Here is a 279,584-nt window from a genome sequence, read left to right on the forward strand (position 1 = left end):
CCACAGACTTGAAATCAAGAATATTCTTGTCCATTGGCTGTATTTATGTCTTTCTAAGGAAAATGTTGACTTTGTCCAAAAAGAGTTGGCAGCCAAACCAAATTTGCCTTATGTGCCATTCTGACTTAGAAAAGCCATTTTTGGACTCTGCTCGGAGTCACATTCACATAGGTGTTTAACAGCAAATCGAATCTAAAAATAACCACCAAGCAATGATGGTGCAACAGGATTTTGCACAGCTTGGGAAAACTGCATGTCCTGCAATATCTGTTTCATATCGCAAACATTACTGATCCTTTCATAGTTTTCTAGTATGGAAATCTGCAAGGCTGTACAAAACAAGATGAGCCAAAAGAACACTGTAACAGCTTGTGGATCACCTAGCTCTTGCCAGAGTGATTAGACTCCCACTGGCAAAGAACCCAACAACAATTACTGCCAATAGGTGTTATTTTACCCAAGTGAAGTGCATATTTATTCAGTAGCCTCTGCAGAATTAAAGACCATGTTTAGTCTCCATCTGCTTTCTCTTAGCCAAGTCTCTTTAGATTCTGGGTTGCTAAAAAACCTTGGTGTGAAAGAGATGACCTGAGTTTATAATGGATCATTTTCAGAGACTTTCCTGTGTAACTGCTTTGAGGAACTGGAAGACAAATTCTGTGCCAAGCCCCGTGCCCTTTGTGTTAAAGTGGGAGAGAGAAGCAGATATATGAGATCTGAATATTTTTCTTACTTTGTCTCCTAGAGGCTTGCTGTTCCCGGCTGTGGTTTTTCTTGAAATGCCTCTTTTAAGAGGTGGAGATGTCAGTGATGCTCTTAACAGACTAAGTGCTTAAAAAAAAAAAAAAAAAGACTCGAATAGAAAGACAGTTTTAGAAACAGTGATCAGCTGCAGCAAAAGCAGTGGCTCACATGAAGAGTGCAGGACTGCTCCTCTGTCCACCTGGCACCACTCTGGCCTGGGCCCTGTCAGTGGATTTGTCCCTATGCTGATGTGCTGGATCTCAAAACCAGCCTCAGCAAGAGTTATAAGCATGCATCTGGCCAAGCAGGCATTTCCTCCACGGTGGTAAGGCACAAAGGTGTAAATATTGCTACTGCCATCCAGTATGAGAAATTGAGTCAAATGTGCTGTGTCTCCAAGGAATGGTTAATTTCTAGGACAAACCATCCTTTGTTCATATATTTAATAGATGCAGTTAAGTCAGGACAGGTATTACATTATGTTACTGAAGAATTAATCAGTTGCCCTGTAGGGTGAAGTTGGAAAGCTGTCCCTTCCTGGCTCATCTGGGAGTTATCCACTTCACTGCTAGCAGACCTCAAGCAGCTGCACAGGGCACCCAAAAAATGGCAAGGACCAGCATACAGGGACAAAGGCAGTCATAAGCTCATTACACAGCAATGAGTGGCAATGTGTGGCACCTCCCAGCCAGCACATTCACCCAAAACTGAGTGTGTATTTCTGAGGTCATGCACCCCTTGTCACAAGCAGCAGTCTGTGCATGCCAAGACAGGCAATGATGCGGCTCTGTCTTTGGTGACTGGGGTGCTTTGACGCTGTGGCAGCACATGAATATTGCAAGTGTGAGCTGCTGTGTGCCATGTTTTTAATGAACAGAATGGCAGGAGGCCTCCCATCACAGTGATTAACATATTTTCCCCCTCACCTAAGACCAAGACCATCCTTTGCAAACCTCAGTGGAAACGTGCTGCCTCCTTCCTCCACTCCAGCATATCAATCCTGGGCTGATACAGAGGCTGCTGGAAAGAGTCAAGGAGTATTACACGCTTGAAGCTGACCACAACCACGTGCACCCTGCCCATGCTGGAGATACACCACACCACCTCCACAACCATACCATGGGACTGTCCCAATTCACTGCAGAAGAAAGGAGACCTATTGTTAGCAGTTTGCCAGTGAAAAGGAATCAGGTCCATCACCTCTATCAGGATATGAATATGCACAAGCCAAATCAGTTCAGACACTTGAGGACAGGGACATCTTATTTGCCAGGACTGTGCCCACCAGACAGATGAGGCTGAGGGCCAAGGCTGTGCTCCTTGTGGGGGCGGCTGTGCTGCAGCCGGTTTATCCCTGATGTACGGTGAGACATGATGGGAGGGGAAAACATCTTGTGTTGGCCTATAAGACATGAGTGTGCTGGGAAGAGGTGTTCCCATGTTTCTTCTCAGCAGATACCCCAGGTCTCTTAGCACTACTTAGGGCCTGAAGACCACAAGTTCAGCTTCTGTCAGCTTTGTAGGCTATTCTGGCTCCCATTTCGACATTTTTTCTGCTCTCTTGCATGGACACAACATTCTGTTCACCTGCTCTCACACGTATTGAGAGCATCTGCTGTCTCTGCAGGGCTCAGAAAATAGAGGACACTTACATGCGTAAAGACCAATTGGCAAAGTACTGTCTGCTTCAAGGGTGAAGTTAATCACCTCTGCCAGATTGGAAAGTTCTGATCAGCCAATACAAACTGGAGAAGAAAAAATTTTCAAGTTAAGTGTTACCCTGGTCCAGGGCTGGTAGTACTGGATAGAAGGGCAACAGAAAAGTCACCAAGAGAGGAAATTGCTTCCCAATGATCAGCTATCATTAACCAGTTGTAAATTGGTTTCAGACTGTGGAGCAGAAGGTGATGAACACCTTGTTATTACTTCTGTAGCCTCAGCTTTCCAAAGAACATGGGTTACCCTGAACAGGAGCCTACCCTCATTTATACCCTGGGAGTTACTGGTATAAATCAGTACTCCTATTCCTGCTAATCGTCTATAAACTACTTAGCCCTTTCCAGCAGTTCCTAACTGGGCTAGCTGGACAACTCAGATTAATGAACCAGCAGTGAGCTCTGCCCATGTTATAACATTCTGAATACCAATATCACTTCTTAAGTATTTAAATTAACTGTTTCAGAAAAAAAAAAAAAAAAAAGATAAAAATCAGGATTATAGGCGCAGATCTTGACTTTCCATGGCACTAGCAGTCATCATCATAACAGAACAGCTAGGCCTAGAAATATCTTATTCCACGTTGGAAATGCTCAAAATATGTGTAAATATTTTTCCCAGTATCCAAGTTTTATTTGCCTTTAAAGTCAGATGCAAGGGCAGCAAAGCTACATGTCTAATTTTTACAGCACATTTTATGCTCTTACTCTCTGATCTTCCTCATCCATCTCTTTTTCCCTTGCATTCTATTTAATACAGATCCCAGCCAGAAAGAGCGCATGCTTTTTAGTTCAAATGTTATTACTTGTTACAATAAATTTATTTGCATGATGTGATTATCAGTTCAAGAAAGTAAAACATTTGTTTTCCACGCCACTGTTCTGCTAATGATCTTTTTTGCTAGTATTCTTCACTGCATCACTGATAAAATAAACCCAAGCCCTAAAATCTTCCAACTCTCAAAAGACATGAGTTGCTGCAGAAACTCTATGTCTGTCGTGCATGTCTATGTGTGCTCAAGAGGTTGAAGCATGGGGCTCTTAGCATAGAAATTAGTTCGGTAATTTTTCAGGTGTTTATTTCAAATATTTTTCTTTCTTGCATGAAATCTTTCCTGCCAATGGTTTGTGAAAAATATTGATAAGCTGCTTTGGTAAGAAAATCTGGACCTGATTAAGTAGAGATTTTAGTTTTTCCTTTTGCCCTTTATAGGTAGGGCCTTGTTTTTGTGGGTTTTTTTTTTTTTTTGGTTTTTTTTTTGTTTGTTTTTTTTTTTGTTTTTGGGGGCTTTTTTTGTTTGGTTTTTTTACTTTTTTTTTTTGTTTGTTTGTTTTGTTTTGTTCTTTTTTTAATATAAGCTTTCTCACTGTTTAAAAAGGAAATCATTATAGTCATTGAAAATACCAATGGGTACAATCAAAAGACACTGTGAATCACCTTTAAAGCAATGCAGTGATCAAGATGATTTTCAGGTTATGTGAATCCTTTAACACAAAGACTTCATCACTATGAAATCCGCTGTGGAAGTTTTTTGAGAGTTAGCAGTAGCAGGTGCAGGACTCGTGTAGCATATTCCTTGCTGACCTGTTTAGTGTTTCAAAGCTCTCTGTGGATTTTATGCAGGAGTCAGGCACTGGTAAGGCAGGAACCTGAGAGATCTTCTGGTGATGTGCAGCCATAGAAGGATATTGCTAAGCTGTGCACAAGTGAGCTGAAACAGACAACCAAGTCTGACATGTTTTGGGAACTTCAGGAGCTCATGAGACCCATTAGTCTTTCAAAAGCCTCTTGTGCAACCTGAACTAACCCCTTTACCCTTGCAGTTACAGTGAACAGAAGGCAACAAAAATGGCACCAGTCACTACTTTTAAAGCAAACCTCTGCTCTGGTAAGTAGTGCATGCTGCAGGGCCATATGTACACAGGTGGGAAAGGCAGAAGATACAAAACTCTTCTCCCTCAAGTGACCAAGTGATGAGCAAGTGTTTCTACACTTCTTGCCTGCTCAAGGGTCCATCTGGGACCCTTCAAAAGTTTAGAAGAGCAATGGGACTCAGTGGGTAAGCAGCATGGTTTCTGGGAAGAGGAAACTTAAACTGGAGTCTTGGGTGGGCTGGAATGTGCAGGAGAGGTACCTGCTTGCCTGCTGCAATACTGCAGAAACTGTGAGTGTACTGCTGAGGCGCTCCGTGATGGCTTTGTGTCTTTGGTGCAAAGCCACCATGAGGAGTGGTAATGGCCTGTCTCTGCTGCAGCTACATGTCCCTAACCTTAAAAATCCTGGGGAAGGGGAATGTGGGGGAGTATGTGCAGGTTGTTGCACCCATGCTGATGTGCAGAGCAATGCTAAATGCTGGGGGTTTCTAAAGCTCTCACTGCTGCAAAACAGGCTTCATCACAACCAGAGAGGTGTTTTGGGATAGCAAAAACCATCAAATCCAGAAGGCATCAGAAATTTACCCTGAAAGCAGGTAAGGCAGTTCTAAGCTACTGTCATGAACTGTCAACAATTTTTTTTGAGTGTGTTTTAACGGTATTTTAAATTTTGGACAGATTTCATCCTGAAGCTTCTTCTCAGTGGATTATTTTCCTTTGACCTTTTGAATGCTTATAGCCAGCTCATCTAATCTTGAAGAGGTCTCTTGGCAGAAGTAAGCACATACATTTATAAGTAACTCTTGTATTGTTTTACTCTTACCTTGGTGGGCTTGGTTGAGATCAAAAATGGTGGGGGGATCACTAATACAGTTGCTGAACCTTCCTTTGAATATCTACATTCTGAATCTTAAGGACTTGGATTTAATGCTGTATTTGTTCATGATATATTCATAGTAGATTGACATCAGTTAAAAAGAAAAAACTACATTTTTAACAGGGGTGTAGTTTGAGTGACACTAAGGAAAGTGCCAAAAAATACCTGAAGGCCTGCTTCTGCTAGAAGACGAGCAGGTGTTTGCTGCCAGCTGCCCAAATGAACAAGAATTCAAGTAGGATCCCCCTTTGGATAACAAAGACTCAAAAAATGAGTCTGACATCAGATTGGCCATTCTTTTGTCCTATTAATTTTGGTCAACTCTTCCATGAGCTACGAGTTCAGTGACCTGTTTTTACTTCCCAGTTTTAGATTGCAAACCTGCCATGCTTCTAAGCATACCAAACTTTTCCATAAGTTCATCCTAAAAAGAATAGAGGTAAACAAAGGCATTCAAACAACAGAAAACAAGACACAACACTTTGTGATATTTTTAGTGTTTTAAAGTAATCATTTTATGTTTCTTTTGGATGACATTGTTTATTGTAAGACATAATTTTTATTAAATACACTGTAATACAAGAGACTTTCCATGTCATGTTGAGAGAAGCTGGTCACATGATTCACAAACAAAACTTTTAACACTGATACCTAGGCAGCACTTTGAAATCAGCCAAGATGCAATGAAAGTTTTAAAGCAATGACTACTTGCAACAAACTGCAAAACAAGAACCACTAAGTATTTCCACGGAGACATCACATTAAATAATTTTTTTTAAAAAAAGGAAAAGAGAAAGGAGAAAGATAGCTCTACACACCAGGTCACAATTTGGTGACAATATAGAGATTTATATTTGTATGTAGATATCTTCCTCTTTACCTAACGTGACAAACAGAGTGATATCTAGAAATATATATACATGAAGTATAGGTGGAGAGAAGGGCTGGGACAAATATTTAATTATTAATTGATTCTCTCTCTCTCTATTGGTGATTCAGTTAAACATAAAATTTGAATTAAATTATTTGTTTATAAAACATTCTTAGGTGCTTTTCTATAAGTTAAGAAAGATACATATAAGCTGCAAGAATTAGGCCTCTGGATAGATTTGATTTGTTCAGTTTTCTCACATATTCCAATCGACGGCCTCATTTACTAGCAGCTTCCATAATCCTTGCTCAAATATTCAGTGTTTATAAAACATCAGCCAGTCATCACTCAGAACCTTCTACAAGCAAACAAAAAATCTCCACAGACCTTGTGCAGAATGCATAGACGGAAAAATAACACATCCATCATTTCCCAATTCTTCTCCTGAGACATATGTTTAAAAGATGGCAAAATAGTCACTTGGTTGCTATTGTGAATTTCACAGTGTTTTCCCTGCAACATGTAGACTTTTTTCTTTTTTTGCTTCATATTTGTAATGAGCAACATATCCCCCCCCACCCTGCCCAAATAAAGGTGTTTTAACTAAGGCTCTAAAGGACCTCTTATTCAAAGCAGCAGTGGTTTATTCCAGTCCTCACAAAAAGAAAATACAACTTCCTGTGCTATCAAAACCTTCATCTCTTGTTAGAAATCCCAACTTCCTCTCCAGTCCCTCACCACTCCCCTCCCCCACATTTTATAGCAGTATTTGAAATTCAGTTACAGGCTGCAACAGCCCAAATATGGACTTGTGGATTAATACATGCATTAATACCTTAGTCATTTGGGTTATTTAATTTCTTTTAAAGTGTTTTGTAGAAGTCTGTCTCAACCACAACCTCTTATAATGGTGGAGAGGGTAGAGATAGAGACAGAAAGAGAGGAAAAGAAAGAAATGTAAGAGAAGGAAAGAAGGAGGAAAGACAGGAAAAGAGAAAGAAGGAGAGAAAATGATAGAAAATAGTGAGGACAAAAAAAAAAAAAAAGAACAAGATAAAAAATACTTATTAACCTGTAGACAATATATAGATATGTTGTTTTACAGGTCAAAATAATGCAGTCCTTTTAAGAGTGTACACTCCATCAGGCATCATGGGATGCTGTTGCTGTACAAGTGTCTTTCTCCACGACCAGTTCCAAGTTCTGCAGATGTATTGAGAGTGAAGGACAGAGTGCGACGAATGCTACTGTTACTACTCCTGAATGGCAACGTTCTCGTTGTTCTCCAAGTCATGTTGCAGTGTGAATAGTCCAGCTCATTCTTGGAATCATTTCGTTACTGCAGGCAAGTATAAAATGCTAATGGTGCGGTACTGTTATGCTGGAACAATAAAACAACAGTAGCACAAACCCAGTAAAACAAACTCTGTTTTCTGAGCTTGGAAGCTTATCTGTTAATTTCATTGTGAGAAATCAACAAGTGAGATGGGAATGGGAAGAAATGTTTTTATGCAATCATCTGGGGAAGAAAAGTGCTCATTGTTAAATCTCTGGCATTCTAGCACTGCCTCTGCTGCACACCAGTTAGAAAGTTGAATCTTACAAATATAGAAAAATAAATATCAAAAGAAAAAAATTTGGTTACTCAGCAGACGTTGTCAATTTATTAATAGCACTCGAATCATAATTTTTAATAACATAGGTGTATGTAAATTTATACATATACACACAGCCCATACATAATGTGCATGCATGTCTGCACATATATAAGTAAAATACAACAGACATAGGCATACATGTATATGCTATGTGTGTATATATATATGCCATATGCAAACACACATATATTATATATATGTATATATATATATATATGGTCAGTTCATAGCACAGTCCAGAAAGACTTTTAAAATGAGCCTGATTGTCATACTTACTCAGTGTACACGATTTACCTGACAGTGCAAGCATGATAAGTATGCACATATACTCACTCTTCATTGTGATTTGAACATATTTCTTCCTCTTCTCTGCTCACTCTGCTACACTTACCCACCTTTTAATGAACAAATACAAACTATGTATAGCTACAGTTTACAGCTTTTCTACTGTGATTATACATTTTATGTGCTATCAAGAACATTAACGATATAGGTCAAGATTATCCATGGTGGTGGCTCTGTAGAACATTTGGTCCTTTAGAAATTTAACAAACTGCTATGTTATTGCACAACAGATTTTAATACTATTTATTCTCTGAAATGACTCTAAAAGTCTCGCTAGGAAATAAAAAAAAAAGATGCCACTAAGTACATTTTCAGGGTCTTGTGGTTATTTTTTGGTATACATTCTTTCAGTTCTTGGAAAACACACCTGCTTGCTTTTGGGCTGGAGCCTCTTTTACAGTAGAAGCATCATCTCAGACACCTTTTTCTTCACCTCAGAAGAAACTAAGACAGAATATGCAAGTAAAAACTTAGCAGCCCCCTCCACCAACTGCACCCTCTTCCCACTGCACAGTAAGAGGACTCTGATATCTTTCTTTTCCACCACTGTTATTTTGAAGATAAATTTCAAATTCCTTTAAATAGCATTAAATAGCATTCATATTCTCAAGAGAATGGGTTTCACTGGCTGCTCAGTCTTTTTCTAGTTTTCTGTGAAAACTTCCAAGACAGTCTAGATAAAATCTTAAGGCCCATTTTGTAGGAATCTTCCTCTGGCTTTTTATGTGTTTCCAGTTCAGTAGCAGTTAAGAAATAACTTCTAGTTTATTAAAGAAATACTGAGTATGGCTTTGTAGTTACACTGTCATGTTTATTTGTAATGCTGCCTTTTCAATGACATTGAGAAGGGTAAAACTTCATCAGTGTCCAGCGAACTGTTTTCTTCTGAAAATGTTCAGAATTTTTATAAGCTAGCTCTAAAAGCTTCTGAAGGAAAAACTTAAAGTGCCTCAATAAATAATACATGCGAGCAAATTATATATTAAATGTGCTATGGGAACACTTACAAAAATAAAATGCTTAATTTATTAAATAAAATATCCCCAACACGAAGATGGACTATTTTGATCTGGCTCATATCATTAAGAAATAATAAAAAGAGAAAATGGAAAGAAAGATCACTTTTTTGCAATAACGCCCCCTCACAGAGGGAGGCAGAAGTCTTGAGGAATAGATAAGGTAGGTTTTCATTTGTAAGAATTCATATTAAAAATAATCCTAGCTCTAAATTTCAAATTGTCAACTTCTAGTTTGAAAAACAACATGTATACCCATGCAGCGATCATCAACACAGTGGCCATGCAAATGTTATACACATACAATGCCAATCCAACCAAAAATAAATTATTTAATAAAGTGTGTATGTTGGTTATGACAGCAATAGTACCAATACAAAAATGACGCTGAGGTCAGAATCTTTGCACTCTGAATAGCAAGCCATAACCACAGAGTAATTTGTTTTATCTAGAGATCTTTATCCCCTGCTATGTCTCAAACATAACCAGTGATCTCCGTGCTTTAGATTATTCATGTTATATCAGCCTATAGTATCTATAACATTTTAAAGGCATTTTAACATGGCTAATGTCCTCCATTAGCCCCTTCTAATGAAATATAGGTTATATCACTATGAGTTTGCTATGCCTACTAGGGTGTACTACAAGATGAGTGATTGTTTCTGCACAAAGGGCATTAATCAACAAAGACCATGCACAGTTTTGCTTGCACGGTTAAAAAAAAAGCAAAAAGGAGGGAAGGAGGGAAGGAGGGAAGGAGGGAAGGAGGGAAGGAGGGAAGGAAGGAAGGAAGGAAGGAAGGAAGGAAGGAAGGAAGGAAGGAAGGAAGGAAGGAAGGAAGGAAGGAAGGAAGGAAGGAAGGAAGGAAGGAAGGAAGGAAGGAAGGAAGGAAGGAAGGAAGGAAGGAAGGAAGGAAGGAAGGAAGGAAGGAAGGAAGGAAGGAAGGAAGGAAGGAAGGAAGGAAGGAAGGAAGGAAGGAAGGAAGGAAGGAAGGAAGGAAGGAAGGAAGGAAGGAAGGGAGGGAGGGAGGGAGGGAGGGAGGGAGGGAGGGAGGGAGGGAGGGAGGGAGGGAGGGAGGGAGGGAGGGAGGGAGGGAGGGAGGGAGGGAGGGAGGGACGAAGGAAGGAAGGAAGATGCTGCTGGACAAGCACGATATAGGATACACCTGCCTCAGCATTTATAGTTTATCCTATCAAAATCCTTAGTTTCAACATGTGATCTTGAAATTAATATTGTATGTAACTAAATCTAGCTTCAGCCTTTACTGAAAAAGACTAGCTGGAGAACATTTTACACCAGTGGCATGACAATATCCTACCAGAAGACTAAAAAAGGGCATGTATTTAGTTTATCATGTTGTAACACAGTTGCGTGCAATGCAGGCAGCATCGTTTTTTGTTTTACTTGATTCTGGCAATGAATAGTGCTGGCAAAGCACCTCCTTCAGGAATCTCTTAAGTCCTCAGAAAGACTCTTCAGGGAAATAGCTAGGCCCCCTCTTGTCTTCCATCAAATCACTTCAGTGTTTTCTTGTAGGGTTGGATGCCACATGATTTTGCAAGTTCCTCCAGATAGTGTATAACACAAGAGTGTCTTCTTTCTATCTGCTTTATCTCTGCAAAGAACATTCTTCATGTAGAGAACACCAGTCTTCTTTTTCCACCCACAGGCCGAAGCAAAAAAAAAAATAAATGAGGTGAATCCATAGAAACTCCCAGTAGCTATACAGCTGAAATCACAAAGTTTTAGTCAAATATATTTTTCCCTTTTTTCATCCACATCAAAGGCATGAATACAACAAGGCATTGTCAGTTGTGGTGGGCAAACTGAAGAGTCTGCTGATATAACAGATTGGGTTTTTAAGGCCTTTGTCTATGCAGAGTTACAATAATGCAGAAGCCAAATTGATTAGAAAGACAAGAGAGAAGGAAAAAAAAGATAGAAACTGAGAGAAAGGGAGAAGATACGTCTTGATAATGTCTAAAAAGTCAATACTGTGTCTACAGATGGAGAAGCGCACATTGCTTGCCCTTTGAAAGCTTCTCCTCAACTTTGTCATTAATACTGTCAAAGTTAAGAACACATTTAATGTAGTTCAGCGGCAGTTGAACATTCATTCCCGCAGCCCAGGAGAAATGCTAGGAGACTTTAGCCTAAAATATCCAAGTAGACTGGAGATGCCTTGGCCAAGTTCTGAAGGAGGGAGTGGATTTCTTTGATGTTGAGCCGCATGTGAGGCTCCCGTTGCCAACAGCCCAGCATCAAGTCATACACTTCCTTTGGGCATGTGCGAGGTCGCTGCAGGACTCGGCCCTGAGTGATGCACTCAATCACCTAGGAGAAATCACAAGCAAAGGATCAGCACATTTGTGACAGCTGCATAAAGATCATCCATGGAAGAGTTAGCTTTAACCACAGCAGCCTCACTGGTGGCAACCACACAGCCATCTCTGCTTTTCTATGCAGAAGAATGAGCAGCAGTATGTGATCTGGAAAGTTTACTGTAATGTGTATCGAAGAACAATAATTTCACTCATGTTAAATTCACCCACATTGTCTACTCCATACATAAGGAAATTGGAGGTGGGAATTAGTCCCATAACTTCTCTCTCTACCCAACTACCACCTCAGAGGGAGGATAAATTTTCAACCTGCTCATAGAGCATCAATGTCTCTCCTCCTCTCTACCTTCTGCAAACTTATGAGTATCACTAGCTAATCTCTGGAAGGGGGATACTAGTGACTGCCTAGAAATCAAAAGAGATATCTTGATTACTTCAGTCTGATCTCTCCATGGTTATGAACAACCACTCTGAAACATCATGTATGATACATCTGTTCAGGAGATGCTAAGGTCCTTTTCATTCTCTCATAGTCTACCCAGAGCAGACTTTATGCTATTCAAAGGAAAAAAAAAAAAAATCCAACTGCTCTAGTTCTGCTTGAACACCTTCCATTCACTCAGGGAGAAAAAAGTGAAAAAAAAAGAAATTCAACTGTATGGTTCATGACAATACAATAAATACTGTATATAAGTGTTGGCCTTTAAGAAATAAATTTGTTACTATCCCTTCTCCAGAGAAGCCACACCATCAATTAGCATAGCAGTTTTCCCAATGCAATTTGAGAATATATTACACATACCTCATTGTTTGAGAGCTGATACCATGGCTGTTTGCCATAGGTAAAGATTTCCCATAATACAACCCCCAGGCTCCAGACATCACTTTCTGTGGTGAACTTCCTGTACATTATACTCTCTGGAGGCATCCAACGAATGGGCAGCATGGTGTGACCCCCAACCTGAGAGAAACAAATAAAAGAGTTAGAAATAACTTCTTCCGACCCTCACAAGGCAATCTGAAGGTGTTAAACATGGAGAATCCATGCTTTCTTTTTATTTCCCATCTGGGAGCATTCACTTTGAGGAGCTCTGAAGAATTGTAGGTTCGTGGTTCAAACTTCTCCAGCAACAATCAGTACCACACAATATGTTCCCCAACAAAAATCTCAAAAGATGTTGTTTCTGAAGTTTGAACTAAACTTTAATGTTTACTTGGCACACCCTACTTAAGGAACAGGTAAGTCTATATTACTCTACCAACCAACTTCAAATATGGCCAGTTTTACTCTCTATTTTGACACTCAAGAAACTAAAAAATACTCATTAAATGAAATCTGGCAAGTGATTCTCCTAGAAACTCAACAACATCAATTAAAATTAATGAAGACATAGTGATCTGACTGTATGACATTGTAGGATTAGATCTGTAAGGTTGAATATCTTAATTTTGACTGAATTAAAGCAATGCTAATTTCTGTTGTTAAGTTCCACAGTAAAAGCATCAAATTATTTTGTTCCACATTAACTACCCTATACATTAAAAAAAAAAAAAAAAAAAAAAAAATCAGTCCTTTGGGTATATTCCCTTTATAATAAGTAACTTGTAAGATAGGGATTTCTACCCCAAATCAAGTCTTGTTGAATGGGGCCTTCACTGAATTAATGCCTTTCTGCAAGTTTTTAGAACATTTTAAATTTTCCCCAGAAAATTTCCTTAGACTTAGGTTTCCAAACCTTAATTTAAATTTTTTAAAGTCTCTTGTTTCCAGGTTCTAAACAATTCATTGTTCCTGGCGTGTCCTATTCCGGTTGGATCACATCAATAAAGAAATCTAAGCAATTTTTAAACAGCGTAACTGCTGAGATGCTGTGATATGGATGTACAAATATGCTAGTTTTGTACCATGAGACCTGAGAATATTTCCAAGGAAGATTTAAGAAAAAAAAAAAAAAAGGAAAGCTTTTTCAAGGCTTACTCTTGATTAACTAATTTTCCTTTCTAAAAATATATTAGTTATGAAACCACATTTACACTTTCAGGATTCTGTTGATTCAAAATATAATTTCTCCTTTTGGGATGTAACATTTGTTGTTATAAATAATGGCCTTCTTGTTCTCATGTTCAAATGGAAGAAAAACCGAACAGTCAGGGTTGACATTTCTAAATCATACAGAATATTTGTCAGTAATTCATTGTTAGTGCATCATACTAAACACAGCTGTGGCTGTGAGAGCTCAGTCCTGTTCTGTGTATCTCCACAAGTCCATATTCACTACTGATTTCATAGAAACATGAAATAGAAAGTCATGCTAAAATTTTCATAGACTTGGTTTATTATGAGGCCCTTCTTCTTCTCCACATGAGATGTTATGCAAGTGATGGAGGAATATGACTTAGCAGGTGGTTGAATGACAGTCAGAGCTCCCAGTTTCACTTCCTGGCTGTACTGTGGATGTGCTTCTGACTGCAGGTTGCTATGCACAGCTGTCTGAGCCATTTACAAATGGACCCAGGTCTTGTGCACTGCATTGATAGAGAATGGATACACATTCTCAAGTGCTTTTTGCAATTTGGCTCATTTATCTCTATGTTAACAGTTTATCTCTCTGGTAGACAGACTGGTTGTAAGGCTCTGTGCTTTGGTATTTTTCATCAACTTTGAGAGGCCTCTCAAGGATGCAGAGAGTTTGAACACACCGATATGCTGAGATGCAACCAAACATTCATTTCCCCACTTTACCATAACCTAAACTGACATGACAATCAAACATGTCCAAACCACTACCATTTTTAAGCCAGTCTTGAGAGGTATTTCATTAGAAAGACAAAAAAATTAGTCCCTTAGAAACATGCAGCCACATACAGCCATTCAAAGGGCAAGTGCCCTTAAAAGATGGTCAGTGATGAGAACCTTTTGGTCTCATCAAATATTAAAATGGCTTTTACATCTGTTCATCATATAATCTCTGCTACTGGTTCTGTTTTGCAACTTCTTTGACTCATTCCTTTAAAGATTTATGAAAGCTATAGACAATAAAATATGCAACTACTCTTTTTTTTTCTTTGGTCACATCTTAAGAGATTTTGAAAAAGCAATTAAAAAAAACCCCAACTACTCTTCAAATCTTATGTTTTTTTCACTACAGATCCAGTCTATTTTTGGTAGGATTCTATGCTGAGCTTTCATTGTCACTCAGGAAAATGAAGGACGCATCTCTTGAGTGATGATAATCTGCCACCAGATGATGGCTCTGTGATGCACTGATCTGTAAAATCGCACACCTAGCTGTCTCTCTTTGCAGTCACAGCAAGACTGACTTGTTTGCATTGACACCAGGAATTCAGTTTACAAGGCACAGGGCTCATTGGTGTTCTTCCCAGATCATCTTTCCTGAAGCTGTGTCTATTTCTGTCCCTGAAGGCACAAGATTTCTCTTGACCAGTGCTGAGAAGTCCTGAGGTGTCTCCGCCTCTATCATTCCTGTTACTTCAAACACTTCACATCTTTTTGAATATAGAATTCATTGCCTTTCAAAATATCAACAAAAATATTATACAGGGTGATCTCCTTGGCAGGTGGCCATGAAGACAAGACAACCTGTGCAGCACTGATCATCTCATGTGGTACTCTGTGCATCTCCTACAGGCTAAGAGCACCTTGCATTTCAGTTCAGTTCCATTAAAAGCACATGTCTGGGCCAAAGGCACTTCTTCTAAATACATGTTTCCTTCTCTATTAAAAATCAGTTGTTACTGGGTCAACACTCAAATCAGAAAAGCATTAAGAGCTGTGCTAGTTGTATGCCTAAAATGAGGCAGATACTTCAGAGCCTTTTGAACTGAAGCTTAGGACTTGACACAATTGTTTGCAGGACGCCTGAAACAAACTGTGTGTATTGAGAGTTTCTTTCAATTTTTGTCTTATGAGTCCAAGCACCCAGTCTTGTGCTATAACAGCAATGAAGAGAGGTGGGATGCTTTCTTGCTGTTGGTGCCATACTCTCAGCAAGGCTAGGAGGTGTTTTCCAAGAAGCAGCAGTGAATGAAAACATTTCACTGACCAAAGTTTAAAGGTTCTGAGTGCTTCAAAGAGATGCCTTCAGTATATTCTTTAATAAGGAATGCAGGTTATTACAAAGCTCTCAGATATTACCAGCGTTCTGCAGTACAGTCCCTGCCATGCACAATGTAATTTCAGTCCTGATACATACACATACATTTCAAATGGTTTTGTGCTATATGTAACAAAAACCTTTATATTCAGTCTAGCTAGTTATGAGAGGTTTAAAAACATTAGAGTTTTAACTTAATATGCTAACACTTTAAAATCCATAATGTAGCTATATTACCACTTCATATATACAAATATTTTCTTGATACTTACCTGAAAGCAGCTGCATTATCACCATAATACCATACAATACCACAGTTCTGTTTTATTTGGAATTGTGTTCTACAGACATACAGACTTAAGTACTTCCAAATGCCAGTTCTTGAAAGCAAACACAACCTAGCCCAGCTATAGTCTCTCATTATATTCACTAGCTGCTTTTACTAGCAATACTGGGCTAGAAAACCTGGTGAATTAGCCTCTGCAATGTGCAAACAGTCCATGGAGAGGAGAGAATGCTATGCCCAATCAGTGAACTGTCATGTTCTCCAATGAAGCTCTTCTAAGGAAAAGCTGCCAAAACGTCCCATGTATAAGATGTTGCACTTTCAACAATACAATCTCATTAACACTTGTCACTGCTTTAAGCAACCGTCTTTTCAATGAATTTAGCACTTTGAAAGGTGCCAGAGAAGCTGGCCTTGAACATTGCTATAATCTATTTGCAAACATTAATCTTCTAGGGCTGCTATAGAAGTGCCATGTCTTAGACTTGAAGCAGGGCCTATAATTTTATAGTTTATCTCTTTCTTTCAATTAAAAGTACATCTGTCTATACCCTGACGTGACACTATTCCAACTTCATGGCCCAGCTACCATAGAAATCCATGGGTCTGTTGTCTGATGATTGTGAGAAAATCACAGATATGCTCTCTTAAAGAGAAAACCAAATGAAGCCTTATACTCTGGCTGGAAACAAGATGGTGGAGCTGGGCGAAGCTAACTTAAGAGATATGGAAGTCACAAGGGTTATGTGAGGCTGCACAGATAAGACACAACCTACAGGTCAGGAAAGGCACAAGAAGTAGTCACATGGAATCATCACACAGAATCACCAAGGTTGCCAGAGACCTGAAAGATCATCTAGTTCATGCATAGCATCACAATAGTTAACCCTAAACCATGTTCTCAAAGGCCACGTCCAGATGTCCCTTGAACACTTCCAGAGACTGTGACTCTACCACTTTTTTGGGCAACTTATTCCAATGCCTAACCACCCTTTTAGAGAAAAATTATTTTTTAATCTAAACTTTCCCTAATGTAATTTAAGGCCATTTTCTCTCATCCTTTAGCTTGAGACATGGTAGAAAAGAATGACTTCCTTTCAGGCAGTTATAGAGACCAATAAATTCTCCACTCAGCTTCTTCTTCTCCTCTTGACTAAAAACCCCCAGCTCATTGTACTTCAGACCCTCCACCAGCTCTGTTGCCCTACTCTGGACACACTGAAGTAGCTCAGAGAAAGGGTCCCAGAACTGGACACAGGATCCGAGGTGTGGCTTCCCCCAGTGTGGAATACAATGAAACAATCACTGCCCTCGTCCTGCTGGACACACATACTGTCCAGAATGCCACTGGCCTTGGCTACCTGGGCACGTGCTGGCTCAAGTTCAGCAGGCTGATGGCCAGCACCCCCAAATCCCGTTCTGCTGAACAGCTCTTGAAGCTCTCCTCCCCCAGCCTGTAGCACTGCATGGGGTTGTGATCCAAGTGCAGAACTCAGCACTTTGCCTTGTTGAACCTCATGCAGCAGTAGGCCATAGATCCAGTCCATCAAGATGTCTCTTGCAGAGCTTTTTGACCCTCAGGCAGATCAACCAATACTGTTGCTAAGATGGCCACTCAATCAATTCACATGGTTTATGTGAATAAGGTTTATGCCTTATTTATCTGTACCAGGAGGAGGGATTGGCCGCTCTTTTGCAATGCATGCCAGCTGCAGCCCAGTCAAACCATAGGTTCACTGGGGGCTGTGGTGCTGAGGGTGATAAATGGCTTTGGGGCTCCACACACAGCTGCAGGATTCTGCAGTGGCTGACAAGGGACAGGACAGACACCAGTCAGAACAGTCTTCCTCCTAAACGCCAGTGACCACCTTTGAGAAGACTCCAGCACTCCTGGAGCGGACATCAAATGGAATTCCCAGCTTTTGCAGGCATTCCGTTACATAACCCTTTTCTGATTATTACCCCCCCCCCCTCCCCCCGCCCTGCCCAAGTTTCTGGCTTTAAGTAGTAGATTACTCTGAATTCATGCAGTAAAAAGCACAGCAACCAATTGCATAGCCTTGGGAAACAGGCTTCTCATTAACATTTCACATTCCCATGTTCCCATGATTCCTGTAGAGTGACATTTCAGTAATGTGTCATAGCACTTTGTATATTCTCTAAAGACTAGTGATGCTTTTTCTGCCAGGAGAATAAAAGTAATCTTTTTACTTTGTTAGCCCAGTGAAGCTGAATGAATATAAGGGGTTCAGCCTTGATCCTGTCCCAGTGTCCTCTCTCACTTGTCTGGTACATCTTTCCAGAGTCCTGCTGTTTCCAGGCCTTTTGCAATTCAGGGCAGTAGATTTAAGTGCAGCAACATAGTTTAGCACATATCCAAATTAAAAGTCATGTGACAAGTATATATTCAATCTCTTTAACACAACGGCACCTTTGTCTGTAAAACTAGAAAGAAGCTGAATCTTTTGAATCATTTGCTCATCCCATCCTAAAAAAAATCCTGTATTCTTGCAAGATAATGCCATTTTAGGGTATTTTTCACTATTTATATTTTGGTCTTCTGACTTGTTTCCCCATCTCAGGATGATATAACTGCAAAGAAATGTTCTCTGCAAAAATTATCATGTCTTATTGCTAAAACTGAAAATCTCTCTTCTCTTGCTGAACATCTGCTCTTTCCCCCTCATAAAAGCTGGCAAATGTTTCTCTCAGCACAGGAAAAAAAAAATCAACAATTGTTATTTTAATTTCTTTCATGCCCTGGCCTTGGAGACGAAGTCAATGTCTTCTCTTGCATTACCAGTCCTGCATGTCTACTTGGAGAAAAGCAATGTATTATTTTCATAGTCATAATGAGCCATTCCACTACGATGCAAGAAGTTACTGATTTATGAAAAAAGGCATATTATTAGTCAATAGCTAAAAATACATCTTTTCATTTTCACTTTTAACTCTGCTTTGGTTCATCTATATTAAAAGAGGCTTATGCTAAATTTCTTAATTAATTCTACCAGTGGTTTTGTCAAAAAAGTGAAACTTGGTCTACAACATTTATTACACTGTAAATTCTCTCTTCAACTGCTCAACATCAGTTCAGTATTGCATTCCAATTTTGTGTCATGGAGATAAAATTCTTCTCATTAGCCTCTATAAAACCACAAACAGTATGGAGGAGATGAAGAAAGACCAGTTACTCAGATGTTCACATAATACAACCAGAAGGTACCAAAAAAAAAAAAAAAAAGTAAATGGCAGGTTCATAATGAACAAAAAGCTCACTGTCACCTAATGGACATTTGCTTGTGGAACTACTGACATGAGATACCACCAATGTGGAAGGCTTATCTGGGATCAAAAAGGGATTAAACAAATTGATGAAGGATAAAATCTGATGAGGACTATCAAATATGAAGATACCATCTCTGGTCCAGGAAGCTCCAGAGATGCAGAATGCTGAAGGCTGAGAGTACTTGAGGAAAATACTGATATATGCTTAGCATGTTTCCATACTATTCCATGGTTCTAAGAGTGACAGAATGCTGGATTGAAAGGGCTTTTGGAGAAGTTATTCGTATGTTTCCGTATAGATGGGCTGCATATTGCAATCTGCAGTCCTTACTAGACCTCTCAGCAATGCTTATGGAGGGCTATAAATGATTCTGGCAAAAAGATGGAATTGAAGGGGGGATACCACAAGAAATAAAAATAGGTGAATGATCTAGAGCATCTTGCAATTCAGCATCTTCCAAAGACCTTAAAATGTTAAGTTGAACAGATACAGAAATGGTGCTTATTGCTGTGTTTTACACAACACAATATCAGACAAAGGCCAGACAAATATGCAGGATAATTAATAAACTATAGTAGTTGCTGCACTACAGGCCTTTTGCTCTTCTAAGAAAAGAAAATTAAGTGCTCTGGATGTAAGACCAGATGAGTGCTCCAAAGAAGGTGACGTGATTCACATCTCTGACTAAAAGAAAGATCCCTTATCAGAAAGACAGAAGGGAAGTTGAGTAGAAATCTGCAGCACTTAAAATGAATGGATTACAGCTTTTTGGTGTCCCAGATGAAGTGTGTATGAATTAAAAAATAAGTATATTCCTTCAAAATATAATTTATTTTGATTCAAAATGATAAAGTATTTTAGTGTTAAACAAAAACCAATAACTTAAGCTAAGGGAAAGGCAGATATGCTGTGGAAAATTGGAAGGAATGACACTTTGAACAGTGTATTTCAGTGAATTCAATGTAGATCTAAATTCAATTCTGAATATGGGAATCCAAGATCTTAGTGAAAAAGCAAGGACATTGGACAAGCCCAAGAAGATCTGTTGAATTGGATGCCCCCTCCTTTTTAAAACACTCTGCATTCTCCTAATTTTCTACATCAAGTAATATATATATGCCACAGCATATGTAGTTACTGATCACTCCAGTGGCATGACTTTCTACTTGTTGATCTCATGTGAGGTCCTTTGTTATTGAAGTCCTTACAAAAACTTGCCACTATATCCTTTAACCCTTCCTACTGTTTCCACATCTGAGTGGCTGCTGGTTGTACCAGCAGTTGAAGACAGGTATTGAGTACCAGAAGACAAGCAGCTGGAATGACTCATTAAAAATGAGTTAAAATCCTCGCAGGCTCCAGGATTATCATCTAATCTGTCCACATCAACAGCAAAACAATTTTGAAATGCAATATTAATGAATTGAAGCTACTGCCTTTCTGATTTTCAAAGTGGTTTACAATGTATCAATTTCCATGTTTATATCAATCCTAAGTAGTTTGGGCTACCCGAACTAAGGAGGTTTAAAAGTAATCTTTAATATGCACTGGAAAACTGGCTTCCACAAATCTGTATCAGCTAAAATTCAAAACTCTTTTGCTTTTTCAGGTGTGGGTTAGAGGTGTAAGGTGATGAGATGCTAGATGAACAGCACAGTCAATATCAACAAGTTGCAGGCACTTGAGCACAGACTCAGAAAGACAAATACCACACCACATAAGACAATTTGTGTTCACTGGAGAATCTCTCACTGCTAATGTCAAGTCTGGAAGCTATTTCTTAGCTACTAAAGATCACAACTTCTTCCCATATTTTATTGAAAAACACATTTTTCTTCAAATTGACTGTAGTTTAACATAGCATGTCTGGCTCTATCAGTCATGTCAAATTACATCACAGGAGAAGAGGGGAGCAACAGAGCTTGGCTTGTAGCTTTACTTCTCCCTTGTGAGTCACAAAAGTATTTTTATAATATACACTGCATGGAAGAACCACAATTTTTAGCTGAAATGTCTCAGATGTTCTTGTTCTTTGAATTTTGTAAGAGTCTCTTCCCCCTTCCCCCAGATGCTAATAAACAAGGCAATGACAAGGTTCTTGTACTCATATTCCTTCTCTTCTGCAGTTTTGATGATGTTTTCTGCTTCACACTTTTTCTGGACCATAATTTGTTTACATAGACTGGAAAACACAAGAGGAAAGTTTCACTAAAATAGAGCAGAAAAAAATTCTCTGTTGTTTTCCCTCCATGAATTCTAGTTTTAGTTTCCTTACTTGTGCCACAACATCATTCTGTGAGTTGAAACAGGCATCTTTTCTGAAATGAGTCATCCATCAAACAACACACAACACAATCATTAATAATAAAAGTAACTGCTATTACTGGGGGGTGAAAAAACCCCTCATTCCTATGGAGCTTGCAAGATCCTGTATTGTTCTCATCAAATTTGTAAGTTGAATTATTCCTTAAGCCATGCTTAAAGTTTTTTTCTTGGATACAAGAGCCAAAGTGTAGCCCAAGGAGTGATGAACTCATTTTATAGCTCTTGGACAAATTCCTGTACTGGTGTAAAGGGAAATTTTGCACAAGCAGAGGGCTTGAAACCATAAATTTGGGGTTTGGTTTCGTATTAGGTTTGGTTTTGTTTTGGTTTTTTTTTTTCCTTTTTCTTTTCAGTGCTTGCCTCTACCGTCAGCACTGTAATTTTCCATTTGGGAAACAATATCCTGTGTTGTGTATACAATGGTTCTTGGAATTCACACGACTGCATTTGTTTAACACCAACATTGAGCTTTAAATTCTGCCTGTGATGGTGAAGCATCTTACCTTTTGCCTGTAAAACAAGGCTGGATAACCTTCTGACAAGCACTCTGGCAGAAGGTGTTAGTCAAGTGAGAAATGACCCCCAAAACTTCCCTGGGTGTATCCATTCAACGATGGCATGCCATCTGGAGGAGGTTTGGCTTCTGACAGAAAGCCTCTTTAACTTGCTTATTACCAGGTGATCCGGGGGAACTAAGGAAGATCAGAGTAAACTTAGAAAAGATTTAGGACTCTGCACCAGCACTGCTACATTTAAGGTAAGGACTCTGGAGATCTGACATACAGATTTCCACACTATAGATTGTGCAATGCACTCCTCACTTCCTTCACCAAAATGTTGGTAGTGTGTGAACGGGTGGGAAAGAAATACACAACTACACCTATTTTCCTTGTTCTCCCTGATATTTTGTAGTGCCCCAAGGGAGCACTCCTTCCACCTTTCCCTCTGATTGAAGCTACTCCTTACTGCAGCCATGCAGCCCTGAGATGGTTCCATCCTCATACATGATTATCTTCCTCTCTGGATAAATAAGAATCTTAATACACATGGAATCTTCTACTTGCTCTGCTTTAATAATTACTTCAAAATAAATATAGAAGCATAATTTTAGTTTACCTGCTCCAATGAAATTAGCATCTGCAGTATAACTGAGAGCTCAAAGGTTAGATCCAATTTAAAAAAAAGCAAACAACAGGCTGCAATTTTACACCAAAGTAGCTAGGACAAGTAATTAATTTTTTAGATCTCTACCATTAGAACTGCAGGTCAACTTTATTATCTTCAATATAAATCTTACATGCAGGTTTCCCAGACACCAGGGTTGCCAAGATGCAAGTGGGAAATGAAGGTGTTATGTTTTTCAGACAAAATATTTCAATTTTTGAACAGTTCAGATCCAGTTTTTTTAGACTGTCACGAATACTACAGGCTAGGACTCCCAAATCAAACTCTGTGAAAATCTCTTACTAAACCAAGTAATATTTATTTTAGTCTGGAGCTAGTATTTTGACCTCCACTTGTATAATACCTAGATCAATGGAGTCCTGATTTACATGAGGTTCCTACACAGGCTAGCAGTGCAATAATAATAGTAGTAACAACAATAACAATTCTTTTTCTAGCCACTAGTAAAAAAATACAAATGGATTCACCATAGCAACTGCAGTGTTACTTTTTTACATCACAGTGGGTTAACATAGCCCTAATACCGTTTGTGACTCTTTGTACTTCAGAATATTTTTCATCTGCTTAGAGGAAAACTTCTGCAATATTGTTCCAAAGAGCCTGCATTTCCTTTTAAAGTCATGCTACTTTATATTACTCTTTGGACCTGTTTAGGATGATTCCCACAGAGTATTATCACATGCACTCAATGATGTTCTTATTAAAATGTTATGTGCCTCAGCCCTTAGTATGTAATTTTCTTTGCTTTCTTGCCAGGCAAATCTATTTATTCTTTCTGTGTATTAAGCCATCACATTCACCTAAATAACCTCTGTGGCTATTTCCATCAAAAACATCCCTGGATCTTATACCACCAGGGGTAGTTCTGGTGTTCCCATTAGCCTTGACCCCAAGCTTAGGCTGCAGCCCCATTTTATTTTCCTTTCCTCTCTGCCAGATAGCAGTTCTCCTTCAAGACTCTTCAGTCACTGAGCAAAGAGACATTTGTTAATGAAAAGCAGATGCAACACTTAAGATGTAATAGAATCTTCTTCAAATAGAATCTTATTCCTACCATGATAATTTTGAGTTTGAAAACCCACCATATTATGAAAACCCGTTCTCTATGATTACTTCAGCGTTCCAGAACAGAATGTTAATTTTATGACTTGTTAATTTTATCAGTGAGCTTATGCTGAGTAGTCAACACTGACAAAGGAGACTGCCTTGCTACTATGGCAAGCACTTGTGAACATTGACATTTTAAATTAATGTCCTCCAAGACTTTGAAGTGTGCATTTACCTGTTTGAACTTGCTTTACAATTCTGTTGAACACTTAACATACTCATTATATTTATATATTATATTTAAATACTACATGAGTGATTGGTTGTTTGGATGCTGAGAACCTTGAACTATGTAGTGAAAGAACTGGATTAATGAAAGATCATGGAAACTCTATCCCAAAATTTTTGCCACTTAATTTTGATTTATTACTGTATATATATATAGCTCTATATAACATTATAGATACACTGCTGTGTATGTGGTAAAGCAACTCTGTTATGGTCAGTATGTCTTCTTTGGTGTAAAGCAAGAGATGCTTCCAGCGAGAACTGTTGAACTGTGGAAATAGTCAGGTTAGACATTTGAAAGGAAGAAATAAAGTTCCATGTACTTTCCTTGCCTGTTTTGAAGAGGTAACAATGAATATCATATCTGAGCCACTATAGAACGTATTTGGATCAGACAGGAACTAAGTATTACAATTCTGGGACAAAATGCAATTCAAATTCTTGCTTTTTAAGCTCAGACAACTTCCCAGATTCCATGTCCTCCTGTGGCAGGAGAGCACAATAATGGCAAAAGGAAATTATTGCCTCCACAGCATAGCAAAAGTAGGGGAGAATGTTCCTCATTAAATGAAGCTAATGCAGGCTACTCCTCCCCAATGCACTTGCTTAAGTAAGGGCCTCTTTATGCTCAGCAGGAGCACTTTAATGAAGACCCAGATACAAAATGGTGCAACAACATGGCACCCTGGCTCTGGGGAAAGGAATAACGATGAGTATCAGTAGAACTGAAAGGGGATGTGAGAATGGGAAGAGCACAGAGGGTGAGCAGAGACAAGGCAATTTCCACTGGCTCCTGATGGATTTCATGGGTTGTGAGTAGCTGTCCAAAAATCCCTGGGCTTTTCAGCTGTCACATCAGAAGGTGGGCTCTCTCTAGGTGAAACTCAGGCAGAGGTTTGAGGAAGGACTCATAGCATGCAGACTGGCCCCAAATTTCCACAGGTCTTGAGGTTATGTCTGCCATCATTGGAACAGCCATAATTGTTTTCTCCAGAACAGTAAGTACATTTGTATTCCATCTTGCAGCAGAAGTAGAGCCTTTAGTTATTCTGCATTTGAACCAGGAATTTCTTCTGCAATGTCCAATACTGGTCCAAAAAGCCTTTTCGATGTCCTAGTTCCCTTAGGAGCCTGAGTTGAAATACACGACTGGCAAGTTAGGCACCTGTAAATATCTTTTTTATTTGTATCAAAGCTTGCATTCTGTTATCATGCCTTAGCACCAAGGGTGAAATTATATCTTTGTGGGATTTAAGACTATGCCATTCAAGTTGCTCATGTTGCTGTCATACAGAGGTCAAGGGGAGCAATATTATACATCTTCTGCTGATTTTTAGATGCATACCAATCAACTACAGTATATTTGCCACAAATTCATCTGCAGAATAATTAACTTTAATGTCATACAGTAATGAAAAAATCATTATATGATTTGGAAGATTCAAATTTTTAAAATTAATGCTTTATGTTAACACTATATTATCCTTGTTAATATTAATTATTATAGTATTAGGCAGTGTTTATGCAGAGAAAGAGAAAGATGCCATAACTTAAATGAAAGCTGGAACTGCAACTATCAGCATGAGTTGGGTTGCTGGTTCTAGAGTTGAATAATCTTTTACTAAACTGAAATAATGGAAAATCTTTCTATCTAGTTCAATGGTATCTAGAAGCAAGTCCTAGGTCTTTTTGTTCTCTTTTGTTGATACAAAGAAGGAGAGAGAAGAATTAAGCTCTGTAAAGGAAGAAATTGTTTTATTTAGTCTAAGGACTGACTGACAGAAGAATCACAGTAAGTTTTTACTATTATGCTAATACATTGTGATTCTGAAGAATTAGAAGCAGCAGAGGATATGGGATGAGCAGACTAAGAAGTCAACAAGACAATGGAAAAGTTCATCCTATTCTCTTGATCTGAGAAAGTCTACCCTTAAAAATCTCTTTCATAACACATTCAAACCAATTGTAAATAAATTTTACCTAGACTACTTATGATTCTCTTACTATTCTACTCAACAAAACTGTGGTGGTCAGATAAAGAAGTTCTTGTCTCTGTGAGAGTTACTGATGTTTTGAAATACCTTTGATTCTGTATCAGGCAAAAGTACTGAACATTTTCCCCTAATTCTGATAACTGAAAAAAAAAAAAAAATTAAATTTAAAATGCTGGTGTTTCCTAGCAAAACACAGCAGCCAGAGGCTCCCAAAAGATTTGTTTGAATGAAAACATAACCCAAAAATTACTCAGTTAATTTAAAATAAAATGTGACTGATGCTTCATTTAGGTCATACATTCTGCAGCATGTTTTTTGATACCATGCATCCTCTTCATTTCTGAAGCAAAGACTTTCAGAGAAGAATCCCAGCAGTGGCTGTTGTTGGAGGGCTGGGAGGTGGAAGGGACTATTATGCTTTTGGAAGGCAGCTTCCTGCACACAGCACCACCTCTTTGGATTTGTAGGTGTGCAACATTCAGGGGATATCCAGTGTGTTTCAAACCCTGGGTAGCTTGGCACAGTAAAAGGTTGGCAGAAGCATAATTAGAGGCTTAATGCCTTAATATCACTGATATTGTGATATTTTGATATTGTGATATTTTCATTATCACTTCCAGAAGAAATTCTTTCCCTGTTGAAACTGCTCTATATACAACACAGATACTGAAGGTCTGCACTGAGAAAAGACACATTTTATGGATATTCATAGGAAAAAACAAATAAACAAAGCTTCACGTGAGATCAATAAAACATTTTTTAAAACAATTGGATCCCAGATAAAGCACTAAAACATACTACATTGAGAAGAGAATGGATTACAGCCTAAATAAAAACAAGTCACAACAAATTAATTAATTAATAAGCAAATCTTTCTAATGTTTCTCTAGGCAGACTCTTTCCATAGAAAGCAAGATGATGGAAGAAAGTGATCATGAGTTTAAAAAAAACCTCTGAAGTTGCACTAATCAATGTCCCATTACAATACTTAGAATGCTCTCCTTTTAGGTATTAAATATTGTAGCATCACTGTATCTACAACAGAACTAATCCATCTAATAATCTTTCTCCGTGTCTTGTTTGCAGCCATGATAGAGTTAATTTTCTTCTTACTAGGTAGTGCAGTGGTATGTTTTGGATCTTGTATGAGAATAACATTGATAAAACACTGAGGTTTCAGTTGCTGCTGAGTAGTGCTTACCCTAAGTCAAGGACATTCTACTTTCCCAGGCTCTGCCAGCCAGCAGATGCACAAAAAGCCAGGAGGGAGCACTACCAGGACAGCTGACCCAAACTGCCCAAAGGGATATTCCACAGTATAGAACATATGCTGTGTGCTATGTGTATAAACTGGGGGAGTTGATTGTGAGCTACCAATCACTGCTGTGGTGTGGGCTGGGCATTGTATTGCTGAGCAATTGTATTGTGCATCACTCTTTCCTTGGGTTTTATTCCTTTGCTCTTCCCATTTTCATTAATAATAATATTATTAAAATATAAATATTAAAATAATAATTAGTATAATATTTTACTTTATGCCAATTATTAAGCTGCTCTTAACTCACAAGTCTTACTTTTTTTCTAATTCTCCCTCCCATCCCAACAGAGGTGGGGAGTCATCAAGGAACTGTGCAGTAATTAGTCTCTTGCTGGGATTAAACCACGACAGACTTTTACATTGCTCTGTTCATTCAGAAACATCGCAGAACATTTACAGATCTTGCACAGCTGCATAAAGTTTCAGTAAGAGACAGCTTTACTGAAGTATTGTCAACCCAGGACAAAATGTAGCAACCATTTAACAGAACAGAGAATTAAAAAAAAAAAAAAAAAAAAAAAAAAAAACCCACAGTTGGTTTTTTTTTTTATAAAAAATAATAAAAAAGTAATGTAAAGATAAACTGCATGCTCTATAGGAGGGGGCAGCATGTTGCTTGGCATATAACTACAATCTAGCAGATCCCTGTTGTCTGCTCCTATAAAAATACACCCTGGTCTCCAAGCTGCATCTTTTCTGTAATCCCGTTCTGCCCTGGGCTACAAGCTAAGAGGCAGCCGAGAAAATATTAATTCTTCATCTAAGTTAAGTTCCCCTACTCCTTCCCCTTTCTGCAGTTCTCCATCTGAATGTCATCATCAGACCTGGCTAGTCATTTCAGGAGGTGTAATTTTTGTCCCTGTTAGGGAATTTCTCTGTTTGCACATGCCGTTTGTCTGGTGGGGTGGGGATGATGCTGGAGCTGATGTGCAGAGCGAGGCAGTGTGTGTGCCCGGTGCAGGACCCTGCTCGCTGCCCCGCCAGGGACAGCAGCCCTCTTCCCCTGGTCCCCGGGAAGCCCTGCTGCTGCCGCCGCTGCCTGGCCCTGCATACTAATTGGCACATTTAATGACTTTCCCTTGCTCTCCTTCCCTTCTCCTCCTCAGCTGCTGTCTGGGAGCAGGGGAGCCCGGCTGCCATGGAAACCCAGCCGTCAAACACCCTGAACCTGCCGCACCAGCCTTGAGAGGATGCCGGTGGTGAAGCTCAGAGAAGGGGATCTGGAATAGAGGTAGAGGAGTGGGAAGGCACAAGGCTGGCCGTGTCAGGAACGGGTCTGGGCCGCTCCTAACAAGAGGAGTATATACAGGGCGTGAGGAACCAGACATTTAGAAGAAAAACAGGATAACCCTCTGTTACCAGCTTTTTTCTTCACAATGATTCAAATATCTCTCTGCCCCCTTCCTCCCATCCATTTGCTGTCTGCATCAAATACCCCTAAATTATGCACATATCATATCATCAAGGGGGTTTTGACAATCCCAAATATAGATCACACTTCTCAAGGATTGTTTATAGCCTGGAAAAGGGCTGATTTCAGCAAGCAAATGGTTTGAGGGTGCCTCAGGCACAAGCTGGCAGAGGACAAACCCCTGCCTAGGCAATAAGGCTGTGATCCTCTGCCCAGCCTTTCAGTCCTGCCTCCCTTTCCCAGGCTAACTGCTGGACTGGAGTCGCATGAAAATGCAGCATTTGTGGCACGGTCTGTATGCGCTGATGCCTTTTCTGGGCAGGCACCTAGTTCAACACCAGCTCTGTGCCCAAAAGAATTCTGGTCTCTGCTTCATGCTGTGTGGCTATGGGAATTGCACTTTTGTCCTCAGTTCTGCCTTTTGAGGATTTACAGGCATATAATAAAGGTAAAAGGAATATTTACTTCAATCTTAGCACACAAATTTCAGCCTTCAAGGGATACTGTCCTTTCTACCCAGTCTCCTTGTAAGCTTTCAGGCAAGAAGCAGAGAATCTCCTTGTGTGTCTTTTGTCTAAGCAAAGCTCCCTATGATATGATTTATTCATGAAGGGACCCCTCAGAAGGTCAATAAAACTGGCATGCTCCCCAAAATACACAAACAAAACAGGGAAGAAGAAAACCCCACCGGGTCAGCACTTTTCTCAAGACAAGATGAAGCTGTTTATGTCCCAGGCAGACCCACTTATGCAAGAGACATAACAAATGTTTCAACTCTCCTTCTCTGTTCCAACCTCTTGAACAACCAGCTTAGTACTGAAAATTTTCTTCAGATACAAGTGAGAACTTGCTGTGCCATGAAGTGTCGCAGGGTTTTGGAGCTGAAGTACCCAACACACCCAACAAAAGCACTGCTTGGTATTCCTGTGAAACAGGGGGACCTACTGCAGTGCAGATCTCAGGCATGACAACAAAGGACAGACAGCCCAGCTGGCTTCCCAAAGGGATACTTCCTCCTTAGCTAAGACCACCAAAGGAGACTTCTGCTTGGATTATTTCTTTCAGAGACTTTTATGTTGCCCTGCACCTGATCTTGCCATTGATTTGAAAAGGAAAAAAGGACTGACCCATTATAAATTTCAGTACCCTAGGTCACATGTGAGTTGCTACTACACAAATTGGTACATTAGAGGTGAAGAAGAAATGTTTGCAAGATATAAGATGCCTAAATTAAGAAAAAAACTATTCTACAGGGTTTGCAGCATTTATGTAAGCCTCTGATTTTATACAAGTGAGAGTTATTTTATTAAATAGGAAATAATGTTTGAAACAAAAAATGTTAAAGGATTGACAAGAAAAAAAGAAAGATATAGATTTTTTTTCCCAAGCAAATAGAGAAACTGGTTAACATTACCAGGGATTCACCTAAGTCAGTAGGCATGCAGATAGGAAACTTCAGGTTTCTCATTAAAAGAAAAAAAAGACCTGATGCATGGAAAAAAAAAAATCTGTATCTTTCTGAACAGAGTGGAAAAAAAAAATCTGCAGGAAGAGATACTACTCAGCCCAAAGGTGATCCACAGAATGAGTGTGAACAGACAAAGCATATGTGGATTTTCAAAACAAACATCTTTGATAAGGCTCTACACCATGGGATATTAACAAAAAAATAATACAAGGTTTAGAAAAGGCCTTTTTAGGGAGTGAAAACTGGTTAAAGTACAGGAAGCAGTAATTAGGACTTTCAGGTCACTTCTCAGGTCAGAGTGAAGGCTGTAGTGAAGTCCTCAGAGGCCAGTGTTACAGCCAGCTGCATTCAACATCTTCAATACCTAGAGATGGAGGGCATTGCCAGGTAGTCCAACCCTGAGGGATAAATTTCAATGCAGTTAACTAATAATAATAATGATAAACAGCTCAGTGAGCAACAGCTGCCACAAAAACTAAAGACAGTGAGCGTCACCAGCACAGCTACCTTTAACATGGCACAGGGCATAGTTCTGCTGCTTTACAAGGGCATGGCCACTTCATATGTCTTCAGTGTGCAGTTCTTAATAGAATGCAGTCTAAGTCTCCAACTCTTAAGGAGGATGCAATGAAATTGGAAAGGCACAGAATAGGAGAACTAAACTTCAGTTGAGGCTTAAAAACTCACTAAAATGATGGATAAAGTGAGGTTGGTCAGCAGCTACTGCAGGATAGTTATTAACAAAATCTGAAGAACTGTAACAAGAGAACACTCAAGAAAATTACCAGGAGATAAATTCAGAACAGATGAAAGTATTTTTATATATAATGGGTACTAAAATTCTGGAGCTTGCTCCCACAGTAACAAACAGTACCAGTAGATGCAAATAAGGATGAGACTAAATCTATGGACTGGTTCACACACAGGCAATAATGGGAACTATCAGAAGTGACCTCTAACATCCCACATCCTGAGCTTATAGACTCTGGCACAGTATGAGAAAATGCCCACAAAAACTGGCAAGAGATAGGGCAGGTAACTTGTAAGAAAATGTGATTCGTATCTAAGAACAGGCTCAGATTTTTTTTTAAAGGATGGAGAGTCTGCATATTGAGCATACTTAGGCAGGGTAGAAGGGCAGGAAAGTATTCCCCTAGTCAGAGAGTATTAGGCCAGAATGGAGAGCCTCATGTATCTATGAGTTGTCTAATTTTGAAGATGGACCAGTTTTGCACCACGCATTTTTGCTTATTTTAATGTACCAGGTGCATTTTGCATCACCAGGAATGGGTTAAGCCTTTCATATGATAGGAAAATGAAAAACAACCTTTGCATACTGATTTAAAACACAATGAAATGTCTGAAAATCTTTGGCATTTTATAACAAGTCCTTGGGTAACCACACCCATGTGTAGTGGATAAAGGCAGAAGTATCAGTGAATGTACTTCATCAGTGCAACTGCTCACATGTTTACAACTGTATCATTTCTATATAATTCTTTTTTTTATCACATGTATGATGCATATGAATTTTCTCCCTCTGAAGCAAAAGATCCAGTGCTATCAGCAATCTAAATATGCATTATGGAAAACAATTTAAATCAAAGATCTTATAATATTTTTCCATACAATCTCTTTTTAATTCTATGCATTTGCTAGACTGTGCTCAGCAAATGAGGGAGCTGTTAAATATTTCTTTTTAACCACAAGACTGAAGAACTCCACTCTCTCAGCCTGTCTTCACATCAGTGTTGTGGTCTCCTCTGGACTCACTCCAACAGGTCCATGTCCTTCTTATGCTGGGAGTCCCAGAGCTGGATGCAGCACTCCAGGTGGGGTCTCACAGAAGTGGAAAACAGCAATACAGATTTGGGTATGCCCATCCCCCTACTCTTACATGCATGTGAGAGAACCAATTTTAGCATTTGCACATCAAAAACTATTGAAACCAAAAGAGTATCTAAGTCTTTTGATTTCAGGACCTTAGTCTGACATGCATGGTCAGATTTTTTCTGTAGAGCAGAAGAAAGTGTTGAGGTGAAGGACTGGAAATTTCACATTATGAGTTGGATGCCAGAAGAATCTTAGAAGAACAAGTAAACTTCATGTTTTGTTTGTGTTTCATGGGGGTAGGGGATTTGCTATTCAGAAGGTAGTTATCTTGAAATAACTGTCTGGTAATAACTGTAATTTAACCCACCTGTCCACAGAAGTCTCCAGGCTCCTTTTAAATTCTGAGTATTTGGTCTTTAAAAGACACAAAATCATCCTATATAATTGAAATTACAGATGCAGAGTTTTAGTCTCTGGGATTTCAGTGTGGAGCAAAATTTCCATAGCCACCCTGGGGCTTATGTTGTCTTCAGTTCAAGGCTCCTAATGCTTGCAGTGAAGACAAGAAAAATGCACCCAGATACCCACTAGAAATCAAATAGCTCATGTTGATGTTATTCAATAGGGTCCCAAACTCAGCAATAGAAGAAAGAATGAACCATTCAATTAACTTCCAGGCAACCCGTTCTAACAGAAAATTATGTTTTTTCTAGAAGCTGTGGAAGCTGTTGGAAAGGTGGATTGACAGAAAATACCATTCACCTTTGAGAATAACAGGTATAGGTTTGCTTTATTACACCTTCTTCTGTTCCATACAACAGGAAAATGAGTCTGTCCGTTTCCCTATCCCCACTATGCAAGATTCAGGAAGACTGACTGAGTGTCCTGGTTGTCATATCAGTGTTGGGCTGCTGCTGCTGGACTTTCTGATCATCTTTGGGATCTCAAGAACATGAAGAGACTTCAGAACGTGAATGCTCAAGAGTGACTGAGGCTGTAATGGCTTTGTACTTTTTGTGAAAGAAGCTTGGAGTATCACACATAATATGCAATAATGAATGTGATGAATTTGCTTTGCATTAAAACTCCAGAGACAAGCACAATCCAGTGTGGAAGCCCCAGAACTTCTTTTGCAACAAAGCTGCAATTTTGTGACTTAAAGTGACCTTCCTGAAGGTCACTTTACCAGCAAGGTAAAGTGAACCAGCAAGGGTTGTAATAACCCTTGTTACAAATAGAAGCGACTCATGATCTGAAATGGTCATGAGCTGAAAAGGTAAGTTCAAATTCTCACCCTTTAAAAAAAAAAGTGTGAAGAAAACAGAAAAGAGATACAGCTGGAAAAGAAGCAGAACCATTACATGTTTTCATCCTTTAAAATCTTCTGACTTTCACTAATAAGTAATGGAGGACACTGGGAAACAAGATAAAGCAATATTTTCTCCTGTTATAGTCAAATAGAAACATCTGTAAAACTAGAACTCAGCCTGCCTGGAATGTTGAGAGTTAAAGTTTAATTATATATAATCAAAGCCAAGCGCAAAGTGACTGTGTGCTGAATTCAAAGATGGGTTTCTCGCTGTCATGGTCATGTAGAAGATGTAGTCAAACCTGATTTTCTGTTCATACACGCAACAGAAAATAAAAAGTTCCGAAAAAGAGTTGCAGAATTACTGGCAAGTATTCTCATAAATGAGAAACATTTTCAAAACCTTTTATTTTCCCTGAAAATTCACTTTGAAGTGTCTTTTGTAAATACTAACAGCTCTACTTTGAGTATTCTGTGCAAAATAATGATGGGGCATACTGATTGCGACAAAAGTATCTGTGCTTCAGGCTGCTACTCATGCTGGCACTCTGCTGAACCAAGTATTTCTAACACTACCAGGAGTTTTGGTTCTTTATGTGCTTCAAGGCACCTAAGCTAAGAATTATGCAGAGCACACCCAGTCCTCTGGTCTGCTTGCATCCTAAGACATAACTTGTCTGCATTGAATCGTCCCCTTGACAAATTGCACTGTGCCACCTTAAAATGAGATTATTTTCTTCTAAGTTCAAAGGTTGCCAAAGAACCTTATGCTTTAATTGTTAGTAATCTATTCCTAGTCTCTTGCTTAAATTCTTTGATACCAGACTGCATTAATTTGTTCTCGTGCGAGCATTGTTCTTTAGTTTCAATAGTGTTCTTTGATTCCTAATGTTTATTTTAGCCGTTTGAAGCACTCATATAGTACAGTTCTTTTAGACTATCCTTCAACAAAGATTTTAATCAGGAATGCCCTTGTGCTGTACTTTGGTTTGGAGAAGTATTCTGCCCTCTCTGCAACCAAGGAAAAAAAAAAAAAAAAGCAAGCTTGTTTTTCAGCTGGAATGTTTCATTAACAAAGTGTGTTCAATGGCTGCAGAAACATTGATGCTGGTGCAGAAAAGCAGATGTTGCAGGAATTATCTGTTGAGACAAGAGGAGGGCAGGACCTCTGCTTTGGGCAGCAGGGATGGTTTATGCTGCTTTAAGAGTTTGCTGTCCTCTTTGTGTCCAACCATAAAACATGCTGTCAATGTCCCTCATTGCTCAAGGATCTCTTCTCTATGTGTATTCCACGTTTAACTTTCATATACTCTTGGTCCCATTGGCCCCTTTGCCTGTATCTTCATAATTATCAGTATCCTTTCAGGATCTCATGTTAGAAATTAATTTTGCTTTAATGCCAAACTAACTCTCCCTCCCACATCATCATGTCTGCAGTGGCATCACTTTCCTCCTCATACCCTTGACATTTAAACATTCATGAGACTCCTCTTTTCTATTTTAGTATTCTTGTCAAAGCCAATCTCAAATGCTTTTTGACCCTTTTCACTGTACCCCTGTTTGTCCATTAGCCTTTCCTTCTTTTGTATTTTTGCTTACTTTCTGTGTCCTTTATGAGATGAAATCACTCACTGATAGTTCTGCAACATATTGCTCCCCACTTTTACATGCAATTTAGGGACACAATTTCCATCTATTGTCTGCATCCTTAATAAAGAAAATCCACATTTCTCCAGTTCTTAAGCTGAACTTAACAACTAGTATTTTTCTGTTTTTCAAAGTTGACTTGAACAGGTTGAATTTGCAGGACAGCAAGAAAACTGGTTCTCCCAAAATTTTGGGTCATAATTATTTTAAAGCTAGGAATTTTGAGATTCTCAGGCAATTTTAAAATCCATCAATACCCCTGTGAACTTTACTTACAATAAGAATTTATTCACCACAGGTGCAGATTAATTAACTATTTTAGGCTATCTGAAGGCTAAACAGATCCAGATCTATTCCTTTGTATTTTTTCCTATTGTATTCCTTACCATTTTTTCTGTCTTCCATCTTGAATGGATGTACTAAAATGTAATAAATTAAAACGAAAAACTAAGGAAGGAAGCTTCATTTACATATATTTTTATTCCCTGATCATGTTAATTAGCATAATGCTGTTTTCCATATCCCTAATGACACAGTTGAGAACATATAAACATAATCTACGTTTAAAGCAACTAGCTTGGACATTGTGAGTAGCACAGAAGAAGAAGTGTATGCCTCAGAAAAAGAACATTCATCCTGCTTCTGAATAGCTTTGCAGTCTGCATCAAGCTCATGTCACAGTTTTTGAGCTCGCCGTGTCTGCAGACTAGATGTACCTTCAGTCTCACACTGTGTAGTGGAACTGCATAAACCTCTCCATGAAACTCATTTGCATTTTATAATTTATGCCATTTTAGCTGTATTTCAATATTTGAAGGGCTTTTTACTGTGTGCAGTACAGCATAACCTTCTGTTTACTTGTTTTCTATTTAGCATTTTATTCTACTAACTAAAGTTGATTGAGATGGAAAACCAGGTAAATATTGAATAATAATATGTGTATATATGCAAGCTCCAAACCCACCAATTAGCCCATTTCCAAATTGTGATGGAAATACTTATTGGTCAAAAATGTATGTTCTTCCAAGCATGACTGGTATAAGAATCCCAACTGTGTGTCTAAGTGAACAGGTAGAAATTGTATAAGAATTCTTAATTACTTTCAACTGAATTCTCTTTGCAGAAAATGGCAATATTGGACCTATATATTTTAAACAATATACAGTCTCTGTTTTGCAGATTCAAATAGTATCTATCGTTTTTCTGTTGAGAGCCACATTCCACTCACTGTACATAGGCATTGACCTTTATTTTAACACAATTATGATTTTCCCACACAACTATTCAACACTAGATTCTTTTCTCTAAAAATGGCTGATATGGCATGAAAGATCAGTCCTAGAATATTTGAGGATACTCCAGGAGCATGGAAAAGTCACGCAATTGAAAACTGCAAAATTCCCTTTTCTATTGGTGCTTTTCAATCTAGAAGACAAGACGAGATGTGCTGCCAAAATTGTGGCATGAAATATTCAGCTCTATTTTGATCTCTCTTTTTTCTCTGTGTCTTGTTTTGCTAAAGATGATTTAAAACTCTGCTTGCTGAATCCAAAAAACAAACAGCTCATGCATATGACAGGCTGCCAAGAATGCAGGACCCTGCCCTTTGCTTAGCTCACAAGCAAGAAAAATCTTTTACAAGGATAGTGCCAGGCAGTATGCTGCACTAAATCTCATAGTCAGAAAATAACATTGGCAGCATAATAAGCTGCAAAAGGACTGCATGCAGAGCAGTAATTTGCAAAGAGCCCAGCCTATCAGTTAGCCTTCCAAAGCGACTTCGTGGTGACAGGCATCTGGTAAATCAATCTGGAAAGAATCCATATTCTCCTGATAGCATCAGTTTTATTTTGTGGGCCTGGGCTGAGGCAGTATGAGGAACATAGATGACAAAAACATTAGGACAAATGATTTGTGATCATCCTGTCATTCATGATGCTTCTTTCCCCCTCCCCCCCTCCCCCAATTATATTTATACTGACTGTGAAATAATTGCAACACTGATGTGTTATCAAATAATATCTGGCAATATATTTAATGAAACAGTTCTTTATGTTCTTAAAATTCTACTGCCAGAAAAAAAAAAAAAAAAAAAAAGAGAAGAGAAGAGCAATTTTTTTCTCTGTTAAGATTTCTCCATTTCTGTGTGCACCATTAAATCCAGATTTGCAGAGATATAATCTTGTGTGAAGGATTCTCTTCACACACACCTTTAAATTGACTAGATGATGTTATAAAAGAATCCCTTAAGGGAGGCTCAGACTGCATCACGTTTTACATATAATTTAACAAAAACCCAGCTTATATTTCCAGCAAAACATTTTTTATTTGCTTCATGACGTGATATGCAAGAATTGGATCACAGGGGATGTGGGATTTTTTCACCCTGTAGATCCAGCAGTGAACATGGAAGTGAAGTCAGATATAATGCCATTACAAATTTGCAATAAATAAGAATAAAAGTAAAATTTCTGCCCCCAGTAATGTCAATGCCACTTTGCTCATTCGTCTGGGAGGTAGACAAGTTCTGTTTCATTTTTAATGTGAACTTTTTTAATTTACAGAAACAATATTTTTGTAGATGTAGATCTGCAGCCTTACACACTTATATCAAAAGTCTCACACTATAGCTCTTCCTTTAAAGTCCTGGCTTCTAAGTGTGTGATGTGAATAACTAGAGTGACATTCATTCTACAATGTTCACTTCCAGGACTCAGATTTGTGAAGAAAAGCTTGAACACATCTATGTGGAAAAGAGGACTGAAATATAGTTTGACAAGGCTTAAAAATCATGGATTTCTGTAATTTAAACCTCTTCCAAGCATTGGGAAATAGCTTGCAGACAGATAACATAAATGTTATACCTCTCTGGAGATCAAAACAAGTATAAGACTAAATAAGGGAGTAGTTTTGAAATTTCATTTGCATCACCTCTCAGTGTTGGTAGCTCTATCTGATCATTTCAATGGGTCTGACCCTGCTCCCAGCCCAAACATCTGAGACACCACTATGGCAATATCAAGCCCTGGATGAAATGAACTGTGGAAGAGAAATAAGAACTGATTGTACATCAAATTAATGTAAGATCTTCAAATTATCATGGGCTGGACTGCAGTGTTTCAAGAATATTTTTAAGGGGAAATAAATAGTAACTTGTGAAAGCAAATTCAAGGGTATTAAGCTATTTTTTTTTTCCTGAAAGCATTTCACTATACAGGAAAGAATGAAGTTTCTTCCCACTCATATGGCTTTTCTTTTGGAGGCTGTTTACCCAACTGATGGAGATAGATCTACTTGAGTCATCAAAATCTTTTCTAATTCTTTTATATCTGTTCTTGATAGAAGATGCATATTCTGTCATGCACCTTAAATCAGGCCTTCATCTCTACCTAAAGATAGGACAGCTAGAAGCTTGACAGCATTTTATATATGTTTTGGCTCCATTTTATGTAAGACTAGATTAATTCAAAGCCAAATTATCTCTGAAGTCTAATTACAAAGTTCCTGAGACTGTAAGATGCAGTATCAGTTTATTTCTGGAGTCCTCACCTTCTGGGAAGCTTGGAGAGCTGTTCCTGACAAGATGTCAAAAACTTCACCACTGTTCATGACACCTGGTATTGAAAACATTTCACAAAGGCATGCGTGTTACAGCTACATAGGTAACCACAGATTTTCGGCATGTTCTCTGTCACTGATGCCAACAGCCTCTGATTAAATCTTTGCTACCGACTTCCCTTCCACTCCGTGTTAGAGTGGACACACGTTCCATTGGACAGAAAGAGGACCCAGAGAGCAGCGAAGACTGAGATGATCTGCAGTGCCACGCAGCTCTTCCCCATTTCCATCACCATCAGCAGCTCTCTGCTATGCAGAGCCAGATTTGTAGCCTCGGCTCTATTACTAGCTGGTGATGTCCTCTCATCCTCTTGATCCATCCTATTACACGTAGTCTAATTGTCTAGTTCTTCCTTCCCGTGCTTCCTGAGTTCCGTGGGCCAAAAGAGTGCCAATTGTTCGTCAAGCCCAGGGTAAAAAAAAATAAAATGCATATTTAGGAAAACTGCCTAGCAACTGCTTTCTTTAGTGCAAGGAGAGAGGCCATTTGCATAAGAAAACCTTCCAGCTGGAAGCCTGCAAAGACTCTGCGGGGAGCTGATTCAGTGACCAGACATCAAAGGAGAGTTCCCGTCCAGGGCTGCTCCCTCTGGGTGGCCTCTCCGCGCCACCGGCGGGGCGGCGGCGGCCGCGCACACCGCGCCAGCGCCCCAGCGCTCCGGGGACGGGACATGCCGTCCCACTGTCCCACTCTGCTCCCCGACATCTTCCACGGATTTCCTTCCCACATCATCTTTCCCTCACACTGTGCACATCAAACGTCAAAAAGTCAACGGTTTCAGCTGCTAATCTTTGGAATTCTGTCAATTGCTTTGCAGACTGCCTGCCAAAAGTGACAATCTGTAGCACTGCAGTACAGTATCTCCAGATATTTACACATGGTTCCTCCCCATAATTACTAATCACTGCACAAAGACCTGGCCCTAGAAGAAAAAAACCCCAGAAATTACTTAATAAATTCTCTTGCCGTTCTATGCCTAGAAAAAGTTGTCCATAAACTTTTCACTTCTAATACCCTGTACAAAGCATTGGTTCTAGTAAAGTCAATGGAAATAGCCTCCACCAATATTTCAAGTACAATCCAGCAAATTGTGAACAAGGATAGGATTGAGGACATGGCACTCTTATGTGCTAATCATCTAAACAACAGTTAAATCGTTTCAGCACCTGCAAAAAATAGCTTTGTACAGCTCTGCTGCTGCTTAATGGAATGAGGCGATTACGATCAGAGTTCTGCAAAGCTCTCCAAATTGCAGTTCCTAAGGCTAATTTCAATGTGTGAATCATTGCTTTCCTGCAATTTATATCCATATGTGTGGTTATTTTTGAGAATGATTCAGTTTTGTATGTATAATTTTAAAAGGACTTTTTAAGTTAATGAACATCTGTGCTAAGAGCCCCTCAGCAGAAAAGCTTGTGTCAGCCACTGGTGACGATGACTGTGTAAACTTCCTGTTATCCTATAGGCGTGCATGTGGATCCTATGGCTCTTACCAACTGCACACTGCAGGAGTAACCAGCTGAAAAGCACTCCATTAAATTGCTACAATAGGGTGGGAAATCCAAAACTTTCAGCCACTTGAAAACTGTAATATATGTTCCATAACCAGTATGGAACTAAATACTAAATTCTCAAAGCTTTTAACAGAAGCAAATAGAGGAAAATTTTCCATTTGAAAATTTCAAAACACTTTAATATTTTGATTGACACACATTCAACACTTTTAGCTATAATGTAGTTTAACAGGATAACATATGTTTCTAGGTGCTGCCTTCTGGCTTGAACTTTTTTCTCAAGGTGAACTTATTTCTTGACATGCTGCATGAGAACCACGTTGGTATAAGTCTAATGCTAGTGGATTTAGAAAGGAAAAATTAGGCACTGAAATTCAATGGATAATCAAGGAACTGGTCACAGCAACAAGGTCACTTTGGTTTAGTCTGTCTTTTAATCAGCTTAATTTTTCAACCTAGCTATTGGGTTTTTGTTTCCGCCCTCTTTGATCTCACAGACTGAAGGAGAATGTACTCCAGGAGCCATGAAGTTGTCTTTGCACATTTAAAGCAAAAGGGGGCTTAAATCTGGCCAAGTGAAATATGTCACAACCCCCCAGTTGGAAGTCTGATTTTCTGTATTATCAACCTGTCATAAACCCTGCAAGCCAGAGTTTAGTAAGAACTGGTTGTTAAATGCAGCACACTACATATGTTGCACATCTGATGTTCCTTCTTCTAACACTAATAAAGAAAATTTTCTTGGACTCCCGTCTTAGGATCTGTGCTGGTGAAAACAGATGGAAACAGAGGTGCAAGCAGGACCAATAACCCTGATGTGTAGATGATGAAAAAACTTCGCTTAGGAAGTGACTACATCTACAGCTGTACTAAAGAAGTTGGAACTTGTTCTTGCTTAAGACAAAGCTGAAATTAGGTTTCTGTGGACAACTGAGGAAGTTAAGCAGGTGTAATTCCAAGTACAACCAGGAATCAAATCAGTAGCTGTGTGAGTAAAAGCTGGGGACAGACCATGTCTCCTGCAAGCACAGAATATACTCTGGCATGGGCAAGTTACAACAGGTATCAGGCCATGGTGCTCATCCTTTGTGATCAGCCATATCCTGGTGCATACCAATTTCTAAATGCTGACATTGCAGTGGCTTTCAGGAAACCTTTTAAAATTATTTGGCCTAATTCTGCTTGTGATTATGTTACATTAAGTTCAGAGCTACTGCACAGACTTCAAGGCAGCTACTTTGGATTTACATCTCTCAAGCTGGCCTATTCTTGTATTGTTTCCAGTTGCATGAAATCATCTGTGCACGTCCTCCAGGGCTGCTGGAACCCTCTGTCCTCCCCAGCACTACACATGATGCAATGAGCCTCTGACGGAGGAGGAAAGCCGAGAAGTCCATGTAGGGAAGCAGATAATTTCCTTTTGAGCAATGGATGCAAAAATAGCAGCTAATAAAAAGCCTTCAAACTGTGCCTTCAAACTGTGACAATTCAATACACACACCTACGAGAATGCCTTGACAAGCTGCTTGACTTCCCAGTAACTCTTTCTTGTTTTCTTTAGTGCAGCCTCCTCCAAACTCCCACACACAGGTATTCATCTCTGTAGTGACAGCTGAGACCTGCAGGTGTTTGCTGCTATTGCCCTCTCAGAATAGACAGACACTTGTTCCTCACTGTAAACATTTGTATCATGGTGTTTGCCTGGCTAGTTACAGCCCAAATAATGATAAACCAGCCTTTTCTTTTTTTAGCCCCTTGCTGTCATGCATTAATTCTCCTTGCAAATAGGCATTAGGTACTGGAAATAGCTTAAGCAAGATCACTCTCTGGTGATTATTTTACTAGCCTTATCTTTTGGAAAATATTTCGTAGAGTGTCACCAGAAAAGTGTATCGTGCAGTTTCCAGAAATACAGCACTCTACAACATTAGATTCATACATGAAGGGAGGGTATGGCTGGTGGGCAAGATGCTCTTTCACTCCTTTAATTCTAATATTATTTCACTATTCTTCAAACTGCTATTTTTGCCTTGCTAAGGAACAGCAAAAATCAGAATAAGAACTGTTTGCTGAGGACTTTAACACTCACAAATGTCAAAATGGTTTCTCAAAAGGGTTGTTCACCTTTTTTATGTAACAAGAAGGTCCAAAATCTATGTATTTTTATAATAGCCCTGGAATGGCAAATTGTGTAACCATTAGTTTATCTGGAAGTCTGGTTAAGGAATTTAATAACTTCTCCTGTCTTAACTGAAAGTGCATGTGAACTCTATTTTTTAAAAAGACAAACATCACAGAATACTTAATATTTGCATTAAATAGAAATTATCAGGGAAACATTAGGAAACAAAGCTATAAAAATCTAGGAAACTTATTACAAACCTTTCTCAATCCATCAGCTGTTTACATTTCAGTAGTCTGATTCTGTTTCTTTAGTTCTTTATACCAGTTTAGACAAGATCTGAATTTTAATTAAAAAAAAAAACAAAAACAAAAACCAAAGCTAAACAACCAGCCCCCAAAGAAACAATAAAAATAAGAGAGAAACAACAGTCTTTCTCAGCCACTAGAGGTACAAAATGTGCCAGTATGAATTGCAAAGTCATTTGCTGAGGGACTGAAACCAAAAACTTAGGATAAAAGAGGGATGTTCTTCATTTGGAAGGACTAGAAAAGAGAGTGGCCCAGGGCATTGTCTGACAATACAGTAAACATGTGCCAGTGACACAGGCTATGTGAGTTTGGATGTACTATGCAGCACGTTCTCATTAGAGGCTGGGAGGTACCTCTAATCCAAGAAAGGGAAAAGTCTGATTTGGAAAATACCACTCACAGTTCTAGCAATGTCTGTACCAGAAAGAGATATAAAAATTGCTTTTTCACACACAGAAAGTCATTGGAGGAGGCCACTTTGAAGGGGAAAAAAATGAAGACACAAATTTCCTGACAGTCTGGCAGGGGGCAGGAGTAGTTTCTCCAAATACAATTGAGATTTAAAGGGTGGAAAGAGAGTAGAATAATGTGATCAAGTAGGTGTCTATTGCTCATTAGTTAATTCAGGTTGCTGGATTTATTTTTTTTTTTTTAATGCAGCTGTTAGGACAGAGAAACTGTTGAGCAGCCTTTGGGGAAAAGCACTGGCAACACAGGTTCTACTTATTTGCAGCATCCACTTTGAGAGAAGGGGCTGTGTGACAGGACAGGAGGGATTCTGGAGTTAGAAATCCAGTCTTCCGAAACCTGTTCTATACCTGAAATGTATTTCAGAAGAAGCCTGGCAGCATTTTGCAGGCTGCACCTCATTCAACTAAAGTCTTTCTTCAGGAGCTGCCTTTTTGTTTTCCCTCTTGTCATATGATTTGATTCTGGATCATCTTTGTTTCCCACACTGCTCTAAGGAGCTGAGGACAGGCAACATGGCCAGATGTGCTCTGAGGAGCATCACCAAAAGCAAGCTATGCCACAGGCTGGTGCAGCTGGCTTGGGCCCACAGCTTTCTACAGTTTGCCAGTTCAGAAGGTGATTTTCACAGAAATGTCTGATGTTGATTGCTGTCACATCTTTGCCACGTGTCAGGTGTGACCGACTTCCTAAGACCTCTCAGGAACTTTTGCCAAGCATAGTTTCTCTTTAGATGCTTAGGGCACTGTTGAAATTTTCTCTTTTTCCCTGTCAGACAAGAATTTTTGGGGGCTTAGTGTCTGACATAGAAGGGACTAAGTGCTAGTGAGTTTTGGTGTTTTCCCTGCAGTATGATGATGTCTCAGGTTCTTGCTGCTCCTACCCTTAACACCTACTGTGTGGCTTCCTTCAAGAGTGAAAGATTTAGTAACCTATGTCTCTTCTTCTAATCTGACATACCATGCTCTCTTTAAATAGCAAAACAGTACCAAATGTGGAGAAGATTTTAAAGAGAAATGCAATAACTGAAATTTATACCGAAGCATCCTCTTAGTCGTCTTCCTGATCTGTGCCAGAAGTGAAGGAAAACTTATTTGTAAACATCTCTGTAGTTTTAGGGCAAATTGAGGCTAAAGGAAGACAAAAATCTCACTTGGCCCAGACTTTTGACAAAGTTTTGAGTGGTTTGTGCAAGCTGAGAAAAGGAGCCCATATTGTCTCTGCTGTTCTTGTGCTGTTACATAAAGGCAAGTAGGTTATACAATAGCTAAATAGGGATTACAAAACTGAGATCCATAAATCTAAATAAGAAACAGAATGTCTATCCTGCACTGGACAAGCATAAAAATGGGGAAGAATGAAACTCTGGTCCTAATGAAGTTAATGGTAAAGTTCTTGCTTAGTCTGGTGAGATCACAGTTTCATCCAAAACCTTGGCTCAAACCTCTAGTTGTCTGACCAGGCTGGATATTTAAAGCATAAAGTATTAAGTTTTTCCAAATACTGGGATAAGATGACTTCTACTTTTTTTTTCAAGCTTTTTGCTTATAATCACGAAATGTGGAAATTATTTTAAGACCAAGTACTAAGCAATCACTTGCAAACCTGAACTGGAAGCCTGAAAAAGCCCTCCCTGATATATTATCTCTGAATGCAAGAACAAATAACAGCTATGTAATTCTTCCCAGGCTTCAGTGTCAACACTTAAAAGCAGTGAAAGCTACTTTAAAGCATCACCAGGGTATCTTAGAGTAAGATAGGAAACCCTGACCTGTGGGGGTAGGAAATCAGACAACAAACCCCAGATATCAACAAAACAAATAAAAGCCCCTAATAAACTTGAGAGCCTAGCTCTGCGAGTAAATAACTTTGTGAAAGGATCTTTTGTGCTATAAGGATTGCAGTGCAGCAGTGTTGCTGGAGCTGTTTGGCTCACAGACCAAACCAATTACTTGACAGTTGTTTAACTTTGGCCTGGGGTGTAGAGGACCTCTGGGTAAGAGAAGCCCTCACAGTTTCTTCATATCCCCGGGCTCATCTGGTCTGCCTATCAAAACCTATTGCAGCTACATTGGATGCTAGTATGTACATCAGGACTGCCCCCACCCACAAGATTCCTGCATGATGAAAAAGACAGAAAAAAAAAAGGGGAGAAAAAACGAAACCTTGTGCAATCAGGGTTATACATCACATGTATTCCCAGTCCAAGGGTTACTTCTCTTCCCTCTCTTCCCTGAAGCATCTCTTAACAGATGAATTGATTCAATGCAGAATGTCATTAACAATCTAACAGTGCACAATGACTTGGAATCATCCTTATCTTACAGAAGCAAGCTATAAATAATCATCTTGGGCAAATCTAACATCATGACTGAGTGGCAAGCTCAAAAAAAAAAAAAAAATTCCAGTGTATTAAAACCCACAAATGACAAACCATTTCTTGCAGAACTCTTTGGAATTGTGTAAATCTCTGCAATGAGCATCAGATAAAGCTGTCAGGGTGGGGGATGATTTACTTCTCTGTGAGTGATTAAGCCTGAGCAGTTAAAAAGACTGAGCCTGCTATAAGCAAGTAGGTATGGTATGTCAGTGCCATTCCAGTGTTATCACTGATTCAGGTCTGCCAAGGATGCAATTCTCCAGGCACCCATCATTGGGAGTTCCTAATTGCCTTGATTTTTTCATGACCATCTTCTGACCAGCCCAGATATGTCCCAGAAAGAGCAGGCCAACTTCACAGGCTCAACTGATACTTCCAAATTTTATCAGCTGTGAAATATGGTGGCACAGCAGGCTGTGGTTCTGTCCCTCCTCTGCACTAATTAGAAACCAGTTGGAACATGAGGCAAACAGAGAAGTTATCCTTCTTGCTTTTCTTACTGTGTAGAACAAGCAACTTGCCAACTTGAAGTTTCATATCCACCCATCACTGTGCAAGCTTATGCCACCAGTTTGGATGGGGCATTTATTTTACATCATCCCCTTTGACACTTGTTTACCTCTTTCTCTCTTCATTCACATTTATGTCTTTCACTAACACCTCTCTACAATTACCTTTCCCACCTGTTTTGTTCCCTCTCTCACATCAATGATTGCATCCTCTTCACCCTATTACCTCTTTGCTCTCCTTCATTACACCCTGGAGCTTGCAGAAGCCCTCCTTCACCTCAAAAATAAGTGAAGAGAAGGAAGAGAAGAAGGAAAGAAGAGTGATTCTGTACGAGGGACAGTGGGAAATACAATGTACCATTTAAATTAGGCCCTTTGAGAGGTGCTCAAGGACTACCCAGGTTACTCAGAATTCCCGAGCTCCTGCAGTTTCCAGGTCATGGGTGTTGTTTTAAATCTGTGTTTCAGTGGGTACAAACTTGGCTTCCTTGAGTTCTCATGCGCAAGACCCAAGGATTAAACCCAGAGTTACGTGAGCATGTACACTGATGCCAGAGTCTGTGCACCATCAAATGCCAGGCCCCAGGAAAGCCATATGACTACAGAGCTTCTACCCCCTTTTGCAGATAGTTTTTATGCAGAAGTTACTTTTTTTTTTCAAAAAATAAGCAAAGCATACATTCAAAAATGCTGCCTCTAACTGCAACAACCTTTGGAAACACATGTTTTTTGCACATACCTTCATTCTTAAGTGTAATGACTATTATGGTAAACACTGAAGTATGGAACAGAGACACAACTTCAGACCCAACAAGTGGTGCAAAAATGCAATATGCAAAATCAAGAAACTTAGCCTCTGCTCACTGGTGTCCTTTACAACACAGAGGAATTTATTACCATCCTATATATTTTTTCAAGCCCTGAGATGCAGTCATGCTTGCTTTATGTTGATCAAATAATTCCAAGTACCAGTTTCCAAAATAAGAATATATAAGAGGAATTTGGATAGTATATTTAATAAGTACTAGGTGTGTCTTTGAAAGGAAAGAAAATTAACAGGGGAGGCTGTTACTTATAAACTTTTAAGTAAATCATCATTCAACAATAATTTTCAAAATGTGTAGCTTCCTCTACCCGGTCCAGCCTCAGCCAAATGTAGAGACAATCTCTTCCCAGGAACCCCATCAATACTGATGGTGAGCTGACACTTTCCTTTATTAACACAATCCAAACTGAGTGGCTAAGAAGGTAATAACCAAAAAAGGAATAAGAAATAAGGAATAGAGAGGCATATACAAAACATGTGCTTAAAGATGATGAGTTTACCTTACTGGATAAACTCTAGGGTTTGTGAATTATCAGCTTGATCATGGATTGCCTTCCCCAAGCCACAAACACCTGACAAGTTCAGTTCCAATCACAAAATTACAAATGTGATACAACAGCAAATGGTGTCAACTACACGGCTTACCACAAAGCACAAAGACTACGTCAACAACAACATTAATGCACACAGTTTGTTTATCTCAGCAATCTCAGAAGGTCTTCACAAAATTCAGATATAACTTACTGACAACTAAGCTCAGGGAAAACAGAACGAAAGAGAGCAATGGGTTACTCTTACTCTCTGCATAATGGTTCTTCAACATTAAGAAGTAGGACTAAAGCCCAGACTTAAGGCAGGAAAAACTTTCAGGTGCTGAGTATGTAACACCCTCATACCTAATCTCTTCTTGAGTAAAATAACTGGTCACTGCTACTGCCCAGTACTTATTTTTCTTCTGATTAACTGGTGCATTATACAACTGCTCCCCAAAGTTATCATTTCCATTTTTCTTAGCAGTATTTAAGAACATGTTTTAATAGTTTCAAAGAGTTGGCCAAATCTGATTACCAGTCTTCCTTTTCATCTGCTGCTTCTTCTTTGCTTATGCCAAGCAAACATACAAAATTTTGCCCAGAGAAAAAGACCTTACTGTGATTTAGAAGCTGAACCCAACATATATAAATGACAAAACTTGATACACTACTCTGATTGACCCTCCAAGTTTTCCAAAACCTTTTAATTCAGAACCAGGATCTCCATATGCTAGGCTCTAAATTACCTGACAGACATATGGTTAAGTACAAAAGCAGAATCAGCCACACCAATGTGGTAAGAAGACTGAACAAGGCTAACTTATTTCTTATTACAGCAGTTCACTTACCCGGTAGTAGTCTGTGCTGTAGACATCTCTAGACATCCCAAAATCCCCAATCTTCACCAGTAGGTTTTCACCAACCAGACAATTGCGGGTAGCAAGATCCCGATGCACAAAGTGCTGTGATGCCAGGTAAACCATACCAGAAGCAATCTGCTGAGCAATGTGAAGCATCTGGGATTGGGTCAGCTCAGCAGGACGGTTGCCTTCTGCCATCAGCCCTGCATCTGGTCCGTGTGCCCTGCACCAAAACACAAACTGATAAACTGATAGGCCACTTGTAAATGGAGAAGTGAAAGGCATTAGTGAGCATCAGCCCACACAACTCCATCAAAAGTGCTATAAATTCCTTAGTGAAATAGGAAAAATTTTATGTCCTGGCCTTTTTCATTTACTGTTTTCCTTGATTGGTGAAAGATAGGTTGCATGAAGAGCATTATAAACAGGACATATATTACTAAAGGAAATAAGGTATATGTGTTCACAATAGTACCCATCTGTCGCCTTTCTCCTGCTCCAGTATAGTAATCTTTTCTGGAGAAAAACTGACAAACAAACCTGCTGGGGAATTGAAGAAAAATCTTGTCACTCTGTAAGACTGAAAAACAATTGAGGGAAAGGCAATGAAGTGGCATGCATAGCATCACTTTTCCTGTGACTGGCATTCCTTGATTTCTGCAGGGATACAGGCCATTGACCCTTCCATCTTGTTTTAAACAAGAAAGAGCTAACTTCCTTCTCCATTTGAGAAACAAGGGCAGCAGTTTTAAATTTATACTTCTAATTTCCTGCACATACTTCTAATTTTCTAAAAGAATTTTTGCTTATTTCATCACCAAGGCTGAGTCCTGCCTCAGAATGGAATTCTTGACAATAGGAAGAGGACACAAAACATACACTATTTGGAAAAACAAAACAGCTTCAGAAATATGAGTTTTTCGAGAGCTGGCAAGTCCCTATGAAGCAACAGTTGACTAATTAATGAGAATACTTCTGTGCACTTTGCAAAAACCAGGAATATTTTGCATTAGGAAAGCCCAGTGCAGTACTGGGACACATGAGCTTTATCTATCTCAACTATGTGAGCACTGGTATTGCATGTACATCCTACTATCTTGAAGAGACAGATATAAACATTCATATGAACAATATTTTACAGGAAGAACTACTAGCTAATCCTTATCAAATCAATTAGGTAATCTGGCAATCACTCCTCATTTGATGTATTTTATAATGTTCTAAATATTCTTTCTCCATCCATTCTATTTTTCTGTATTTTCAGAAGCCCTTTTTTATTCCATTCCTAAAAACTGTTCTTTCAAAGAGACCATGTCTCCTCTTCCCTCCTCAACAGAGGTGAGGCCTTAATTTTTCTCTAGGGTAAGGGCACAAGAGTTTCAAAAAGAGTTGCAAATTAATCAAAATCTGTGAGATTCAATCTGACACTACCAATTAGAAATGTGATATTAAAATTGCCCCAAGGGACGAATTTCATGAGCCAAGTGACAGATGTGAGTAAGAAATGAAGGAGGGTGTGCAGCACTGATGGGATTGTATCTAGTACCAAGCAAAGCAGCTCTCTGGCTCAGGGTATGTACAGGCAGCCATTCATCTGGTCTTCTGATCTAGGTTGATGGGGGTGGAAATAAATGGGAGGATATGAAATGCCCAACTAGAACTATCAAGCAAATTCCTATTGAAAAACATTGTATCTCTATCATGTATAGATTTTTTAAATAAGTGTTCTCTGACATGAACATTTGAGCTTCTAAATTAGAGAACTTTAAATTTTTTGCTAGTCTCCCTGAGGACATGGTCTTTATCTAATGGAACTTGTAGATTATTTCTAATGTTCCATCTGGCTTGCTTGTGTGCTGGCCATAAATGAGGTGATTTTCAGTGATCTTCAGTGTCTGCAACAGCATATTCTCTGCAGCCACATCATCCACTAGTCCACAGACCAAGCACTGGGCAGGCATGAGTTTGAGGCTTTAGTCCTAGATCTGAGCAGCCTTTGGCTGCATGCAGGCAGTCAGGCTCATTTGGGTTAAATTTTCAGATCAATTTTTCCCCAACAGCCTTTGGTGGCGCTGCAGGGTAAGAAATATGGAGCAGCCCACTTTGCTGTGAACCTCTGGTCTGCAGCACAAGCTGCAGAAAATGTGAGAGGAATGACAAATTGGAGCTTAGGTTTAACAGCTTGTCCCAGCATAATCATTTTATGTTCTAAAGACAAGGGCTGATTAATAGTCCTTTTAAAATTGAAGGCCTTAAAGTAGCAAATATACTGTCTGCTAAAATACTTCTCTGTACAATAATTCAAAATCAGAGTTACAACGTAAGAAAAAGCCAATCAAAAAAAATCAAGGCATAAGGATTTCTTATGGAATAAGAAATTATTTCTCATCATCTGACAATCTTGCTTCTTCTAACAGAAATTCAGTTTTCTGAAAATGTACTAGGATGGCATCTAGGGAAAAAGCAGTTCTCTCCTGATTCATCAGAAGACCAAGCAGACAAATGTAAATGCCCTTAGTTCTTAAAAACACTTAAATTCTTGGCCGGAGAGCCACTTTGGAAAATGTAACAGTGTTTGCTCTGCATCTCAAATATCAATAACAATATCTTCTTTGTGATATCTATTGATAAAATTACACAGTAATTGAAAGAATAGTCTCATATTTTTAACATAGGAGCAAATGCCATCTATTAACTGTTTATTTTTATGTCAAAAAGTGCAGGCTGATAAAAATGGCACATACATGAGGCCTCTGTTTTTAACTTCCTGGATCATGAATTACCTATTGCTGTGAACCTTATGTATCATCTATTTATTTATAACTGCTCTACTGCCAAATTTCAATTTCCTATGCACATTCCTGAATAGCTTTATGACATAAAGCCTTAATCTGGACCCCAAAGTGTAGCATTTTCCAATTCACAGAAGTTTCCATGGCTCACAGTTTTCTTGCTGCAGATTTATAGGTATCTTTCCAAAACACTGAGAGGAGGGAAGAGAAAAGGGGTTAGACTTCAGAAGCTCTTTGACGCCTACAGATAGCAATAGGTGTTGAGTGGGATCTTCCAAATGCTACCAGAAAGCATGTAAGAAAACCATTCCTACTGTAGGATTTATAACCAAACCTTTTAGAATACACTGAAATGTATTGGAAACAATATTTCTTTGGTACAAATCTTGATTTAATGGTACTTCCAAACAGGCAAAGACAAGAGCCCCACATCCCAGTTCAAAAGACAACAGTCATACAACTTGTTTTCCTAGGTGTCAGCTTTTTCCAGTGGTAGTTCTTAATTTGACATCAAGTGCCAGTAACACCTACCTTTTCTGCCCACTTTTGGCTCAGGATCACAATATATGTTCATGGATTTACCTGAGAAATTTGTTAAGATCTCCATGCTTCATATACTCAAAGACCATGATGAGTGGATCACCCTCAACACAAACACCATAGAATTTGACAATGTGCTCATGTTGCAGGTTAGTCAGCAGTTCTGCCTCACGGTGGAAGTCCTTGCGGGCATTGTCACTGGCATCCTTCAGTGTCTGGTGGAGAAAATGAAAATATAAGGAAGGAACGTGTTCACAGAAGGTAGGAAACATTTGGAATAGCCCTGTAAGGGTAAGATAAGGACACAGTACAGCATAGAGGATAGAGGAAGTACTTTCTTAATAACTCTTTTAGAAATGCAGATGCAATCCTGAAGTGCAATTAAATAACGGCAGAACAATTTCCATTCTCCTGCCACATGTTATCCCAAACAAACACTTTTCTTTTAAGAGAATGTATGAATACTCATGCTTTCACTGTGACAAGTGTTTTCCAAACACAGAACAAACAAACTGATCTCATCCCAAAAATATACCAGTGCACAGCTGGTTTGTATCCCTGAGCATTTAACTCAAGCAACCCCTAGTACCCTGCTGGTATTTACCTTTCTTGTTAGTTCTTTAAAATAAAGCTCTCCTGGTTTCAAATACCTTGTGGTAATATGGATGCATTCTTTATGTACTGCTGATGTGAGTCCCAGTGGTGCGCTGTACATTAGGTAGATTTACATGAGAGTATGTCCCTGGACCAGAATAAGACTGGTTGAGACTTCAGCCAGAAACTTCTTTGAAATTCTGCAAATCTACTCACATGACTAAGATTAGGCATATGTGTAACTGAAGGTCAAATGCTAAAATGATAGACATGGATGAAAGCAGATGCACAGAAGAATTCTGGGGTGTTGCTGGATCAAAAGGAGGCTTGAATGTTGTATAATCAAATAATACTAATTTAACTGTCACACATAGGCAGTTTCTGATTTCTCCTTATAAACTACATTTTATGAAGAAGAAAACAATTTCATGTACAAAAAAAAAAGCAAGTTCTGACACCAATTAAATGAGGAATAATTATAATTGACAATAAACCACTAATAGACTCTGTAGTCAAGAGGTACAGTGGTTGCGCTATACAAATTCAAAAAATATTTCTAAAACCACAAGAGAAAGATGGCAAGTTACCAACATTCACAATTTATTCTTCACAGAAAATGCTGTCTGGGCTCTGTACCTCTGGATTTTAACAATACCTAGATTTAGTAGAATGGAAAATAAGACACAAAATTTGTGGCAATGTTTTAACTAAAAATGCCTTTTTCCTGGCCATCTACTCACTTTACTTTCTATCCTGAATTAACATATAGAGCATGGAACCAACCACACTCACCAGAACAAAAATAGAATAAGTTGTTCTTATTCTACCCAATCATTCTGCCAACAGGGTTTTTAGCTGCAGTAGTCATGGTTTGTTGAAGCTTTTTCTTCAACAGGGACAATTCTCCTCACTTTCTTTGTATTACATGTATGCGTGTGTGAAGAAGAGCCTAGAGGATGACTGTTGGAAGAAACACATGCTTTACTTGTGATACTGCAATCCTGGGTCTTGAAAAATGAATTGCTACTATAATAAAATTCAGATGGGAGGACAAGGAGTAGGTCAGAACGAATTGCCGTCTTCCAAGTTCAGGGACTTTTCCCTGTAGATTTTAGGCTCTGTGGATCTTAGAGGCAAAAGAAATCTCTCATGCCTTAGAGTCCCTTCCCTGAGGAATGTACTTATGAATCTTAGCATGCCTTTAGGTCCAGAATCCTTTTTCCATAAGCTTTTTCAATGATGCAGAAAGGACATTGCCTCATCAAGGCTTCTCTGGGCAAGATGTGTTAGTATACACAGCTCTATAGTGGATATCAAATATGCTTCCCACTATGGTCTACATACAATCACATCTGAGCAGAGTGAGGACTGGATTTGAAATATTTTCCAGTATTCTAGGCTCTGGGAAGATGCTTTAACATGATACAGGCACCAACCCAAAGTCCAGTGTGTGCTATGTATACTGAAATCACTGGTAATAATTCTGTTGTCATTTGAGTTTCTTCTGGTGGTTTTATATATAAAGTGATTGGACTGTAATTCTTCTCAACAACAGAATTAGAAAAGCAATTAATACAAAACACAATTTAAAATAATAGCAATCTGGGAAGAAACTGACAGGGAGAAGCAGAGGCTGATCATCTTTCCAGCAGGCTCTTTCCCTGGAAAGACAGTAAAAATGCTGACAGCTCTGTCCTGTAAGGATGGCATATTGTATATTTGAGAAGATGCTTTTTATCTCACAGAAACAGAAAAATTATCATATGACAGAGCAGTTGCCATGGCAATTCCACATTTTCTGTCAAACAGCAAAAATGCAGAAAACTCTAAAACTCAGGTGTAACTCAGGCAGGATTTCTACTACCATGGATTGACTAGAATTTCTGTCACCCACCACTGCAAAATATCCTTTTCATTATTTCATGCAGTGCACAGAATAAGCACAATGCATGAGAGAGCTGGCACAGTCAGGCAAGGAGGAGACTGGAAAGTAAAAAAATTAATAAGTATGTAGAATTTACATAGAAATGACATTGACTAATGCATTTAGCTTGTTCGCAGTACAAGAAAAAATGAAAAAACCAAAATAAAGTCCTAAGAGCACAAAGAGAGGAAAGACATATTAATTATTATTATCATTACTGACTAGTATGCCAAAGCTCTGCATACAAAGCACTTTCACCAGTTGACAGGAGGCTTTCCCAAATAGGATTTGGGATTCAATCACATGCTTTCCAGCCACTCAGGCCCACAGTTAAAGAGGAGGGATGAGCTTCCTTGGGAAACAGAGGCTCTCACAGGCTGCCAAATCCATCCTTGTCACAGCCAGACCACCACCCCACACTTACTGTCTTCCAGAGAGTCCTTGTCAAGGTATCAGCACTCTGTGTGGTCTGTGCTGCCCTGTGCTCTGCAGCGAGTGTGAGCTCTGACACCACTCTGTCAGAGCAGCAGCAGGAGGATGGACTGCTGCCACCAACATCAGCCAAACTCTAAGATACATGACTACTACTATTACTATTTTTACTGTTTCAGCCTTCCCCTACAAAATAATTGCTACTGCTTCCCATCAACATACAAGAGCTGACTGCTATGTGTTCTCAAAAAATGAAGTTGTGGTTTTGAGCCTTCTCAGAACTGAAAGTCTGAAGAATTGGAAACCTTTGGTTTTCCTGTCCAGGTGCCATGGAAATGTTCTTGATCTCACACACACAGCAGTCTGCTAGCTGAGCAAAATCTCCCAGGGGAGCCAGAGGCAGCTGCTAGCCTGTGCCTTGTCAGCCTCACCTCCTGCTCTGGAGAGGCTACACCAGCATGAGACTATGCCTGGGGATCCAGTCCTGTGAGGAGACAGTACTGAGCCAGGCTGAACAAACACAGCAAAATGGGCCCTCAAGAAAACAGTAACTTTTCCTTCCTTTACCCTCTGTTCTCTATAAGTTCCTGCAGCAAATGATGTCCTGATATGATGTGCTATGGGGGCAATGCTAGTACAACGTCCAGGTGTTGTCCTACGAAGATTTCTAAATTTCCACTTTATTTGAAATAAAATTTACATATTTTTTTTTTAATTCTCTGACGTTTTTGAAATTTGGAAATTATTTCCAAATACTCTGTGTTGTCCCCAAAAAGCCTACACTAATCAAAAGCAATTTAAACAAATTGTCTTTTTCCTCTTTAAAGGTGCAAAAGCTCAAACTCTATGGTGTTTTATGTTAGGCCTGATCTTTTTTATCTTCCCAGATTTTTCTGGGCTTTTAGCTCCTAAATAATTTGCTGCAGCAATGTCAGCATTTTAGATACCAGCTGGCTGATAAGAAGGGAACATGTTGAGTTAGAAGGAGGGATGCTCAGGGCCAAGCATGAGCCATGAAGTTTTCTAGAAACTGGCAGGCACAAGGAGCTGGCAGGGACTACTAGCCAACCTGACCCCTATTGCGCAGGTGAGGCTGTGCTTCCTTTCTGCTGAAATCTCCCTGACTCCAGCAAGCAGCTATTTCCCCTGGGCTCACCAAATCTATTTTATAGCGATGGGTGTGTTCTGGTTTTGCCCATGGAGCTGAAGCACTCTAAAGCCCTTGTTGTGTGTCAGGAGGAGCTGCTTATTGCTGCCAGCATCTGAGTCTGTTCCTCTGTGACTAAAACTGCCAAATCCCGGGCTCAGGGATGGAGTCCAGACACAGTCCTGCACTGAAGTGCAGGATAGCTCTCGGCACTGCAGGGGAAGCTCCATCCCTTGACCTCCACTGTGACTCGGGGTTACCTGTTATCTGTGGTTGGTAACCACAGTGAAAGAGGCAAGCATCAGGCAATTAATCCCTCAGTTATATGAGGATGAATCCAGTGGCTCAGCTCACCAAAAACTTTGCTCTGTGACAACAGCCAGAGTCACATCTTTAAGAGCCAATGACAGAAATATAAAATGGGAATAACCCGTTCCCAGAGGTAACTCTTCCCATAGCTGCCTGCAAGATTCTTATTAAGGACATTGTAAGGAGAGGATTTTGTTAAAAAAACTCAAAAATCGAAACCAAAGAAGTATAACAACTTGCCCAGAAAATTGATAGATTTATCATCTAGGTCTGTGGAGATATTTGTACCTTTAAAGGTTGAATGCTCTTCCTTTTGATTTACACTGAGAATGAGCAGCTGAGAGAAAGTGCAGTGCAGCATTTAACAGCAGAAGTGCTAAGCTCCATTTGGAGAGGACTTTCAAAAGGAGCAAGTGAATGGAAATACTTCTATTTTGCTATCAAGCACTCCCTAAAGTGATAGAGGAAAGATTATTCCCATTATAGCTTCACCAAAATACAACAAAAAATTCATTCAGTTTTTCCATCTCCTATCTCTTGCTTTCTCCTGTCCATGCTATATCCCTTCAGGGCTTAATTTTTTTCTCACCAGTCAACATGACTGAACTATTCCTGAGTATCAAAAAGCTTATAACCCTGGCAAACCCAAAACCCTGCTATTTTTGATGGAGCACTCTACAAGACTGTCCTCCTTTCGTATTCTTCCACTGTCAGATTCAAGACTCTATTTCTTGTTACCGAATACAAAAATACGATCTACATGATTTCTTTTACTGCATTATTTCATCCAAAATGCACACATGGTTGCCTAATTGTGACCTGTCAGACAAAATTATTTTCTGGTCACTTGGCACAGCCCAAATTCTGGACATGTATTCTCCCTGCACTTAATGAGATATTTCAAATGCTGGATACCTTGTTTAATTTTTGGCAGAACACTGATGGAGATAAGAGATTGGTTTCAAGGAAAGTCTTCAAACCGTGAGAGTGTAGTTTCCAGCTACATCCACAGCTAAAGTCAACAGCTAACCTCAGCTCTTGAATTTTGCTGGGCAAAAAGGGCTTTGAGGTAGGCTTGGTCTCCAAGCTATATTAATGAAAACTACCCACAGACCGTTTCAGTTGCTGACTGAAAGAATAGCACAGTCCTGAAACAGAAAGGTGTTCATTGCCCAGCAATTATACACATGACCTATTCACTTAGCTAGTAACAGATTATTTTTTAGACACACATAAGTATCACATACATTTTTAATGACCCAGACATTATTTTTCACCATTTTACTTCAGACAGACTATAGAAGATTTTGCCCCCTCGTGATGCAATCTGTTTCCTTCCTTTTCCTTATGAGGTTTAGTTCACATTTTATAATCCACAACAAGGTCAAATACCAAATTCTCTAAACACTCCACTAGCCTTGTGAACTCTTCTACATGTATCAAAACAGTTACACTGGATTATAGAATAGGCAAACATGATAATTTATAAATGAAACAGCACTAGTTGCAACCATGAATTAATAATGGTAACCCTAGACTCTTTTACCTTCACTGCCACCAAGATCTTGCCCTGCTCAGGACACAGGTTATAGCATTCTGCCAGAAAGACTTTCCCAAAGGCTCCTTCTCCCAGTTCTCTTTTAAGAACGATATTGTGACGCTTGATGTGATGCACAACTGTGAAAAGAAGACAAAATAGAAGTCAGAAGGGAGCTGCAAGTCCAGGATGGGCTGGAACCCATGCTTACAACCACTTGGAGATTGGATTGCCTGTAAAGTAGGGAAGGAATCAGAGAGGCCACGTCATTTTTTACCACCTTCTGCAAAAAGACTGAGTTTATGCATGTTTATTTGGAGTGCACTTTCTGGGTATGAAGACATGGAATTAAGAGCCAGCTGGGAATAGGCCATTTATCATCATGTTAGGATGACTGCTGCAGAGCATACATAAAAGCCAATGATACTTTTAAAAAAACACTTGGAATGAATCAGAAAACAAACCAAGCCTTTCTCACACCTTTTCTACTTTTGTACCTTTAACAACAGCAGAACTCTCCTGTCCAAATCCAAAGTTTTAAAATATACCTAAACCAAGAAAACCAAACGTGTCTTCTTTCAATTTAATAGCTCAACACTCTGGTTTATTCACCACTTTCCCACGTTGTGCTATGCTATAGTTACAATAAGATAAGAAATTTTGGTCTCACAATCATGATTTGCAGTATTGATCTGAAGTAAAAAAAAAAAAAAAAGGATGGACAAAGATTTTAGTCCACATAGTGGACAGAAGCTTAGTTCAATTGCTGCCCAGAGCCAATTGATTCAAACATTGAAGCTCAAGAATATTTTTTGAATTATTTTACATTCTCCTTTCAGCAAAAGCTTTCATTAAAATCTTTAATATTTAAAATACTGTACTAAATTTTGTAGACTACATTATCAATTTGCAACGTTCAAGCTAAATAAAGCAGTTCTAAGGGCAGCATATCTGCCAATAGGGTAGGCAGCTTGTGTTGCTGAAACTGTACAATCCAGAGAGCATCTGCAGATGGTTTTAACCTCAGTGCACTTAGCCATCTTTGCAAACACTGAAATTCAACCCTGCCTGGAAGAAGCCCATTTGCAACCTAAATTCTAAACACAGTGAATTAAATAGCAGCTCACAAGCATCAGGCTGGCTTCTGCAAGGGTGAAAATCTTACCCTGGTTGCTCAACTGTAGGCAGCAAGACTGAACCCTGCCAATAACTTAGGGTGTAATTAGATGCAGACCAACACCTGTGTCCATACTTGGTCAGGAGGAGAGCTGATGATAACATCAGTAGGGAGAAATGGCACAGCCTGTCCCTCCCTATTCTAGACACCAGCATTGGGAGAAAAGGACCATAGCCTCCAAGAGAAGGAAATCTGTGTCCCACAGAATAAGCCTAAAGTAACCTAACCTGAGCACACTGCATGTAAATACACTTCATACCCACGTGTGTGAACATGAGGGAAACCTGGTGCTGGAGCAGACTCAGAGAGTGAGCAATCTGTCACACATCTGCCATCATGAGGTGGGCAGCACATGTAGGGAGCAGATCTCCACCAGATCCAGCTGGCACCTGCTAGAAGACCCTTGGCCAGTGCCCAAGTAGGACCCTGTACCTTGTACATAAGAGTGGGGAAAGCTGGATTCTCCCCAGAGCCCACCAGGCACACCAGGCTTTGCTGCTTTCCCCATGTGGGACAATATTCAGAGGGGATTTACACAGCCTCCTTTTGCAGTGCCAAGTCTTCCAGGAGAGGCCACATATCCCATCAGGTACATGAAATGAGACTGCACGGTGCCTACATTTTTTACTCTTGTCACACGCTGGTCTAGCATAAAATTAAGTTTTGTCATGGTGATGCTCTATTTGGCCAGCTACCTTAGCAGGTCCCCTGCAGTCAGGATGAATTTGCTTTTTACTTTCATTTCCTCCTCAGCACTGGCAAGAAAGGCTTAAAATGCAGTCAGCACAAAAGAGACCTGAACCAGAACACACCTTTTCCCCATGGCATAAGTTAACCAGCATTGCTGGCCTCTGCCAATACTGGCCATGAGGCACCTGAGCTCCAGAGTGTGGCACATCTAATCCCCTGAGCTTTAAAAAAGCTTGATAACAAACGAGTTCTACCCACATCCCCTAAAAAACTTGCTATCCCCTGCTGCTGGTGAATTCTCTTTCCTTCTGCATTACTGGTATTGCCAGGAGGATGCCTCTCTTCCTTTCCCACAGGGGAAAGAAAGCAAAGGCAGTTTTTCTTTTTTTTCTGCCACAGTTGCCAAAGACTTGGGGATGAAGACAGTTTGAATTTTGTTTGGTTCCTCTCCATTTTGAGCCCATTATACTGCTAATGTTAGGCCTAGCAGTACAAAGGAGTTTTTTTCTGAAACTCCTGGAGGACTTTACAAACAATAGAGTAAAAATAAATAAGAAACGTATTCAATACTTCTCTGTAGTACACTTACAGCTGCTGCTAAACACTCTTATATAAACCAAGCATTTGAATAAACAATCTATCCCATAAAACAAACTGTGAAAGCTGAAACACAGCAAGGCACAGAAGAGGTCTGCACAGAATGTATCTACAACTTGTTATGCTCTATCCATTCCTGTTACCTTTTCAAATGGCACTGAGTTACTAAACAAATAAAAAATGACAGTAAGTATGATTAAATGGGCAGAGATTAAACATAATAACAATGTAAGTAAATCAAACACAAATGATGTGACGGGTATATGAGCTCAGGAAAAAATCCGTTTAGCACACTCAGGGCCCCAGCCATAATGACACTGTCTTCAGTGGGAGGATACTTGAGCAGGAGATACACTAGAAAATTCAGGTCAAAATCTGCTTTCAGTTACTCTCAGGATAAAGCAAATCACCTATGCTAAAGTCCAAGAGATTGTCCTGGGTTTACATTGAAGAAACAAAGCAGGATTTGGCCAAAGAAGTGACACAAACTAAGAAGTTGTCCCATAACACTGTCTCACAAGAAAAGGTACCCAAACATTCAGATGACAGCTATGTATTTTCCTCCTTTTGATTCTCAATGGCAATTGCATTTGACCTGCCATTTGTATTTTTAAGAGTATATAATCTCTGGTTTTAAATCTTAACTGATTACTGTAAAAAAATATGTTCTGTTGAGCTAAAAGCCATATTGAGTTGAAACACTTCAGAGAGAAATGAAATATGAAATATGAAAAAAGACAAAACAAATTAAAGAAGGCTAAATGCTGTAAAGTGGCTATGTTAAAATAATACCCACACAACCATACTTTTAAAAGCAGGGGGCTCCCATAGATGACTTCAGGGAACCAGGGGGCAACAGGGGGTACAACTGCAAAGTCTCTCCTCTCATCTCATGGTCTCAGAAGAGAAGAGTTGGACCTTTAGTTATTCCACTCACTAGCAGACAGTATGTCACACTGGAAATTATGCAACACATATTCCCAGGTATGGGACTGCACTCCCCTGGTAACCTACCTTTGATGATGAGGCTGAACAGAGAGGGTCACACCACATTCTGGAATTGGTTCCAGCAGAACAGGCAACTCAGGATCACCTCATCACATTGAATTCCCTGAGCTGGACACAAATTAATCCAGCCAGGGACAGAAAGATACACAGCACTATAAATTATTAACATTTTTTGCCCATATTTAAAAAATTAAATGGGACAGAGTGAAAGTGTTTTCCCTCGGTCACAAACAATAGGGCTTAATATTTTACCACCTCATGTGACCATCTAAGCTGACCTTTTAAACTACACAGAGCATAATATCGAGCTGAATTACTTGTATGTGGCAGAAGACTGTCTCCAGAAAGAGACTGTGCCAGCCTTGATTGGAAAGTCTGAATTATTCACTGATTTCATGTGTAATAATTTCATTACTAGTAAAAATGCATGCTGTTTTCTTTGTCTCTTAACCATTAACTTGTCTGGCTTGCATCTCCCTCTCTTAGTCTTTAGGGGACTTTTTCTGATACTTTCAGCAGCCTTTTCAGGTTTAGTATTAAATACGTGTAATCAACACCCTTCCTCCCCTTCTTGGTGAGGAAAAGAGACAGAAGTTCTCACCCCAGGAAAGCATTTTCTCCAGTTCATCAGCCATTGTCTTGACTTTTCTATGGAAAATTTTTAAATATCCTTTTAAAAGAAGTTGTTTCCAGTTTGTTTTTCCCAACAGAAAGCCACTCTCCACAAGGTTGTGATAAAAACATAAAATCAGCTCCCTATATCTCTTCACATCCATAGATTACGCTAGTCCTCTTAAGGCTGGATTTCCTTAGGAGCACAAAAATTAAATACTTATGTGGTATGCATGCAAGTATCTCGTCTTGAAGACCTCACCCAATTACAATATCACAAATATTGTAGGTCTCAAATGTGTTCCCAACTACTTCCTGGGAAGAGTGAGGAGATTTATGAAGAGACTGAAACATGGACTCACTGTTGGACAGTAAAGAGACAACAGCTGACAGGCATCACTGCCTCACAGAACTACCAGTGCTGTAAGATCCTTCTGTGTTGCATGCCTACTTAAATTATGTGCTGAGTATGCTTCTGAGGATACTGTTCAAAATTTTGCTAATGGTACACATGGAATTTGTTGTTCCAGGACTCTGAGAACAGAATGAGGATCTTCAAGATGCCAAGAAACCAGGCAAGGTGATATTATAAACATACCCACAGCTGCATAAATAAAAGGCAGCCATAGAAAAGACTCAGCTTATGATGTGACACAAGGTCCCACAAAAAACATGTTTTGCAAATTTCTTCTTTTGTTTCCCTACTCTTTCTATCAAAATTGTGGACTAAAGTATTTCTATGACCTTGCTAGAAAAAAAAACTAGGTGTAAATGGCCAAGTGTTTGGTTAAACAGTGTATCAAATTTGTGCAGCATTTGCCACTCACAAAAAAAGAAGCTTCTGCTGGAATCCTGTAGCAGAAGGATACAAATTCAGTACAAAAAGCATGCAGCAAGTCTAGACTGATGGCCATCAGATTATGCAATAGCAGCATGTGTGCAGGTTCTACAAGCTATTGCCAGAATAGAAACTTGGCTTATCGAGTTATCTACTCTCTAACATGGCAATAAAAGCTAACAACAATGCTTCTTCTTTTTTTTTTTTTTTTTTTTTTTTTTTTTTTTAGTCTTTTGATCTGTCAGCCTTGCCTGGATGCAGAAATAGGTCAGCTCAGTTATATCTTTTTTCTTATTTGATGCATTTATCCCATACAAAATTCATTACTTATTATTCTATCTAAATTTTTGTGTAGTGCTATTGTTGTTTAATTTTTACCAGCAGCAACAAATGCTCATGTAAAGCTCACGCCCAGCTGTTGTACATACAAACAAACAATGCTTTCATGTATAAATATATATATATTTTTATATTTTAAACTTATATGTGTATGTGCATGTATAAATGTGCATATCTACATATCTATATATCTATATATATTCTTTCTATCTATCTATCTATCTATCTATCTATCTATCTATCTATCTATCTATCTATCTTATCTATCTATCTATCTATGTATTTATATATCCATATATCTATAGATATATCTATATATCTATGTAAAGTAGTCCATAGATGAGAATGGCCTCTTCAACAGAAGTAAAATAAACTGACAGAAAATCTCCTCTCCATATCTCAGGTACTCTGCCCTAAATGAAAGGTGCTGGTACCAGCTCTAGAAAACTGGCAGATCACATTATCCGTGCAAGTCCAGATTCTGGACTTTGAGTCTTGTTTTGTGTCTTTGAAAACAACACAGTGCAATTCAAGGGTTGTAAAACAGTTATCCCTTGGGTGGCCATCAGTGATTTGTCAGGTTTCTCACAGGCATTACATCCTAAATGGGTGTTGTGGAAGAGATGACACTTAGGATCTAGTGCCAGGTTGAGCAGGAAGTGATCTTCTGGAAGAACTGGAGGCATTTATGAAAGGCAAATAAGCGACTGTCACAGGAATGGCATAATTCCCAGGCACTCCTTACTTGTCTGGAGCTACATCTGGTAAATCAAATAAATCTGTGATTGCTGCAGATTAACCTTTCAGTTGCTTTGTTTACAACTTAAATCCTCACAGGATATATATTTAAACCCCAGAAATTTTTGTTTTCCTGGGTTAGGATTAGGCTTCCTTTTGTAACACAGTGCTGCAGCACCTTGAAGGGTGACCAGCTCTCTCCCAGCTGCCTGGAGCAGCAGGGCCACCACAGATACAGTCCAGAGTAAACTCTTTTTGCTGTAGTTGGCACGGCTCTTCTCTGTCTGAAACACAAGAACTGTCTTTTGGGATTAATATTTGTTTCCTGGTGAGCCATTTTCCTTTACTCTTTTTTTACAGTAATTTATTTGGTTTAGTTGGCCAAGATCCTCTCAATTTAGCTACAGACAGCCATGATACCATACTTCATTAGATCTGTATACTTAAATAAACATTATTTAAGAATACATTCCAACAAAAATGGTATCATTGTCTTAAATTAGTCTGATCAACTTAATTCACCCTGCATGAAAAAAAAAAGTCAACCATTTATCTATACAGGAACTTGCCCTTTAATATGAAAACTGAGGTGCACAAGACCTTCAAGCCCTAGCAACCTAAAAGTGATCTTTTAAATGCTAAAACAATTGGGATATATTAGAATAGCTGAAAGCTAAATTTGGCTATTTTCAGAATATGTAGCATACATTAATCATCCTGCATTTCTCTTTCTATGATGCTTCCAGCTTACTAAAAGCTTTTCAGCACAGTATGGTAAATCAACTTTAAGCAGAAAACTGCACAGGAATTTTGACAGAGCACTGCCTTTGCAGATATGTGTACACCTAATTTATAAATGCCAATCTCAATATACTTCTTCTGAAAGGTTAACCATCATACAGGCTATTGTGTGTGAGTTGTTGTGTAAAACCTGATAGTATTATTTTATGGTGGCAAATCTGATCTGTCTTTCATATTTAACTGGAGACAATGATCTCAACATGAACACCCTTCCTGTTTAGACCTGAAATTCTTTACCTCCACACTATGCCAATCTTTAGGAATCTTCTGTATTACATGGATAGGAGTACTTGGCAAAGGATGGGGGAATACCATGTCACATATCTCATATAATAGATATTTGCAGAGGGGGAAGGGCTAATAAACATACTGTCCTCTAAATGCTTTTTTCTGTCTCTGTTTTCAGAAATAGATATAGTTTGAAAAGCATCTAGGGTGCCTGCCTGAGAAAACCACCTCCAGAGATGAGACATATTCAAGTTGGAGTAAATGGGTATAAAGGTGACATTCGATGGAGATTGCACTGTTTTTGATCTACATTTCTGTGCTTTGCTTTTTCTCTTCTCCTATTAAAAGAAAAAGGAAATAATTTTGTGGCTCTATGTTGTAGTAATGAGCAAAGCAGGGACCCCAGGCAGGTGCAAAGGAGTGCTCTTTATTTTTACTGATAGGTAAGGCTTTATAAAGATGTACCTATTGGTAACAGCTCTACATGAGGGGGTACAGAAGGGTTTACTGATGGCATTTCAAAACTAAATATGAAGAGCAAATGGAGCTTTCAAGATTGTGAAGGAATAAACCATATGCTTGGCTCACAGTTGAAATTCTATTCCCTTTTTTAAAAGTTAAGCACATACACAATCTTTACCTTTTGCTGAACTATCTTTCTGAAAAACAGCATAGCATCTGATCAGCCATGTTAGATGGGTAGGTCTGCCCTGTTGCAGCTAACTGAGCACAGAAAGAAAAGGGAATATTAGAGAAAACATCATAGCAGCATGACAGAACCCAGTTCTTATAGATCACTTTTGAGCAGATTATTTACCCTTTTCTTAATTTTTTTTGCCAATTCCTTTTACAGTTCTATCAGGCTGCAACATACTGTGTGGGTTTCTGTGAAGAAAACCGAATCTTACGCATTTTTATCTCATACTTTGCTTTCTTCTAGCCAATCAACATAAACCCTTCCCCTAAGCACAAGGCTCAGTCTCTGCCTGCTCTCTTAACTGCACACAGCTGAGGCTTTTCTGCTACGTGGTTATTTGCTCTTATGTTTCTCTGCATACCTCCTCCTTTCCTGGATTTTGCAGTAAGTGGTCTTTAAACACAAAGAAAAGGTAAGGGTTTAGCTGTTTCTGAGGAGTACCCCCAAAATGACACATAAAGACACTGGACACTGCAAACAAACAAAATATAAAATCTTCCTCATCCTGCACTATTTACTGAAAAACAAACTCATCAGAATGAAGAAAAAACATGGCATGTGAGTCTTCCTGTGCACTGACACAGCAAGAAGTCAGTTTGCCCTCTGTCCTACAGGAACATAGAAGGAGTTAGCAGTGTACTGCCTGATGCCCCATGTCACAGGAGAGAAGACTAAAACTTTATAAAAGGCAAACAAACCTGTTCGAGCTTTTATTCCCTTTTGCAGGCTTGCTGTCCCTCGGCATTTCTGCCTTCTTCCATGGTGAGGCACTTGCTCTGCTTTTGTTTCACTGCCAGACTGGCACAACATTTTGTTAGGACATGCCATACACAGAGGCTTATGTCCCCATAGGGCATTTTCCCCTTGGCCCTGCTACTGTTTCACAATTCCAGTTCTTATGATGTAATTGCCAGCACATGCATACAAGGCACACCCAGAAAATTCATCTTTACCACTGGGCTGTGACAGATACCTCTACAGCAGCCACAATTCAGTCGGGAGATAATTACATTGTTCTACCTTCAAACAAAACGACTTGCAAGATTTCACTTTTAGGTCAACAAAATGGATTCACAAAGAGTTTTCAAGACTGAACATGCTGGGGGTTTTTCAGGATCAAAGCCTTAACAATTGCAAAGCAAAGATGACTTTTCTTCTGTCTTGTTATAAATGCGCTGGGGAAAAATATCTTTCTATGCTTCCACACAGGCATAGAACATACTTAATTTTTCAGGCCTGAGAAGATCTTATTGCTTATTGCAGATCACACATGATCTCCTCTGCTGACCTGGTTCTTTTCTCCTGCATCCTCCAAAGGACTAATATAATACTAATATAATATATGTTTATACAAAACAAATTATTTCATAGGTGAAGGCCATGAAGTCTCCACAGTTTGGGTGATTTAACACACTTCAGGGTCTGAAAACATTCCCATGTCCTAGGGAAAGATGCAGATTAGTCTATACCATGCTCCTTGCATTGAGCTTTGCGTAAGCAAACACTGGTACTTCGACGTTATCTGTAAATTACACTAAACTATAGTCCAGCCAGATTTGAGAGCACCAAAGGTTTTTTTAAATAGCAGTGAGATGAGTGCCTATTCTAGTTGTCCTTATAGAAAACCCAGCCTGCCCCATGATAAAGTGAGAAAAGAAAACTGTGACTTGTCAGTGGGAACAGGAGAACTTCCCCAGGTCATTTTTGTAGCAAGGAAAAGGTCACAAGTTTTCTCTATTGGCTCAGCATGTTATTTTCGTTTAACATGAAAACTGATACACCTAGCTAACAGATGTAGCAAAGAATATAAGAAATCTCCTTTTGCTCACTTGAGCTCTCCTTGCATTGTCTGGCAGCTGAAATGATGTTTCTCTACATTTCAGACAAATAAGGAGGAATTCTACACCGATGCTAAAATAAATTTGGTGGGGGAGAAAAAGTTTCCATTAAGTTCAGCTCCTTGCAACTGATCTGCGCAACATACAGCCCAGGGCCACTTGTTTTTTAGTGGGTCATGGACAATGTCCTGTCCCATGCCCCCATGCCAGGACAGCCAGGCACCCATCACTCAGCTCATAGTCAGTCTATCAAATGGAGTTGTGCTCAAAGTAGCATCACAGAGTGTCTTGGTTCCACTGCAGACAGCAAACCCACAGGTCTGTTTGGTTTCAGCAAGGGTTCCTTCAAACTCGGTTTAAGTAAGGCCTTTGTAAATTCTCACTAACACATATAAATCCCTCCCACATATCAATAAAATTTTATTTTAGAGAAAGAGAATGAACACAGAAACACTGATCAAAAGTTAACTATACAGTATTTCAGGAGCTAATGAAAAACAAAGACATATACTCCTTTAGGATAACAGCAGCTTCCCACAGGGTTCAGTGTGATAACAAACTGTCAGAGCCCCGGTACCAACAGTAACAAAACAACCACCACCAAATGGATCTTTTAAAGCTGTGGCCCATGACGAGGTTGAGGACAAATTCAGTCTCTGCCAATATGCTTTCACTACCTAAAAGCATCTTGGTTTTGACTTGATAATTATAGTGTGCTGAGCCAACCAGCTGTCACTAAGGAATAGGAGCTGCCCAAATGAAGCAAAATGCATAGACATTTACTGCTGATTTATCACACACTAATGAACCCAGTTACAGCCTTTTGAGGCATGGAACTGAAAGACAGAAAGAGAGAAAGAAAAAAAAAAAAAGAAGAGGAAAGGGAGAAAGAGCGAGCTTTGAACATTTTGTTCCAGTCAGTTTCCATGAATGAGGAAAACACCAGGCGTGATTCAATCAAAGGATGCCCTCCCACAGTCATGCTGTTGCTGGAGAAGTGGCCACTGGGCAGATACCCGAGACACACATTTCCCAGAGCACACAGACCGAGTCTTTGCTGAAACATGAACTTTCACTGATGGCAGAACACATACATAGCAGGGCAAACAAGAAGAATGGCAGAAACGGCTGAACGAACTTTATTCAGGATCTGACATACAATGTCAGCATAATGAACGTGACCTAAAGAAGATAGTTACACTCATAACAAGACTGAGTTGGCGGCTTTGCCCAATTAGTATCAGTTCATTTTATGTTGATAACTAGTATACATGTACGATATTCTGTAAAAACTGAATAAATGTCACCATAAATCATAGTCCTTTTTATCCCCTGTGGTCTTTATATTTGGAAAGTACTTTCAGTTGAATCTTCTTTAATACTAGTTGTAGACTGAAATTAATGCAAATGTAATTCTGGCAGTCTCTGCAAGACACCAGAAATGCATGGACCAGAAAGGTTCTTTTTTTACCCAGCATCTATATGACTACTGCTCTTAAAAAGCAAAACTGTATTGTTCCAAGTACTGTACACCATGATATTTACAGCAACTTTAGTGTGCACAGAACTAAAATAGGCAAAATCTAGGGGTTTTCTCCCCTTCCTCCTGAAGTTCAATTCCTCTCCCAGAGCAACAGCTACCAGTTTGCCTGCCTATTCACCTACTTGGGAAATATTTTAAGCAGCAGTAACCAGCACAAACAGCTGCTGTGTTTGTTGCACTGTAAGGGAAGAGTACCCCAGGTGCTTATCGGTAAAGGAAGTAGTGAAAATTGCCACAATTTTTACTGTTACTGGTAAAAATGCTGAATTCTTGTCTCAAGCTGCTCAAACTAACATTTGCAGCCAAGGAAATGGGTGCTGTCCCTTGATGTGCCCCTGGCCTGCACTTAGATAAAATGGCTAAGCCAAGATGCCACCAGGGTAGCCCAAGAGGCCACTTCACAGGCAGTGTTTGTTACCTGCAGCACAAGGCAGTGTTTGTTACCTGCAAGACCAGCAAGAGGGTGAGTACACACTTGCTTCGGGGGCACATGTCTGAAGTCTATTGTCAAACTGCAGGGATACTTTGCCTTTTGGTATTCTAATGCCCACAAAATGGTCCTCAGGCAATTTCCAGGGCTCTGTGTTTCTAGCCTGTCCTTCAGAATTTTAATGAGGAGGAAGGGTCAGAAGCTAACATAATTATTTATAAACCAATGTCAAGACTTGTTGGGTAGTGTTTCCAGTAATTTCCCATGTACGACTCCAAGCTAACTTAGAGACTAGTGCATTGCTTCCAACATTGCTTGTCATATTTTTCTTTGCTTCTTGTAACATTTTCTTCAGTAAGAGAATGGTAATTCAGCCATATGTTCCAAGAATATAACAGGCTCTAACTGCAAAAATAATGATTAGTATTTTCATTTTTCCTTACAGAGAAACCACAGAGAGACAACATTGTTTGCTTCTGTAGACTAGACACACACACACACACACACACACACACATACACACATATTAAAAGGTATTTGTCATAAACATTTTGGCAAACAACTCTTAGGGTTCTGCTGAATGAAACCCTATATGACTGTTTTCCCCACCTTGAAAAGAAGGCCAGAAATGCATACCTAGCTGTTTCATAATAATAATAATGGGGATTTTAAAAAAATATTATTTATTTTCTACTTGAATAGCTTCACAAAGTGTAAGTTATGTATTCATCAAGATTCTTATTTTGTGTATTTTGAAAACAATGGCACAAACTCCTCACTGCCATCACTTTCTTAAGTTCAAAATCTCAACAGGGAACTCTTAAGATATTAGTTTGGCCTCAATAAATACTTCCTTTTAATTTTACTGTTTCTGGCCTCCTTAAAGTGTATCATAATGCACTTGATAATAAAATAAATTGGCAAGAATACATTCAGAAAAAAAAATAAAATAACACTATCTCTCTTGCATTGCACTCAGAATTATCTTGCATGCCATGAAAACAATTCTTAGTCACAAGTTGTGAACTGGGAAAACAAGTGGAGTTCTTACAGGTTAACTGTCACGAAGAAAAACTGCTGAAGAAAGCAATTAAGAAGCTCACAGCATCCCATAATTTAAGACACATTAGAAAAAAGAAAAAAAAGAAAAAAAAACTTGCCATGAATAAAGGAAAATGTGAGGTCTGCTGCTAACTGTGCCCTAATTCTTTGCTAATTTCAGTCTTTATGCTGTTAGTTTACAGTATTTTATGTACTACCTTCCATAAAAATAAACAGGTTCTTGGGGATTACCATGCCACTTCAAAACTATTTGCAGTAGCTCTCTACCCTCATAGATGTAAAAAATAAAGATTTCTGAACCGGGGCTACTGGTGTCATTTGCCTTCACATTGTGCCAAATAGGCTTTTGAAATGCCAGTTGTTGTGGAAACTGGGGAAAATGGTAAATCGCATCCTGCTGAGGGCTGTTCTAGCTTAGCATCGTAACAAGATCATTAGGAAAAATCTCCTCTCAATGCTGTTTTAAAAGGTATTTTCCTCCGTAATTTACCAAATTGAAAGCTAGGACAGTAGCTAAAAGCAAGCAGTTTGAAAAATCTGCATTATCCTTGCTACTGCCCAAAAAGAACTGTGCTTTCACATATAGACCTTGCTGAAAGCCCTTGGTAAGCCCAGCTGTGACAAATCCTGCTCCAGCATTTTTTGTTCAAGTCCAGTTCTGCAGGACTCTGACATAACTTTCCTAAATTCCCTCAATGTCACTGACATTGAGGGGAACCTGAAACAAACAGTCTCACAGGAACGAGGGATGTCTTACCAGAGAAATACCTCTGAAATGGAACAGGTTGTGAGTCTGAATGAGAAGACAGTACACACATAGAAAATGTGCTACATGCTGCAGTTCTCCACTCAGTAATTAATATCTGCAGATATACAGGAGAGGAGGATGATCCACATTGTGGAATTTATTGAGAAGGAACACAGGGGAGAGATAAAATATGGGCAGAGTACAGCATGAACTCTAGAAAGAAAAGGAAAATGACTAGACTGCTCCAGTGCAAAAGAAAGGGGGTCTCCAGACCTCAGCTGATTAGAAGTGCTAGACAGATATCCCCATTTTTTCTCACTTAAACATTTTAAGTACTGTTAATTCATGTTTCTTCCTTCTTAACAGTGTTTTATAGATGCTCAGGAAGATAAATATCTGTCCTGCAAAGAATTCCCTTAAAGATTTTATGCAACATTTCACATAAATACTATGCTTACTACAGAAAGAATTTGTCCATACCCAAACTAACACAAGCTACTTATTTCTGCACAGTGATTTTTTTTTTTTTTCTGTTACACTAGACAATCATATTTGGAATATGCTTAGGAAAAAAGACAGAAACTTTTGCTAGCTTCTATATCACTACTTCTTAATGACTCAACTTTATTTTAATACCACATATCTCATAGCTACCAGCCTGTTGGAAATATTTTTGCATCCTATGTTGTTAGTTGTCCTACAATTTCAGAAGCTCATGATCTCTTATGGAAGTTTGGCGATGTAGTTCCCTCTCCCTCCCCAGCTATAGCATGACAATGCATGCCAGAACATAAGCTCTGGCACAGACTTTGGAGATGGATGTGGAAAGGTTACATAATTTTGCAGTAAATTCATTATGATCAAGCAGCACCAGTTAAAGCAATCACTCTCCTGGCCAAAAAAATTAGTGAGGAAAAGAAAAACAAAAGACCCAAGTCTTCAATTTTCTGATGTCCTGTTGCATCAAAGCACAGGTTGCAACAAGCTGAGAAAGTGAAATGTGCTTCAACGTCTTTTTCAGTTGCTATGGTACAGTTTCTTATGGAAAATTCCTTGTTCTGCGTGATGTTTTTCCTGCCTCATTTGGGATGGCAGAACCGTTCCTTGTGTCACCTGAGAAACCGGGCTGTCAGTTTCCACCTATTGGTGAGAAAGAAACTCATCAGCAGCAGAACTCAATGGAAAATTCCTTGGTTAGAAGTTTCTGCGCTGGAGGCCAACATGACAGTGGGGAGCAAGAATGGACAGGTCAGGGGATGAGGGTGCCACACAGGAGATCTGGCTTCCACCTCAGGGTCAGACACAGATTTCCTGTGTAACCTGGGCAAAGGATTTAATCACCAGGACTCCCCACTCATACAGGCAGGACAACCAAGCATCCTTTCCCCGTTCTTCACCCTGTGTGTGAAGCCCCAGGCCTGTAACCTGCCCACTGGACAACTAAGTGGCTCCAGGTTACAGGAGTGGGGTCATAGCCCAAAAGCTCTTCAGGCAAAGGTACCCAGTGCTTTGCACAGTGAGGTCTTGTTTGAAACATGGAGCTCTAAAGTAATGCGTGGAAATAATACTAAGTGGTTTCATTATCCTCCATTTTTAAGGAAAAATATCAACATAGGCAAGGAGGGAAAACTCCAGCTTTACTGTACAGCCAAATAGGAAAAATACAGGGCTTTTGGAGGAGATCTGAAATCTACTTTCTGCATAGATAATAATGAAAATTGCCAGAAGCAGAGTATAAAAATGGTATTATAGCATCACACTAGTGACACAAAACAATCAGGGATCAGGCCTTTTCACTAGGGGAACTTTTTTATTGTCTAGTTGGGAGTTATCCGATTTTAATGTGACATGTTTCCTGCTGGAGTGTTTGCCTTTCCAATCAAAAAATAATTAGATTCCATTATTTTTGATTCATGACAAAACCAAAGCATGGTTAAAAAAATTTAAAAAAAACAACCTAAAAAAAATGTTAATATTTTAATGCTATTGGATACCTACGGTACTTCAGAATGCCAAAATTTCCATGGACTCCCTATGGTGGTGAGAAGAGCTTTTGACCTCTCTGACCAAATGGGTTTTGAAAATAATAAATGCATAAGTGTTTGAAAAGAGACTCCTTTAGTAATGTCTGTCATGAGAATGAAGAGCATTTAAAATATGACAGTGCAAGTACATTCCACAGGACAAATTTTCTGGTGGTGCCAATATTTAAAGCTCCATTGACTTCAGTGGAGTTTCACCCTTTAATCTAAGAAGTTTTAAACTTGTTGGATATCACTTGCAGTAACATACAACTTTTGTCTTTTAGGGTCCCTTAACAGATAAGTTTGACAGGAAAATTAATGGAAATAGGGGTAGGAATGAAGGAAAATATACTAATATTAATTAAATATGAGTCAAGACATTCAAAATTTTGATTTCCATAGCATTAAGTCCAGCATAAAGCTAGTAAAAAATTTCACTGAAAATTATGAATGATGTAAAACAAAGTTTTAAATATTTGGCAGCTGAAAAATACTGATTTTCAGTTACCTTTTTGCTTTCTAAAACAAAGAATCAAATTTAACACTTGAAAGCGGGAAAATCCTTCCCCTCCCCTAGACAAGCACACACAAAAACACTCTTACCCATATTTTTGAAATATTTTCACAAATTGAAATATTTTCAAAAAAAACCAAAATTAAAATACCAACTTGTTTACATTTTATTGATATTTTTTTTCTGTTTCAATGTTCAAGTTGAAACTTGAGACAAAGTTTAACAAAGTGTCCTCTATTATATTACAAAGCAGCAAATAATCTTAAAATGCTGAAATCTCCCATGGGAGGAAAATTCTATTTTTGAACAGCTTTACTTCTGTGCATTTAAAATCTCAGCTATTACCCTGGAACTCTGGAGGGGAAGGACTTGTACTGAAGATGGAATAATTCAGTAAAGGTTGTATTATTCTGGCTGTACAAGCAGGCTGGTAAAGGCTGCAGGACCTTCCTCTCCTGCTTTGCACCATGGAGGAGCCACTCTTTCAAGGCTGCTGCCAGATGAAGAACTGGTTGCCAGTCTCACACAGAAGCTCATGCAGGATCCCTGCACACCAGCACATTGCTCCACTGATCATTTTCCTCATTCTACCAGTTTGGACTCCCAGCTGACAAACTTTATATTCTGATCTGAATTCTGTGGCTTAAAAGCAGTTGTTCTGAAAATCTCTCCCAGACTGAACAAAATGATAAAAAAGAAAAAGGGATTCTGCATTTTAATTCCTATGTTACTGCAAAGACTTGTCCATGTACCAATCTTTTGGAACAGCAGAAGTTTTGTATGCAACAGTGTTTTTGTGTTAGAACTCAGCAATTGGATTATGATGGGCCATGTCATCTTCAGTAAAGATTGTGCTGTTATATCAATATTCCTAGCAAAAGAAAATCTGAAGAATAGTTCCTCAGCTTTTCAGCAGCCAGTGTAAATTAGGATACTCAGACCCTTTGATAATCACAAGCACTACTGCTACATTTCCCTTCTCCCAGTATCCTAATGATCTTCCTCCTTATATCTTCAGCAGCTCAAGCAGAAGCTGCGACTGGAGGTGAGGGGTGGAAACTCATACATAAATAAAGAGTGACCTAGAAGAAGTTTTTCTAGTTCGTCTCCTACTCTATTGATCCTTTCACACTCCCCAAAGATCTGAGACATTTTATAACTATGACCATAATGCAATTCCGTCAGGGATTCAGAAGACTTCCCTACCGAACATCTAGAGAAGCAATAAACATCAGTTTAAAAGCTATAAACCCAAATTAACAAACTGTTAAAGCCACAGTTACAAGGCCCTGCCACACCAACCTCCAGTCCTCTTCACTGGGGCTACAGAGCAATGTGGATAAAATTCCCTTTTTAACCCAACCAGCCTAGTCAGCCATTGGGACGAAACACAGCAAAATTGGAAAACTTAATGAACATGCTGGCCTGGTAAAAGGCAATTAGAAAATCCTTAATCCAATACTGCATGTTTGACAAGTCAGGTAATGTAACAAAAGCACAGACTACTTCCTAAATCCTTTTGCTCTCTTAAGCTGAATCCTGAAACCATGGAGAACAAGGTAGATAGTGAGTGTTAAGTTTGGAGAAGCACAGCTGCAAAACGTTGGCTTCATCGGAGTGAACTGACAGCAAGCCTACCCTTTGTCTTGCTTATCTTTTATTTCCTTTCCCCTCCCCATTCTCCCCTGCCCTCTCTTTGTTTGGCTCAGATCCTTGCTGTCTCCCGGAGTGCCGCTTCCTACCGGAGCGCTCTCTGGTTATTGCTTGGGTGCATAGTAGGATTCTGCATTTTCCTTTCCCTATTGTCTGAGCATGATTTATATCTGCTGCATCTTTGTAACCCCAGTTCTGTTTTGTCCAGTCTAATTAGTTTTCTCAGTAATCGTTTCTTGCAGTTTATGTTTATGACACCAGGGTCAACCTTAATGTGCTTGCTGGCACAGCACCTAAAGATAAGATTTTTTTATCCATGTTTGCAACATGGGCATTATTCCCTGTAGCAAAGCCTAAGGGTATATATTATGTTCTGCCCATATGGAGCAGCTGCCTGTTAAATGTTAGAGTTTGCATTGACTTTCCTTTGTTCCATAATCTTACCATAAAATGTAATAATATACTTCATTTTTTGCATTAATGTACAGGTTTCATTTTGTAAGTCTTTACATTATTTTTCCCTGATGCTTCGCTCTACCACCTTTCACTGGGTTCAAGAGGAAGGGAATAGAAACTATTGTGTTCTGTGAATCAACTTATTAACCTTCTTTAGATCAGATTAACTGGTCAAAAGTGTGATTTTACTTACAGTTATCCTACAGCTTGCACAATTTAACAACGCACAAAAAGAATCTCAATAATTCAAGTGTATCAGAATGCAGAAATGCTTAGCTTGCACTGTATTAAATGGCTCATCAATTTACTTAAAAGCAACAATCCAAAAGCTAATTCCAAATACAAAGAACAGTAGTAGCTGGGTTTGGTTTGAATATGTTCAAACAGGCTTTGATCTATGGCTGCCTTAGACTGATTACCCAGAGAGCTAATATTCCATGCAAAACTCTAAGTCCAGCTCAGCACTGATGTAGCCTCTCAGAATTTCAACCAGAGAGCAGAGCAGGGAATAAAGGGCAGCTTGTGACTGTGGAGGGTTTATATTCTAGCTTGTGAACCAGGACTTCCTTTTCTTATTACAAGAGTGCCGAGATCTAGGAAAGATTTAAACTCAGGATTGATATCTTTACTGAGATTGCATTTACATTTAAATAATTGTTCTTCTTTCTTAAACATCAAAACTCGACTCTTGAGATGCTTTAGCTAATGAACAATGTGGATTTTAACATGCATGATTGTATATAGCATATCCATAGAGAAACACCACAGAAAGCATAACAGTGTTTCTTAAAAGCTTTTGCAGACATCTAGATGGGATGTGTGACTGGTCTGATGAGGCCAAGAGCTCACTGTGGGTGGGCACAGTCCCTTTTATACGATGAAAAATAACTATGGCATTCGGAGGCAGGAAGTCCAAACCAAGAGTAGACAAAAAAAAAAAAAAAAAAGCCAACAAAAAAAAAAACCAACAAGCATTTCTCTGTACGCTTTCTGTCCATTGTTATAAAAACCACACAATGCTTTTCTGTGTTTTTCCCACAGAAAGTGTTCTAGATATTTCTGTATACATATTCTGTCAATAAACACAAGCTGCAAAGTTGAGATGGCAAAGCTATCTTCTGCAGGAGCAGTGAACACCTGTGTGCTGTGTTCTGTCTTGAAAACACTCTATCTTGCAGTCAAAAAAAGAAACCTACTGGTCAAAAATAAATCTCTTACCAGTTTGTTTAAACATTGCCATTTACCACAGCCCTGTTTCAGGTGTTGAGGCCAATCTCAAAACACACAGAGATCAATAGGCAGGAAAGGCTCATGTTGGTTAAAACAGGAAATCAATTCTGGGTTGGGTCTCCAGATGAAAGCTACCACTGCAAAGTAAAGTTGAATCTTCTCATCTTCCTCATTCAATCAGAAGTTGGACTTCATGATCTTGGATGTTTTATCCAATCTTAATGATTCTATGATTTCTGAAAGATATCCTTTATTTTGCACTGTATTTGTTTCTTAGTGTGGTGCAATTTCAGGATTCTCTAAACTAAAAGAGGCAAAACCCTCTTGCAATACAACCTCGTGATAAATGTGGGAAACAATTTCCAGCAAGGAAATGTGCAACATCAGAATGCATAATGGAAAACCCTTTAGCAAGTTGGGAAATACTCATCTTCCTCTTCAGGTAAGAAAGCTAAGAAAAAAAAGAAAACATGTTCTCCAAGAAGTTGTCTGTGAAATTGAGTCTTAAGTCTGTGCTGCTATACCACATCTTCAGGATGAGAAGATTTACCACTGCTATGAAACTACACCTCACTGAAAAAATGCACCTGATGTCTTGTCTCAGGGATGGGCACAAGGCTGAAAGGCCCATTCCTGCAAGGCTGAGTCGAGCACAGAGCTTTTGAGCTCCTTTTCTGATGCCTGCTGGGGTTGGCTGTGGCATCTGAAGGAGTCCAGCCACTAATTCCCCCTGCCCAGTAGTGGCAGCAGACCTGATGTGCCTTGGTCACAGGCAATTTGCACCTGCAGTCAGCCCTGGGCTGCCAAAGTTGAGGGACCCCAAAGTTGCCTCTACTGGTCCTGCAGGGATGGGGCTCCCTTCTGCAAGCACTTTGTGAATGCTGTGGGGGTTCAGAGCCCTTGGGGCAGAACCAAAGGCTCACCCTTGTGATTGCACTGAGAGCAGGACACTAATCATCCCTGATCTTGCTAACACTGCTTCACGTCATTACCTGCCAGGACAGATGAGCATCAGCTCCTGCTGTGGGTGATCTGTGACCCTCTGGCCTTTCAGCTGCTTCTGATCTCTCTTCTCCTCTGCTCTCTTGGTCCTGACTGTTTCAGCCACGGGAGGATATGAATATGTTGCTGTTAATGTCAGGGAAGGTGCTACATACTATTCAGGGAATATCTGCCTGTTTATTAGACAGGGCTAGTATTTACAAAAGGACATCAATGTGTCACAAGTATAAGCCACTCTTTAGGTATTAGAAGACTTGAAAGAAATGCACGCCTTAAGGTTCATTGGATACATATTTGAAGAAAGGTTCCTAATAGGTTCTGCCATTTTCAGATACTAGAAGAGTTATGTTAGGGGTTGATACTATTGTGATCCACTGTAGCAATTTGTCCATTCCTGAACTGAGCAGATAAAGCATGCAAAACAAAGTGAGAATTTGCCATCAACAAAAGAGAGAATGTAATCATTGCTGGACAGTGATAACATGAATAATTTCATTCTCAGCTGATTACACAGTACCTTTGCATCCCTGCCATTGCACTAATGAACTTCATGGACCAAAGCATCACAAATCCATTAGAACAACATAGGGTACTTCTAAACCAGAGATTGGAGAATGAGCCTATAAGCTTCTCTCTTGCTCTTTACTGCTCAAGAAGGAGCTTTTCAAGCTGCAAAACGGTTTCTTTTCTACCAATGAGAATAAAAGAGGGACAAGATAAATCATTCCCTCCTGCAAAGTGGTTGGAACAAATCAGACATGTATTTATTGTGTTTCCTTCACAAAATGCTGAAGTTGAGGTTCCTGTTTCTTTTCCATTTGTTTCTCCCTTTTCCTGTTCCTACTCTGTGTGGGACATGTTCCACTTGATGGGTATTGTTTTCAGCTATTTCTTGGTTTTGTTTTGGTTTATTTTTTTGGGGGGGGGGTTGTTTGTTTTTTTTTGTTAAGACATCCACAGGCCTTCCAAAAATAAATTAAAAAATAAATATATATATATATCCTTGAAAGAAAGCCTAGGAACCAAAACCAAACCATCTAAAGAAATCCTCAACAACACTCAGAAATAAGAGTTGCTGTGTGGGTATGGCTTCACTTCAGAAAGTTTCTAACTAAACTGTGGCTCAAGGAAGTATTCATAATGGCAGTTAAAAATTCTGTCAAATCTGTCTTTCCTTCAAAATTATATAAACTGGAGATTGTTTGAAGTTACATTTCATTTCTATGCAATCTTGGGAATAAATAACAACTAGATAGAGATAGCCACCCTATTTTCCATTCCCTCTTTCCAGTTCTGTAGGAAACAAACCAAGGTGGGCGAAAGAAAGTAGGAAGAGATCTCTGAAAACAACTTGGCTTCCAGTCTCCTTAACTCTGGTTTCAACCATCCAGTATAATTCAGAGCTGCTCAATTCATCCCTTTGCAGCCTTTTTCTGCAGCCTGTGTGACTACAGACTTTCAGCAGTTTCCAACTCAGCATTTTCAAAGGCATTTAGTTAGCTGTAGGTGAAGCAATAATTTACTGGAGTTTCCCAAAGTACTAAGCTGAATAAGCCTTTGAATTCTATTGACCAGACTTAACTCTTTGAAGCAGTTTAGTTTAAATCCCCAGACAGAGTATTAGTATTAGATTATTATTATATATCATATTAGATATACAGAGATATGTCGCAATATAGAGAAACAGGAAATAATTGATATGTATACACCACATATTTTATATAAATGCAAACAATGCCTCCATGCAATATATTTTTCATTTAATTGTTTAACTGGCCCCCAAAGCTAACAGGCAAATTGCTAGCCATAGGTATGGAAAATGTTTCATCTGGAGAACTTTGAAGAATTTCAGACCTCATTGCAGCATTTTGACTTTGCTTATTTGACACATATTTTCCCCTTCAGGAGTTTTGTGTTTTGTTTATCACAGTAAGTCCCTCTCAATCTGCAAATAATAGTCTTCAACTATCATGGGCATGGATGGATTAGAGATAAGACCAATCCAGTGCTCACCTCATACCAGATCTGTATGCCTCGTAATTCAAGCCACATTCTGACCTTTGAAGATCAGCAGCCCATCCTCTGTGGAAAGTTCTGCTCCATCACAGGCTGAGAAAGGCACTACAGCCCTCACTGCCAAGTACTATGGAGCTCAAGCCTGTCTCTCCTTGTGTCCCTCAGATATTGCTCCTCTAAGCAGAGGTCCCTTCAGCACCCTTAAGCAGAGGGTAATGAAAGGTGTTCTCCCTTCTGTCCAACAAATCAAAGGAAAATTAGCTTAAGAGCAAGTGAGAAAGGGAGAGCTCTAAAAAAATGATCATATAATACATTTCAGCTATTGATTAATGATGGAAATATGTTTCTATAACTGTCTACTTACATAATCCTAGCTTTTATCTGACTCAACAATGCTGAACTCAGGTATTTTACTATATAGAATATATATCTAAATTAAAATGGGCACATTAATTAAACATTTTCCACTGAGAAAAAAATAATCTTATATTTTTCCCCAACTGATCTTATAGAAAATAAGCCTATTTAGAAGTTTAATTAACCAGCTAATGCTGACAAAAAAATATTTCAAGTATATTATAAATATATTTATTTAATGATATTACAACTATGTTACTTTTCTGATAAAATTTTAAACATCTGTAAGGTTCAACTTGTTGCTGGTCTACCCTATGCTTGTAAAACAGATGCAGATAAATCTGAGACACTGAGGAGCTCCCCAGCTAAAACCTGTCAAAACCAAAACTAACATGCTTAAACCTTATGAACCTCAATGGCATTTTTGCTGGGAAAGGTTCTTTGCAACAGATAATAATAAAGCTGCACAGGCTGCACAACCAAAAAGGTTTAACCACCCAAGAGCTGAAACCTCAAGCTTTCTGCATCCCAGCCCTCATATTCATCTCCAGTGGGATGCAGAGAGGAAAGCAGCTCCTGGTAGAATTTAGTATCAGAGTACAAATGATGCAGGGAAGGGAGGGACAGCACTGTGCAGGTGAACTCTGCTGGGTGTGAGCTGCTGTGCAAGTCAACACTGCCCCAATCACACACAGAAACGAGGGTCGTGCATGTATTCAGAGTTCTGATAGCTCCAGGCACAGCAGGACACCCAGACCCTCCCTGCCTGGGGCAGGTCTGCAGACTTGCAAAGCCAAACACATGGTCCTGCAGGACACAAACTGCTGAACTTCTCTCAAATGTCAGTCTCAGAGCACTCACTGCCTTAATTGCTCAGAGGCAGCTGCTGGCAAGAGCAGTGAAGATGTTACACAGAGCTGAAAAACAACATGGCTCATCACACTATAACTGCAATAAATAGTACTCTCTCTTAACCAATGCTTACTGTGGGCATCTGTATTCCTGATAATTTTCTCCCAGAATTCATCTGGAGTTGAGTTTGTGCCCAGGGCTAACTGCATTTTTACACAAATATTTTTCTGAATAATGACGCAATTTGCTTGGTGTGGAATTCACGAAAATTAGAAGCAGGGTTTATGAAATAATTTTGGCTACAAAGTTTATTTTTAACTTTCTTGTACTTTAGCAATTCTCAGATTTAAAATTTCTTATTTTTTTCTTATTTCCTTGGGATGTTTATTTCTCATTTAGCCAGAACTTCCAGTAACAGAAAGAAATAAATCCAAGCCCAAACCCTACTCCCATGGATAGGGATGTTTTCATGATAGGGATGTTTTCAGAACAGATTACATTTTTTTTTTCTCATTCGGCTAAAGTACTATCCATGCAGGTTTCTGTATATAAAATCAACATCCATAGAATCTAGTTTGCAGAGTCTGAAAAGCATAACTTAGTCATTAGAATATAAATTAGTATTTGTCATTTATGTGTTACAGATTTAGATAGTTGTTCTGATGAAAAAACACTATATGCACTTCTGATATAGATGTATTATCAAATGACAAACTGAATGACTTATAACCTAATTGAAGAGAATGTTTGAACATGTTTTAATTTCACTTATCTTTCATAAGGTGTGCTCTCTGACTGAAGCCCAGAGCTGGGCTTGATGTAGACAGTGTACTTCACTGCTCTGCTGAGGAAGAACAGTGTTCTCACCTGAAGCTTACCTGACAAATTTGAAGCCTTTGACTAAGGCTTCACCTGAATTTTGACACTGGACACTTCCTTGAGAGTGCATGTTTTATACTATCTTGACTTATATTATGTACTTGAAATGCATACTTTGGATCTTCTTAGCTCAGACGTCCTTATAACATCTGCTATTTACCCTGAAGTGGTAACATTTCATGTGCTGTTAATTCCAGGTGGTAAAACAGTTGTGCTATCCACAAAACAGAGATCAGAGTCCAAGCTGCTCTTTCTTGCAGTCATATTTCCAGCATTTGGACTTCAGTGAAAATATTTTACTGCATAATCTGGGTTGCAGAACAACATTCTGTGTGATGAAATGCAAATATTTTGCAGAGAGCATGATATCTTCCTTTTTTGATTAGGTGTAAATGGACTTCAAGGACAGATCAAGACTGCAACAAAAGTTATATCCTGGGGAAAAAGTGATTCTGTGGGTTTGCCTCAACACTAAATGAAGAAAATTATAAGCTTTTCTTTCAAATTCTGAAATTTTAATGAGGTAAAATCCCACACTTTTCAAGTTGAAGCCTTCTGCTTTTGGGAGAATTTCTTCCATCTGATTGGAAAACAAAAAATTTGGGTTTATTAAGTCTCAGAATGAGCAGCAAAAGTATAAGTATCTAATTTCCCTAAATGCATTTATTCCTTATTACCTTTTATTAACTGTGCAAAGGAAATAAGTGACCACATTCTTGGGAAAAATATTTGAGACTTAGAATGCTATGGTCTGGGAGAAAATCTCTTGCCCAGTTTAAAAAAAGGTCAAATGCAACTAATGGAAACACACCACTGATATATACAGCAGCCATTTCTGACCTACCTGTGACTTGATTAACAGTTGCAAAGACACACATTTAAAATGGTGACTGCAACCTGGGATTAAAATATTCAGCCAAACTACAAAATAATTTAGTCAAAATAATAAAATACAACTTCATATATCTTCATATCCTTGTTCAGCCAATAAATCATCTCCAGAGTAAAACAAACAATAGGACCAGGACAAGAAGTAAATAGAATTTTTATATCCCTCATGGTATCTCAACTTCATCCATGTTTGGTTTTCAGCATAAAAAGTTTTCATTTTCAGCATCTGAAGTGTCCAAAGTGAGTGCCTTGTTAAACCTCACAATCACAACAAGCCATGAATGCCAGGAATGACAAGTTCAACTTGGACGGAGTGGTTTTTCTTCCCAGTCTGTATTTCACTAAGATTCATCAGTTTTGCTCCTCTGCATTTTGGCTGTTGAGGTCATAGAGTCTTTTATAGGAAAATGAGCTGCTTATAAATTCTCAGCTCTGCAAGCTTTGGGAGTTGATGGAAAATCCCCAGCCTCAGGGTTTAGCTGGCTAAGAAAACACTACAGCAAGCAGCCCTTTTTTTTTTTTTGTAGTCACTCAAATATAAAAGCTTTTCAAAAGAGATGGAAATGCTCTCAGAATGTTTGTCTTGGGCAATCCTTCTTCTGCCCACAGGGACCGACTCGATTAATTTTTTTACCTTATAATATTAGGCAAAAATTACCCCTATTCCTCAGGAGTGTAGTGAAGTGTAGGGAGACAGGCACAGTCTGGAATAAAGTCAAATGGAGGCTGCCCACTGCAGACAGTCTGCACTTGTGCATTGCTGCTTTCTTTCCAAAGGACACTACCTGGGCGGGATGAGCAGTGCCCAGAAACAGACAAATATGCTGCTCTGGGTCAGAGACCTGTCAGATCCCTGCAGCACACACTCCCCTGGTGAGTTTTACTTTTGCCAGCAGCTTTTGTTTCACCAGAGTGTCATGTCTCTGCCGGGGAGCGAGAGCTGGGACACTCAGCAAAGGAACACGAGCTGGGGTCGGGCTCTGCTCTGGGACTGCTGGGACAAGGATGCCTGAGAAATACAGACCAGGTGATCACAGTTCTCCTGTTGTTGCACCACCCTGGAAATACAGACAAGGGCTTCTTTTTTCATATTGAATGACTCACTGATATTGATCCAAGGGATGGGAAGAAGGTTGTCAACATGCTCCAAAATTAAGAGAAGCCAGACTGCCTCATAAGGTGTGAGGGGTCAGAGCTGTGAAAAACAACGTGTTGAACAACAACCAGCTGCAGCCTTCTGCAAGCAGCCTGGTAGAGGAACTCAGTGGGCCCTGGTGTCTGGCTGCTCCCTGCTGTTCCCTGTGATGGCTGTGACAGGGCTGTCTCCTCACCCTGACAGAGAAGGGCAGCTCTGCACACTCATGTACTTCTGCCCTGTTCAAATGCTCCCAAATAATCAAAACTGAATTTTAAAATAATGTAATGAACAGAACAAAAAATAAACAGAAGAACAAAAAAATCCAGATTTTTTTCTGTTTCCTCAGGCTTCTGGGGTCTGCCTCATATTCTGAAACTTTTCTTCAGTATTTTTTATCCTAAAATGAAATCTGACATCATCACCGGAGTCCAAGACCTATGGCTTTAAAGACAAAAGTCTGGTACCATGGGAGTCATGACAAAATGATAAGAATAACTGTCCTATTTCTTTTCTCCCTCAGAAGTCATTAAAGAAGATGGTGGACTGAAGCAGAGCACAGCTGCAACTTTCCTGACTAATGGGAGCATACAAAATCTGTCTGTGCTGTAAAGAAACACATAGTTAAAGAACAAGGAGTCAGAAAAAGGTTTAGGTCATCCTTAACTAAATGATGTAATGATCCCTAAAATGCAAATGAAAATCCCTAACCACAAATTGAAAAGTTCAATGTTCAGAAGGGGATAAAAGAGGGGTGCTCTCAAAACTTCTGCCTTTAAAATTAGTACTGCACATACAATTAGCAATTTACTCTGGAACTATGGACTAAATTCATTTTTTCAGAACAGCAAAATAAATAAAAATTAATTTGGAAAAATTATTTCTGCCAACTTGTAATCAGATTCAGACTTTCCCTAATGGAGGCCAACTGGAAGCAAAATAATATTATCTAAACTGCACGTTCAGACTCTTATACTTGAACGAACAGAATCTGAAATGCATAAATACAGATGAAATATTAAGACTAGCTCAAGAACATCCCCAAATTTCCATATGATAGTCACAATACACACCACATCATTTGAAATGCAATGGTTATTTATAAGGCCAGTCACTAAAAACATCTTGCCCCTACCATCCACTGACTAATCAATAAGCCTGCCCAGTACAGCTTGCTCTTTTCCAATGCTGAAATCAATGAAATTAACAAAATTGAGTGAGTTGCAAGTACAGATTAGCTGGGAAGTGCAAACTGATGTCAGTGCAGCTCTTTCCCCACTATAGGGGTCCCGAAACCCCTTGTGATCTTGTGAACCTCTCTATTAAAGGGCAAAGCTCTAACCCTCCTTTCAGCAGCACCCAAACAACCACAGACTTTGTGGGGCAGGCGTGGGAGTTACTGGGGTAAGGCTCAGAGAACAGTTTGATTCTCATCTGCAAGAAATTTCTTATCCAAGCTCTTCCCTAAGAATCTCAGCCTGGGCATTTCCATGGATATTTTATGACCTCTCCTCAGGTTTGGTTTTTCACATTTCTACAAACACATCCACATTATTTGTGGACTGCATTTCCACCATTAATCATAGCAATACAGTACTCATAGTTACATTCCAAGTACTGGGCTGCAAGTTAAATGGTGAGGAATGTCCATAGTTCCTTCAGAAAATGGATTTGTTTCTTCTTTCCTCTTTCAACAGGTCTGGTAGGCTTGGCTTAAAAGTTCAGCAACTACAGTTTCTGAGCAGAGGTATAGAGGACTAATTTTTGAAATACTGTAATATCAATTAAAATCTCAAATATCTTAGGGTCTGTGACAGCTCATAAGGTTAGTGAAACTTACCATCTTGCAAAGGTTAGGATCCATGCCCCTGAGATATTACATTGTGCATCTGATTTCAGGGACAAAAATCTTGCAAGATTTGCAAGGTTTATGGACTTGGTGATGTTACTTCCATACAAAGTTATGCCTCAGTTTTCTACAGCAATAACTGAACATGGTTGGTAATTCCCAGGCAAGAGGTTTGCACTAACAAAATGGACACCAAAAAAGCACCTGATTTATAATGCCTTAACTGCAAAGAGCACTGCCACATGTCCAGGCTTCTGGCTCTCTCTTACTCATCTGAAATCAGAATTTTCACTATCTGACAAGAGCTGATATATGAGAAACAAATTCTGCTTTCATACAAAAAGGAACCAAGAAGCCTGGTAGGTGTCTGAAACATGTCTGTGCTGTATCATTTCAAGGCGAAAATGTTCAAAATGTTGGAGTGGCAGATGAACTCACCAGCCAGCAGCAACCAACAGAACACGGCGTGGAAAGGAAAAGCCAGGAGCTCTGGGACAGCATGTCAGACAGACACATGCTGAATGAGCTGATGAGAAATACTGGTAGTTAAGCAGTAAATCAGCCAATCCCAACTGGAAGATGTAATCTTCTACTGTCACATCAATTAAAGGTGGAGACAGGTGTTGTGCTGAAATGGCATACATTCAGCCCTTCTGAGTGATGACTGGAACCTGACCACTGTGCCTTTGGTCTTCACCAGTTTGCTTTTCCCACCCTGAAGGCTGTATCTTAAGAGGAGGAAAGTGCTGTAACTTTTAGCTTGAGACAGACTCTTTAGAAGTCATCACTCTTTGAATTTAGTTATTATATATTTAGTGAAAGGATCAAATTACAAGATACAGGGATGGAATTTCAAATGACACTGATTGTAATCAACTTTTTAATTTTCTTTTAAAAACAAACACTTCTAACTCTTTGCAATGAAGATTGATACACTGTATTCAGAAATTATTTTCTGTAGATAAGTCAAAATACTGCCTAATTAGGTAATAAAAAAGAAACTCTGCTTGCTGCTAACAGCAAAACTATTCTCCTTTCTGTGAAAACTGCAATACAGTTTCACCTTGCTTGATGTCTCACCTCCTTCCACAGACCAACATATGCTAAATACAGAAGTACTTTTGCCAGCATGACTGTCAGTGCTTTTTGGGTTTAATGCTGGTGAACAATGGAACTTAGATCAGATAGAAAATAAACATAATTGTAAACTATCTTGCTGGAGATGAGAAACCAGATGACATCTGGAGCTGGCATTATTGCATACAGGAGCAAAGTACAAAAGCTGCTTAGGTTAGAAGTTTATAAATACCAGATATACACATCAGGAGGAGGTTGTCAGGTTAAGAAAGGACAAGCACAGCTTTGTAATAATAAACTATCAAAGAAGGAAAGAGAGCATTTATGAAATTATATCTGGGAACCCCATTTTTGCCCAAGACAATTTGAATTACACTTTTTACATTTTTTTTTATTGCATAGTTGCTCAGTGTAGTAGAAGAAATCTGCCTTAGTTTATACATTGCGATAATTTATCTGATTCTCTCTGCTAAAGAAGAACTACCACCACAACCACCACCCCCCCCCACTTCAAAACCCAAGGACTGGGGCCACAGTGCAATGTGGCACATTCTGCAATGTGCCAGAATGCAGAGCATCAGCCCCTCAAACCTCCCCAGTGCACCACAGCAAAGTCCTGAAGCATATCCTGCAAACATTTATACACCAACTGAACTTCATGTACTGTGATTAATTTCCCTGACACCATGTGGGTTTCATTGCAGCACACAAAACCAAATACAGACTTACGTATTTTTAGGATCAGGACCTACTTAACACAAGTCAGCCATGATTTAATACGTCTGTACTTAATGTTCAGAATACTGAATGTGAAAGAATTCTGTATTTTAGTGCAGTTTTTGTTTTTCCCCAGAACAGCATGTATGTTGTTTCAACATTAATGCTGAAGTTAAAAACTCTGCAGTTACTGATGTTTATTTAAAGAATTAAAAAGTTGTCTAGTGCAGCTGGAAACAGAGGTACAGTAGCCTCGTATTTAAAAGCGGAGACTTTTATATAACAATGGGGAGCACTACTGGGGCTGTTTCCCATTTGTAATTCTTTAGCAGCCTCTATTTTTCACAAGAATTAATGTTCCAATTAGAATGCCTTTGCATAATATTTTTCTCAGGCTGATGAAGTACCACCAATTCAGTGACTTCCTTGTGATCCCACTGCATATGCTGGGTCAGAATATTCAGTTTGTTATTATCTGCTGGTAGAAGAGGTAATATATCATTTCTAGCCACAAAATAGCACCACACAAAAAAACTATAGTAGTAGTGAACATCAGGGATGCACAATAAACAGGCAGAAAAAGACCTTTTGTTACAGGACCACCCTTCTGGACTGTGCTTAGTGCAACGATCTGGATCTAAATAAGGATTAATATTCACAAGGTAAGTGGGTAGCTCAGCATCAGTCTTTGTTTGCAGTGTTAGAAGTTTTGCATTCATGTCATGCATGCATGCTGTCATGCACAGATCAAAAATTATTTCTGTTACAGCATTCAGGGTTTGTAAAGTTGGAGGCAAAGGCTTCCAACCTTGACAATAAGCCCTTATATTACAGCTTGTGCTAGAAATTATATTTTTCAGGGTAGGATACAGACAGGATGTAGTGTCCCTTAGTTGCAAGCCCAGTGCTCACTAATTATACTGGAAATCTCTAGAGTGACTTCCCAGAGAAACAATTGAGACTTCCAGTCTGACACTTCAGAACAACCTTCTCTGAAACACTTAGAGAACTTAGTGTCCTGATGAGAAATAGTAAGCAGTGTATTTACTATTTATCACAATATCTTTCAGGTATTTTCTCAATTATATACATTAATGCTAATCACTGGCTCAAACCCCAGCATTTCACATGTTCAATTCTGAAACTATTACTATATTTGAAAATTAGCATCTGAAGTAAGTGATATTATTTTTAAACTCTTCATAATTCAATATGTTTAGCTCTTCATATTTTTTTCACATTCCACTTGCTACATGAACATGAAAGAATTTGTATGTGATATGTATTGTCCATCATGCGACCTTCTCCTCTTCTGCTGTACTTTTAAACATTCAAAACAATTTCTGCCTGTGGAGGTTGAATTGTACAAGGAAATTACATTAATTGAAGTTTAAACCCTTATCACTTTTACAACTTTACAAATAGTGAAAGTTAGGTTTTGTTAATATGATCTGATTACATGATCTGGTGATGTTGATAAGATCAATTTAAAAGAAGTGCATATGTAACAATACTGATTTTTCCTTCTGAACCAAGATTTGTTTTCTCCCAAGAATACATTCAGTGCACAGGACTGGCCAAAGACCACTGAAATCAATGGAAAGGCTACCAGTGACTTTGAAGAAATATGTATTAGGCTTTGAGCATAACACTGCTCAATTCATTGCCTTGTCACAAGGGCTGAATTTGGCTTAGACAGACGTAAAGCAGTTCATCCCATGTACCTTTAGTAAATAACACACTTTTAACCCCATCATCCATCCCAGGAATTAAGAGTATTTTGTTATGCTAGCTCTGTTAAGGAGGCACAACACTTGCACAGGTAAAATGAATGATTGAAACACATACAGTTGTTTGTACTTACAGGTATCTGGCTTGAGCTGACTGTTGGTAATTCCAAAATACTGTGGATTTTCAATGACAGGAATCTTTGTCATCCCAATGATGACTGCATCAGGGCCCCCCTCAGAAGAAGATGGAGTGTTACTGCCATTTGAGATGTGGTGGAGGGGACTGGCAGAATCATCGTCATTGCTGATGACTGAAGAAGGACCTAGAGTTAGAAACAAAGATTTTCTTGTAACCCAATGCATGATACTCTTTCCTTAGAGGAGTAACTAATTAAATTTGTTTTTTAATTTTTGCCAGCTGTCCATTCCTATAGTAAACACTCTCTTTGTGTGCCTTGTCGACCTTACCTCAAAAATTTTGTATCTTTGGGTGCAGATGGAGAACAGTGGGGTTTTTTTTCCATTAGGAACTACAATCAAAACAAGTTTTTGTACTGATACATCACCTAGAGTAAATGCAAGGGTCCAGCACTGTCTGTCACTGTGCAAGACCTCAAAACTTGAAGTAATTTTGTCATTTTCAGAAATAAGCTATAGAATATACACATTAACTTTTTTAACTTATGTCCTACTTGAAGCACACAGCAGTAACAGCACAAATCCACGGAATGTCTGCCCTACCTGGCATTATAAGAAAACAAAACACAGAGAGCAATAGGGCTCATCCTGATGTGAGAAGCTGGTAATTTCTGAAAGAAATATGGTTCAGGGCAAAAATCCAGGGGACAATTTGTATGGTTACAGATGTGCAGAGGAGATGCTAAGAAGACTAGAGGAGTAAAAGCTGGGGTCACTGCAGAGAGGATCATCCTGTCCACGGACACATCCTACTGGTTCCCCAGTCCATATCTGAATCTTCCAGAAATAGGTCTATTGTGAACAGTAATTCAGTTACAGTTTTTGTGTTATTTTCACTCCATGCTTTGTATTTTTAATGAAAGTGCCACAAAGATAAAACCCTGTAAATGGATTTAAAAAAAATATTCTGCTTAGCAAAGTGTCCCACTTCTGCAGATGCAGGAATCTTTGAACTAACAGCAAATCAGCACAGATGACATTTGAACTCTTGGCATCTAATCCTGCCACTTAAATTCCACAGTACTTCTTCCAGTTTACACTCAGTATTCATAGAAAACCAGAAGCACCATTTAACAGCAAAGACATTTTGCCTAATCTCCTAACTGAAGAGACAGCAGAGATCACACATACTTCATTCTCCATCCACATTAACTAAGGTTTTAGGGATGGCATTCACATCTTTTAATTGTAATAATCAAAAGATGATGTTAAATGGAAAAAAATACCTTCTGGATGTGCCCATTCTGAAATTGCATCTTTAGCCAACTGCATTTAGCCTTAGGGCAGCAGCAACAGCTTGAGCAAATGTCCCCCAAAGAAGGGGGCAGAAGAGAAGACTTTGAGGACAATAAAAAGCTGTGTTTACTCCAAGTCATCCAACTACAACATGTTGGGATCCCAGACTGAGATTTTGACTGGACAGAAGGAACACTGTAGAGGAAAGATGGAGCTGTGTAACCCACCACATAGATGGCATCTGTCTGCAGGAGAGCTAGGGATTGCAGAGGAAAGAGTGAGAATGGGGACCATCAGCAGGTTTTGCATGCACATTACTGAGGAATGAGAGAACACTGGCAGTATCCACTGCAGCAGACACACAGCTGAAGAACCAGACAAGAAAAAGGATAGTCCCAAGCACATCAAAGAAAGGGCAGCTTTAAACAAACTCCACCTATTCTGTGGCTCACTGTATTGCTAACTGTATTGTTAAAATTATTTCATCATTACACAGCATAGCTCACAACAATAAAATTTAAATATTCTGGCATGTGGCTATTCAGCCCTGTATTTTGAGACACAAGCATACTCACACTCCCATCCTGCTTTTCTCTCTCCCCAGTCAGTTTAATGGTGCATGAGGGAAGTGTTCTCATTGTTTGAAAAAGTACTTACCCCCTAGTCTGAAACACTAGAAGTAATTTTTCAAATACCTGGCACTTCAGGGGAAAGTTACTGTTGACAAATGCAAGTAAAGCCTAGATCTCTGCAATTTATCAAGGAAAGCACTCATATCAAGGCTGGTTTTGTCATTACTGAACACCCAGATCCCCACATGATTAACTCCACTGGAAAAGATGCCAGGATAAAAAAAAATTGGTGAAGACTTATTGCTCAAAAATAGCAGGCTGATTAATACTTGATTGTGAAAACAAAATACTTTTACGCTAATGCACTTTAGTATGAAGATCAAATCCCTTCTCTCACAGCAAATAGGGAAATTCTCCTGGCGCTGAAACTTAATAGATGCATGTCTTTAAGTCCTTTTCAGTCCTGCTGTTCACTGCTGCACAGGAGGAGACTCTTTAGTCATTGTTTGCTTCCCCATACATGCAGTGATGGCAAGGTAACCATTACACATTTCTAGACATTAAAGTGGGATAATGACTAGGAACTCAGTCTATTCATTGAAAAATTTCTGCAGTACTTCAAGATGCAATTTCGTGTACTATTTTCAACCAGTATAAACTGCAAAGTGCTGCAGGGGAAAAGCAGACAACTGTTCTGTAAATCTACTCAATTAGGTTAGCTGGTAAAAGCTAGTCTTCAGTGTGGTACGAAGCAGGTTGCACTATATGCAGCTCTCTGGTGTAGGTGAGGAAATCCTGGAAAATAAGGTGACTTTCAGGTCAATTCCTGGCAGTACAAAAGAGTTTAAGTGAAATTCAACCCTAGGAACCTTGTCTCTCTTTTTAGCAAGTAAATGTCTCCTGCAATGGTTTTTGTGAATAGCTGTTTCCATTCAAAAATCCTATTTCCTGTCTATTTCTTCTCTAATTAAGACAATTAGAACCCATCAGAGGGATTTTTTGCTGTATCAGAGGCAGCTGAGCTCACATCCTTTCAAGCTTCCCCTTTCCTGACCTTTTTATCAATGTGAGCAAACTTTTTACGTAGACCATTTCCATACTTGTTTATTTGCTAGACTATCTACTCATCAGAAAGTTACATTTAATTGCTTGAATGCCCTAAGGCACATTACAGCTACAGATCAGCCAGCCCTGCAGCTGGCTATGGTACTCAAGTAATGTAAAACCATTTCCAGGATGCAAGATGAGATTATCACCTGTGATGACAAGAAATGAGAGCTGCCCTTTTCTGAATGGGCTCTGAGCTCAAAATGAAGAGTAATTTCTTGAAGCACCTTGGAGTGTGGTTTCATCCACATGAAATGCAGTCACTGAATTACTTGTCAAAGGTAGAACAAGTATGGTAATTACACTCAGCCACCTACTACTGCCTCTGGTTTCTATAAAATCTGCTCTATGTTTTACACCTGAAACCTGAAAATTTTTGACCAAATGTAATAGCATGGAGTGAAAATCATGGGTCATCAATAGTCATTAACTATTGCCAAGATTCACAGTTGGCTTAAGCTTTTAAGAAAACTCCAGAGACCTTCTCCACCTTCCAGAGTGCTGCCCAGAATATTCCATTGCTTTCATTTTTAGATAGTTTTTCTTAAGACAAGTTGGAGCCAGACAAGAATCTGTAGCCTGCTTTGGGGAAGGTGTGGGCTATTAGCCACAAAGATTAATTTCTCTTCTATTTTATATTAAGCTAGAGACTTGTCCATTCCACATCACCTGGTTCAAGAAAATTCCATTTTGTGTACAAAAGCAGCTCCCTAAAAAGTTGTGATGTAAGAAAACCAATTCTATTAGAAACTGATGAGCTATAGTAAATCCAAAATGCCTCCAACAGCTGGATGGGGAATTATCCTCAACACATAATATGGGGACAGGCAGAAACAGCAAATTTCAGTTACTGCATACCCCAAGGAGAACTGTGCTATCTCTTGAACAGTGTATGTCTGCACTGCACTTTACCTTGGTGGTGCCAAAAATATTGAGTTTCCCTAGGTTAAGAAGTAAAATTTAATTCCATTGTTTTCAAGGTGTGCTGCTATTTCTGAACAAGTGAAGGAGATTCATGTTTATTATATACAGCCTTTCGTGACAGGAAAAGCCAAGAAAATTGGGATTGTGCAGCCTGCAAAAGAAAATGCTTCAGGGTGACTTTGCATTTTTCCAGTACCTGAAGGGAGCCTATAGGAAAGATGGAGCAAAACTATTTACAAGAGCATGCACTGACAGGACAAGGGGCAATGGCTTCAAACTGAAAGACAGTAGGATTAAACTGGATATTACGAAGAAATTCTTTACTGTAAGGATAGTGAGGCACTGGAACAGGCTGTGGATGCCCCATCCCTGGAAGTGTTCAAGGCCAGGTTGGATTGAGTTCTGAGCAACCTGGTCTTGTGAAAGGGGTCCCTGCCCATGGTCAGGGGGGTTGGAACTGGGTGACCTTTAAGGTCCCTTCCAACCCTAGCCATTCTGTGACTGTATTCTATGGCTCATTATACTCCGATCACCACCAGAGTTATTGCAGTTTTAACATTCCTTCTAGACCTGTCTACATTGCTATTTGTTGGAGCTACATTTGCACAACACATTTCTGTGCAACACACATCATCCCCATCATCCCTGAAGTCACTACTAATGGCTCAGGCACACTGGAAGACAACAGGAGTAACTAAATACCACAAACCCCGCCCTGATTTTAGCTTTTTGGTTGGAGTTGTGTATTTCCTAGGATGCATTTACTTAGTCAACTGTTAGGAAGCAGCTCATGTAAAAAGCAGCATTTATAGAGATGATTTTTTTGCTGTGATGCCTTAATAAATATCGTTCCTTCCATGAAAAATTAAGTTGATGGTTTCTCAATGGGCCTGCACTAGCATTGGCTCTTAGCTTCCCTGGGAATAGGGACCAGTCTGTGCCAAGATATGGTAATAGCACACTATTAAGTTAAAAACCCAACAGTGAATGTACATCACATCAGTCAGCACCTCTGCAACATTCCAAGGCCCTACCAAAACTTCTCCCTTTTTCCTTTTGGGAGGGGTGTACTTTTTCACTACTTAAATACATTGTTATGAAGAGCAATTACACAAGATTTCTTGTCCTGTGTGATTCTCATGCTTGCTGTAGATTTTATATGTTCTGCATGATTGAAATGAAAGTATAATGCTTCAGCAAGAGTAGAGATTCAATTTTTCTTCTTATCAAAACAAGAGCCAACTTTGTCACCAGAAGAGACACATTTTCAGCTTTACTCTAAAAATTGTGATCTTATCTTTTACTCTATCTGGAAGACAAGTAATCAATCACAGCTTGGTGCACTTTTTTTCTGACTAAGGTGTTAAGTTTTACTTCAAATATTCCCGAGTTCAGAAACTGTGGTACCAAGTCATGTTTGTGCAATTCTGTTAAACTGGAGAAGAAAGTCAGCAAAATAGAAATAAATAAAATTATAGGAAAAAAAATTTATACTCTTGGTCTCTTAATATGAAGTAAGTTGAACATAGAGAATTGAATTAAAAGGTGTAAATAGGACTGAAGAAAAAACCCAAAGACAAACCAACCAAACCAACCACAATAATACTGAATACACTTCCAAAGAAATGCAAGTTCAGTCATGCTTTGCTTGGTGTAGCTATTCAAAGTCAGATTGTTCTTCAAATCTAGAGTGGACTTACTAAAACTGTGGTTTTGCTTTGCAGTTACCAATGCTTGTAATGAGGAAAAGCTCAAAACAAGCCACTCCCATGTTTTGTCAGCAGTTCAGCTGTGAGGAGCAATAGCACATCTTGCCTCCACCCACCTTCCAGCTGACCTTTCCTGCCTCACATCCCTATCCCTGCCAGCTACCCAAACAACAGCCATTAGTCTTAGCCTTTGTGTAGTCATCTCTACAGTCACTGTCACATGCAGTTGCTAAGTGAATATCAGGGGGTTAATCCTCCTTTGTCTGTGGCAAAAAAAAAAAAAAAACAACCCCAAAATCACGCTAAAAAGCATTATACCTGGGTCCATATGCTAAAGCATATCACTCTTCACAGATCAAAGAGTGTATGTCCTTCTATCCTGGAACAGTACACTGAGCCAAAAACTACACTCTTACACATTAAGTCTGTGACTCAGAAAACTGAGACTTGCCAGGTTTAGTGTTTAGAGGATAAACAATTTCACATCTTCTGACAGGTATCATCAATCTGTTTAACTGATTTACACCCACCAGTGCTTGTTTAAGCTTGTACTCTGTTGCTTCTTGACATATGAGATGAGAAAAACCTTTTGACACAGCACAAGAAGTTCAGATCCCATCCAAGATGATGCTCCCAGGAAATCAGGAGAACCCAAACAGAGAGCTGGAGAACATCCTCACATTCAGCAGACAAATAACTCTGTTCCCACCAGTATGCACTTCTAACATTTTCTGAATAACAAAAGTAAGTAGACTTCTTGAAAATCTCTCAAAGCAAAGTAGAAAACCAGGGTTTAAACTCAAGAAGAAATCCCTAGGAATCTGTTAATTTGCAAATAATAACAAAGCGGAGAAATCAGTTTGAAAATTGTGATGAAACAAGACCAATTCAATGGTGAATTGTTTTGTTTGGGTGATCAAGGATAAAAGGTATTTTGCGTTTGTTTTCATGTGAAAAATCAATGTTTAGTTTTTCTCATTTGTTGCAGTTGCACAAGAAGCCAAAATTATTTGCTTGTCACTGTATACAGCACTTCCATACAGAGCAAATGATCTATATTGTTGGATTATCTTCATTCCTACATGGAATAATTGAAGTAATGCATACCTTTGAGTCTAATGAAATAACAGGTAACTTATTTAGCTTTACAGTACCAAATTTTCAGTGTTGCTAGGTGTCAAGATGCCTTTTCCTTAAAACACATGTTCATCTTTCAGGAAAACTTATTTCAAATGCCTAGCTCCTTTGCAGAGGAACAAACACACGATCTGGGTAATTTCCATTGACATGACTAGGCACAGATTTTAACCACTCAATATTTCATCAGGGCTTTTTGTTCTGGTTTTGAATCCTAAGAGCCACAGCTGCATATTTGTTTGCTTGGGTTTTATTCCGGTGTGTGACTGTGAAAGAATCCCAGTCAGCTCCTTTCAGCTGCCTTTCTCCTCACAATCTCCTCTATCCTCCCCTGTATGCATGTATTCCTGCATCCCTTCACACACAAGACTAGACCAAATGTTTCTGAAAGGCAGGACCCCTTAGGACAGCCTAGGGCACCCCTTCATAATGCAAGTGACTCCTGAAAGTCATGCAGCTTGCAGGGTGCAAGGGATAAAGACACTGGCTTTTTTGGTCTGGGGCAGACTGGCATGACAGTTCACCCAAGAAACCTCCTTTGGAGCACTGCGAAGCCCTCTGGAAAAATAGTGAGGTGTCTAATACATGCTGAATTTGATAGCATTGTCTGGACAGGATGAAAGGTGGCTAACCCCCCTGCCCCAGCTTCACTCCAGGGCGAGGTCTCCCCAGGGATGCCATCAGCAAAATCTCAACCTGCATCACAAAGGCTGCTGATTTATTTTTCCCTTTCAGCCAGAACAGAAGGCATTTGTGCAACAGATCTAACAACTGCAATGTGGCATGCATTGTCACATTCTTATGCACCATAACCAATAAATCTATGTAGCTCATCTGCGATGAGCTATGTGCTACTATCATTTTTGATTTGGAGGCAGCAGGAAGAGCACTGTGGCACTGAATAACCCAGCACTGAAGGTGGGATCTCTGTCAAAGTCATGACCAAAACCTGGGGGGAACTGGCAGTCCCAGCTGTCAAACCATGGATCCCTTTGGGACTCATAGCCCTCCTCAGATATAGGATGAATATATACAGCTGTGTAGGATGTATAGCTATCCACTGCTTTGTGGACACATTTGCAGTATCTGCAGCTCAGATGATGTGCTCTGTTATGAAGAATGAGGAACTTATGGCCTCTCATTGTTGGTAGTCAAATAAAACACAAACCTAAGAAAAAAATCTAGCTGGGATGTGGCATGTTAATCAATATTAATACATGAGCCAGAGAATTAAAGAAATAAGACAGAAGAAAATGTGAAAGAATGTAAGAACAAATGATTTATCAGGTTTTTTTAATATAGATCATCAGAACTATTCATTATGGTCACCTGCAGGTTTGGATGTCTTGGAAACGTGAATTAAATCCTTCAAAAAATGCTACAGTGAAAAATCACCACAATAATAAAAAAGATCTACTGAAATGTACTTACTGGAGTCAAGAAAAAAAAAAAAAACAAAACAAAAAAAAGAAAAGCACCTGAAATTAAATTTTGTTGCCTTTCATTTCATTTAAGAACCATTTATTTAAAAACTGTTTCCTTTCAACTTCTCATAAATAATCTAAGTGTTAACATTCCCACTCCTAAAACTGGGAATTAGGTTCTTTGTTCTCTAGAAGATAAATACAAAGTGTGCAGAAAAAATACAATTTTCTCCATACTGCTTTGGCTGTCAGTCTTTATCTGAAAGAACACCAAAGATATTTGGAGTAATTAACTTGAGTTTTTCTAATTCTGTTTAGTTCAATATAGTTAGATGGTAAGGAAGATATGCTAGATTGCAGAGAAAACCTCCCTGACTTTAAATTTTTTTTTTATTGTGCTAGGATTTTTTAAGGAAAAATAAAAGCATTACTAATGACACTACATTATTTTTTTAATCCTCAATGATTATTTCCTTGAAGGACAGAGATATTATCTACAGGCCTCTTCCATTCAAGCATATCAAATGAAAATACAATACGGAAAAATCTAGAAATATTCAGAGACCTGATGAAAAACTGAAGAATTTGGATTTCTTATCCTTAACCAGGGTCTGAGAAGTCACACAAGGATAGTCTTTGAATGCATGGTTACAATTTTTGCCGCATGCCTTTGCCAAACAGAAACAAAAAGTTCTGTGACAGAACTGCATTTAGAAGGATTAAGGTAAAACCATTGGAAAGTTCCCCTGGAATACATTCTCAGGAACTTTGGAATAGGTCTTGCTTCCATGAGCACTGCAATTGCTCACAGAAGACTCAGAAACCTCCACTTCTGGAGTTCCTGAAACCACCTGAGGAAAAATGCTTCTTTGAAAAAATACAGGTATAATTGATACAAATTTAGGATAGGGAAGAATCTCCCAGGTGTTCTTTCATTCCTAACCTTCCATAATGACAAAAAATTGTTCTTTTAGGAAACACCTTAGTTTTTCAAATGTTGATTTATGTCTATTCAGAACTGAAAGAAGCCCAGAGCCCAACAAATACGCATCATAGCTCAATGAAATACATATATTTCTGCACATTAACAGGTCACCTTCCCAGCCTGACAAATAAATACAGGTTTTGTTGAGTGAGTGCTCTGCTATGCAGTGGATCATTCTACTAGAACACTCATTGTTTAACAGCATTATTTGCATACAATTTGTGTTGGTGGGATATTTCCCTTTATTGCTTCTGAAAAACTTTCATCAGTGGAAGTGTTATTTACACGACATAGTAACATAAAATCTTGCATAATTTCTAACTTTCTGTCAGTGCAAGGCTATTACAGGCCCTCAACATTTGCATGGGTTATGAAATCAACACTACAGTAAAATATACCTCTGAATTTGTTCTCAACAAGCATTCCAGCATAACAGCTTCCAAGTAATTTTTGATTTGCAGCCCGATTAGCTAACCTTGAACCTGACAAGCTACAAAGAAGCAAAACTAAATCAACCCAATCATGCTCAAATTGTAAACAACATCTGCAGAAATCTGGTTTTGCTATTCACTAAACTCTCACTGAGATGATCCTACAGCCCAGCTAGAGCTGTTTTGAACTTACACTGATGTGGTCTGCTACTCTGCATCTCCAAACACTTCTCATCTAGGAAAACAGATTTTAAAAATTAAATACAAAGGCCTATCTACCTGTGAAGAGAAAGGCATGGAAAGGTGGGGAACTAACATTCTCCCATATACTCTTTGTCAAGAAGTTTGCTTTCACCTTAGGAGGGCAGGCTTTGGGCTCTGATGGCCCCAGTTTTGCATGTATTGCAAAGGTAGCAGCTGGCCTTACTACTCCTGGTAGTAACCCTGGAACAGGGCTGCTGGAAGGACAGAGGACTTTGGCACAGGGGACAAGCTGTCCAGAACTAGCCCTCAGTGAGCCCAAAGCATGACAGAGCTGACTTTCCTTCCTGAACATTAACACCAGACATTTTATTCCAATTTATATTAGATTACTTAGCAACAGTGAAACAAATTCCTTTTGTGACTGCGCAGCAGCAGCCATTTCTCTAAAGAATCTGCCCTCAAAGCACTCAGCAACATACATATCCCAGGCCTTTAAACAGATCACAGGCCATGCTCAGAAAACCTTGATGGCCATAAAGAGACTGGCAAGGTTCTTCTGCGAAGTTTCTTTGGTGCTCAGAAATCATGAGTCATGAAATATACTCGTGATATCCAGGTGAAATGTTTGGAACAGTCTTTCTAGCAGACCCACTCTAACCCACTTCAGCACTTCTTCTGTACCCCTCTAAGAAATCATAAAGAAAAGAAAAGCAGTCATTTTCCATTGTTACAGATTTCTGGATTATGCTTGATTAGGTCTTTTGCATACTGTTTAAGGAACAGTTCAACTTTGGAGATGTTAGGAAGCATAACAGGCTGTTTGCAGGAATATTTCTGCCAAAACATCTTCAGGTCAAAGATGCAGAATCACCTTCCAACCACACCCTTCTTACCCAAAGCACAGTTCCTAAGGTACTGAGGCTTTACATACTCAAAATCCTCTTCAAGTGCAGATCTAAAAATTACTACAGTGGAGCAAATGACACGCATGTACAGAAAGGAAACATGTCAAATTTCTGTTCCAGCAGCACTGCTCACAAGCTATAGGATTAGCTGCACAAATTGACTGTCTTGCCTCTATATGATAAACCTCTACTGCCATTTACAGACACCTCCTCCTCCTTGCCACATGATGCCTCATCTGCTGGAGATTCCTCCTGTCACCTCTCTCCTGTCAGCTTTCCTTGAAATTGCTGCTATGGGAAGCAGGAAAATGCTGCATACTGAAACCTCTTTGCAACATATTAGCTAGATCAACCATCCCAAAAGTGGCCACACTACAAACTCTGGCAGTTTTGCTACAGCAAATTTGCAAATGCATGCATTAATTCTGAATTTAGTCAGGACAAAACAATGGGGTTTTGCTAAAATACTGGAATAATCTCTACATCCATTCTTCAGGTCTCTGAACAATGCAGAGTTTCTCTTCATCCAGGATGCTGCACATAATATTTTTATAAATTAATTCTTCTTCTTCTATTTATTCTGCATATTTTATATATATCCCTTAGCATTTTTCTGATGGGTCTTCTCCACTTATTTACTTGCTCCCTCTCTTTATAAAGAGTTTCACCTAACGCACTTAGCTGAGTCTCTCTTAAGACCGCTTGTCTCATCTATCTTCATTTTTTCCAACAACCTGGCATTCTATGATATTGTCATTTTATGTTAGAATTAAACAGCACTAGTACTTGTTAACTTCAAGTATTTTAGGATGACATTCATTTATTTTCAGTCTAGTTTTCTCTTTTATCAAGAATTCAGTCATGGCTGTTCCTTAGCAACAGATTTATCAGAACAGATTTGCATGAAAATCAAATACTCTCAAAAAGGAACTGCTAAAGCATAGACTTATCCTGACCACCATTAAAAGCAAATGCTATAAAGCAAAAGAAAATGGTTTTGTAATTCCACACAAAATCTAATGTCGAATATTGCCATCAATAGAAGTAGATGACCTTTTAAACTTTCCTAGCTAAGATATCTCTGAACTGATCTGCAAAAATCATCTTCTCATCTTTAGAGATCAACAGGAAAAATAAAACCAAAAGGACAAACCATGCACAGCCATAATCCTCTCTTGCACTGGGCTAGATTAAAAATTGGCATCTGCAATGGTCACACACAAAAAGGTCTCAAAGGACCAAGCTGCAAAAGGCAGATGTGTGTGAAAAATGCCCACACTCAATTCAACCACAGCAGTACTGGGTAACCAATTATTGGACTTCAATGCAGAAGCATAATAGGTATTTCATTCTCTGGAATCACCAGAGATCTATACAACAACTGTCTCTCTGTCTATCTATCTTTTGATCTATCTTTTGATCTATCTATCTTTTGATCTGTCTATCTATCTATCTAGCTAGCTATCCCCACATTTATACCATAATTTCAGTAAACACCATGCTCTTAATTTCACAGACTTTAGAAAGAATTAATTTTCCCCCAAAGATTTTTCAACACCTTACTTCTCGTTTCCAGAAGAGGTTTTCCATTTTTTTTTCCTTTTAAAAATCCTATATAATGTGCTAAGCTCCAACTAGCTAGTTCATCAAATGTAAAGAAAAGCAAATTCCGAATTAGTGTGAAAGAGTCATACCAAACATGAAGCACGAAATCCTTTGAACAGTTAAAGTGGAACAGCAATATCAAGACTCTAATTCCCTTCCCCTTAATATCATATCAGCCAGGAGTAAGTTATTATTATATTGACAATGGTTTAAAATTCCTATGAATGACAGTGGAATTAGGACTGCTGTCTTTTTATTAAGAATGATGACAACCTTTATGGCAAAAGCAGTCTTCTCCTGCTGTGGCACTTACTTGTGGTACTTAGTTATGTCACTGAAAGGTAGCTTCTATAATATATGGCTGCACATGAATCATGTTAGAAATGGGTTAAAGTAATTCATCTGTATTATTCCCACAAGACAATGCCAAAAAGGTAATTGCCCATATTTGTGCTACTACATTATAGAGAATGTCAGTTTTATGTCTTGCTAATGTTTAACTGAAAATCTATAATATCTATTTCTGTTTCTTGCTGAAAATTAATGTAGGACCAAAACCTGAAATTCCAACTCTGGTCATGAAACCAGTGGGAGTTTTGCCAGGGAGAGGATTAAAGACTGTGGTTTGCTGCATGCTTCCAGACATGTAAAAGCTAAAGAGCTAGATTTTCTTTATGATGCATCTGGGATTATTAAAATTAGCAAGATATTGGTCTTTCACCTTTCAGTCATGGGGAAGGGAAGGGAAGGGAAGGGAAGGGAAGGGAAGGGAAGGGAAGGGAAGGGAAGGGAAGGGAAGGGAAGGGAAGGGAAGGGAAGGGAAGGGAAGGGAAGGGAAGGGAAGGGAAGGGAAGGGAAGGGAAGGGAAGGGAAGGGAAGGGAAGGGAAGGGAAGGGAAGGGAAGGGAAGGGAAGGGAAGGGAAGGGAAGGGAAGGGAAGGGAAGGGAAGGGAAGGGAAGGGAAGGGAAGGGAAGGGAAGGGAAGGGAACTGCAAGGCAGACAAGCCATCTTATTAGAGGCTTGTTGGAAGCCACAAGTGAATCCCTCCTGCCAGAAGAAGTATATCTCTTCCCTTCTGCTCTATAAGGCCCAATAAGAGGCAGGAAAGAGCAACTCAGCAAGCCTGGATCCCTAGCAAACAGCACTATCTGGATAGAGTGTAGCAAGCTCATGACTACAAAAATGCACTGAAGCCATTCACAGTGTTCATGCCATTCCAGCACCTGGAGCATGCCTGGGCACGTGCCACTTTGGGAGGCTTTAAGCTGTGCCACAAATATAAAACTACTCTAAAGGCAGATGTCAGGAAGCAGTCAACACGTAGCAGCTTCACTGAACCCCTGCCAGGGGCAGGTGGACCACACCAGCAACCAGAGGAACCTGCAGTTCTCCAGGTGGGCTCCTGGCTCTGCAGGGAAGGCATGCTGCACTTTCTTGAGGTTCTCAGGTTTTACTGGCCTCCACTGAGTAGTATATTAACATAAATGGATACAGAAACCTTTTTATTTAGAAGTATGTGATTTGTAAACTGAGCATTTGGGAGGGTTTAGTTTGTCAGTATTTTCCAGAGGCATTAAAATCTGGTTAAAAGAGTTACAATCCATCTTAGTTTACCAACCGATTTCTCCATGTTTTCATGATATGGCAGCAGTACCCAAAGAACAAAGGTACAACCACTTGAAACAGCTGCTATTTAACCAGATGGCAAAAATGAAGGAAAAAGTAAGTCCTGAGCTACTCTCTAGTTTAAATTTTTATGAAAAAAAAAATGTCACTATAGATAAATTCTCTTAATGAAGTATCATTTTCAAGAGTATGATTACAAGTTTCTGACTCTTTGTCTCACTAGCAATGCCATCTGGCACCAATTTTGTTTCAAGTTTTTTTTAGATTGTCAAGCAATTATTGCTAAAAAATAATGCCTAATATTCACACTTAAGGGTATTTATTAACATTCTTAATGAAAAAAATATTTGTCTAGAGACCACCATCCCTTGCAAAATAAAGATCAATAGAGATTCCTTTACCAGCATAGAGACACTGGGTCCTGAATATAAAGACAGCCCTGCTGAATTAAACTCACTGCTCTGTGTTCTAAAGCAAGTTTCCAAGTATGCATCACACATAAATTAATTCAATACTGGTAGTAAAAAAATTAGTTACTTTATCTACTATGTGAGTAACATGTGACAAAAACTGCAATATATAGCCCTCTTTTACACCTACGTAATCTCCTAAAAGATAATTTTGTAGAAAAAAAAAATTAACTATAGACAATACAGATCTTATGTGAAATCTGGCTATTATGGATTCAATACCACAAACACCTTACTGTTTTGGAATCAAAATTGCATTGCTTCAATGGGCTGGTATTTCCTTTTTATGTTAAATTCTTAGCAGGACATAAAATTGATGTTTATTCCTTCAAATGTTAATGGATAGTGAATTTCAAGCTTTAACATTTATCATTCCCAAATAATAGGAAGTAGTAAGACCTGCAAATGACTCTTTAAGTTAGTCCTAGCCGATTGGTTAAAGGATCTGACTCACACTTTTCTCAGTCCCTACCGATTTTGGGTACCTTATGGTTTAGCATCCCATGCAGATACATTCACTGCTGGACAGACAGATCTGTCAGTATTTTATAGCTACGTGGTATAAACAGAAATGACATGCAAGGAAAGACATGGGAGAATTAGGCTGCATAAGCTCTGTATTTGCAGTTGTGATGTGTAAGCAGCAATGGCAAAATATTTCACAGATGCTAAAGAAAGTAGTTACACATTACTAAGGGACAATTTAATGTGGTGCTCTAGCAGGCCTCCCTAGAATCCTGAAACAGATAAAATAACTTGAGTAAGAGCAAGATGCGTCTTCAGGAAGGCCCACAAACACATGCACTACTTCTCTCTTCCATAACTGCAGTGATGGCAAAAATCTCAGATGAATAAACACTCCTGGTTTGTTTTATAGTGCAATGCAGTGCAGTGGTCTATGCAGGGTGAGAGCAAGGGCTCTAGTGTGACTAGAGAAGCATTGGCACAGACCTTTTATGTCCTGTAAGATGTAGGTAGAAAACCTCATGAATGCAGAGTTAAACTTATATTTATATTTTGTATTAAACAAATAAATCTCATAATACCCTGACTAATGGCACCTGAAGCAAAACCTGCATGCTTCCACAAGGGAAAAAAGGTTTTGAAAATTCCCACTTCCCTCTTAGAGACAATCAAACTCTTTGTGGTTTGGTTGATCACAGCATAACTCAGCCTTTTTGCCATCAATCTTCAACCTCTCTCATCAATCTTCTTCCTCTGCCAAATGTTGCCCTTTCCTAGCATGAGCAGTTGTCCCCTGGCAATCACTGATCAAACTGCTATCATGTGGGCCATATACCTATCACAAGTGGCTACAGCTGCTCTCAGACCAGAGCCCAGGAGCATAAAATGTTAAAGCCTTGCAGTTAGGAATAATTGATTCCAGAGGCCATATCACCACCTCCAAATGACAGGTAACAACTTCACCTGGGTACCAGGGTACTTGAGTCCAACAGCAACAGGATTATATATACATTTGGATTCCATCAAAGTGTGAAGTTGCAGCAAGCAATGGAAACTTGGCATCTTCATTAGAAAGAAAAAGCATGATGATAAATCTTTGCCTTCCTCTTGAAAAGGTATGTGGCTCTTCACACCTTTTTTGAGACATTGATAAAGTCTGATAAAGTGTGATTCTTTACCTGGAAAGAGGCTATGCCAACTCCAACGGGAACAATGCCAACATATGTGAAAATGTAACTTGTTATACCACACAGAAAGTAGAAGGCTGGTCTTAGCATGTTCTGCTTCAAAAGCAGTACCTCAAATGCCTGGAGAAAGGAAATGCTCAGGCAAATCAGTCAACTTACCTGATTTTGACTCATACTCTCAAAAGCAAACAAATCCAGAGCTGATGATTTGGGTTGCATTTTAAAATCATTTAATGTATTTAAAAATTATACACCTAAGTAACTAGTAATAACACAGTCATGTGCAGAAGCCTTCAGAGATGCTACCAGAGACTGAAGTATCTGTCACTGGGCTTCTTGGTACCCAGAAGACAGATTTCCCCAGGCCAGGCAGACAGTTACATTACAACATACATGTATATTTCATATTGCCAAAAAATTACTTTTGGCTCATAGAAGATAAAACTAAGAGAGAAACTGACTTCCTAGATTATCTAATCCTGTGACATGAATGGGAAAAGTCAAAGAACAGGGCTTAGCAAGAGAAGGCTGACACTGATTTCTTTCATAATTTTGACATCTGTCTTGTATTTACAGCAACACAATGTTTTGAATTGAATAAAGCATAGACGTATGAAGATTTCACCTTTTTTTTTGTTTTTCTAATTCTACTAGTTAATCTCTACAGGTACATAGAGTCCTTGGATTTTTCCTAGGATTTTTAAGACATCTAATATGAATGAAGCAACTTTCTTATGACTATGCAATGATTACATAGAACAAAGTGTACCAGGAATCTCTGATATGGCTAGGCCTATTGAACTTCTCTCTCTGAGACATCTGGGAATGAAAAGTGTGAGGTAATTTATAAGCTCTGACCTCAGCATTGTGCTAGCTCTCATAAGGAAACATTAAAATTGATGGCATGGCATGCATCTTCAGAAAAAAAAAGGCAGATTCTGGTTTAGGCAGGGGGTCTATACTGGTATGTCTCCAGGAGTAAAGACATTGCAAATACTCAGCACAGGTTGAGAAAAAAAAATGAAAGAAACCTTGCCCAGACCTCAGACAAAGGTTTATATAAAACTAACTGTTTTTCTTGGATCTTTTTCCCCGAGGCAGGGATGACGCATCCATTCCTGAGGCATCATATACCTCAATGCTGTAGACACTGAAATTTTGCTAAACCCCTCAAGGGGAAAACATGATGACTCTTCAGTGGAACACACTAGTCATCAAGAAACTTCACAGCCAATTTCCCATCTAGAGTTTCATCACCTTCTGCTCTCTGACATCTAGTATCCAGCATGAGCTATAAGGACTTACTATGGAACTGCAGTAGGTGGCTATGGTGGTGCATCCCTCCCTCCCCTAGGCCACACTAACATTGATCTGTGGTTCTCAACACTTGCATACTTTTATTCTGCACATCAGCTATCTTGGGAAGGTGTTGTGGCTAGAATAGTCAGTTAAAATACTTTCCTCCTTCTGAGTATGTGAATAGCACAGTGCTTTAAGTGGCAAGAGTGAATGCAAAAACAAAAGGCATTGTCACATTCATATGCTAACTTATGAGACATTATTAGGGATTTTGCTGATAACAATCACAATGTATTAAGGAAATAGATGTGAAGTTTGCTACAACAACAACTGAAAACACAATAATGGCATCAGAAAATGGCATAATGTGAATACAGTATGAATTTGAAACCTACAATAGAAAAGCATATATAAAACAAACAAGTTGTCTTTAAATTAAATTTTTTGATTACCAGAGCAAGAACTTAAAATAATTTTTCATTTGTCTTTCAAATAAACCTTTCTGTTCTCTTTATTCCCATTATTTTAGAAAACTGCAGTGTTTATTTGCTTTTAATAGGTAAAAACACACGGACAAAAGTCCTTTCAGTATAATTGAAAGACAATATGTATCACCAAACAGTGAATTTTTGCAACCTTCTCATGAAACTGCAATACACAAAGAACTGTTTATTATGCTCTCTGTATTTTTGCTTTAGAGCCTGATTACTAACATAATAAAGGAAGAAACATCAATTACTCAAGCTAAAAAATGATCTTTGAACTCATTTTAGTTTTAAAATAGCAACAGAATTATAAACTAACCTATGAAATTAACTGTTTATTTTTGAAGTATTTTAATGATCGAAGTAGATAGAAATTACAATATCTCAAGATACAAATAACCAGTACATGTTTTATCCTTTTCTTCTTCCAATTTAAAAGAATAAAATAAAAACTTTTACAACAACACTTTTAAGTTGCAATTTATGTTCATTAAAAATAAACTCATGTTTACAGTTTTACACTAATTTGGATTATCAAGGATATGAAGACTTTTTTATTTCTTACGGTGTTGACTTCCTGATTTCCCAGGCAGTGTGAATGGCTGTTTTCACTTTTACATTTATTCAGCATCAATTTTGATTCTTCTCTAGATAATAACTTTTTGGTCTACTGAGTCTGAAAACCATGTATTACAGTATTTCAGTGGCGAGCTTGTTACTACAGAAAAAAATATCAAACATCAAAATCTCATCATGTTCTTCTATTTTGCATTTTAGAGAATCTAACATTTTATACTGTTTGAATACTTTCCATAAAATAATTGTATCTACCAGCTTAATCAACATCAGAACTCACCTCTAGTAACTGTCTTATTGAAAGCTCCTCCTAGAAAAAGAATAGACCTCTAAATAGAGGCTGTTTCTTCTAGATACTGAGGTTATATCAAATTAGTTCCAAAAGCATATTTTACATGGATGATGATAAAAAAAAAAAAAGTCTAAAATACACTCTATATCATCACAATTGTTCAAATAGGTGAAAAATTTCAAAATTGCTTATGAGTATATGAAGCAGACTTGGTACGATACTCAGAGACCTGGCATGATCCCGGAGGAGAAAAACATGACAAAACATTTCAGAAGCAAGAAGATGAACATGTAATCTGCTGTAGTCCAAATACAGCAAACACATTAATGGGGAAATATAACATGCCCTAGTGAAAAACAAACAAAAAAAACCCCTTGGACATAATCTGTGATACAACCCTTTCAACATCCTTTTCATTAAATTTTCAAGAAATCCAGATAGCTGGGGCCAGAAAACAGAAGTCAAACAGAAGCAAAACATACCTTTCAAATCACAGCACTGATGTTTCCTCAAAATAGTTTGGAAAATCACCACACTGTACTCAAGTACTTAACCTAACAACTTTTTCTTTTTTTGGTAAATTACGAGTAGATGGAGTATGGCCTGACATGTAAAACTTTGTGTCCTATAGGCAACAGCTGAACACGTAGTTATTTGGCCTGAATACACACACATTTGATTGTACATGTTAAAGATACACACATTTAAACTAAATTAATTTAAAAATAAATACAACTACTTCAAACAGTTGGGATGTGCTTTATAAATAAAATAACCATTAATGATGCTATGAAAATATAATTAAGAAGTTGAATCGGAACATAAAAACAACAATGGCATTTTTATAACAACAGGAAGCAGATGAGGAACTCAAAGATTGACATATTTTTCAATGTACTGCACTATAACTAATGAAATACAAGATACTATCAATTTGCATCTGAGTAAATACACAATGATATGTGAAACACACAATGATATAAAATTATAGAACTTTATTGGCCTGTTAAAAGTAAGTTCATCTAATACACTTTTTATAAATTGTCCAAACTGTTACGATAGCATTTGAGAATAAAAACAATGGTTGACTCTTAACACATGAAACAGTTTCAACATGAAGAATTAGAGGGAAGGTGGGGAGGAAAAACTCACAGCTTACTGACAGATGACAAGCAATTTTTAAACCACAGAATCAGAGAATGGGTCAGGTTGAAAGGGACTACAGTGGGTCCCCTGCTCAAACCACAGCACATTGTGTCCAGATGGTTCTTGAATCTCCAGTGAGGGAGACTCTACAACCTCTCTGGGCAATCTGCTCCCAGACCAGACCAGTGCCTGGTCACCTGCACAGCAAAGAAGTTCTTCCTCCTGTTGAGGTGGAACTTCCCATGCATCAGCTTGTGCCCACTGCCTCTTGTCCTGGTATGTGGCTTCCATGATGTGGTGCTATTGTAGAAGGCAATTTTGTGCTATAATTCAGAATATTGCTTTTTGTTCATGTGTGAAAAAAGTATTTTAGGAAAGAATGTTAAGGTTCTATACTTTGATATCAACTGAATGGCTCTTTCTGTTTTTAAACTGAGCCTGAAATATAAAAAAAATTCTCAGGAATAGAGAGCTCTGAGAGGCAGTGAAAGAAAGTGAAGTTTTTTTGATAAAGACTCTGGTCTTGGGTTTGTGCAGTGGTGTGGCAGCCAAATTATGCTTGCACACTAGTGAAGTCAGTAATACCAATTAAACAGCTGTGTTAAAAGAAGCTCTCAGGAAAAAAAAATCTGGATTTCTTTTCTGTTTGGTGGACATGCCTGACAAAGGAGCCTTACTCTGCTTACATCAGAGAAAAAAATCAAAGCTATTATAAGAAAGTCATGACTTTACCCTTTACTTTCTTGAATATCAGATAGTTCCTTGAAATGTTATATGGTTGTTCTTGTCATTCCAGCTGAGGAACAAAGTAACTGTGAAAATATATATACATTAAGACGTAATCTGCTTAGTAACCCTGCTGTGACTTGCTGCCTCTAGAGACTGTGGTGGAATGGCCCTCATCAAAATGAAAGCAGTTTGGCTCTATGCTGCCTACAACTCTGCTCCAGGCCAGGACACGTGCTGATCCAACACACTCCTTGCAGCTGCAAAAATATAGCTAGTCATGGAAGGTTGCTATTAAATTTAGAAGGATATAGCATGTCCATACCAAAACAATACACACTCCAATGTGGGCTCTTCCAATCTATTCCTTTTTTTTTTGGATGAAAGGAAGTCAACCAGTTAATCTTAAGCCTGATTAAAAGACAATACCATGTTCTGCAAGTTCAGTCACATATATGCTTGTGGAAGTGAACAGCTATGTTTCTTTCCGATCAATGCATCATTTCCTGTCTTCACAGCAGATATAATTTGTATGAACGAAAGAAAAACAGAGCAAATTGAAGCCAGCTTCAAGAATTTGGGGATACACATTCCTATGGAAGTAGGACAACGAAATGGGCTTTGACATGTGAAATACGCACCACCAGCATTCTGTGTGCACCCTGTGACGTTGCATTCATACTCAAAACTTCCAACCACACACAAACGCTGGCTCTGGAGATCAGATGATGAAAATCTCTCACATGGATCTACATTATAGTCTGGAATACTTTACACCATCACATAATGATGGCAAAGTCCTTCAAAAGAATATTCACTGCACGTTTATGCCCTAGGAAGAAGAGAGCTTACCACAAGTCACAAAGTAGGACATTGAGCTCTCTGAAGAACAGAAAACAGAATCACTGAAAACTGGAAGAAAGAGAAGAAGCCAGAAAGAATGATGAAGATCTATTAAAAACCTTTACATAAGATTTTGGGGTTTTCTTTGGAAATAAACATGAATAAAATACTTAGCCACTCAGTCCTAACATTAATAACTCATTGAATTATTTCAAATAACAAATAACAAATAACATTAATAATTATTTATAATAATTAATAATTATTAACTGGGAAAAGACGTCTGAATTAAAAAGCACTCAGGATGATTTTTTTTATCTATTGGATAATAGTTTAAACTATTTATTTTATCTCTAATGTTAGAAACCTTTTTCAAGTTTTTAAGCATTAATATAGATACAAACAAAGTGATGACCTTCATGGTGATGAGTAATTGTCAACTTAACATGGAGAGCTGGGTAAAGGGATTGATAAACTTTGTATGAAGGCTGCTGTTTGAAGAGACACTTGGAAGTGCACAGGTCATTTTCAAATGGCAAAATTCCATATGTTTTATAGTTTTTGAAAAACCAGGCTTAGGAATTGGCTTTCTTGGGAAAAAATTGATTTTTAATGCTTCTGCCTACAGTCAAAAAAGAAAAACCAATCCCCACAAGAACTATTTGCAGTAAAATTGTTTTCAACTAGCTGTCCACAGGTTTTCTTGGCACTGTCTGCTGTTCCCAAGGATCTTGTTCTTGCTCCCACTGAAATACATGTTTTTCTTCACTGCTGCCTGGGACAGATCCAGCTGGTAGACAAAGGCAGTGGAAAGGATGAAGACTGCCTTTCATGGGTTAGATACTCAAGAGACATATTGTCATGAAAACGTCTCATAACAGCCTCAGTCTGTGAGCTGTGAGCTTCCAGGATTCCCATTAAAGAAAGAGATAGTCCCTAGATAGCTTTCCTCAGGAACAGGCATTTTTTCTAGTGCTCCCACCTCACTTTTCATGGCAGGCAGCTGCAGCAAGCACAGCTCGGACCTCTGCCTGGCAGTAAAGCACTTTTTTGCAACCTAGACCTGGCCACTGGTCAAACTTCCACCACATTCAACAGAAACAGGTTTATTTAACAAACTGGATGACATGACTTGCCTCACACCAAAACACTCCCAGCAGTGCTTCCTCTCCAGGCCCCCAGCTAATCTGCCCATCAAACTGCTCAACAGCTAATCTCAACATGTCTCTGAGCATATTAAATGTCTATCTAAAATAAATTCTAGTACAAATAAACTTCTTCTAGCAGAAAATTAGAAATGTGCTTTTATTTTAGTTTCATGTCTGGCACAGCAAAAAAAAAAAAAAAAAAAACCAAAAAAAACCAACTCTGCCTTTAGACATTTCATAGCCTTTTTTATTGCTCAGTAAAACAATATAAAAGCTTTTTAATGTCAAATCCTGGATGTTCATCAACTTTTACCATGTTAATGGTTCCTGTATGATTTTTAGTTTCAATCTCACTTTATTTTAAGGAGGTCAAGAATTCGTAATTAAGTGAGCCCTTTGTAAACCAACACCATTGGGGCAGATCAGAATCTCTAGAGTTACAAGCAGTGTCACTTACAATCAAGCTGAAAGACAGAAGCTAGTGGGTTATCATAAATTTGATGCTAAAAGTTTAGCTCCCTTAACTTTAAGAGGCTCTGTCCACATACTGAAAAGAAACCATTTTTGGAACATATAGTCTTTTTCCATCAAGCATTAAACATCTGTACTAAGACATTATTAGTAACAAATCACGTGCTGTAATCCATAATGTTCTGTGAATATCTGCATCAAATAATGTACTGAGTGTGTAACATAATGTAGTACAAATATGTAAGAAGGATATTCTATAGTACAGATATATATATATATATATATATATATATATATATATATATATAAATTGGTGCATAGATCACTTGTTGTTTATTAAAGTTACCTCCATGATTACATAAAATCCAAAATACTGTGTCAGTACATTCTGAAACATTTGAAGGTCAAACCTACTCCTATCTGAAAAAGATGAACTGCAAAGTGCTACGAAATAAATTACAAAAAATTATGTAAAATCCCCAATCAATAGCTGTGCATACTTATGCATATAAATATTATGAACCAGAAAGAGCTACCTTTTAAAATTAAATATTTCAAAAGTCAACTGCCAATTCCAGCTTTGCAAGTTTGCTTTTTCCCTGCCAAAAGAAAAGGGTTCAGATTCTCACCTCATTAATTCGGCAATAAATTTTGAACACATAACCAAAATATGCTGACTTTGCCCCAGCAAAACTTCAAACTGGAATTTGGGCTACTGGGTCAAGCTCTGCTCATGATCCAATATGTGTTTGATGTAAGTCCACTGACTTTAACTCAAATATTGCCGCTAGATGATTGCCTGCAGATTTGCAATCAGCTCTTTGACATCAGACATTATTTCAACAGGAGGAGAGATACATGGATAAGCAAGAAGTTTGAGAAGAAAATAATTAAAAGGACGTTAGAATCAGTAAGCAGAAGAGAAAGTTAAGATCTCTGGAAAATAGGACCATGTCGACACAGACTTAGGGAGAAAAAAGGCAGACATTCCTAATACTCTTTCTCAGGAACAGCAGAGCACTTGATGACATCTAACTTCAAACAGGAACTATGACGGATATCCTTAATTGCTGCCATCCCTCCCCAAATCACCACAGTATGTGCAGGGTGACAAATACAACACGATTCCTAGGTCATCAGTAGACTTCCAGCTCTGCCCTCTTCTTTAATGTGGGGAACAGAATACATCTTTGGGACAGATTTCTAGCAACTGCATCTCCCCTTCCCTAAGTAGTGGAAAGAGAAAAGAAGTGTCTCCCGACATAGGCCAAGAAGAACGCGAATGTGGACATATTTCTTGACTAATAAGGATATTTCTGAAACTTGAGCACAGCAGGAATAAAGAACTTGGATACCAGAGACTCAAGAGAATACAAGAAAAAAGTTGAAGGATTAAGAATCTTAGAAGGCAAAAAGCAAGTAAATACACAGAAATAAAATGAAAGAATCAAGACAGTACTCTAGAAAGAGATGGATGTTGTATGGCCTTAAAAGATTACAGTAAAAGAAAAGGCAATAATGTTACAATGGAAGAGTGAAAATGACTGAAATTAAAAACAGGTAAAAATGAAAAGCAAATACAGTTGGGACAAAATAATTCCATCTCTTCTTTTTTTACTAAACACAACTGTAAGGAATTAAATTTAAATAATATCTCAAAAATTTAACCAGACTGCACAGAAATATAAGCATCTACCCCAGTCTTTCACTACTAGTCTTTGTAGCTAACTCTCAGTTTAAAAAAACCCTGAAACTTCGTACTTCTTACAATCCCTAAATGGAAAAGATCAAAGTAAACCCTCAGGATTTGATACATAAATCAAATGAAAATTAATTTCCAATACTATATCTAAATGCAACCCTGATCTTGAAATAGGCTCATGCCTTCATTTAGATTTACTTGTTACAGTAGACTCTTCTCTGCAGTATAGTGAAACACATTCTGAAGCATACTTCACAGTTAAATATGGACAGTTAAACAAGCCCCTAAGTCTGCATCTGAAGGACCAGCCATGTACTGTTGTTATTCTTGTTCTTGGCTCAGAATAAGCATTCTGGCCTGCTACAGATTTGTTTCCTTATTCAAACTTGGGGACTATCTTGAATAAGCACAACCTAACTGAATGTCTAAGTGATGGCACTGGTTCAATACCCAAATATACCAAACAGTATTGCCACCTTTCTGTATATAGCTTCAACTCCCCATCTTCCTGGTAAAGTCAGTGGAACTACATGCATAATAAGATTTGCAGGGCCAGTTCTGCAATTTTCTGCTTCAGGAGTTAAGACGATATCCTGCAAATATATAAGAACTTAACTTAAAGGTTGTGAGCATTCCCACTGAAATCAGTGAGCTTGCACACACACTCAAACTAAGCATTGTAGAAATTTTGCAGAGTCTTTAATGCAATAACATAAAAGCAGCTTTGCAGTTCACCTTTGATAAATATTATTTATAAAAACAACATCTTTCCAGTTAAGTTCAAACAGAAAAAAAAATTGACAGTGGAAACAATATAATTTCATTTCAATGTCATTTTGGAAGACACAATGAAGACAAGGCAATAGGAAAGACTGTGGTAGCTCATTTCTGGACCTTCTTGAATTTTTTTAGCTGCCTCAGGGCTTTGTTTTTCCCTGCTCTTGGAAAAACAGCTACTGATTTTAATGTACTTTTATAATTCTCCAAACATAACCAATGTTTAAAAGAGAAATCCAGGGGAGGTGGCACTTCACTGGGCAAGAACACTGTCCACTCCCTACAGTGCAGCACACAGATTCCACAAGCTCAACAGCCCCTCTCTCATCTTTTCCTTATTTCATTTACCCATCCAGTGGGATCTTATGAAATAAAACAAAACCTAAAAAAAACAAAATGAAATGTGAGAAATCATGCTTAAAAAAAAGTCAAAGAAAAATCAGTACAAAAGACCAAACACAAATGAATACTTGACAATCACATACACAGAAAAAAGCATTTAAAGCATACATAAATCACATAAAAACTGTACATGTATTTATTAAAATGGCAATATTACCTCTATCTTGTGGCTAAAGATTTTATTTGTTAAATAAAAATGCATAACTTGTGCTATCTATTTGTCTTTAACATATCAACATACTCAGACTGAGCTGTAATGCTGTAAGTCTAGAATTCTCCAACCAGGGACTGTACTATGTATGGGTTAGAAAAACCTCAGCCAGGTGGTCTGCCTTGTTTCAAGGCTTATGGTTAACAGCCCAATGTACACAATCAAGATCACTGTCTTTGGTACACCAATTAAATGAAGGCTACCCCACTGTACCACTAAGCACACCACTAGGATCCTCTCTAAATTTTGTTTCACACCTTAGCTCTGTGCACATCATCCTTTCTGCCTACTCTCAACAGGCTGCTGTCCTTAATGGCATTAACTGTCTCTGTAATGGCAGAAAAAAGCTGGGGAAAATATTAGTCAATTGTCTTGAAATTAATTGCATTTAAATATCAAGAGGAACTTAAAAATCAACAACTAAATATGATGGCACGCTGAAATACATAAAAATCCCCAGGATATGTTCTGCTCTGAGGTGAAGGAAAAACCTATCCCCCAAACCCTACCTGACCAGCTAGGGCTAAGAATCTTTAAATACACTACATAGGGTCCCATGTGGGATTCAACTAGCTGACTTTATGCCACAGATACTTCCTAGAACAGCATTACCTTACCCAGTCTGTTGTTATCTGATGCAGTTGAGTTATTATGTACATCGCTGTTGACAGCCACCATTACTTGTTCTAATGACATTTGAAAAAAACACATGTGAGAGTTTTACTATTAGTTGGCAAATGTAAACTTCGATTGTAGTTTTTGTCTGGTTTTGTGGGCTTTTCAATCTTGTTTTAAATTCTCAATGTTTGTGAAGACTGAAAGCTTATGCATATTCCACAGAAATCTAAACAATTCAGAGCCAAATCTTGATTTGCTTTCAATGAGTGGAACTTACGCTATCAGTTTCAAGAGAATTTGAATTGCACTGTTAGTAGCAATGACTAATTCATTTGCATTGTGTTTTCTTGTTTGTTTCTACCCTGGAAGTAGGTAATACACACAGAAGCTGAACTTGCTGGCTTTGTGCAATCCCACATTTCCAAAAGTGTGTGGCAAAATACCTTTACTTTGAAACAGTTATTAAGGTCTCGTGTAAGGTGTCAAAAATCCCAAAGGGATCTCTTAATTCAACAGACAAAAATAGAGTATCAGTTGAAGAGAGCCTCATTTCAGAACAGTAAGCAATTATCTGAATGATGTTTAGAAGCTATAGTTTAGAAGAGGAGAAATATGATCAGGGTTTTTAGTAGCCTACAATCAAGTCTACTACGTGGTTGCTGCTTTCCTCTTGATTTTCCTAAGTCATTCAGACCTCTCCTGGAATTTTGCTCTCTTAAATATGGGAGATTGCATATGTTCCTGGCAATTTAAGATAAGGGACACACACATGTATTTACATAAAAGTACATATTTATACCACACTTTTAACACCAGAGCAAATCATTGCAAAGGAAACGTTTTTCGACCTTTAAATTATTTCTTACCTGGTCTGCTGCAGTCACAGTGAAATCAATTGCCACGTTTTAAGTCACCTCTGAATTTTAGTTTGAGAAAGTTGTCAACTAATGAACTAATATTTAGTTAATAACCAGTACACAGGCAAAACATAGGCACAAAACAGATTTGCTTATAACTTCTGCAATCTTCACATGATAAGTTATGATGGGGGGGAGCAGTAGGGAGAAGGTGGCATAACTATTTTAAAGGAAGGCAAGCTGATGTGTTCCTGTAAACCACTAGAGGTGCATAGGGAGATGGTTTAGTAGTGGGCTTGGCAGTGTTAGATTAATGATTAGACTTGATGATCTTAAAGCATTTTTCAACTGAAGTGATTCTATTATTCTATATTCTTAGTTGCATTTGTGTGTATTTTAGTAACCCTGGTAGTCAACAGTGGCATCTAAAATAACATTATGGGAAAAACTTCAGACTTATGACTGTGCAGTCTACAGGAGTCAAGAAGTTCACAAGGAGTCCTGCAAATGCTATGGAAGGCAGAAAAATTAATCACAATAAAAACATCTTTTAAAGAAAAAAATTATTAACAAAAAGGAGTAAAAAAAAAAAAAGGAAGAAAGGAAAAAGGTGAAAGAAAGAAAAAGGTGCAAAAAAGAAAAGAGTCTTAACTTTCACCACTAAAACATGGAAAGAAATCAACTGCAGCACAAAGAAATGAAAAGGATATATGAACACAAAATAATTGTGGAGAGTGGGGCAGAGGGGACAATGGAGCAAGGAAACAGGACAAGTATAAAGAACTGAACAGAACAGAAGTGCTTTAGAAAAATAGAAACTTCATTTGTACACTGGATCTCTGACTATTTGGAGACAGTGAGCTAACAAATGCAAAATATTTTGGGATTGATAGTAGATATTTAGATGATTTCTGTGTCCTAACTGCCGTTTCCTGTTTGGCTTCTCAGAATTCAAGTGGAGTCAGTTAGGCAAGTCGAGGCAAAGTTTGATTTTGGCTTGAGTTGCTGCTGAGGCTCTAGATTCTGAGTTTAATATTAGTTTTTAAAGTACACGACTGTTATATAAGCTGCCACTCAGACATGCTGAGGAAAGTACACTAAAGAATAAAAATAAAAAAAGTCAAAATGAAAGTGGAAGACAGAAAAAAACCTATTCATCTTCCCTGTACAAGGAATGACAGACTTCATTCATCCTTTAAAGGAACATTATGTATCTGTCTCTCTGAAATGCAAATTTTTCCAAGACAGTAAAGAAAATAATAAGTAGTTTAAAATGTAACCAGGTGATAACTTTATTTGCAATAGCAGCTCTTCATTCAAAAAGCTTTGAAATCGGCACTATATCAATTATTATTTAAACAAACGTCATAAAGAATCTAGAGTACACTATTTTGGGAACATCAAATTTAAGCCTAACTGCTTAATAGAAACAGTAGTTCGGATTGTATCATTAATTATGATCCGGTTGAGCCAGCAATGAGGACTTTTCTAAAATCCTGTTTTCTAGAAGTACCACAGTTGACTATCTCATGGGCTTTGCAGATGATACTGGATGATCTGCACAGTTCTGAGAGTTTACTCTGATTGGAAACTGCATAAAATGTCACCAACTAACTGCTCCTGGTTTTTCAATTCATTAGAGAGGAAAGCATGAAAGAAAAAGTATAATAGCAAACCCCCTGCCTTTATACCTACTCTACTGATTTTGAAAGAAGAGCCTTTAAACATCATCCTTTTTAAATGTAAAGAAGCCAATTTTTTCCATCTTCAACCAACACACAAGAAACTGAGCAGTCAATGACATCCTAGCATCATATGCATCACAACATCTAATTGCCATATTCGGGAAAATCACTGTTCTTGGGAGAGTCACACATTCACTAATTCAATTTCGACCTGTCCCAACAATCTGAAACACACTTCTCACTGGCTATGTTCCCTACAAGCCATCACCTAAGTTATTCAGGAAGGGAAATGCTACAAGATGATCATCTTCTGAACATTTTTCACTTTAGCAAGATGCCAAATTTTAGTTGCCTAAAATCCTTCTTGCTCCAACAGGATTTGAAATACTATATTGTGATGAGTTGTAATAAACTGGAGGTCTGAAATCAGATTTGGTCATTACCAACCTGACATGCACTCTGTCAGAATAAATAAAATATTATGACTTAACTGGGTACAGAACTAAATTTTATATACTCACATCCCAGTTGCCAACTGTGTCCCTACATATGAGTTACATAAATTTGGAGACCATGTATCTAAACCAAATCATTCAAGGGAAAATACAACCAAAAGAAGTGCTGAACAACTGAAACTTTTTATGATGCTAAGTCTCATTCCATCTTCTCTCTTCATCAAGTGCATAAGGTTTATTCTAATATTGCATAAGGTTAGCATAAGGTTTATATAGAATATTGTTTGTGGTCTTGATCCAAACAAAGTATTTTGAATTGAAAATCAATGTAAATGTTACTTTTTCTAGTATGGAGTAAATTGAGCATACATGGCATGTATCTTTTTATTCTTTTTTAATGAACTGTGATTTATATGGAGTAAGTGAAAACTGATGACTAAAAGGGAGGAAGGCAAAGGTCAGATGAAGTTGCACTACCTAAAACAGTAGTCTTTTAAAATATGTCAGTTTCTTGTTTCAAGAAGGAAAGAAAATGAAACAATTTATTCCTAGTTTTATTTGCTTCTTGAATCTGAGCCATTGCTTCAAAGAGCAGTGCTGGCTAATGCTGTGAAAAAATCAGGACAAAGTATCACCTAAATTTAATTGGAAAGCAAGAAGAGGCTCCTGTATAGCTTCTGCAGAATTTTTGTTGCACAAAGAAGAACAATGTCTTTTCTTATGCAGCAATGTCTACACAGAAGCAGAAGATAAAGTTCTCTGAAGAAATATATACAATGTCCTAGGATTTTGCAGATTTTACATGCAGTAGGTTCAATACTGCCTTTTGTTTCAGAGCACAAAAACATGAAATTAATTACATTTTTTTTTCTTTCATCTAAAAATTGTTAATACCTGATGAAATACTAAGACCATATTTTGAATTCATATAATTAAGAGGTCTAATGACAAGCGTAAATATTATTCTTTATACCAAAGAAAGCATGTATAAAAGATAAACAAATCAACTTATTAGAGACCAGGGATTCACAGAAAATTCTGTATCTAAATTCAACATTAGTCTCTATTTTCTGATCCAATTTGCCTGTAACTGAATTTACTTAGTAAATGGGAAAACTAGGACCAGAAGAAACAAAATAGTCTGACCCATTAAGTTATATATATAGATAAAGAATTTTGACCCCCTTACATGCGCCTATTACTTACAACAGGAAGGCAGCACAAAATCATATTAAACTCAGGACAATTTATAGTAATCCAAAACTAAAAAGTTTCTTCAAAATATCCAGTATCTTACAAAGATTTATTTTCCACTGTCATTGTCTCTTCCTCTAAGTTCTAAATTTATGCTCCACAGATAAGGATACACAGCTTGTAATTCTATAGATGCTTCCACCTGCATTAGATTTCTAAATAAGCATAATAAAATTGGAGTCATCAATGTCAGTATTCCAGAAACAAACAATTGTTTGCTTTATTAATCTACAAATTCATTAAATGAGATTGGAGATCAAACAGAATTATACATACTTAAGTACAGAACATTATAAAGTTGTTCACAGTGTTAAAGAAGCTACAGCTATGAGATGGTAAAACTGGACCTTTTTACTCAACATTTTAGAGACCAAAAATATTTTGGGTTAAGAGTACTCTACACAGCATCATTTAAAGTCTTAATCTGTTTTTTTTTAGTTTGACCTGGACTTTTGATTTTATTTCCCAGTATGATGCATTGGAAGACATGCTCATTTTCCAAACAGGCAGCAGAAAACATTTGTGCTATGCACTCTTGAAGGAGAAAATATTGTATCTTTCTCAATGAGAGTCATTACCCTCATGATTTCCAGTGCAATATCCAACAGAAGTCTCCTTTTACAGCGCTGTTGCTCATACTGTAGTTGTTTTGCTTTCTATTGATTAGTGAGAGTCAAGGACATTGAGAGCTGAAGCTTAAACCACCATTGCTCAGAGACAGCCAATACATATAGTTTACAGATCTCCTAATTCAGGGACAGTTAGAGTAAAAACAGAGAGTGTGAATAAGCAAATGTTCAGAAACTGGAATAGAACGTGGAATTAATGGCAGATCTCCACAGAACCACAGAAAATATGCATTAGCAGAAACCCAGTTCAAAGGAAAGAGTGCAACAATTACTCTTTGCATGCACATTTTAAAACATGGATATCTCTGGGTTATTTTACATTTTGTTTGCATGAAACATGCCTTATAGATCAATCAAAAAATCAAGGGCTGCTTTCTGAAAGCTTTCTGCAAGTATTTGAAAAGTCAAAGCTCTTAGGAAAGAAGGCCCTTTACCTTATGACATCCCTAGAATTTGTATTTAAATGCACTTATTGGCATGCATGTGAAATACAGAAATGCTACTGTACAGCTAAAATTTTGACAAGTATCAATTTACAGCCACAAGAAAGAAGATCAGAGCACTTGAAGGACACAGCATGATTATATCTCGTCCCTTTGAAAAAGAGAATCACTGTCAATTTTGAAACCATTCTGTCTCCACCCAAATATTGAAGGCAACTCTATCATCCAGTTAACTTGAGTAATTCCAAATACTCTGTATTTTCAATATATGACCTTTCAATAAGACCTGGCAACAGAGTTGTTATATACAAAGTGGGGAAATAACATTGCTTGTTACAGTATAGGAGTTATGGAACTATCACATATGTTCATTTATAATGGGATTATTCCTGTTCCCTTACAACAATATTAATAGTCAACCTTTGATCAACTACTATCCTCATAGCTGTTTCTGAGCAATTCTCCAGCTTCCTTGCTATGACCTTTTACCTTGCATCTGTGAAATGTGAACATTTCTTAAAAGATGCATCCCATAATCAATCAGTGCCTCTAGCAAAACAACTGTGGGGTTTCTTTACTTCATTAATTTCAACTTCCTTTATAGTTACTATTAGCCAAGTATTTCCACATGGCAATTAACGATCTTCCTTTAAAAAAAACTCATCTGTGCATGGTCAACAATCAAGATAATGGACTGACAGCAAACCAAGAGCCAAATTCCAGATAGTGCCATTAATGTTATGCTCCATGAAGACAAACTACATAATTTCTGTGCATTTCCTCTTCCTCCATCTTATGCAGACTTCTAGGTCCATGATGAGAGATCCCTGCTCCATTTTGAAACAATCATGGCTGAAGTATTTCACTGCAAAAATTCTCACTTGATAGAAAACTTAAGATGTAGATCCCATAGGTGATCAGGCACACACAGCGTGTGTTTATGAGACGTTGGTTCTGATTGACAAACTTAGTCTGTGTCTATGACAAGGCAATGCATTTAGTGAATGAGGTAAGGGCTATGGATGTTGCCTGCCTGTACTTCAGTCAAGCCTTTAAAGGTATTTCTCACAGCACTGTCCAGGAGAAACTGGCTGCTCATGGCTTGGATGAGTGCACTGTTCTCAGGGTTAAAAACCATCTGGACAGCTAGGCCCAGAGAGTGTTGGTGAATGGAGTTACATTCAGTTGGTGGTCAGTGGCTTTCCCCAGGGAAAAAGACAAAATAGTGAAAAAATGCTGCTATTAATCTCTTACCAATGTCACAGAATAGGGAAGAGACAACCTTGGAGCTGCTGTCCACTGAACCTTAACTAGAGCCGCCCTCCTCCACAGTAACACATGGCCTTCGAGGTGAGGCACAGAATGTTTCCTCCTGAACCTTGTGCCCTGGTTTTACATCCCTGAGAAGTCACCTCGAAGTTTTGCATACATTTGCAGGCAGTTTGAAGAATATGCATTCAGGTCCTGCACTTATTTCAAGGGTCCATGAACTTTTCTTTCTTCCTCTCCCTCTTCCAGTACATTGGAATCCCTCCCCAAATCAGAAGATGGAGAATATTTGTAAGGAAAAATATTGCACAAAACAGTACTAAGTTAAGCAATTTGAATCTTCCAGATTGCAGCTACTTGAGCCATTGTGCAAAAAATCCAGTCTAACCTTGGTTTGCTTTTACTCTGTTCTCAGTTTTCCATGGACACAAAATGGATCTCCATTCAAAGAAGTACTCTTCACTAGATACACCAAGGAAAGGAGAAGGCAAGTGATCTTGGGAAAAAGGGAAGTTGCCACTCTTCATATTTATGAATGCTACTTCTTACAACAGTCTTTTGATGAAACAAATCAGATACATTTAATATGCTAATTCCACCTATATTACAGCCAAAAAGCCCCACCTGTAGACCCAGGCACTTCATAGTAAAAGTAAACAATGTCACTAAGTGATACTATGCAATTATAAAGTTTGTTAACATCAAATAAATGAGACATGAACCTATGGTAGATATATATGGTAGATAGATATGGTAGATATGTGTAATTTCCATTGCTGCCAGAGAAGACTATTAGCAAATTGGTGCATAAGACTCTTCTCTTACTTGAAACTTTATTCCTGCAAGTGGAATACATGGGCTTTCATCCACATCTGGTGCACAGCATGACATATATGATTTTGAATTTCTGACCAAATACTCTTTTTCTGCTACCACTGACACACTAGGAAAAGAAACTTCCAAAGCATTTAAACAGGAATAGAAATATCCTTTCCCTTTCTGTGCCAGTGAAAAAAACTCTTGTCCTGTTACCAGGTCAAGTAAAACCACTCTCCAGCATATTACTGTCATATAATTTGTAGAGACAGAACCAGGAAAGGAGTATTTATATTGTTCAGTTGTCACTGCGGCATTGTTGAGGTGAGCCTTCTGAATTTCCCTCTTTCTACACAAAGAATGGGATTGTAAATATATTAAGGTTAACAAAATTCTTGAAATGCATTTGAAATAAACAATATCTCATCTGAAAGAAGAGAGACTGATACTTTCCTTGGTGACAATTCCCCTAAAGACACCATTTAAGAAAAACAGAATCCTCAGTCTTTGCAATCAAATTGACTTTTCAATCAGTAAGTAGGCATACAAATACACCAGACTCTTCTTTGGTCAGGCAAACAGAATGCCTACTTTTGGGCTTCAGAAACCAAATAGGTTACAGCCTGCAACAACTGCAGGTCAGGAGTCCATGGAACCTGGCAATGTTTTGGCCATGATCATGCCAGTGCTTGCCAAGGTGATTCTCTCCACTTCTGCTACAGCCATTCCACAAAGAACCAGCAACAATGCTAGCACCTGCCTTCCTTTCATAAGATAGGCTTCCCATCTCATCCCTAGCTCCCCAACCTCCTCCAAGAAAATAAACTCAAGACATATATGGAGCAAGGCTACCGCAAACCATAGCTTGAATAACCCCTCCACACCTGACTAATCATGTGAATTCAGACATACAAGAAGTCGAACAGACACACAAGAAGATCCAAAAAGTAGTTAACATGCCAAAAACTCTCTGCAATGTGTTGCTTCCAGAACCATGTGCTAAGGTAAATTCAAAGACAAAGAGGCTCAGAGCACATATTTGCCAGTAAATAAAAATATGCAGGGGTGTATCTTCTTTTTTTATCCACGATCCTTTAATCAATTTAACTTATTCAGTATTAAAGTTACTATTTTGGGCTAGGACAAACAGAACTTTCCTAGAAAACGTTCCAGTACTTTTCAGAGAACATGGGTCAAAACGTTTTTTCAAGTACATATGGGGCCATCCTACTTGAGGAATGAGGGAAAAGGGAGTTTTGAACATGTGGACAAAATCTATGCCTCTCCCTGAGGGCCAGAGAACATACCCTAGTACCACTGGCTTTGATGGCATACTGGTCACCTCAAAGATTGCTGTGCAGTGCCCCAGAACCAAGTCAAATTATACAATACATGCAAACCACACACTGTGGTTACTGTTCAGAGAGACCACTTAAGAGATAATACAGAACTAAGTTATTTCTGATTATGTGAAATTAATTAGAGGAGGTGAGTCAGTTATGTGAGATGCATGCTATTATTGCAACTGAATTTATAATTTTCAGAGTAATTGTACCAGTATTTGTTAGTGTAGGGCCCAGAAGTCTGGCATTTGGCCAATGGTAATTATTTAGGCATGTTGCCATGAATTACTATTGATGAAACACAATGTAATTTTTGACATTCTGTCAGAAAAATGCATTAAAGGTACTTGAGAGTTTTTTGATTTTACTCTTGCCTGGACTGGAAAATAAGATGTTTATTGAAAAAATGTTAAAGGATTTTCAAAAAAACCCCACCCAAACCACATATAAGCCTAAACTGAAATCCAAGATTTGTGACATCTCCCTGGATACACAGCTAGGTTTGCTTACGCCAATGGATTCGTAACAGTTGCTACACAATATATTTGTAATGAGCAAAGCAGGACAGCAACTTATGTTTTAACATGGTTATTTAGACCATTCCAATTTTTCAAATATTTCAATAGAAAAGAATTTCTTTCAAGTTCTGTTCAAAACCCTGACATTAATTTCCCAGATTCATAAGGGAATATAATATCCATCATTAATTCACAATTTTGACTGCACGTGTAGTTTTTTCAACCCAAAACGTATGTATTCATGTATACACAAATATATGTAACAAGATACATACATCCTGAGAAAATAACTGAAACATATGTACTATTTTATAATGATATCTGTTCTAAGAATAATTAATCAGGTATATTTGATAACAACATTCTTTACAGGTTAGTCTGAATAGCTTTATTATCTCACCTTCATTGTCGCAGTCTTGCAATGAAAGCCATATTTGATCTACCAGACCAACTCCTTTTACTTCACCATGAACTGGAATGGAATGCATTACCATTAATGCAATTAATGTCAAGGGTTTGGTTCGCAATTGCCAATGCTACTCTTTTTAAAATTTATATTTCTTCATCTTTATCTCCATCAATTTTATTTATTTTTATTTTGCTGTATTTTTCATTCTACACTGCAGAAGAGAAAACATCCACTGTGTTACTTTTAGATTGTTCTTATTTCACAATTTTCATACAAAACCATCTATAACATGAGAAAGACTGACATTATTGGTATTTTTTTGGACTGGACTCTATGAGATCTTAACTTGTACATGTGTTTTAGAGCTATAGAAAAGCACATCACCTCAATATATTTATTTAAAATTGCAATATTATGCTGTATGATAAGCAGAAAAGAGATACTCTTCTGTCACTGGCCAAATTCTTCCTGGTGTACATTCTTGGCTTGCAAAGACAAACTTGGTGTACTAATAGTCTGCACAAAATACAGAGTCAAGGCTTGGTCATGCTGCATGCAGCAATTTTTTTACTTGGTGCTTATGAATTCTGTCTAGGACTTTTGCTTTAGTTGGGTGTCACATAAAGACAAACCCCTTACTACTTAACATCGAAGGAGTTTGTTCAGCACCTGACCCTACTCCTCATTGCAAGTACTGAAAGTAACCTAAAACAAACTTGTGCTGCCCAAAGGTCCTTCAAGTTCCCCTCTGTTGTGCCAGAGACCCTGGTGCTCCCCTGCTGAAGCAGGAGGTACCCATGCAGCTAAACAAGAGGTATCTACATCCCCTTCTGCTCTACTCTAAGGTACCTCAGCATGTGGCATCACATAAACATAGACAGAAGATTTGCAAATTCAGTGCTGAGCATTCTTTGCAACATGAAAAAATATTAATTTCACATGCAAAAGCAGCAGATTTGTAGCAGATCTGGACATAGGTTACGAATTCAATGTAGGGACAAATATCTAAAAATAAAAAATACATAAAAGCATATCCCGGCCAAATGGCAAGGCTCAATTTAAGTAATCTCTTTAAATTATACAGCTTGAAAATTTGTGTAACTGCATATTTATATATATATATGTACATACAAACTCTCTCCAACATATTTCATATGAGTCACTGAACAGCTTTTTCCTTGGAAATCACATTACCATTAAAAAAACAGCAATAGAAATAGATTTTCTATTACTAGCATTTTATGAACACAGTAAAATCAATAGAATATATAAAGAATTGATTTAGGCCATATAAACATTATGTCAGTAGAATGAGCAAAGTGAACTGTGCATATTGTTTGACTGATTAGGGATTATGAGCAACAGCAAATTTGGATCCATCATGTTCAACCACTGTGATTAATTTCATAATATTCTATAATAAAGCTGAGTTCCAGAAACTTGCTCCTGGAATTATTATGATAACTCTGAACTCTGTCGTGACTTTAGAACTTCATCATGTCCAGATTTTTCTAAAAGGCAGGAGAAGGAAGAGATGATCACCTGAATGTTATTTATTATTTTTCAGCCAACACAAAAATTATACTAGATCAAACTTTTCAGCTCCTGCAAATACATCCAGCTCATTCCACTGAAGTTACCTTGATCTTAAATATCACTTTTAAGTAAGAGAATTTAATTTTCAAAAAGCAGACACTCTAAAGCAGTACAATGTCTTTGTGAAAACTGAAGCATTTAAGGAATGATACACAGCCTTGCTTGCTTCTTGATAAAGCATCAAACATCTGTTTTTGGCAGCTTATTCAGAAAGAAAATGCTTGGATGAGAGCATACTCTAATAGGATTATAAACTGAAGATATTAAAATATTTACCTGTATTTCTAACTGTTTATGATCATTCTCAAAACAGGAAAGATATTTTACAGGGACAAATATTTCCACTGCCATTAAATGAACATTGTTTCCTTCACTGCAATTAAAATACTGGATCTGGTACTCCCCTTAGGATTTACAGTACAACTTCAGGAAGTGAGATTAGTTAACGACCATGTAACATGTTTACTTGGCCTACACTGAACTTAATTCTAAATAAATGGGAAAAAATGGTATCAAAAAGCCAAGATAAAGGCAGACAAAAACCATATTAATGTTTTTTAAAATAAGCATTTTACTCCTACTCTGGAAAACAAACTACTAAAACACATTAAGAAATATCATCACCCATGCAATGGAAACAACCTTTCCCTTGCAAAGACAGGAAATATTCTCAAACTCAATTCTATTGTGTAAATTTTGCAAGATCAAATAATTGGTATATAATGCTGCTTTACAGCTTTCTGTGTAACCCATCCAATCCCACAGTAATACTGGGGATAGGATGGCAGGGGGAATGCCTCTTCCATGCCTGACATAACGCTGTTCACAAAAGCAGCACGCTTGTAGTCAGATCAGGGCAGAGCTCTCTCCAGTAATAATGTGACTTTCTGTCCAAGTCCAACTGTGCTAAAAGGTATTGATGACAACCTCGAATAAAACAGTAATTAAATCTTCCAAAACACTCCTATGATTGGACAAGGGTTGTGAGAAGGACAGACACCAAGCACCAGTTCTGACCTTGAAAGAAAACTATTGATTGGATTTTGCCTTGTGAAAGCAAGAAGGGAAAACTGAAACCAACCATTCTGAATCATTAATGAGCTCCCACAGCATGGTTCTAACTCCAGTTTTTTACATATCCATGTGCATTTTTCTTTTGGCGTCCTCAAAACTAGCCATTTGCAATCTATACATGAAAAGAAACCATAAATTCATTCAAAACAACATGGAGAACATCTAGACAACAGCCCAAAGCTCTGTGTATGTCAGATGGTGTAACACTTAACAACATACACATTACATATAGTTTTAAATACACACACACACACACACACACACACAAACACACACACACGTGTGTGTGTGCACGTGTGTTTACTCATGTTATGATAATTACTGTAAATGAGTATAAGATGCTATTAATTGCCTTTGCTATTATATGTTTTTGTTAGTACCCACTGAAGCAGAATGTGACATTTCAGTCTTTCAATAATCCCTAGGACTGAAAGGGCTTTGAGCATATTTTCTATGAGGAATTTGGCCATAAAAAAAGAGACATTTAGGTTGCTGATTTTTAAAGAAAAGCTCTTCGTAGAATGAAACAAAATTATATGAAAAGTTGTAATTTGTGTGGCAGGAAAAATTCAAATAACTGATGTTTTGTACTGAGTAGCACTAAAGTGCTACTAAAATGATAGAGAAAAATAAATGGGGAGCAAAAAGCCAACCATTAGACAAAACATAGGAAGGTATGTGATTATTTTCTCCTTATTTATATTACATTTCACTCATCCTCCTTTTTACTGAGTTTTCCCTCCTCAACATTAGTTTTAATCCTTAGTTTTTCTTCTACACTTTCTTTTCTACAAATTGTCTCCAACAGCTTTTCTTCAGTAGGTCCAGCTACAGTGCTATTTACTCTAACACAAAGGAAGCATCCTTCTTTGTTCTTGGCTCATCTAGCAGTCATAAAGAAAATCATTCTCTATTAATGTACTTCTACACAGAAGTCCTAACTCTGTTTATAAAAATACTTTTCTGATACCTTTATTAAACAAATCAACCATGTTAAAAATGGGAAACTATTAGGCCCAGATTTATTTTTAAATGTGATTAAAGTGAACTTGACCAAAAATATCCAACAGCCAAATGATCATTGACTGTAGACATTTCCTCTTAAAGAGACACAACCCAACAAAAACCAGCAAGATGCAAATATGAAATGATTTTTCTCTTTACTATCCCCTACAAGAAGGAATAAATGTAATGACTACTGTCCTCACTGTCACACATTAGCAGAAGTATACAGGCTATGTCAACACAAAGGAGTCCGCAGAGTTGTCCAAAACAGTGAATTCACGTGTGAGAGAAATTGGCTATGTTCAAAATATCCATGTGATTGATTTCCCTTTAATTGACTTTTTAATTACCAATACTTTCACTGTCTAGAGATTAGAAACGTCACCTTTACCAAGGATAATATAGTAACATTGACAAAGTAGGAATTGCTGCTACTGGAAGCGGATTCAGTTGCCTTCTACATGAATAAGGTATAAAAACCCACCACAGTAACACTGCAACTTCTTTACTTAATAATTACAGAAATAATGCCATAAGATAATATGTACAGCATTATTGTACACCAAGTATATAGAGTATTAAAAATTAAATACTGGAATAATCACATTCAGAAAAATCCCTTTAGCCCTGACCTCTGAAATACAACACTTCTGCTCACACCATGGAAAAACACGTTTTTGTATACTAGTAAAAAAACTCCAAAAAAATTGAAAGAGCATATGTTAGAAACAAGTGAGCTGTGCAATGATATAGATACTCATGAAGTAAGAGGGAAAGAAATGAATACAACATGCAAAGGACAATGCACACACCTACTCTGTAGCAAAGCCACAAATAAATGTGCCTTCGGTGTTAGTACAAAACTCCTGTATGACTTACACAGTAAGTCCAGCAAGAGCTTTACAACAGGAATTTACGTGAGAGGAAAACCATTCACAATATTATTGTTCAGTTTACATTTGCGCTCAACTCTGTCTGTTCCATAAGATTTGAGCAATGAATGATGGGGTATTTCAATGTCATGAACTGGTAACATATAAATGCCATATTCGAGGGTCTATAACACCTATTCTTTTGTTGGGTTTTTTTTGTTTTTTTTTTTTCTGATAAAACCAGAAAAAGAATATTCCAAATCAAAAGACCATTATAAGATATCTCATTCCCATTACATTTCCAATTAGAAACATTCTCACTTCAGTTACATGGCTGTGTTCAGACCCATGGCTCTTTTTAGACAAAATCAATCAAATCTCTCTGCAAAAAAAATTTATGACCTTGGCTATAACTACTACAGTCACCTGACTACAGGTCAGAGAGGATCTGTAATGATTTGAAAACAATTATCTGCATACATTCCCATGTATAAAGTCATTTACAGGCCAAGGGCAAATTTTCCTCTTCTATGCATGTTACAAATCTGCTACCTGTGGAATTTATCACAGTGCTGATTCTGCACTGACGGGTGGCTCCTATTTCCATCACTGGTGTTGGTGGTGCTGAAAAAGCAGTAAGAGAGGCAGGGTAAAGAAATTTCTCTTACTGCTGGTTGAACCCTACATCACCCAACACCATGCCAGAACAAGCCATCCTTCTAATTTTACACAGCTGATGCACAGTTCTAATCAGCTGCTTCTGCATGCATAATGATTTGCACGTGGTGGGTGGGAGAGGCCTCATTTTTTTGCATTCATTATTTTAATTGTACATATTGTACACAGTGAAATTCACTGTATTCATTGAAATAGAGAAAAATCAGGCTGCTGATTGCATTTTTTACTGTATTTTTGGGTATGTTCATATCCAATCTTGTGGTTGAATCCCACTGTACAGAGCTTTGCTTTCTCAGCTTCCTACCATTTTGATCCTATAGTGGCTGTGGTAAAAGAAACACATTTCTTGGCCCTGTTTATCTGTTATTTAGTGACACTGATCTGGCCTTAGTGCATCCCAAATGGAAGGTTAAATATATTAATTTTTCTTTTCTTTTCTTCTTTGGTTTTCTTAAAAAGGTGCATTGGAATTCATGACTATGCAGATTCAATGAGGGGCACCATAAAGAAACAGGTGACTGCACAACACTATTAATAACTAAGCAGAAGAGAATCACTCACAACAGAAGCACAGATGTCTTCCCCTGGTCCCATTATATTATTTTGAAATATAGATAGTTTCTGGTATCAAATTCCACACTAACAAACCAGCGTCACAACCATATAGTTTCACTGACTGCAAGAGCTTCATTTCAGGTGTGAAGCCTTTAGAGAGAAGTAAAAAGATAGCTTCCCAAGATTTCACTCTACTGTTACTGATGTGAAACCAGCTCCTGGACCCAGTCATGGTGACTGGACAAAGTCTGGCAGTATTTGCAAAATACTCCTAAAAGATGTCAAAAGCTCTTACATTGTTGTTTGGCAATACATCATCTGGCCTCTCTCTCATCAGACATGATAATCTCCAAAGCTCTCAAGCCTCTCTCCTCAGGGTTTTTTTATTTTGTTTCATTCCATCCTTCATTCATTTTCACACTGACTTTTTTTTTTTTTTTTTCAGGGATCATTTCAAAGTCTGGCTGGACTTTCCCCAGATAAACAGGAAATCACGCTATGCCTGTTTTTTTCATGCTTCCAACAGAACTGAAGTGAATCCCAGCTTCCTCAAAACCAAGTATGGCATCTTCAGTCCCAATAACTCCTACACAGCTCTGGGCTCCCATCTTAGTCCCTTCACAGTCTTCTCTTTGTATTCAGAATATAATCAATCCTTCCAGCATAAAATTGGAAAAGGCTGTGATTTTTTACCCTCTTTGGCTTGCTCTCTCTTAGTTGCAACTTTTTCCTCTTTCCTCATCACAACTTAAGAAATTCCTTACCTGCACACCTTTTCTAGTCTTACTTGGACCTGAAGTCCTCCTCTTCTGTATTTTTTTGCCTCTATTTTCACTCCTCCCTTACTCTCTTCATCACCTCTCAGCTTATCTTCTATAACATCAAACTTGGGCTTTTTTGAGCTTGCTTTTTTGGGAGGGTTTTTTGTTAGTTTTTTTGTTTGCTTGTTTGTTTTTGTTTATTATGATTATTATTTTGGTTTGGTTTAGTTTTTTGGGGTTTTTTTTTGTTTTGTTTCGGTTGTGGTTTTTTTGGGTTTTTTTTTTTTTTGAGAAAAATAATCCAATCTGTCTCTGAAACTATGAACTGTGTTTCTCATTGGCTCAATGAATGACTTGCAGGAGGTTCACTTGCTCCTATTCTTGGACTATCAGTCTTCTGACTAGAATCACCTTTGTGTGTATCCAAATCCTTACTCAGCATAGTCTTGCCCCACAACATTTTTTCATGTTACTTTAACATATAATTCAACTTCTGTGCTTCGACTTTTGAATGATTTACAGCTCAAAACTATTTGTTCAAATAAAGTTGCCACACACTACACTTGCTTACAATTACAATTATTGAACTCTTTGCAGTCTGTCTCAGAAAGGAGAAAATGTAATTTTCTTCATAAAGTAGCAGTCAATGGCACTAGTATGTGGAATCTCCAGCCACATGTGCTACTGTGTAAGACAAGTGAAGGTCTACACAAAGAACAAGAAAACATAATAATGCAGAAAAGGAAAACTGAATCTGTTTTCTTTGCTTGCAATAATCACGCAAAATCATGCAAAGGTCATTTTTCATGTTTTTCCATCCCAAATCTACCATCTTTCAGACTTTTTCTGCATTATTAGCAACCCCATTTAGTGAAATTAAACAAGAGAAATGTGCCAGAACAGCAATCACATTCCAAGAAATGTGCATCATAAGTAGTGAAGCTGTGCAGTATTTTAAAAATTGACATATTTGATTTTTAAAGACTAAGCTATGACTATACTGGACAAATTAAAACCATGAAGTTCTGCTAAATGAAGCAGCAAGATATTTTGAGTTACATTTAGGAAGATATTTATCTACCTGCAGCTGACTGGCTGTACACCACAATGAGAATGCACAAGCATATGCGACCATAAATATGAATGTACATGGACCCTTCAGTCTGTGTGAAAAGGATCATCAATTCAGTCTACAACCTGTGCTGTGTCTACTACCAGGCTCACACAGTTTTCTTACTAGCAAAATACCTTTTTCTGCACCTTTTGTTCTTTACACACACACGTACATACACACAAGGCAATGGAGTCAGCTGCATCTGAAGTGCAGCTAAGGGCACCCTCTGATTTCAGTTCCTTAAACTCTCTCTTCTGTAAAATTTTTGTAACAAAGACAGAGAAGAATTAGTCCTGGTTTATATCTTATCCAGAGCAGGTTCAGACTTCTTATTACCTGGGGTTCTTCTCTGTTACCTTTTTTAAGTGCCATGTTTGGAAGCAATAATACTGCAAACCACTCATATTTCATCCTTTGTTCAAGAAGCTACTTAAGAATCACTCAAAGATGTCCAGAATCCAGTGTTATGGTGTCAAGGTTAACTGTGGAGCTAAAGGCCATTATTAAGTTCCACCTGTTCTCTGGGAGGATTTAGTTTCCGATGCTACTTTCCCAGATGCACAGGGAAGCTGACACAGCCAACCACAGGACATCTGCCTGCAGATCCTCTCTTCCCAAAGAAATGCTGACCCACATCAACCTAAATGAGTTGGATTCCCATCTACACTAATTTACTGGCAGAGCAGTTAAAGAGGTCATAATGTAAAAAACCATTCTGGCTCATTTACATTTTTTTTTAATGTAATTTATGAAGGATGCCACAATCACATCAACATCTTTAGATAGCAATAATACATTCTCTGCCACCTAGTTCCTCTTCCCCTTAAAAAATACCCCCACATAGCACAGCTACTATGTCAGTTTAAAATGACAAGATATCTCTTTGACCAGGTAACAGACACCGTATTCTAAAGCTGCCACTGTAGCTAAGGATTGTTTTTTTAAAAAAAAATTTCCTCCTCACATTGAAGCAAACAAATTCATGACCAAGTTGTTGAGCTGTAAGTACACCTCAGTTAAAGCATCTCCATAATACTGCTCACATTCCTGATTGCATTTTCAGGATTGGAACAGAACAAGGTAGCTACCCACAATGGAGTAAGTTGGAAAAGGACAGGGTATCTAACTAGCTAACTTTGAAGTACCTAATTAAAATTAGGAGAGCTGAAAGAGGCACTAGAAAACCCTCAGAAGCTCTGTGGTGTTGGTTTATAAAGGTTTCCTGTAATTTTTACCAGCCAAGACTTGGGCAGCCTATCTTGTGCTTGGCAAAGACAAATCAGTGCCGGATTTTTAAGACTGACACATTGCACCAATGAGACAGTTCATGCATCTTTGTGAAATACACATTTAAAGACAAAAAACCCCGTGAAAGCTCTTTCTGCTCCCTTAGAAGGCAACACTGGCTAGGGCTCCCTCCAGACGGCCCAGGCTGGGCCGGGCGGAGCTCAGGAAACTGCCAGGCCCCATTTTCAACCAGGGCCCCCACAGCCATGGGGAGAAGGCCTGTTGTTAATTTCTTAGCCTCCCTGGCAGGCCAGGGAGCCCGTGTCTTGGCAGAACCCTGTCCTGCTGCCAGCCGGAGCCACTCTGAGCCAGCCGGACCCGCCCTGTGGCCCGGGGAGAGGCAGATGGGGGAGAGAAGGGAACAGGGCCTGGGGAGAGAAGGGAACAGGGCCTGGGGAGAGAATGGAACAGGGCCTGGGGAGAGAAGGGAACAGGGCCTGGGGAGAGAAGGGAACAGGGCCTGGGGAGAGAAGGGAACAGGGCCTGGGGAGAGAATGGAACAGGGCCTGGGGAGAGAATGGAACAGGGCCTGGGGAGAGAAGGGAACGGGGCCTGGGGAGAGAAGGGAACGGGGCCTGGGGAGAGAAGGGAACGGGGCCTGGGGAGAGAAGGGAACAGGGCCTGGGGAGAGAACAGAGCGGGAACTGGGGAGAGAAGGGAACAGGGCCTGGGGAGAGAAGGGAACAGGGCCTGGGGAGAGAAGGGAACAGGGCCTGGGGAGAGAACAGAGCGGGAACTGGGGCGAGAAGGGAACAGGGCCTGGGGAGAGAAGGGAACAGGGCCTGGGGAGAGAAGGGAACGGGACCTGGGGGAGAGGCAGTTGGGCCTCGTTCTGGCAAGGCCTTTCCCAGACCCTTTGCCTGCTAGGCAGTGTGGAGGGAAGACCCCCAGGCATGTCTGGAATTGAATGCAGCAAATGCCAGCAGTCGTGCCAGAAAACTCATCGCTGCTTTCTGGCTGGGCCATACAATCCTAGCCCAGCCCCAGCGCAGCCTTGAAAGACTCTTTATTGTAAATAGCTCTGGCCACCCCACCTGGAAGAGATCACAGAACCCTCTGCTGCCCAGGCAAGGTATTAACTTTTTCACTACCCAAAATGAGACTTTTCAGATACTTTGTTCTCTTTCCTGAGTGAAAGAAAAGGACCAAGATGGTGATACACACAAAAACAGTGTGAAAGAATCAAGGTCAGACAGAAGGAAGAGTGAGGTCCCAGAAGAGGGATAGAGGTGGGTCATGGACTGAAATTTATTTTTTTTAAGCTATGGAGAAGAGACGCTTGTTTCCCTTGTTTCATAAAGATATTATGGGGTGGATGCAACTGTTCTAACTGTAGATAGGAGCAGAAGCATGGTGTTAGTGTAAGTAGATGTTGAAATGGCTGTGATCCCCTGAGTTTTGAATAGTGAGAAGATGAAGACCCCTGCTGCTCCCCAGGGAAGTAAAAGAAAAAAGACCTCTGTTTTTGAAGATGAAGACAGCTTTTATTTAAACTGTTACAATCTTTAAAGTGTGCCCCGTAGTTGATAAGGTACTCAGTAATGGTTCTGGAATAACTGTTAGTTGAGGAAGATATTTTTTACATAGTGACCATAATTCCATTCTCCTGAGTGGCTGATCACGGTGACATTGAGGCCACGAGAAAACTGTTTCTTGTGTAGAAATCTCCATAGGTTGAAGAGAGAGGTCTCATCTCCCAAATGAATTGGTGAAAGACTATTTTAGAGATGGTAAACTGACTGAGTTTTCTGTACATTTTCAGTGTGAAAGAAGTGTGGGGAAGGGGAGGAAAAACTGTCTAAAATTTTATTCTGAGTTTTTTTAGCATTTTTTTAATTTTTAGTAATAAAGTTTCTCTTTGTACCAGTTAAAGTTGAGCCTGTTTTGCCTTCCTCCTAATCCTATCTCCCAGCAGGAAAATTTCAAATTGGTGAACCAAAACCACTACAGCTTTGTTCTTAAAAAGCAAGTAATAAATGTCAGGAATTAATTTGGTGTGCACCAAGTACGGGAGCTCAATGGCAAGGATCACTGGTCCAAGGCCAGCTGGTGGACATAACAGTGCACATGAACTTCATTTCACTACCCATGATGGTCAATGAGAACAGTGCCTAGCTTTACTTTCAAAGAACCTGCTTGTAGAAGTAAGGTGGTGCTCAGTAGAAACATTGTCCTGACTGCTGGGAGCAAATTAAAGTTTGTGAAAATTACCATGGCCACAAAAGCTAATCACTTAAATGCTAGGTGACTGTGATTAATAGAGAATGCCTGCTGTAGCATGAACACTCTTCAGAGAACATGGATGGGCAACAGCCAATTGCATTAAGACTGCAAACACATGGAGTCCCTCTTTCTTTAGCACCAAGAGGGTACAAATTGTCAACTCAGAGCTGTCACAGGCAACACCAGCAGGGTGGCAGAAAAAGACAGTCTCATTCTTCTCCCTGGATTTCTCACTACTCAAATTTGACACACTTGGGCCTGAGCAGTGACATTTCCAGTCCCTGCAGGAACATGCAGACTCTGACCTGAGGAACTATCCAAACATGCCAACAGGAAAGGCAAATTATTCAAGTTTTTCATGGCCTTGAGACACTATGGCTCAACAGTGAAGGCATAAATGTGCCTCTGCTTCTTGGCTTGCTGTCATGCTGCTCTTGTACTTGCCACAGGACTTGTAGAGTATGCCATGTCCAAGACTCAGGCATGGCTTGCTTTGCCAAGGAGTGAAAGGAAGAATATTTCCTCTGATTCCTTGCCTTCATGATAGATTATCTGGTGCACTGCACCCTAAGCCAACCACAAGAAATTCCATACTATTGCTTTTCTAAAATAAAGCCATGTGTACTTATTTTATATTTTTCTTTACCAAAACAACAGGGTGCTTAATAAAGAGAAAGGAAAGTTTTCCTTCCTTGTCAGCCTTCCTCTGCACAGCACAGAATGCAAGAACAGCCATATTGGTCCAAACAAATGAAACATCTATCGCCCTGCCTCTGACATGAGCCAAAAGCATCTGCCTGAAGGGTTGTGTTAGCACAGAGCAAGTGCATACCAGAACATCTTTGCCACACCACATCACAAAGACTGCATGTGCCAAAGGTGATACCTTTTTGCTTAACAGCCGTATCACTGAAATTCACAGCTGCTGGGCAGGAACAGGCGCTGTGCCATCCACCTGACTCACAACCTGCACTCTTAAGGCACCTGGGCTTTACTATGCCACTGGCAGATTGCATGACTTCATGTGACGGCAGCAGAACAGTCTGCATTAATGTCTGCCTGGAGCACCCTGGGAGAGGCCACTGCAAAAGCAGATACAATGCACAAGTTCCAGGCACCTTGAGAAGCAGCTACAACATCTGCCTAGCTGGCAAGCCAGCACTCAAAAGCACAGAAAAAGGAATTTAGCAGGGGAGGCTCTCTACTATTCTCCAAAATGACTGACAGCTGGGAGAGTTTACAGACCTCCAAGACAGTCAGGGGGAGAAATATTTAGCTTGTGGTAGCCACAAAGACAGGATTTGACCTTTTAATTTGAAGGTTTTAATTTGACCTTCAAGCCACTAGAGAGACATCCAGCAAATGCACAACTGCAACAGAGCCAGCTGAAGACAGAAAACATAGACAACTCATAGTGCATATCCCCATGTGCTACAGGAGAAGAACAGATAACAGCACAGCATCAGAGGATGTGTGACAGAACATTGCAATGCCCTCCAATAAAAGCAAGGGATGTCAACAGGTTCTGGTTCAGACTCCTGTGCAAAAAGGAATGTTATTACAAGGTATGTTTCTGTTGCTGCCTGTTGCTACAAGTCACAGAAATGTAACTTTCTGAAAGGGCACAAACGGATCTTGAAAGACCTTTTTCTAAATGTAACAAATATTTCAGCATCAGGCACCAGCTCCTATGCCAGAGAGCTCCCACATGAAATAAAGGGTTCTGGTAAATCAATTCACTGCTTTTTGAGAAATGTAGAGTTTGAATTACTGACATCTGCTGACCGGAACTAAAGTCAAAATTTCTCCTACTTAAAAGGCCATAAATGGCAAGTCTCTATGTTGAGGCTGGCCCTGTCAAATGTGGAGGCAAACCCATGATCACACCCTTCACAAGGGTTACAAATGGACTCCCTCCAGCTGCAGATACTTCCACCTATGCTCTGCAGAAGAGTTGTGGCATTACAGAAATTGTGCCATAACTGTAGGCTATCCTCTTCTCACTTACGAAAAGGATGCCTTTAAATCCAAAATAGCTGTGAGGGAAAAGAACAAGTTCTCAGATACTCTGTAGCACACTCTCAGCCAGCTCTGTAGTACCACACCATCAATGCTCAGAGTAGGCAGGAGGCTTCTGATAGACGGAGGGCCACAGTCATGACTGGCTGGCCGCAGTGCAAAGAAGTGAAACTTCATGACAAATATAATCACAGAATTGTTTGGGCCAGAAGGGGCCTTAGATATCACCTGGTTTCAACCTATTTGCCATGGGCAACCTTCCACTGTCCCACACTGTTCAAAACCCCATCCAGCTCAGCCTTAAATACTTCCAGGGATGAAGCATCCACAAGTTCTCAGGGCAACTTGTTCCAGAGTCTCACCACCCTCAAAGTAAAAAAATTCTTCCTAATATCCAAACTAAACCTACAGTTTAGTAGAACTACTACTACTAACTAACTTAGTAAAACTACTACTACTACTAACCTTCAGTTAGTTCACATGTTTTGTCATCTGTCAGGAAAAGGTGAGCAACCTTTTGCAAATACTTCTTGTATGTGTACATTACTCCACCTTGTGCTATTCACACAGGGTATTCAGGGTGTTCAGCCATGCCAGACACTTGAAGGAACAGTGCATTAGCCTTTGGCACCATGAAGAAAATTGATGTAGGCTAAATAATAGTTACTAGATAGTTTGCCCATTTTATTTCAATATAAAGGATCCTGTTACATTGCTCTGTCTCTGACCTCTTTTTAAAGAAGCTTCAAAAATCAGAGAAAATTAGAAATATTCTCAATCCTGCCCTATTTTTCTTTTTTTCTAATTTCAAAGACACATCTCATTTTCCTAACGTGGTTTCTCATTTCCACACAAGTCTTCCTGTTTTTTTTGCTATTGGCAAAGCAAATGGCACTAAATGGGACAAAACGTGACAGAGTACCAAACAGAAAGAATGACAGGCTCTTTTTTAACAAGATAATTCTGATTTTTGTGCAGAATACAGAAAAAGTGTCAGGACAAAATGGGCTTTAAGGGCAGCACAAAAAGTTCTTTCACTTAGGACAACTATTCCTATGTCACTCACGACCCACATATGGAAAAAAAAAAAAAATCCTTCCACTGGATTATCATCTAGCCTGAGTACTAAATATAAACCTAATGTTTTAAGTGTATAAATGTGAAAAGCTGTAACTCTGGCCACTGTGAGGCAGAGAGGCATGCTCATATTGCACAAGTGAGGAAGCATTGGGAGGTACAGTGTCTTCAGGAAAACAGTAACTGAGAAGAGCTGTGAGTCACTTGGAAGGTGTGTTTGGCTACCCAAAAGAGAACACTTTGGGGGATTCACTGGTTGCAGTGAATTAATAGCTAAAGTACAATGCCAATCCCAGGTTATAGATATTAACCCTGCATCAAGATGTGTGTGTGAAAAAGACATATAAAAAGTCTTAACTGAACTTTTCTCCAGAACTGAAGTAAAACCTTAAGTGTTTATTTTACTAGATATTCATGAAACTTAACTACCTTTTGTCTTGATTTTTCTTAATTCTAAATGTTTGTACTTCTTCATTTCTTCCTAAGATGCAACAGCACTGCTGCAATAATGGCTTTACAGCACTTCTTGTTCATTCTGAAGGAAGAGACTCCATAGGCATCACCAGTTTACTCTGCTTTGTGCTGAGTGTGGGACTAGACACACTTGCATGTGCCTGTAAGCTCCAGCTGTTCTGTGGAAACTCAGTTCAAGCTGGTCCTGTCTTCAGGAGAAACCTCTGTGGCCAGTCATTTCCATATTAGCAATTTTCCTAATTGGAGATCATACAGTGGGCCTAATTTCTAGCAAGAGTACCTTATATTTATCTACTATTCATGTTCCAAGCTGGGTGTTTAAGAACTGCTTGTTTTTTTAAGTTTTCTAGCATTGCACCTTGACACTTCCTTAATGGGTTATCAAAACCAAGCACAAATGTACTTCATAGTGAATGGTGCTTAAGCCACTGGAGAACTGGGACAACTCAGAAATAGATAGCTAGATAGCTAGATAGCTAGATAGCTAGATAGCTAGATAGCTAGCTAGATAGCTAGCTAGCTAGCTAGATAGATAGATAGATAGATAGATAGATAGATAGATAGATAGATAGATAGATAGATAGATAGATAGATAGAGACAGATAGATAGATAATATAGGCCAGCTTTGCTGTCCTTTAGTAGTTATCTTTCTTTCTAAATTTATTTAGATTTTTATTTAATGTGATTACTTCCTCCCTCTGATTACAGGCAAACTTACCATTATCACGATCTGCTTTCACTCCACCTTCCCTTCCTCTCATTCTCTTATTTCCTCCTATATCTGATCTCATTTCTTTCTAAAATCCTCCATGGACTAAACTACAATTTGCCCTCACAAAGTAACACATTCCCAAAATAGCATGACCTGCATATGGCCAAAAAGTTTATATACAAGCAGGTGAGAATTCATCCTTTCCACAGTAAAAAAGCAAAGGAGAAAGTCTAGGCTGTGTAAAATAAAGACCTGTGAAACAAATGTGGATGTAGACTGAACATGGTGTTGAGTCTCTGCAGTTTAAACTTCTAGGACTGTCTTATTCTTTCACTACCTTGAACCAGGAGCTCTGCTCTTTCTGTATGCCTTAGCCCGTACCATCATTTTCAGCTCTCCTCATTTCTACTGTATCCATGCTTTCTCTTTGATCTCTTTGCATTTCACTTCTAAGCTGTCCTCAACTCAATATCTCCCCAGTTCTCTATTTCACTTTATGCATGCCACATCTATGCATAGTCCTTCATCCCATCACCTGCCTTTATCCTGTTTTAGGGAAGGGAGAGTGAGATACAACAAGTACTTGTTGTTTATACTTGCTTTCCTTATTTTTACTAGCAATTGCCATGAGGTCTCAGATAATTTTCTTTTGTTCATAATAGTGTTAATAATACCACCATAGCAGTCTGAATCATATAAAGCTCTAAGCAAGCTAGTAACTCCTTTTCTCCCTCAGTCATTACAACTGAGTTTACATTTTGCAATCAAAGCAGATTAGAGTCAAATGCACCACTGTGTCATTAAAAATCCCCCAGTTCAGATTTGAACTGTCTTCATAAATCTTGTGCTACATATGAGGCATCATCTACTTGCTTGTTCCTATTACAGCAACAGCTACATTCTTTTGTTGTATCCTGCACTTTAGGGTTGGACTCAGGAAACCTAACAGCAGACCAAACAGACACCAGAGACTTAGAGATCAAATTTTATAAACGTAAGAACAATGGAACTCAAAAATATGTGATAGGGTGATACAGACCCAAACCAATGCAATAAACAGTGCTCTTTTATTTAATGAAACACAAGAGAATGGTAGCAAAAATATTTTATGATCTTTGTAAAATCCTTTACATAAAAGTACCTTCATGGATCAGTTAATATAAACTCTCATTCTTTGACATACTTATAGCAATTTGCTTCTTCAAAGTAAGGTACTTAGAAGCATTAAAAACTCTGTCTTTCAATGTTCATGTGGTAAAGCAATGCTACAGTCCCCATTAACAGGTGATGCACCTAAGACAGAAAATTTATATGAGTGGCCGCTGACTACAGGGACTGGAATGTCAGCATCAAACAGTAAAAGAAGTTCCTTTTGTGTGGTTCAGATGAGCAATATCAGCATTGCCTTTACATTGTTTACTCTCTAAAAATACTGCAGATTTGAGCACATTCATTTTTCTCTACATCTGATCTTACAACACTGACTCACATGAATTGATCCCTCTTTTATATTCTGCTCATTGACTAAGTAATAGAATGTTCTAAAGGATCAACACCCACAGAATTGGCATTTGGGTAGGTACAACACAGCACAAAATCACTTCTATAGGTAAAAGTGGAAACTCAAAAACCTCAGTATTTCAGTGACTTCCAGAAAGTCGAGCATAAATTGTGTTCCCAAACTGCAAACTTGATCTTTAAATTATTTGTCTGAAAAGGCAAAATTGTAGCCATTACTGCTACAAGCTTAATGCATACCAATTTGAACATTAGGTCATACTTGTCAAACTGCAGATCTTTGATGAATATGCAAAGCTTTTATTTTGTAATTGTTTTAGAATTTAAAAGAATTATTTCTATTTTAACTACATTTCACTTTTCTCCTGCTCTATAAACAATAACCCAATTGCTTGAGCAAGACATGTGATGCATGAGTTAATAATAAACATGAAAACTCTCCCTTTTCTCACATCAATACTTCAAACTACTCAGAGTCATCTAAACACTCCAAAATCCTAATTCTTCAATCACCATTCTGAATGAATGAGGGTTTGTTTAAAGTCCCTTGCAATCAGTACCTCTCTGACAACAAGGTGAAGTCAAGAAAAATGTATCAAAGCAGAAAAAATTATGAGCATTTGCTATATGCTTACAGATAAGTAAGACACAAAAGATCTTTCTTGGCAGCCCTTAAGTAGTACAGTCCAACACAGTAAAGGAATATGTAAAAGTCCCAGATAGAATGGTAAGGCACTCTACTTTCACCTGGATTGTATTTAAAGCCATGTAAAGAGGATTATTTGGGTAAAGTCAGTCATTATATTATGCCATTTTGTCAGAAGTACAGTTCTGCTTTGGAAGGAGACTCCCACCATGCTTTTGTACAGTGTTTCTTACCCAAACTGAAATATGGTAAGACAACTGAGAAATATGCTGCACCTGAAATTAGTTCCAAGCTGCCCTCCCCTGTACTGTCTTTTGGACCAAAGCTCAGTTAAAAGAGGTTATGAGCAAATTAAATAGAGTGAACTGTGACACACTGAGAAGAAGAAATATTCTTGAACTATTAGTGTGCTTCTGTTGGAATAATGCTTTTATTTAAAAAGATTTTAAGGACGTTCATGGCTCAATACATATGTTACACAAATCACTTGAGAGAAAGAGCTATCAAGAAGAAGCAAAAAATACCTTTTTTGGATTTTGGCAGAAAAATCTATGAGTGTGTTCCTAATTTTTTTTTTAATTAGCTTGATTAAAGAGAACAGCATTCTCATTCTCATTGACAGTCCAAATTTTAAACTTACACTCAAGAAAGTTGACAAGCAGTTAGCAACAACTTTCAAGAAAGGTACTATTTTGGGGTGTTTGTCCTAAAACAGACATAGTTTCTTTCTTAAATCAACCACACAATCTCATTACCTGATCACAGAAAGGTAAATTTCTGTACCCTGATCTGCACAGACTTGCAAGACTTTGAACTGCATTAAGAATTCACAGGACATATTTTTAGACACAGGAGGTAGTTCAGAGGGTGCTTGAGAAAGGAAAAGCACCTTTCAAAGCATGACATGCAAGCCCAGAGACACGAGAAGAGAGCACACCTAAATACAATGCGAATTTCAGATGGTTTGTTCCCTTACGTTTGTGCTTTGCACTCTGCTCAAGGCACTGACAAAAACTTCATACAAACATATGAAAAAAAATCCCTCTCACCACACAGGGAACAAGTATACACGTTTCCCTCTACTTCTATCAGTTTCTACCTGCCAACTGAGAAGACACTGCTTTGAGTAAGAGTGGCTTCTCGTCTCTTTCTGATTTTGGTAAAACCCACACAAATTCCATTTATCTCTATCACTAAAGCTCCTGTGATAATACTCATGTCCATGGATAGCCAGATTCCCCAGGAAGTAGGGCATATTAGGCATATTGTCTTGTCATTGGAATAGGAACAATTGATATAATAAAAAAGTTATCATCCATTTAACTGAACAATGCTATTTTGAAGTTTATCCACTAATTTATCTTCCGTCAGTTTTCTTCATACTTCTCTTCATGCTTAGTGGCATGATTAACATCTGGAAACTTTGTATTGGGCTCGTTATGCTGCAAACTACTTCCATCATTACTCAACATGCAAAGTAGAATAAAACAGGATTAGAATTACTCTTCCACAAATCCTCTCAGAGAGTTCACAAATGCTCCCTTGTCCTCTCTACTCCAATTCCCTTGTTATTTTTCAGTTTCATAAGCTGGTTAGATGGAGTCAGAAATAAACACAAAACGGTAAGAGCTGTCTTGGCAGCCTCCAGTGAATTCCCACCGTAAGCATTTTCACATCCCACAGCAAGCAAGCAAGCAGGCAAGCCAAGGTGTTTCGTAAGAGCAACCCACAAGCCTTAAAAAATGCATTTACAAAATTAACTGAAGCTTTCACCATTTATGCTATAGCATCTTGCAAGGGTCTAAAAACCTCCCCTCTAGTTCCAAGCAACCAAAAGCAGATTTTCATACAAAGCTCTTGTCACTAGGCCCCATATAAGGTGTTTAAAATGTACACAAACAGCAAAATAGAGAATTATGTTTCACTAATTATTCTGATGAATTTTGCTATGGAAATCTCAAGTCTAGCACAACATGAGGGGTTTTTTTGTACTAACCCTATTTTAAGACTTCTCTAGCACAGACCACAGTTCTGTTCTCTACTAATACTGTTCCCAAAGTCAATCATTAGAAACTGCTATCTCCTCTAGCTCTGGAAGACAGAGTAAAAAGAATTAAGGCAAGAATTAAAACAACTGCTTCATATAGTACAATCCAACTTCAATCAGAATACAGAACATCCCAAACAAAATGTTTTCGAGTGTTTTGCTTGTCCTCCTCAGCTCTAAAAACACTCTTATTACTACAGTTTGGAAAGGTAACTGAGTAAAATGAACATACGCCCAAGTTATTCTTTTAGCTTAGTTTTACCAAATGAATAGAGAAAGTAAAAAAAAAAAAAAAAAAAAAAAAAAAAAAAAGGATAATTTATTTTTATACAACTCTTCAACATATTGATGACATATTGATTAGTACTGCCAAAGACCAGGCAGTTCCCAGAGGACATGGTGCCTCCTAACACAGAGAGTGGACACTTTTCTGCTCCATTCTGGAAAGAAGACTGGAAAGAAGTACTGGAAAGAAGACATCAGACGACTTCTGTGGCAGCCTCAGAACGTGCAGTGCTTCCAGGTATGGGCAGCTGTGACACAGCCATAGCTCAGACATGCCAGCCTGCTCCACATCTATTTCTGGGGACTCAGTCACTGTCAGTCCCACACTCCAACATGCTCAAGCTACGTAAGTACAAAACAACTCAGTGAAGACACAAGTCTAAGCAGTGGGCAGACGATGCCCATGTAAAAGATGGGATAAACTGACATTTAAAAGTAGGAGGCATAAAACAATGTCTACAGAAGCTGCAGATGCCTGCTCTGAACCCAAATGAGATGAAAATGTCATCCCTTACATAAAGATATTGCCTACAGAACACACAGTTATGTTAGCCTATATACATTTTTTTCTTCTGATTTTCAATTGAATTTTTTTTCAAATGGTTACATGAGAAATACCATTGGTGACAGCTTGCTCCAATTACCTACTGGCCACCTTGTTTTTTCCAAATTGCTTGCTGAAAAGGGGTGCGTAGATATTCAATGACACGGTGTCTGAGTGACCATGTTGTATTATTAGAACATAACAGAGAAAAGAAGTATAGCCTTTTGTACATTTCTGCCTGATGTAACTTAGGAATACACTACTTTATTGAGATTGTTTATTAAACTACCACTATAGCACACTGTATATACACAAAGTTTGGATTAATTTTTGTGTGACTGAATTAAATCTCGAATGCCTCAGAATTGTCAGGTAGCTGACTTGACCCTTTTATTTGCAAGTTCCAAGATACATATTAAATGTATTGATAATTAATGACCGAAAAAAATCCTTTCATTAGGCTCACGTTATTTTCCTCATGTTCAAATATATCACATTACTTATTTTCATATTTTAATTCTTAACATATACTTGTATTGCAGGCTTTTCAGAGTAGGCAATGTTTTCCCATTAGCCTGGATATTACATATCTATTATGTCTAATCCCAAGTCATTAAATATTATTTTAATATAAATTCACTAATACTGATAATGATAAATGGGGAGTGGTTTGGGGATTTTGGGCTGTAGATAGATCTAAACAGTGAATCTGAGGTGTGAATGCATGATTTGGAGAAGTTTGAGGTCCTCTTAAGGGACAGATGAAAGTCACTCCTTTCTCATGAAAGACTCAAGAGTAATTTGTAACTCACAGTGATATTTCATCAGTAAAAATAAAAATAAAAAACGGTACATATGAGGTTACTGCCTTTTTGTAATTTCATATAGTCATTTCCATGAAATCATATTCTTATTAAAATATGATCTACATGGACAATTTTGCAATGGAGAACTACTCAGGTCAAACTTTTTGATTTGGCAAGAGTACTATTTTTGTAAGAAGAGCTGTATTTGAAGATACAGAAAAAGAAGTAGCTTCCTGGAAGGTAACATAGCACTACAGCACAAAATAACTTTGTGCATTCTCCCTCAAGGTAGGATTTATTTCCTAGTTTCTTTAATAATGTTGTGTTGAAATATTTAATACATATTTTGAAAAACCTTACAAGTATTCAACTTTAAAGAGCTAACATCAAACAATTCTCTCAGTTTCTCTCAATCAGCTTCCACCTATTTCAGCTCTCTAAATGCAATTCAGAAAGCATCAAACACAAATAAAATTTAGGCTGAACTGTTCAGTTACAGACTAGCCCTCTGCCAAAACTCTGCAGCTCAATGCTGCTGACTTCATGTTCTATTCAGGATATTTCACAATGACTGTTCTTTTCTAATGCTACCCCAAACAGCAGAGACTCTGTCGTATAGGAAGGAGGCGAGAGACAATATTACCATTCCAGCAGTTGATCTGCACTGACTACATTTCTGTTCTGCTCAAATCTCATTTGTTCCAGGAAATCTACTCCAAACAGAATACAGGAACACAAAATATAAAATAGGTATCTCTGAAAACAGCACTTATCAAGAGCATTTAATCATTACCAAAATATGCATCCAAGTGGTAATGTGTCATCAGCACATTTGAGAAGAAGGACATGAGATTAACAGGAGTCTACCAAAAGATTACTTACCATGTTCTCCACAGACCCTCATCTATATATCTTAAGAACAAATGCTCATCTCCTTTATCACACAGCAAAGCATCTTCTAGGTCTCTCAACAAGACAGCAAGTTGTTTTTTTAAATTTCTTAAAATTTATTTTAGCTTTTTTAATACAATGTCACCCACATCATTAGACACAGACTGATTATACCAGTAAAAGAGTATAGTAATGCAGTTGTTGCAGGTACCTCTGTGTTACACATACCTCCATCTGGCTGGAAAATAAATAAATGAATAAATGAAGGGCTGAGATTTCCCCCTTCCACAGGGACATGAGTACTTTCAAGACTCTCCAGATGCTCCCCAAGAACACATGAAAATGCACCTCTCAGAAAGCACCATTTTGACAAAATCCACTGCAAACACACCTTCTGCTCTTGTCATTGCTTCCCCTTCACCTTAATGGGACATTGTAGTGTTGTCTAAAGTGCTCTTACATACAGCATAAATTCTCATCAAACTTGCAACACAATAAATTTCGTTTCCTATCTTTTTCCTGCCTACACTGATTTGAGAAATATTTTACTCCTGGTATTACCTCAGGGGGCTTTGCAGCAGAAATGAGTAATGCTATTTATCCTAAGAAGAAAACAGAAGTGTTTGATCCAAAATTCTGCACTCTGTCTACATCTACATCTGCCCTTACTTACCTGATGAATAAACAAAATATTAAATGTGATGGCATTTAATATAGGTATTTTGACTGCTCCCAGATCAGCAGATTACAGTCTCAGCTCATACAACCCACAAGAATCCAGGAAGGTGCAAACCAACACTGCTTACCTTTCATTCCAAACTTAGAGTGTCTTCCAAACTTCAGAATAATGAGGGTTATTACTAAGCCAGTGCACACCAGTGCTGCAATGCCCACCACAACGTACACCTAAAAAATAAATTAAAAAAAAAAAAAAAAAAAAAAAGGACACAATCAGACCTGTTTGCTTTGGTTTTGTGCCTTCAAATACATCCAGTTATGAAAAGAGATTGATTACAACTGGGAAACATTTGCACTCAGATCACAGAGTGGAGAAAACAGACCCTTGTTGAGGTTTATTCTGTTCTGTAGAGAACAGAGATTCAGACACTTATGAGAACTTTTTCAACATCCTACACATTCAAGGCAGGTGGGAGGGAATGTACATCACCCTTTTTCCTTCCAGCAGAGTGGCATGTTACAAGAAAACAGAACAGCACATAGGAAAAAAGAATTTGCTGTAGGAATGGTTGAACACTCCAGGTTGAGTACTGGAGTGGCTGTGAAAGTTCTGTCACCGGAAATACCAAAACTGGAAAGGGCACAACACTAAAGAACCATACTGGCCCTCCTTTAATCCAGGGAGCTTGGACCAGAGGACCTGCACAGGTTCCCACCTTTACCACCTTGGTAGTTCAATGACTGTCTTATCAGATGCCACAAGACCATCTTGGATCCTCCAAATTTTTAGCACATTGTCCCAGCTCCCAGTTTGCTCTCTGGTTCGTGATTGCACTCTCCTCTGCTTGCTGCTTTACAGAGTCACTGATGGAGGAAGGCTGCAATGTCAACCACGTTGGTAACCCACTATCAGTCTCCAACATTTCAGTTCAGGAAAACATGAGAGGGAAGGCAGCAAAGCAGGAAGCCCACCAGTTCAGCCACTTGTACTAAAATCTATTGCAAGCTATTTAATCAAAAACCTACATGAAATCATGTCTCAAAACATAAAGCCAGATTTTGAAAATTCATTGCAGCACATCACCTCTTTAACGTGGAGGTGAATCCAGGGTAGGTATTCATATATATACTAATGATCTTCAAATTACCTTGGAGGTCTCCATTTTGTAAATGAAGATTTACTCTCCTTGACTTAAAATTAGATGCAAAGTCTTAAGCTAAAAAAATGAAGTCAAGTTGTTCAAAAAAGCAAGACACAAAACAGTGGTTTTACTTGAACTGAAAAGTGATTCACTCATCCAAAAAAAAAAAAGGGGGGGGGAGGGAAGGACAAGAGTGGGGAACAATGATTTTATTTTTTAATGTTTTTTTCTCTGAGTTTTGATCACAACACAGTAATAGCTATATTTTCTGATAGGCCAGAGTCTTATTATAGTGTCTGCAATTTTGTCAGTTATATAGTCAAAAAGTTCACAAAGATCACAGACCAGGAAACAATGCATATACTTACAGTGATGCTATCTTCATTCTCTTTGTTGGAAACATCCGTAGAAGTGATTTGATTACTGTTATTTGTGGCATCTCCAAGATCATTAGGTGTGGTTTCATACTCTTAAGAGAGGAAAAAATGTTGCTTTTATAACTTCATAACTTTGATGCAGAAATTTTTTCTATATTATTTCTGCTCTGTAACATGATAAGGGCACTATCAGCTTTGGGAATTTAAGCCCTTTGGACACGACTCATAATTGCTAAAGAAACTGGAATGTTTTGGGATGGAACCACTGTGGCATGTAATTGAACAATGTGCTGTGACTGGCAAAAGTGAAAAAAGAAGCAGTCTACACCATAATGTGTATCCTTACTGGAAACAATAGAGTTAAATGAGAACTCTATCCGTAGAGCTATTTTTATGTGCTACTGACTTCCCATTAAAAATGAAAGACTGCCCTCTACATTGAACTTCGCCAAGACTGTATTCAGTCAAATATAGGACAGTCTTAGATTTTAGCTTGGGCACTTCTGTTTTACTGAGAAACACTTGGCAGATAGGTTTCAAAGTATCTTAATAATATTAAATGTGAAATAGCTGCTTTCATTTGTTTAATAAATGATTTAAAAAAACCTGTAATATGTATAAAGGTTAAGGTTTAGCATTGCTATCATACAGATAAGCCTTTAAAAATTAAAGTGCCTGAGATGGTATGAAGAAATTTGATTGATTTATCAAAATAATTCCACTGACATGGCTGCAGGGGCAAAACCAGAACTATTCCATATCAAGAATGATCATGGCTCAATTATTTATAAGAACTTCAAAATGAAACACAGATATTTACAGCCCACAATTTCCTGAAAAAATTATTCAAATGAGAGAAAATAATTAGATCTTACATATATGAAGTTAAGATAAACTTGTATTAAAATAAAATTTTAAAATGCATTTATTTTATTATTATATCTGGGAACACCAATAACATTTTAATTTCATGTCTGTAATGTATGCAGATGAAAGAAACAAAGGGCAATTACTGCACCTGTTATAAAATACACCTCCAGCATCATACCTTAAGTTTGCAATTAAATTTCTTTACTTGTTTTGATTAAAATCAGTGCCATAAGCCTTCCTGCTATCTTAAATGTGAATTTGAGAAAGCTCTTACTTTTTCTACAGTGGCAGGAGCATTTCTGAGCATGGAGCTCCAGCTGAGCAAGAACAGGGAGGGCTTGCACCGAAGCACTATTCTCCTTTCACTCCCAAGGCCAATTTGGAGAGCTCAGCTGGCAGTGTTAGTAAGAAGTTGCACTGGGCTTTTGATCTTCAGGCATGCAAGGACACATTTGCTTTCTGCAAAGCACTTGCAGGCTGCAGATTTTTTTTTGGTACAGGAAGCTGTCAGCTACCTCTGGCACCAGTGCTGCAGTCAGCACAGTCAGGATGTCTAAACAACTCACATAGTCTATTTGGGCTCCAAACTATGCATGCCAAAGGACAGGACTCTTTCAAGACAAAATACATATTAAATATACAGAGCTTCAAGAGAAAAAAAAATATTCCTGATCTTTAACTATTTGAATTCTCCAACTCTGCACTGCATATATATCTAGGCATAGCTTACCATGCAGCAAGGTTAGAGCAGCAGCAACAAGAGGATGAACAGCATTCCTTGCTCATCCAGGTAGCACAATAGCTGCCTGAATGGCTCATCTGCAAAAGCAGCCTGGATTTTTGGACAAGGTTCTGTGCTGATCATCTGTCAGTGCAAGTACATCCTTTGCTAGAGCAGAGGAGGAGGCTTCTACTTCATCATTTGCAAGCAAAGTCTGCTTTATAACAAGTACTTCAGCCTAAAAATATTGGGCTTTCTTTACAATTAGCTGGGAAAATTTTTACAAATATGGTTTTGGCCAACCATATATTTATTATTGTTTTATAAGACTAAAGCATAAAACAAATATTTAGAGCCTTTGCTGCTCTGACTTTGTAAAACAAACTTTTAAGAAGGAAATTTTTTGCTCCCAGTTGCACTTGTAAATAACAGCTGGTGCTATATGTAGTTCTGTTTATGCTCAGGCCTGTTCTGACTACTGGAAATCACACCCTGGAGGGCTACTGAGAACCATGGGTCTGGTCTGTGAATCCTCTGCACTTCTATATTAAAATGGGCAAGAGCTAAGGGAGACTACATTGATATACTGGTAGTTTGCTGACATTGCTTGCTTTCCAACTGCAAATCATTTGCATTTGAGGTATTGCCAGATCTTCAAAGCCCCTTGAAATGGGTGGATCAGGCAAGGAAAATACAGGAGACAGCAATCCAGCCCAAGCCGGACGATTTGAATTAAACAAATTCCTGTTCATTTCACTGTGAAATCCTGACATAGACACTGAGCACTCCTACAGACAGGGTCACGCCTTTTGACTCATGCTAGATAAGGCTCATATTGCTTTAGGGCCAGGTTCTCCGGTGCTCTGTACCTCATGCAGCCACCAGTGACTAATAACAGCTGCGGTGATTAGCGGCTGATGCTGGCAAGTATTTTACAGCCATTTCACAAGCAAGGTGCATGGGAAAAACACAAGAGCACAGCCACATCAGCACTGGGGGGGCACTCTGCACAGGCATTCTGGGGTCTGGCAGATACTGGACAGGTTGTCTCTCTCATCACATTAGAAGAGGCATCATAGCACGAAAATACAAACTCAGAGCCAAAAGAGCTGGTTTTGCACTCAGTGTCCTGTTCAGACCCATGTGAGTTGGTTTATTTCTCTCAGTTAATTTCCAGAGATCCACGGGGGTGAGCTAAGGCACAAAGCAACTGCTCTGCGCTTGCGGCAAGCAGTGCCCCTTGCAGGTACAAGCAAACTCAATGCCATGCAGCCTGATGTCACCTCATCATATCTTCTGATTTCTGTTGTATGTTCAAAATACTTAACAAAAACATTTGGAAGTCGCTTCACATCACGAGGGCAGCAGTTTCAAACAGCCAGGATTAAAAAAGGAAGGCTACCTTCACCAAGACTAGGTCTTACAGGTTGTGATCTGCTAGCAAAAGTCGAAGCACACACCAGAGCAGAAACCCACCCAAGACAGTCAAAGCACAGAACTCACAAGGCTAAAGCCGTACGCACGCATCAGCACCTTGATAAAAAGCCCAGAATCAAAATCTTCATGCATGCAGCTCATATAACACAACGCATGAAGAAATTGTGTAAACCATGGCCACTTTCCCATTCCCAACCCTCTATTCTCCTTGTCCCTCAAAATAAAGATTTTGGAGGGAGAGGGAGGGGAAGCTATCCTTAGGAGTTTCTAAGCATTTGAAGTCAAATTGATGCTTCAATTGCACATTTGCTAAAGTTTAATGATGTGGAATGGAATCAAAGCAACAACATTTAGATCGGCTTTAGGTAACCTGAGTCATGGGCCATTTCATCCAAACAAAAAGTACTCTGAACAGGATCCAGCTTCAAGCTGTTGGTGTATGCTGGGTAAGATGAACTTTTCTACTCACCAGAAGTATTCCAGAAATATTTTTAAAAACCAGACAGTTGCTTTTCATTCTGCAGCTTCTATTTTAGTGCACACTGGCTTTCACTTGGTACATTTTGCCTAACTAAGAAACTAATGTGAACACTGTGCCATCAAAATCTCCTGGCACACACTCAGCTACCACTGAATTGATGGTCTGCTTATGCAAGAGAGATTAAGGAAAGGTACAAATGAGCGGACAGAGAAAAATAAATTGCCTACAGGAAAACTTACTTGTGCCAACTTCATTTCTAAGTGGGATTTAGGGGTACATTTTTGGAGGCAAAACAAGTATGGAATCATCCCTGAAAAAATAAATTAAGTTGTATAAAGAGAAATCACAAACTCTCTTTCCTCCAAGAAATGCCTCCAAAAGCTTCACAAAATCTTGTATCTGTGAACTACATCACACAGCTGTCATCCTACAGGATCAACTGCACCCATTTGCAGCAGTGGATTTATGCTTCACCTAATGTGAATCAAAAGCAGCATAGTAAGTAAAACATCATATTGTCATCACATATGTTAAATATAAGACAGGAGAACCAAAACCACAAAGTACTTTTTAGAGCTGTATTATTCTATTTGCCATTTCAATTTAACTGAGCCTAATATTTGAACTTTAAATGTTCATTTCCTTCATTTTTATTATTAAAAGAAAAGAAAATCAAATATATACCATAAACGTCTGGATCCAAAATTGGGCCACTACCTGTACATGGAAAAGAGAGAGAAAAAAAAAAAAAAAGGAAGAAAAGCTTTGTAAATAAATTGCAAATGCAGAATAATAAAAGTTTCTCTAGGAGTAGTTTTAAGAGTTTACTTTTTTTGCCATAGCAATTCTAATAATCTACATGAATGCAAATCAACATCAATAACAGCATTTATTAATTTCTTAATTACATTTGCAAGCATCTTAGAGTTATTCCAAAGGTTGAATATTCATGTGTGCTTCATGTGTGCAAATGGCACTAACTCTGTGCAAAATCCTGCCTTCCACTATTTATGCATGCATATATATATACACATATATATACATATACACATATATATATGTGTCTGTGTGGAATAAGTGCAACTGTATCTATTCTTGTTGAAATATGACAGGCAAAATTATTTTCTCTGAATTCAGGTGGAAGGAGATTTTTAACAAAGCTTTAACAATCACTGATTTTTACCTGATTAAAAAAAAAAAAAAATGCTATTCCATCTTTGTCCAAGACAACCATTTTAAGCTGTGAGCTGGCAAGTTAAGGGCTACAGGTAGAAATTACCTAAGCAGAACCACTTGATTAACTCTGTAAAAGAATGCTTCCAAGAAGTCAGCTGCACAGCTGGTCACAGGCAGAACTCTTACTGAAAGAGTCAGATGTCTTAGAAACCACACTTTACACTAGCAAATGGATTCCTGTCTAGTCTACACTAGTCTAAATTTTACTAGCTCCTGTTTGCAGCTTTTTCTAGTAACTTACTGCATGTCTATAAGGTTTAGCATGTATGTGAGTAAAATGCACAGAATAGCCACAGAAATTAGTGAACTGTTAATCGTGTTTTGCAAGATATTTGTGTTTGAACATACTCATTCTGATCTATAATGTACCTCTAGCACACTGTATGTAATAAGATATAGTTATCCCTCCATATTTTTGCTCTCTATTTTTGCAAGTTTGGAAATAAAATTAGCAAATAATTAAAATGTCTAAAGATTAATCCAACTTCAATAAACATAATTCTGTTTATACTACTATACAGTAAATATATAGCACTAGCATTGCATAGGCATAATGCCACAGAGAAGTAAGAGCAGAACATCATTTTTAACAGCACAAGAACATGTGCTGAAAATACCAGTTGCAACCTATTTGTAGAACAGCAGCAGAAAATTAGGCATATTTTAAAATGCCCTTGATGATATTTCAATATCTAGGGATACATGTCAATAGATCCCATGAGAACTGTCATGTCAATCAGCAGAAATAAATAACCAGTGAAGAAAGCCTGACTATCAAGTAATCTGACCAGAGCTTTTTGTCCACAAAAATTCATGAATTCAGTTTTCCAAGTTTAGAACATCCAGCTGCTGAAAAGCAGTATTTCTAATTCACCTGCTGCAATCTGAAGTGGAAATTGAACCCCAAACAACGAAATAACTCCCAGTCCCTTATTTATGAGTTAAATGTCAGCATTTTTGTTTCTTTTTACTGGAATTGGGATTAACTAAGAAAGTGAATATAACCCTTACTTGTTCCTGGACATATGAAATAAGAAGTCATCAATTCCATTAAAATCTTTTGTATCTTTGTATCTTTTATATAGCTAAACACTTCAAATAAAGCTACAAAAATCAAGATGGTGGACAACCCCCAAATTTCTGTTTAGAATTACTTTTTCTGTTTAGCACATAAAAACATAGCAATTTAATCATCAGTTGAAATTATTTTAACATTAAGCTTCACCACAGTCCTTTAGCATGTTTTCACACAATTACTTTCTAGGCCAGGTACAGAACAGCACCATTGTTCTGGCCCCCATTAGAAGAGGTTGTTGAGTAAATGAGCTATCAAAAGCCTTATCCTATTCACTCATCTTTATAGACTACATCAACTACACTTAGATTGTTTGCTTCTTTCTTTATAAATTTGGCATTTTCAAAAAAAAGTAGCAGCAAAAGACTCAATCCAAAAACATACCTCTGCAAAAACCATCTTATGCTGCACAAGCAATATGCTGCTTCTAAGACATATGTAGCATATTGTTTTACTTTGGCAAGATATATGTGACTTGGACTCCTCCAGCTGAATTTTAACGTAGAGAGCCAGTAGATGAACATGCTTAATTAAAAATATCTATTACTGGTAAAAATCTCTCCCACCTTCACTAGCCGTTTTGGATCAACTATGAGAACAGCCTCCAGAAAAAAACATGACCATTTCTTGCTCAGTCTTCACAGCAGTTAGTCTCAAATAATCAAATTACTCTCAGCAAGAATTGGAAACCAAAAACTTTAGCAGACTTAAGATAGGTAAAAATTCAGTTAGTAAAGCATGAAATTCATTCATCCATGTCTTCACATTTAAAACAAATTCTTAATTTACAACATTAACCATCATTAGCACAATCAAAATTGCATTGGTTTCTTCTCTTTTATGCCTGCATTCTCAGACCTGTGAAGAACAGTTCTTCAGGAAGCATGCTAAAAGTTATGAGCATCTTAGCACAAATTACATCTTCATCATGTTTGATCCAACTCTGAAAGTGGGCTATTACACTATTGATGTAGAACATGCTTCAGACTTATAATATTTACTGTGGGTGGGCATATGGATTAAAGGTGAGGGGATTTTTAAGGGTTTTTTTGGTTGGTTTGTTGGTTGGTTTGTTTGTTTTTTGGGTTTTTTTTTTAACTTCAGAACATTTGCTGAAGTGATGCAATAACCAGAGAATCAATTTAAATCTCAGTAAGTGTACCCCACCCCATGAAACATCAGGACTGATATTTAATTCAGTCATGAAGACATGAAAATGAACATAATACCAGGGTGTGGGCCTTAATCTTTATGCTTCAGTGTACAATATGTGGGCCAAAAAAGAAACTACACAGTAACGACAGCACTGAAGAAGCCTTTTAAGGATTTGAGAAAGCTGACAGTGCTTTAAATAGCAATGGTATAGAACAAAAATTGTAATATGATGCATTTCCCTTTATCTGAGCTTCAGTGGAGGAGACAACAATGTTGTGATGTTTTCTAAAGATCAGTTCCATGATTCTTGCAGGAGGAAACTTAAAACTGTATTGAGGAGGCTAAATGGGTAAGCCATTTCCCCTGTTGTTAATTTTTAAGACTGGTTTGGTGCCATCCACTATGCATGAACTAATTTCTAATGCAGTTACATCCTGTCTATGCACAGTCCCATTTCCTCTACATTTTTTTTTTTTGTGAGGCTTACTTCACTACAGATCTGGGGAAATTCTTAAAGAACACAGCACAGTTTGTATTAGTAGACATACATTCTATAGAAATATAAAAGGGATGGAGCAAATAAATAATGTTTTCTTTCTAAATAGGGGATAGCTACAGTTCTATTTACTGAGGACAGAAGCATAAAGGAAAAACAGGACAGGAAAGGGGATTTGGATCAAAGGCCAAAAAAAAGATAAAATCGCCTAATGTTTTAGGGTAGCTGGTACTCTTAGAAAATGAAGCTGGGTTCATGTTAAATAATCAGGGTGTAAGAGAACTTCCACTGTGCAAAATATCCATGATGTGAATTGTTTTGCTGAACAATTAAAATGCAGTATTAGGGGACACCAGTAGCTGAAACCATGGCATACTTCTGTAATGAGTCACTTTAAGGAAGAGCTCCAGAGAAAAAGGAGAGGTGCAGTGAGCACAGCAGGAGAAAATAAAGCCTGGTTTTATCAGCTCTTCATCTTCTGCTAAGGATGTGAAAGTAAAAGACCTACCATCTCTCTCCCTACAGCAAACTGAGCTGAAATGGAAAAAATGAAATACTGACCATAATTTTATGGACAGTGGTCTGAGATATAGGAAGATACTTTAAGTATTCACCTCTTTCTTTTCCATCAGATAATGTAAAAAAGCACTGCTGTTTAAAGAAAAAGGAGGCAACTATTTATGTCACATGGTCAAAAAAACCAAAGATACACAGGTAGGACTATGCAATTAGCTGCACAAGATCACAATTTCTATTTACTCCAAATGTGTAAAGTCCACTCAGAGTTTTCTTCCACGTGCTTCAGTATGCTTGCATGTGGAGTGACTGTTAGTAAGGCCACTTCATATATGGTTTTGAAGATGTGGGAAAAGATTAAACCACAGTGAACATCAATTACTTACAGCAGTCCCTGCAGTTCAGTGAGCTAGTCCACCTTGAGCCTGCCCACATAGTATTTAGAAAGGGCAAGGGGGAATCTTGAGAGCAATGGAAGGTGCAACTACCTTGAACACTGATACTCCTAGCAATGTAGGAGCCAAGCCATCACCTAGACAAATGCCAGCTGGACACCAAAAATGCCTGTTGAGATCTGAGACCTAAAGACTTTATCCATCCTGCCTCTGGGCTCCTTGTTTTCTCTCCAGTTCTTTCTGGCATCCTAAAATTAACATATTATCATGAACTCACTTGACTGCACTATCAATTTTGCAACAAGGCACTAGATGCCCCACAAGCATCCTCCATATCCTTGAACACACTGCCTAGTTCCATTCATATGCAGACAGCAAGCTACAGAAGGGCCTAACTGGCACTCAGTGCTTTTCAGGATAAGATCTGAGACTTGGAAAAACTTCAGAAATAGCAACTTTTCATTAGCCTTGGCTGGCAGGGAGAATGGTTACTCAAAGGAAAGATTTACAGAGCACTGGCATGACCTTCCTTCAGAGGCAATAAACAAGAAGAAAATGCTCAAGAAAAACATTATTTTACAAGTAATATTGAAGACATACATTCAGAAAAAAAAAAGTTCTAAAAAACCCTTTCTTCATAATAGTTAAACTGGCCAGAAGCACTATTTCACCACTTTCATCAATTTGCAATTACCAGCATTAAAAAAACCAACTATACTCACCATCTCCAGGCACTGACATGAAATGAGCATCAACACGCTTTTCATCCTCTCCATAATCATTCTTTGCCAGTAAGGTATAAGCACCATTATTCAGGTGTGTAGGATTGTCCAGCTGAAGGCAGCCATGGTATTCACTTTGATTGATAACGTGTATTTTAGTACAGATGTATTCAGACTCATTCAGTACAGCTCCTTCATAGAACCACTGCAATGTGGGCTTAGGATTCCCTTTCACAGTGAATGGAATACACCAGTGGTGGTCAGGGGTTGGAGACTCGATAAATGTGATATTTGGTGCAACTATATTGGAAAAAAGAATGAAGAACATCAGAATATTCTGAGCATGTCCTTTCTCCCTTCACTCTCTCCTTTTCTCCCTCCCTCCCTCCCTGCCTCCCAAGTTCTCATGGAAGTACATCTCATTCATCAGTACAAAAGTCTGTTACTAGATGGAATGATACCTATTTGAAGGATACTCACACAGGAACATACCTGCTCTGCCTAGGGTATTATGCTGAACTGAACTGAAGCTGATCTTTAGAAAGAAATAAAACAAACTAGACTGAAAATGGGTTAAACCACTTAAAACATGTAAGGTGTAGGAACTTCAGTTACTGGATCACTTAGAAGGAGGAGAGAGACATTTTAGCTTTACTCTGCTGAAAAAATGGAAAGGCACTCAGTTAGGAATCCAAATTTACAGATTATTTTCTTAACAGAATCAAAGACAAAACAGATTATTTAATTCTCTAGATTCTTCTGTCAGGGAAAAATAACTCTCTACTACACATATTCTCATCCTTGTTCAAACCTGATAAATGCCTCAAGTTTACAGACCTCTTCTGTTTCCCTCAAGAGATTATTCCAACACCTTGCCCATTATTTTCATTTATATTTATTCTTAACTACATCCAATCTCTTCTAGTTACATTCCCTTTTATCACTTATAACAGTGCCAAACTCAGAATCTCATTTACACTCTTCAAACATTGCTAGTTTATGTTCATTCCCATAGTTATTACATATCCAGTTTCAACCTACAAACTTACATCCATAGTGTTTTTTTTCTGGTTTACTCTGTCTAAGCACGTGCTGAGCAAATTTTGCCATCTACGAAGTGTTCCATTCCCATCTTCAATTAAACAGAGGGTTTTAACTTGTGAAAACATGCTGTATAGTTCATGTAAAATTAATTCAGCCTGGAGCTTAGATCTAAGAAACCAGTGCTTCTCTGCACTATATGCACCTTCTCCCTTCCTTGGCCCTGAGAAATAAATGTGCTATTCAAACCTATGACAAATAGATTTACATCTGGCCATGCAAACATTGAATAAAGCAGTTGTAGTTTTAGGTAGTAAGAACTTAAAACGTGTGGTGTAGTATATCATGGTAGTATAATTCTACCAGCCTTTTGATGCATTCACATTTTGCAATTCCTAAGACGCTGCATGAAAAAACACACCATTACAAACCTTCCCACACTGACAGTGCCATTCAGTATTCATGATTTCAGACCTTTACTTACAGATTCTTTTAACTGGAAGACAAAGCAGTCAGAAATACATTTTTTGCATAATACAGAGCTGAAAAAAAATAAATGCAGCAATGGCTGACTGGGCCTAGCATTCCTAGCATTAACTGCAGTAGACAGTTCACACTCCTTAATGGTTTTCATTTCAACAGCCTGACAGTCCAAAAAACACCCAAAACCCATTGGCTCCTGCCAATGCAGTTTGGCCTCCAGGTCTGTCTGGAGGCCCACATACGTACAGAATACTGTAAGCTCAGCAGAGACTTGGTCTTCTCCCACAATGTTCTCTGCTACACAGGAAATCTCCAGTCCACTGTCCATTGATGAAACATTCTTGATGGTGAGAGAGGCAGGGTTCTTATTTGTATCACTCTAAAAATGATAAGAAAAACATGTATGTGTCAACCACACCATTAAGAACAAAGAAGAGGGAGGGAATAACAGGCCACAGCTGAATGGAATTTTTCATTTCCCTTCCTTTTAGCTGTATCTGTCCACAATTAATCAAAGTCTTATTTCAGAGTCTTATCCAAACAGACATAAAACACATACAGAACCAATTCTAACAGTGTCACTGGCAGTGGATTCAAAGCTGCAAAGTCCTGCTACAAACATTGCTCTCAACCATGTTTCTTCCCTGTCACTTTCAGTCTGTGCCTTTGTTTTACCACTTTATCCCCTCTACATAAATGCTTTTTTCTCTAATCATATACCCTTGTTCATCCCTCTCTCGTACTTCATGACTGATTTCTGTGGTTTATCTCTGCCTGTTCTCTAGAACATTTTCTTCTTACTGATATTCTGTTCAATCCTTGCTTTACTCATCCATTTCTCTCTAACCTTTAAATTTATGCTTGACGTCTCTTCCATAGCTGCCTTCTGAGGCCTACTGTATCTTGTTTTCTATCTCCTTCTTAACCAAATTTCTCTTGAAAGTTTTATTTTCTCAGGAAACCTTCCACAAGAAACTGTATACCTTCTGCTACTTAATCTTTTGCCTAAGTACTCTTTTATATTCTTTTAAGAACAAGCAAATTAAGGTAATTTTTTTTTTTTTTTAATTTTGATTCTTATGATATTTGGAAAGATAGGTGTCTATCTACAGCCTTAAATGACATACTGACTGTGCAGCTATGTTACACTGGTCAAGTAAATATGGCTGAATTACACCCCCCCCACAAAAAAAGCATTAGCAAAGCTAATTGTTACTCTTATTTAATAAATCAGGCCCTTCATATGCTCTCCAATTATTATTTCCATAGTTGAATTTTTCATAAAGAGTTAGATTATTTTGTTAAATTGGAAAGGAACAAAATCACACTCAAAAAATGAATAATAATTATGATAATTTTTAACACTACTTCTGAGGTACACTGTGAGTGTTACAGACAACAGAAGCAAGTAACCCACTATAATTGTAAAACCACAACAACTTTAGGTGGCAGTAAATAGGAATATGTGGGAACACTCCTGCATAGAGTCCTGTGTAAACAGAATTTTGAACCTTGAGATGACCACCTAACCATACTTGAGTTCGATGTCCCTTCGATCTCAGTGTGACAGAGGAGGCAGGTGGAAAAGAAAACACCCCTTCACATATTTTCCTATTTTGCAATTCTCAGAGCTTAGCACTGCTCAGAGCTGGACTGAAAGCAGAGGGGCTGAAACACAGACTCAGGGCTGAAATCCGCAGGAGGAAAAATCTGAACATCAGTCAAGCTCTCCATCAACACAGAAACTCAGGACATAAAGGTTAGTTTTGCAACACCAGAGCCTAGTTTTAACCTTAACCCTTTTTTAAAACAGGTGAGAGAAAACAGTGAAAATAAGGATACAAGATGAAGAAAATGAAGGCAGAACTGAGATATGGAAGTGAAAGAAAAGAAACCAAAAGCAACTCATAGAAAAGGATAGCTGGGAATGGCAAATAAGGTCTGAAAGGCTCATGCTCTTCTGCTACTGGAAAGACTGCTGTGTTCCATGTGCTCCAGCCTGTATTGTAAGCACCTCTACAATAGCATGATGAACTTATGCCAGCATGGAATACTCATGGAAAACTTGAAGCAAACTGACCATGGCATTTCAAAGATAGGAGGGTTAAAAAAGATAGGTGATCTCACTTTTTGAACAAAGTCCCACATTTATTTTGGCTCCTAGAATTGAAATTTTTCAAAAAATTTTAAAAAGAGCACTACTTGGCAGAGGTTCCCCAAACTGTTTTAATTTCTTGTTCTCAATGATGACTGATGCCTTGATGCCTTTGGGGATGTTTATAGATTGGAGAAAATTTTAAAAATACAACTAGAGCTCTGCAGAGCTCTTTACTTATGAAAACTGGAATAAAAGATAGAGTACTTAAATTCTATACAAGCCTGATATAATGAACTTCAGAAAGAAAATATAAAAACTGTGAGACCCAAGAGGTCCTGTCTCCTCCTCACTGCAGGAAGAGTTTTGGAGAGTACTTCCTACACCTTGTACAGACCAAGAAGCTTTAGGCAGTGTGCAACATCATGAATATAGGAAAGCAAATACCATAAAATTGTAATAAACGTGGGTCTTTCCTATTGTGAAATGATAGCAATTTATGAGGTCAGCAGCTGCTTATATGACCCTCCTTTTTCAATATTTCCATCAGAAAGGACTTAAGCAGCATACAATCCACAAAAACAAAAATATAAAGAACCCAGAAAACTTAATTACCCCACCTAGATGATTTTAATAAGGAAAGACAATGATACATCTTTAAAAAAACAAACCAGAGCAAAACCAATCTGACAGTCTTTTAAGTAAAATCTTCAATTTCAAGGGGTTTTTTTGTTGCTAAGTGTGTTAAAGAAAAATTAAACAAGCAACAAAATATTTACAACTAAATTCCAACACACCAAATTATAAAATGAAAATATAATAAAATCACAATCTTTTTCATAATCCATATAAATTGAATTTACTCTCTGTGTCAGTGATAGTAAGAAAGCCTTGTGTTTCTGTATTCCAATTCACGTTACTTCCAAAAGTTTACATTACTCTTATTTACATTCAAAAAACCAGAGTGCAAATGAGAATCTTGAGAAACAAATGACTGCCATTCCCCAAAAGAACTCCCATAGTCTCCCTGGATTAAAAGTAACTGGAAGATAAATGTAATTCCAACATTAAGTTTCTATTTTGTCTCTTAATAGCTAGCTAGAACTGGACATGCACCTTCATTCCATCCTTCAGCAGGTATCACCTGAATTGTCACATGTTTGAATATAAACCTTACCTCATGGTTTGAAACAAGGTTAGTTACCACCCAGGACACATTTGGGGGTGGCCCGCCAGTAGTATCACAGTACAAGGTGATGCTCTTTCCTTCCACCACAGTGATGTTGTAATTGCTTAAGTTTGCTGAGGGCAAGTCTGTGATAGAAACAACAGCACAATAACCCAACATGTACTTGTATTTGACAGTATAGACACCATGTAGCTGCTATGTATTTTCTGCACCTCCTCTGCTTCACATCCTAAGAAAACATTACTGCATGTGGAAATACATTAACTAATTACTTATATATGAATATATGTCAGGTACACAAACAGAAATTATCTCAACTTCAGTTTTTTAATTCAAAATGAGAAAAAAACCCTCTTCCTTTACTCTTTAAAACTGGAAATTGTATCTGTCTCTTCAAAACAGCTACAAAGCAACCTCTAGGTTCCACTAACATTGTGATATTTCCACTTTTCTCCACAAAACTAACAGAAAAATCCTATTAGCTCCCAGTATCTCTCAAGAGGTTGCAGCCCTCTCTCTCATACAGAGACTTAGCTCAGAGAGAGCAGGCAAAACCTAGATCTTAAGCTCAAAGAGAGCCAGCAGAGAACTTAACAGATTGAACTAGAGCTGGGAAAGGATAGAAGAGAGGGATAGCAATTGCACAGAGCTCTACTCAAGGCACCTCAACTGATTCTTCTATTGCCCTCAGGAAAGCAGAAAAGCAGTGAGATGGTAGTGCTCATCAGGAAGCAAGACCAGGTTTTACAAGTACTAGGAGTCCTCCTCCATGTTACAGAGCTATAAATCACTCTGTGCTTCGTTCTAAGGCATCCAAAGCAGTGCGAACTTCCCAGAGAATAAATTTATGCTGAATGTTTACAAAAAACACTAAGAATTATAGAATTTCCCTCTTCAAAATAATACTGGCAATATCAGTAGATTTCAGGCACAGAGGAACTCACATTTTATATTTACTTATGTAGCAAATAATTATGCACTATTCTAGAAATAAAATCTATCTCAAAAGATAGGTCATCATTTGAAGCTACTACACTCTAAAGAGTCTAGCTCTCCTTTATGAGGCATTTCACAGCAACTGGTCTTGGCAAATTTTACTTGCAATTTATCATCTCAAATAATCAAGCTTATCTGCTGCACAGGACATTTAAGTGTGACTTTGCAATGACTTGTCTTTTTCTGAAACAACAACTCTGGTTGTATTTTTTAGTTGATAGTACAGCAGTTTTATCATGAAGTTGGTGGTATAGAAGTTTAGTAGAAACATTTTTCTTTATGTAAAAGATCCACAACAAATAAATAACCATCAAATCACTGTGAACACATTCATATGTTTGCTGGAGGTTAAACAGAAGCTAGATGTATTGGAAATCTCCCTTAAATTAGTTCAATAAAAAATAACGGAGTGGAAGCAATATAGAAAAGAGGATGAATAATTTTCCAGACAATGTTTTCCTGCCTAATAAGATTTGAAGATCAGCCCAAGTATACAATAACTGCTCAGGCAATTCTCACAGTGTTTTAAGTAGTGTGGTAATATGATTCCCATTACAGGCATCATGGATTTCTTCTATTATGTTCACTTTATAAATCATGTGTTGAAGTTTATTGAGACAGACCTGGAGAGTTTGTATGCCTTGATGCAGTAATCTGTTAGCGAAGGTAGCCATCTGCTCTAGCCTGCTGTGAATTCAGATCTCACCAGTGTCTGTCAACTAGCTGAGCAGGAAATAAAACTAATCTCAGGGAACATTTGGATATTAATTATGCTAGTTAGGAACAAGGGGAGAAGTAATGAGATAATTTGCTTTATAAAGTTATACTTCCACAACACCTCTAAATACTTTTCCAATTACTCTTGCCAGACCTGAACATGCAAAGAGAATAAAGGTCCCCACTCTTCTTAACCCAACCACTTGGGAAGAGGTCTACATGATAGATTAGCATTTCATTGTGCAAATTGGCACAGTTTCTACTAACACATCATTTCATGTGAAACCTCTCATGCAAGCAGAAATAAAAACAACTTTTGTCCCTCAGAGCTCTCCTTTAAATAGCTGTTAAGTTTTGAGACAACTTCTCCTGCAATGTGTTTATTTATAGGATAAGCAACTGAAGTTTAATTCCTCTGTACTGGCTCTGGTTCCCACCCAGAACTAGATCTACCTCTGTTTATTTGTAGAAATGTGCACATGTCATGTTGGTGTTATGTGTCTAATGGAAACAGCTACGTCATGCTGCATCCTTACAGAAGGCTATAAAATAATAGTGCTTATTATTCTCTAGGATCATAAAGTCACACTAAAAACCAGTTGCAAGGCCCCTGCATCTAAAAATATACAAATGGAATGGAATGGAATGGAATGGAATGGAATGGAATGGAATGGAATGGAATGGAATGGAATGGAATGGAATGGAATTAGAGTTATGATAGACTAGAAATCACATTATTGTGTGTGTTTTCTTTCACTCTTTTTCCCAGTCATAAGATGGATGGAAAACACAAGAACTGTCTTGGGATTAATTTTTCCTGGTTATATATATTGAGATAGTGTACTATAACTTCAGGCTAATTTTGTTTTTATTTCCAGTGGCACCCAGACTGCTCCACAGCATCATCCACACTAGTTGAGACGTGGCACTGTTTGGGAAAAGCAAGGTAGTTACATAACACCTCATCTAGATGTGTGATACACTGCTTTACCAGCAAAGCAGTGGCAGCAAAATAATAAGCAAAAGGAAAAAAAAAAAAGCAATAAGCAGCAAAACCTGTCCTGGAAAATAACTGTGTATTTTAAAACCACAATGGACCTTAACATACACAAATGCCCATTTTGTATGCCCAGTATAGTTTTGAGACTTGGCATTTATAGTGGCCAGTAACACTTTGACTCTTATAGAACTCCAGAGATACCCAACCACACTCTGCCTTTATTCCCAAGTTAATTTCGTTAATACAGTGTTTTAGATATCACTTCTGTTGACAGGGATGTACATTTTAAAGGAGTTTGTAAGCAACAGTTGATACAAACTATCAGATAGTGTACTCAAACAATTTTGTGTACTGCCAGCATAGTAAGATTAGACTGTACCATAAGGGCCTGTACAAGGTAGACATGCCATCATCTTTCCACAAGTTTCATCTTGGTGTCTGTCAGACAGATTACTCCATGCCTCAAAGCCCAAAACACAATTTCTGTTCCAAACTTTGATACAACTAATTATTATAACACTAGATATCAGCATTAACCCTGCTGGGTAATTTGATTGATTTTTCAAGTTTGCTGTATTCTTGGCCTTAACCTTCTTATGTAGATCCACTCTCTTCTATGAGTTCTGGAATTTCTCACTTTTTAAGACCACCTTAATTTTGTTTTTCATCTATTTTTTAATAATCTATTCAAAGCTTTACAATCTCTGCAAAAATGGGAGGATGGAATCTGTAACTGAGAACTTTAAACTGTAATGCAGAGAGTAACACACTTTGATAGATGAAATCATATACCAAAATCCATGTGTTTCCATTATGCACCGGTGCATAATAGCTGAATGCTTTCACCTCATACAGAATGTATTTTCTCATATTCAGCATGATTACACTTTATTTTCAGGAATAGCCAGCTCTGGATTAGAATAAGCAGTCACTTCCTTTACCCCAGTACAACTAGACAGAACTAGAGACAAGCAGGAGGAACTCATTTATGTCAGCTGAGTCTCTCCAAATATCATCTCATGCTTTAGGAGAAACAAACACTCCTTAGAGTAGGGCTTGATGAAGGAGGGGCATTTACCTTCACAGACCATCATTAGCACAGAAGGATGGCCTGAAGCCATCAGGCAGTGAAACTGTCAAGCATCACTAAGGAATGACTCACATCTTCCCTGTGCATAGCTGGGACTTCAGCAGCCACAAAACCAAACACTTTGGATGCCATTTTCAAAGATTACTACCACATTTGGCTACACAACTGTCAATGGCAATGAAGAAAATGAATGTGCCTGTATTCCTGGAGGGCTTTCCAAGTCTTCATGCTTATTACTTTCTACAGAAAACTTGAACTGGCCTTCCTAGAGCCAGACTGTCTCTATATGTCAAAGGAAGGATATGATCTAATAGAGAAATAAAAACTAATCTGTAACTCAACTCTTAGCATCAAGAATTTTAACCAGGATACTAAAGGAACATTTAAAAGAAGGTGGTCTTAAGCTAGAAGAAGCAGATCCACCATTACACCAAAGATACTGTTTTACTATCTGCAGTTAAAAAAATTTTTACGAAACTAATACCAGATTCACTTTTTCTGCTTCTGCTTTCACCTGCTGATATCTAGGATTTTTTCAGTTGCTCAAAAACTTTCAAAAATTCTCTTAATATGGTCAATTAGCCTCACAAATACCTAAGAAATTACATTACAAAAAAAGTAGTACCTGAGAGAATACTGTAAATTCAATATTGCATTCATTTATGCCATCCTTTGCAAACTAAGCCCCTGATTTTCACTGGCCTCTCAACAAACTCCCAGGAGTCTAGATCTGACAGAGTATCACTAATGGTTTTCAATGTGGTCCATGTCATCTCATTTTTGCTTGGCATGCTTTTGGAGGTCAATTTGTTGTGTGATAAGAACAAGAAGCTACCACAAAAAAAGTGACCATTTTTTCTGCATCTGATTTTTAACCAGGTAATTTTAATCCTCACCTGGAATCCTTAACCATTTTAAAAATACATATATCAGACACAGGATGATTAAAATAATACTGAGGCAGCAACCACCTATCACACTGAACTGTTCTTCAAGGCAGCCTACCAGGACCACTGATTTATAAAATATCCACTGCAATTCCTAGGGCACATTCATTAAAATCAATCTACTTTCCTCACATAAGGTTCCAATACATGCAACTAATTTCATCACTACAGTACAGCCTGGTAACAACCACTACTTGTACTGTCTGGAGCCTGAAAACAGGATTGTTGGCAATGTAATTCGTCATAAACTTTCACACGGATCTGCAAATTCCAGAGGTCTTACTGACTCAAAACTGGTTTCAATGTAAGGAAAACAGGATATGATGATACAATATTCCTTGTATCATTCTATTGGAATTGTGCCTTGTTTGAAAAGCAAGTAATATTTACAAATTCCAGAGGTTTTTCCTGTGTGCTTTCAAGGGTTAGCCCCCCCCCTCCCCCCCCCAGTTTTCACAGTGAGAAACTTTCTAGTAATTCTAGCTATAAAGATAAGAGCTGTTGGATGTGATTCACCTCTTGAGTTTCACTTAACAAAAGCCTGCAGTCAACAAGCTCTGAGCCAGATTTCCAACCAGGCTGCATCTTCAAAGGGCTATAAAAAGGATACCCCAAAAATTTACATGCAAAGCATGAATGGAAGAAACACAAGCAATTGTTTCCCATTTCCTGTTCTATCACAACCACAGAATCAAAATGACCTGTACAGAAAATTTCAGAAATCTCAGAGATGTTGTAACAAGATGACAAGCACAGACATAGTTAATGAAGATTAAAAAAATATGTTAGGCAAATAATATACAGAATCAGCAGGGGGGAAAAGAACATTTAAAACAATATTTCATCTTTCATTTATCTTCTGGAGCCCAAAGATCCCATCTCCATTTTATTTTCTGAAGATCTCCAGTCTTCATTTCAATATTAACCTCCATCACTTTGCTAGGATTTTGTCATCATGAAGAACAAAACTTGAAATTTCCAATGGGTTAAAATGGAAAGTAAAGGAGGTAATCTTAGAGGTATAAGAGAAAAAGATGAAAATGAATCTCATTTCCCCAGATTTCCATACTCTGTTTACTGTGTGAATGCAAATTTAAAAAACCTGCCCTGGATCAAAATTTCTTCAAATCTTCATGAGAATATATAGCCATTGAATAAAGCACTGAATCACCACAGAATAGACATATGCTTGCCATGTGGCACAGCAAATATTGATGGGGTTTTCCACAATGACCAAATGTACCAGTGGTACTTTGAGCAGGTCTGGCAGAAAGTGCTTCTGTCAGGAAGCAGAATGAAAGATATGGCATCTCACTGAGCTTCCCAAGCATTTTAAAATACTAAATGAAATCCCCTTCCTCTCATAGCATGCCTAATTGCCATTTTCAACTGGGAACCTTAACAGAAATCAAGTACAGTCTCTACCAGAAGATGATGAGTCTAATTTAAATTATGCTGTTCCAGATCAAATGCACTCTTACTTTGCCTTTAAACACTCCGTCACTCCATTCTTAACTAAAATTTTCACTAGAAGCAAACTTTTTTACATAGAACCAGCACATGCCACAGCAAAGACCATAAGACTTGCTAACTCATCTTCACAACCACAGTGACAAGAACTGTCACGCCATCCAGGGATTCAAATGCCATCATGCACGCAGCCAAAAACCACCAGCAGATGTGCACCCGCACAAATTCATTTGGACACCAAGCTGTCATCTGCAGTCAACCTCTACAGAAGCTCTGAAGGTTACTGCTGATATTTCAAACCAGATGAAGGGCTTAAATCAAGATTTACATCATCTTCTAACTTCTTCCCAGGAGTTTTCTTTTAAGACCCCTAGGTGTAGTCTGGATTCTAATAGGAAGGTGCTGGATAAAATAGGATCTTGCATTTTTGTTTTTACCTGGTCCCCAGTAATAATATAAACACTTGGTCTGCAAGAATTTTGAGATTAAGTGTTTTTATAGAAGCTATCAACCTTATCCACAATTCCCTTGCTAGCAGTACCATGAATGTATCCAAGCATGTTTTCTGAATGGCTAAGGAAATTAAATTGCATCTGGAGAAATTGTTCTAACATGGCATTAAGCTTCAGTTGATCCACAATAGCTTTCAAAAGAAATCAAAGACAGGTAGTTCCATTAGGTTGAATATGTCGGCCACAAGCTTAACAGAAGAACTGAGATTTAAACAGCCTTTGAAGTTTGTGAGGCCCAAATCAGTTTGTGCAAACCTCTAACAAATGGCTTCTTATTCACTAAGTGTATGTAATGCAGTTGCAACTCCTGTATTGCTGCAGAATTTAATGTGTGTCCAGAAAATACCCCAAATAATGCTGACCTGACTAATGTTGCAACATGATAAGCATGTGATTCTGAAACAGGAACATTTTCAGATAACATAAAAAAGTAAAATCATGGGTTTCACTTTTGGTACCAAGTATACCATACACCAAGTATATTACTGAAGGGTTGCCTTGAAGAAAGGATTCTCCTTCTAAAGGAAACAGCCCTTTCTTTAGACTTCAGGATAGAGGTATCTAAACACCAGTCTTCACCTCGACAGAGCAAAGTAAGAATAACACCAGAAGAGAGTCAAAAGAGTTCTTCTCATTAGCAGATCAGTATTCCACACTTACACAGACATGCCAAGTCAGGCACAGGGAGTACCTCTGTAAACCTGCAATTGTCATGAGTTCAGAGACACTTCTTTCACTTGGATAATGCTTTACTTCCTTCTATTTCTAATCTACTTTGCATTACAAATCTCCTTCATTGTCATTAAAGCAGAACTAGAATCACAATTTTCAAACAAAAATCTGCAATTTTTTTAATATGAGACATTCACATATGCCACATGTGGCTTAGCTCTCATCATTCACAATCCCTGATTTATGTAGATAGTAATTTCTAAACATTTGTATGCAAGTTGATGTTTGATTCACAGATAGATAAATGTCATGTACTCAGAAGAGTTATATACATATCCTTGAAAATGAGATTCCTATTGCATTTTCAAACTCCTTAAATTTCTGTTATTTCCACTTAAAAGCCAGAAAATTATTTTAATTAAGTCTGGGAATTTTTAACCCATCTTGAGAGCAACAGTGAAATCCCATTACTGTCAAAGTCTCACAAAAAATGAAGTTTTTCACATAGCCCATGATAACCGATAAGAATTAAAACTCTTACAGAGAAAATAAGAACAGTTTGCCACCACACATCATGCACCACATCTAGTTCTTGTGCCAAAATAAACAACACAGGCTAGGGAATCCATGAATATTCTGAAACGTAAACACTGAGAACATTTAAGTCTGTTTTTAAACTCAGTTCTGCCTATAATATTCTTGTTCTAACAGTCTTATCAGTGAAATCTGGCTGATAGTGGAAAAGAATGTCAACACCCACTGGATTATGCCTTTGCTTGTGGTTTTAGTCTGCATTGTACTGTGATTGCCTAAGATCTAATGCTTATTTTATCGGCTCAGTAATACTACAAATCTTTTCTGTAAATTCAAAGAAACAAATGTGTCAGTCCTTCAGATTGCCTTTTTTCCTCCTTAGAATTTATAACCACCTGCCTCCAGTCTCTTATTACCATTTAGCTATTTACCTCTAGCACAAAAACCAAAATCACCAGAAACAGGCTTAAATGAAGCTAGACTCAGTTCCAGCCCATTTTCAGTCATCTGAGCAATTGCCTGTTAAAAATCATGGGTTTTCCCAACAAGCAAAAATGGGCAAGCAGTTACTTTAGCTTGAAATTCTGCATTACAACGACTTCTAAAATTGTTTCAGTAATACACAAGTATCTTACTACACACTAAGAGCAACATCACAGTACTTGGTGTGCAGGAGAAGAGACAGGCAAAAAATGTGAGCATTCATTAAATCCCATAGCTCTTAGACCAGACAACAGTTCTTCTGACCAGCTACAGATGTAAGCAGATACAGTCTGAATATACCTTAGTGACATGTAAAGAAAATTAGCACAGGAAACTGATCTGCAACATTGTTCAGTGGATTGTAGCTAGCATACGTGACCAGTGACAAGAAAGAAAGTACATAAAGAAACTGTATATGACAAAAAAGCATCCAAAGATGGTACAGTAAGCAAAACAGAGATATATTCAACATCACATCTCCATAAAAAAAAAACTAAATTGGCCAGATAAGGCAAAATGCTATTAAACAGACTGAGATGCAAAGCAATACAAAATCTGCACTTCAGAGACAGCTGTAGAAGTCACACCTTTTCCCAAAGCCCCAGAAGATAAAAAGATTTCCTTCAGTATCACTGAAATCAATAACAGCTCAGTAACTGAATCTCTACCAGAGGGAGCATGCAACACATCAGCAACCACTCCCAAGGATGTGGTCCTGCCTCCCTGGCATTCAGTGAGTTCCAGGTCATCTGCAGACTGATAGTCTTTTGAGTTACCTTACCCAGAACATGCTTGGCTTCCAGGGACTTAAGACACTGGTGGTAATAGCCACTAGAACTTAGAGGCATTAATAAGAATTAAGTGCTTACTCCTTTAGTTGTCTTTATTGATTTTCTAATGCTATTTATCAGATGGAAACAAAAGGAGATGTCCCAGGTGGTGGTGTTGTCCATGCTGTACAGACAACTGGCAAATGCTCTGAAAATGACAGAACCTACATAAAAGGCTCTTCTACTGTGGCAGATGCAACTTGAAAATCTTTGACACACTAATTACATGTGATCCTAAAACCTAGAAGAATTTGACAGTTTTCATCATATCTACATACATTTTAAATGCAGATGGAAAAATAATTATGGATGGACACTTTTAATATTGCAGCTGGAAAGGATCTTCTAGACAGTGAGCATACCTGACTTTAAACTTTAAGAAAACAAATCACAAAGTTGAAGGCATCTAAATAGCAATCTTTAATCAGCACATTATTGAACACTTCCACTGTACAAACAGTTAGCAAACTAACACAGAAATTTGCTAATTTTCTCCTCAATTACCTACAAACCAAAGCCTTATGATCAAGAAATCACATTGGCCTCTACCTACTCCTCAGCAAAAAATTATTTACAGCACACAGTAGAAAGACATCCTATTATCAAACAATTTATCACATACTGTATAGGCCTCTTACTGTAACACTATGAAGTAGTAGGACTGTAACACAAAGAAAAGTCCACATTTGCGTAGCTTAAAAATTAAAAAAAAAAAAAAACTAATTCAACATTGAGATGAGATGAAACTATTTCATTAGCAGAGAAAATTAGAAAAGCAGAGAAAATGTTTTACTTAAAAAATGCAGAAACATACATGCTCAAATATTTCTCTTCACATCAAAGGGAGCTAAAAAAATCAGAGTTCACAGGAAAAAAAATTCAATATGTCAAAAACTGAATTCCTTTTCTGTTTCAGTTCTACATACTAGCCTCTCAAAAGGTTCTGGAAATGAAATATAACAGCTTCATTAGTGGTTTTGTTTTGAAACTAAGTCTTGCCCTTTAAAATACAGAAAAAATATCTGCAAAGATACTGAAACCAAGAGCCATGTATTGGATTTTTCAGATATCTTCCAGAACACAGCCCACCAATATGGTAATTGCTCTTCACCAGGGATTCTCTACTCTATGTCTAGGAAAAGGATGTGTTGTCATCTTTATTAAAAATCTATGTCCTGCATTGGTTCATTTTGAAAAAGTAAATGGAGAGGAAATAGCTACTAAAAGAATAGAAAAAACAGGAGAGGAAAAATAATGTAAAATTTGGTGATATTTGGACCCTGTAACTAACATGAATGTTTTGCAGGCATTTGCTGGCATCCACTCAGATCTTCAATGCATGTTTTCCATATGCAAATTACACATAGTGCAAATTCCAGACTAAATGTTGTATATGCTCACCTTCCCTCCTCCTTTTCCTCTTGTAGTTGGAAGTACCACCTTCCCTTGTCATGACAAGTATTTTAGTCAAGATATGCCCACAGGATGCACGCATGTATACACACATATGCACCTAAACAGCATCCAGGGCCCAAAGACAAGCCTGGTTTGGCTGCAGATGGTTAAGAAATCAGGGGAAAGAACTAATCCCTCACAGGTTTAATTCTGGGTATTTAACATCAAAAGTTTTCAAAGGAAAATCCTAGCAACCTGGTAGCTTCTAGATGTGCCAGCCAAGAATGTTACAAAATGCGCTGGAGTTTCTCTTTTGCAATAATTGGTCTCAGTCCAACAGCCGACCTCTCTACACCCAGCACATTAATCTACCTTCTAGTCCATCCAGCTGGAGCAGAAGGTTGGGCCCATTTAGCTCAGCTAGGTATTTTATCTCCCATTCCAGGTGAATCACATCATGAAGCACACAAGACCAACTCTGCAGTTCACAAGACTCCCTGAACACATGGGGTTTTTTAAATGCACAAGACACTAACAAACACCATTTCTACCACCACACCTGGCTCCAGAAGGACACTGGGCACAAGATCAACAGTGATACAAGGCCACGAAACACTTTATTGACGCTAAATGCTACATTTGCTGGTCCTGCAGCAGTCCCCCCAATAGCTGTTCTTTGCTGGCAGCTACTACCAGAGGATTTCACATCCTCCACACAGAGAGTGGAGAAAAGGACACTCAATGGGAAAAGTAGGAAAGAGAAAAGGTATAATTTCTCCTGCTGGTCACATTCACTTGCAGCTTTTCTTATCCAAATCAGCCCCCCATGAGGATCCCCTTGATCCCTTTCCTTCCTTCCTGCTTGCCTGCTGCAGTTTCCAACTCTGCTTCCAGAGTCCAGCAGATGTGACATCATGAAACACCCCATTCCTGCCCCTCAGACAGAGAGGAGGAGAAATCTCCAGCTAGTGAGTGAAACCTTTCCCCAGCTGTCCCAGGACAATATGTAGGCAGCAAAACTGTATATAAAAAGGTAAGGAGATGGCCTTATTGTTATATAATTTTTTCTTTTTTTTTTTTTTTAGACCCATATACCTGAAAAACATATGGTACAATATGCCACAGACCTAAGTTTGATATAGCTCTTTTGTATAGCCTTTAAAATGAACTTAGTAGAGTTTTATTTGCAAGAAGAACAGAGCTGCTGCTTATTTGTCTCAAGTAGCACACAGTTGTGAATTTTCTTCCTATGGTCTTAACACTAGTATTTTTGAAGGAAAATAAGGACATCATTAACTATAAATACCTGAAAAAAATTCAAGTAGGTAAAATTGAGCTATGAATGTCTACTGAGCTTGGAAACACTAATTTTTAGTTCAACGAAGGCACATGCATTCTATATAATACTTGAGTGCTATCTACAGTCAGTATACTGATTCCCTGCACTTGAATAATGGTACATTCTTAAAGGATCAAGAAAAAAACAAACAGGTTTACATGAACTGGTGAAGGGCCTTGAAGTGAAGCCATATGAGGTGTGGCTGAGGTCCCTTGGCCTGGGAGAGACTGAAGAGAGACCTCACTGGGGTCTTCAGCTTCCTCACAAGGGGAAGAAGAGGGGCAGGCACTGATCTCTTCACACTTTTAAGCAATGACAGAACTCAAGGAAATGGTATGAAGGTGAGTTTAGGTTGACTATCAGGAGTGCAGCTGGGCACTGGAAAAGGCTCTCCATGGAACTGGTCCCAGCACCAACCCTATCTGAATTCATAAGGCATTTGGACAATGTTCTTGGGTACATGGTGTACTCTTACGGTGTCGTACACAGCGCCAGGAGTTGGATTCCATGATCCTGAGGGATCCCTTCCAACTCAGGATATTCTGTGATTCTGTGAAGTTCCCAGAATCATTCCATGTGAGGAGAAAGACCACCAAGTGGTTAATAGCTCCATTGAAAACTTTTCCATTAGAGCATTGTTGTCATGCTGAGAAGCACTTCATAAAAAAACATGTTTGTTTTTTCCTGGCTCACAATAACTTAGCAGTAGTTTTATGTAAAAAGAATATTACCGCAGTTTGGGACCTTCATATCCAGCAAGGCTGTCCTCCTATTGTTGTCATCTATGCAATATAAGTCCTGAGTTTCTGTGTAAAACTTGGTTGCTTGAAATTTCTTGATCCACATGATTTCACAGGAACACTTGAATGGATTGTCCACCAATATCCTACAGGAAAAAATACCAATTAATTTAGAAGGTGAAATGTAGAATGCATATTAAAAAAAAAGAAAAAAAAAAAAAAAAGTGGGACAGGGGGGCTCCAAGCATTCAGCTGGGTGAAACTACAAGTTAGTTAGGAAGGTTAAGGAAGGCAGGTTGAACCCTCTCACTAAGAAGCATAACGTATGCACCCTTGGTAAGCTCAGTGCTGCCAAGTACGCTCAGTGCACCAAAGCTGCCAAGCTGGTAACAGTTTCCATGTAGGGAATTAAGTGCTGCAGCTGCATGCACGGAGGACCCAGAATATTTTAGGCAGGAGAGATCACACAGGGGATTTGGCTACTATTTCCAATTCATCAGTGTAAATCAGGAGCCTGTAGAGAATGGCTGCTCAAGAAGCTCCATTTTATTTCATAAATCAGGAGGAGATTGGGATTCATCTCTTCTACACCTGAGCCACCACTCAGTTACCTCAGAAATGGTTTACTGCTGTGGGGTGGTAAATTCTTTATAAACAGCCTTGGATTATACACATACTCCAACAAACTTTAATCACAAAAAAAATTATTTTTTAATCTTTTAAATTCATCTGCTACAACACTCTAGAAAAACCTCACAGTAAAACCATACGCAATGTCATGAAGAAATACTAAATGAAAAAATGGCCATGAAATAGAAATTGATTAGGTACCCTGCAGGGAATTTAAACCACAGGTTAGTAAACTTAACAAATTCTGGTTTTAAAATTTAATAAAACTACACAGCAGTGTAATGCAATTACATGCATGCTAAATATGAACAGAAACATATCTACATAAACAGTAACCAGTATTTTTTTCTTTCTACTGGCACAAGAGAGCCAATAAAGTGGATGAACAAGTGTCCGTTTAAGGCATCTCATTACCAGGAGAACAATCATTCTTAAAAAAGTTTCACAGGTATTTTTGATGCACAGAAACTCAAGTTTTTTCCAGAATCTATGCTCATAAATGCCTCCTGAAGACATGAAGTGTTCAAATAATGAAAAAAATCACCTAGTTAGAGCCATAACCTATTCCCACAAAAGCCATCTCAAGTCCTTTGAGGAGAAACAACTGCAGGGATCATCAAAAGTGTCTGAATGAGCAATTTGTATTCACAGAAGGCATCCACTGGACTTCAACATGCAGCATGAACAAAAATTGTTTGTGCAAGACACAGTATGAACATGATGATTCCTTGGGTCAAAGCCTATGACATGCATTTTCAAAACAGTGACATTTACTTCCATCTTCTGTTTCACCCCAAGGCTTCCTGGTAAAGAGAAACTTCTCTTGAGCAGTGGCTGAGCAGTCTTCTTCTGGTGTTTTATTTTGTGCTAAAGTCACCTAGGGAGTTAGGCACATCATTGGCAGGATGCTGGATGCATAATGACCCTGTACAGACACTTGAGTGAAAAAAAACTGATCTACAGAAAGAAAATTCCGACTCTTTATCTTGTTTGCTCTAATTTTATGGCTGCAGTCCATTTGCTCTAGAAGTAACCTTTCAAGGTGGCATCTCCTTCTCTGTAATACCTGGTGACTACCCTCTCCACTACACCTTATTCTAAACTTCTCATCCATTTAAGTTTTTATTTGCAAGAGTACTAACAGGACAAATATACCTGTTTGGCAGATTTAGGGGAAGCTCTTCAGAAGCTATTTATGGCAACATTCATATCTTAGATTCATCTACCAACATTCTTCCTTCTCTCCTGTTTCTGATCTTCCAGCTATTATATCACTAGATTTATTCAACTATACAGATTTTATCACTGCTTGTCCTCCTTTCAGACTCTCCTTTCATCCCATCACTTTCTTTCTCTCATTTCCCTCATCTCACTTCTGTTTATCTCACTTCATCACAACCTCTGTTTGCATAACTTCAGTTTGTCTAGTCCTAAACTCTCTTTCCCAAGCCCACAACACTCTACCTCAATTTTGTATCCCTTTTGTCTGAACTTGTATATTATCATGCATTGCCTCCGTACCTCAGATACTACTCTCTTTAACCTTCACACTATCCATTTTTCCCATATCTGGCTCACTCCCACTACCTTTGCCCTGCTTCTTCATGCAGAAGCAACAGAACAACAAAGGGCATGGAAGAATGGGAGAGCTTTGCAACTAGCTAGTCACCTCATTAAAGAGCTCAGCAACTGTCAAATTATTAAAGAATATTCTAGTGAGCAGTGTTCCCTGGGCCATAAAGAGAATAATTATACCAACTTAATTATCAACAAAATATACCTAAGAGGCATAACCTCTTTTTGTGCTACTGAGATTTGCTCATTTCACTTCTCACATGCTGAAGTTCACCTGAAGAGAGGCCTAGGATTGCATGTCAGGTGCTTCATTCTTGGACTGGCACTTTGGGCAAATTCTGACTCTCCTCTGAGATCCAGGAGAGCAACTTCCCTCTCCTCTGCAGTGCCAGCTCTCCCAGAACTCCTGCAGGCTCTATGCGTAGTAGCAGAGAATGGACCAAAATTTTGGATGACCAAAATTTTGAAACATGTATCAATAAGAAAATATGGCAGATGTAACAGAGAATAAAAATATTAGTATTGCAAAAATCAATAAAGTGCTTACCAGTGCTTTAATTGGTAAATGATTGTATAAAGCACAGTGCAACTCAAGAATGTGGGAAAATAAAAATACTTTTAAATAGCCAGCCATAAGCATGTAAACTATGTAGCCACTATAAGAATATGGGGACCAATCAGAGAGCTGATTTAGTAGTGGACAGCTTGGATAACCAATTGTAAAGTTTTTCGCTTTCACAAATCACATGGATAAAGTTAACTAGCCCTCTTTTGGCTTACGGCCTCCTTGGAGGTGAGGTGAACTCTGGCGCAGCTCCAGGCTTGGCCTCGGCCCTGGCACCTCGGCCCCAGCTCTGGCGTGGCAGGGCCCAGCCTGGCTCCTGCCCTTCCCCTGATCCCAGTCCCAGTCCCAGTCCCAGTCCCAGTCCCAGTTGCAGTCCCAGTCCCAGCTCGGCTCAGTTTCAGCTAAGCCCGGCTCAGCCCGGCTCAGGCTTGGCCCTGGCAGGGCCCCATGTGGCCCCTGGCTCTGTGCAGATCCCGGCTCAGCTCAGCTCGGCTCAGCTCCTGCTCGGCTACCGTGTGGCTCAGAGTTTTTACAGCAACAGCCTGGCCCAGCTTCTTCACATCCTGGATGCAACTTTAACCCTTTTAATGCCTGGATAGGACTCTAGATCTCCCAAGCTCCCCAGAATGAGAGGAATGAAGAGGAACTCTACTGAAGTCAGTGAAATGAAAGCTAAGTTTCCAGATGGGAAGAGATTGTAAAGTTGCCACTCTTAAGTAGCTGAAACCCTTTTTTGTGGGCTATAAGGAAACTGTGACTACACCAAAATTCCTTTAAACTGTGAAATATACTTGGGGAGGTTACAGTGCTCGAAAACAAGACCTTTTTGCTGTGAGGAAATGGGGCTCTCTGTTTTAGGACTGGAAATATGGACAGAGACATTTAATAGAAAAAGAGATGAAGAGAATTTTGTTTTTTCAGCAGCTTGCATTTAAAAGTGGTACCCCAAGTGTGTAACATAATCCATAGCTCAGCTCTGGAAGGACTATGGAAATGGGAGGAATTTCAAGGTTTTATAGATCCAAGTGGATGCAGACTGTGAAAGGGAAGACACCCCTTAAGCCTAAACCAAAAAATGAACTTTTCTCTCTAAAGTGAAGTGAAATGATTATTTAAGTAGATAACTGACTGAAAGGTTTTCTGTAGGTTGTTGTTAAGAAATGTGGAATGAAGGAAGGGGGAGGAAGGAACAATCTAGGAATCTTATTCTGAATTCTTTTTGTGTTACTAATAAATTTCTTCTTATACCCTTTTAAGTTTTAAGCCTGCATTGTTTCTCCTCCTAAATACTATCTCTAAAAGAAATTAAATATATTAAAACTGGCAAACCCAAGTCACAACCTGACAAAAATATATACCTAACTTTCTTGAAGCCCTGGAATGAAAATTTCTTTACATTTAAGTGTTTAGAACTGACATTTCTTTGAAACAGGACTGCACTTCTAATTTCTGATGGACCTCTGCCTTCAAGAGAGCAAACTTCAAAGTGTTATTCTTCCATTCCAGCCAAAAATAAACTTATATTTTAAGAAACGACTACTTACAGATCAGTCAAACCCAGATGGCGAAAAGGCTTCTTGGACAAACTTGAGAGCTTGTTTCTGGATAAATTGCTATGGCAAAAGAGAAAGATTGCATTAATTAGAATTGCTTCTTCTTACACTAAAAATACAGTTTGTGTCTCTTGAAAAAGCAATTAAAAGCTAGAACCAGCTCTAAAAGTCCTTTGCCTTCAGTTATAAAAGGGCAGTGTTCAGTCTTACTTTATGGTTTGAAGGGTTCAGGGGCTTGAATCCATCAGCATCTAACATCAAATACATTAAAAATCAAATCATCAGGGATCAATATTTTCACTTTTAGCAGTTTGTCAATTGCAGAAAGGCAGCAGATTTAACTATGTTTCAAAAGTATTTTGTAAAGTCCAGGTGTTAATTATATGCTCAATTTATTCATGTGAAATGGGTGTATCCCTTTCTTTGATGCTGCACCAAACGCTGTACTCATATAAGCCCTCCTCACATGCTAGCACACATCCACATCAGAGCTTTTTAGTTGTTCTATTCAAATTGCATGTGCAATATGCACCCACACGGAAGATCAAAAGGAAAACTGTAAAATGCCTGTATTGGGCATTTTTATGTCAATTAAGCATTTACGGTTTCCAGTGGTAATTAAGTGAAAGGTCTTCTCTCATTATGCAGAGCAAAGAAATGTTGATCTGAACCAGAAATACTCCTCCCCTCATAGGCTTACAAAACTGCTTTCTCCACCCAAAATCAAAATAACACTGTTTTTGTACAGTATTATCCATCTATGAATTAAAGTTAGTGAGAGCAGTAAACAGTTTAACTGCCATCAGTAGAGCACAAATCAGTGTTATGAGCCAAAATACCATGAGTTTTATGTGGTATTATAAAGGCACCATAGGGGCTCCAATTTAGTATTGCATTGCATCTAAAACCAGGGATTAATTTTTTTTTTCTTTTAATCTGACTAAAGAACACAGTGTTTACTTCCCAACTTTCAGTCGTTGGTCTTTGAGTACAATATAATTTTCAAAGAAATTAAAAGTTGGATATTCTACAAATGTTTATAACAGAAGCAAAGAGATTATATTTATATTTCATCACTGATCCCTTCTGGCAAAGAAGAACCTGAAGCTTACAAACTGACTGGTCCTTACATGTGACAGCAAAACACAGAAGCTATTATTTCACTAGTCAGGTGAACTGCACTTCCTATGGCTGATGCTGACAGAAATGTCTCATGGATCCTGATCAGATAAACCAACATTAAGGCACAATTTGCATACAAAACAGAAGTTATGTTTAAGCAAAAACTGTCACTATGTGTTTTATTCTTTGTATGCATATGCTCTGTGTTGGGAAGTTGAATAAAAGAAGCTGGATCCTCATACTGACTTGGGCTTTTGCCTCCAACATGAAGCCACACCAAACCCCATCCCTCCATGGGAAACTCTTCACTCACCACACAGGAGAATGTCTCTTGCTCCCACACTGACAAGCAGCATATGTGGAGACCCCTGTGGTAATGCCAGACAAAGTAAGAACCTGCCTCTCTTACCTGCAGATCAAATAAATCCTACCTTTGCCAAAAGACACCAAGATATACAGTGGGCTTTACCTGCAAACCACTGCTATAAATTTGTATCACCTTAGGCAATACTTGACAGCAAATTGACTACAGAGATGCCTACTGCTGTCTCTTTAATTCATATTAAGTGAAAAAAAATCACTGCCAGGTTTATTTTGAAGTAGTTAACGATCCCACTTCCACTTTCATGGAAAGAGAATATGAATTAATTCCATAATTCAACTACACATGAAAAGACCACAGCAAGCAGCCCAAAGAAAATACATCTGAGGTTCCAAAGTGTTTTTCTCTTACAGAAAAAAAGTCAAGAGTACAGAGCCTGGCCCCTCAGGAGAGGACCCAGCTTCAGTCAAAAGTATGCCTGTATTTTATATGAAAATATCAAGCCCACTTTAAACTTGCTAGCCCTAATTCTAAAAGCAAGCCCATGGCAATGTAAGTAGAATGAAACCAGACTGAGAAACTGCAAAAAGATTTACCAGAGCTAGCAACACAGGCAGAGTCCTACCAGCAATAGAGCTTCTGAAAAGGGGAGGCAAGAAGGAAGAGGAGGGAACATATCTAAGGAGAGATGGGGGAAAGAGGTGAAGACATGGCCATTTTGCTACACTCAGTCTCCCTCCACAGGCAACAGCCTGCTCTGCCTATGGCTGGAACCAGCCCTGTGTGCAAACAAGGTGGAATCTGCAGCAAGGTTGTTCTCAAATGGTTTCCTTTGGCTGCCTTACCTAAACCTGAACAGTGTAGAGATACAAACATATTTTAATACCTGGAGTTGTATATATACACTACACTCACAATCCATGATTCAGTGATGCACTTAGATGCAGGCTGGCACATAACAACAACTATTTTTTAAAGTTTTAGTAAATAGGCAGTTGTTGTGAAATGTTCTCACATTTAAACTGACAATATACCATGCATGTGTATTATACAGGTTGATTAAATTACTCTTAACAGCAGATAAGCTTATAAACTACTAAAATGAGACTGACCTGAGTCTAGGGCAGTGAAAACACCAAAATTAGATGAGCAAGGCTATTAATTACACTTTAATAGCATCTCTTAGGACATTTATTTTCCTGTTGTTTATGGTATTACTCAAATCTTCTCATGATAGATAATTTTAGAAAGATACTTGGGCTACATAAGCTTTTCCAAGAAAATAAGGAAATAACAAAAAAAGGGCTTGAGAAAATGTGTGTTAAGAAGTTTCTTCTAAACTGATACTCTCATATGATTCATAAAATGAATACTACTTTTATATATCTTCTTAACGACATCAAAAGACTTCTCATAGAACAAAAAGAAAGCTGTAAAAGTATCATAGTAAAATTAATGCTTATACAGTTACATCAGTCTTCAGAAAAATGATTTTTGCTTTCTTTATGGGATAGTAAAAAATTTGTTTCCAAATAAAATGCAGGACTTCTCAAAGACCTGTACTCATAGATTACCCTTGCAAAATGAAATTCCTTTAGCTCTTAATAGTTTTCACAACAGGAGCTATACTTCCTTCATAGGCAGTCAACAGGATTTTTATTGCTGATGACAACAAGCCATGATTCACTGGGGCTTTCAGAAACATTTTAGTGTGCATAATGACGTGCCAAAGAAAACAAACAAATGCATTTTGCAGGGATAAAAGATCAGCCTTGGTAAAAAATACCTCTGTACTTACTGCTTTGTCCTGTGCATCTACAGCAGCTGGTGACACTTAATATTTTCCATCTTATCTGGGCTTATCCTGTGTCTGCCAACATTACTAAATCCCCACCAAAAGAAAACACAGTACGAGACTGGACAAACTTCTGGTTCATAATGTAAGTATTCTGCAGCAAGAATTAATCTATATCAGCTGAACAGATGTCAAATCAGTATAGTTTGTTTCTAACAAGGAGTTACAGCTCTACCAAAGTCTTACCAGCAGACACATACTCCCAGTTTGCATGTTCAAATGTTTGCATGTTCAAACTCTTCCTATAGTTGAAACACTTTAAAAGTGTCTTATCCAAGTGGATCCTGTAAAACCTAGTAGCTCACATATGTACAGTGATACTTTTCCCTTAAGTGGTAACTTTGGTAGTGTTTCTGTTCTCTTCAATGGTCAGTTTTCTGAAAACTTGTTTACCTATGTAAGTTTTGGTTATAAGCAAACACTGGAGACAGAAACACTTTGTGACTGCATGAAACTCATTTCCCTAAGGCAACAGTCAAAAAAGTCTCTCAAGAGGATTGTACCAGATGTCACACTTTATATGGTGTTTACTTGCCCAGACAGCTGGAAAGATCTTTCAAAATTCTATATATCTTTCTCCAAGCTGAACTCATTATTTCTCACACTGTACTCATGGTCATGGAAAGAACTGAATGCTTTCCTCATCATAATTATTTTTCTTTTAAAGATAAGATAAAGATAAGAGAGAAGCATAGAATCGTAGAAGAGTTTGGGTTGGAAGGGACCTTTAGAGGTGGTCTAGTTCCAGCTCTCCAACATCTTCAACTACACCAGCTTGCTCAGAGCCCTGTCCAAGGTTACATTGAATGCTTCCAGGGCTGGGGCATCCACCATGTCTCTGGGCAACTTGTTGCCAGACACATCACCCTTATTCTAAAAAATTTCTTCCTTATATCTCATCTAAGTCAACGCTCTTTGATTTTCAAATCATTATTCTTTGACCTATTGCAATGATGTATGTTCCTTTTCGATCTTCTCTTTATTGCACTAAACAAACTTGGGCTCTCAGCTTCCTTATATTATTTGCTGTACAAGCTCCTTATGGCTCCACTATTGTTCTCTGTAGCTTCTTTCAAGATGAGTAGATTCAGTGTCCTAATCTCTATACAGTATTCCAATAGGCTCCCTCACAGCAGTAATACAAGGGGGGAAAGTTGTAAAAATGTAACACAACACTCCTTTTGATCCCAGACTTGAATTTGCTTTGTTCTGCTTCATTGCACAGAGAGAGAATCTCACTTCTCTCCTAGCAGAGTCACTAAATCTTTCTCTGCAAATATGCCCCTCAAACAGCATGTTCTAATTGCATATTTCCACAGCCAGTGCACATGCATTTGGCTTTACGGAGTTTCCTAATTTACAACCATAATTCAATGAGCAATTGTCACACAGGCAAACACTTGAATATACTCTGGAACATACTTCTCTTGTATTATCAACGGATTATAGTAAAGCTCTTTATTAATGATTTTATGATATAATATAAATTTCACAGGCTCACAAGATCTGGTTCACACTCTTCTGGTGACTGTTCCATATAAATGGCAGAAATTATTATCTAGGCAGAAAAGAACATTCATGTCTACTTTCTTACACAAATTAACAGTTCTTCTTTGGAAAACACAGGTCGGAAATGGATTCCATCTTATAAGCAAAGCAATCAAATCAAACTGTGTTCTGTTCAACAATTCTTTCCTTTTACAATGAAGTATCTTACAAAGCCAAGGTTTGGCATTCTGTCTTTCCAATCTCACTAGGATAAAATCAAAGGGTTCAGTTAAATGTTAATGTATGTTAGTGTTCATCTATTGAAGATGGACTAAAGCACACACTTGGAATATTTGGCTAAAAAGGGTACTTGTGAGGAACTAAGCCACTCACATGATCTCAGTGTTTTATCAGACTAGATCCACAGTTTTCCATGTAAGTAGTAAAGTATGTCTGTTCCACTAGAGGAACAAAAGTTGTAGAGAGAGAACTTTGATCAGTTCAGCCTCTGCTAAATCTAAAGCATAACAAATCTAGGAGACAGTCAAAAAGCTGCACAGGTACAAATTCTGCTTCCTGTAGGTCATGACCTACAAATCACATTTGGGTGTGAAAGCAATGTCATTCCTATATTCTGCTCTGGGTATATTAGTTCTGATCTTGAGTTTTCAAGTGAATGACCCCTAGGGCTTCAGTTCTTCAGACAGTCTGATCACAGTCTCTTGGCACATACACTGATCAAATTTTATTAGCTGTGCTCCATGCATGATCTTCTACACTGCAGCTGCTAAAGTATGTTCAGCTCAAATCAGACTAGAGCTAGTCAAAACCACATCACTGAGTGTGATGCACAGTGTGGACATCATACCCTCAAGAGACACACTCTTTGTGTTACATCACTTATCACAAAAGACACAAAGTACACTGTTAGAGACAGGATAATGAACTGGATGGTCTTTTCACACATTATGTTTTTATAATCATGTATATCTCATTTAAGGGCAATTAACGATAGAAGACCATTTTAAGTCTGTCTTGTTAAAATATTTTTAAATTAAGCAAATGGTAAGAGACAAAAATAAATTTAAAAAATAAATTAACATTAGTTGGACAGTTTTGACTTAGAATGCAGATACTCTTCTTACTCACATGTATTGTAGGTTCACATTTTTCACAAACGCATGACGGGACACAAATCTTAGGCCTGAATCCACCACAGTCCTAGGAAAAGAAATAAAGCTGTTAGAATGTTTCATTTAAAATATATGTAATGACAATGTAATGATAATAACTATTAAAATAAGAGTTTGGAGGAAATGTCTACAAGGCTCATCTGTGAGATTTACAACTTTGCTGTGTAACATACAAAGTTAGGCATACAGTTTGATAAGGTCTCTACATGCTTCTATACAAGAAATACCAAAAACAAAAAAGGATGTATCAAATGTACCCCATACTCACAGATTTTTAAGTCCAACATAATATCCAACCTCATTGTCATTTATACTTTCCAAATTTGGCTGGTTTGCAATGTAACTGTTGAAAAAGCAAAACAGAAAGAAGCATGTAAGTGGATCTTTCCACGACTTTGACTGTTCAAAAATCACACACTGATGTATGGAAGTCAGTAATGGTTGCTGACCTACTGCAATTAGTTCTAAGTCCTAATTAGACCAGCTGTAGAACAAAAGTGCTTCTTAAAATCTCCCTCATCATTTAAATGGTACTTTGTGGAACAGGGGAGCAGCTCATTTTCAAACGGGGAAATGAAGAAAGCAAGTCAACCTGAAGGCCAAATAAAGCTGCATTAGAATGTCACCATTCTCCAAGACACATGTTCTTACCACATGGATTTAACAATAACAAAGGGGACAAGTTTAAAGGTAGTACTAGAGTTATCTTCACTTACAGTGAGAAACAGTCATACTTCCCTAGTCTTTTCCCTCATGTTGCTAATTTAATGACTTACCCTTATTTTTTCATTGACACAAAGTAATTTTAGCTCTTTTTACAAGGTGTGACAGTGGGAAAACTGAGAAAAAAGAGATTGTACTTCATGATGTTATACACACAAGCAGAAATTAAGAGAAGAGAAACTGCTGTATCAGACTAAAGTACTGAGTCCACTCACATATCCTTAATATCTGCCTAAAAGGATATGAGCATGCAAGCCAGTCCTTTGTATTGTGATCATTGGAAATCTATGAATACCCAGTGACATCTCATAGACTGGAAATTAACATGTTCACAGCAAATGTATCATTACTTCTTCTACATGAAGTAAAAGTTTCACACTGCAAATCACACAGTCCAGGAAGAAGAAATCAGTGGAAACTGCAATTTTTCTGGGCAGAAAAGTATGCCTGATTTAAGGGATGCCTTGCTAAAGAGTCCACACATTTCACAATACAAGCCTAATCCCAGAAAATCCTAAAGTGAGATTGATGTATTTTCACAAGCATCACGAAGTAACCAAAGATGCAGGTTCTCTTAAAATTAATGAGACTTTCTTTGTTAGAAGAAATCTTTTCTTCATTATAAGCATTTTTTTGGAATTTATTTAAAGAGAATCCTGGTGAATTAGTAAGAAGATGTATTGCTCTTTCAAAGGCAATCCATGTACCTGAGCCAGTTGTGTTAAGAGAAATTGTTTCTAAATCCCAGCAGAAGCCTGAGAATCCCATAAATTGGGTTGGGCTTTCCTCCAAAGCTGCAGTGCTGACTTGGGCTATGCTCTCACCATGCACCAGGAAAAGTAAAAAGCTTCCCCTAATGGCATCCATTGTCCCTTGGGAAAAAAAAAGGGAGTAAAAAGACAGTGCATGATGCTAGATGGGACACATTACTATAGCATCATATGACATCAACTGCTCTGCAAGACTTTTCAGAATAAGATTAGCACAGTGTACCCATTAGAAGATAAGAGTCATTTGTTTTTCATGCTTCCTTTCCTGAATTTTTAAGACTGCCTTAAAAAGATTTAGTATGTCAATAATTACTAATCTATTTTGTTTGGTTGGCTTTCTTGTGGGTTGGCAAGTTTACGTATTTTGCCGAGTAACAGTGATGAAATGGTACATAAAAATCTATCAACTTCTTCATCTCAGAGTCCTGCAAGTCAATGAACATACTTCCTCTAAACATGTCCTGAAGAACTCATTCTTGAGTTAAGTATCACCCATCTGCTCTGCCACTTGGACCTCATAATGCTAAAATAAAGTTATGCAAGGGGTTTCAAAGATAGCTTTCTCATCCTGTCCTCAGTTACCAAACAATAGGAGTCCTGTCAAGGTCAAATAGAGATAGGGAAATCACAGAAGAGCAGGAATTGAGGAAAATGGACAATGAAAGAAAAAGTGTGAAGAGACTTAGATTTAAAGAAAAGAAACAGCATAACCAGTTGCACTACCTAAAAATTAGGCCATCAAAAAAATAAACTAAACCTGAAAAACATTGCCAAAATGCAGATCCATCACTTAAACACACATATCACCCATCCAAATCTGACATTGCAATTTTAATCACACAAACATTTAACCAGAGCCACTTATTACAAGAAACTCCAGAACCTGACATAACTTACAGTGTTGCACAAAAATTTGTTAGTGTATTACATCATGTGTTAAGTCTCAGTGAAAAATAGTTCAGCTCTGCTGAAGCCAATGAAGCTTTACAATTTACATCAGACAAAAATCTTAGTATGAGCACACAATCTATATTAAAAGATTGGTATCCATCCATCAGTAAATAGACCAAACAGATTATATTGGAGAAGTAGTAGTATGAATTTGTGATATCTTCTGTCCTTCTCTTATTGCATGCCTTAGCCAAAACCCTAGGTAGGGCAGAGCAGGGCATTCTTTACTCTGAACTGGTACTGGTTTCTCTAAAGTGAATTACTCAAGTTCCTAGCTGAAAGAAGCAAAAGAAACCATTGCTTTTCCACAACCATACTGGTTGGGACCCAGAAGAACTTCTGTCTAAGCGCAACTAACTCAATTATTGTTTCGCAATACACTTGTAAAAACACTCTCAGTGCAGAACACAACAGTAAAGCAAAGCTCATGCAATTGGAAATCCTTGAGAAAGGAGTGGACAGACGTAATTTACCATGAGCAGGTCATGTTCTCTTACACTTCCTTACTCACTTAACAAGTCCGTTTCAAGTTAAGCCTTTGCAGTTATGTTGTAGGAGTGAGAAAGAAAAGAGTAGAATGATGTAGTTGTACCCTATAAGGGGAAGTTGCTCTTCTGTTTAATTTAGAGGGAGATCTGAAATAAAATCTCTCCCTAACTGAAGCCTATTTTTACCTCCTTCACAACTACTTTACCTTAATGTTACTTATCATCAAACATTAATACTCTAAAAGCTTTGACTTGCAGTGGGCGACACTGAGAAATGTAATTTGCCTGCCTGCCCTTAAGAATATCCACCCTATTCTTTAACTGAACATTTTTACTGTAGCACAAAAGAAAAATACACTAACTCATGGCTGGCTGAAGTCACGTGAAGAGCTTGGAAGCTCCCACTGCACATCACTGCACAGTTGCACTGCCAGAGCCTGGCTAGATAGCACCAGACAGACCACACGTATCCGTTCACAAATGCTGGATGCTGCCTCTAAATCAAGCGCTTAGCTCCATACAAAGCCATTTGCTTGATTATACTGTAGCATTCTGAGTCTCCTGCAATGAGTAACCAGTAAGCAGTAATTGTCTTCAGACCTTTAATTTAATCTCTCCATTGTAAACTACTGATTAATTCTAATAAAGGCATTCAGAATAACATACCTAGGTTGCACATTGCAACCTATAATAGCATGTTCATCTTGCCACACTTCAGCAGCTGCTGAATAGTGTCATACACTCACACTTCACCACTGCTACAACACTTTGGAGACAACAGTTTGAAATCCTAATCTATAAGAGTCAACCCCTCCAAGTAAAATCTCATTTGAGATGGTGGTCTTCATTTACGCTCATTACAAAACTAAAAGGATACATATCGTGCTTAACATCAGTGAAGCAACTTCTGAACTGCAAAAGCATGAAGAGAAAGTGGATTCTGATCTTTAAAGCCAACTAAATTATTTTACTCCTTAGTAATTTTAAAAAGGGGTTCCATGCCATCTTTTAAATATTTTCCTTAACCTGAAAAAAAAAGGCCAGCAGAAATATGCCTTCCTAACTTGCTTACTCTATTTCCTCTTGTTAAATGTATATTAAGGTATACTACTACATCTGGAGCTATAAGGACATGCTGGAAAAAAAAATAGTTCATGTTAGTCTTTACAACATAGATGCAAGTAAATAGCACTGTAGCTCCAGAAGTATTTGTGTTCCAAAAAACTTCTGTTATGGAAAAACTGTTTTTTTAACACTCCAAAGAAGAAATCAATTATATGTCTAACTCTAGTTCATACTTCTGGGGGGAAAAAAAATAATAAACACTCACTGGTGAAATGTTTCTGAACTTTGGGAAAACTTTATATTCCAAGTCATTTTTTCACACAATAGGGGGCAAAAGCAGCACACTTCAGACATGAACTGTCAGTAGATGAATTACCATTTAATGACAGGTCACATATGTCCCTAGTCTAGACCACTGTGCGAGCAGTATGTTAATATTGAGAATTAAGCATTGCAAACTTCCCTAGTGCCATATCTTCTTACAAATTTAAATGTCATACCAAGTTCATCCAAAGGTAGACTAAAACTTAGAGGTATTTTCAACAAACATGAGCTGATTCATTGTTATGCATTAAGATCACGTAAAATTTGAAAACTTAACACAATACTTGATGAAACCTGGCATATTTGACTGGCTTACATTTGTAGCCCCCCTGAAACCAAGTTTAAAATAGTGCTGAAGTATTATGAACTTACAGTTGGAAAATGCAGCACAGAGCTACACAAAATGCATATCAGGAATGTAAAGTTTCAGACAGATGTAGGCATCAATGCTATAATCTCTGTTCAGTCAAGAAATCTTCCTGCAAAGGACCAAACTTCCTTCTAGGAAGGAAACTCCTAACAAGCAATGAGCATGATAGAGACACCTAAACCCAGCGATATTCTACAGATATACAAGCTTACTCCAATTATTTTATTCTATTTTCTTCCTCCATCTAGTACCATAGGTGTGAGATTTAATGAGGATGACTTCAGGAAACAGAATGTCAACTGCTAGAGGAACATGTCATAACTCAGGAAAGATGCAGTGTGTCAAGACCTCCACGGTGGAGTTGCCTAGCATTCAGAGATTTTACCAGTGCTTGACTCCTTCCTTAGCTGCCCAGTGTCTCCTAGAAAATTCTGAGCAGGTGCTGCAGGGTTTTTTGGTTGGTTTGTTGTTTTTTTTTTAACCATGAGTCACCCTGTATTTCACAAAGAGTGAAAAACTGGATGCCACTATCCCAGGTTCCCTAAGGGCTGTTTCCTCACATTTAGAGTATTTAACCACAAGTCACAGAAGACTTCAGGAAATAGCTCTCCACGTGCCAGTACAGCAGCTCTGGAGACAACATAATTAGCTCTGGGACCTTTCTTTACAGACACAGGCATTCCCATTTTTTCAGCCAATCCTATACTATACACATCTCATACTCAGGTAACAATTATTCAGGACAATCTGGAACTCGGCATCTGACAGGCAATGCCAGAGACCAGTTAATTTCAAGAATTCCCCATTCTTGATGTGTGACTGTATCAACTGCCAGGAGGCAACAGGGCCCAGGCATTCTGCTCCACAACAGTATGGTATTCTCCAATTAGTAGCACATAGCTGTTATTGCAAATTGATTCTCCAAAGCCATCATCTTGAACAATTAGTGCCAACCCACCAGTTTAAAGCAGAAGAAAATGGGAATTGAGTGGAGATACCAGTTTTGTTTTAGTATGGCAGGAACAGATCTGTGCTCTTTCTTATGACTACAACTGCCTGGAAAATGGAAAGTCCATGGCTTTCCAACCAACCTTAGTTCCTACTTTACAGCATGAAGACAAAAGTAAAAATAAATGAATATGCCTGAGATGCAAAGCTTAAAGAAAGTTACTGTAAGGCAGGAAAAATGAAATGTAATCCACTCTTAGTTTTATGTTTCTGGTTTTGCTTCAAGGTGTTTGTTTTATTCTCTTCAGTTAGCAGACTATCAAATAAGCAAACTCTCAAGACATTTCATGCAGCTTTCCAGATTTAAGATTTATGCTCTTGATGAGCTGCACCTTCAGAATTAACTTCCCCCAAATGCATGCAGAAAAATACTTATTTAAGTATTTTTTCCATTTAGAGACCTATCCTCCCCTTTGAGATCCCCAGGTTTGTACATTTGATATTGAATCAAAACATGTATTTTTGAGGTTTTTCCAGGAATACACAACAGCTAAAGACTTGTTTTTCCTTAGATATTTTGCAAATGTCAATATTCCTTTTTATTGTCAGAATAACAAGCAATGACCTATTTATTCTAAAAGATATATCCTAATCTTGGACCTTATACTTATCTTCAAAACACAGTTTCATCCCCTGAGTATGAAATAATCTATGCAGATTGCTAGGAAGAGGCTTAAACCCCCATACAGATCCTTTATAATATATATGCTAAAAAACACACAGTAAATTAACATACAAAAGGAGAGTAGTGAATGTGGCTTTCCATTATTTCTCAAAAGAAGGCAGTCATAAGACTAATCTTTATTATTATTGTTGTTGTTGATAATGTTATTATTTCCTTGCAAGGATGAAAGAGCATCTTAAATGAATGAATAAATACATGTGACAGTTCTTTCTCCTGCAGAACCACCTAGACTTCAAAAAGTAGTAATGCAAATACTCTCTTTTCAGCACTTGCTGAAATACACCATCTCTATAGCTGTCTATAGCTGTCACTGGCCTTGATGCAAATAAGAATGGGAAAACATCCATTCCAAAGAGCACAGTAAGATTTCAGACAACCATCTCTTACATGTATCTTTTTAAGTCCCTCAGTGAATCAAAACATTAAAGCTTCTTGGTTGCTGTCAAAACCTTGGAATTCTCTCCCTTTCAGGTGCCCATGCTCAGACAGTGACTTTCTGTCTGAAGTAACAGAAAGGTAGCTGCACATCCTTCAAAATTAGATAGCACTTCTGACATAAATCAGGATCCCCCTCAACAGTTTTTTCCCCTGTCTCTGGGTTCCGATATATTCAGTATTCCTTGACTCTTTCACTCAACATAAGACATTCCTGCTGAAATCTCCTTTGCAGCCAGTCTTGTCCCATATATACAATTCCCACTGTCTGACATTAATATTTGGCTTTATTCAGTTTAAAATTACTGGCTATTAGAATATCAAATGTTCCAATCAATCTGCTCTGGATCATTGGGTCATCAATACATATATCTGCACCTGTTGCCCTGTTTACTGTCTCATTCACTCCGTGCAGTGCACCTCATGCCAAACCAGGACACAGGTACAGATCAAAAGCCAGTACTTCCAAATGGTGGAGCAAAGACACAAAATCTAAAGCCATCTATTCAGGAAAATCCATCTATATCCTGTTAATATATTAAATTTGTTGAACAATTTGACTCCTGACATCTCAAAAATATTCTCCTTTCCATTTGCCAGCAAAAATTTTCTTTCTTTTGTTTTTATTTAAGTCTTGAGAGACTATGTATGATCATAACCTCTGCCCCTTTTCTGTGCAATTATTACACAGAGAACCCAACAAGTAGATGTTTTTTCCATTCTTCAAATGATACCATCTGCTGCCTTGTTCACAATTGGTTTCCTAGACTCCCTTCCAAGACCTGTGAAACACCTTCTGTAGCCCTGATCACACATCTGTGTCTTCTCCAAGACACTCTTGTCTTTTAATGAAAAACATACAAGACTAGAACTTCACATTATGTTACTGTAATATTCTGAAAGGGTTATGGATTTTCTTGTTTATTTTATTATGTATTTTCATGTTTACCTCACTCTGTCTAGCACCAGAACAGGTTGCCTCCTTCTGTACATTGACACCAATTTATCACTAAAATTTAGCCTATACATTTTTCAGAGAGCATTTCAACATTTGCATTACCATTCAGAGGCATTCTTCACCATTTTACATTTATGTACTCTTCACAGTTTCCTATTTCACTTTATCACATTTACGTTATAGTATAGTCCAGTTTTCATTGTAGCTGGCCAAGCTTTTGAATTCAGAGCTTCTTCCATTTTCATTATTCCACTTGAGGAATCATGTTCTTCATTAAATATGAGTAGTTTCTTACTTGCACTGCATATATTAGCATAATGATGTTTATTATACTCTCTGCACAATTGTCAGAATCCAGAATATTTCTAATACTTGTGCTGACTGCTACATTGCTGCTGCTGTTACCTTTCCTGTACTTTTCATGTTCCCGGACTATGCCAGTTTGATTTTGAGCAAATTCTCTGTCACAATGATACACCCAGACAACCATCCTGTGTCTTTGAGTTCTCTCTATGTATTTTAGTTTATTCTGCTATGTGTAATATGCAATGCACCTTCTAAACTGAGATCAGCTTGTACTTAAAACCTGCTCATGGCTGTACTTGTTGCTATGCTTTGGAATTATAAGGAAAATACACTCTTTTGGAAGCACTTATTTTAGTTATATTATATATTATTATATTATTATGTTGTTATATTATTATATTGTTATGTTGTTATATTATTATATATTACACATTACATATTATAGTTTCAAATGTTAGATCACTTTCTCTACCATTTTATCTCCAAGTGAATCTCTTACTCTGCATGTACCTCTTTCACAAGGTGACATCTTTAGTCTCCAGCCTTCTTCCCTACCTCTGAAAAGCCACCTTCTCCTCACCACCACTACTTTCACAGCATTCTTTATTTATTTTGACTTTACTTTTACTGCTGCTGCTTATGAGTAGAGTAGTACTTCCCTCATCCTCCAGCCTGTTTCTGCTTATGTTTCTTATGACTGCACCCCTATACCAGACACACCTTCAGCATTCCTCCATCCTACACATCCTCTGCAGCAGTGCCCCTGGCCCAAGACATAGGTGGTGATGGTGAACTGTGCACCTGCAAATATAAGATAGATTGGTATTTTGATGATACCTCCAACTGTTGTGACTCTCAAGTCTTAAAACTTTCCTTTTAGACACTCGTGATGTGTGTGACTGCTACAAGTCAAACTGTTCATTAAAAGTCATGGGAACGTGCAGAAGTGCTCTAAGGCAAAGACTTGGCCATGTAACCAAACCATGAACAGAAAGAACAACTGCCCTTTCTCAACGTAGATAGGAGTGCCACAAAGAGTTGGGAGAATGTTAAGAGCGGGAAAGGAAGACTCTTTCTTCCACCCACACCAACCTCTAAAGTATCCTCTAAAGGGGTATCTATTTCTGTACCTGTGCTACCTTCATGTCACCTAAATGGCATAGGCTTCAGGCAACAAGACAGTCATAGCACACAAACATGATCCAGGATTTGCAGTGATGTCTATAGCAGAAGTAATAGCAGCATTAATATTTTCTACTTAGGTGCCTTGATGTTACATGGATTTATGCCAATTCAAAATATTTGTAATGTAATTTTTTTATATTTATAAATAATGGCAAAAGCATCACCAGTCAGTCAAGGGAGAGATTGCCCTGCTTTACTCTGCACTGGCCACACCTTGAATATTGTGTGCAGCTTTGGGCACCACAGTAAAAGAATTATATTAAACTGTCAGAGACCATCCAGAGGACAGCAACAAAGATGGTGAAGGGTCTTGAGGGGAAACTGTGTGAGAAGCAGCTGAGGTCACTTGATCTGTTCAGCCTGGAGGTGACTGAGGATAGACCTCACTGCAGGTACTACTTCACTGTGAGGGGAAGAGGATGGGCAGACACTGATCTCTCCTCTGTGCTGACCAGTGACAAGACCTGAGGAAATGGCATAAAGTTGTGTCTCAAGAGGTTTGGTTTGGGTACCAGAAAAATGCTTTTACCCAGAGAGTGTCTGGGCACTGGAACCAGCTTACCAAGTAAATGGTCACAGCACCAGCCTGGCAGAGCTCAGGAAGCATCTGGATAATGCTCTCAGGCACATGGTGTGAATCTTGGGGATGGTGCTGTGCAAGGCCAAGAGCTGGACTTGATGATTCCTTCCAACTCAGCACATTCTGTGATTCCATTATATGTGCACAAAACAGTCTTAGAAAGATGCTTACTTACTACCATTCTGAACTTAAAACTCTTAAAATGCATATGCACATTACAGTTAGACCCACAGAGCCAACAAAACTGCTTCTAGCTGGAGGGTACAGTATATATGTTTACCAGGTGAAGATCACCATATGCATAATGTATTCCAAGATCTGTTTCCAAAAATCGGAGGAGGCAAGATTGGAGAGGAGAATAGCAGATGAATATGCAATAGACTATTCACCCACTTAGTGGGTGGGGGGAAAAAAAAAAGAAAAATTAAAAAGGAAAAAAAAAACAACCCAACAAAAAACCCCCATCTTTTTATGATGTTGAAGACCAAAGGTTTGGAGGAAATGCCATAAATAATGCTGCAGTGGTACCAGATTCCATTTCTTCCTCTTCTAAGGAAATACAATTCCACTCTCTCAGAAGGTACCATATATACAAAGCCATCTGAAAGAGGGCAGTCACCACCTTACCTGTTTGTGCTGTTCTCATTTTTGCTGTAATTGAACACTCAGTGAAGTAGGAGCAGGACCCAGCTGTCTCACCACACAAATAAGCATCACAGCTTCTTAGCTAAACAGACTGTCCTGCTCTTTGACCCAAAAGCACATTTGAATATTTTATGTCAAGGAAGGCATCTCAGATGGAAAGAACCAAGGCAAGCCCACATCTGTACACCATACAGGACCAGCTGACATGCAAGACCTTGGTTCAGACCCATGTTCTGCTTCTAGCAGAGCAGCTCTTCACATGCATGATGAAATGGTTCACCCAGAACCACAAAATCAGTTTACTCCACAGTATGACCCTGCTTGCTGCAAAGAATGTCTTGCTTTTGCCCCTCACCCCAGTGAACTAAGTCCACAGTATTTTCTTCATAGTCGGTAGAGACAGGAGGAGATGACTGCATGTGGTAATTTTCAGTGGGAACCTAATCAACCTCTTGAATCACTTCCTGGAAGGAGCACCTTCTCCACTGTGGAGAGTGGCCAGTTGTGTTGAGTCTTCGCTACACAGTTAGTAGGGAGTTGCCAGATTTTCCATGGCCAGGCCTGGGACAGTCCCAGATATGATTAGCAGGCCCAGTGCACGATACCCAGAACACATGCTGTGGAAAGGCTCCCAGCCCATGCCCAGTAAGTCTGGAGTGCCCAGTATGTGCACATGATTTATTTGCATATGCTTGCCATGTCGTCTGGCATTCAGAAAAACAGTTGTTGCAAAAGAATGGAAGTCACACCCTATGCACTCTTCACATGCATCTTATTGTGCAATGTGGGGTAGCCATACTCCACAAGATACTTACTGAACACAGTCTTACTTAGTATTACAGGTATGGTTAGGAAATTAAAAAGGTAAAACTAATTTCATTTACATCTAAAACTAGAAAATTTCTTTTGGCTCACCTGTCAAACCAAAAGGAAAAATATATAACTTTCCCAGCCTCAGCTACACCTCTGTGGACAGATCCTTCCATAAGGAGCTCAGTAGTATTGCCATTTCACTGTTGTCTGTTTCAGCAATAGATTGACTTGGCTTTGCCTAACGCACTGCCTTTCTTTTATTTATACATCAGACATCTGAATACAATGCGCTACGAATCCATAGCAGGAGCTCCAACTTTTTTTTGCATAAGGAGGTTCATTCCAAAGCAAAATTGTCTAAAATGTAGTAAAAGGTTCCCTCCTGAAATACTCAATCTTAGCTTCCACATACCTCAATGTATTTAGCATTCATATAGAATGAAAACACATGAAAGGCAAAAAAAAACTGCAAGTCAAAAACACATCAAGTAACAAGACCCATTTCTTCCAAAATTAAAAAAGGTAGGAAATGCCTGAATCAAGGTTCCTTTAATCCTTCACATATATACTGTAAACTATGCTGGTGAAACATTAACTCCATTCATTTTTGTCACTGACTTCACATAGGTCAGGATCTCAGCCTCGGCATTCCACTGAAATAAAGAGTATCTAACTCCCTTGCAAGATCAGGACTAGTCTGCTTTAGCAAACTAACGTTCAAGTTACACTACTCAACGATTACAATCTCTCAAAGTGCGTCTGGAAATACCTTGGACACCTTTAGTCTGCTTCCTTTGATTTTACCTTACTTCTGAAGAAAAAAAATCTCATTACTTCAAGCCTTGTCTAGGAAAAAAAGAATATTGACATGAAACCTGATCTCCAAGAATTTATCCTAACAATAAAAACACAACACAGAAACATATATGGTTTAATTGGTATTAAAAATACTTAAGTTTCAGCTATAGTCTCTGTACATGATAAACACTCAATGTAGGTAATTTTCTTATAAGAAATTAATAAAAAATAAATGCAGAATTTCCATGGTGTGTCTCCTTTCCAGTAAGTCCACTACAATTGTGCAATGTGATAATGAGATGATTTGGAGTTCAGCACCTTGCGTGGAGGAAGTAGGGCAGCAAGTGCAATTGAAATCCTGGATACCAGGAGAGATAACTTTAGCCTCTTCAAGGATCTTCCTGAAAGAATCCCATGGGAACAGGCTCTGCAGAGAACAAGGTCCAAGAGAGCTGGTCAATAAATATTCAAGCACCACTTTCTCCAGGTTCAAGACCAGTGCATCCTGATGAGTAAGAAATTGAGCAAAGAGGGCAAGACCGCTGCATGGATGAGCAAAAAACTCCTGTCAAAAGTAAAGCACCAGCAGGAGATACACAGGAAATGAAAGCAGCAACAGGACACTTGGAACAAAAAAAAAAAAAATGCTGTCCTGAAGGAACGCATTCACAGGTTCTGAGGGTGCAGGCAGACACCATAGCTGGGCTGCTTGAAGTTATCTTGGAGTAGTCATGGTGATCAGGAGAGGTGTCTGAGGAGTAAAAGACAGTAATTGTCACCCTAGTCTTCAAAAGGGGCAAGAAGGAGGGCCCAGTGAGCTACTGGCCAGCCAGCCCCACCTTGATCCTTAGAAACATAATGGAGTGCCTGGTTCTGGAAGCCATCCTTATCCACATGGATACCAAAATGCTTATCAGAATTACTCAGCGTGGATTCAGCAAAGGAGAATCATGCTTGACCAACCTGATTGCTTTCCATGATGGGACAACTACCTGGATAGATGAGGGGAAAGCAGTAGCTATTTTCTACTTAGACTTCAGCAAGGCTTAAATCCTGTCTCACATGATACCCTCATAGGCAAGTTTGGGAGGTGCAAACTAAATGAGTGGGCTGTGAGCTGTATTGAGAACCTGCTGAATGGCAGATCCCAAAGAGCTGCAATCAGTGACACAAGGTCTAGTTGGAGGCTTGTCACAAGTGGTATCCCCCAAGGGTCAGTGCTGGGCCCAGTGTCGTTGGATTTGCTTCTCAGAGATTTGTATAAAGAGACAGATGCCTCCTCAGCAGGTCACTGATAATACAAGGCAGAGAGCTGTCACCAATACCCCAAAGTGCAGCCCTGATAGGATGGAGAGTGGGGCAGAGAAGAACTGTATGAAATTCACCAAAACCAAAATAAAGTAGAGTCCTGCACTGGGGAGGAATAACCCCAGGCACCAGCACAGGCTGAGGCTGATCTGCTGGAAAGCAGCTCTGAGGAGAAGGACCTGGGGGTCCTGGGGGGGCAAGCTGTCCATGAGCCAGCAGTGTGCCCTGGTGGCCAAGAATGCCAATGGTGTTTTGGGGTGCATTAGGAAGAGACAGCAGGGCAAGGAGGGTGATCCTGTCCTCCTCAGCCCAAGTGAGGCACAACTGGAGTGCCAGTCTGGGCTCCTCAGGATAAGAGAGACATGGAACTCCTGGGAGACACCAGCAGAGGGCTATGAAGATGATTAAGGGACTGCAGCATGTCTTGTACATGGAAAGGTGGAGGAAGCTGGGTCTGTTCAGTCTTGAGAAGAGATCACTCAGCGTGATCTCACCAATATACAAGAAGTAACTCAAATAACAATGTCAACAGGACAGAACCAAGCTCTCCTTGGTGGTGCTGAGCAATAGGACAAAGGCAATGGGCAGAAACTGATACACAAAAACTTTCACCTGAACACGAGGAAGAACTTCTTTACTGTGCAGGTGACCAGCCCTGGAACAGATTGCCTGGAGAGGTTGTGGAGTCTCCCTCACTGCAGGTACTCAAGAGCCATCTGGATACAATGCTGTGCCACGTGCTCTGGTAGACCCTTCTTGACCAGGGAGGTTGGACCAAAAGGTCCCACCAGTAGTTCCTTTCAACGTAACCCATTCCATGCTGCTGTGATACTGTAATATTACCTTTAATTGTAACTACGTAAAAACACAGAATTTCCATATGTGCATTTCAGGACAGGCAGTAGTTTGGTTTGCCTTTTGCAGTTTCTGAAAATACAGGTTCACAATCAAGCAGGAATTAACATGCATACCAATTATATATGGTCATATATAATTTAACAGCAATGATGTACTACATACATCTGGATGAAGAGATCTTCGCAAATTTAACAGCATCCTGTTAAAAAAGCATATTTACAACCCAAGCAGTAGAAGGTTTCAAACCTCTACGGATTTATCTCTCCATTTCAAATGCATGCAAATTAGTGAATTTATACAATCTGTTTTGCTTTTTAAAGGACAGTTTTTAAAGAGCAGTTTTTCAGAGGTAACAAGCTAAATATACATTTGGCATCAACAACACACTGAAGCCGTTTTAGAGTTCTTTGCTCCTCCATTCTCTGCTATGCTTCTCCTGCTCAGACAAGGGTATCTGGGTGACCACCTTAAGGGCCATACTCCTAGACATTTGGGTAGTGAGAGATGATAAACATGGGAGAAAGAAAACTGCAATTAAAAAAAAAAAATTAAAAAAATTAAAAAAAAAAAAATAAAAGAGAGGGATTGATAGGGAATCCTTCCTTACTTTCAAATGAAAACCAAAATGGAGAAATAATCAGGCCCATGTTCAGTTACATAAAATTTTTTGCTCTACAGTGATTAAGGATCCAGAATATTGCTAAGCTACTTTCTCTGTTACACTTGTCAGCATAAAAATAATGGAGAAAAAATAGAACCTGAGAAATCTGGAAAATGCCATCCTAAAGATATCACAGGCTCCACTGCCAAGCCCTATTTTCTCATTAGTATGGAAATAAATGGAAGTTTCTTGAAAACAATACACGCAAGACCAAATCTTTCGTTTCAGTATATACATCTCAAACCTCTCTCAAAACCCTTGAGTGACCAAAGATATTGAGGGAGAGACAGTGCTCCTGCCACCCTGCCCAACACTGACTGCCTCCTGAAGGAGGATGCTCTCTTCCACCCTCATCAGCTGTTTTTTCTCTGCCTGATTGAGATAGCCTCAATAGAAACCCTCAGGAGCCCTATCAGTCCTCACAAACCAGAAGGGCAGTGTCTAGAACAAGGCATGCAAAAGATTCCCCGGGAACAAAAAAAAACCAAAAAAGAACATATACAAAATTGAATGCTTTGTGATCATGGAGTATTTTTAGAGCCCAGAAATTAAAAAGTTGATTTTCACAATGATTACTTTTAACTCACCTTAACCAATTACCCAGCTCTTTAAAGAAGTTTTAAAAAATGAAAAAAAAAAAAAAAAAAAGGACAAATACCTAAAGGAAAACATTACATCACTACTGTCCAAAATGCCTTTAATAATTTGTAGCCTGGTGCCTCATGTTTTATTATACAATTCCAAGTCACCAGAAATAACTTCTCAATCCAGCCAAGTCATGCAATGATGCATAGCCGAAGTTGCTTTGAGGAGGAATGGGCTAGAGGCTGAGGGCCTTGTAGACAGTTTTATGCGACATTAAATCTACAACAGTCTCAAAATCTAGAATAAAAAAGGCTCAAAATACCAACAGCTCTGAGCTTCAATGAATTTAAACATGCTCTTTTTTTTAGCACAAGCTCACATGACTTGTTAAATAATTTACTCTATAAATTACTTATCCTGTCTTACTTATTAACAATTCTAGAGTGCTTTATATAACTGCATTAGAAATTTATTTTGTGGTTTTGAAATGTACGCAATACACAATCACCTCTCTTTTAATAGGCGAGAGCTTAAAACTCGCCTACTATTTAGCTGGCAAGCAGTTCTTCCTGAAAAACACCAATTAATTTCAAACCTCATTCACCTGGATAATCATAAGTAAACATATTAATGACTTGATAGCAGAACTGTGAAGCTAGGCCAGGAATATACTTGTACTGCAAGATGTCGCTTTTAAATCAATGGTCTTTGGAGAGTTATGTACACAGAGGTACAGCAGAAATACATTTTCCTTAATGAGAAAATATTATACTGGTCCTTCTACAAGAAGTTCTCACAACTCTAAAAATTTCTCACTTACTATCCTATTAATATTTTTGCATGAGTGATCTTGACAAGGCCGACTTATTTGCCATTGTGTCTACAATTCATGGACATTACAAAACTGATAAAGTCAGTTTGTTTTTGCCACTCTTGGTCCTTGGTTTTTAATGTATCAATGACTGATACAATTTATCCTAATGCAGGATCTCACTCTGGAATTCAATTTATGTCCAATAATACCAAAGTGACCAAATTATTACAAGTATAGTCTGTTATGATATGTACTGGTACTTGCCTTCCAGATAAAGACCAGCCCACATCATCATCTTAAACAACTGGGCAAATCTGACATCTGTCTTATTTACCATACTAGAAAACGATGCAAAAACAGCCAGGAAGGGAAAGAGTGAGAGAGATGACTAAGAAAGCACCAGACATAAATAATCTTATGCCCTCCCACACCAAGTTTCAGCAGCTGGCCTTCATAGGGCTGATGCAGAAGTACCCTCCCTGTAGATTTGGATGCTGCATCCGAGCAGGAATCTAGAAATAGTTGGACTGCTTGTAAACTCTAAAGCACAACCCACATGTGGACCAAAACAGGGGTGAAGCACCCGGGTGTTAAGTGGTGGAGGCTGCCAGATACATGGTATATCATCTCTGTCATTCCTGCCACACCACCCCATCTTTTTCCATCTCTTAAAGCCAGGGAAGACCCTGGCTGCCCACTCACATTGTGCCTGCTACGAGCCATCCACCTGGCCCACAGCCAATCCTCTGCACCATGGGCTTCACACACACACACCCGGACCATGCATTACCCCAGAGCTCCCAGAGCCTGTGGATGGGATAAGGAACTGGACTGAGGACCCATGCCCCTGGTGTCTGTGGATATTTTGCCTAGGACAGCAGGATCCACTCATGTCAAGACCAGAACATACCCAACAAGTGAAGGACTGATTTCAATAGATACTCAGGAAATGCATGTGAATAAATTCTTCAAATTAATAGTCTTATACTTCTCATGTGTTATTTATACCAGTAGTAGTTCCACCAGAGACCAATGGAATGTATCTGCAGAGCACAGAAAAGAATAACCAGGCATGAAGCTACACAAGCAAAATGTAACACTCCAGTCTCTTAAACTTGTTTCTTAGCTAGAATTAAGCAGGATCTGTGGTGTTAAAATGGTTTGACAATCTGTGCCTACTGTATTAGAACTGCTTCTGTATGTACTTAATGTTTACAGAGATCACACAATGAAATAACATGACAGCTACTGCAGTTCAATTTTTAAGTTATGTCTATAAACCAATTAAAGGGTCTCTGTGTTTTATGTTAAAAGCTTGCATGAAAAGACCATCTTAAATATGTGCAACAGCATCTCCTGAGAAATCCATGATTCAAAATTATTTTTAGATCACCAAACACAACATGCAATGTCACAGAATGATACAGTAAAAACCAAAAAGAACTGTAATGAAAATGATGCTCAAAAAGCCCAGAAAAATTAGAGCCAAAAATACCAATGCAAAATGACTAGACATGTTTTAAGTTGATCATGGAAAAAAAACATATTTACAATATGTGTTTTCTGTTCTAGCCTTTCAAACCAGAGATTAAATTCTAGAGGAAAATTACTCTGTTACTTCTAAACAGGATACACTGGATAAAAAGCCCATAAAAATGATCACAGATGCATAGCTCAAAGTAATTATTTTTTCTATGTAAGCAATCTACAGAATATTACACAAACATCTGAATCATTAACAGCTATAACTCAGAAAGACCATTTCTTTATCACAGGTCCTAAAAAAATCTCCCAAAGGTAGGCCATACATGAGTAGTAGAAATTAATGCCTCCAGCTTTTCCCTCAAGCACATGCAGGGAAATGCAGCAAATTGACTTCAACGAACTGCAGGAATGTCGCCCAAAGGCTAGAATTTAGTCTAAACTCACACCGTATTTCACAGTACTTGTTATTTCTTCTAAAAGACACTGAAAAATAGAAGAAGTATGGAGAATACAAGCAGTAAGAAATCTGAATAGATTTGGGGAAAATATACTGGTATCTTTTACATAAAATGCCACAGAAAGCAATTAAAAAACGTGGGCAGGGAAATACAAACAAAACAGCTTGATAAGGTTTTTTCCAGAGATCTATCATCTACATATTCAGTATCCAAAATTTTTTGGTCTGCAAGAGATTTTCTTAGGCAATGTACATCAATGCCTTGGTGCTCTGAGCTGTGAAACGATGCAGGATTTAACACGAAAAGCTACAGAACACCCTCTCCAAATACTGTCTTCGAGGCCAACGAGGATGGAAGCACCACATGGGAAAAAAAACTTTTTTTCCTCACGGTTAATTAGGGTTCTCTAATTCCCTCCCAGTTGCTGACAAGGAGCACTATGGTCATTTCTCTGCAGGTTTTGTGTTTTTTCCTTCCAGCCACCTCCACTGAGAAGGTCAAAGCAGGCTCGCATTCCTATGGTTAGGGCATAAAAGGCAGTTTGCTGTCACTTTTTCACTTTCTGCCGCATCTCTTGCTTTTCCTTTTTTTTTTTTTTTTCCTTTTTTTTTTTTTTTTTTTTTTTTTTTTTTACAAAAATAAAACAGGAGAAATCTGGGGGGAAGGGAATGCCACCCACCAATACTCTCAGTTCGCAGCGATAAACTGAGAGAACGAAAGTTAATTAAAAAAAATAAAATAAAAATAAAAATAAAAAAGTATGAAAAACCCCTCAGTTTGATATACCTGCTGCCGCCGCAGAGGTGCGGGCTGAGCGGTGCGCAACCCCCGGCAGCAGCTGGACAAGGGTCGGAGGCGAAGCCCAGCCCCGTCCCGCTCTCCGGCTGCCCCGCGGTCCGGCTGCAGCAGGCGCCGACAACCCTCCCCGGTCCCCGCGATCTGCATCGCCAGCAATTAGGATTCATCATCTCAACGGGCTGGCCGCGGCAGCTCTGGTAAGCCGCGTCCAAATAAAATCACGCTGAGCTTTTAGGCTTCCAGCCGCTGCCTCTGCCCGCGGAGCGAGAGCCTCTAGCGCGGGTCAGTTCTCCGCCGCCCCCGCCCGCAGCTTCCCCCGCCCGCTCCGGCCCGCGCCCGGCCCCGGGCCGTACTCACATCTCGGTAACATTGTCGCCCTCGGCGCTCCTCTGCGGCACGGGGAAGGAGGCGATGCCCGGCGACGATCCCGTGCACCAGATCCGCCAGGAGCTGCACCCGCAGGACGCGGGGCAGCCCAGCGCGCCCGGCCAGCAGCCCAGCACCAGGCAGCACAAGCCCCACAGCCGCGCCAGGCCGGGCCCCGGCCTCCGCCGCCAAGACACCATGCTCACTCCAGCACTGCCCCGACGGCCTCCTCCTGCTCCCGCCGCCGCCGCTGCCGGGGCGCACGGCCGGAGGGTGCGCAGCCTTCCGCGCCGCGGGCGGGCACCCCGCGGCCGGGGCTCACATGGGCGCGCCGCAGCCGCGGCCAGGGGCGCCCCGCGGCGCTGACCGCCCCGGGCGCTGCGCGGGGCGGCGGGGGCCGGAGCCGGGCGCCGCGGCGGACAGGGGAGAGCGGGGCCTCGGCGCGGCGCGGCACCTGCCCCCGGCCCCGCGGGCGGACAGCGGCACCGCCTGCCCCCGCGGCTGCTGCCGATGATGCTGCAAAACGCGCGGGGCGGCGGGGGCAGGTGGCGGAGGCTGCGCTCCGCTCTGCGGGGGCTCGGGCGGCCGCTGCCAGCCGGAGGGACGGCGAGCGGGCGGCGAGGGAGGCGCAGCGAGCGGCGGCGGCGGGGCTCAGAGCTCCGCGCTCGCCCCTTTACGCACCGTCTCCTCCTCCCTCCAGCTGATAATAAAGCAGCTCCGGCTCCTGCTCCAGCCCAAGACGGGGAGCTGCCGGCAAAGTGACGTGGGGCTGACGCAGAGAGGGGCAGAAACTCCACAAAATGAGCCTGAAATAAAAATGAAAAAAAAAAAAGACAAGGGCGGGAGGAGGGGGGAGCGGGGGAAAGGGAGGGTGCCGAAGAGCAGATACCAATAGGCAGCCTGCACTTGAGCTTCAGCCTCGCACGTACATGTACATGTACACACACACACTCATACAGGCGCACACGCATCCCGCGGGATGGGCAGCGCGCCGCCGCCTGCGCGGACTGTGTGTCCCGCCGGGCGGACGGAGGCACCGTGCCGAGAGGCACCTGGCACGCCATCGAGGGCAGGAGCTCGCCATCGGATGATAAACGGGGACGGCGCGACAGCCCCGGGAGGCGACGGATGTGCGACCGTAAAACGCCTTGTTTTCCCCTTTACAGCTCGGCGGTCGGGGCTGCTTTTGGGTTTTCTGCCCCCACCCCCGGTTGCGGGTTTCCGCAGCGCTGCCGGTGCGCCGATCCCGCCGCAGTGCCCCGCGCTGAGCGCTCCGCAGGCGCCACCGCGCGTCCCGCCGCCGCCGCGCACCCCGGCCCCACACCGGCCCGGCGCCGGGCACGGCACACGGCACCGCGAGGAGTTAGCATTGCCGCACATCGAGGCCGAGGCTAGTCTGAGTCACACACGTTGGCAGGTGCAAAGAGAGCTGATGTGGGATGCTCTTCCCTTGCCTTTTCTGGGATTCTGTGCTTCTGTCCTGCACACGACAGGTGTGCTAGTCCTTCAGCTGTGATGACACGCTCTCCACTTATCACTTTACCGTTAAGTATAAAGATGTTGATGGTTCTTTCTTACCTAATTATCCAAACCGAGTATTTTGAAATTACTAAATCAGGGCGAATTAAAGAAAAAAAGGTTACAGAACTCGTATTACAAAGGTAAAGAATGAAGAGTTAATGCAATGTTAAAAAGTGCTTGGGCATCAATTTGACGTGACATTTACTAATTGAGAACACACTCCACTCTATTTGCATCTGCTCAGGCTAACAGGAAAATCCACATCTTACTGGGTGGCTTTGTAGGCCTGACATGGGTTGATTTTGCTTTAAAAGAACATCTTACTAAGAAAGCCATAGCCATACCTAGCTGAAACACACTATACAGAAATAATATACCTCCCCATAAAGCAACAAATGCAGACTGTACAAAAAACCATAATAGAAAGTATTGTCAATCTTGATATTTTTTAACCAAAGCTATTGAAGTTTAAGTTAAATTGTTGTATAAATGCTCAGAATATACTGCCTCTCTATGAAGTTCAGCACTTTGTTTTTTCTAAATAAAACACAAGGAAGATGAAGAGAGTTCAAATGAATACAAAGCCAATGATAATGCATAAAATCATGGAAGGACCTTTTGTCTACACCTAATAATTTTTTTTTTGAAAGGCACTAATAAATTTAAAGTGTTTCTCTAAACAAAATATTTAGGGGAGGATAGCAAGTAAGATTAAAATGTTATTTAATTTTCTAGAGGAAAAAGTTGGTGAATTTTAAAAGATTTGGAGGGAAGAGGGACTGAAAAATTAATAATATAAACTGCAATATGATTCAAATTAGAAAAGACCTTGAGAAAGAGCCTTGTGCAGGATAGAAGTAAAATTTTGAAACCTGTAAGTTGCTGCAACACCTGCATTACTGTTCTGCAGTCAAGTCTCCATACAGCTTTGAAAAATATGCTTTATTTCCCCTCTCTCTCCTGGAGGAACACAAAGACTTCGTCTCTTTAGGGCAATAAATACCCATTTTAACTGTCCTGGTGATTTTATAACAAGCTCACATTAGTCTAATCATATATATATAGTCACATATATTATTCTTTCACAGACATCTCTGTTTTCTTTGAATCTGTGAAACTGAGAAGTTGTCAAAGAAGTTTTAGATGAAACCATGCAGTTGGATCAAATTGGCTAATTAGATAATTCAATAGTGTTGAAAATGTAAAGGTCTGTAGGCCAGATCATACATTCTTAAGGCTGCAGATCAGTGTTAAATAAAGCTAGAGGCAACACTTGGAATAGGGTGTTATCACCTGTTGTGGTAAACATCAGTTTATATTTGATGCAATTCAGAAGATTTCTCATAGGAGTGTTGCTAAACTGTGCAGTAATCTTGTCTTACAAGGTTTGTGACCCATAAATTTCTGCATGACAATGCCAAAAATTACCAGGTGTGAAAATATGATGGCAAAATTACCAAATATAGTTTAAAAACTATTTTTCTCCTAAAATTAGTTTTTTATCAAAATTGACTGGGGGAAGAATGTGGGGAGAAACAAACTGAAAGTGTCGTATTTTCAGACCACGAAAGCTGTCAAAATGAAAGCTATGGAATGCTCCATCAAGAAATACCATTGCTGGCCTAGTGGGGGAAACAGCAGCTCTTTCTACAGGCACAGCTCCTGCTTTGAGTTTTTGAAATCTAGAATTATTAAAGAGTAGCTGTACAAAGAAATTCGGTGGTGAATCATGATTTCATTTCTACATAGATAAGTTTTATTTCTATATTTTCTGTGCATTTTTTCTCACTGATTAAAAAAAGTAGAAAATAACTTACAACACTCAAATACTTCTTATTAACCAGTAGTTAAGGAGAAGACATAATATGAATCAGTATTTAGAGAAAATCAACAACTAAACCACTAGAGACAATTAGCTTTCTGGTAATGCTACAAGAGCAAACATCATGCTGAAGGTGATACAACTATAGCGAGTTGAAAGCTATATTATAAAGCTATAGAGTGTGATCAGAGGGCTAGAAAACATGAATTTTAGCCAAGATTGAAAGAACTCAATTTCTTCAGTACATGAAAGTCTGACAGGAAGCTCAATAACACCCATGAAATATGTAACAAGGACAGGTAATATTTTTTTTCCTTGTCTGTAGGATAGGACAAGGATTAATACACTTGATTTGCAACAAGGCAGATTCATGTTTGACATTCTGAAAACTTTTGAAAAGGACAGTTAAGCACAGCAAATAGATCACTTCAGAGAACACTCAAATCTTGACTAATAGAGCCTGCTCAGAGCAGGTGAGGTAAACCTCTCCCAAGCTGGTAAAGAGATTTTTTTTTAGGTAGGTGAAAGCAAATCAATGACTTCCCAGAAATTATGTTTCTTTGCAATACACATTTCTTTACCTGTTTGTATTTTACCAAAGCAGATAAACTTATGGGAGAACATTCATCTGGATGTATTACAAGGAAAACCTGAAGATGCTGGAAAACTCAGTGTTTGCTTGAAATCACTGTTCTGATTATTTCAAAAATACATTTGATTATTTCAAAAGTTTTGAAACTTTAAACTCATGCACCATACATAAAGAATGTGTCACAGAATGGGAATTATAGTAAATATTTGTAAAGATTTAAACGTGTTTCTGGAAAAGAGGAAGGATCTAAAAACTCAAAGAGCCCTTCTGAGAGTACTGTTATTTAAGTGAAGGAATAAAAGCTATACCAGAGTCTGGGAACAGGTAAAAGGCCACATGATTTGTGTGTGTGCTATGGTAACCCATCCTATCCAAAGGAGTGTGAACAAAAAGACCAGTCTTACCAAAACTGTGCAGAAATAAACTGCTTAAATTTTGCTTACAATCTGGGAATTTTTAGCTCTTACAGGAGGAACATGTTGGGCAATTCATGGCACTTCATGATCTTATCAGAAACATTTTATTTTCCAGCAAAATATCCCAATTCCCATGAAACTTTTCACACAAAGGTGTTACTGTGTTCAAATTAGAGCTGTGGTCAGAGACACACGTCTGTACCATGTCTCAGAGCAAGCTTGTGAACTCCAGTCGACAGCATCTTTTGGGCTGACAACTACACTGAGGTGTACCTGCTTCTCTTACATGAAATCCTACATCTTTTCCCTAAATGACAAAGTTTGTCTTCCTTACAACACTTTTCTGAATTTCATCCAAACATGAGGCACTGTCTGAGTATTTCAGCCTACATTTATTCTTTCCAGTGTTCCACGTATTTGCAGATTTACCTAGCTACTTTATCCTGGCTGATTTTGCATTCCTAATGATGGAAACATATTTACCTTATCGCTTTGAAGCACTGCTCAGCCTTCACTAGCTTTAAAGAAGCTGAATCCTGCCACCTTGTGCTCAAGAAAATTAACACATTCCTTTACTTTGGGAAGGAGAGAAAAAAGGGGAAACGGAAAGGAAAAGTTTATTAACAACCGTGTTTCTATTAAACAAAAAATTAATTGAGGATCTGAAGATTTAATTGGTCGGTCCCAGTTCTATATTGCCTGAGATCTTTTCAAAAGGACAGTCACTCTGCTAGAGACACTGTTCACATCATGGACAGCCACTTCTCATATCCCTACAGGGTTTTGAATCTGTGGCCTCCCCCATGACCTGATGCAGACAAGACACTTATCCAGCCTCTCATCCCATAACCTCTGTCTGTTTGATGGCTCAAGGTACTAATCACAGAGTTCTGATTGCAATTGGTCACACTTGCTATGAGAACAGCACTATCTTTCCAACAATAAGAAATGACATCACAGATTGGAGGGAAAGACCTTTCTCATTTATAAAAAAAAAATAGAATTTTTTGAGGGATAGTAAAAGTAATGCATGTAAGGAGCAATGGATGTCCCTTTTCTGCTGAAGTCCAAGTCAGCATTCTGTTTTCCCTCTAATAGAATTCCACAAATACCTTTCTGGTAATATGTGAATGCAAACATCCTCCTGAAGGTGGTAGAACTGGAACAGACTATGAAAGCTATCTTCCTCCACCACATGCTTAATTGTGCCTCCTCTCCTCCTGCCTTGTGGTTTACACACCACCCCCAGCCTATTGTCACTGCGAGCTCCTACCTCAGCATCAGTCCATATTATCCAGCACTTTCATGAGTCTCTGTGTAGCCAGACAAACAGCAGCTTTTTGGTTGTGCAGCTATCTACTTGCCACATTCTGCATGCCTGTAAGACTTCAGCAGCAAACATCCCAAAGCAACTGATCAGCACTGATGTTCTGTTTTGCTGTGTTATTTCAAACAGTGTTTGTTCAGGTTAAGTTTGTATCAGTTGCACAGATTTTCTCAGTTCACAGAAATAATTTCTTTCTCAGATAACTCAGTTGACTCTCTGTATGTATGTTGGCACACACGTATTTTGTTGTGCAAATCATGCTTGTCTTTCCGATTACAAGGATTCAACAGGCTGAGAATGGCAACATAATAAAAATCTGACAGCCTGCTGTCAGTTTTCTCCCCATTTAGAAGCTGTCCAAACTGTAAGGATTTTTTGGCCATGTTGAGCCAATGATATTCTGAATCTTCCTTTAGAGTAGTCAGTGTAAAATAAGACAAAGGAAAGAAAAAAAAAGAAAGACTTCCCAAAACCCACTCTCCAGTACAATAATTTAAAAGATCCAAAATAATCAGAAAACTTAGTAACTTGTGCCAAATGAAGCTAGATTGCTTCATTTAATGTTCCAACAGCTGAGGTACTGCTGCTGTCATCATTTACATGCACATAGGCTACACAACATTGTGCATTGCTTGTCACTATGATTTTTGATTCCTCGTCCTTCTAGGCCATAGGAAATACAATGACCTGAAGAAAGAAAGCTCTGTAATTTATTGCTCAAGATGGATATAATTTAGTTTCTGATGCAGATATGCTTATCATGGCTGTGCTAGTTAGTGTTTCATTCTAACAGAGGGCAAATCTCATTATAAGGCCTGTTTCTCCAAGGGGAAATACTGCTTGTACAGTTGTGTTCATTGTTGATAGCATACAGAGTAATTGTGTTCCAAAGCTACTGATGATGTCTGAGCTTGCCTCTTGTCACAGTGGCACAGATAACAGCCACAAGCAGTGATAAGCAGTCAAGCCAGTAGAGACCCAGAAGGTCGGAAATCAATTTCTTCCAACTGTTTGATTTAGGACTGAGAGATCCTGATGGTTGGTATAGAAGCTGTAAATGGAGGTAATTATTCCACTTATGGATAATATGCTGTGAATGTCTTGGTAAGTTCAATTTTCATCCAACTGAAAATCACATGTACAGGACCATGGTTAATTTTTTTACCCTTTGTTAAGAATATTAGTACAAGAGATAATACTATGTAAATTTAATACTTGTTAGCAGTTTCTGTTTCCTTTTTGACTCTTTCCATGTCTAGTTATATTTCACATAATTTGTGCAACTTCTATAAAGCAGAAGAATTTACATGATATTAAGTCTTTTTAAGACTGAGCAAGAAGAAAACATGAAAAGTTTTATAAAAGGCCTAGTAATTTCTTTGCAGTACAATAAAGTATTCTGATCCCAAAAATCTTGTCCTGCTTATGAAACAATCTCTTGATGCTGACAGAATTCATTGCTGCCCTCTGGCCTGACTTGAAAGAACATATTGATAAGTTTGCTGCAAAATCACTCTGCTATCATCTGAAGGCTTTCCTGCTCAAGATTATTTTCAGGATATAGTCTAGCATGGCAGCTATGCAGATCCCTTTAACACATTTTCCAGCCTTCTCCCTCCCTACATCATCCCCACATCCTCCCCCTGTCTCAACTACTTATAAAGCCATTCTCTTGCTATTATTTTAATTATTTTAGTTATTTAATTATTTTCTGAAGCTTCAACAACCTTTAGTGGCCACCAAGATGATCTGATCTTTTTGTCATCTTCTACAGAGTCTTCTCTTCTCCACCTAGAATTCTTCACAGAGCATGAGGGACTCTATTACATAATGTTCTGCAGGTTTCTATGGTACTTCCATTCAGTTTCCCACAGCAACCATACAGAGCAGGAGACATTTTAAGATGCATCACCATCAGCCATAAATCCTTCTCACATGATTCAGCTAATGTTGTTTTTCTACATGGTCATGTCCAGCTAATACAGAGGCACCATTTGGTGTCAGTTTTCTGAAGTTCAACAATATTGCTTGTGGCATGGCAACATCTGAGTCAAAGAAGGAGCTGATAGTCATCATTCTAGTAACAAGGAATGAAAAAAAATTAAAAATCTGGAAACATTTGGATTTTGAAAATGTTATCTTAAATCAGTCTCTCAAATCAGCCAGTTGGTTTGCTACCTTCCTCAAATGTCTAGGTAAGGCAGTGTCCAGCTGCCTCTCCAAGCAGTTGCACCAGTTGGATTAAGCACATTATGTACAATTCTGTGCATAAACAACGCAGAACTGTTAACTCTTTTCAGTATTCACACTCATTTAAGGTGAATTTACCTAAAATTTATCTTACCAACTTAGGTCCTGAAACTGAAGTCGGTGAAAAATTCTTATCACCTTTACTGAAGCTTATCTATCATGCACAGCTTAGTCCTCAGCAGTTAAATCCTGTTTGGGTTGACTTTATATATAATATACATATATATATATATATATAATTTTATGAAGTTGGAGTTGGCCAAATCCAATTCATGTGATGCCCTTTAACACAGCAATAGTTAAACAGAGTTGGATGTGCTCTCTCTTTCACTATTGACATCCCAAGTTCCTGATCCAGTCCAGATTCTGCTGCAGCTACAGGTTTTTCACTGAGCCTGGGATGGATGTCCCTAGCTTTTCCACTGCTACATGTGTGTCTACAGTTGAAGGCCAAGATGCTTATGTTAAAAAAGTGAAGTTCCCTCCCACCCCTATTATTTCTTTAAAGAAAAACATCACCTATCCTATTTCATGTTGCATATGCACCCACATTAGATCTTGGGGGACTCAGCAGGAGTCACTGAGAGGCCGTTAGTCTTCTTTCCCACCATTGTTGATGGTGTTTTGACTGGATTTGTTTCATGGGATGACTCTTGCATAGTAGTCTCCACAACTTCTCCCCCCCCCCCCCCATCCTTTTGTTTGGTTTGGTTTGGTTTGGTTTGGTTTGGTTTGGTTTTGGTTTTTGGTTTTTGGGGTTTTTTTGTTTTTTTTAATTTGAGAGGCACTGAAGTAGTTGAAGACATTTCCAGGCTTCATCCACCCAGGGATTCTGGTCATAAGAACATATAGGACACAGTGTCTTGCATGCTGTTTGAACCCTGAGCAATATTTCTTGAAAGGCAGATGGCCTGATGGCTGAAAGGTTAAAAGCTTTGTTAAACATGTGTGTGCATTGTCATTGATTGTGGATTTGATGGTATTTAAGTGTACTGTGTAAGGAAACCACGGATATAGGGTCTTCTCCTTGTCATCATTACTCAATCCCAGTGTGAAACAATTTTAGACCGTCAATTTATTAATTGACCACAGAATGTGGGTCAAAGGATTGAAGTACATGGATGATAACTACTGCGGTTTGTTAAATCTGGGTACATGGAAGTTCTCTGCAGCTTCAGTGTAACGTTTTGTGTGGTAAGAAGACTAACAAAAAGCCAGGATTGAGTTGACACAACACATCTAGCAGAGCTGAAAAAGATCTTTTCAGGTTGTTATTGTTAAAATGCTGACCTTCAGAGCTCATTTCACTTGACAGACTTAGGCATCTGTGGAAAAGATGTCACTATTTGGAAAAGCAAGGAGGGAAATACTAAGAACAACATCAGTATGTTGATAGACAAAACTTATATCACCCTTAAGGTGATATGCAAATTACACAAGGTTTTTAATACTTGTAAGACTGCTTAATTTTTTCTGTTCTGGTTTTTTGACCTCAAATTAAAATAAATTTTTTGCCTTGCTTCCATAGTTGTACCTGTATTTGTAAAATTTCTATTTAATTTTTAAGGTAAGATACAGGAGTGATAAGTAACAGTACAACAATATGCATTTGTTGATTGAATTAACAATGTAAAGCATTTTTAGTTACAATAATATATAGCCATTAAGATTATTCTTCCCACACATCTTTGTAGTCTAAAAAGCTTATGTAATTATTTATGGCATTTAGAGAATTAGTGTGGTAGCACAATCCCAGAAGTCACTGGTACAACTAGTATTTTATAAAAGTCATCCAAGATCACAAACACACTGTGTGTTACTTCTGTTGACCTAGAAATGCAGACCATAAGCACAAGGATGCAAATGCTTTAAAGCTGACAAAACAGAAATCACATCCTTCTGCAAGCAAAGTAGCAGCCATGAAAACATGTTCTGACTGTTACTGCTTTTGAATTAAGTTACTGTTCTCGACTACCTAGAATGATTCCTGAGAATTCGGAGTCATATGAAGGCCAATGTCTTGATTAAAAACTCGTACAAAAGTGTGAAAAGCATGCAGTCTCTTTTTAAAATGGATTATTTTTCTTCCACTTCTTAAGGTCCTGTGCTTTTGTGGAATCACCATGTGCATTAGCACATTTGTCTGCATATCCTGAGCATTATCCATGCTAGTAACTGAAGTGAAATGAGTAATCTGTTCAATTGATACTGAGACAACCTGGAAAATGGGGATTTTTGCCTCAATATTGTGAGGCAAAACAAATGTTGAAAATGCCTCCTGCTTGACCCTAAACACAAGGAGACTCTGCAAAATCAAGAGCATCTTTGAGGACTTACTGAGACACTTGAAAAGAGAACACAGATCTGATTCAACTGCATTCAGTTGACAAGGGCAGGGAAGAGCAAAGACCAGTTGCCCCATAGTGATAATTTTTAGGCTGTAGAATGGTCTCTCATGAGAATGTTGCTGGGTGTACCAATACCTGGTGCATCTAAAGTCATATTAAATAAAGCAGTATAAACTCCACTGTAAAGTGTAGACTTTCACTGGCATGCTAATATTCTAACCTTTTACCCCTACCCAATATCATCTAATTACCAAACCCGTGACCTAACATTTCTTTTTCAAGTCATTTTCATGATTGTGCAAATAGAGGGTTGAGTCAAAAATTGTTTACCATTATGCTAAATGAGAATTTTTTGGAATTTTTCCTGCATTGAAAAATAATACTGCCTTTCTGGAGTAGTGAGGGGGGAAAACAAAAAAGCAGTTCATCTCTCAGTCAAGTTCACTCCCTTTTCTGTGCCACTTCTGTGTGCCTTCTCTTTATAGAAGGGGATCTTATCTCACAGAATATCCCTTAGCTTTTTATTTATGTACATTGGTCCAGATGATTTTAGACACTGTAAAAGTGTGGATGTTCCTAACTGCAAAATTGCTCAATGGGTTGTTACAGACGCTTAATTGACCAATTATTTTGAGGTTTTTCATGCTTTTTGACTGCAGAGTGTGACAGCATTAAGAAATGTAAGGTAATAAGGGAATACAATAGCATTTTGAACCCTAATTTAAGGGGAAAAAAGCAAATAATAAGAGTAGTATGCCAAGTATAAACAAAGGAATAATGCTGCAATGTTCTTAATAGATGCCTGGGGCACTGGAGTAAGTCAGGCTGTGCTGAGCATTCAAAACTGTGTTTCTCAACAGTGTCAGTATCTCTTTGTCTGGCAATAATGGTGCTAAAAACTGTGCTGTCACAAAAAATACTGTAAGACAAAAGGCCTGACTAAACAGCAAGTTTCCCTGCTTTTGTGTCATGGTAACCCCTTTGAAAACAAGCTGAAGCAAAAAGATGTAACTGGGGAAATAAAGGTGTTAATCTAGTTTATCTCAAGGCAAGGATTTCCACTTGCCAGTTTTGCTTATCAAAAACATCTTACTTGGTTGAAACAGAACACGAAACGATGTTCCATAGTATTATATTTAAACTGCACAATCTTTTAAATGTCATAGCAAACTACAGGAATTATATTCCGCTTCTCTTATTTGTGTTTTTATGGACATTGTCATCAGGAGCTACCAATACTCACAATCTTTAAAATATTTTTCTTAGCTACAAAACAAAAGAAGCTATACTGTAATTTGAGAGAGATTCCATATGAAGACAAGCAATCATGGCAGAAGCATTTTTACTCTTGTTTCAAAATTGAGCTAATTTTTGAAGAAAAGTTTTATCTGAAAATAGGAACAAGTATCATTGCTGGATCACTGAAAGAAGAAGTTGGCTATATGCAATTTAAATACCCCTAGAAAGAGTGACTATAAATAACAAATACACATCTTGGAGTAATCCTTGACTTTGTAAATCGTTCCTTTTGTCACCTTAAAGACCCTTTGTATGTGTTACATGGAGGAGAGATCCAGGATCATAACAAGACCTGGAAAAAAATTACAGAAGTTTTAGCCATTTAACCATTTAGCCATTTTCTGTGAGGCTGAGGAAATACTATAGAAAATATCCCCGGTATCAGAGGGCAATTGCATAAGACATTGAATTCCACGCACTTCTAAGGGTTCACCAGTGTAACTTTCAATCTTAGTGTTGAGTAGTGGGTAAACAGTGAAAAACCAGTGGGCCCATGGAATAGCCTGCCAGAAAGTGTTGCCAGAATAATAAGCATGCCCTAGCTGAATTCAGAGGTTCAAAGGTCCTAGTTCCCAAATTCAAAATTATCATCAAGGCACACAGATGAAATGCCTAATAATTTTCCAAGTAAGGACAGCGAAGTTCAGTGCCAGGTACCAAACCAAGAGCTAACTGGGTCACTGTGTTCAGATGAATGACCTGTTTTGTTGAATGTCTTTTGCTTGGACGATTGGTTTTCTTTAGTTTTACCCCTTTTTGCAAATAAAATATTTACCAAAAGCATAATTTTTCCTATGCATGAAGCTATTTCCAAAGAAAAGTATTCCCGCTGCTCCTCTCAGAAGATTATAGAGAGGTGTGGATTGCAGCATATGAAAACAAGGAAACAATGTCCCTAATTGAGTGTTATTGAGGGAATTGTGATGGCTTTGCAACTAATGAGAAACTTTTCAACATCTCTAAAAGGATCAGAATTGAACCTTAGTCAGACAGGACCAATGTGAAACCAGTGATATTCTCTTGCAAATTTCTGGGGAATGATGGACTCTATTTCTAAATTTTCTTGATTTGTTCTTATAGGATTCACTTAAACTATGAGAAATGAACACCATCTCCAAATGGATTGCTGATTTTTTTCTCCACCCCTGCACATCATTTGCTTTCAATACTTAGAAATAATTTGGGACTATTTGAAGTTTATTCAGCAAATTTTCTAATGGCAAATTCCCATGCTTTGTGTGCACATAAGAATAAGCATTCTTATTATTTTGTGCAGTCCAGACTTTGTAAGAGTAAAAAATAGAAGTTCTTGTAAGTTTTCAGCAGGCTTCTATCTTAGGAGAGCAAACTCATGGAAATTTTTAGAACTATATCAAATACTGCTTGCCTGTGCATACTGTGAATCTCTTTCCTGGATCAGAAATTGAGAATTTCAACTCACAGGCTATGAGCTTGACTCCTACACAAAGCTGACATCACAATTAATTAAAAGAAAGTCACTGTACTACTGGCATTCTTGAGATGAAGCATTAGTGTAGCACATTCTGGACAGCATACAACTCCTACAAATTATACCACAATTTGCTTGGCACAGACACAAGCTCTCATCATTAAGGGAAAGTAGAAGAATACTGTTGGGATTCCTGATGTAGTGTAAAAACAACAAAACCTCTCCAATTATTCAATCTTAAGGGATGAAATGCTCAAAAGCTATATTAGTGGGTACCTGATGGTGAGGTGTAAACTGCATAAGATTGCACCAGACAATGCTAAGACATAGTAGCTGCTACTGAATCCTCAACAGAAATAGGAAGTCCTTATGATCCTCTCATATCTCCACTCTTCTGTAACATGATATGTTCATTCATTTATTTCCCAGGATGTGGCCGAGCACAGTGGATATATTCACACTTATTCCATTATTCTGTATTTCTAGGCATTTTGTTTAACAGTGATAACAAAATGAGTGCAAAATACCTACTGTCTCTTCTCAGCCAAGTATTCACAGTCCAAACTTAGTTACTTTTGTAGATGTCTGTACTCTTGTTGGTTGATGAACCCTTGATCTTTGCAATTTCTTCTTTTAGACCAGGACTTCCTGGTAAAACTGATGTCTGGGGCAAGCCTTCTTGACCCTCTGATTCCCAGAAAATGCAGAGAATAGAATAGACTATGAGTCACATTTGGAAGCTACTGCAGGTCCCAGCTCAGCAGCTCTCCTCTGTTGGCTTGACTCATCAGTAGTGTAAAACAACCTATGATCTCTAAACACTGCTCATTGCAGCCAAACATAAAGGAGAAACAAAAGAAAATGAAGTTCACTTCTGTTTATGACCATGTTTTCACTGCAATAGTTATAATTTCTTGCCATACTTTGTTGCTTTGTCTTTTTCAGAGTCATCTTGTACTCTGAGTTGGGTAGATATTCTAATTTCTAAAGAGAAATCTATTTTTAGTTGTTTTTAGGGTAAAAATTTAATAAAGCAGCTCATTAAATAAGTTGGGTCCATTTCCTGGATATGTCTCATGTTCTATCTAATGTGCAGAGAAAGATTTGATTGCCAAAAAATATTTTGATTTTGCTCACTGTTTCTCCTAGTCAATAATTCTGTTAACAGGTAAGGTGTGGCATACCCTAGTATCTGTAATCATAGGAGCAGACAATAGGTGCATAGGAACAAATCACATGTGCATAAACTGCAGCTTTTCTTTCAGTGGGATAGTAAAAGGTAACTGGTACTTCTCCATTACAGATTAGATTAGACTGATTAGGAGCATCTATAACTCACATGCATGCTCTGTGGCACATCCATTTAGGGCAATAGTAGATCCCTTGGGTCACCTCTTAGTCAGAAACTGCAGGCACAATTCCCCACTCTTCTGCCAACACATGCATTCCAGACACTAGACAGCACCAGAAGTGTCCTCCCCATATTTGCTACTCATGCTTGAAAAGGAAATTTAAGGCATAACTTGTCCCAACAGGCCATAAATCTGGGCAGCTTGGGTCATCCAGATTCAGCTATGAGATCTGGAGTGGCAGTCAATATTTTCCCTCAAATCCTGTGATGTTAGACCTCTCTGTATTTCCTGAGTTCACTTGTGTGGAGTAGATTGGGATGAGGAAAACGAGCTGAAAAGGAAGGAGGGTCATAATGGAAGCTACCAGCATCATTCCATGTTGTTAAAGCTCTAGATATCTATGTGGTTGAGAGAAAGAGAAGTTGCATGTGATTTTTTTAAAAAGAGCATGCAGAAAACTTTATTAAATCACTGCTACTTATTTGAAAGAATATCAGCAAAAAAGAGGTTTCATAAACTATAATGTACAAATGGGAAATTCAATGTTTTAAGAGATTTACATTTTCAAAACAGGCTTTTACTCTGTGGCTCATAAGAGTGATCAAAGTTACTGTTCTGCCACGCAAAATTCCTGTACTTATGGGATTGAACAGCTAAAAAGGAAACAGGGGAAAAGAATAGAAGAAACAAATGAAAAATTTTGTTTTGAGTAGACCAGCACATTTTTTTTGTTCCTACACTTCACAACTGTACCACAGTATAAACCAGCTAAAAGTCAAACTTACTCTATCAGATAACTGGCTTTTCACTTTTTCCATTTGAGTCACAGCCAGGTGATGAATCCAGTCAAAAATGCCACATCTCAAATTGCTGATGGTCCAATCAGAATTACTTGACAGTTTTTTAGTCCGCAAGTCCATTACAGCTTTCTGCAAGGGAAGAAAGACGGTATTTCAAGCTACTTTATTTTTCTCTACTTTGCTTCTCCAATGCCTTTTGATATGTTTTTGGGGAGGATTGGGGTTTTTTGTGGTTTTAGGGTAGGTTTGGTTTTGTCTGGATAGTTAGTTTTATTTTATGTTTTTGTTGTTATAATTATTAGGGATATTAACTACAATTTAAATTAATTAATCTTCATTTTTCATTTTCCAGTACCTTTCACCTGGCTGCAAATTTGTTCTCAACATTTTGGAAACCTCTAAAACATCATTTAACTGGTATTTAGAGCACTAGAAAATACTGGCTACAAAAATACAAATCAGTAGCATCTGTGACTTCTAAGAAAATATTTAAAACAAAGTTTGAAATGGTATTAGCTTGTTTCTACAACAGATCCAGATAGTTCAATACAATCCATGCTCTGTGCACAATTTTATTCCCGTTAAAAATTTAAAAGGCAGCCTTTTAATGTCTTCACATTAACTTAAATTGTAGTCAGTCTGTAAAGCAATCAGCAAGATGGTATTAAAAGTATATAAATAATAAAACAGATGCTTTAAAAAATCTTAGTAACAACCTGAGTCTACTTAATATTCCATAGAGCTTACTTGTTGATAATTACTATATTTCAGTCAAACTTCAAACTGGAACCCTGGGTGGAAATTTGAACTTTTCACTGAAAAAAACAAGATTTGGTTATTGTGTTTAGTTACTTTTTAAGAAGAAAATGCCACTTTGGTTCTTGAATTAACTCTTGAAATCAGTTAGTGTAATTTACTTCTTAGAACTGAAGCCAAAGTATAAAACAGTCACTCACAGAGAATCAAACAGCACCTAAGATGGACAGAGGCTTTTTTCTCTGTTAGAAATTATGACAGAAGAAAGAGAACCTGTTATTGCTAACCTCCTGTAGTTTCATCAGTAAGAATGTTTCCAGAAGCATGGCTTGATCACAGCTAGTCTAGGATCTGAATACTAAGGGGCAGAAAGCCACATCTTCATGGCCATAGATCTGCATTTACTCTACTGCCAGGGTGTAAATGAAAAAATTTAAAGACAGCTTTAGAGCCAATGGTATTACTTGGAATCTTTTGTATCTGTTATCTTACCAGATTCCTTCGTTTTAGTGCTCTATTTTAATCCTACACTAGATTTGAATAGAATATGGTGACTTTTTCCATATTCCCAGTGCTTGTACCACTTATTTTGTGACACCTAACCTTGCCAATACTGCATATGTTCACACTACCTCAAGAACACAGATAGAGTTGTACAGATACACTGACATAACTTCATAGTCATTAGCCTTTATTTAGAGACAAATTTTTGAGGGAAAACACTCTGGAAAGAGTGTTTTTCTCTGAAGAGAAGGGTTCCAGTAATCCCTTTTTGCCAATGGGAGAAATGAATATCAGTGGGTAAAAACAAAAAAAGGTAAAACCATTGATTATGAAAGCAAGATACATGAAAGGCACTGGAAAAAATTTGATCTTTACACCCCCCATCTTGCCTTGTGGCTGGGAGTCAAAGATGCTGGCTGGGGAAGGGTGAGAAAAAACATTCACACAGCAGCTGGGAACTGTTGGGTTTCTGGCATTGGTTTCCTTCTCACAGCAGGTGAAACTGGTGGATTTTAGTCCTGTCTTATGTTGGTTCAGCTTCCCCAAGGTCTTGGGTTTAATATAGCCCCACTGGCTCCCTGGATGGATCGGGGGAAAACAAACAAACAATCAAAAAACCCCAAGGTGAAAACAGTTCATGGGAAACAAAAAAACCAAAACAAAAATTAAAATAAAACCAAAAACAAAACAAAAACCAAAACAACAAAAAAAACCAACCAAACGAAAAAGAAACCAATCCAAACCAAAAAAAGCTGCCAAGAGGATTCCCAGTACTACTTCAAGCTATAGAGAGGGGAAATAAACAAACTTCTCGCTTCAAGCTATAGCAGAGTCCCAGTCCACACCACAGCCTGAGCACACCGGAGGGAGACTGAGGTTTGAACAGAGCCTACTTGGGTTTCCCAGACTCCAGCCCTGCCACCTGGTTCATCTTAAACTACAGCATCCATTTCTGAGTATAAAACAGATGATTATGGAATAGAGTAGCATCTTGAAATCACCCCAAGACATCATTCTGAAGAAAAAAATCTTCATTACTGATTTAACTTTTCTTTGTATAGCTGAAACTGCCAACTGGCTGAAAAATATTAATTTAAAGCATGTATCAGTTAATGTTAGCTATCTTTGCAATCACAAATGTCTCTGGTTTGTTCAGATTTTTAGAAACCTATTTCTGTCTGCTGCTGCCAGCAATATAGGCTTATTGAACACAAGCACAGGACACTTGTGCTCAAATATCTATAAAGCTTATTACAAATACTGAAGCAAAAATTTATCTTTGGCAATTACAAGATATAAAGCTAAAATATCAATACTATCCTTTCTGAGTGATTGGATCCACAGAGATCTAAGTTGCTTCCTAAGATACAGAGATACCTGCTTCTTCAGTTAACATTCAAGTATACATTAAATAAGTTTTGGGACAAATGGTCTTTAAGGAATTCTTTCAACTAACATCTTCTTTAAGGACTTCACTGAAATTACTTATCATGTTTGTAATGATAGGCCTGTCGAAATTTAATACACACAGATGCTGCCTGTAATAAACATAGATTTATATCCTGCTTCTCTTGTAATAGCTTTAAAAAGCAATAGGAACTAAGCACATAGTTTTAAAAGTATTGGACAGTCTCCAGCTGACCCAAGGCGGCTCCCATTTTAGAGCAAAAATGCTATTCAATACTCAGACTAGAAACCAGTAGTAAATGGTCTTCTTTTGTCTTGTCTTGTCTTCCTTTACATCTGATATTGTGTTTACTACAGAAGAATGACTTGAAGGGTAGTATAGGCTCTGGCATGAGCCAAGCCTTCTCCATGACAAGCAGAAAAAAGAGCACCCCATTGTCCCCTGAGTATGGATAGGAGCTCTTCATCTTCCCAGGGTTAAGAGAAAGGCCCTTTCTCTTCAGGGAACTTTCTGTGGTAGTCTTATCTTCTGATCTAGCACAATCTGTTGAATTTGCACAGCCCATAGACTAAAGACCAGAGAGAGCAAAGGAAAGCAGAAAACATTCTAAAAAAAATCCCACTTCATATTATTCCACATTGCCATAACCCTTTGCCCTGGACCGGGTGGGAGCACGGGAGCACACAACTGGGTTCTCATTGGCACCACCACCTCTGCCAGCCTGGCTCTGCTGCCTTGCTGGTGGCTCACCTGCTGTGTGGAACACCCAGACTTCGCTGCTCTGATGGATACTGAGGCACAGGGCCTCTCCTGGACAAGGGTGAGGGCACAGCCAGGCAAAACTGAGAGCTTGGAGGAAGTACAAGCTCCAGGATTCAGCCTTATGGAAAAGAAAAGGAAAAATGCCGCAACTTTGTTTATCAGAGGCAGCAATAGCCTCTTCAATAACTTTCACTTCTTGATGTTGGCTGCAAGGGGGGATACATAAATTTCTTTGGAGTGAGCCTCTGGGCTGTGTACCTAGCATACAGGAACTTTGGGACGTCAATGCTGAGCAGCTGCATTAGCATCACAAAAATTCTGGTGTCTACATTTAACATCCACATTAAATAGCAGTATTGCAGAAAATATTTATACCTTATTTCACACTTGTTTATTTTCAGAGACCAACAATGAAAGAGGTGCAAAACTCTCTTCAGATCAGAGGGTAACAAGCTAGAAAGGAGAGACAAGGTCCTAGAAAATCCTGCTCATAAAAATAAAATTTTAAACATCAGTGTGTATGGTTTACAAAGAGTGACAGATCAAAAGATATACAGAAATCTCTGGTGATCTCCTTCTCTGTCTCCCTGTTGAATGCTATTAATTGCACAGCTGGCTATCACAAGGCACTCTAAGAAAGGTTTGACAGATAAAATGACAGATGCTTTGCCAGGAACCTGTTGTCTCAGGAATTGCTAAACACTTAGTTGTACACCACATTTAATTGCATAAACAATTTTAGCTTTAGAGAAAGAAAAAAAAATGGTACTCTGCAATCCTTATAATACTGGACTTAAATTAGAAACCAAGTCAGAAACAAAGGGTCTTGAAAGAGAGTTTAAAACAATGAAGAAACTGTAAATTCAGCAATGAAGGTTGAATCACCCAGAGAGAAAACATGAACTTTCTACTGATTTCAAATGCAGAGTTTTCCTCTAGGGCACTGCTGTCCTCTGCTTCCCCTTGGGGTTCTTCTGGCTTTCTTCAGACTCTGTGTGTTCTCAGATCCCTTGTTTTCCCTCACTCTGAAGAGAACATATTGGTCTGCCCAACATGCCACCCCTTCAGTGCATTTTTCAGACTGGCTTGATTTACAGGCGGATGCCAATAGGTAACAGCAGAATGAGAGTCAGTCTTTGGCACTTTAGAGGGTCAGAAGAGGAACTCACATCACTTCTGGATCCAAGGACAAAGAGAATGTCTTTTTAGAGATACAGAAATATTTCAGCACCAGTAAATGATGCAGTCACTCTTCAGAAAAATAAGTAGAAATTCCACTTTACATCCTTTGAACAAAACAGAAACATGTATACAACCACAGCATCACAGAAACAGAACTTTTCTAACGTTGGATGAGATTTAAGTGCTGTGTGTATGTGTGTAGTTTTAAATCCTTATTTTTACCATTCCTGATAGCCAAGGAAATTTGAAAAGTATAAGATGTTGTTGAAGGACACTTTTCCTCTGAGTCATCATTTTCTCCCACGCTGAGTGTCAAACACTTATGGATTGTGATGCAATAGGCACAGGCTTTGTTAGTGGGCTATCTAAACAACTACCACCCCTTACTCCTGATCTCCTTCAGATCACTTCTTCCTTGTTGTTGCTGAGAAACTGAACCATTTCACATCAAGGGTCTTCCATAGCTGAGGTGAGTTTTGGTAGGCTTGCAGAAAGGAAGTCACAAACTCTTGGGGATTAATCCAGCACTATTGCTATTTAAATGGGAGAACTTCAGGATACAGTGTAGTCACAAGACACCTTTAAGAGTCATATTCTTATGTTATGAAGTTATGAAGGGGGAAGAGAGAAATAAAGCATTAATATAAAAATTCATACTAGAAAAAAAAAAAACCAACAACAGAAAATGTGTCTGATCTCTTCCTGGACTGCATTACATGTCACTATTTATATGAGGACTGGAGATTTTATCTACATCTTTCATCCGTAAGAATTTCCAGGGCACTCAAGACACAGTTAGACTGCTTAGACACAGGTTTTATGCTTAAAAAAAAAAAAAAAGAAAAAAATTATAATTAAAACAAGCTATATTTCTACCTAAAGATGAAGAATAGTACAGCTTTTGGGTTTGTGCATAAAACACTTAAAAAATGGCAGGGGAAAAACATTCATAGGCATGTGATAGCAATGCAATTGCAATTATATAACAAGCAGGCAGACTCAAGAAAGAAAAGTTTGAGTTTTCTTCATCAGAATTAATAGATGATTATGGTTGAAGCAAATAGTTTTTGCTGCCTAAGAAAAAGCACACGTATGCAAAATGTATAACGCATTATCTCAATGAAAAAGAGAACCTTTGATGTTTCTAGATATCAGGTTTTATTTAGAGTTATTTTAAAAAATCTTGTCTGGTCTTCACTCAGCGTCCACAACTAATTTTTACTAATTCTAACACATTCCAAATGTTTTACATAGGTGCTTTATATATCACAGTGCATTATGTTCCAGGTTTAGGTGCTACAGGAGTGACTTCTGTGAGAAGCTGCTGACAGCTTTCTCCACCTCCTGTAAAACAATCCTATCAGAAATGGTCATCACACTCCTGTGATAACAGATTTAAGAAGGGGGGGGAAAACTGTGATTTCACAGATGTAACAGCAGCCAGAAAAGAATGCAGTGAGAACACGTGAGAGGAACAACTCTGCAGGCAGCAAGGTCAGTGGAGAAGGGGCAGGAGGTGCTCCAGGCACTGGAGCTGAGATTCCCCTGCAGCCCCTGGTGCAGACAGCCCAGGGTGAGGCAGCTGTGCCCCTGCAGCCACGGAGGTCCATGGGGATACAGAGACCCACCTATACCTGGTGGAGGAGCTCCAGGCTGGAGCACATGGATGCCTGAAAGAAAGCTGGGGGAGACCTGTGCTGAAACAAGCACTTGGCGGGGGCCGGAACACTGTGGAGGGAGTAGCCCACTCTGAAGCAGGTTTCCTGGAAGCACTTGCAGTCCCGTGGGGACCCGCACTGAAGTGCATCTAAAGCTCTACACTCCATGGAAGAATGCCTTGGAGCAGTTTGTGGGGACTGTTGCCCACAGGATGGACTCATGATAGAGAAGTTTGTGGAAAACTGTCTCCTGTGAGACAGAACCCACACTGGAGCAGGAAAATGACTCCTCTCCCTGAGGAGCAGCAGGAAGAACTTGCGATGAACTGATTGTAACCCCCATTCTCTGTCTTCTTGTATCATTGTGAGGGAGTGAGTAATGTTGCCTGGAATCAAACACTGATATTTTGCAAACAATACTGAAGTAGTAGTACAAAGAGCAGATCTTTAATGAAAGCTTTCAAGTGAACAAAATATAGGTAAGTGCGTGCGTAGTACAGGATTTCTACTATTTTGATAAGGTTAATTTATTGTAATTTATTAGTATATTTATATTTATTACATTTATTATAATTGATTAGTAAATTTAGCAGCTACATCTGATAAGAGACCAGTTCCCCCAGCAATACACCCTTGGGTCAGCCTCTTGGAGATGCTCCAGGGGCTTCTTTTCCATATTTCTTATTATGTCTTTTAAGTTCTAGTGGAAAGCAGAGCGTCTATGTTGGAAATTCTTTTCTTGAAAATAAGACTAAACGAAATAAGAATTTCAAGTATTTGATGTAGCTACTGTTCTAAACTGTGGGAAAAGGGTAATAAGGTGCTAGAGGCTAAAAAACTAGCATTAAAAATCTACAAAGCTACAAATATATGGAAATATATAAAAACAAACAAAAAAACCTTTTGGTATCAGTAAAGCTTGAGAAAGAGGGAAGAGTTGGGGAAAGGTGCTTTAAGATTTATTTTGCTTCTAATTATCCTGCGCTGATTTTGTTAGCAGTAAATTCAATCAATTTCCATAAACTGAGTCTGTTTTGCTCATGACAGTATTTGATGAACAATCTCTCCCAGTCTTTATCTCATCTCATGAACCCTTCATATTTTCTCTTCCCTATCTAGTTGCAGAGGGGAGTGATAGAGTGGCTTGAGTGAGTGTCTGGCATTCAGCCAGGGTCAACCCACTACCCACAAGTATTCTGATGATTCTGTATTCTTCTCATTTGTTCTTTTCTTGATGTTGCTAGTAAAGTGAAGACAAATTGTAGTATCTAAGAAACATAGCTAGAACTTCACAGCAAGAGGCACTTATACTGAAATTTAATCCCTTATTAGATTTTAGGAGCCTTTTTATTTCCTGTAAAAAAAATAAAAGACTCCAGAAAAAGAGTCACTAAATGAAAAATCCTGTGAAACAATCAAATGATGACAGAAGCCTTAAGATTTACATGACACTCTTGGAAGACAATGAACTTGACATAAATCTTTCCACTTGAATAAATCTGTTCAGAAACTCAGTGAAATTTCCAAGTTCCAAACCAATGCAAAACTTTACCTTTCTTGTAAATTGACCCTGCCCATCTGTGCTTTTTTGTTTGTTCAATCTCCATCCCACATTTCATTTATGTGTTTTTCAGTCCCTTTGGACTGCACCATTTTACAGATAGAATTTTATTCCTACAGTTTCTTAGGGTCCAAGCTAGAAATATGCTTTTTTTCTCAAATATCTTTTCAAATACGACTACCAAATGGTATATGGAGAAATGTAGTCTTATACATTATAGTAGCTGTTTTCTCACATACAAAACTCATCTAAACCACAGATATTATATGCCAGCAACACTGATTCATCCATCTGAAATTCTCTTCTTCCTTTCCATGAATATTTCTAATGTGATCCATCCTTTTTCAGATTGAAAATCCTTCATATCTTATGTTACATACCAATTAATGCAATGCCTTGAGATGAAATCTGAGAAGATAAAATATTAGATGCACAAGCAAGCCCATTTCTAATGAAGTACCAAGATTTCTGTAATGGAAACTTATTTTTAGAAAGTTAATAAAGAAATTCATCTTCCAGACCAGAGGCAGTAAGAAAATTAACAATTGTTTAATCATGTAGATCAGCAAGATGCTCAATGTTAAGTGTAAGACTAGTCATTGACCCTTTCTAGTGAAAGAATGAATTATTATGTTCAACATTTCAATTTAGCCCACTACCACAAGTACATAGTTATTGTGATTTTATTATACAGCCACATAAATAATTCAGTCTTTTTAATGATCCATAGCCTTTAGAACACCGCACTGAAAGTTAGAAAGTAGTACACTCTGTTAAATTTTTACTGACATTAAAGTCATAAGGAACATAGAAATTTCAACAGCTTTAAAGAAAAAATCAACACTGTAGCAATGAAATTGTCTAGCTTTAACACAGTACCTGTCAATCAATATATGATCAATATATGGATAGTAGGTTAGGAAAGGAATCTCAAAAAGAAAGTAATGACATTGTAATAATAAAGTCTGTTTTAATACAGTCATTGTTTTGTCTCCACACTAAAATAATATATAATGCATATACAATATTTTAAAATTTAACACTGCAAACAAAAACCTCATATGTTTCATTATTTTCTTTAGTTCTTCCAAAAACAATATGTTCTTTTATAGGTCTGCAGTAAGAGCAAGGACTTTGGGGAAAACACAGTACTGAACAATTGCTTCCAATGCAAGGATCTCTAAGGAGGCTCTGTTTCACTCTTTGTGGGAAGGACCTTTTTGGTTATTTTGTGATTCATCAGTTTTCAGACTGCAGAGAGCAAAAGTCTGAAAAACATGAGTGAAAAGCATTGGAAAAGGAGGGCTGGATGTAGACATTCTGATGTGAGTGGGTGTTATTTGGACAATGAGCAATACTAGCTTTGCTCCTGGGCTTTCTTTTTGAGCATCTGTCTTTCTCACTGACACAGGCCAAGAATTCTCTTGCTTCAAGTGCTTCCATTCATGCACAAAACTCTTACAACACAATTGTGTGCTTATTGACTCAATGGTGCTTTCTCAGCTATAGGTACAAGCACACCTGCTGGTATTGCAGCACAGCATTAACCCTTCATTTCACATTTATCAGAAACCACAGCACATATGCATGCATACACAGCTCTTAGAACCTGTCTCTTGCAGTTCTCTAGCTGTTCTCTACCTAGCCACCTTTTCTAGGCAGTTCACTGACATGTTTAAATGTCTGTGGTCACCTCCTCAACAGGTCAGCACCACCAAGTGCTCTTTACAGCTTCTCCAAACATCTTACACATTTCTGAAGAACACAAGTAGTTCTGATTTGGGGTTTTTTTCCCTAGTAGATCAGTGTATTTTCTCAGAGTGGTCCAGTCTTATTTTTTGGAGTACTTCATAAATACTCAGTCACTGATTTGTTAAATCATGGTGTCCTCACCACAAATCCTAAAGCAGCATGCTCTCTATGTCACGATTTGCATGGAATCTTATTTCAAAAACTATCTACTTAGCTAGTCAATAAACGAATTTGACTATGCTAAAAGTACAGGATAATACTGCTCTTTAACATTATGAAGGTCTTTTAGATCTTCTTTGAGCCAATAGAACCAACCAAATATTCCTCAACCTCAGTTTATTATTCTGCACACCACAACTAATCCTATAATTCTTAAATGTTTTTTGACTTCACAGCAATAGATTTGATTGTCTTTTACTTACCAAAACACTCAGATGTAATCAATATTAAACCTCATTAGGTGAGTTTCTTTAAAAATTGGCTTGGTCATCAGAGTAGTTGCTCTAAAACATACCCTAAACCTCTGTCAGATCATTAATTTCTCCTCAGCTGATTTGGATTTTTACTAATTCTGTCAAAAACTACATTTTCTGAATGAAGGTAAAGCAATGAACATGGTCACACGCTCATATCTGAGACACATAAAACTTAAATTCCTGAATGGTCTGTCAGCATAATGACTGCTGTGCAGCAACTAACCCTGGGTATGAGATGTTCCCTGCTCGCATGGTGACATTTACAGGCACTTCAAGATGTGCAAGTCCAGAGCCAGAGGAAAAATACCAATGTGGTTGTGAGATGTAGAATGGGACATCTTCCTGCAACTACCACATCAGAGTTGCTAACATAGCACAACGGGGGGTGAATAATTCTAGAAAAAAAAACAGTCCATCAAGACAGGGAAGGGAGGAGGAGGGATATTGAAGTAAGGGATCTTTCTTCTCTCCAACACAAGGACTTCTGTAACTTCTTGATATGATGACAAGGAGCACAAAAATGAAATGTAACTCTCTCACTTTTCACAATTATTCCCATAATTACACTATTGTTTCAAAAGAATATCTTTTTTTAATCAGTAATGGTGTGGCCAGCAGGACTATGGAAGGCATCATCTCCCTAAATTTGGTACCAGTGTGGCCACACATCAAATCAGTTTTGGGCCCCTCACTCATTACAAGAAAGACATTGAGATGCTGGAGCATGTCCAGAGATGGGCAATGGAGCTGGTGAAGGGACCACTAGTCTGATGAGGAGCAACTGAAGTAAAGGAAGGTCAGGGTAGACCTTATCACTCTGCAACTACCTAGAAATAGCATACTTCTCCTAAATAACAATTGACAGGACAAGAGGAGATGTCCTCAAGTTGCTTGAGGGGAGGTTTAGATTGGATATTAGGAAATATTTCTTCATGAATATGGTTATCAAGCATTGGAACAGGCTGCGCACAGAAGTCATAGAATCACCATCCCTGGCAGTGTTCAAAAGGCATGTGGATGTCACACCTGGAGACATGTGGAACACAGTGGGTGCTTCATTAAGAGTTGGATTGGATGATCTTAGAAGTCTCTTCCAGCTTTAATGATTCCATGATTCTGTGATTCTGTGATTTGTCATTAAACATGAAAAATCCTGATTTTTGAGGCCACTATATATTATTTCCCTCTATATTAATTTACTTCAGTTCTAAATCCCAAGTTAAATAAATGAAGATACAAAAGCTTTTTCCCATCTAAATACTTCCATGCAGAGACATGGGAAATGTTTCTCTATTTTGTCATACTCACTGGTTTAAAAATACGACTATTTTAAATTCTATCAGTCCTGGATTACCTGGATGGTAGGATAGTATACCATCAACAAATTCGCACCTGGTATAAATTTGGGACAAGTGGTTGATACATGAGATGATTGTGCAGCTGTTTGGAAGGTCATGGACAACCCTGAGACATAAAAAACAAGTAACCTTATTAAGTTCAAAGGAAATTCGACGGTCTTGCCTCTGGGAAGGGATAACCCCATCTATTATGGAAGAAATACAGTACCCCATGTATCACCCACTGGAAGCTGACTCCCTGGACAATGGCTGTTCAGAAAAGGCCCTGAGAGTCCACAAGGTGAACATAAGGCAAATTTTTGCCTTTGTGAAAAGAAAGCCAACAACCTCCAGCTTTAGGGGGAGCGTCACCAGCAGTTTGAGGAGTGTTATCCTTTCCCTTCCATTTGGAGTAATGAGTCCAGTTGTGGGGTCCCTACAGGAGACAGGTATACTGGAGCAATTCTACCAAAGAGCCTTGAAGACAGCATCCTTCACACAAGGAGAGGCTGAGACAGTGGGGACTGTTTGGCCTTAGGAGAAGAAATCTCTCAGAGAAATGTTATCAATAACTCCAAATATCATACAGGTAAAAGCAAAGAAGATGGACCCAATCTCATCTCAATGGAGCACAAAAGGAGTTGAGGTAGAAGAAATTCCATTTAAGCATAAAACTCACCTTCTTTTCTGGGAGTGTGGTCTAAGACTGGAACATATTTTCCATGGAGGTTGTATTATCTCCATTCTTAAAGTGATTCAATACCATATTAGACATGTCTCTGATCAGCCTACTCTTGCTGATCCTGTTTTGAGCTGATGTTTTGGACCTAGAATAAATCTAGGCATGCTTTCCAGAATTAACTATTATGGGATTCCGTCAATTAGCATTTTCTGTGTGCAGTTGAGTTCTGAAGACTGACTAGTTCTTATTTCTCCACAGTGTATCTCCTGCCTCCTTTATTTTGGTATACTCCTGTAGCTGAATAGAGATATTACTACCCTGAAAATCTCAAGCCTTCAAAAACCATTGTTTATACAAATTTACATTATATCTGGCAAAAAAGTAGATAATTTGTCAGAGTCTCCCAAAAAATTCATGCAAGGCTCAGCCAAAAATCCACTATGTTCTCTGATTTATTTCTGCAGCCTGTTCCCATATGAACAAAAGTGACTTTTGATTAAAGCAATCTCCACTTTACGGTTCTGGAATGCAGTAATTTTTTTTGTTGGTTTTTTTTCTTGAAAATGTCACAGTGTTAAAAAACAACATATCATACAGAATAGAGACCAAATTAAAATATAGGTTTAAGATCACAATTGGAATTAATGTCATACCTAAGAAACATCTGACAAACAAAACTAGAACTCTGAGAAGTTGTAAGGTTTATTATCAGACTGGCAATGAGACTTCTGCTTAGATCCACCAATAATGCGAGCTGCCTGAAGGATAGCCTGGGTAGAGGGGAAAATGAAGCTGTACAGAAGGAAATATCTACTGGAAAATATGGACAGAAAATACCAGCTTGGAAAGCACAAACCTGGGAACCAAGCGTAGGAACCAGTACTGTCCTTGGAAAGGGCAGATGGTCTCTTGCAAATACTGTTGGTAAACTTAGAAAGAGGAGACATCCTGAGATTCTATCAATAAGTGCAAATACAAGGAGCTGAAATTACCCCTTATCATTCAAGAATGTGGAAAACAGCCTAAGAAAAACAGAAATTTCTCTGAAGGAACAGAAAACCCCATCATCAGTTGAAGAATGGAAATTGAAGCATCTATTGGCTGCACAAAGCAATGACAATCTTTGTCATTATATGTCTAATATAAAATAAGTGTAATTTCTACTCAAAGTTGAGTCTCTCTTCCTGGGAACACACCTGGCCACCCCTGCTTTTTCTTTTCTAAACAGGTTGAATTTTACACATCAACTTTCTAGAGATCTTGGGTTCACACTCCAGATTCTGTACCACAGATCACCTTTGAAGTGAGACAGCTAATCTCACTGGTCCCTGTTTTTGGACCCACTTTTGGGATAGGTTTGGTTTGTGGTCTCATTTTTTGGATGCTTGGGTTCACCTCTGGGATTAGTTTCCCCCCCACTTTGGGGTGGTCTCTCCCCTTCTGAAATCTGTCTGATTCCCTTGAAATTGATATTATAAATCCATGTAAATAATCCATCATATTTGGTATTACACTGCTGATAAGTTGTTTCAATAATGCAGAGTTCATAATAACTTGAAAAAAGATATACCTAATTGGTAGTCGCTGTTAGTGATTGTTCTGATTGATCTGCTATCATAATACTGCTACCATATTATTGACTGATACTATGTTATTGAAAGCTGATATCAATTTACAATAGCTGGGTGTATATATATACATTTACTTTATTAATCATAAGTATACTTGATATAGGTGATTTTTTACAATTTTTTTCATGACAGTTTACTTGTTAGGTTTAAATATTGTGGTAATCTGTAATAAAGCAGAGAAATTTAGGGGATAAAATATCTACATTCTTGACCATTAGGGAATCCTAGAAACCCATGGTCATAATATCCATATACCCTCCCTTTTGTTCTTGACACCCATGGACCTTCATCTCCTTTCATTGAAGCATTATCAACCAAGTGATACAAAAAACATATGAGAGTGTTTCTCGCACTCAAAAATATCTAGGTGGCATACTAGCTGCACATTTAATGCCTCTATTTCACAGTCTAACATAGGGGATAACTTTGAGTATATAATCTGCCAGTTTCAGGTACTCCGAGACAAAATCAATAACCTCTGCAAGGCTCTTAGCTGCCCAAAGTGTTAAAGGAAAAGAGTTGGAAGGGAGGACAGCCACTGAAAATGAAAGAAAGACAGGGAGACAAAAGGAAAGCTAAAAAGCAGTCAAAAAAGACTATCTACCTTGAATTTCCCACCTAAAAATGCAGCTAATGGTATTTTTATCTTTTACAAAGTACTCCGTTGTATTCGACTCTGAATTGATTGCACTTCAGCCAATGCAACATACCTCTCAGTCTCATCAGGATGTGATCTACTGATTGCAGATGGTAACGTATGTGTAATCCCGATAACGTGACTGACATTCTGATTTTATTTTTGCACATCTAGTTGTGACTGTCAGTAGTACAACCTGCCTGTAATCTACTGTATGCAAGAAAAAAAGATAAGCAGAGCATGACAACTCTATTTCACAAAGATCTGGGGATTTGAAAGACCTTTCAGCTGGGAAAGAAACAGAAAATTTCTGCATATTAAATAATATATCTGCAAAATAAAGTATTGCATAACAATTTTACTCTCTTGAAGTCTAAACCCAGTAGGTAGGAGTCATCCTACTGAAATTTAGGCATCTAAATTAGGCATCAAATACAATGTTACCAGTCAGCCTCCCTTTACAGTCAACAACCAGAAACAGGTACTTCTGGGAGAAATTAGTCAAGTCAATGTCAAAAGCCAGATGGAGGACTGAATTAGTTGTACTATGAAGATGATGATTTTTTGTAAATGGCTTCTATACACAGAGCAGTCATAGCTCACCTTTTAGATTTTGATGCCTATGTCAATCATCAATCAGAACAGATGAATTCTACTTTAAAAAATATATACTTACCTCTGTCTAGGAAAAAATACCTTAAGGGAAATGAGATCTATCTAACTTCCCAAGAAGAGCAGAAGTATACAGATTGGGGCAGAAATAAACCAAGATGCCACATGGTTCTTTCAACACATACAAGTACTCACACTGTGGCAAACCCCTCTCATAACCACCGTAAAAGACTGTGAGAATATTGCCACCATAGAAGCAGTACCACCAACTGCATTTTATACTGAATATTGGTTTCCATTCTTTTTTCCAATTTTCTTGAAGACAAAGGTTAAAAAGCTATGCCTTGCTGATTCTCAGTATCAGTCTGCCAAATCTTTCCCATAAACCATCATATTTGAACAAATGAATTGGTAGTTTCAGTCAAAGAAGGAATCACTGTTCTTCTGAGTTCTGGAAAAACTAGTGGTTTTTTGGTTAGGCTTTGTAAGTGATATTTTAGCTCAGTGTGCTGAACTTGAGATCATCTCAAATGAGGAAAAGAGATTAACATAAACTCAAATGTTACTAGATGCCCAAAAATCCACATTACACATATCAGGAGAAAAGCAGCAGTAGTAACCTGAATTTTCATTAAAAAGTCAAGTCCCTGAAAGACACAAATCCACTGTAATCCAGACTTAAAGGATGGTTTTTGTTACTCCTACAAATATATTCTGCCCAAAGTTTTCAAGGTTTTTTTAGACAAAATTTGGGCAAAAAAAGTTCAGCTTCTTTAGAAAACAAAGAATGCTGGAGAAAAGCATAATAAATTCAATTTATTAGGATATAAATTTTTAAAACCTTCCTACCAGGGAGCATAAAAGAAATAAATGAAACTTCTTGCCTGTCACTGCCCTGGGTAGCAGATAGCATATCTATGACTGTCAGTCCTTTTTTCACTATTTTTATTAAAATGCTATATCCTTTCCAGTGTCAATCAACAGTTTTAAGTCCAACATATAAGTGATGGTAAAAGTAAAATAATACTAGAATCAGTATTTACACAAGAAAAATATAGTGCCATTTTTTTGTGAATTGATGAACAGAAATTGAAAATATTTCTGTCACTGTTAGAGGAGGCTTGGGGTTTTTGTACAGTAGATCCTAACTTTGTGTGCTTGGCCATCTCTTAAAATGGACATATGACCTGATAGCACTCTTGTACTTGTTACATTTGTTTAACTATATTGCTGATAGGCAATAAATCTTATGGCAATTTGAGAAAAATGTTGCATTTTAAAAGAGAGCTCATCACACAGTTAAGTCCCTTGCTTAATTGACTTAACAATTTTATGAATTGTGGCCCAGCACATTGTATTTTTTTGGTTAGGAAGGAAGTTATTTACATTTAATATATAGGCCTTACACTTCATTAGTGTTGACTCTGTAAGTTAGTCTGAATATCTCTTAAACACATCCACCTCTTCGCTTTTTGTTAGCAGAAAATAGTTAGCATTTCCTTCTTCAAGTGACATAAAAGCTAGTTTTACCCATGCCTTTTTAAATTAAGAGAAAAAATTTGAAGTATCATTATGGGGTTTGGTCCCAAGTAATACAATATTCCAAGTGATATTTTGCTAAACTCCATGAATCAGATACACAAATTGAAATGCAGCTTCTTTCTTCCTTTATAACCTGTTGCTGTAGTTAACATTCAGAGGTTCCTATAATTTGAAGAATTACAAATAATGTCCATGAGACAACAGAAGTTATTTTATCTTGCTGTCTTCACATTGTTGAGATCTTTCAGTCTGAACATGTCTAGGTGAATGTACATTAATCAATGCAATTTTTGTGAGTCATTACACATTTACGAAAAATAAAGAGATTTAGAAAACTACAAATACAGACACAAGGCAGATTTTGCTCCTGCCACCTTCTAGGTTCTCACAAAACCCAATCTCTGTCACATGATGTGTCTCACATAGCTTGATGTTACTCAGATTAACTGTATATATTTAAAATATCTATGCTGGAGATTCAGAAAATAGTGGTTTTCTGGTAAGTCATATACATTTAGACAGTCAGTTTTAAAAGGCAAGTAGTGGAATTCCATGGAACTGAGGGAAAGAGATGAGAACTGAACAGCATTGCTTTATCCATTCAAAGAGGATGTTGTCCATTCATCAGCTTGATACATTTCATTAAGACTGTCAGCAACTACAAAGTGATAAGATAATGGAAAACATTCATTTTAATTACCTAGAATATTTCCCCTGTGAAATTTGAAGATAGCTTCAGTTCATTCTAGTAATGAAGGGATAAAGAAAGCAATCACTTTATAGTTAGACACAGTTGAATAAACAAATGCTACATAATTTACAAAAATACATATTTTTGCATAAATTCACTTGTCTTCTTTTGCTTGATTGGTTGGTTCATTGTTAGTTTAAGGGGTTTTTTTTGTTTAACATTCATCTTTAAAGTAAGAGCTTTTTTGTAACCTTTTTAATGTTGAGTTTTCTTCCTCTAAAATTACTACAATGGATTTTCAAACCTGTTCTTAAATATATATTATCAATTAATAATTTTGCTTTTTTATACACTGAAATGTTTCAATCTGAGAAACTGTTCTGATTTTGAGTATGGGTTGTATATATGGAGACTGTGGTATTATCATGGCTGCTACCTCACATGCCTCCTGGCATCCTTTCTCTTACACTGACCAATGAACAACCATCTACAATTCACTATGCATTTGCTAAAAATGAATATGAGCACAAATAAATCAAAATTCAGAAGACTTACTTCTACCTAATCCTAGAGATTGTAAGGAAAATTAATCCACAAACACCAGAGGTTTATGTCCAAAAAGGAGACAGAGGAGTCTTTTTGCTTTATTCGAATAAAGGGAGAGGCTATGGAGAATTCCCCTGGGATCTCTCGGATTTTTGGAGGACGCAGCCTCCCTTTTTATCCTATTTTCCCGGCCTCTTTTCCCACTCTCTTTCCCCATTGGCTGAGGTACTCGAGAGGCACAGACTTCCCAGAACGCCTGATACATGAGATTCCCCTCTAATATATAACTCTTCCTTTTAATTTTTAATTCTTATAGAATTCATAGTTTCCCCCGTTGTTTCTTTCATCTTCTGTTACACAGTTTCATTTACCAGCAAACCTACAGTTTGTTTGTGAAGGCAAATCTCTTTTCCCATTCATCAATCAGTGTAATCCCTCCCATTGTTTCTTTTATCTCTAGGTGCTAACCTTATCCACCAGCAGATCTACAGCTTGTTTGTAAAGACAAATGTAACATTTCTCTCAAGATCAATGTATCACTACCCGTTAAAAATCAGCAAAGATGGGAAATCTAGAAGTTTGTATTGAAAATTAGATTTTTATAGCAAAAATAAATTCCAAATATGATTTTCAGTCATGGTACTTATGATCATTGATTAAATGCTTCACTAAAGATCATGGGATGTAACTTTGAATACATGTAGGCTCAGTAAAGGAGGCTTTTAGGAGTAGGTGATTTCTGCTAAATACGGATTAGAAAGGTAGCAGTCCCTGATATTAATTTACAAGTTATGCTTGTACACAGTTTTAGACCAGGAATAACTTAATTAACCCATGATAATTTAGTCATAAAGTCCAGACTGAAGAGTGACATTAAGTAATCTCTTTTATCAAGTGAATGGAGGATTCTGCTCAGATCAAGGCTGAGTGAAGATGTGTTCTTTGGCAGGAGCAAACCTTTTCAAGGAGGTCTGCCAAAACACAGTACATCTACTGGCTGCTGGAAGTACCCACCACTATTCAGCAGCCTCAAAATTGAATGTGTGCAGTCCTACACAGAAAAGCTGAAAAACTCTTCTCAGAAAGACCACATAAAGCAGATACAAGGAAGATTTCTTTATAGCAAACATAATCTCCTCTCTCCAAGAAAGCTGACTTTACCTTTGCTTTATTCTGAAAACGCCAGGGTAGGAATTTGGATTTAAAAGAGAAGAGAATCATTTTATGTCATGTAGAGGAAAATATCATTATACAGGTAGGTTCCACATCTTCACAGATGTTCTGGACAATACCGTCTTACAAAGAGACCTGCACAGGCTGAAAGGCTGGGGCTGTCAAGAACAGTGTGAGGTGCAGCAGGGACAAGTGCACACTCCTGCACCTGGGGTGACATCACCAAAGGGCCAGCAGAGTCTGTGACCTGCCTGTCTGGGGAGCAGCCTTACTGAAAGGGACACGAAGCTCAGGGGACACTCACTTGAACATGAGTCACTGATGTGACACTGCATCTACAAAGGCAGGCTGGATCCTGGGCTGCAGCTGCAGGGACACTGCTGGAACAGGGACAGAACAGAGGCAGGCTGGATCCTGGGCTGCAGCTGCAGGGACATTGCTGGAACAGGGACAGAGGCAGATGGGATCCTGGGCTGCAGCTGCAGGGACACTGCTGGAACAGGGACACAGGCAGATGGGATCCTGGGCTGCAGCTGCAGGGACACTGCTGGAACAGGGACAGAACAGAGGCAGGATGGATCCTGGGCTGCAGCTGCAGGGACACTGCTGGAACAGGGACACAGGCAGGCTGGATCCTGGGCTGCAGCTGCAGGGACACTGCTGGAACAGGGACAGAGGCATCACCACACTGAGCAGAGCTTGTCAAGCAGCAGCTGAAGCATCATTCCTCCTGGGCCTCATAGTTCAAGGAAGACACAAGAAGATCTAAAGGAGGGCCACAAAAATGAAGAGAGGGCTGCAGAACCTCCCCTGTGAGGAAAGACAGAATGAGCTAGGCCTTTTAGCCCTGGAAACAAGAAGGATCACATGGGCCATTCAGTACTTAGAAGATGGCTACAAAGAATATAGATGTTCTCATATCACAAGGTATCACATGGTGTAGACAAGCGGCAAAATGTACAAGAAGACATTTTCTTGACATAAGAAAGACATTTTTATGATGAGAACAATACTTGTACAATTGTAACAAATTCCCCCCAGAAACTAGTAGAATCTTCATCACTTTAGATTATCAAGATGCAACTCCAAAGGATACTAGATAATCTCATCTAGTTTCCGTTTTCCATGAAAATGTGGACCAGATATTTTCTTGAGGGCTTTTACAACTGTGTTATTTTCTGATTTCATTTTTTTTTCATTAATGGCCACATAATTCTTAATTAATTTTTCTCTCAAAATGGAAGGGTTGTTGTCAGGGTTCTAATTATTGTTGTTGGTGTCTACTCTAGCACGTGCCAGAATTTCTCCATGGAAACAGGATGTATGAGGAATCTGAAGTAAAAATAAAAGAAATCATTAATTGTAAGTATCAGCTGGGCAGTGCTTCAAGGAATGATTATTCTGTCAGCCTTCTGCTAATTGCTCAACATAACTGATTGTTATTAGAAGACTTCTGATCATATTTCAAAGCAAACAAATTATTTTCCTGAGAAAGAACAAATAACACAGACTTGACAGTGATGTCATTTATAGCATCTTTTTATACACATGCAGTTGGAGCTGTGGTTACAGTTAACTTATGAAAATTCAAAACTGCTGTTGATCCACAAGTCTTCCTTCAGATTACACACAGTGAGATCAGGATCAAGATCCTTCATTTTAATAGGCAACTCCTAATTCAGAGCATGAAATTACAATTGGACCTGGAAGATGAAAAAGTAGTGGAGTTACACTTTTAAGATACAGAAGACTGTAATATATTGAGAACTGGGTGCCCAGTACGCAGGGTGAAATATGAAAAATGAAGGTTTATCTTCATGCTCACACCTGAAATGCAAATGTGTCAAAGATGTTTAGCTATCTCCTTTCATTCTTATCAGCCTCACATTGATCACAGCACAAAAATATGTAGCACATCATAATGGAACTGATGGAAAGCCTATATTATACAAGTAACCATAGGAAGCTCTCTGTAAGTATATCAGTTTTAATTTCAACCTCAAGCTGGGTCTTTCCTTAGAACAGCCTGAAAACACCTATGGCTGAGAAATCATTCATTGCAAAATATCCTAATAATGACTTGTAAATCCCCAATTCTCTCAAAATATAAGGTTTCAGTGAATTACAAACTTATTTATACAGAGCATGAGTTTACATTTGCATATTCATATGTATCCAAAATGGCACATATTTATGTGCATATGTACATATTTCATTTCCACCTAATCATGCTACACCTGAGTGACTATTTTTTCATTATACTTCAGCTGAATCCCCTGCTAACTCAATTTATTTGTATAACATCATTTTCTTACAATGACACATGGATCAGGAATAGAAGAAAATATACAGTACCAGATTATAGGAATTATTTATTTATTGTGTCTAGAGTAAAGCAGCCAGGGCAGCTAAATTTATTTTCTCATTGTTCCACACAAGAGAATCCGTAGTGTCTTTGTGTCCTGAGATATACTCCTACACAGAGCTTAGAAAATACTAGTACAGCTCTTCTTCAGAAGGGGGTGGTCTTTTATTAAATAAGGCATTAAAAATCTTCAGAAAGTACTTTTAAAACCTCCAGCTGCTATATGCTGTTCTTTTCATGTTCTTCAGAGTTTTGCAATCCCTTCCTGTTTTAGCCTCCCAAAAAAAATGAAAGATTGACATTACCTGTGAGGTTCAGGTAATCTATTGATCTGTGATCTCTTACAATGAAATCATGCAAGAGTCTTCACTGACCAGAAGAGCACATGATAAAATCAGATACCCAAAGAAGAGGCCTGAACATATGGTGCTGGAAGCACCACCTGGATAAAGGCCAGTAACTTATTGCAGACCGAAAATGACACAAATGAAAGAAACAGAGGTCACAAAAATCAGTTGGAACAGGGATGGATGACAAAAAAAAACCCATCACAAAACAGAAAACTTCTGTTAAATAACTTGAAAACGGAAAGGTCATGGCATGGCTCTGGGATCCAACCAAAGCATCCTTTTCCTGCATACATCTTTTTGACTTCAACCAGTTTTGGATATGATCGGCAGGATACATCAAATTTTGAGCAGGAAGGAAATTCAGAGCAATTTCTTACTACACAGTTGTGTTCCTGCAATCCAGAAAGGCTAACCCCAGCATCAGACTACCAGATGCACAGGGGTTCACTAATCCACTAGCAATTACATCTGCATTCCATGGGTTTCATAAGAAATGCAACAGCTGTGAAACTCTGAAGTGTCTCCTAAAGACTGAGTTTGGAGATTACCACTTCCTTTGCCCTTAAAACAGGATGGAGTTTCCCCTGTGGCTTCATGCTGCTGGAAGGGAATCTGGATAACCTCTGACTGTTTAATCCCTGCAGACCTTGGAAGCAGTGCAAGTGTGGGTGGTGAATGAAGGGAAAAGTTTTCCTACTGATTTCTGAGAATTCTTACCCTTCAGGTGCTCCCTCTTTTCCAAGAGTGTCAGTGATCTGCTGTCAAAATGTTCAGGAGACATTTGTAGAAAAATATTTTTCCCTAGGCTGAGATAAGCCCCATGTCTCAAAGGTGCATAAACAAGTCCAAAAGGCTGGAGGAAGGAGGGAATCTGTATGTAGACCTTTATAAATAAAAGAGTGACTTCATTTATTAAATAAAGTGATCCTAAGGAATTTTTATATTCCAAAAACATACTAAGGCCGTGAAAAGTGAAAAAGTGAGTTAAAATTAAATTTGGAGATAATAAATACCATTTTATAGAACTGTTGAATCGCAGTTGAGTTTGATCAAGGAGTCCAACTCCTGACCCTGCACAGTGTCACCCCATCCCTATCATACTGTGTACCTAAGAGCATTGCCCAAACACTTCTTGAACTGTCAGGCTGGAGCTGTGACCACTTCCCTGGGGAGCCTGTTCCAGTGCCCAAACACCCTCTGGCTGAAAAACCTTCTCCAGCCTATATCTCCCTTGACTCACCTCCATATTGTTTTCTTGAGTGCTGTCTCTGGTCTTATTTCAAGGCAATGCAAGCAAAAATAATGAATTTGATTGCTTAAGGTTCAAGCAATCAAACTTGTGTGAAGCTCTGCCAAGAGTCATTAGCAAAGAAATTTTACTGAAAGGGATACCCAAACCACAAGCAGGACATTTAAATTGCTTCTCCCCTCTGTATTCTTAATCTTTGCCTTATGATATTAAAACCGGAATTTATAGAAAGTCTTCAAGCTTTTCTTAGATCTTAATTTGAGACAATGAAGGCAAAAATAGTTCATCTCTCTTTCTAAAAATTATAATCTCTCTCAAACACTAAGGAAAGGCAAACATAGGTAATGTCTTCAGCTGAACTCCTGGCAAAACACAAAGCATAAATTCATGCTGAGAATTTGCTCAAAGCCAAATAACCTATGTGCAAATCTGAGTGTCTATAACAGGTTGTATTTCATCTGGAAAACCACAGCAGGCCAGGTTAAGTCTGGCCTTCATAGGAAAGATTCATTGTGGTTTTTTACCATACATCCATACTGAATGGATGCAGAATCATGTGGTGAAGGCATCTGAACTCAAAAGCACTCTACATTTCAGCCCGAGGGCACAATCCATCTTGAAAATGAAATCAAGAATATAAGGCAATGACTATGAAAACATTCATGTATTATCTTTGAACCTATACCAATGTGTATCTCACTTTATAAAAATAGCTTTTCACCTGGGACCTTCCGAACCATTGGCAAACCTTTTACCATTTAAGATCCCCATTGAGATTATCCCTTGATCTTGAAAGTTCTGGCACTTCTTTCTACTGTAATGTTTCCTTGTCCCTTGTCATGGAAGGAGGCAGAAGAAAAGGACAAGAGAGAGAGGACTAATTTTTAATTTGGGTATAGCTAAAGTGCAGTTTCTGGGCATTATAACAGGTATTTTCAGACACACTGAAGACAAGTCCTAAGGTTTTTGATGATCATGTAACAAGTACAAAGATAATTTCCCAAAGAAATATAATTTGTTTTAAAGATGAACTGAGCAATTCAGCATTATATCTTATACGTAAAAATACTTTGGCCCAGTTTGCATCACTTTTAGCTATATTGGCTAAAGACTCTTTTAGCATGTATTGTATCACTGGTTTAATAGGATGAAAAAACTTCATGGCTACTGCTCATAACACATTTTCCAGAGGAGTAGAAGATACCTTGCCTTTGTTTAGACTCAGCTACCAAGTGTATTTGTTCCTGTTAGTTTATGCTATTTCTCAAAAATCTAAGACCTGTCTAGGAAGAATAAAGAGATTCTATTTTTCCAAGAGCTACCATCTGTGTTAGATTTAGGGAGCTTGTGAAAAACCTAATGTCATTGAAGTTGCATACCTTTAGTGCTGCAGGATGAAGAAAAATTACTTAGAGCAGCCTATTAGTTTACAGCAGATTATGTCACTTTATTACTTTAAAAATATTCAGGCTATTTCCCCTTGCTTAATTGACATACTAGATGAAATAAAACACAGGCTGGATAGATAAGGTGTGACCATGGAAAAAAATTTCATAACAATACTAAAATATTAAATTAAAACAGATGTTGCAAAGCTTAAATGCAAAAGATCCAAAATTTTCAGGAACATGTGTATGGGATACTTGCAGCTCCATGGTTAGGTACCAACCTACAATCTACATAGCCTAATTTTCAAAGCTCTTGACTATTTAGTTGCTTTGGGTTCTCTAGAGATTATATTTAGATGCAAGGAGAGTTTGCAAATTATACAAACTTCTAGTATTTTTACCGACATTGCAAGAAGGTTGTCCCTTTACAAGCATTTTGAAAAGCCTTATTAGTACAAACTGGACGCACATTTTATCTACCTATTAATAGGAAACTGTATTGATTTTTCTCCAAACAAAATAATTTGTTAACAGATCAATGCTCAAGCAAGGTACCAGAAACTGTAGTACATAGTAATTTCTAAAGCATAAATACCAAGAGGCCACATTTCTTGCCTTCATAATTTACATCAGCCTGTTCTGTTCCTTCAGAGATGAAGAATCAGTGAGTTGAGGGCACAAGGGAAGCAAATGCTTCTCCTCTATCAAAACACCTGTATTGGACTGAATAGGAAAAACAAATATATAGTCTATGACATTGGGCAAAATGGAGCAAACATGACCTGAAGCATACATACACAGAAATAAATAATTGCACTGTAGGAACCCTCAGTTAACAGATATAGGCATTAATTTGATGTGAAATAAAGAGAACTTAGAGGAGGAGAAAAAGTAACCTTGGAGAGCAGTTTTAATTCTTTGTACTTCCAACTGAGGCCAGTATTTATAATGTAAATCTTCAACGTCTACTTTATTTCTTTTTTTTTTAATTTTTCACTTTTCAATTGCTTTAATAGAGGATAATTTTGTCAATTGTGAAGGTATAAACTAGTAGCTGAGAGTGTGCTTGTTATAGATATTCCTGTTTTATGCAAGGAAGGAGATATTACAGGTTTTGATATGATTGTCCTTGCAAATGCTTGGTTGCCTCATCTTTTACCATTTAACCCTTTATTTTATGAAGCTTAAGGGTTTGTTCAGAGTAAAAGAAATTTTGATATAGATTTGAACTCTCAGTTCATGCTGTAAATTCTTCTTTATGCTGTCTGATCTAGTATTTCAGTCACTTTACTTTTTTAATGATTTCATTAGACTTGGTGAGATATTAATGAGACTTAGAGCAGATGGCTGTCATTGCATTAACATTGCTCATATTGTCATCCTGTGGGTCTTTTCTCTTTCCATCTCCATATATATACCTGCATGATATTTCATACAACAAATGCCTTTGACTGACCAGAAATAGGATTTTGCAATTTCTGGTCTTCATCCTGCAACTATATCTAATTCTGAGTCTCACCTGAACTACAGACACCAGAAAATTTAACAAAAAAAACCAACAACAACAAAAAAAGCAGTAATGAGTCACTGTTCTGTCTGTCTCCAAACTGCATCCTGCAAGGGCAGGAGGGAGAAGCCCTACTGAGCCAGGTGTCTTCCCTGTTCTCATGTAGCAGAACAGCCTCACCTGGGACCGCCACAGGCTCTGAATCACCAGGATCACACCGCCACAGGCTCTGAATCACCAGGATCACACCGTCTAAATGGCACTGGATTGTGGCTGTCATTGTGTCCATATCCAACCTCTGCCCTCATCCACCCTTCCTTGTCTGAAACCAGTGCTGAAAAAGAGGCAAGAGCAGCCCATGAGTGGCCACACAAGATATATCAGATGATCGCTCTTTAATAAATAATAACAAACTGCTCTAACTATATCCAAATCAGAGTGCAGTTGTTCCAAAAGAAATGGAAAAAGCATATAAAATTGTTTGACAAATACTGACGTGTCTGATTAAGACCCATGGTCCTTATAGAGCAGGAGGGGTTTCACTTAGGACAATAACAATAAATTTCTTTTTGGCAAAAATTCTATTCATTTTATCTGATCACTTTAATTTTTCAGTTCAGGATAAACATCTTAATTTACAGTAGCAGCTACAGAAACAATACCTAGGATTATTTTCCTACACCTATCAACATGCCCCCTTAAAAAAATATTTTAAAATACATATGTGACTTTACTGCACAAATAAACAAGGTAAATAGAGACATTTATATTGTCTGAAAACAATTGTGTATCTGAAAGACCACATATGAAGCAGGCTAAACGGATGAATTTGTTTACCATTCCAATCACATATAAAGCATAAAGCTAGAGCTAAGACAGAAAGAAAAGCAGAGGAATTCTTAAGGCTTTTACAAGGTCTCAGCATTAGGGCTTAACTGCAGTGAAAAGCAATTTGGAATGCGATCAAGGCAGATAAGAGAAATCTTCTAGTTTTAGTAGCTCTTTGTTTTTCACTTTGATAAAAAGTTATCCCACAGACTAGGCCAGACCCCACAGTAGTTTGTGAGATAGCTGTTGTTGAATATTCCTCACTTTGATTGCTATGGTGGTGCCAGGAACTCCCATGGAAAAATTCCTTGTAGGAGGTGCAGGCCAAGGCCTCAAAGCAGTATAATCCACTCTGGATTCCTTCAGGTTTTAAAGTATGCAAGTGACTGCACAATCACTAAATCTATGCTTTGGCTGGTATTTTTTCAAGAAGAACTGCATCTTTGTAGTTAAAACTGAAACACAAACATTCTTAGAAAGACCAGAAAATATTTGCCAAAAATTCTAATGTCAAGTGTTAAAACAACTCTGAAGTGATTAAATGCTTAGGTGCTTTACTCCTAGGCCAGAGAAATTACCGGAATGCTTGAGTTACATCTTCCAGATAAAAAATACAAAGAAGAAAAATCAGATAAGATACTGAAACTTAAGGGAACATTTGGAATCTTCAGTACTCAAAGAAATCATGTTTATTGGATTTCTGAATTGTTAAGATTTTATCACATTTTGTGAGTAGAAAACATGAAGAATTTATCCATCTATAACAAACTGCCCAGTGCAAAAACTAAACAAAAGATTTATCTGCATTCTTCAGTTCATGAAAGCTCATTAAACAGCTTCATGAAAGATCATTAAAAAGGCTTTCAAAAAGAGTCACAGTTGTAAGCAAAAGTAAAAGCTTGAATTCCAGAGAATTTAAATCAGTGCTTGCTGATATAAATTTTCTGGTTTTCTAAGCTTCTGTGGCTCTATACCTTTGTGGGGGAAAAAAAAAGGATATATATTGTGGCAGTCCAGAGTATTCCTCTAGCTTCCCTGGGAGCCTCAAGACCCCTCTGGCAGGATCACCAAAGACCCTCGAATGAGACCCAGGTGTCTCAGGGGCTGGATTTAGCTCCTTGGAACAATTCGCCAACATCCAGAGAAGAAATGCAAGCTGCAAAAATAAGTAGAGTGTAAAATGTTAGAATGTAGAATTAGCAGATTTCTAGAATGTCTGTGATAAGGGACATGTGGCCAAGATGGAGAATTTGGGGTGTGGATACCTCTTCCTCCTCCTTCTCCATGTCATCCATGCTGGGTGACATGCTGGCACTTTCAGACCGGATGGGGACAGAGCTGGACCATGTTACACTATTGTATTGTATTGGGAGTAATTTGTAAATACCTAGCACGTAATTTAGAATATAAAAGATAAGCCCTGCCTTTCTCAGGCAGATTCTGCCCTGGACGTCTGGCGAGCAGACCGCTGTTAGCTGGACAAAGCATTCCTGAGATAAGAAACTATAAACAGCCATGGAAGCCTCTAAGAACAGCCTCCTGCAGCCTCTCATCAGCGGGCATGGGAAAGAGCTGGGGTCCAGAACATCTGCATGTCCTGCAGAGGTGATTTCAGGTCTAAGGAGACACCTTGGGCTGAGACAATATACCTTTCACTTAAATATTATTGTCAAATACTTTATAATAATATCAACATATATACACTTATATAAGTGTTCAAGAGACGGAAAAATTTGCTTCAAATTGCTGAAAGATGAAAGTTATCTATCAGAAATCAATAGGTTGATTATATAACCTTAGTAGACTGAGGTGACTCTTCTGGTCAGTAGTGAGAACAGACTCTTATGAAGATATATTGAGCTTTTATAATTGCTTCAGTAATTCCATTTGTAGCAAAAGAATAACATTGATAGCGTACCCTGCCTAAATACAAGATGCCAAACTTCTCCAACCCCTGATTAAAGGCTATTTTCAGAATTACACATACTTTTACCAGTATCTGTCTTCAGTGTAGCCTTCCTTGGCTAGCAGTCAGAAAACTAACATGGTCCCTGTGCAGTTGATGTTGTATGTTGCAAACCAGCTATTGTACTGAATCCTCATAAGGTAAGGAACATAATATTGGTGTGTAAGGGACTGTCACTGGTTGGAGGTTGGTGGAGGTAGCACAGCAGGATGGGAACAGACTTATGGTCATGAATGGTGATACACACCCTGAAACTGAATAAGGAATGAAGTCACAGCTTGCAAGCATAATAGGAAGTATTACAGGTTAAAAAGTCTTGGTCTGCCCCTTATATGGCATTTAATGAGAGTCAGTTCTTCCATGCCTACTTGTGCAGAGGTCTGGATTCTGGCAAGCATTTGCCTATGTCCTAGACAGGCTGGGATGAAGGTGGTTTGAAAACTAGCTACTAAGGCATTATTTGGAAGCCTGATTCCTCCTGGAATCCAGAAATCTTCTGACTCTGGCTGCTAGCAACTCAAAGGACATCCTGGCTTGAAATGGCCATGAAGGTTTTTTGCCAATTTTTTAGCAGGTAATGTAATATGGAAGCAAGAACTCCAAGGCCATCTGATTATAGCAGGGGTGCTGGGACAGTAAGACTGGTGCAGTTCAAAGTTTACACTTGTTAGTTAATAAAAGCAATTGACCAGCAGATGTTTCCTCATGGGTATAGAAACCAGCTTTTAGCAGTTATCAAGCCCTGCCAGCTTTCTTGTGACAAAATCAGATGTGACAAAAATTACATAGCAAATCACTCTTGGGAGCTTATAATACCAAATTGTGTGGAATAGAAATATTAATTTCTTTATCTAATATTAGAAAAAAGTCAGTGCATTTTAAACATCTCTTAAATGCATTTGAAATCAGAAAGATTTCATTGTAATGTGTAGTGGTGTTTTGGTTTTTCATGGCACAGGTTCATTGTCAAAGGGCTTTTAGGTAGCTATCATCCACTCAGATGGATTTGCCACTTAAACAGATGACAACTAGAAAATAGTAATTCTCACGGTCTCTATTATTGACTCTATGAATATTCCCTGAAATCATTAGGTTTAGTGGTATTTATTTTATATGCCTTTGTTAATCTCTTGCCAACACATTGATGTTCTAGAATTGACATAAATTTACATAACAACTGGCCTGAGACTGTTACCTAAAAAAACCCCAACTAACCAATCACAAACATTACTGAACTTACCTGAGAACTTAGTGCTTGTGATGTGAGTAATGAAGCACTTACTGTTATCATCTGAAAACAGAACTTGCTTAGTATTCCTGATCGGTCATTTTCAGTTTAAAGCCAAAAGTTTCTGTATCCTGTTTCCAAGATAATTTGTTAGAGAAAGCTATTTATTTTTTACATTATGTTTATGATAGATAATATCTTTTTTGGTAATCTGCAGTTAATAATCAGTATTTGACACTTGAAATTAAGAACTTCTTGATTAAAAGACCCTAGGAACTCTATACGATCTCAGGATTATTTTTCAGGAACTCTTCAATAAGATATTTTCCTTACTGAACTACTTCCAGCCTGTTTCCAATTATGTCACTGCTTCCGGTTAGTCTGGAATGAATGTACTAGCAGAATTTCCTCTTGAATCTTGGCACTTCACCAAATTAAAAGGAATTGGGATTTCAGCTTTTTCAGAGCTTAGATATGTATTGCCAATGGCCTGGCAAAAATATTTTGATACATTCACCTTTTAATGACTATTACAGAAAAATGCATCAAAGCCTGAGGAATTCCATATATCTCCATGTCCAGGGACATGTCTCATTTTATCCAGAAGTTTTTGACAACAGAACTGTAAGCTTTAAAAACTCCATTCAGTTGTTTGTTGATAACATTACATGTATTTCTAAAACATTCCATTCATTTCCAGCATTTGTCAGTGGCATTTCAATGGCATGTATACAAGTGCTTCTAATCCATCAAAATTCTTTGGAATGGAAACTGTTCCACTTCAAATACAAAGCTTACAGAACTAAAGTCTACAGTTATACATTTCCCAGAATTTTAGTCTGCCTCTAGACACAAACTAAGGTACTGTAATGGAGAAAAAGGGGTTTTTTTTCTGTTATTTTTAATAGTTACCAATAACTTACTGCACTCCAAGGAGAAAATTATTCAAAGGTAAGGAGAAAAAGACAAATACTGAAAAAGTAGTGCTATGCAAACCATACAATCACTTTATTGTGAGGCATATCTGAGCCACAGATACTTTAAGGTACTCTGAATTAGTCAAGATTATCCATACGATTTTGTATTTATTTTTTACAGCTGTCTTAAAAATATTACTTTATTATTGGTGAAAGAAATGGTGTTGTATCAAACTTTATAAAATCAAATGCCCATTTCCTTATTTACCTTGATTTTTTCACTACTTCTGTGCCAAAATGAAAGGTAAGTATTATGCCAAGTGTATACTTGTTGAGCATGTTTGGGGATATGATATCCTGTGCTATGATATTGTATGGTACTTTTGTCTTCTAGTGCAATTCCTATATATTAAAATATATATTTGTGTTACTACCATATATAGTCATGTATGAATAAATACAGAGTTTAAATCCCTGGGGAAAGATGTAGATTTTAAAACTATTGGTAAATGAAAGGACTTCATTCAAGGATGCTAAGGCATTTCTAAATATGCTGGGCTCCTTTGAACACTTGCTAACGTTTTCTATCACCTAGATAAAATTGGAATATTTCACCACTTGTAAGCAGAGTGACCTGGGAATATTGAGGACAATACACTAACGTTGCCACAGCAATCTGAATGAAGACAACCATATTGACTGAGTCTCTAAGCATCATATACTGGAATAACTAACATGAATGAGTGAGAAAACAGCTCTCAGACCTCCAGCAGCTCCTAAGTCTGCTAAAGTTTTCCCAAATGGAAAACATTTCCTTTTCAACAAAGGTTGTGGAAACATTTAGTTATAAAATCATGCCTCTCAAAGAACACACATGATCTGCTTCTAACTTTGAACAGGGAGATGCTCTGCAGATAGAAAGTATTTACCTTTTGACACTAATGAGTTCTGCAGCACAGACAGGAAAATAAAATAGAGAATGCACCTTCTTTATATAATAGTGTTGGGTATATGATAGAATTCACAATCTCAAAGACACTGCTTTCCCTGAAACTGCCTTTAAGTCTGGAGCTGCTGTTGAGCAGCAAGATTGAAGGGCAATTCTTCAACTTTACAAAAGCAGAAAAGGATAGCTGGGGTTTGTTTTGGCTTGGTGTTTTTGTGAGTGGGGGTCTGCAGCATAGTATGGGTGTAGTTAATTTTATTAGTTGCAGTAGTCTTCTGTGGCAGCATCTTGGAGGGCCCCAAATTCACCTGGTTAATGGTGTTCATATCCTACCACACAGAGTACAAAATGGTTAGCCACAAAAAGACAGTCATTCATAGCTGCCTCTGCTTTTTAAGTTCTAATTTATAAGAAATGTCACAGTTTATCAATGGTATTCTCCAACTCACTGCCCCCAATGAGACCCTCCCAAACCCTACATAATCCTAACCCTCTCCTTTCCTCCTGGGGCAGGATGGACTTGGGAATTGGAGGAACAGAAGATGAAGATCATAGGTTAAGATAAGCTACTGGTTGTTTTCTTATCTCATTAATGGAAACAGAAATGAGGTAAGAAAACAAACAGTAACAGCAACAATATTAGTCTTAAAAGAAAAAAAAAGTGGGTAATTCACATATAAAAACAGTCACCACAGACCCTGACATAATGAAAAAAGTGGGCAGCCTCTGACCTGCCTTACATGTTTCTTCTACTGGAAGCCCTACTCTCCTTCTCCAGAGCCAGAGTGTCCCTTCCCCCTGACTCCAGTAATGATGAGATGGTATGGAATGACATTTGGGTCCTTGTCATGCACCCTCAGACATACTCCCGTCCCAGCTACTGCAAAAAATCAGCCCTGTCCAGGCCAAAACACCTAAACTTCCTATATTTCAGTATTGCTTTAAAGAGTGTGTGTTCAAGTCTCTGTATGCCTAAGCAGTCATATTACTCAAAATACTGAAATTAAATGCCTCACTTTTGGAAAAAAAAAAAAATGGCAAAAGGGAAGTCTGAATTCAGTTTTTAAGTGCAAAATGTCACTATTATTTCAATGATACTTACAAAGATTTTAGTGTGAAAATAAATAAGGTATTGGAAGGTACATCTATTTCTGTAGTAACTATATTGAAACTTTTTGGCGAGTCATGATATCTTCCTTTTATTTTATGTTCCATTTTTGTTAAAATATCTTGCTAGTGATTCCTTCATAGGTAAGTGTGAAGGCCTTTGGTTTGTCACATAACTAACCTGGAAGAATCCTAAGCTTTGTCATGATACTATCACCTATTCACTATCCCACTCTGCAAGTGTCCAAACGTATTTATAAATCATCTGCTTCCTGACAAAAAAAGAAAAATCCCAGTGGCTTACCAACAAACATAGAACTTGGTAAAATGGTGGCGTGGTGCAACTTTGTTTTGGTGTTATTCTCTACTGTAGTACTGGAGAACTTTCTAAATGCACCAGTCCATGTCCTCCTGGAACCTGCAGTCAAAACTTGGGAGTAAGGGCCAATAAACTTAACTATTACTTTATTTAATTATTAATTATTTTATTTAATAAAAATCAATAAATCCACCAAAAGGAGGACAAATATTTTATCCAAATCACTGTTTACTTAGTCCCCTCTCAAAAGTGACTTGAGATATGATTAGATACAGATGGAATGAATGTCACGTAAACAAATACACTTACTTCTGAAAAATAAGAGAGGGGCAAGCTATTGAAAAAGCTTCATGTTTTCCTAAGCTTACTTACCAGACTAACCCTGGGGTAAATGACCTGAAGGTGTTTGCAGAAAAAAAAGTTCAATATGACTCAGGTCTGCATTCTTGCATCCCAGAAGGCCAGCTGTATCCAAAAGAGGCATGAGCAACAGGTCAAGGGAGGTGATTCTGCCGCTCTACTCTGCTCCTCTGAGAACCCCCCTGGACTGGTGAGAAGGAAAGACATGAACCTGTTGGAATGAGTCCAGAGGAGAACCACTAAGCTGATCGATCACATGGCTGGAAGATCTCCCCTATGGAGACAGGCTGTCCTTCTGCTTACAGAAGAAAAATTCCAGAGAGACATTATAGGAGCCTTACAGTACCTGAAGGGGGCTTACAAGAAGGCTGCAGAGGGACTTTTCAGAAGGGCATGTAATGAGAAGAAAAGGGGGAATGACCTAAAGTTGGAAAAGGGTAGGTTTAGATTAGACATTAGAAATTCTTTGAAGTGAGGGTGGTGAGGCACAGGAACAAATTGCCCAGACAGGTTATGAATGCCCCATCCCTGGAGTGTTGAAGACCAGGCTGGATGGGGCTCTGAGCAGCCTGGTCTAGTAGAAAGTGCCCTGTTCACAGGAGAAATGTTGGAGCTCAATGATTTTTAAGGTCCCTTTCAACCCAAACTATTCTATGTTTCTATGATTCTGGCACGTGGTATATTGGCTCAATTACAAGATAAACACAGACTTCCAGAGCCCTACTCAATATCTTTTAAACAGAGATGAGAAATTCTATTAGAAGGAAAACAGGCGAGACTTAGCAATTCTGCTTATAGGTAAGTGACTTCTGACAGCTTGCATAAATATGAGCTCTCTGCTTACTGCGCTGTAGAGCTTTAAATGGTCTTGCACTGTGACCCCAAAATGGTGTTCAAGCACCTTGATTCTTTGCATCTGTTGTGCATTTAGTTTTCAAGGATCTGGAGGAAAATAAAAATGTCAGTTTTTATCTTGTGCGCCATATGGTTCAGGCATTTTAGATCTGGCAGCTTAATCTCACAGATTTAGTCTGGAGATTTAGTCTCACTGTGTTGTTTTTCATTTTTTAAAGCAAGCCCCTCCCCTTTAATACATAGCCCAGTGCTAAATCAAAACCCCCATGTAGTATGTATCTAGTATGGTCTTGCTATAAATGTTGTCACAGTGATGGGTGCTGGAGAACTCCTGGGTTCTTAGATAGAAGACAGCCATAGTTCATAAATGGAGATCATAACTTTAGGGTGCATCTCAACACAGTGCTATATCATTCTCCTCAATCAACAGCATCCCCCTCCTTACATGTAAATTTTTGGGAGCTCAGATGTTTTTGTATTATTCATTCAGACATGGCTTTGCACAACAGGACACTGATTGACACAGGGTGCCATGAAAGCAAAAATTAAAATTCCAGACTCTCAGGTCAAATGGCTTCAGGGTCTTTCCCTTACACATTGCACACTCTATATGATACAATTTTGCCATTTAGGATATTAGTTGATGTGAAGAGATGTGTATTCATCTGAGACAGATCCAGCTGGGAAGTTTTAATGCTTTGTTGTGACTGAAATTGCAAGCTCTATAGAAAGGTGGAGATGTTTGCTTAGATACACTTTCTTTTTTTCATATAGTAATGTGAAGTTATTACACAGTTATATTACAGAGACCACTTTTCTCTGACTTGCAGCAGTAACAAAAGCCAAAAGAATTTATTCTTTCAGTGTCTCTGCATTATATGCCTATAGGTAAATGCAAATACTAAATTGTAGCCTTCTGCTGCTTGTTAGCTGATGTAGTAAACTCACTGACTTTGTAGTATGACTTGTTTATAATTGCTAAGGTTGGCTTTGTAGTACTTACAGACGTCTTAAATACAAAATTCTGTTTATGGTAGCTGTATAGCAAATTTACAGTCCACCATGTATTGGACAGTTTAATATGGAGTTTGTTTCCAATGTAGTTATTACCACCATCACAATTACATCATTTGCATTTTACAAAACAGCAAATAAAATTACTTCCAAGTCTAATAACACAGTAGGAAAATTGTTGGAATGAAGCAATCTAAATTATATTGACCAGGGAATTTACATGCAAGCAGAGAGTTGGAATATCATCTTTAAAAATTAAGAATTGTTCTACAATGAGCTCTCAGTCCCTCTAATTCTTTTCATTTCACAGTCTGACCAACACTGGATGATTCAGAGGAGCAAATAAAGTGCTACAAGAGTGGCAGTAGAATAAAAGTCCTGTGTTCCTCTAAGTTCTAGTAGCTAAAATTCAGCCTAACTTCTAGAGTCTCTAACAAACCTGTTCCTTTCTAAGTGCCTACAACTGCAATAACTCTAAATTTTGAGACTGTAACCACTTCTTTTCTTTTCACACTTGCTAGATTATTGCTTTTGATTACTTGCTGTGATGATGAATTCCATGGGCTCAATATACCACACCTCTGGAAAAGAACAGCTTTCATCAGTTAGAAATTTTATACTTTCTTGTAAAATTGAACAGCTCAAGTTTGCTAGAGAAATCATGTCTTTTTGAATTCTGATCTAATTCATTTCACTGACCATTTTAAACATGCCTGCGTTAAAATATCACCTCTTATTTATTCCGCTTCTCTGGTAAGGTATGTTTTCTACATCTATTAGAAAAAGCACCCCATTAAAAGTTGTTAATGTTTTAACCTCTTGCATGCTTTCTTAACACCTGACCAAGACTATGGTGGAAATGTTACAACTACTGTTACACACAGATGAAGGTAAGCTGCTATACACCTCTGTGGTATTGTTTTCCATACTGGTCAGCATACACTTTTCTCTTGAAAAGAGATCTTGATTTTCCTTTGTGTTTTGTTGCTTGATGGCTATTTTTGCAATAGGTTCATATTGAATTGGCCTTACAGATGCCCTACTCCTTCACCCACAGCGTTCAAGAACTCAATAAAATATGGAAGTTAAATGTTTTCCTACATTGAACAACAGATGATGCACTTGTTTAGATTAGATGCTGTCTGCCGCCTGTCCACTACAGAGGTAAGGTGATGGACTCTCAGTGTGTGAATCTGAGCCTTGTTTGAGAGTCTCAGTTTCAAGATGGACCAGGACTCAATGCAGCAAATAATTTCAGCAAAGCAAAAGTAGTATTCTACTCTGCTTGCCAATATCTTTTCAGCCTTAGAAAATAAAATGGAGAGCTCGTTTTCTGAGGAGCTCCTGTTTCAAAAAATTCCACAACCTTCCAGTACATCTGAAACCACTCTGACTTGAAAAGCTGGTAAGGTTTGACAGTTCTGTCAATAGAAACATGGACCCTCTTTTCTTCATGGTGTGGAAGAAGGGACCATGTCAGTACACTTCTGCAGTAACTTGGCCCTCTTTCTTCTGAAAAATATTGAGATGTACTTATGTTCCATTACAAAGCTGATGTTTGAGATGATTCTTACAAAGAAAAGGGTCTAAGCCTGTGTTTAACTCTTAATGTCTTTTCTTGCCTCATTTTTTAATTGTGAACTCTGTCAAGCTTTTCAAATTGCATATTAAGAGAGAAATCACAGAGCTGCATAAACCCTTAGTTTAAAACCCTCCTCAGTTTGTCATCTTGGGATTTCATGTCCATCAATCTTATCACTGAAACATGTTACATTCAGAACAATCAATGAAGTGCCCTGTCTATAAGAGAGTAATAGCTTCTAGAAATCTGAGGCCACTATTGCAGACAGTGGTTGCTACAAACTAATAGAAACTAAACGGAATGGGAACAACAAGCCCAGGAAAATCCATAAGAACAGGACAAAACAATTTTTAAAAAAATTATATTTTTAGACAAAAAGTAGAAATTAAATAGTGTAAGTAATGCAGAAAAATCACAGTGAGTAATTGCGGGGTGACAGAAAAGCATACAATTGAAAGAAACCATGAAATACACTCAAAAGAACAGTATGCACACTTCTTGCAAGTGCTCATTATTTACATTTCAGGCTTTTTTTCGTCACTGACAATGAATCAGATTTACAATGCATTCCAACAAAAAGTCATCCCAGACACTTCTCAGGATGGTGAAATTCTTTAGCATACTGTTTTGTTCTTTCACATTGCATTAAACTTTGTGCATTTGAACTTAATTGCAACTGAAGTCATCTTTACCTACTAAGGAAATGAACTGAGCTTTTGCCCATATAACTATATCTCAGATCTGCTCCAGAAGCACAATTACCATGGAGGAGACAAGTCAGTGATGAAAAACAATCAATCCTTGCAATTTATGACTACTTGCTAAAGGTACGTATTACAGGTAGCTCAATAGTCAGTAATTCTAAAAAGCTACTGCAGGTAACTAGAAGTGTGAGTACTTTCAGTCTTTCCTTATTTAACAATGAATGCAGCTGGCATTTGATTTGCAGGAGGGAGGCAGTCACAGTTTGGGACTTGGCTTTTTATCAGTGATCAAGTGATGATGATGATGAAATGAATGAGTGATCTAACAAGAGAGGTGCTGTCCCTGTTGATTGTGCACTTCTGCAGTTACAGAAAAAGGTTTCTACCAACATACATAGTATTTAGAAGCCTAGTTGCGGTTCAACACAGTACGAATTATATTTTTAATTATATTTTTAATATACAAGTAAGCCTCAGGAGTTTAATTTCTATCAAAAATCTAACCATGATTGGCCTCCTAAATCCCACTACTGCCCTTGGAGAATCTCCTTTAAAGTCTGAAAATGGCAATTTTACACTTAGAATATTGCCCATAAATTGCAGAGAATTACACAGTGATGCACTTACTTCATCTCTTATGCATTATCAACTAATATTATTACTTCACAGTTTTTTAGCTAGGATCCCTTACAACAATGAAGCTGTAATATGGGAATTCCCTTTGGTTTTTAATACTTCAATACAATTCTGAGACTTGCAGATTCAGCAGAGTTTCATATGGTAATTTAACTGGCCTTGCAGGTCAAGAGTATTGATTTGTTCCACTTGGATAAAGAACATCACAAGAGCAGGTTTTGTGTTTGGAGGTCACTGACCTCCAGTCAAATGCTAGCGTGCAAGGAGGCATTACTCCTGTCATACCTCAGGGAAAAAGAGACAGTTGACAAATATGCATGAAATAGTCTCTCTCACTGCATTGTGTTCATTAGGGGATGTTACAGAGTTAGTAAAAGTATTCATAAACACTCTGAAGCAGTGTAACAGGCAGACTGGGCAAATAATACATATAAGTATCAGTATGCACAATAGAAATTAATTTCCAGCTGTGAGAAGCCTGACAAGTGTTTATACCTGGCAAAAACAACATCTTGAGACCTCACAACATCTTGATACCTCACAATATGAATGACTGCATCAAGTGCAGATGGCACTGCATAAACCACACATCAAGTTCCTTCATACTTTAGAAGACTGATACTCTTCTAAAGAGTAAGCCAGTAGATACTGAACCTGATTCACTGACTCTTTCCTTATTTTCTGTGGAAAGCAGAGTTGTAAATAATATTAGTTTGCTTAATCCTGTTTTATTGCAATGATTTTAATACATTTGTCTAACACTGAATCAGAATCTGTGTTCTTCCAGTGATATGGTGTGAGGCTGTCCCATATTTGTGCCTTCAGAGAGGCAGCAGAGAACACTTTTTCCCTGCTCAGCTCAGCTTCACCTGAAGAGGTGTTTAGGGAGGATTTTTTGACATTTTACTATTTTACTCTAAGTCTAGTCTCACACTATGTGCAGAAACAAACAAGAGTAATCATGCCAAACAGGCTCTGGCATATGCGTGTAACACAGTTATATTTGGCTATACCAAGGCATTTATATCATATATGTCTATATAGGAGGAAGATATGTCTGTATGTTTTATATGGGATAAGTCCTTCATGAAGAAGGACCTGGGTGTACTTTTGGATGAAAAACCAAATGTGAGCTGGCAATTTGTGCGTTCAGCCCAGATCAAGCTCATCCTGGGGTGCATCCAAAGCAGCAAGGGCAGGAGGGCAAGGGATGGGATTCTGCCCCTCTACTCTGCTCTGGTGAGACCTCATCTGGAACACTGGATCCAGCTCTGCTGTCCCCAGCATAGGAAGCACATCAACCTGTTAGAATAGGTGCAGAGGTCAGTCACTAAGATGTTTAGATGGTTGGAGCACCTCTCCTGGAAGGGAAGACTGAGAGAGCTGGAGTTTTTTAGCTTGAAGAAGGCTCCAGGGAGCCATCACTGCAGTCTTCAGCAGTTAAGTTGCAAAAAAAAGACATAGAGCAACTTTATACACAGGCAGATAGTTCTCGGACAAGGTGGGACAGTTTTAAACTAAAAGAGCAGAGATTAGAATAAATATTGGGAAAAGTTATTTTTTGTGAGGGTGGTTGAGGCACTGAAGAAGGTTGTCCTGAGAAATTGTGGATATCCCATCCCTGACAATGTTCAAGGCCAGGGTGGATGGGGCCTAGAAAAACCTTGTCTAGGGGAAGAGGTCCCCACCCATGTCATGGGGGTTGGAACTGGATGATAAAGCTCAATTCAACTCAAAGCATTCCACAGTTCTATGCCTCTATACTGGAAGTATGACTCCTAATACAGAAAAATTTCCAAGCCAGTTTTAGTCTACAGAGTCCAGCACAACAACAGGTATACAAGTCTATCAGGGACCTTGAACGTATTTTTCATTTCTAACATGGGCTCAGGTTTTGACCGTTATGTTTTGACACATTTTCTTCCCGTAAGAAAACCCACTGTGAACGTTGTGTAAAGTGAAAATACATCCTCTTCTAAAGGTTTGGTTTCATCTTATTGAACTCCAAAATTGTTAATAATCACCACCAAGACAATCAAAGTTCAGTCCTGACTGGGAACTGGTTAAACCTACTGCTTATATCTCGGTCATCTATGGATTATTCTTGGACTACCACAGAATTGAATCTTTCTTCATTTCTCCCATTCATCTAATTGATGCACTCACCTTCCAAGTTTGCTATTTCTGGATAGTTCTGAAAGAAGGGCTTGCTCTTGTTACCCTGGGATCTAACTGCTCTCACTGTTTACCTGAACTCTCAGATGAGAAAAGGGCTCAGACTTCTATTTAAAAGGATTGTGTGCCCACAACTCTGGGAACTGAACTTAACCAACATAGCTTTACAGAAAATGTTGGCATGTTTGGCAATGACCTTAGCAATAAATACCTCAGGCCTCCCCTTTTTGAGACAGATTTTTCTCCTTCATTTATCAGAAAAATTACTGCATAAAAGTGCCATGCTACAGAATATGTTAGCTATTTGTTTATGACACCAAGATTGCAAAAAAGGCATGGGATTTATAAATAAACACATTCAACTGTGCTTAGGACTACCAACAAAGAGAATGGGCTTCACAACACCAGTGGACCTTGACTACAGTTTTCTTCCATATAGATTTCAGGAAGCTTTCTAAACAAAAATGCATGTCCTTTTTTGGCATATGTATCCTATTTTGTACATTGCAGTTGTGGTTACAGTAATTCCCCTCCTGAAGTAACAAAATGAAATCTAGCATCTGTCACATAGAGAGTATTCTGGTCTTTACAGGGTTCTGTTAAGAGTCTGCCCATTTATGTCTACTCTGATCAATTTATTATTTGGGGTCCTGTTTATCAAGATGTCATCATTGCCTGATTAACCAGCACACAGATTCCTTCTGTTTTCCTGCTGCATGAATGTGATTGTGTTGGGCAGCTGCTGAAAAGACAGAGAAATGTTGCTTGTGTAAAACATAGAAATTTGGATGTATTTTCAATTATTCTATACACCAGCCTTGGAAGTGGTTTAGAAGTTGTTTATGTAACTTTGAAGCATTTAGGTGTGACCTAAGAAAAGTACATTAGAAACATCTGAAAAGACAGCCTGAGGATAATTTTCTTTATATGCAAATGGCAAATTTCCAAAACTCAAATTATGAAGATATCTTGTACACCCAGGCTAAACTTTGTATATCATCTCTATGCAGAATGAAAGCAAAGGAACAACAGGCTTCAAAAAAATGGAATAGGACAAAAGTAAAGGAAGAGGGTTTTGGTTTTGAGTGTATTCTGTGGAGTACAAGAACTAAACTGGCTGGCCTCAGCTGTTCCAACATAACTTATTTCCATATGGTAAAATAATGTGTTGCAGAAATCTCATGATTTCTTAGCCTGACTCATCTCTCTATTTACCCAAAGAGCAATTTCCTATTCAAATGGAAGAATTGTTGTACCATTGCTTTTATTGGTTAACAACAATAACAAACCTTGTCCTTTAGTTTTCCTCTGGGAAAAAAAACTCAAAAAATCAAACTTTAGAGGAAATTACAGCTCTTTAATTTTCACACTAATGCAGCAGAGACCCTCATTACCGCTCTGTCAAGCTGAGGTTTATAGGCTACTGTTAAAAATTTAAAGAAAGACACAGAGACCTTAATTGAGAGCAGCCATTTAGTAAACAGTCAGTTTTAAAACTGGCTAAATATTCTTTTTTCCCTTCAGCTATAAGGAAAAAAAGCTTTTATTTTCCAATCTTTAGATCTCAAGATCTAAAATAGTAGGAGACATTAGGCACACATAGTTCACTCTCTTCTGATTCACACTGGGGTAATACAGCATTAGTAATAGAGAGGCTCTCTGTACCTGCAGACTAGCTCCTATTTGTTACAGAACTGTAGAGATTAGGCTCCAAATGGGGGCAAATCACCAGCTCTGTTGGAGTTGCATCAATCTGCAGTCATCAAGAGTCAAACCAGTTTGTTTTCTAAGTGGTAAAATTACAAGTCAGTCAAATCCATTTATTTTGCCATTGGAGCAACATTCTTCCCATGTCTGAGAAATTGACAGGAGCTACTGCTTGTTTTAACCCAGCTGGAAATTAAACACCATACAGCTGCTTGAGTCCCTCCAGCCCCTCGGGTGAGGGCCACAAAAGGCAAATATCCCAATTTGAGATAAAAATAGTTTACAGGAAACAGCAATGAGATAAGAAAACACACAGTAACAGCAATAATACTAATAACTATAGTGTATAAAAGAGAATGATTATACAAGAAATGCTTGCTGAGTCCAACCTGATGTGATGTGACTGCTATAAGAGCCACCCCACAGCTCCATTAGCCACTTGCTCCCTAGTAAAAGGAACAAAATGGCAATGACCTCCCTGCCCAGCGCCTCTTCTTTTTCCATCTGAGGCCACAACCCTCTTCTTCCCAAAAGCCAGAATCCCCTACTTCCACCCCTCCAAAGACATGAAGTGATATAGGGTATCAATCCAGACACACCCACAGGGCACCAGGCTCCATTCCCTCTGGGCTACTATGAAAAACTAACCTTGTCCTTGGCTGATACTTGGGCTCCTATCCAAATGACAAATATTTCTATAGCATGAAAGAACATATTTTAAAATAACTTCCATGTATTAAATCTTACTTTGATTTTTTTTGCAAATTAATGACTCTGTATGAGAAATACCTATCTGTTTTCTGTAATATTCAGTGGGTTTTTGTCACTGAAAGCTAACTGCCTCTTGGTGATGATATGTTGAATATATGCAGAGTACTTTACAGACTGCCCCAAAATAATTCCTCACTTAAAACATGAACTTTCTATGTTTTCTTTGAAATGCTATACTATTCTACCATTTCCCCTATTGATTCAAAGATAGTAAAAATTAAAGAGAATTGCTTTGATTGATGTATGAGGTTCAATTTCTAATGTGGTTATTAAGGAAATGCTTTGTTAAAGAGCTTGCATTATGTATTTGAAACATAAATAAAATCATAATTAATGTACACTTGCAGTATCAGATTAATTCCAAACTAAGAAATCTTCTTATTCTTCCCTGAGATACAAGGACACTTCAGGGTCAGTGAGCTGAATGACCAGCACCAGTGCATTAGTAAATTACCCTTCAAATAATGAAACTGGGCATGGATAAAATTTCAAGAAGAACAGCACCATGCTGCATGAAACATATCTGCAAACATTATAGCCTTTCACTGACCCCTAGATTTTTATCCATTCCAGTCTAAGCATAAGTGAATTTACTTGTATGCTTGTATGCTTTCATTAGGTGCAGTTCCAGAAAATCTTAATATTCAAAGTCTACCTCCCACTGATCTCTGTCTGTCAGAGACAATTCAGGCTACTCTCTCAAAAGCTTCTGAAATCAAAGTACTAAATCTTTATCAGAAGAGAGGGGAGTAAACTATTTAGCCAGCACCTTATGCTTGCAGAACATTTGGAGCACTGATGAGCTTCTTTTCTCATTCAATCAGTGTGCATTTAGTTCCCTACCTGATTTGAAGCCCTATACTGTTTTAAATAAATCTTCTGCTGAGGGTGATTGTAGCTAAATCTTTTCTGAATGGATATAACAAGGATGCCACAGATTAAAGTTGCCTTTAAGGAGCAAAGAGTAAAGACATCAGAATCACTTAATTAATTATTTTTCAGATTAGCTCTCCCCTTTCCACTCCATTCTATGATTTACAGTGCTATGGGATGGGAAGAGACATCAAGACTTTGTTCTGCAAGTCCAAGATCATAGGATTGCAAAGTCTAAATATCTTTTACGGCTCAGTTCCATGGGCTGGAAAATCCTAAACTTTGGTGTTGCAGAAGCTTCCTACATTCCATCCTTATTGTAAAGATAACCAGCACTTCTCAGACAGCAGCAATGAGATCACTAGAAATTACAGGTCTGTGTAATCCAAAAAAAATGGTACTGAGCTGTGAACTCAAAGATTCAGCAGTGGGAACTTCTCCAACTGCTTCAACCCACCCAAGTCAAATACGGGACCCTTTGCCCAGTTCTCTCAGTACAGTTGCAAAACATTTTTGATATACTGGTTTCCCTCATCTTATTGAAGTATCTTGAAATTAGGCAAGGTGCATTACTTTATTCCCAGTGCTTTTTGTAGAAGTCTCTATGTTTTCTCTATCTAATGAAGGTGTAAGACATTTTTACTTCTAAAACTTAAACATTTAGGATATTTTTGTCCCGATTCATCAAAGCCCTCTTTTAATACAACCATTTCAATAGCATAATAGTTAACATATTGAAATTAAGAATTAAGGCTTCAGTGAGATCTACATCCCAAATCTAAAAACATTTTCTTTCTTAAAAAACAGGAGATTTTTACACAGATATTAAGCAATGAAGGAAAATTACAACAGCTGGAATGTTTTGTATAAACACAGGCTAGATTCTAGCTTTTCCTGTCTTCTTTCATTCAATTCAGTTCTCATGAGTCATACAGCAATGTGTCACCAAAAGCTCTTTTTTAAACTCTTTTTACATATAGGCTTTTTTACAGTTCGACATGTTCAGTTTCAGTTAGTCTAAGAAGAAAGCTGCATCTATCCATATTTCATACTAACCTCCTAAACAGAGAGGGTTTTGTCATAAGTGATTTTTAAAGCATTATGTTAAGGTCTTGCTTTACGGATTACAGGCTATTCATATCCCATTAGCATTCTTAGATCAAATTAAACTGATATTATGGAATGTAAAGTGATATATCTGCAAAGACACGACTATAATTTATCTGCACCTTGTGATGATAGGCAGTTGGGATTTCTGTGCAAGCAGAGGCTTCATATTTCTCTCACACAAGATTTACATTGCTAAAATTTCTCCAGTTGCAGTAGTTTTTCCTAGTGTTCATTTACAGAGGTAACATGACAATGGGGGATGTTTTCCCTATACAATACATAAGAAAATGGAATACTGTTTCCAAAGTAGTAGTATTAAAACTACCAGTCAAATGAGAAATGCCTGAAATGGTATCTATTTTAAAGATTAGGTGGTTGTTCCTATTAGATGGTTGTTCATACCTCTCTAACTTTCGAGCTTTTTAATCTCTAAGCTGAGGAAAATGAGGGACAGGAAAATTCACAAAAAAAGAAAAAAAATCTGCAAATATTTTGCCCCTTTTAAAAAATTTGCTTCATCCTAAATTCAGCATTATTGCCATCCAAAGATACACAGTGACAAAAGTTCAATGATGATGGATTCCTTCAGGAACTTGAATGGATTTTGTCTGCCTCACATAAATCCATAAAATATATAGATGCCATGCATTTATTGATGCCAAGTGACAGCTCTACAACTATGTTAGTGGAACCCAGCATCAGAGATCTTCACTACCCTTCATTTCTCAGTATAGTTCCTCTCCCATTTTAGACAGCACAGGCTGGTGCTGGTTTCTTATGAAGCAAATTATTCTCCCTTTTGTGGAGAATTTCCCTTTCATGTTCCACATTTGGTCCTCTGTGCTATAGAAGTAATGGTGAATAAATTCAGCTTGGTCTGAATAAGTGGGCTTCAAATCTTTTCAGAGGTCCAAAATAAATGAAGTGGACCTACCAGTCTTTTGTTTCTTTATTTACCTAGTTGACTAAGTCCAACTAATAACTAATAAGAATAAACTCAGGACTTTATTTGCTTCTGCAAGATTTTGATAGATACCAACATTCCCATTAGCTCCCAAGGTACATTATCACTTTGACTGACTGAATGTAGAAACCAGAATTTTAAAATTCACTAAGAATATTTTTTGAGAATTTCTTTACTCTCATGTCACCGCTCAATTCATGAGCACGCTTTAGAGGAAGTCTATATGGTGAGCAACAACCAATGTGATGCCTAAAAAAGTAATCAGAATTCATCCTATGTGACATCAGTAAATTTAATGGATTTATATATGGCAGACAAAACATAAAGTCCTGAAGGAATCCAGCATCATCAAAATTGTATCACAACTAAGATATTTTCCAGGGGTTAAATGGCCAATTATATGCTTGCAAAGCCCACTGGGAAATTTTCCAGTCAGATATCTAGTCAGCATTGCTGAAGCTCAGTGAAATTTACACCATGTCCACAGAATGTAAAATGACTGCAAGAAATCTCATATCTCAAGGCAGCAAAAACAGACTATCTGATCAGGATTGCCCATAGTTTTCTCTGCAAAACCATGTCTTATTTATGCTATCCAAACTTGCAGATGAATTATATCTTTGCTTAATACCAACTTGATATAAACAGTTGGTTTATGAATTAGTGAATGGGACCCTTTGGGAACCTGCCCTCAGGGCTAAAGGAGGACAAGTGGAGTAAACAGAGCTGACAAATCTTTAAGGACCTTTTCCTTAAAAGAGTTAAAAGTCCTCTTTCCCATGCATAAGAAATTGAGTGAGGAGGGCAGGAGACAGGTATGTGTCAGAAAGACCCTCCTAATCAAAGTATAAGAAACACGCATGCAGTGGAATCAAAGGCACGTATGCTGGGAATAATGCTGGATGTATACGGACTGGAACACTTAAGCACAGCTGGAGCTGGATTTGGCAGTGGATGTGAAAAAAATTATTAGGAAGGGCAAGTACATTGGCCTAAAAAAAGATGATCTAAGAAAATATAACCTCTCTGAAAAATAAGATGGTGATAACTGGCATGAACACTGTGCAGGAGACAATTTCCCCTTCATCTGCTGCTGGGAGCTTGGGGACCACCCCTTAAATGCTCTGTCCAGCTCCCAGGACATGTAGGGGGCTTTACTGCTGCAGTTCTGACACCAGGTCAATGTAGAGGAAAAAATCCTCACTATAAACTCACATGTGATTCATACTCAAAAATAATTTTCCCTAGTTTTCAGTGGTAATCTCCTTTCCCCTCATCTCTCAAACCCTCAAGTCTTTAGACAGAACCAGGGGGGGAGATGAAGTCCCTCCCATTGCTGAAGATCAGGTTCAAATCTGCAAGCTGAGAGAAGTGTTTCAATAAGAATGTTTAAAAGAAAGACAGAGAATTTTTACTAAGGCCTGCCTGTAATGATGGGACAAGGAGAAACGGCTTCAAGATTAAGGTGATAGGTTTAGATTAGATATAAGGAATATTTTTTTTTTTTGTGATGGATGTGGTGAGACGCTGGAACAAGTTGCCCAGAATAGTTGTGGATATCTCAAGGTCAAGCTGTATGAGGCTTTGAACAAAATGGTTTAGTGAAATATGTTGAGGTTGGACCACGTGATCTTTAGAGGTCTCTTCCAACCCAAACCATTCTATGATTCTACATTATTTCTATGAGCTTTAGTCCTTATAGCAATAGTGCCTCTTATATATGGTTAATAAGGCACATAGGAAGAGTCAATAATCTGTTTAGGATCATTATGAAATTATTAGGGGAAGCAAATGAAAAATTAGCTCCCTTGCAGCATTGTTGGTCTTTCTGGAGATGGCCCCAGTAATGAAGTTGTGTTCTTATGTGTTCTCCCAGCTCTGGAATCAGGATTACATATTTAGCTGAAGTAAGAAGACCACCTTAGGTGACTGGTTTCCTCCTTCTTCTCCACTCCAGATACCTGTTTTCTGGTTTTGTTCCAAGACTACCCCATGTCCTTTTCCAGTACAAGGAACTATGCAGCAAATCAGAGCAAGGGACAAAGCTGGTAGAAAAATTATTTAAAGAAATTATTTTTTTATTTGCCACATAGCCAGACACAGCCACAAAGGTGGTAACATTTGACCAGAGAAACACTTAACTACAAAACCTGTCAGTAAGTTCTCAAAAAACTGCTGCAGACCTTCCAATGGGAGCCTGCATTTAACCGTCTCCTTGCTGGAAATCCTGATGTTATTGCCACAGAAAGCAAAACACTTGATGTAATATTCATATATACTAGAAATGAAGTGCATAATTACTGTGTATTTCTTATTTTTATGAGTGAAAACAATCAAAGAGAGCCTGTGTTACATAGACCTACATAAAGAAATGGACTGTTTAGAAAATCCTTTGTGTTTTGCATTAGAATTCTGTGCTCCACTCAACTCATTTCATAGCTTCCCTCACTATGTCATGGCTAATGTATATCTTAAAGACACATTTACACCAGAACTGGTGTAATCACTACTACTCACACAAAATCAAGCATTAGCAGTGGAAATACATCTTTGTTCCAGCTGAGCTTCTGATTTACTGAGTCATAGAATCATATAGCTTGGAAAAGACCTCAAATATTACGGAGTCGAACTGTTGCAGTGCTGCCAAATCCACCACTTAACCATGTCCAAGTGCCACATCTACACACATTTTAAATACCTGCAGAAACAGTATTTAACCACATCAACTGTGTCCCTAGGCAGCCTGTTGGAAAACTCAACAACTCTTCCCTTGAATAAATATTTCCTAATATCCAATTTAAACCTCCCCCAGCACATGGAAAGAGGCCATTTCCTCTTGTCCTAACTCATCAAAGATTATACCTGTCTAAAACATGAACAAGCTCTTTCTCCAGAAGAATGCTAGCAAAGGGTCCTGGGTCTGACGAGGACATGGTTATTTTTTGCAGCAACCAGGAGGGAGGTTATCTTATATTACCTCATATCATTTTCAGGGTGGGGAGAAAAGGCACTCTTCTGAGGAGAAGGGGTTCCTTCTGTTCAGGAAAACACAGTGGGGGAAGCCACCTGGTAATTGGTTACTATTGAAGGCTTTCCATGTTAATCCTTTCTTTTCCTATACATTTTGTCATTAATAAACTTGATGTTACTGTTTGTTTTCTCATCACACTGCTGTTTCCAGTAAATTGTTCTAATCTCAGCCTATGATCACTTTTGGTAGCTCCAGCTGAGGGGGTGGGCAGGAAGGGGAAGCAGTGCGTAGTTTTAGCAGGAATACTAAATTGGAGAACACCATTCCCATGACAAAAGGCTTTAATAAAGTCCAGGAGGACAACATCCACAACGTTTTACACATCTACTGAGCAGGTCACTTGTCATGGAAGAAGACCAGGTTGGCCAAACAGGGCATGCCTTTCACAAACCCCTGCTGACTGGGCCTGATATTCTCATTGGCTCGCATGTGCTATGTGATAGTGCTCAGGATGATCAGCTCTATGACCTTCCCTGGGTTGGAAGTCACATCTGTAGACCTACCGTTCCCTGCATTCTTATTCTGTCACTTCTTATAGATGGATGCCACATTTGCTAACTTCCAGTCACCCGAGACCTTCCTCATTAGACAGGGCTGCCAGTAAATGATTGAAAATGGCTTGGTGAGCTCTTCTGATGACTTCCTCTGCACCCTTGGGTGGATCCAATCTGGCCCCATGGACCTTTGGGAATGTAAGTAAAGCAGCAGGTCACTAACTATGTCTTCCTGGATTATGGAGAATTCATTCTGCCCCTTGTTTTCTATCTTCCAGCTCAGAGGGCTGAGTACTCTGAGGATAACTGGCCTGACTATTAAATACTGGTGCAAAGAAGGCAATAAGTACCCCAGCCTTTTCCTGCAATGTTTTCTTTGCTGCAATGTTTCCCCCAATAAAGGATTGAGATTCTCCTTGGCCCTCCTTCCGTTCTAATGTGTTTGTAAAACATTTTTTTGTAATCTCTTACAGCAGTGGCCAAATCAATTTCTAGCTGGGCTTTTACTTTCCAGCTTGCTCTCTGCATAACCTAACAATATCCTTGTAGCTCTCCTGAGTTCCTCTTCTTCCAAAGTCCCCTAGGTCTTTTTTCCCCTAGGTTCCTATGAAACTTCTCTATTCTTTGAAGCCAGTTTTCTTCTCCAGCATGTCATCTTTCAGCACATGGGGACAAGCATACTCTTGTGCCTGTAAGATTTTTATTTTGAACAATGCCCAATCTTCCTGGAAGCCTTTTTTATTAAGGACTGGCTCCAAGGGATTCTTTCAACCACCATCCTGAGGAGGCCAAGTGTGCACTCCAAAAGTCCAAGGCAGTGGCTTTGCTGACCTAAATCCTTCTCTCAGAATCAAAAACTATCATTTTGGGTTGCTGTCCTAAGCTGGCTACCACACCACCCACCAGTCTAGTAACAACAGCAGGTCTAGCGGAGCATCTTACCTGGCTGGCTCCCCCACGAGCTGCATCAGAAAGTTATCTTTCACATAATCCAGGAACCTCCTAGACCGCTTCCTCTCTAATCTGTTGTTTCTCTCTGTTTCTGGCAGACATCTGAGTGTAAGACCCCCACAAGAACAAGGGCCAGCAACCACAAGACTTCTCCCACCTGTTTACAGAATATTTCATCTACCTCTTCATTCTGGTTGGGTGCTCTCAAACTGACTCCTACTAGCATATCTGCTTTGTTGGCCTTCCCCCTGATCCTCATCCATAAACTTTAGACCTTACTGCTACTATCATTAAACTCTAGAATATCAAAACCTTCTCTGACATACAGGGCTACCCTACCAATTCTCAGTCGTTGTCTATCCCTTCTGAAGCATTACTGCAACACTTGCACAGTTGTGCAAGTTATCCTGCCTTGTTTCCATGATGGCAAGTATGTTAGTGGTTTCCATCTCCCCCTGTTTGTTGTCCATGCTGTGTGCATTGGTGTACATGCACTTCAGTTAAGCTATCAGCCCTGTCACTTTGGAAGGTGGAGAAGCCCTAACTCCTATGTGGATATAAAATTAAATCTATGCCATCTTCATCTGGTCTTTCTATATTAGCTACCAGGACACAGCAAAAGAATGCTACAGGAAAAGGTAAAAAAATATTTTTCTTAAAGTAACATTTTTATACTGTTCTTTTTTCTGGCAGAGTCAAGTTTCTGACATAGTCAGGATTCTCTCACACATCAGCGAGTTTCATGAATCTAGAAACTCAGCTAGTTTCTCAATTTGGTTAGAAGAATATGGTGGTGTGCTCTCTGAGCTTGTAAGTGTTTTTTCTTGGATGTTTTATGTGCTGCTCTCCTGAGCCTCCATAAATAAGACTATAGAAGCCCATTTACTTCATTTGAGACACTTTTACAGAATATTGAACAAAGCATTATCTCCTCCAGGAGAACTGCTACATAATATATTTATGGATTTAAAAACTGATAGATGCTCAGATTGTATGGATTTATGTGCTTGAGAAAGAAAGACTTAATGGGTGTAATTTATAGTAAGCATATGAGATTGATGCCCTTGTTTATTCATGGCAATAATCTATTAATATTTGAAATACAGTTCTATTCCTATTATTCAAACATACTGTAAAACATAATTCATTTTTTCTTTGATGGTAATCTCTCCACATTTCTACTAATTACATTTTTACAATTATATCTTTTAGGACTATACTGTATTTGTCTCCAACTTTGAAATTCATGGGCAACCAGAAATTCAGAACTTTAATACAGTGTTCTAATGTTTCTTAAGAGAGCAGAGTAGGTGTAGGTATGGAAAACCTCCAATTCAAGAAAAGCAAATAAATATGAAGCAAGGAATCAAAGGATTTTAAAGTCATGTCAGACTCTTCATAGGGGGTGGGGGGAAGAGCAAAAGTGTACAATATACATTCTAGCTGCAAATACCCCTTTGAGACAAGATACCTACACCATTTTTTCATCTCACCCAGCTCAAAGTGCATAACATTAGTATAAAACCAGATCTCGTTGTTGAGGTATCTGTCTTACAAATATGACAGTATGACAGTATCACAGTATAACTAGGTTGGAAGAGACCTCCAAGATCATCAAGTCCAACCCACACCCTAACACCTCAACTAAATCATGAAACCAAGTGCAACATCCAGTCTTTTTTAAAATACATGTAGAGAAGGTGACTCTACCACCTCGCCAGGCAAAGCATTCCAATGTTTAAATAGGATTTATTGCCAGAATCTGGGATGAATGCATCCACATTTGAATGTCCATTCTGATGTAAAAATGAGGCTAGGAAAGGTATATTAACTCTCATGTTTGACCTGAAAATTTGTAAGACATTATCAGTTCTCTTTCTAAACTTGACTGCCACAAAAGCATACAAGAAAGAATTCTTTGTGAAGTACTGTCCTGCTGAATATTGTAATTACATTTCTTAGACATAGACTCTGACCAAAGTTTGTTCACAGTTTTCTCTCAAAATGCAGCCGAAAGAGGCCACGTCATTTTTCAAATAAGCCAGCAAATAAAACAGTTTGTAAGAGAGATCGAGTTTGTAAGCCTCCTCTGATGGGATTCAAGCCATGAAAACACCCAACACCACCCTGCTATATATACATAATCAGAAAAGATATAGAGAAAACTAGAAATATAAACTGGCATCCTTTTCTCCTACCAACTTGAACAGTAAGCTATCTCTTTTTGGTCCAAGAAATTCTATAGTTTCTGCTCAATCATTATATGTGTACAGGAGAAAAGAAGTTGTTGGAGACAAACAAAAAGTTGAGGAGCACATGTTGAAGACTTGTACCAGCAAACCTGTCTACATGGAAGAGTGCTTTAAGATCAAGCACTGAGGGTCATCTAACATTAACATAACCCCTAGCAACTCCTCAGCTCTTCAAAAGAATTAAATTTCACTATATCCCTGCTTTTCAGGTATTTCCTATTGACTTGTTCAGGTCACAGATTTTCTTGAGCACCGCTCTGAGATACAGTGCCCTTACATACTATAAAATGAGAAAAGAGCCTATAGCTCTGGGGTTACTGTTTCAGTCTTGCACCAGGCTTTTGACTTCCAGATGCTCATATTTATTGGTTTGAATTCTCAGTTTTAAGTGGTATCAGGTCAATTCTTCATACTAATCTGCCAGGAGCACTAAGCAGTCCATCCTTCAAGAACAATCTGATATGAACATTACAGTAGTTACCACCTTATTTCATACTGGGTTCAGCATTTAGCTCACTTACAATTTGTCTTTAACGAGGTAATAAGTCCTTCAATTAAAAACAAAAACTGCAGAGACCTTTGCTCTTCACAGATGTTCTCTTAAAGATTTGTCTTTTTCCACACCCCAGGTGCTAGCAACAGGTTTCTTGCTGGAGGTTGCCCACCCTTACAGTGCAGAGTGTGTGAATGATTCCTATTTCACTACCAGCAAAGCAGTTGCATTAATTTCAACAGTTCATGTAATAGACTGAATTAATTTATTTTGCCTGATCTGAATTAGGAAGTATTCCAGGACCAGTTTAACAAGATACAATAGTGGGAGGTGGAAATTTCAAACCATCCAAGAAAGATAGCCAGAGGGAGAGAACAATAACATCTTCAGCTATTGCTGCTGCATGCAAAAGGGGACATCTGTCCATAAAATAAATTGCAGTTTCAGAGTCAGTAATACTGGAGCTTTAAACTACTGAATTACCAGATATTATGAATTTAATTTGAAAGCAGTGTAGATATATAATTGCATTTTTATCAAATTAACCATAGTAAACAATCCCTGATCCCAGAAAATTATGGCAAATAATGTTTGCTCCAAAATAAAATCCATAGGAAAGACTAGGGTACCATTTATAGAAAATTTCTACTCGTTGTAGGAAAACTTGCAACAACCTTGTTCATACAAAACATTGCCTTACTTCTCAGGTAAGCCCTAGGTAACCAAATACACAGTGAGATCACTGGGACCAGAGTCACAATGATCAGAATTAGAAGGATCTCATAACAGGGTAAAGGGCCACAGCCTTATACAAGGAAACTTTTGCACATTGCTTTGAATTTTATATTCTTTTGATTCAATATTCTCAAAGTTTTCTCCTGAAGTTCAAGCCAAGAGCAAATTCCATTGCTGATGCTTTTATGAGTTTCATAGTTCATGCTTACATATGTAAGCAACCCAGTGATTGAGCACTGCTTCAAGAATTTGGTTTTGAAATAACACCATGAAGATCAAATATTTCAACACTTTTATTATTGAAAATTACAATGCTGTACGAGGCAGATGATTGCAGAGAACACTTATATTTACATTAAATATTGTTTGTCTTAACTGTTATCATTAGATTAAAATACGCAACTAAGTCAAAATCAAAGCAATCAAGCCTATTTCTCTTGATGTAGAATGGAATCAAAACCCAGATTAGAATTTTAAATGATCAATGTAAAGTTAGAGAAAACTAGGATGAACATATCTTGAACAACACTTGCTTTCAAATCCTGGTCAAGTTTCAGATCAATATTTTACCTCAACATTTAGACTGGGCATTTAGACCATTTCAACAACATTGCAGCTCCTTTAACATCTAAGATCAAGGGAATCTATAAACTAAATTAACCAGACTACTATGGGTGCCTCTAGACAAGTGAAGTCTGTATATGGAGAAAAGCTCTGCCATGGCCATTTGGATGGATGTGCTGATGAGCAGGTGAGTGGGTGATTGCTAGAACACAACTCTTCTCTGCTTATCCAAACCAGTTTTTAATTGACAAAGGAGACAAAACTTTCTGCTTTCTGGCTGCTGGTTTAGGTCCTCTGTGAAGACTCTAAAGTTAAAATAGAACTCCAAACCAAAATCAAAACCACCCAAAACTAGAACACACCAACACATGTAAAAAAATCCCCCAAAACTCTAAACAGCCACCACCACGACCAATAATTTTAAAAAACCCCACAAAATCACAAAAAACCCAAACAAACCACTCACAAAAATTTGCAACCCAAAATCAACCTGCTACAATTTTAAATCTGTAGATTATTTTCTGTTTGTGAAACTGGGAAAGTAAAGAACTAGTTCAGGACTGCAGATATTTGAGCATCTATTCTCTGAATTATTTCTATTTGGGTTGGTTTTTTTTTTTTTTTTTTTTTTTTGTTCTATTGTTTGGGTGGTGTGTGTTCAATTATTTATTCCTATTATTATTTCTGTATTTTCTAGAGACTCTAAAGAGAATCAGGGTTAGAGCAAATTAAATTAAATTATCCAAGACATTTAAAAACTTGCAGCCTTTTTTATAAGTGGATTTTGCACTTTTAGTTTAAACTACTGGGAGCTGCATACAGTGGACATCTTTTCAAATTAAGTTATTATCATCTGTGTACTCAAGAAGATAAAAGGACACTCCCTCAAGAAGATTATGGGACAGTCCCTCCAAAAATTCCTTTTACCGTAAAATGTCAATGGATTTTTCTGTTTTATTAAGCAGCAAACAGTATGATGTACTCTGGAGCACCATCTGCTGGTACTTGACTAATTCTTTATTCATTAGAGCAATTTCTTTTTTTTCCCTTAGTGAGCAGCTTTGTATTTTCTGTGATTTGGAGTCTTGGGGGCGAGGGGGATAGCAGGTTAAGAGCTGGGGGGAGAGCTCCTGTTTCACTAGAAAGTGGAGAAGCTGACTAAATTGAAAAGACTGTATTTCACAAAAATTTTCCTGTCACCCACAGCAAATACATTACAGCTATCTTGGTTTTTACAGCTCATTCCTGGAATGCATCAGTACCTTGGAATGCATAGCTCAGAACCTGTAACAACCCAGCTTTTACCCATGCCAGCCAGGGCAGCAGGGGCTCGGCTATGTAGATTCACTTGGGAGGACAGCAGGAGTGGTTGCACAAGATAACAGGGTATAAATATATAATGGATCTTAATAAATTATGTGGGTTTGTCTCACAATGGCCATTGTCATTACAGTTCCACTATGAAGCAATAATCCACTCTCTAGAAGTGGTGCCTTGGGAGACAAGAGCAACTATTGTTTCTGTGTTGTCCTTCCAGTATACCCAATATTGACCTGTCTATGGAAAACAGTTGGCTAGGAGTTTCCATTGGAAATGGCATCTCATATAATTTTTAAAGCTGTACTCTGTGAAAACTGAAATATTTCATGAACAGAATCCAACAAAACAGGCATGCCTGTCTCCTTTCTGGACTCTACCAGCTAGCTCAGGGAAAGTACTGGAATCCCCACAGGCCACAGTTGTAGGATGGTATAATGGTCTTAGTAGATTTCCAGAGGTGGAAAGAGCCTCAACTGTAGGTTCCAGAGCAGCCAGCTTCTCCCTTGGAGACTCATAGCTAAGTCACTAAGTTCAGAATATGGATTCCCAAAGAAAATAATAAAAGACTTCTACAACTATGCCCTAAACAAATTGTTTTAATCGCTGCTAAATTAAAGTCCTCAAATTCTTCATCCCACTGAAAATGCTGTAAAATTGATTTATTTTTCCAAAGAAAACAGAATATTTTTAAAATTTCCATGGAAAGAAGTTTTAGTTACCAGAGTGTTCTGAGCAAGGTTACTCAGAGCATTGCTGTCTTCTTAAATCCAGCAATTGCTAATCATTGCTTTGGGGAACAAAAAAGGGGCCAAAGTTCTCGTCTCTTTCCAAACATGTGCATGCGCACACACACACACAGATCTTAATAGCTCTTGGAGCCATAGTTATTTCAGCAAATGTTTTCAATGCGCCCTGCAACTTTTTTTTAGCTCAACTCCCAGCTTGCAGCAGTACTGCTTCACTTAGCATAAATTATTAATTTATTACCAAGAATTTCAAGGGGATGAGGAATAATTTAGCTTGATAAAAACAACAACTACTAGAAGGAGACTGAACTTCCCATGTAGTAGGAAAAGAAAATTTATCTTCATTGTTTTTCAAATGAAAACATATGGAAGGATGACTCAACTGGACATGAAAATCCCCCAGCCTCATCACTAAAAATTCTTACTAAGGTTTGTAAAATCAAATAATACTAAATATATACTGCTTTATATCAACTAAATACCTCTCTTAGCATTTCACAAAGACTAAATTGTTTTCTAGTGTGATTTTTTTTAATCCTGACATCATTTTTAGGGCAAAAATCCAGAGTTTTGAGCATTGTGAATAAAACCATAATATAACATGAATTTATTGCATACTGTAAAAACTATCTTGTGAGACCAACAGATTCTCTCCTCTGAAACAAGCAGAAAAAGCAGAACTGAAACCAGGAGGAGGGAGACCTTAAAATATATTTTTGCTCTAATTAACTGTAAAAAGATGATTGCATTAAGGAAAGAAAATATCTAACCAGAACACTTCATTGCTCAGTTTTACTGGAGCATAGAATGTTGCTTTTATTAGTGGCACCACTTTAATCTGTTGTTCACATGTACAAAACAACAAAATAAAAAAACTAAACCAAACCAAAACTGACACACAAGCATTTACCCAAATTTTATTTGATAATAAGGTATGTTTGATACAAATTTCAAAACACAGAAGGGGCTGAAATAAGGTATTGGTGTATATGTGCTATTGTATTGAGCCAGTGTGCATTTGCCAACTCCCCCCAGGTTTCTGACACCCCTCTACCTCTGCCATTTCTCTGCAGCATTAGCAGGGGACTGGTTTGGTCATGGGTACAGGGTTGCCACTGTCACATTATCGCTTCCAAAAGTATGACCAGTGGTGAATCATCAGGAAGTTGTGTAGGTGGCTACTCATTACACCTGGGGACTACTCTCACCTACTCACCTGTTTAGACATATTCTACAGAACCTGCAAGTTGACAAGTACTTCAGCCACTACAGAAGAATTGCAGTCCCCCGAAGACAATAACTACAGGGGGCTAATGCTGTCATAACAATACTACCTTCACTTTTAATCAATAGAAATCAGATCAATGTTATTAGCTGCACTGTGAGAGATTTCAAATCCGTTTACATAACTTTTGTCCTGAGATCGAACAGACCGGGTCAGTGAGAGCTCCCAAGGCAGAAAGTCAACAATAACTAGGAAAATAAAATAGTTAAAGGAAAATAGTTTTTGACAGCTGCAGCATTAGGATTGAAGAGACTAAATCATATTTATTGTCCTTCTACTCCTCT

At 38.4% G+C, this 279,584-nt stretch overlaps 1 protein-coding gene and 1 long non-coding RNA gene across 2 annotated transcripts; one reads left to right on the top strand and one right to left on the bottom strand.

Moving 5' to 3' along the window:
- Positions 1-10,205: 10,205 nt before the first annotated feature.
- On the bottom strand, positions 10,206-207,407 carry NTRK2 (neurotrophic receptor tyrosine kinase 2). The gene is made up of 17 exons (XM_079330943.1): positions 206,413-207,407; positions 187,253-187,327; positions 186,941-187,012; positions 180,996-181,064; positions 176,673-176,827; positions 163,945-164,081; positions 160,919-161,051; positions 159,149-159,448; positions 154,238-154,270; positions 150,036-150,136; positions 148,654-148,753; positions 89,238-89,426; positions 57,385-57,515; positions 51,475-51,647; positions 48,089-48,323; positions 12,246-12,404; positions 10,206-11,435 (listed from the first exon to the last, which is right to left on the bottom strand). Exons 1-17 carry the CDS (start codon positions 207,390-207,392, stop codon positions 11,250-11,252), a joined length of 3,228 nt encoding a protein of 1,075 aa, XP_079187069.1. The 5' UTR covers positions 207,393-207,407; the 3' UTR covers positions 10,206-11,249.
- Positions 207,408-272,239: 64,832 nt separating this feature from the next.
- On the top strand, positions 272,240-277,400 carry LOC306814685. Its single transcript, XR_013777224.1, has 3 exons — positions 272,240-272,362; positions 272,508-272,543; positions 277,188-277,400. It is a non-coding gene; the product is annotated as an uncharacterized lncRNA (long non-coding RNA).
- Positions 277,401-279,584: the final 2,184 nt, after the last annotated feature.

Source organism: Erithacus rubecula, assembly GCF_903797595.1.
Source record: "Erithacus rubecula genome assembly, contig: SUPER_Z_unloc_2, whole genome shotgun sequence".
Taxonomy (NCBI): Eukaryota; Metazoa; Chordata; class Aves; order Passeriformes; family Muscicapidae; genus Erithacus; species Erithacus rubecula.

What these genes read in the sequence shown, in the direction of transcription:
- NTRK2 (XM_079330943.1), bottom strand. Translation starts at nt 207,392, where the DNA reads ATGCGTGTGCGCCTGTATGAGTGTGTGTGTGTACATGTACATGTACGT. An exon ending in CATGTCAGTGCCTGGAGATG is followed by an intron (nt 154,271 to 159,148) that starts GTGAGTATAGTT and finishes TTCCATGTACAG; the next exon opens with GTAGTGGCCCAATTTTGGAT. An exon ending in ATCAGCTCTCAAACAATGAG is followed by an intron (nt 11,436 to 12,245) that starts GTATGTGTAATA and finishes GATTTCTCCTAG; the next exon opens with GTGATTGAGTGCATCACTCA.